The 207956-nt window shown below is 40.2% G+C and overlaps 7 protein-coding genes across 7 annotated transcripts; 3 read left to right on the forward strand and 4 right to left on the reverse strand.

The window, feature by feature from the left end:
- Positions 1–2815: 2815 nt before the first annotated feature.
- Positions 2816–4312, reverse strand: LOC128377732 (C-X-C motif chemokine 10-like). Its single transcript, XM_053337591.1, has 4 exons — positions 4199–4312; positions 3892–4021; positions 3699–3785; positions 2816–3163 (listed from the first exon to the last, which is right to left on the reverse strand). The coding sequence occupies exons 1-4, from the start codon at positions 4248–4250 to the stop codon at positions 3151–3153; spliced, it is 282 nt and encodes a 93-aa protein (XP_053193566.1). The 5' UTR covers positions 4251–4312; the 3' UTR covers positions 2816–3150.
- Positions 4313–13568: 9256 nt separating this feature from the next.
- LOC128377716 (permeability factor 2-like) lies at positions 13569–14836 on the forward strand. The gene is made up of 4 exons (XM_053337590.1): positions 13569–13765; positions 13930–14062; positions 14204–14290; positions 14441–14836. The coding sequence occupies exons 1-4, from the start codon at positions 13699–13701 to the stop codon at positions 14451–14453; spliced, it is 300 nt and encodes a 99-aa protein (XP_053193565.1). The 5' UTR covers positions 13569–13698; the 3' UTR covers positions 14454–14836.
- A 2667-nt stretch (positions 14837–17503) lies between these two features.
- camk2d2 (calcium/calmodulin-dependent protein kinase (CaM kinase) II delta 2) lies at positions 17504–57123 on the forward strand. Its single transcript, XM_053337585.1, has 22 exons — positions 17504–17639; positions 21053–21147; positions 37421–37480; positions 39336–39390; positions 40365–40430; positions 41010–41082; positions 42622–42724; positions 42880–42963; positions 43102–43196; positions 43798–43920; positions 44175–44258; positions 44527–44569; positions 45738–45778; positions 46954–47013; positions 48515–48559; positions 48865–48913; positions 49456–49554; positions 50842–50862; positions 51262–51337; positions 51436–51530; positions 54875–55113; positions 55587–57123. Exons 1-21 carry the CDS (start codon positions 17578–17580, stop codon positions 55105–55107), a joined length of 1662 nt encoding a protein of 553 aa, XP_053193560.1. The 5' UTR covers positions 17504–17577; the 3' UTR covers positions 55108–55113; positions 55587–57123.
- Positions 57124–64458: 7335 nt separating this feature from the next.
- On the reverse strand, positions 64459–180240 carry LOC128365885 (ankyrin-2-like). Its single transcript, XM_053326506.1, has 54 exons — positions 179970–180240; positions 156571–156672; positions 150180–150278; positions 148946–149044; positions 148761–148859; positions 148411–148596; positions 148006–148029; positions 147459–147467; positions 146612–146710; positions 146117–146215; positions 145895–145993; positions 145138–145335; positions 144671–144769; positions 144458–144556; positions 144207–144305; positions 143809–144006; positions 143591–143689; positions 143226–143324; positions 142723–142920; positions 142264–142362; positions 141845–141943; positions 141589–141687; positions 141369–141467; positions 141164–141236; positions 140905–140955; positions 140277–140403; positions 139994–140072; positions 139750–139853; positions 139341–139376; positions 137806–138030; positions 137565–137663; positions 136773–136927; positions 136270–136481; positions 135945–136152; positions 135615–135711; positions 135205–135433; positions 134848–134973; positions 134617–134739; positions 134486–134518; positions 134383–134404; positions 132374–132648; positions 124381–132307; positions 123566–123643; positions 123191–123322; positions 122776–122916; positions 122455–122665; positions 122053–122131; positions 69013–69082; positions 67349–67959; positions 66714–66803; positions 66194–66277; positions 65129–65293; positions 64805–64978; positions 64459–64560 (listed from the first exon to the last, which is right to left on the reverse strand). The coding sequence occupies exons 1-54, from the start codon at positions 180096–180098 to the stop codon at positions 64459–64461; spliced, it is 14667 nt and encodes a 4888-aa protein (XP_053182481.1). The 5' UTR covers positions 180099–180240.
- Positions 180241–181576: 1336 nt separating this feature from the next.
- On the reverse strand, positions 181577–187018 carry LOC128372441 (histone PARylation factor 1). Its single transcript, XM_053332498.1, has 8 exons — positions 186962–187018; positions 186071–186254; positions 184999–185185; positions 184758–184856; positions 183622–183775; positions 182558–182645; positions 182261–182433; positions 181577–181899 (listed from the first exon to the last, which is right to left on the reverse strand). Exons 1-8 carry the CDS (start codon positions 186998–187000, stop codon positions 181765–181767), a joined length of 1059 nt encoding a protein of 352 aa, XP_053188473.1. The 5' UTR covers positions 187001–187018; the 3' UTR covers positions 181577–181764.
- A 276-nt stretch (positions 187019–187294) lies between these two features.
- On the reverse strand, positions 187295–198170 carry LOC128365894 (cGMP-specific 3',5'-cyclic phosphodiesterase-like). The gene is made up of 22 exons (XM_053326518.1): positions 197893–198170; positions 197012–197684; positions 196189–196272; positions 195877–195957; positions 195529–195618; positions 195168–195305; positions 194991–195058; positions 194676–194824; positions 194157–194332; positions 194013–194063; positions 193403–193549; positions 193027–193155; positions 191939–192033; positions 191667–191754; positions 191059–191159; positions 190886–190963; positions 190715–190778; positions 190537–190611; positions 189902–189985; positions 189637–189756; positions 188504–188673; positions 187295–187355 (listed from the first exon to the last, which is right to left on the reverse strand). Exons 1-22 carry the CDS (start codon positions 198168–198170, stop codon positions 187295–187297), a joined length of 3000 nt encoding a protein of 999 aa, XP_053182493.1.
- A 2900-nt stretch (positions 198171–201070) lies between these two features.
- ppp2r2ca (protein phosphatase 2, regulatory subunit B, gamma a) lies at positions 201071–206358 on the forward strand. Its single transcript, XM_053330959.1, has 9 exons — positions 201071–201134; positions 201606–201703; positions 201820–202003; positions 202515–202627; positions 202862–203039; positions 204503–204667; positions 204803–204972; positions 205677–205768; positions 206061–206358. Exons 1-9 carry the CDS (start codon positions 201071–201073, stop codon positions 206356–206358), a joined length of 1362 nt encoding a protein of 453 aa, XP_053186934.1.
- Positions 206359–207956: the final 1598 nt, after the last annotated feature.

Raw genomic sequence — 207956 nt, forward strand, 5'->3', positions numbered from 1 at the left:
AAGCATCAAGCTAAAATTCCCTAATAGGAAGTATAAATATGTGACGACACAGACAGTGTCAAAAAAAATACTAAACATTTTTATATTTGTAATGTTAAAATTAAGGGTTTTACTGGCAGGCTTTGCTTTTCCATTGAAGAAACAAACTTGGAAATCAAGAGCAGGGTATACTTAAATGGAGGTTGTCCACAAATGTCAATACAGAATAAAAGCATATTAACACTGACAAATGAAAAAAAACCCTCACCAGATAAAGAGTAGTCCTAGACTAAAGACAAGCTTCTGTGAAAATATCCATTCAAAAACAAGTCTAGATTTAAACCCTGTCTGAGAAATTGGCCCAATGTGTTTACAGTTAAGAGCTGCAACATACAACACAATAAACACCATAACATTTTATCTCTTATAATTAATTTGGAGTGTGATCTTGTTGTAATTTTCTTCTGAGGTAGAAGCTGAGAAAGTGAAATTGCAGGCAAATTCATGTGCTTTCACTATATGTTGGTTATTCTTATGATTGTGATTCACAGAGGCTTATTCATTCACTTGCAAACTCCATCGGACAGATACATTTGCTGTAAATCATCTATTAATACCTGTAAAATTGTATAGTCTATTATAAATGTATACAACATTTATAATAGACTGTGTTAGTTCATTAACACTGTTTTGACAAATTGGTAAGATAACAGGACACAATTTGTATCACCAATGCCTGAATTAGTATTGAAAAATATTGATGACACGATTATCTGTATTATAGAATAGTTATGTTTTTGAGAAGTGAAATATGTAGTGACAGAATGGCTATGGTGAAATTGTACGGCTCCCTATTGCTGCTGTTTATTCACCCTCCTGCTCCTTCCCTTGCAGGAGGACTTTAGTAAGGCTCTGAAGAATACTAGAGACAAGCTGTTGCTGGCTGTTACAGCCCACTGGTCTCCACTTAGCAAAATGACTCAACTAACTTAAAGGTAAGATTTTATGTTCAGTTGAATCTCAAATGTCTGACAGACTGATCAGACTCAACACTCCTGATACTTCTGCACCTCTTAAAGGGCCGGTAACAGCACACACTCAGTAAAATTAACGCTTCTGAACTGAGGCTTTCCTACATTGACTGAGAATAAAATCTGAGACTGCATCAGCGATATAATGCTGTTGTTGGCTCCAATCACTTGCAGTCATTAGATGCAGCTATTACTACAGCAGCCAAATGCTTAAAAATGATGCAATGATAGACCAACAGACCAAGTGATGATGACACACTGAAATAATAAAATGACGGTTATGTTGGCTGTTTATGAGGGAGTGTACGCAAGCGTATTGCATCCACTTCACTTTTTCTGAGTAGGTAATGTTTTGTGTTCGTCAGAGTATTTTTTTTCCAGTCTTTTTTTTTCTCTCTTTTTCTGTGTAAATTTATTTCTGAATTAACGAAATACCTTAAAATCCTTGCTGCTCCTTTATGGAAGTATTTCTGTCACACCATAAAAAGAAAAAAGAATCCGAGCTGAATGTCTAATCACATTATAACGTGAAACTAAGCACACAACATGAAACTAATCATGTTATAACATGAAAGTCATAGTTGGTCTCAGAGGTTGACTCTGTGATGTACTCCTACACTTTGGTATACCACTGCATCATGAATGGTCTGCTGCTGGTGTGTGTAGATGGGCACACATCATGCCCTCTATCTGATGTGATTATTTACCTTCAGCTGTTAGAAGTGATGCTGTATGTAGTTAAAACATACTGTGGCAATTTCATCCTATCATGAAGGCTACGGAGAGAGATCTGTCTGTGTGAACTCTAAAAGGAGTCACACCACTACCTGTATGCTCCAGTGGTTGTGGACTGAGGTGGCTCCGCCTACGTCAGATCAATGAATGACCCAATTGAGGAGGGTTGGACAGAATCCACACACCAGCAATTTCATGACACCGTGGTATGGAGAAAGTGTAAGAGTACATCACAAAGAGTCTGTGCTTGAGACCAACTATGGCTTGATCATGACGTGATTAGATGTTCAGCTCTTTTTTTTTTCTAGAGTGACAGAAATACATTCCTGTAGGTATGGTGGGAGCCTCTCGCATGATTTTGAAGTAGGCTATTGTGTTAATAAAAAAAAAAATTACTCCGAAAAGCAGAAAAACAGAAAGAATTACTCAGAAAAACAGAGCTTTTTATTAATTTTTTTCCTAATGGCATGCACCTTTGTCCAAGAGGTGGCGATGTATATCCACTGAAGTTGAGTCTGACTCTGCAGGTGCACTGTTCAACATAACTCCATATGAAGAACACTGAGTATTTAAAATGTTCACAAAGAGTAGAATAACTTGACAATGTTTATACCCCAGACAGAACATTTTAAAATGTTGTACACAATAAATAATATATCAACAGAATCATGAAATATGTCTTTCATGACTCTATCCTACCTTTAAAAATCGACAGCTGCAGCTGATTCAGAATAATACTGCTTAAGTCCTCACTAAAACCAATATTTCTGTTTGCCTCTGCCTTTTATGAAATCATTTTTTAGGCTTTTACTGCAATGAAAATGTTAGTCTTCTGTTTTATCTGTCTTATTCTGTTTTATCTTATTTTATTTCTTATCTTATTATATTATCTGATTTTTATTTTACATTTTGTCTTAATGCATTTCATGTTTTATGTAAAGCTCTTTACCCAGTTGTTGAAATGTGCCAAAAAAAAGAAGAAGATTTGCCTTACTGCCCATTAAGAAATTACAATGAAATAAAAGAATAAGAATGTCAAAAATGAAAGAAAGAGATTTTTGGTTTGTTTAAGGCCACAATTTATTTACAAAGTAATTATCTGACGTACACAGCTGTGTTGAATGTTATGCAGTCTGCACTACCATGGTGGTTTGGTTGGTTGTTATTCCTATTCCTCCATTGTGATCAACATTACATGGTGAGACACAACTATTACAGGCCCTATTAAAGAAAGTAGTCATATGATTTTTATGTTTCAGATATTAATCTGAAAGCTACATTCATGTCAACATGCCTCCTTTCTTGTTGACACTCTAGAAACTCTGTCATGAAGCAAAAGAAACTCTCTGAACTTCAGTGATGTTAAAAATGTATCTCCTTCGTTCCATCTGAGAGGGTTAGCTCTTTAAGGTGTCTGCCTACAGAGAAGAAGACACCAGTTTTAAAGGTTATTCACTTCACTTGCACACACACACAATATAAAATTGGCAGTAGCGTCTTTCCTGACTTATCACAATTATATGAATTCAAAATATGGTGTTGAAATAATTTAAATATTCACACCACAATTTTAAATTCAGCACCATGGTTTGAAATGGAATGCAATCAACACTGAGATTCAATTTAACAAAAAAATTAATGGTCCCTATAGAATCAGTTTTCATTCATCAGAATGGGACATTTAGTGTCAGTGACTGTTAGTACCAGTTGTACAGTTTAAAATATCTGCTACCTGAGGTTTTTCAACAGCCTCACCCCACTCATTAAGCCAGTAAATGAGTAAATAACAATTCATACTATGCAATTGCCTTTTAGTTGACACTACCACAACAATAAAATCATGTGGTGAAGCAGTTTTGTTTCTTTCAACTGTTTAACCTAAACACAAATCATTCTCCTGTTCAAATAAGGTTGATTTCAACATTCACAAACACACAGTGAGGTTGTACTTACTCAGCTCGTTTCCTGTCAAGCACTTTTTTGACCCAAGGAGCATTAGGGTCCAGACAGATCTTATTCCCATCTTTTTTAAGAGTTGCACTGCAGGATTTAAAGACATATCAGAGATGTCAGACACAGTATTAATGAGTATTATCAGTATTAATAGTATTGTCAACAACCATTAAACTTTGGCCTCAGATCTTACATAATCTCAAGGTTTTTGCAGTGGGAGTTAGCAGGGTTCACTTCTAACATTCCTATGAGACGTCCAATGGGCTGTTTCTCCAACATGATGCATTTACATCGTGGTTTCATTTGTTCCCCCACACTCATACCTGAGGTTGCAAGGAGCCAGAAAATTATATCAATATCTGGACATGATATATATATATATGTATATATGTATGTATGCAGATCACAAAAAAACAACATTAATGAATCTAGAAGTGCATGCATTCTGGCAACAAAATTCAATTCTTATATTTTAACTGTAATTAATAGATTAAACTCACCCTCAGGGATGGTCAGGAAAACCAGAAGTGCCACAATAGTGATGACAGACATATCTGCTCTAAAACAAAAGGATAGTCAATAGACTATCGATAACACTCAGCTCTCCACTAGTGTGCAGCGGTAAACTGAGTCAAGTATGCTCTGTAAACTCTTTTCTTCTCTCCTCATTTCTCCCTCCTTCACTCATTCCAGGGAAATTAGTTTTTTTAAATCTCATCTGTGAGTTGAGTCATAGTAATCAGAGCATTACTCCTTCCTGTTATTCCAAGTGAACCAAGCATATCTCATTTATGATTGTTTATTTAGATTTAATGAGCTCTATTGGCAGCAGTAAACTAAACAATTTTAAGTAACTTTTTTTAAGATTTTTTTTCTCCTTGCCTTTTCTGTTAATTTGTTCTTGTTTTCAGATCCTTTTCCAATAAAAACGGTCAGAACTTTGATATCTGTGCCGTTGTGTTTCTGCAATTGTGCATGGGTATAAACACATGTAGCTATTATGTACAATACTGTCAAAGAACATGAATAGGACAGTTTGCAACTTATTATGTTCAATGTTAATGTGTGCTGTGCAAAAATAATGCTAAATTATGATTATGCACTGTACATATATATAAAAGTTGGAAACCCTTTGCAATATCATTTAGAGTTATTATATAGTGGTAGGTTATGAGAAGCCTGTCAAGCTTGTCAGGGCATGATGCTTAACGTCAGAGGGACACTGTTACACAAATGGAATGTGAGTTCCTGCAAGGCCACTCACGTAGATACCCCAACTCCAACCTTTGTGTGTGAAAAAAGCAGTCAGTCTTTTATCCCTCCTTCAGCTATGTGCAAATCCAAAAACTCCCTGTCATTTCCCAAAATCTCTAGGGGCTGACTGAATACCTCTGAGGTTTTTTTTGCCTGTTTCTCACTACACTTCATGTTGTGTATACAGAAAATCAAAAGCAATCCAACCCACTGTACACATATTACAATGAGGCACAGTGATACTCAAGCAGCACACCTTACCTCAAACATAAAAGGTAAAGATAAAGGAAAAAAGGAAGGAGGAAGACTGGGCTGTGCCAAGTGCATGATTCATTCCTGACTTTCCCAAAACTAATCTTCAAATCCCTGGGGGGGGGGGGGGGGGGGGGGTGCGCGATTGGTCTCAAAAGCAGCAACACATGCTCTCATATGCGATGCATTTATAGTCACACAAACACACACATGCGCAGTCACTATCTCCAGCCAATATGCGGGACAGCTGGGATGTCTGCTGAGTCCATGGACAAGTAAAACTAAAAGCCAGACAAGTTCCTTTAAATGTCTTTAACTGGGAAATGACCTGCTGAAAGTTGTGTATCAGCAACCGCCAGTTCCTCTCCAGCAGCCGCAGTGACCAAGCAATTCCTCTTCATCTGAAGACTTCCGCAAAGCTAACAGAAGAATATCAGATAAGCAGGGGCCTCATGTACAAAGGCCTCATGTCAAATGTAACAAATCCAGAAAAAGTTGTACACACAAAAACATCCAGATGTATGAATCTGCGCATACACATGAATCCAAGCACATTTCCTTTGTATATCCCAATCAACGTGGAATTGAGCGCACAAGTTGGAGTACCCGACCCCTCCCTGTCCATGCCCCCATTTAAATATGCAAATCATATTCAAATGGGCCCTGCACCTGAGATTCCCTCTCTGCATGATCAGAAAATTAAAACAAAAGTGTGTGAGACGGGGAAAAAAGAAGAACTTCGCAGAAAGCAAATTGGAGACGCTACTCACTGAAGTGGAGGTGCACAAAAATGTACTCTTTGGCACGCTGTCCTCCGATTGACCTCTCAATGACGGACAGAGTGCGGGAATAGAGGTCATTGTACCTCTGCTCTTGGTCAGTCTGAGGGTTGGTGAGAGGAGTCATCAGCCAGCTCTTAAGTGTGTAACCATGGTCAATTGAAAGCAGACAATTAAGTAAACTGGATTACTGGATTTCCATTTGTTAATTTTATAGACCACTTACATGAATCACACACTAGTGTTGCAAATTAATGCAGAAGTGCGCTGGGGAAAAGGTGAGGCTGATTAAGACATTTCACACTTTACGCACAGATTTCACACTTTACGCACAGGGTTATTAACATGAGTACTTGGCACACAGAGACAATCAGGGGCTTGTTAGAAAGATCTTAAGCTGTAGTTTAACCAGCAAAAAACAACAAGTCACTAACTTTAACCACTGACTAGTAATGATGCTGTGAAGACGGGATAGTATTTGGGGGCGCACATGCTCAGTGCGCATTACAGGGATTAATATTAAGACAATTAAACAAATAAATGATTTACTCACCAAGAAGCCACCCATTGCGCACAGTGCCAGCTTTTAGTCTGTTCCCAACCATGCTGTTACTCAGAATGTATGAATCGTGCGTTGAACCAGGCCACCTCACCACAATGTTGGTTAATTGCATTTGCGCATCACATATGATCTGTACATTGATCAAATGAAAATGTTTCCTGTTGACATATACAAATTCATCATGTGATGGCACTTTTATAGCAATGTGTATGCAGTCGATAGCTCTGATTACATTAGGAAAACTGGCTCTCGCTGCAAATTGCGCTTTAATGTTGATCTGTTCAGCTGCATTGTATGGGAATTTGATATACCTGGCTGACATGTGGATAATTCCGTCCCACATGGCTGGCATGGCTCAGCTCAGGCCAGGTCCCTCTGGAATGCCCCCGTTGCTAGGAACCCCAGTGTGGTCAGCACCTGTATGGATACAGGCAGCGCATGGCTCCTCGCTGTGTCGTGCTCCAAGGCTGGCCACAGCTCTGCCCACAGTTCCAGGAGGATTTGCCCTCGGGAACCTAAAGTGGCTGATGAGCCAGTTGTCATCATGTGCCAGTAAATCCTCTCTGTCTCTGAACACTTTCTTTGTATTGCACCATTTACAATGTCTTATAATACTGCTAAAGCAGCCATTGTTGTTAATAGTATTTTCTGCACCACTTTGCGCATGTTTTTATATCCACTTATGTAATTGCAGACACGTGGGTGTGTTAATTGTTCATCAGTGTTAATTGTTCATGTGTCTCTGATGCGCACATCACTCAGTCTGAGGACTAATTGTTTTCACATTTATTTATTATAACAGTTTCCCAGCATCACCTCTAAGTGTTGCCAAAAGATCAACAGCTGTAGAAACGTGCATACGCCAGCCATGAAGTTAGTGTGATGCACCACACATTTCCACGGTCATTTCACTCTTGATACACCTGAACTTTGCCGTGAAAAAGAACGTACACTACATTTTTGTGTGAAATTCAGCTCCATAAGTCCCTGGTTATGCCAATGCTCAAAGCCCATGGGCCTGCCGTATCAGATGGATTGGTCAACCCAATGAGGAGAAAAGCCTGGTCTACCTGATTTTGTGAGCGCAAAAAGACGGCCCAATCAGGACGGTGTTGTGCCCGTCCCAATGCTTAATTTGTAAATTATTGCTCATGAGGGACTTTCACTTGTAGCCTCACAGAGGTTACAGGACACCCCACATGTCTGTGGGATGGAGGGCTGTGGGAACATAGGGTCTAAATGTTTAATAATCTCTTAGAAATGCTTACCTACTGTATGATTTAATTTCACTTATATAGCTGTATTTCTTTTCTTTTTTTTATGTCACAGAGAGAACTCAGTAGGGGGGCACATTGACCTTGGTGGACGGGCCTGGCCCTCTAAGGCCCACTCCTAAAGTGCAGGCGCTGCATGTAACCTCCTTTGTAATCATCAACATTTTCATAGTAACTGTAATTTAATTACATATTTTTTCACAGTAACTGTAATGGATTACAGTTACATGTATTTTGTAATGAAGTTACGTAACGCTGTTGCATGTAACAAGTTACTCCCCAACACTGCCAGTTAAAGTATGTTTTGGATCGTTGTCCTGTTGGAATGACAGCCTGCAGTTTCATCCTTATCGTCCTGGTGAATGGCAGGATTTTACTCTAGAATATCAACAATTTTCAATTTCAAGTTAGATTCTCCTGGTACAATGAGAGGAGAAACATCCCCAGTCATATGCAGAATCATTTCTCCTCAAAAAATGGTTATTGCCAGAAATTCATCTTTTATCTCGTCTATCCACACCACATTCATCCAGTAATCCACAGGCTTCTGTAGGCTAAATAGTGTGTGGCAAACTTCAAACAAGCTTCAACATGTCTTGTCTCAGCAGAAGAGTCTTACAGGTGACAGACTGTGATGGTGCACCTGCTTGTTTCCTCTTTCTGTGTGTTCAATCATTTTTTTCCCCTGTATGGTTCAAATTTATTGGACATCTTTATTTATTGGAATGTATGATTTTGTTAGCTGTGTTGCCTTACTGGGTTAACCTTAATACCAATGAGCTTAATGTCATATGAATGGCTGCACTGAATTACAGTAAGTTTTCAACATGTCAATGTTGACATTGAATACTGATCCCCCCCGCTGTAAATTTATAAACCAAATATACAGCATGACACTATAAAACTAACACACTTTATTCCTCTATCTTTTATCTCGTCTATCCACACCACATTCATCCAGTAATCCACAGGCTTCTGTAGGCTAAATAGTGTGTGGCAAACTTCAAACAAGCTTCAACATGCCTTGTTTCAGCAGAAGAGTCTTACAGGTGACAGACTGTGATGGTGCACCTGCTTGTTTCCTCTTTCTGTGTGTTCAATCATTTTTTTCCCTGTATGGTTCAAATTTATTGGACGTCTTTATTTATTGGAATGTATGATTTTGTTAGCTGTGTTGCCTTACTGGGTTAACCTTAATACCAATGAGCTTAATGTCATATGAATGGCTGCACTGAATTACAGTAAGTTTTCAACATGTCAATGTTGACATTGAATACTGATCCCCCCGCTGTAAATTTATAAACCAAATATACAGCATGACACTATAAAACTAACACACTTTATTCCTCTATCTTTTATCTTGTCTATCCACACCACATTCATCCAGTAATCCACAGGCTTCTGTAGGCTAAATAGTGTGTGGCAAACTTCAAACAAGCTTCAACATGCCTTGTTTCAGCAGAAGAGCCTTACAGGTGACAGACTGTGATGGTGCACCTGCTTGTTTCCTCTTTCTGTGTGTTCAATCATTTTTTTCCCTGTATGGTTCAAATTTATTGGACCTCTTTATTTATTGGAATGTATGATTTTGTTAGCTGTGTTGCCTTACTGGGTTAACCTTAATACCAATGAGCTTAATGTCATATGAATGGCTGCACTGAATTACAGTAAGTTTTCAACATGTCAATGTTGACATTGAATACTGATCCCCCCCGCTGTAAATTTATAAACCAAATATACAGCATGACACTGTAAAACTAACACACTTTATTCCTCTGTATGGCATATGCAATAAAGTGAAATGCTATGCAATACCTTGCTGCACAATGCATAGTTGTGCAATCTTGTACTGATTCTGAAGAAAACAATATGTCAAAATGCTGATTCATAGAATGATGAAGATGTTTTGGGTATTTTCCTGACTTTTTGTATATTTTGGTTTTGCATACTGACACTTGCTAAGATGCAAATCAGCACTAAACATAAAATACAGATGAGGTTAATGGGAGTGCCATTAGTTTTCAGCTTCAAGGGGCTAGATTAAAAGGCAGGGAATCAACAGTTGTTAAGACATTTCACTTAAAACCTTATCTTGCCACAAGAGGGAAATTCAGGGGATTGACAAATAATTAAAACTTGTCCTCTGGGGACCACATATCTTTAGAAATATTTAGTAACAATCCATCTACTCCATTTGTTGAACCATTTCTGTCTGAACCAAAGTGGTAGGGCAACAAATCAATTGTCAATTTGCCATCTCTTTCCTGTAATTTCCTTTAAGATTAACAAGATTAACATTAAATTAAATGATAAACCATGATTATGACACGACCAGATTTTAGTCTGAGTTTAACTTAATATTTCATATTTCAGTAATTGTCTACTCAGCAACAATGAAAGTTTTAGCTGGGGTTAAGGGGAAGTTTTGGAATATCCTAACAGCTGTGTCCAAAGACATTTAATCATACTTCCTCTGTGATCCCATGAAGATACAGAGCCCGTTTCCCCTATTGTGCATGAGTGTGTGCTCAAGTATCACCCATGTTGTGAGGACATGTATCTGCTTACACAATCACTTTTTATGACTTACCTCCCTTTTGGGAACAATAAAGGAAGTCCACATAATTTAATAATGAAGATTTGGTAAGATGTAAGTAATGTAATGTCCACTGAGGTGATGGAAATATAACTGTATGTATGTATGAAATTGATCCTGCTCTAGAAAATGAAATCTTGCATACAGTATCTCACAAAAGTGACCCTCACGTTTTTGCAAATATTTTATTATATCTTTTCATGGGACAACACTATAGAAATGAAACTTTGATATAAGTGTACAGCTTGTATAGCTTATATATTTACTGTTAAATTGTACATTTCTATAGTGTTGTCCCATGAAAAGATATAATAAAATATTTGCAAAAATGTGAGGGGTGTACTCACTTTTGTGAGATACTGTATCAGTAACAACAATGAAAGTGTTCATGACTTGCACCTGCCCTTGCAATTGTTACACAAATAAACTGAAGAACTAAAAGCAAAGAAATGCCATGAAGTCACACATCCTAAACACTTGACACTTGACATCTGACACTGTATTACCACAGATATTTTCGGGGAACACCAATACATTAGAAAAATGTGATCATATGATCCTGATTTATGCTGGTCAGGTGCTGCCAGTCATGTTATTTTTTACTCATATTATCACATATATTATATTTAACCTCAATGGGGAACATGTTAAATCAAAAACTTTCCAGTAAAGTGCATCACATCCTCCACAATGTCAGCATGTGTGTTGTTAACTGTTCATTTGGTTTCACTTCCTTTGCTAAGTGGAAATGAAAATAAATGGTTGAAGAGAAACACATTTATTTTACTTTAACTTCTAAATAATTACAATATAAGGTCAGCCAATCATCTCCACCCCACCTTTAACAGGACTTTTCCTGAATGTTCTCTTCTATTTGGAACCAATAACCAGTTCATAATAGAATTTCCACCAGTCTAAAAGTATTTAAGAAATTAACCATATTCTTCTTCCTGGATCAATTAAGTAATGCAGCATCATGACTGCTCTCTCTGTAAGTTTTTCGTTGCACTTATCACCTTAGCTTTTTATATTTTTGTTGAGCTTTTGTATGCATTTGCCTGTATGTCTTTACCCTTAAGTGTGTATGTTGTACATCCGACAAGCCCTTATGGGTTTTAATGGCTCCTTCTGCACATTTCTCTTTTATTAATTATTGTTTTCTTATGTATGTTTTTCTTTACGTGTAATAAAGAATTACTTGTTTGACTTTAATCAGACATTATATTGTATTCTTTCCAAACTTTCAGTCAGCACGTATTGTTCAAGTGAGGAAAGAAGTCATGAATGGGTCAAATACCGCAAGATTGAATCCCATGAAAGACATTGCCCCATACCTCCTTCTGCTTTGTGAATGTGAAGAGAATGACGTGATGACCGTGAACAGATGTCTGTTTGAGCTTGTTGGAGTTGCATCAATTTTCTGTTATATGAATGTTTTTGGCACACTGCCTGAACTTTTAGGAACGTAACAAGCATGAGCCATCAATACAACACAATATACAGTTCAGATGGTATTTGGACAGTTACATTCAGAGTTAATTGAGAGTTGCCATTTAGTTGGAAATGGAGTTGTCTGTTAATATGAGGAAATACAAGTGAAAAGATAATAATGGCGCAAAAGAAAAAAAAAAGATCTATCAGAGAGATATCAAAAGGTATGGTTGGGTAGTTTGCCAAAATTAACAGTTGGGTACATTCTTAGAAAGGAAATGCACACAGGAAAACCTAAAAATGGCAAATGAACTGGTACACTGGATATGCAGGAAATCATTTGCATGGTGAAGAAAAAGTCCTTTATAATTGCACAGCAAGTCAGTAATGTTCTCCAGGATGAAGGTGTACATGTTCTCTTGTCAACAATCAAGAGAAGACTTTGTAATAACCTCAGAAAATTCACCACGAGACGCAAACCCCTCATATGCCTCAGAAACATAAAGGCCATTGCAGTTCGCAATGGCACACTGGCATTTATTGATAATTTCACTGCTGACAGAAACAAAAGAACGAATGCAGAGGTGTACAGGTGCATTCTGTGTGCTCACCTTAAGCCAAATGTATCAAAACCAGTATTTCATCATTCAGCAGGACGTTGAACCCGAATATACAGTCAATGCAACCAGAGAGCTTTTCAGGGTGAAGCAGTGGAATATCCTCAAATGGCAGAGTCAATTGTCTGATCTCATTCCACTTGTTGAAGACCAGACTACAGGCAGAGAGATCCCACAACAAGCAAGAGCAGCAGGTGGTTGCAGAGAAGACCAGGGAAGATTCAAAGCATGTGCTGATGTCCATGGGTCCAAGACGTCGGATAATCATTGACTGCAATGGATTTTCCAAAAAATATTAAATATAATGATTTTCATGTGTCACTTCTGTTTGAATCCCTAAACTTTGTGTGTTTTAAAGGACTACAGCTTCCACATAGTTATTGACATAAACCAACTCAAATTAAAGCTGATGTTATCTTAACGGTTGGGTGATGCCAATGTTGAATACTCAACATGGCAGTACATGCAGGGAAGTGTGTGGGAATTCTTTTTTGAGTAGGTTTTAGTAACAGTTGACAGTTACTAAAACCCAAGTAGTTGCTCCAGTATGTGAGGGACATGTCAACACAAGGTTAATTAAGTGAATTAACTCTTGGCACAACAAATTGCTCTTTCTGAAGGTTTGGTTGGAAAAATGAAAGGCTGCATTTATCACTTGTTCAATCATGCATGTACAGTTGTTTATTTTATTATATGCCAACTATGATTCAGTTGTGAGTGCAATGTGAGCAATTATGAGCAATTTTGCAGTTAACTGTTCTCAGCAATAAGGAAATACACTTGATTAACTAAGAATGTCTCTTTAGCATTCCTGACACAACATTATTACTACAGACTTTGACGTGTTTTTCCAAGTCATAACACTGCATTGTGACAAATGGTGACCCATAAGTGCTCTTGATAAATCCAACAGTCAAATACTTTACAGGGCACCTCACTGTAAATTCCCACTAAACTGCAGACAGTCCCAAATTGCGCAAGAGTTTCAGAGCAATGACTCACTTCCAGGAGATGGCCTATAAAAGGAGAAACTCTCCACTTCAGCACTACATTCAAATATCAGAGCAAAAAGGTAGCAAGACAGGGAAAAGTAGACAAGAGAGAGAACTGGCACAAGTAAAAGTCATTTTCCTTGCTTTACTTTTGCATTGCACTTCAGTCTTCATTTGTGAGCTTTCTGAAAGCCATTCTTATATTTTAGCATTTTAGTTGTTGTAGAATTTGTAAACGGCAAAATGATGAGCTGCAGAGTTACAGTCACTGCTGTCATGGTGCTCCTGTGCCTTCTGGCCACCAGTGAAGGTAAGATCATTTTTATTATTTAAATATATTGTTAAATAATTTAACAGCAATGGCAGTGCTGTTTGCCTTTCTGTCTGTCACTATTGTGCACAGTCTTCTGTCCTATAAAGTATCTATATCAACACTATTGCACTTGACCATTTTTTACTCCTGTCTGTTATCAGGGATGAGTCTGAGAAGCTTGGGGGTGGAGCTGCACTGCCGCTGCATCATGACGGAGAGGAAACCCATCGGCCGCCACATTGAGAAGGTGGAGCTGATTCCTGCCAACTCCCACTGCGAGGAAACTGAGATCATGTAAGAAGTCATTTCAAAGTCTTCATCCCATCTTAGCAACCGACACTGATCTTAAATGTGAAGATGCTGGGGCTTTGAGATTTGTCTTTATCACAGTGAACATGTTCTGATTGCATCTCTGTCTCTTGCTTGGTGTTGCAGTGCTACACTGAAAAAGACAGGCCAAGAGGTCTGCCTGGACCCCGAGGCTCCCTGGGTGAAGAAAGTGATTCAGAAAATTATGTCCAAGTAAGTTCATCACATAATGGCAGAGAGACACAATAGCGTGTTACTAAATGGTGGACTGACATGAAAACATTTTCTGCTTTTATTTAACAGAAAATGTCTGTTAATTCAATACACATAGTAATGGCTCTTTTCTGTTTGTTTTCTCTGCAGCAAAAGGCGCTAAACAGATGATGTAAGGGACTCCGTTTCATGAATCCGAGCTGTTTAAGAAAACAGAAAAATACCTGTGATCCATTCATTTCAGCACTGGAGGACAGCTTAATCAATTAACTGTTGAAAATGACAACAGAAGTGCAACTGAATTTATTCATATTTATGTTTGTATCAAACATGTTATTTATTAACAAGTCTATGATGTTTGTTTGTCACTATATGTTGTAGCCGACTCTTGTTTTTCATTTTGGCTGCTCCTGTAGACTGCATTACTGTTTACTTGTTTCTATATTATGAGTTTATTATATTTATTTATATATTTATGAAATGTAAATCTATCGGATTTCACTTGTATACCTCTGCTCACCACTATTAATTAATAAAAAGGTTTATATGAAATTGAAAACTGATTTTTTTTGTCTTAAATGTTATTATTCTGGACTTTTGACCCTTAGCTCAACATTTAGCTCGACTGATCATGATACACTCATGGACCACCTTGAGAACTGGGTTGGGCTCCCTGGAACTGTTTTAAAGTGGTTTAGATCACATTTATCAGATAGAAAATTACTGTTACTATTGGAAATCATATTTCAGAAAAATATGATTTGCCATTTGGTGTTGCTCAGGGACGCTGTCTTTGCCCACTAATTTTCTCTTCAAACATGCTCCCGTTAAGTACTGTCATCAGAAAACTTAAATTCAATTTCCAAAGTTATGCAGATGACACACAGCTGTACTTTTCACTTAAGTCAAAGATTGCTGCAAAGATTAAACCAGAAATGACGTGTCTGGGCATTATTATCGATTCAGAGCTGAATTTTAATTCCCACTTAAACAAGTCTATGTCTATGACACTGAAAACTCATCCATGCTTTTATTTCCAACAGATTAGACTACAGCAATGCTGTTTTTACTGGATTACTTGGAAATTCAAAAATGTGCTGCTTGACTTTTAACAAAAACAAGGAAAAATGAGCATAATACTCTGGTTTTAGCTACACGTCACTGGCTCCCAGTGTCTTTTAGAATAGATTTTAAGGGTCTTTTACTTGTTTTTAAAGCTTTGAATGGTTTGGGACCTGCCTAAATCACAGACTCTCTGTCATTCTATAATCCCACACGTGATCTCAGATCACCCACATTTGGGTTTTTAAATATACACAATTACACCCATAAGAAAAAGGAAGCACAATTATGCTCCAAAATTATGGAATAGTCTACCCAAAGCTATAAGAGATGTGAGCTCTGTGTACATTTTTAAACGACAGCTGAAAACATATTTTTTTTAATTAGGTTTTTAATGAATGTCATTTTAACTTATTTTTTACTGAATGTTTCTTTCATTTTCGAATTTTACAATTTTTCTCCACGCTGCGATTATATGGCATGCGCTCTAACCACTCGACCACCAAGGCAGTATTATTGTATGTTTATCTATAAAGCACTTTGAGCTACATGCCTTGTATGAAAGGTGCTCTATAAATAAAGTGTATTATTATTAATGAGCTCTTCATGCTGTATATCCATTGCAAAGATCATAGGATCTACAGTGTCAATCAGTAATTTCAACTACCAGTAACTGATATATCTGCGTGCATAGCCTATCGTCTTAATGTTAGCTTCAATAATATTCTTTAAATTTGAACATAAAGAATTATAAATAACCAACAACAGTACGTTAAAAAAATGTATGGATAATGATTGAAATAAAAGACATGAAATAATTAAATACTTCAAAAGACTTTTATAACACAAAATTTTAAATTTGTTCTCACATTTTTATTACACACGTATAATGCTTATAGTATGCTCTGAATCAACAGTCACATCCTGTTACATCACTGCCACGCTACACCACATGATGCTGGTGGTGTAATGACCTCACCATCTTGCCACAGGATCTAAATCCATGGCACACAAATAAATAAATAAATGAACCTGCTAATATGAGATTATGCAAAGATTGTAATGTAATTGTCTAATGCAAATATTGTTATATTCTCTGTCAGTAAATGTACATGATATAATAAATCACATGAACCTGTTTACATTTGCGTAACCTTCTACCCCCAGCAGATCTGACTATTATTAGGATGATGATTCAACAGCAAAGACAATCATTTCTGTTTATCAGTTTGATTTTTAATGGGAGCTTCATAGTTTTTAAAGCAACATTAAATTAATTTAGTGTTGTGCCATAAAGTTGGAGTTTTAATGAAAGCAGATCAGTTTATGATGCAGACTTTCTGTTTAAAATGTGTAATGCTGTATAGTAGGGGCAACGCATCACGAGGGTTATTATTTGACACCTGGCAAAGGTCTCTCCAGAGCCACAGAAGACATTAGGCTACATGTAGTCCATACAGCTGTAGAAATAGCGGGGTATCTTTAAAGGAATGGGAGGTAATAATATAGGTTATAATATTTACTAGGTTAGTAGGGATACTATTACTACTACCACTAATAGGCTATTCTTAGTGGAGCAAGATTAAACGTTTTTTTGTTTTGTTTTGTTTTTTCATCTGTTTTTTTTTCTCTTCACTTTTAAGCTCCTAGTCTTTATATTGTCCTGTTTTTACATTTAATTTCAAGGTACATTAAACGCAGATGTCTCTGTAATAAAGTAACCATGAACATAATAATATTATCATGATCATTATTATTATTTTTATTATTTTTATTATTATTAGTGTTATGCTTTGTTTGTTATTGGCCTGTGTGAGGCAGGCAAAGGGGCGGAGCACACAGCCGGGGGTAGGTGCGGTAGTGCGGCGCTGGTGCACGCAATGAGATAACACTCGAAGCGCTGAACGGACACGCACCAGAGACACTGAAATGCACACAAAATGCAGCGTCTACGAGATGTGACAAGCCGCTGCATGTGAAGAAAATATAGAAACAACCATCGATAACGCCGGAAGTTCCCGCATCCTGATTCAATCTCTCCCGCAGACTATTTTTTGCCGCAGAAATTATCCCACCAGCCGATGTGCTCCAGTTGTGCATGAATTCTTCCGATTCGCTTGCAATTCTAAGACAAAACCGGGCGGCGTTGACGACTGTGTGTGGTGGATACCGTTTGTGAGTAGTGCACCTTATCTGCGTCTCCACCCCTTGGCACCTCCTTCAGGATGGCGTTAACGATCTGCACGAGATTTACCGATGAATATCAGCTGTTCGAGGAGCTGGGGAAGTAAGGAAGCATGTTTTAATCATCTGGCATCATCCCTGTATGAAATGTCAGCCCGTTATGTAATAGGCCGCCTGGGTTTAAGGACGCTGATTCCAGGCTCTGTGTGTCTGTGCGTGTGCGTTTTTGTATGTGTGAGTGTGCTCGCGGCTGACAGTGTATCCATAAAACCTTCAGAGCAGGGGAGGTTCAATTCGCTATCATATATCTTGCAGGCCTGTGCGATGGCATCGTGATTGTTTTAATCCCGCATTTGAAGCCTGTTTACGTGTAGTGCTTGCGAAAGAAGATGTTGAATTGAACGTGTCGTCATTTTGCCTCCATCCTGTGCAGCTACCGATGTTGCATTTTCGACCTTTCGGGGTGCCACGGGAGGGCGAGGAGGTCCCATGTTGTGAAATGTATCGTGGTGTTGGAAATGGTGAGGTTTCAACCCCCACCCTCTCTCCCCAAATCCTCCTTCACCTCCCGCGTGACAGAAATACACACTCGTAATGCGACAGCAGGCCATGTAGTTGGCGGTTACACATTCCCCAGCCAAGCACCGAGCTGCGGTCAATTATCAGACACAGTCAGGGAATTCCTCACCCCTGCGAGAGAGAGAGAGAGAGAGGGGAGAGAGACGCCTTTACCTGCGTGTGTGTGTATGTGTGTGCTAGTATGGATGTATTAGTGTGTGTTTATTTATAGGTCTAGGTCTGCATTTCTTCATGTGTGTGTGTATATCTGTGTGTTCATATGCTGGTTGACCTGCAGTCTGCCCAGCACCCCATGGTCAGTGCACATAGTCTCAAATGTCTGCAAAGTAAGAGATAGAAATGCACCCCCAGTATCCCAGTGTCTCTCATTAAGCATCCTCACTGGAAGAACTGATCTCCTGTAACAACCCCCCACCCCCCTCCCACCCCACCCCATTCCCCTCATGAAGTCTGTGGTTGTAGTGTGGAAGAAGACATCTCCTGCATTTATGAACCAATGCTGTGTTCATCTTCCACCATCTGAGATTAATAATGCAGCCATATTGCTTTTAGAGTTGCTTTTAACTCACCTAATCCCTTACAGTGTATACCCCCAAAACACACACACACACACGTGCACACACACACACACACAGAGCTGATATTGACCAAAAAAAGCAATTCCACTATAAAACAGCATCATGCAACAGTAGGCCTATATTGAAAAAGTTTGTATAAAATCAGATTTAGCCACAGCAAAAACCATATCAGCGTACGTGCAAGATTTTCACACTTTAGAGTTTGGATTATTACATTAAATTAAATCATTAAATGTTACCAGGTTTTGGATGTATTTTTCTTACCATTCCAATAACTCACTGATTCACTAATTTCTGGTCTAGCCAACTCAGTTTGTCATCCATCACATTGAAACTCCAGGCAGTATAGATTTGTGTAAGTGTAACATTATTGTTGAGTGGTTATGCAGTTTAACCCTTAAACAGGCAGGAGTGGAAAATGACATGAAAATTATTCTTTTTATTTACTTTGATGATACTAGTTATCTCATTTGCACCTAGTAAACATTTCCACAAATAATTGTAAAAATATTTTAGATTTGAGTTGTATCTCCAACAGGATATGTTGCCCCTGTTAAGGTATTATAATGTATACATGTATGTATCTCATGGTGCATGTTGCAGATTGATTTGAAACATTGCATTGGATTACCAAAAATGCACCCGCTTCTGTATTATAGTATAGAAATTAATGGAAACCAACAGATGAGTGGAACTGTAGAAAAAAACCCTTAAATACAGCCACATCATCATCATTTCAACTTGACCTGTAATGTAACATATTTGTGATTTGTAGTAAATTTAAGCTATAACTCAAATTCTTGAAAGAAGTTCACAGAAGTCTGGATATTGTAGGGATTTAGCCTCATATAGCTTGGTGAGCTTATCTGACCATTGGTTACCCAGAAATCTTTTTAAAGCATTTTTACATGCTTACATAATCAGGTGCTCAATGCCAGTCATGTATAGTGTAATACATCTCATTTTGTAGCCATATTTGAGGCAGAATATGGACAAACACAGAAATGACCAACACCTTGTTCTGGCTTGCTTGCCTTTATCTTACTTTCAAAATAAAAAGACCTAAGTAGTTATACTGTGTAGCCAGCTACTGCACATGTGCTATGTAGGCCACAGACTCAGTTAACAGATACAGAAAACAGTTCACAGCTTCACAACTATCCAGGATAGTCAAGTAAAATTCTTATGTAACATGTTACGCTATGATAATTTCTTTACCAAATCCCCTATAAATTAGAGGTAAGCTTTAGTGGCAAGCTGCTCACTCCAGAGGATGTTAGATAACATGTCCATGGTACACATCGCTTCAGCTTGAGTTATTTCTCATATTGTAACACTGATTTGAATGCACACTAAATAATGTAACATTGGAACACCAAAGTTGCAAGCCTGCAGTAAGAGGTAGAACAAGGTTCATTTGAGGTAATATGTATTCCCAGCTTAGTATTTCTAGTGTCTGCATCCAAGTGCCTCTAACTGTTCTTGATATCTCTGATGTTGTCAGGAGCTAAACAGGGTCTGGCTGTGGAGGAGTACAGATTCTCTTTGAAAGAAAATGCGTGCACAGACAGAGATGGAGGTTGAATAGCAAAGCGGCCTGCATGGCTGCAGAGGCAGTCAGACCGCTCCATAAAGATGAGAGATGCAGCACTCTGCACTTCTCCTCCCTCAAATATAGCTGACCCAGTTTTTTGATCTTCATACATGTGCCTGAAACACCAGAACAACACATGGCTGAAACAATTCTAGGCTGGTAGACACGTATGTTGGTATTAATGGTCTTGTGTAGTGATTAGGACGTGTTCTGTAAGTGTGGCAAGTGAGTGTTTTAGTGAGGGTGTGCACAGCCACTGCATATACACTTTTGTGCATTTTATGTTGAAATTTGACTCTAAAAAAATAAATACATTTAAACTCAACCATGTTTGTAATTTCCCCTTTATGGTAAATGAAGGCTGTTTCGTAAAGCAGAATTAGTAGTTAAAGTAGACATATTTTAATAAATAAGGCTTATTGTTAGAAAATTCCATTTCATGGAGCTGTTTTGAATTAATTCGACCTAAGTTACCATGGAATCCATTGGGCTGTCAGTCAGGTTGGCTTTTTGGCTTATTCATCTAAGGGTAAACCAGTGTTTCAATCTACCATCCAGACTGAAACACAAGTTAGTCACCAGAGGTTAGAATAAAACTGCAGGACATGTCAAATGCAATGTAATTTGGCATATGCTGCAGTTATTGGCTGATTGAAAAAGAGCTGTCAGACCTTTATCAATCTAAAGTCTAGTCCTGTTTGTTATGCTCACTCAAGCCTTCAAAAAATAAGTCAATAAGCATTTCTATGTGTGTATTCAATTTAGGGGAGCATTCTCTGTGGTCAGAAGGTGTGTGAAGATCTCTTCTGGACAGGAGTATGCTGCCAAAATCATCAACACCAAGAAGCTTTCTGCCAGAGGTAGGAAACACAAACACATGTACAGAAACACACAACACACATACACACATAAGCAGAAAAACATGCTCCAAGTGTCACCAAGTTACATGTGCATGAGATGTGACTATTGCTGTTCCCTGGATCAGGCTTTGGGACTTTTACAGAGGTTGTGTGTATCTGAGTGAAAGACAGACATGGACATAGGGGCAGAGACACATCTGGATTTTGGTTGATTACATTTTTTGGGTGTGCGTCTGCACAGAAGAAAATGGTATATGTCAAGGTAAATGCTGCAGCTTTTTGTGCAGCATGGTACATGTTCTCCTTTCTTCTTGTGTTTTTGTTTGGTTTCCGTGTAAAAATTTGTCACATACAACCTTGTCTGTGTGTGTGTGTGCTTGTCCGTGAGTGTGCATGTGTTCCGTATTGATTCAGGGCTCTGGCTGGTCTTGTCGTCCCAGGGGCAGATCTCTTGTGATGCCGACCCAGTTCTTTCACATCCGTCACTGTAATTGTAGCCGCTGGCCTGGTTGCCTCAGGCTTGGGACACACACACACGCTCATACATGCACATGCAAGCACACACAAGCACACGCATGACCCAGGAATTGCCAACAGCATATTCATGATAACTAACCAATGACGATGGTTCACTGTTGCTGTTCCTCCTTCTGTCTAGCCAATGGTGTGTTTCGTCACTGGTTGCCTACCTGTGATAACCAATGACTGCTTTCTTACCACACAAGGCGTCAGACTGGTGTAGATGTGAGTTGAGCCCAGCCTTCATTCCTCCATCCCTCCATTGCTTATCTCCCCTTTTCGTTGCTCCCTTCATGCTTTGTGTCTTTGCTTAAGGATTTCTTCTCTCTTTCCTCACCAATCTTTCACCCTCTCCCTCTTTCTGTCTCTCTTCTGCCCATATTGACCCTCCCGCTTGCTGAGTGCAGTGTTGGTAATAGACACCTCGGCAGACGGATCAGTCTCTCACCACTTGCACACTGGGATAGATTTTCCAAAAATACTGCAAAGGGTTATCTCACCACATATGAATGTGTATCTACACACACACACACACACACACACACACACACACACACTGTCTTTCTCTCTTTCCTCTGTATGTGTGTGTGTGTGTGTGTGTGTATAGAGGTTTACATACTGGGCTTGCTGGCGTGTCAGATATGGTCTTAGCCTCTTTCCACGTTAAGCCGTAGAATTGTTACTCTGATTCCCTTCTTTCTGGCAGGATCATGACCTCTCCTCAACCCCACTCCACCACTGTGTGCATGTTTGCCTATGTAAGTATATGTGCGTGTGAGCATATATGATTGAAAGGGGTTTAGGATAGGATTGGTGGCTGAAATGCAGGCAGATCAGAGCCCTGTGTGTGTGTGTGTGTTTCTGGTTATGCATACACACACATGTAGAGGGCCTATAGGACCAGCTATTGTCTGGCAATCTGCAATCCTGATTATGCAGCATTTCATTAAGAGCAGCAGATGAGTCAATGAATGAGAGGTAGCAGTGGAAAGAGAAAGGAAATAAAAGATAGGAAGCAGAGGGAAAGAGAGAGGGGGCAGCAAGTCAACACTAAAGTGTCTGTGTGTGTGTGTGTGTGTGTGTGTGTGTTTGTGCGTGTGCCTGCGCACATGCCATATTCCTCACAGCAGTTGAAAATTTGTCCTCTCTCCTCATGCGTGCATCAGTGACCTGTCACTAGGACTCTGTCTGCTATCTTTTGTCACTTTGTATTTGCTTATGATGTGCAGTGTGTTTGTGTGTGTTTGTAATCCCTCATCTGGTTATGTGTGTGTTGTATTGTGGAATCCATTGCAATAAACCTGTTTTTAATTTTTAAAAAGGCCTGTTTGTCTCACTGTGTAAATATTGCATTGAATTGTGAGAGTGGCACAGTGATGAGAAAACGGGGTGTAGATATAGGGTTGAAAAAGACTACAAAATATACTAAAACAGAGAAGAGCATATATATATATATATATATATATGTGTATATATATATATGTGTATATATATATATATATATATATCTTTACACATTTTGTATAACGTTCCTCCTGTACTTTTCCCTCATTTGGCAAGATAAAGATTTGTTGTCATCCCTGTTTTCACTTCCATCTCTTATTGTCTTCATCCCTCTGTATCGCCTCCTCTAAAGTGAAAGGAAGGAAGGAGAGGAGAGAGAAGGAATGTGATGGCAGAGGAGAGAAAGACTGTGTGAGAGAGAGTCAGAGAAACAGGAGGAAAGGAAGGGAAGGAGGGATCAGTGGGAAGAAGGGGGATCACATGACTCACTGAGTGCTTGAAGGCTAAAAATAAATGTTGGTCATTCTCTCACTCTTGGTGTTGCTATCTCTTTCTGTTGCACAAACACACACAGTATTGAAAATATTCCACTTTCAGAAAGCAGACAGGGTTTTGGTTTCATTCAATGCTCACCTGTTTTGCCCACTGGACCCAGGGTGGGAGGGAAACACATGAAGCTGAACCTGAAATGTTAGAGTGTTTATGTGCATCTATCTCTGTGTATGACTGAGTAAGCATAATTAAGATATTCCAAGAACCGATGTATAGGTTGAGCAATTTTGATAATGATCTAAATAGTATTAGTATTAGCATTAGTATTATTTTCTGTAAATAATGAATTTACTAATCACTGAAGCTCTAATACATAACCTACTAGTAATTTATGCTTAATAATTAACTAACTGCAGTACCTGTCCGGAGATTATGCTATGTTGTCCCCACAGAGGTAGACTCATTACTTTGTAGGTCTGTTCGTACATTATGAAGACAGTTCATTCTACATTTTCAAACATTAAAATTAACATATTTTAAAACTTTTTTTTTTACAAAAACAATGTTGTATTCTTTGATAAATATATAGTAATAAAAAAGAATAGATATGCAGAGCGCTAAGACAACAGTCCAGACTTTCATTTGTAGTTCATTAGCTGTTTAAATTTTCAGTGACAGTTTCAGCTGGCAAAATTTGGATAAAACTTTGACGTCTTAAAGTTTTGTTAATAATGTAAGCTATAATCAAAATTGCAGCTCTTGTCAGGAAAAATGTCAGGATTTCAATATAAAAATGATTGATCGTTCAGCCCGAAAATAACAGTATGACTACTGTATGACTAACAAGGATAATGGATTCTGCAGAAAGGTAGGGCATTCTTAATTACAAAGTAGTGCAACTGCTATCTTTTCCTCCCCCTCGTCTCTCTCTTTTCTCTTGCCTATTGTATGTCCTTTTCAACCTTTGTCTTTTTCGATCTGTTTGATTTAGTTTTTCCCCCTAACAATCCTCTCCCACACTGTCCTCCATCCTTCTCCTCTTCCTTCCTCACTTCTTCTGTGGCTCCCTGGCAGTATGTCGTCACTCCAGTCCAGTATTACAATTCACTTGTTCAGATGACTATACGTGTTGTATTATTTTTCCATTAGAGCTACATAAATCTTGGATGTGAATATGAAAACTGAGAGATATTCAGTTAAAATAAGCGTTGAAACTCTTGATACCAATGCATTTCTGTTGATCATTCGTGCTGATGGATGGATGAAAATAGATATATTTCCAGCACTGAAGCAATAAAACTCAGTTTTAGAAAAATGTGAAAACATAACAGCAGAAATGGGGAAAGTCAGATTTGGTGGTCATAACCTCAAAATCAAAGTGTGTCTATACAGATTCCCATTTTGCACTTTTAAAAACCTGAAGCAGAAGGAAATAGAGACACATATTTTGATATTAAACCTGAGGGAAATTTAGCTGTCACAAGTGACACTTTTAACTGTATCTTTTAACTGGATGAAGGATTTTAGTCATTGGACATATGGATTTTAAGTTTTCAGAGAAGAAAATTCAGCAAATGTTTGCGGTAGCTCAGCTTGCTTATGCTCGCCAAACAGCTTTAGTGAAACACCTGTTTTTAATGTTGAACTGTTTCATTGGGCATAATACTGGTATTAATCACTGGGTTTGTTCATTTTTGAGTGGGAGGAACTTCTGTAGACACTTCAAATCCTGGTATAAACCTCCATGAAGGACAAACATTGATGAATACTAATCCTAACTAGAAGAAACTGACTACAGAGCACACTGTGTAAAACTGTGCATCTGGATCAGTGCAGTCAGGCCCATTTGGGCCCATTGCAGCCTCAGAAAGCACTCTCCCTGTTTTTCTCAGTTTCTCTGCTTTTGGCCTCTCACTAGCCGGACTGCCTGTGACCTACTACAGTGTACAACTCTTCCCCTGATTGTATTGACTGTATGTGACTCATTACTACAAGGATAACCTGGTAAAGAGAAAGGAAAGGAGGGCGAAGCACATTGAAAATCCACATTAAAAATAGTAGGTCTAGCACAGGAAATTAGTAGGTCTAGGACAGGAATCTGTCATCCAATTGTCTACAACCCCAGGTTACCTGTGAGACGAGAGAGCACAGAGAACTCCAGGGAAGAACTTCAAGTTATTGAATGTATTAATAGCACATGCATGTAAATGGATATATATGGATAGAGAGAGGGAGGAGAAGAGAGTTCAGTCCATCATGGGAAACCCAAGCCCAATTTCCACCGGGTCCGTCAGGGTGCGCCACGGTCACCGGAGCTGATAGGTGCCACTATAATCAATGAGAGTGTTTCCACCGGGAGCGTCTCAGCAGTGTCCAAGTAGCGGCTCTCTGCGCCGCAGCACTATCAATCCGCAGCGTTTCTATTTTTGACGGAGCCATTTCTAACTCACGACAAGCTCAACAGAGCAGATTGCACCAGACAGGAAGTCAGACACAGAATCGGCATAATAAAACTTCCATCTTTCAAAATAAAACAACCCATGCAGCCTCTCAATCGTATTTCAGCAACAGACACGAATAAAACAGACAGATAAAGACACCATCTAGCTACGTAGCCTACTGACACATGGTATAAGCACAACAAATTACTAAATCAACTAAATTTGAGATAGTTAACAAAGTTAACCATTTAGTTGTAATTACGGTAGACTAAAGGCACTCATTCGGATTTGATTGGGCTGCTGTAATTACAGTATTAACAGTGCAACTTCATTTTAAAAAGCAGATTTCTCCCCCAGAGCATGCTCCGCTCTGCTGCCATAACGCTCCCGGTGTGAGTTGATGCCGGGCAGAGGACGGAGCTAAACGGTGGCGCAGCTGTTCCGTGCCGCTGACGGACCCGGTTTGGATCCCCAGTAAGCCTATAGCAGCATAAACTCTTTTCTGAGCTGGTCCAGGACAAGCCTGGCCAGCCCTAACTGTAAGTTTATAAAAAAGGAAAGTTTTAAGCCTACTCTTAAACATAGAGAGGGTATCCTTATCTACTTTGATGATCCTGCCTCCCTGACCATCTGACTGATGTCTCCTCTCAAAGAATGGCTACAACAGCTATCAGACAAAAGTTGACCTGCAATTCAATGAGCATCTCATTATGGATCTTCTCTGGCGACAAAAGGAGCTGCCTTCTAGGTCAGCCTATCTAGAACAGCATGGCTGTCAGTTCTCTATCTTGGCATTCACACCACAAGGGGATGACACTAGCCCAACTACTGGCTGCTCCTCCTGGACCTCCTGGTGAAAGGCAAGAGTAAGCTTTCCTTTGCTCTCTACAAGCCACATAGACATACCTCTCTTCAGCTCTTTAACCACTTTGTTCCTCCGGCTGAGCTTTCCATCCACTCACTCTCTCGAAGTCAAACGAATTATAACATTATCCAAAGGGCACTACTTGCCCAACATGTCAAACTCCTGAGATTGCTCTCCCATTTGCAAATGTCTGTGATTATCCGTGGGTAGTATTAGTCCCAGATATGACTCCATACATGTGCCAAGTAGTGCTGCAGGTACAGCCATTGCCTCCCTCTCCACTCTGTTGTCCCAAAGTTTTGGGCCAAGCTGATTGATCCTCCCCCCTGGTTCACACAGTCATAGTGCATGCAAGTACAAGTAACTTTATGGCAAGACAATCAATCAAACTCCAGAGTGACGTTAAATCATCAGCACTAATGAATGAGAGCCTGGGTAAGCATTGTCTTGTGTTTGGTCTCATCCTCAACATGGCAACCATATCTGAACATTGGTCAGTTTAGCATTCATCAGTGGTTGCAAAACTTGCACCAGGTGTTTTGTTTCATCAGCCATTTAGACGTGTAGTGTGATTTGTATAAATCTGATGGCTTACACACAAACTGGAAGGGAACCAGGGAGCTGATGTCTAATTTTATCAAATACATAGCTTTTAACTCTTTCAAATTTAAAATTAAACTCTCACTTTTTCCTTTAGATATTCTTCCTTTACAATTTCTAAATATTTAATTTTAATTTAAGCTTCATCACCTATTCTGCAAAAAAATTTTCTCTGTTAGGATCTATCGAGATTTTTTTTCTTTTTGAATTGCTCTTGTTTAACCAGTTTTAAGAAAGCTGTCTCTTGATCCATCTGATCTTGTCAATGTTAGGCCTATTTTTAAGTTCCCACTTATAGTCATGAGTTTAAAAACACTAGCTGATCGACTGTTTGCTTTTATTCATGAAAATAGTATTTTTGAGAAATTACAATATTATTTTGGAAAAATCACAGTACTATACATAGTGATTCTAGGTCAGCTACAACAGTTTTTCACTGTGGGGTGCCCCAAGGGTCAGTGCTAGGTCCAATCCTCCCTCTAGGCTACCTCATACTCAGCCATAATATCAGTTTCCATTTTTACGCAATTTTACGCAAACAGGCAGTCTTTTTCCCCCCTTATTGTGAGGACTGTGAATGCTAATTCAAGCACCTGTGGTAACCACGGAGATACATGGTTAGTGATACATGGCTGTTTTCATCTGCTGTTGCCTGTATAAATAGTTGAAATTACAGTATATGCAAGACTTTTTTATACAGTGTACTATTTTGGTACGTTGGTGCTGCCAATGTTCTTCAGCTGCACCACAGAGCCCTTACATCATTGATGTAATCATCATAATCAGCGTAAAGAGCATACAGCAGGGCTTTATTGCTGCTTTTAAATCTGTATTTGTGTGTATAAAAGTGAATTTTCAGTTGTGTCTGTTTCTTACTATTGGTAAGTGTGTCCTTGCTAGGATGTCTGGATACCACCTTTCTCAGATTAAACCATTTATTACATATTAGTCTCACTGTGGGGTGCCCCAAGGGTCAGTGCTAGGTCCAATCCTCCCTCTAGGCTACCTCATACTCAGCCATAATATCAGTTTCCATTTTTACGCAATTTTACGCAACGAAAATCTTCCTTTTAAGTATCAAGAACAACAATGGTATGCTTTTAATAGTTGGCTCATATGTTTATGCTGTTCAAAGTTTGAACAACATAAACATATAGTGTGCATACAGTTTGCATACAGTGCTCTCAAACAGGCAGTCTTTTTCCCCCCTTATTGTGAGGACTGTGAATGCTAATTCAAGCACCTGTGGTAACCACGGAGATACATGGTTAGTGATACATGGCTGTTTTCATCTGCTGTTGCCTGTATAAATAGTTGAAATTACAGTATATGCAAGACTTTTTTATACAGTGTACTATTTTGGTATGTTGGTGCTGCCAATGTTCTTCAGCTGCACCACAGAGCCCTTACATCATTGATGTAATCATCATAATCAGCGTAAAGAGCATACAGCAGGGCTTTATTGCTGCTTTTAAATCTGTATTTGTGTGTATAAAAGTGAATTTTCAGTTGTGTCTGTTTCTTACTATTGGTAAGTGTGTCCTTGCTAGGATGTCTGGATACCACCTTTCTCAGATTAAACCATTTATTACATATTAGTCTAATGTGTGTGTGTGCCTGAATTACCCTGGATAAGATAAAACAGACATTACCGTACATTATGAGACTCCCAGCAATGCCCTGAGGGCAGTTTTATCTCTGACACCAGCCACCTTTTGTTTCTCTTCCGTGGAGAAAGCAAGGGAGTTATCAGTCTCATAATTCTTCCTCTATTGGGAACCAGCAGAGGGTGACGGTGTCTCAGCGTCCTGGACGGTTTCATTAGACCCCCGGGTTCTACGGGGGTAGCATGGAACAGTATGGAGGAGAACTCCTTAGCTGCTGGCCACAGAGGATGGTGCATCCACCCCACTACATCTTTTAATTAAAACTCTTAATTAAATTGGAGCAGAGCAATTCCAGCACCCTGTTGTGTGTGGTGAGTGGATTTGAGTGTGCATTAGAGTTAGGACTTCTGGTTTATATTTATTATTGATTAGTTTATTGATTGTTAACCCTAACCCTAACCCAGAAGCCAAGGTAATGTTTTCAAACTGCTTATTTTCTTTGGAAAATAGTAAAAACAGCCAACAGTATAATTAACAATTATATGTAAAATTGATGAACAATGAGTTAATTTGACAAGCTGCAGCCAACTAAACTTTTTACTTGATAAACTATTTATTAAGTATATTTTTTCAGGCTTTTTTGCCTTTAATGTTCAGGACAGCGGAGATAGACAGGAAACAGGAGGCAGAGAGGGGGAACGACACGCAGGACAAGACCACTCGAACCAGGGCCACCCGCAACGAGGACCATAGCCTCAACACATGGGGCGGGTGCTCTACCCGCTGAGCTATGCTCAACCCCACTTGATAAACTATTTAAATGATCAATTGAACAGAGACTCTTTGACACATGACCACTTTTGCACATTTAGCAAACTCACAGGACACTTTTTCCAGGGAATGGTACAAAGCTAACCTTAGCTAGTGCTGGTTCTCTTTTGCTTAGGAGACGATGGAGAAATTTGTCACTTTTGGCCATTTTCAATTCAATTCACTTTCAAAAGTGTTTAGCTATCCTGATAACTGTCATTATATTCTCAGTGAAGAAGAGGAAGTCAGCCAGTGTTAAGCTTTTTATCGCCTGCCATGGCAACTGAAACAACTACATATCAAGCCTCGTCCCTTCGATCTCATTCTTTCAGTCATTATCCAAAGCTTATGACCATTGATAAGGGTTGGGAGGTATACCATCTGGTAAATTGCCTTCTGGTTCAGCCCTTTCTTCACCACAATGGTCCGGTACAATACCCTCATGAACAAGACTCTGAGATACTTGAATCACTTCTCTTTGGTCATCAACTAGCTACCACCCCAGAAGAAGCAGTCCACCTTTACTAACAGACCATTATTGCTCCAGACTTGAAGGTGCTGACTCTCATCCCAACCACTTCACATTCAGCTGCAAACCGTCCCAGTGCTAGAGGTCACAGTGTGTTCTGTCCATGAAAATACAAACAGAATTGATGACAAGGGACAACAATGGCAATACCTCATAAAATACCTTGATACATTAATACAGAAAAAATAAAATAGTTGAAACCTTTCCATCATTTTAAATGCAGCAACTAAGTGTAGTGCAAGTAGCTAAGTGCTTCAGTCAGTGTAAAGCTAGCATACGGGTCACACTACCAGTTAACCAGCCAGTTAATTAACTTAACATTTAACAACATAGTTGATGGTAAAGTCCTTTATTGCAGGTCTACATGTCTTGGCTTGAAAAAGTAATGGCAAGCCAAGGTACATAATCATGTATGTTTCCCTTAGAGTAGTGTACTTGTAAAATCACACCGAATAAGTAGAAAATTAAAAAAGATAAATTAAATTCCATTAACATTTGATACTAATATCTGAAGTAACTTTTCAAAATGGCCCATTTAAGTGTAAGGAAACTGTAAGCAAACAGGTCCCTGGAATATTTCCGGAATAATTCTGCAATATTTTTCTTTGTAACTGCCTTCCTGACTGTAAGGTGTACAATTACAAACCAGACAAAATATAAAGTTGTCAATAGGATCATACTACACTGGGTTAGGTTACTTCACATACAAATTAAAAAAGAAAAGACTGCAACAAGAAAAATGAGAATGGAAGGATGCGTAATTATAGCAAATAATAAAATACAAAGAGATCATGTTAATTATTCCCACTTTGACATTCTATGAGACATCAATTTAGGATATGGCTGGAAATGTACCATTTGTTTTGTCTTGTCTTTGGCTTTGGATCATTCATTGTGAATTAGGGCTGTTCGATTATGGAAAAAAATCATAAGCACGATTATTTGGGTCAAAATTGAAATCATGATTATTAAAACAATTTTTTAAAACTTAAGAAACATGCTGCATTTCTTGTCCATTTGGCTTAATTCATTTCCCCTCCAAGCAGCAGCCTTTTATCTGCCATTTAACGCAACACACAGCAGAAAATGTGCAGAGATAGGCCTATTAGTGCTGGCCGAGCGGGTTAAAATGACGGTAGTTCACACAACACATCCTGTTTTTTAATACATCCTGTTTTTTTCTAATAATAATATTAGTCAGCATTGTTTGATGCAGGCTGGAAAATTTGCACTTTTATTTACAGTTAAAACATTTCGCCATGTGTTTCAGCTTCTGTCAAAACTAGGAGCTGCGGTGGCTTCCGGTGACTTCTGGTCTAAGCTTTCAAAATAAAACCTTTGTTATTGTGCGCTTCTCATTATTATTAATAAACAAAGTTGGGACTTGTAAAATTACGGGAAATTCCCGAGAGAAAAGACAACATGGGAGGGTGGAGGGAGATAGGTCTAAAAATACGGGAGAAACCCATATTGTGGAGGAGGGACGGAAATACGCATGCATGGCTTTTTGCAGGAAAATGACAAAAAAAATCGTTTACCCCCGAATTTAATTAGTTTTGAGATCGCTTGGCCCCAAAATCGTAATCACTATCAAATTTTGATTAATTGAGCAGCCTTAATATGAATACAAAGAAGATTCTTTTCCAGGGAACTATAGAAAATATTTACTGAAGAAGTATTTTGGATGAGAGGCAAACATAACATCAAAAATGCTCTTAATGTTTTTGGATAGAGCATGAAATATAATGTAACATATGCTGTGTTCAGTTGTTGTTATTAAAAAAAAATAAAGATTTGTAAAAAAGAAACCAAACTAACAACGGTTGTTAATGTTGTTGCTGTTATAACTTACTCAGAAAACAGAACCAGCTTGAAGTGAAGTCAGCGTGACTCACAACTCTTCCACTTAGTGTTTGAACACTGATGTCCCTGCACAAAAGCCTATTCATTCCACATTTAAGTACACTCATATGAACAATGTGTGTTTATCTTTTAAAATATTCAAGAGTTGCCCGTTCAAATGTGCTGTATTTAGTACATCACAACAATTTACTATCACAGGAACTTCTGACACAGATTTGCTATAAACAAATGGCACCATCACTTAAAGAATAGAAGCCTCTTATGTTTACTGCACTATACTATATTTCATTAAGATCTGTTGGACCGTTTCATGACAAAGAAATATTGTTATAATATTTTTTGTCAATCAAGAGGGAAGGAGCTACTCCACCAAGTTTTTTTGTTTTCAGTTTCTAGCAGATTAACAACTTAAAAAACAACATGTCTAAGTCAAGACAACCCTTGGCTTAAGGAAATAAAGATCATATTTGCAGCATAAGGAAACAGATTATATTGGTAGTGTGGTCTTAATCACAAACCGTCATGGTCATCATGGCCTTACTGAATATATTAATAGTAATTCATTCACTGCTAGACAGAGTAACATACATACAGACAGACACTTGGATGGGCAGCTTAGATCAGGCCAGAAAGGTTCAGACCATCCTGAATGATAACAGCTGACTGGGGTAGCTTTACATTTGTCAGCACAATTACACTGGCTTCAGATTATGTAGAAATGCTGCTGTCACTTTCAACCACATAAGCAAAAAAACTCACTAGTGTCTGTGGCAATAAGGCTCAAACTTGCACACCCACACAAATAAAGTATTGTAAAGCATTTTTATCAACCAGTCATAACTCATTGTGGTCAGTCTGATATTTCTTGTGAGTCAGGCAGATTTCATAGTCAACTGCAGCCGAAGTTTGTTCAGTATAAGGTGTAAAATATGTTTTTATTTTCCATTATACAAGTTCTTTCAGGCAAAGATTCACATACCTTTTTAAGTTTTTCCCTCACCAGCATAGATCCTGTACTCACTCATATTCAGAGTTTTGCAGAGATTTCAGCAACCTCATATCTTCCACAACAACTGTAGCACCTGAAGTTCTGAAGTTCTGAAGTTCAAATGTCATGTCAAATACATCTTTCGACTGCAGAGGGTGACAATGACAAATATTTATTTGTTCTTATTCTATTTTAATATCATGCACAAGAAACGGTTTAAACAGAAGCATCTCATGGTTTTGGTATTCATTTTAGTTTAGACTCTGCTTTCTTTTGGGCTTGTACAGTTCATCCCCTGGCACTCGCAATAACTGTTGCAATACAGGATTGTAGTTCTGTAGAGTTTGATAGTTGTGTGTGAACTCTCAGTGTCAGCCATTTGCATGCAAGGCTGGTTCCACTGCAGAGGAGAGGAGAGGCCTGACGCTCTGATTGGTGCAGGAGTTGCTAGACAACAGATGTCCAGCTGGCTGGGAGGTGGACTACCTGTGGAGGAGGGAGAGTGAAAGAAAAGTGGGGGTGGAAAAAGATGGAGAATAAGTGCTGACAGACATTTACAATGTGCAGAGATTTACGGTGCAGTGACCAACATGTACCTCTAAAGCATTGTTTGCAGTGGTGATTTATATTAAATGATATTATATTACATTATGATATTTCTCATGAAGTATTTCCAGTATTTTCTTTATCTACTGAGGTCCAGAACAGCAAAAATAATTTATAATATTATAATTATGCAACTATACTTTAGAGTACATATGAGAAATGTTGAGGCTTAAGTATCAAAATGTCAAACAGTCTAATATCAGCAGTAGTTTATGCTTTCTAGTAATTTGTCTGTTGTAGAATGATGATACATTACAAACAGTTTCAAATGAATGCAAGGTTTCTGCTTATATAAATAAAATAGCAAAACATTGTTACTTTTTGGTAAGGCTATCAAAAAATATTTTGTATTTAGTTTACATTATATTGAGCTGTAAAATAGGCTTTTCATCTTTTGGTTTGTGAGCCTAAGTTTATTTAAGAAATCCTGCCCTTGTTTCTGGTTCTGCCTGTCAGGATGCTGGTCTGCCCCTCTCCTGTTTGAAACCTTAAACTGGCAGAACACCTCAAAACAATCGAAATTGGCATGTTCTCACAGGCATTATGGCAGACTTGTAAAAACAAGCAAACAAAATCAAACCCCTATCAGATATTTCACACAGTCTTATTCACCAGCCCTTCAGTTTCTTAATAGTGTCATGTGATTAGTTTTGCCCTTTACATGTGGCCCTGACGCACTTTATAGACTTGTTTTGCATCTTTCCACCTCAGGCTTACCTCAAATGTCATATGCCTGGCCTTGAACACCTGAACAGGTTGTGTGTGATTTTGATGAATTGCGTTTTATACTTGGAGAATAATTGAACACTTCTTTTGGAAGATCATCATACTGGCTGGCACACATCCACCTCCTCTTCCATAGTTTCGGGAGCAAACATACCTTCATATAACTCACTATACCAGCGCACGGTCTAAATCAACCTTTTGTTTTTTTTTTGCTTTTATTTATATTGTGACTGGCATAAAGGCCAACAGGAAACAGGGGGGAATGACCTGCAGCATAGGTCCCTGGCGGGACACTGTGATTATGTGGCATGCGCTCTAAGCACTCAACCACCAGGGCACTCCCTAAATTCACTTCTACCTGTATTTTTAACAGGTAGAAGTTTTAACTGTAGTGCAGCCACAGCCTCTGTTAGATTTGTTTTTCATGGAGTGTTCTGATAGCCGAGTGGTTACAGTGCATGCAATGTATCTGCAACGTCCCCAGTTCAAATCCAGCAAGGGACCTATGTCACATGTCACACCCACTTCTCTTTCCTGTCTGCCTCTCTGCCACTAACTTACTAATAAAGGCAAAAATATATTTTTAAAAAAAGATTTGTTTTTCATAACACTGTTCAATGAAGTGAGTTCAGTTCTGGTACTGGCATTTTTACCCAGCCTTTGAAAAAACACTGAGTTCCACTTTGCATAATTTAAACTGGAGCCCCAAGTTTGTCTGTTGGTCTTGCTTCTGAGCTGAACTGAGTCCACAGTTTCCATAGCATCCAGAAGAGTGGAGGAAGGAGACAAGGTTGAGAGTGAAAAATAGGCGTCCTATTTTATTTGGGGAAAAAAAAAATAGAACCCGTTGCTCTTCTTCCTCTCCCTCTCTTTCTCTCTGTGTGTCCCCAGGCAAATCTGAAATGGGTCGCCTCAACACTGTACTGCATCACTCATTGTAACGACTGCTGCTTTGACTCATTTGTTCTGAATCAGACTCACTGGACTTTGTTTTTTATTTCTTTTTATTTCACTAAGGCAGATACAATTATTCTGGTCACACAAGATGCTCTCTGTGGGGTCTTGGATCACATGTCATCCAAGCCTCTATGTGGTCACATGGCAGAGGTACAGTAACCACAAGTGCCAGCTGTCCTTACTGTTTTTCTGTAGAGACTACGTTGTGTTTAGTTTGTGAAATTTGGTGATTTTACTATTGGCCACCATAAGAGCAGTGAGCAAATTGAGGAGGGCCTGGAGAAGTAAAGGTTAACACTGGAGAGTTAAGGAATGACAGTCAGTAGAAGCAAGAGATGAATGGTGGAGGATAGATGAATGGTGAGGACACAAGGAGTAGAGGTGGTGAAGGTGGATGAGTTTAAATACTTGGGGTCAGCTGGTTAAAGTAACATGGAGTGCAGAAGAGAGGACAAGATTACCAATAAGTGCATTATAGGGACAGATTCGGATGGTTTGGAGGCAAAGCAAGAGAGGCGAGATAGATGGTTTGGAATTGTGAAGAGGAGAGATGGTGGTTATATTGAAAGAAGGATGCTGAAGATGGAGCTGTCGGGCAAGAAAAAAGGAGGATGGCCAAAGAGGCGGTTTATGGATATGGTGACGGAAGACATGCAGGTGGTTGGCACAATGGAAGATGGACAGAGGACAGCAAGAGATAGAAAATTGATGATCCGCGCTGGCAACCCCTAACAGAAACAGCCCACATTTCAATTAAGTGCCCAAAACTCACTACAACTCCAGCTTGACGTACATAGTTATATATCGAAAGAGCACTATAGTTTCTAGTAATAGTAACATTTTTGAAAATTCTATTCAGAAACAGTTTTTGATTCTGTGAATTAAATATAAACACAAGTAACTATCACATTGGTCATGATCCAGCTCATGATCCAGCTCAAAATTAAGCATCACATTAATGGAGAGTAGAAATGAAAGTCAATTAACCAATAATCGATTAGTTGATTGACAGAGAAATCTTTTTGTTTTGAGAGTGAATTATTCGTTTAAGTAATTTTTCAAGCAGAAGCATCTAATTTTCTGTTTCCAGTTTCTGGTTTGGGAAGAAACTGCTTTATCGCCTAACTTGATGATATATATATCCATCCATCCATCCACCTTCTTGCCGCTTATCCGGGGTCGGGTCGCGGGGGCAACAGCCTAAGCAGGGAAGCCCAGACTTCCCTCTCCCCAGCCACTTCGTCTAGCTCTTCCCGGGGGACCCAGAGGCGTTCCCAGGCAGTTTAATCAATACTAGTAATAATAATTAGTTGCTACTTTGCTGATATATAAAAAGTTGATTATTTAAAAATGTCTATCTTCTCATAAAGTGCTGGGTGATTATTTAATATGTTGTTTTCCTGATTTTCAGTGGTATAGTTTTATTTTCCCTTATGTGAAGAGATTAGTCTGATATAACAGTGTAATGTACTATAGTGTAATGTATGTAAAATACATTTTTCAGATGATGTGATTTTGCATACATGTGAAATATCATGTACTGGGAAAATATTGTTAATATTGTGAATATTGAGTTCAACTTTATCATCCACGCCTGCTCTCACAGTGTACCATGTGTTATCATGTCCTCCAATCCCAGGCCAATTGTAGGAGCTCATACTGAGCCCTGACACCAGAGGTTAATATGAATCCACAGTGGCAGCTCACTGTGTTTATTGTTCACTGTTGCCTGTCTGTTTGTGGCACATAACCAAGAACATATCAGGTCACATTATTTTTGTCAAGCATTTCAGTTCTGATAAGGAAAAGAGCAGCACTGACATGAAGCCAACACACACATGCATACACAATACATTCACAAACACTGCACTGTGTCCTCCACTGAGTCAAAACTTCATGTCAGATGATTCAGAAAGCCAATCATAGCAGGGAATAATGAAGAGCATTAAAAATAAAATGTCTGTGCCTCTTTTGTTTTTCTTTTAGATCATCAGAAGCTGGAGAGAGAGGCGAGGATTTGCCGTTTACTGAAGCACCCCAACATCGGTGAGCTGCGAATCCTCAATCTAAAAAACATTCAGACACAAGCATACAGGCATACAAAATGAAAACAGAGAGAGAGAGAGAGCTGCCATTCCAGTCAGTTTCCAAGATAACTCTGCTCTCATGAAGTTTGAGAACATCTAAATCTTAACATTTAGAAATTTTCATTTTAAATAGAAAAAAGACTGGTTATGTGATTTTGGAAATACTACAATGAATTATACAGGCCACAATGTATTATTTAATTAATTATATCAGAATTTTTAAGCACAGAAGCTACATATGATTTCTTACCTACAACCAACAGTGACATAATCCTGCATAAAACCAGATATTCATCTATTTTACACTTTTACATACTGGTTTTTTAAATTAAAAAAACAAAACATACAATGTGTTCATCAGTGAATTTTAGCGTTTTACCCTCGGACAGAGCCAAGCCAGCTGCTTCCCTAACTTTATATGTAGAGAAAAAGTTCTAAAATCCGGCTGTATACATTCTGCTCATTACCAAACAGCTGACAGACACAGTTAGATGCTAGCTGGTATGTATAGTGGAGCATTTAGCAGCTACAGTATAAAGCCAGATATGTCCCTTCAAAAATGGATTGATGACGAAAAAAACAGAGCTGTCCCCATTTGGCCACAAAATCAGTTCATGCAGGTTGAACACATCACTCCTGCCCTGCAGCAACTTCATTGGCTTCCTATCAAATCCTGCATTGACTTTAAGATTCTACTCCTCACTTTCAAGATCCTTCACAACCTGGCACCATCATATCTCTTTGAACTTATTCACATCTACACACCTTCTCGAACTCTCCGATCCTCCTCTGCCAACCAGGTCTCTGCCCCATCTGCCAACTTAACCACCATGGGGTCAAGAGCTTTCAGCTGATCTGCCCCCCGCCTTTGGAACTCTCTCCCACCAGACATTCACACTTCTGACTCTGTCTCCACCTTTAAATCCCGCCTGAAAACGCACCTATTCAGAGAGGCATACTCTGTCTCACACTGACTATGCAATCACATTCTTGTTTATTTATTGTACTAATGCACTTTGTAGTCACATTCATATTTATTCTTTATCTTTGCACTAAATGTTACCTGGTATATTGTTTGATGTACTGTTATTGTGTTATATGTGCCTTGTAAGGTGACCTTGAGTGCTTTGAAAGATGCCTTTAAATAAAATGCATTATTATTATTATTATTATTATTATTATTATTATTATTATTATTATTAAAGAAAAAATGGCAACTTATTATCTTTAAATCCAAAACAAGGTCAGAGATTAACAATAAATGTGACAGTGTGTGAATGCAGATTTGTTACTGAGGTTATCAACATGTTTTGCTTTTTTCAATAACATGAGGCAACAAGCCCATTTCAGGAAGAAAACATACCTGTTATATACCTGTGGCTTTCGTATAGTCAGCCACACTCTATAATTTGAACTTGATTATAGGGGTTATTTGAGTCATAGTTGTTTAGTAGTTTCCCCCAATCACAGTGATTGCGGGGATGGCAACTACAACTCTGCTAAGAACATTTTTGGAATGCAAGCACACTTAATAACAGCGTGAATCACCAAATTATGTAGAGGTAAAATATATTATACATTGGAAACTCATTTTACTACTTGACTATACTTCACATTCCTGTATATGTCGCATATTGAATTTGTCACAGTATCTCTGACACATTTGATTACCAAAAACCAAACTCTGAGGCACAGCAACAGAAAGAAAGATGAAAATAACAAGTATTGACTTAAATATATAGTATTAACTCCTTTCTTTTTTCCTTTTCTGTCCTGTGTTTGTGTTTCATGTGTTTGTTAAATCTCCCCTACAGTACGGCTCCATGACAGCATATCAGAAGAGGGTTTCCACTATCTGGTGTTTGATCTGTGAGTAACAGACTCACCTACACACATGCCCACACATGTGAGGGTATGTTTGTAGAATGTCCAATGGGACAAAACGTTTTAGGATATTCACATACATTCACACACGCATGCATGCACGCACACACTCATGCACGCATACACACAGACACAGACACAGACACACACACACACACACACACACACACACAGACACAGACACACACACACAGACACACACACACACACACACACACACACACACACACACACACACACACACACACACAGACAAACACACAATAGCCAAGAAAAGAAACATTCTACATGTAGAGAAGCAATATTTTCATCTACTACTACAGTGTCCCAGTCCACTGCCAGTATATTTTACACAACCACAGCATGCTGGATAAGCTCATAACCCGAAAGCTGTCTGTATATGACCTAACTGTTTATCTGAGTTTCCCACTTATCTAAGAGGAAAATTCTTAGCAAAATTCTTGTAAACATAACTGCTGGCTGAGACAAACCAGCCCCTCCTCTCTCGACCAGCACTACCTGTATGCAATGAATCACATCAGCGTCAGAGGGTGGAGGATAGAGGACAGGATGAGAGACTGCCTGCGCAGAGAGCAGCTGCGCACTTGCCCCTTGGATGGGGTTGTTGGTTGCCAGGTTGTGGTGATAGATTGAAAGGGTATGTAGTGTGTGGATTGTCTGTGTAGATTGAGAAGTTTGAGGGACAGGAAAATTATGGGAGTTTCCCAGGAGAAATAAATTAAACAAGAGGGCAGTGGGAGATGGCCTTTAAATACAGTATTTTGGGAGTGTTGGCAGGTCTGACTCATACCCATTTGCACATTCTTGTGCAATCATATACTCACACAAACATGAAAAATGAATGCTTACATACATATCCAAAAACATTGCTTGTTTTAGTTTTCAACACAGAGCTACAGAAACATGTTCACTGTAATGTTGTCTCTGTCTCTCCACAGGGTGACAGGAGGAGAGCTGTTCGAGGACATCGTGGCCAGGGAGTACTACAGTGAGGCTGATGCCAGGTAGCACACAGACCCACCCACACAGATACACTGCTGAGCACAGCAGCCATTATGTATCTCTGTCTGTTACCCGCGAGAACAACTGCGTGTGCGTATATTTGTGTGTTTCACATATGGTCGCCTCAGAGGTGTGATACAACTGCCTTGTCTTTGAGGCATTTCAAATAGTTATTTATAAAGGTGATTTACGACATATAGCCTGCAGTATTAATCATACACAGCCTACCTTACACTACCAGCCTTACATTGAAATACTGCCTCCCCAGAAAGAGAGAGAGAGACAGAGGGGAAGAGTATCTGTGTTGTCTTGTCTTGACATTGTATAGCTTTGGTTTGTCTGTACACTAAGTAAAAAATTACTTCATGTGACTTCATGTCATCTTTCATGAAAACAGCATCATATTTAAGTGACTAATGAGAAAGACATATGATACATTATTATGGGATGGTTTCCTCTACTCTTCCTCTTAATTAATCACCTCCCTTCTCTCTTTTCACTGCCTTTCTTCCTGTTCTTTTCTTCCTTGCCTCACTGTCTCCCCTTACATTTGTTCCATCACATTACTCTCCGACCCACAGCCACTGCATACAGCAGATCCTGGAGAGTGTCCATCACTGCCATGTTAATGGGATCGTCCACAGGGATCTGAAGGTTTGTATGACTGCAACCCCGGCTGCAACCACGATTAGTCCTGACTTTGTACAACAGATGGCAACATTAAGAAAGAGCCAATGAATTTCCTCATACTCCTTCTCTTTGCATCCACACATTTTGCTTCTTCTGTAATCTTCTCTATAAAATAAAACTGAAAAAAAAATATTTTTCTAGTTTTCACATTCTCTCATTTTTAAGAGTTAATGAAGATGATTTGACCTTGATCTCAGCTGAAATTTACAGCTATCCTGAATTTTGTTACATTACATCCTTGTTGAGCTAGTCAGCACTCTTGTTTCATTACTTGTCTTGCCAATGTCAAGAATAAAGATCCTCCTCTAGTACTATCTCCATGTTGTAGAGTAGGCCAGCATCTTAGTGTGTGTGTGTGTGTGTGTGTGTGTGTGTGTGTGCATGCGTGCGTGCGTGCGTGTGAAGCACAGCGCTGATAGCAATAGAAGCAATCATGCACCAGAAACTCAGGAATGATAACCATTTGCATAATTATGTAAAAATTATGTTGAGATGTAAAAGATTTTCCAAGGTCATGAATATTCTAATGGTAGTCGTAACCTCCCAAGAGCATTTTTATGTGGCGGAAAGAGGAAGGAGAATGCAAGAGTGCTCTCTTGAATATGTTCAAATGGACTATGAACATGCCACTGTATCAAATAACCGTGATGATTAATCAGATTTCTGATCTGTCAACTTTATCAGGACATACGTCCTTTGCTCAGGTGATTTTCAAGTTTTCAGATGCTTCATAATAAGGAGCATTTATTCACATTATGTAAATTATTTTTTAGATGTGTCCAATTGTCAGTTAGTGTCTGTGTCCTGTTGAGTCATATGTCTGCCAGAAACTGACTGCTCACAGGCTGTCTGTGTTTAGAGTCTCTAAATGTTAGAAAATGTATTATTCATTCGAGCACAGTGTCTAACTGGCCCTAGGTTAGCAAAGACCTTTCTGCACCTGTGACCATGTATGTGTTTGAGAGTGTGTATGCATGTGTGCTTGCTGGGGGCCTGCATGTATTTGTGATTGTGATAAACTGTGTTAGTGTGCAGCGTGTGTTTGTCGTTACCCATATGAGTCATTTGTTTTTGCATCCGTGTCTCCTGTTACACCACACCTCACCCCCTGTATCCTTCTCCCTGCAGTGTGCACTTTGTTCCCACTTATGGATTTTAACAGTGGATTGGTGTAACTGTGGACAAGCACATCATGTCCGCTACCAATTCACTCCTTCTGAATCCATCAGGCTGAGGGAACAAGTCCACAGCTTCAGTGGTGGAAGTGTTCCTGGTCACGTAGAGATTTGGTCCCGTGCACATGTCTGTTACTCTGTCATTTTGTGTGGCAGAAAGGGACTTGCCTCAGACACTGATTTAAGAGCAGTTTAGCATTGTTGACCCCTAATAGTTTGAATTAGGATTTGGTTTGGCTAATCTGATTTTAGATCTGTGTCTGTGGGCGGCTTGTTCCCAGAGCGTGTGACCTCTCACCTCTAACCTGTTTGACTCCGCCCCCCCCAGCCTGAGAACCTTCTATTGGCCAGTAAGCTGAAGGGGGCGGCGGTCAAGTTGGCTGACTTTGGGCTGGCTATCGAGGTGCAGGGGGACCAGCAGGCATGGTTTGGTGAGTATTCACCCATCCATTTTTAAACCAGAATCAGTTGGCCAATCAAGCAACCAACCAATGATTTAGTTAGTTGAGAAACAGCTTAGTCACTGAATTGCTCGCTCCCACCTACCATTCCACATTTCCTCCCTCCCTCCATATCACTCCTCCAGGTTTTGCCGGCACCCCGGGCTACTTGTCTCCAGAGGTTCTAAGGAAAGATCCATATGGGAAACCAGTGGACATGTGGGCTTGTGGTAAAAAACATTTGATTTCTCTCAATGTTGGTATGATTTTGATGCTGGAACAGTCCTATGGCCTTGTCTGAACTGGTCAGGTGTCACCTTCATGTTTTTTGTGTTTTATGCTGAACTTATGACATCCTTCCGTTCCAGGTGTGATTTTATACATCCTGCTGGTGGGCTATCCTCCCTTCTGGGATGAGGACCAGCACCGCCTCTACCAACAAATCAAAGCTGGGGCTTATGATGTAAGTGTACTCGTACATATCGACACACACACACACACGATCACTTATGAGAGTATGAATGTTTTAGAGCTGCCTGCTTGGCTCTAGGTATGGCAATGTCGGTCTAGACTGTTTGGTCCAGACGAAAATAGCTTAACAACTTATTGGATGGATTGCCTTTGGTGATGCCTTAAATATTCATCATTACAATTTAAATAAAAATAATACTGTAGTTTCTGACAGAATATCTGCAGAACTAAGGACATTCCTATTATCAGCCTCTGCTGTACTTTGTGTTTAGTACAAATAAGTAGATGTTAGCGTGCAAACAGGCTAAACTGTAATGGTAACGGTAATGGTAACTATCACTATTTTGGCATGTTAGCATGATGACATTAGAATCTAATAATCTAAACTCAAAACACTGTTGTGTCTAGGTACATCCTCACAGAGGCACAAGTGTGGCTATATCTCTGATAGTCACTCGTGTGAGTGGAAATGAGTGACACTCCTGTTCTGCTTATTTGCCTCACTACAAAAGGGATATTACAAATGTGTGTTGCTATGTTTTTATTAGCTTTAACAACATAATGAGTGTTTGAAATTGTGTTGTTTTTGACAGTTCCCATCCCCAGAGTGGGACACTGTAACTCCGGAGGCCAAAGATCTGATCAACAAGATGCTAACCATCAACCCCAGTAAACGCATCACTGCCGCAGAGGCCCTCAAACACCCTTGGATCTGCGTATGTGTAACACACAAACAGAGATGCAGTAACAAACAGAAATACAGAGGCAAAGCAACAACAAAAGCACACCCACTGATAATGATACACATCTGTAGTAACAGAATGCCTCCAGAATGCTATATTGTCCAACTTCTACAAATACACAAAAATCTCCACAGTATTGTTGCCTACACATGCACATCCATACATTCTTCCCACCCATTGTTTTCATTCTCTCCTAATCCTAAAATCTTCTCATCTTCTTCCTGCAGCAACGGTCCACTGTAGCTTCCATGATGCACAGGCAGGAAACTGTGGAGTGCCTGAAGAAATTCAATGCCAGGAGGAAACTTAAGGTGAGACTTCTGGCAATCTGTCATGTTTCTATTTATGCAGAATAATCCATCCAGCCATAGCTCTCTTCCCCTTCTTTCTGTCTTCCTTACTCAAGACTTCTCAGGGTAAGTTAGCAAAATGATGACTTGTTCTCTGAAACCTTCAGTTTGCCCAATTGATGTAGTCATCTCTCTTACTGTAACCTTATAACCAGTCTTCCTCTTTCTGTTTCTTCTTTCCTTACTTTCATTATCATTCCCTCCTCCTTTCCTTCTTTTATCACTGCAGGGAGCCATTTTGACCACTTTATTGGTCACAAGAAACTTCTCAGGTATGTCTCTCACAGCCTGTCATACAAAACCTGGTCCCCCAAACACATCTTATGAATTAAAACTGTTCATCAAAAAACAAAACAAAATAACAGGAGGCTTAGCCTTTAATGTTGAAGATAGTATGGTTAGGCATCCATTGAAACATTCATCCTCTAGTTATGGGGAAACAGATCACAGGCACTACAAATAGGTAAAGTGATCAAATTTTTGATACTTTTTAACCTATTTTTGAATGCCATCAATCTGTTCATTTATAGAAAAAAGATGATCTTAGCGCAAAGAGGCCACTGGTAAACAGAGTCATCTCTCATATCTTTCTCTTTTTCTTCCACTCTCTCTATATCATACCTTTTTGCATGTATTTTCTTTGACCTACCTCTATTTTCTCAGCCTTTTATTGGCCTGCTTTCTCTCTTCATTCTACAATAAAATGCAGCAGTGCATTTGTGTCTCTTTATTCATAATTTTCTTCCTTTTTTCAATATTCTTTCCTGTTTTTTTTTGGATTGTGGTATCCATTTGAGGTAAGATTTTTGGAATGACGGGATGAAGTAGGTGTGGTTGGGCCCAACTAATAAGTAGTGAAGTTTAGGCTTTTCACTCTTCTAATAGCTAATCACATGTGCATGAAGATGAGGTGATTGGGAGTCAAAAGAGCAATATTGAACACGCTTGCTAAAGAGGTGATTTGAGATCAGGAATTTATACCTGGATACAGCATGCATTTTAAAATGCAGTTTAGTGTTTGGAGTCTTTATACCATAAGAAATAGAGGGGAGAAGAATTGGTGGGATTGTATGTATGGTTGCTAGAAGGTAAGTGCATGTGTATGTGTGCAAATGTCAATTTAAGAATGCTGCGCAAGTCCGTTTGAAATAGGGTGGTTATCCCATTCATCACCTGCTAAATAGACACTCAATGAACTACCCACCACTCAGCCATTCACATGTGAATTAATATGTAGCAGGAGAACAACATTGCATAAATAATGATGCCATTTGGAGCATGAGCTGCATTGCATTATGGATGTTGCAGTTGGATTTTGCACCTGGACTTTGAAGATAAGCACAATTGACTGATATGCTTGCTGCATGATAGTTTAGCCTCAGGCTTCAGACTCTGTTTGTGAACCCTCATGCTGAAGTGTTGTCTGTTTCCCCTCTACAGCAGCCAAGAGTTTGCTCAACAAGAAGGCAGACGGCGTTAAGGTGAGTTGCTTTGCACAGTTAAGAAAACACTTTGTTTCTTGCATTAGTCTGCTCGAATGTTCAGTGTCTGAGGAGCCTTATGAATAATTATTATGCATTGTGCACTTATAACAACATCATCATTCAGGGACAGTCTCTCAAAGCAGTGGGCAGTGGTTGTTATGTTATGAGCTTGATCTCACAGTTGTTCTCGTGACACAGCAGACCACATTGATTTTGTGTGAGTTACATTTCTATTTTAATCCTCTTTTTTTTTTTAAAACAAAAAAACTTTGGTATTTCCTGTCTGTCTTTTCTGAATGGACCGTGTCTCATATTTTCCATAATACTTTAATATTAACTATAGAGACCTGTTGTGCTCTATCCTATTTCTCTGTGCTTTTGGGGATCTGAAAATAACATTTTATGCACAGGTGCATGTGTTCGTGTGTGTGTGTTTGTTTGTGTGTGTATGTGTGTGTGTGTGTGCGCATACCTGTAAGCACATACAGTGTTGAGAGTTTTGTGTCACTGACTAATTCAGTGTGACTGTTTTACATGCAAGTGAATATTAATTTGAGATTGGACCGCTGCATATATTGTATGGATCATAATGTTTGGGTCATAGTCAGGCCTATAGTATGTCACGCTGGGAGATTCATTCCAGGGAGTTCATCTCTTATTCATGTGACACAATACAGTAAAATAGAATAAGAAGTAGTCAAAAATGAAGGGACATGCCTTCAATGAGAAATGTTAAATATGTTGTAGATCTTTGACATAGTAAATGTTTAAAAATACTAAGTACAGGGAAACTTTTTTTTAACTGAACTGGTGAATCCAGATAAACTTAATTCTGGTTTGATTTCCTTCATTAAAATGATTTAAAACGACTTACATACAATATCTTATAGCCAACAAATGGTAGCAGGGTGTATTAATTCACTGAAAATGAAAATGTTTTGCCAACATTTATTTTCAGAATATTCAATCTAACCTCAGCAACATCTGATCTTCAGGACACATGAGTTTGGATGATCATTTTTGAATGGACCTTTAGTCAGTGTGTGTGTGTGTGTGTGTTTGTGTGTGTGTGTGTGTGTGTGTGTGTGTGTGTGTGTGTGCGCGTGCATGCACATGTGTGTGTCTGAAAAGTGTGTATGTGTGTCATATCCCCTCTACACTGCCCCCTGCAGGTCAACAACAAAGCCAACACAGTGACCAGTCCTAAAGACACTGGCCCTGCCCCTGCACTGGTATACACACTCATCTTCACCACACATTCATCCACAAAATCCCCCACACCTCCCCACTTCACACCCCACCATGGAGGAGGTACAGGTTCACCCTTTCACACAAGGCTGGATCATTTCCTGTTTGATCTCAATTTTTCTTGATCAGATTTAAATTCTTAACCTAGTGTATAAGAATATAGAATATATCATGGGTACTAACTTTAGGCTATCCCTGAATGAAATATTGTGTAAAAGCTTTTGTGACTGCGCAGCATGTCCAGCTCCAGCACATTATATACTGCTAACCATGAAAGATAATGTATTTATAATTCAGATTGATGTGTTAATTCATTCATCTGAATTACGAGACCATGCATGAGACATATAGAGCTTGGCCAGTTTGGATTTGCTGGATCTGTATAGTAATAATGTCAGGCTGAAACAATAAGCCGTTATGTACATTTGGATCAGGGTTCAGCTAGTGTGGTTTTAAATCTGTATTTAGGGACAACCTTTACCTCAAACCCTCTGCTCTGTGTCCCCCTTTTCTCTGCAAGAACCCCTCGTCTCTCCCTCCTTACACACCTTCACCATGCATGTGCTCCTCCCATGTCATGAAATGTACTATACCGCTGTCAGTGTTGCATTTGATAGTAGGTTTCTTGTAGTAGCCATCCAAGGATGTGTTGTTAAGAGGTTATTGCTAAAATTGTTTGTCTGTGCATGGATGGAGTGTGAAGATGTTGGCTTTTAGGTTCATTATGATGCTACATTCTCAAGTGATTTGGCTATCACTGATTGGCTTGTGCATGGTGTCTGCTGACTGGCCGTCGATGTCAGACCACATGACTGCTGCTCTGCATGATGTCAAAGGGTCTCTCTCCTCCCATTTTCTGTCAAGTTGATTACACTGGACACAGGCACATGACATCTATTTCTCTTTCTCTCTCTATCCTCCTTTCTCCATCATCTCTTCTGTGTCCATGTGCTCTCTCTGGCACAAACAGGCACACACACACACACACACACACACACACACACACACACACACACACACACACACACACACACACACACACACACACACACACACACACACCCTGCTGATGTTATAATCTAGTGTAATCTGGATGAGTGATTAGAAGGACTGAGCTGGTCATCAGGATCGATTCTACAAAATCCAAGACATCTGATTACCGAGGCAGGACACTGCTGAGGACTGATAAAAGAAAAGCAGACACATAGAAAAAGGCATTGAGCAGTCATACCATTCACCAGGAAAGATAAAACAACGGAGGTAATTCAAAAAATGAATATCGGATATGGGTTAGGGTTATATATAGTTCAAAATGAGGCCAAAATAAGTCATAGGCAAAATTCTCAACCCGCAAATACTCAAATACTGCCAAAACACACAAGCACATTTTTTTCTTTACTTTCTTAACAGTCTTTCTGTGCCACCACACCTTTTCTGGACTCCTCTAGTCATGTCTTCACACAATTTCTCACTTGCTCTCTTTAGGAACCACAGACGACTGTGATCCACAACCCTGTGGATGGAAACAAGGTATTACAACAAATATTTAATTTAAAAAATTTAAATTTAAAACAATCTAGCCCTGTGTTTTAGAAAATAATCTTTAAAGAATGATAATTAATAATAGTAGTATACATACAAGCATTGTAGTACTGTTACATAATCAAATGTTTAAATTATATTGAAATTGTACAGTATATGTTAAATCTGAGTTCGTAAGAGCATTTTATTTGAAAATGTTGTTCCAGCTGGCAACATAAATTATGCTCTTATAGTCATGCCTACATACTGTACTCTATACCAAACCCTAAAATATGTATGTTGTCATTCTTAAGGAGTCTATTGAGAGTGCGAACACCACCATAGAAGATGAAGATGTTAAAGGTAGGGAAACTCAAGGTTTTTTTCCCCTCTTACCTACAGTTCTCAAACACACTGTACAGTATGGTTTCAGCAGTCCGTCCTCACCTTTTCCAGCTAAACTGATCATACTTTTGCATTTTTTTCTTCATTGTGTATTAAAACACAGCAAAAGTGCACAGCAAATTAACCACTGTGCCATCCTGCTGCCTGTCAGTCTTGCACCATGCAGACCGCCCTGTTCTTTTTCTGTCCTACTCTCTCTTGCAGCCATTTCTGTGTTTCTCAGATTTATGTCTGACATTGTTGTAGAAATTGCTTAACACAGCTTGCTTTTTCAGTTTTGCATAGTTTTTTTATTGTTATCACTAAATATTTCTTCATTTTACATTTCTTTCTTTCTTTCTTTCTTTTTTTCCTTTCTTCTGTTTTGTCAAAAATATTAATTTCCCCCCACAATCCTCCTACATTTGTTTATACATACAAACGCCTTAAACAACCTTGATCTCTGTCACATCCCCCACTCAACACACATACTTGGCATCCATCCATGCAACCTCTGATAGCCCTTCGTCTGGGCAGCTTAGTAAGTGGTATCTTGAGCTCTAAGAGCCGTTCCTCACAGATGTCTGAATCGAGGCAGACTCCCACCTCCTCAGTTCAGAGTAAGTCCCTCTACAGTGGGGGAGATGCCCTGTTTTGTTCCCTTTGTTTTACCCAGTCATCACCAGGGTTATTATAGTTAACCAAAACTAAGACTAAAACTAAAACTATCAGTGAAAAAGTAATTAAGTGAACTGAAATAAAAATAAAAATGACTAATTACATAAAAACTACAATGAACAATGCAAAACTAACTAAAACTAAACAGAATTGCAGATAAAATCAGCTTTGTTTTCGTTGTTGTTTCATTTTCTCCCTCAATCTTTACTGTGTCCTGTTCAGTTTGACTTCTTGAGATAACGGGTTGGCTCCAGAAGGTGGCAGCATAGCAGATTCCAGTTGCTGCATAACTCACAAGAAGAAGAAGCTTGACGTGCAGGTTACAATTTTCTAGAAAGAAGAAGAGGAAGTTCCAGGCAGAAAACATCACAGCCCAATATGGGAATAGTTTGACTACCAGTAGATAAAAGTAAAAGTGTAAAAGAGTGATGGGAACATTTGTGGGATACAGCTAAAATGAAAAAATCCCACTAATGTGAAAGTCCTCATTCGAACCTCTAACAGAGAAGCAGGAAACAGCTAATATAAGCTCACAGTCAGACAGCTACCACAGCAAACCTTACCTCAGTGTCATTCATTATTTCATCCTTTTCAGCTTCTAAAAATCAAGGCTTTCCTCCGAACACCTGAAAAACTAAAACTAAGACCAAACACTAAATAAAAACTAAACTAAAACAACCTAATCACTTGTTAAACTAACCAAAACTAAACTGAAATAAAAAAACAAACTGAAAATGAAATGAAAATAAAAACTAATGAACATTTAAAAACTATAATAACCCTGGTCATCACTGGAGGAAACTGTTCCATGTAAAGTGCCTCAAAATTGTGTGTTCCTAGTTTTCAGTTTATTTCCCTGGTGTAGATTATTGCACCTTGTGCTGCATTGACTACCTCTTCCCCATTTAAATAAAACCCTTTGTTAACCCCCTCAAGTTCTTCTCCTTCCGTTTGATTTGTTCCTCAATATTTTGATTGAAGAAGATTCTCCTTTGCTACATATTCATGTCTGGTAGATACAGACTCTCCTCTCACGCCTCCATTTGCCTTCTGTTCTGATTTACTCAAACAGTGACTCACATAATAAAGAGCTGACTCACATACAACATCATGTAGACACACATTGTAGGTTACAAGACAAAGGAGGTGAAAGACATTGATTTTTTTTTTTTATATATTTAACATGTCTTTTTGTTGCACAAATTAAGTAATGTTTTCAATATCCCCAGCCTGCACAAATAACAATAAAGGTAACTCAACATTACTTAGTCAAAACTGCTTTTATAGCAAATACTTGCATCTGAGCATTGGTTTGTCTTTGTTCATTTTGAGCTTTGTTGGATGAAAGGACTCGTGTCATCCTGCATTCCCCTGCCTGGTATCACTATTAGTCATGGGAGGCTTTCTGTTTTGTTACACGAACATGAAACAACAGAAATTTTATGAAATACTTTTTTTCAAGCGCCTTCCATTTCTAATAAGTTTGAAGTCCTGCTAATCTGTAGACTAAAACCCATTTGAAGCTAATTTGATGTCAGATTTCCTTTTTTCTGCATTCAGACCTACATTTGCCTGAAATACAGTGACAATGTTAACAATTTTCACATCAGTTTGAGCAACTGATGATGCTCTGTGATCTTTTGTTTTAGCTCGCAAACAGGAAATTATCAAAGTCACTGAGCAGTTGATAGAGTCTATCAACAATGGAGACTTTGAGGCCTATGCGTAAGTCTTTTATTCTGCATTTGTACAGTAACATCTGACTCAGTATGATAATGTGCTTACTTCCTTTGCTGATTCTGTCTTCTGTTTTGGTGCAACAGGAAGATTTGTGACCCTGGTCTGACTTCCTTCGAGCCCGAGGCTTTGGGCAACCTGGTGGAAGGACATGACTTCCATCGCTTTTATTTTGAGAATGGTGAGTTGAAAAACATATTTCTACATAATTCTGACTATGGCAAAAATGAATTATAGCGGCATTATCAAGATACTGCCTCAGGTGCAAGTATCCTTAAACATTTTACAACTGTTGTCCAGAGCAGTTGAAATTTGTAGTAACTGTTGATATGGGGTTGTGCCAAAAGGTGCAAGTAGCCAGCTGGCTCTGCACTCAAAACCAGAGACTGAAAAGAGAGTTTGGTTTTGGAAGGATTTATTGTTTATTCTCAACAATCTACTGAAGGTTTTCCAGCTGTGCCTGAGATTTTTCTACTTGTTTGCTCACATTTACAGACAAATGGCCTCACAAATGACTGCATGGATGGAACCAAAAAGTTGTTAATTGTACAACACACTTCACAGTGTTCAGAGTATTTGCTGAAAAAGATGAAAAAATTAAGTACGCTTAAAGAAGCTATAATTAATGTCACACTAATGTAGCGGACATACAGCCGAACATCATCTGACTAGAGTCACTTTTTCAGGACAACTAAATTATGACACACTCACATTCCTTACTGGGTGTCTTAAAGTATCACATACAGACAGTGTGTTATTGAAAATGAATGTCAACTTATATAGAGACACCAATAAGATTTTGATGTGCAGTACAGTCCCACACATGCAGAACATCCACAACATATATAAAAATCCACTTCCCTCTTTAAAAGTTTGGACACACCTTCCCATGAGAAAGTGTCTCCAAACATTTGATTGGTACTATAGATGCAATCAGAGGCTGCAGACGTAATCAATTAATAGGAAGCAGCTGTGCTCCATAGCCCTCCATAACCTGGCTCCAACATATCTCTGCGAACTCCTGTCACCCTACTCTCTCCCTCGGTCCCTCAGATCCTCCATCTCCAACCTCCTCGCAGTCCCACGCACCAAACTGTCCACCTTGGGAGGCCAGTCCTTCAGCGCCACGGCCCCCCAAGCTCTGGAACTCTCTCCTACAATCCCTCCGTCCCACTTCTCGTTCTCTTCTCCTGCTCAGTCTTGATTTTTTTTGTTTGTTTTTGTTTGTTTTATCCTTTGTAAAGCATCCTTGGGTTTGTGAAAGGCGCTATATAAATCTCACCTATTATTATTATTATTATCATTATTATTATTATTGTGCTGGGAACTCACTGAGATAACAGTGGGCAGGTTAGGTACAGCCTATGGCAGTGGTCTCCAACCCTGCTCCAGAGACCTGTACTACGAAGCTGGATTTTTTCTTCGAGGTAACTTCAAGGTTAAGTTTTGCATAGGAGATCGAGTATAAAAGCACCACCTCCCGACCAATCAGTTCTCCTGGAAAATGGCCTGTCCATTCTTAGATTATTAGATTCTTAGATCTTGACGACATTGGTGCGTGGATCGTGAGAGGAGCGCTTAGGAGAAAAGGGCTGTGTTCGAAACTGCATACTACATACTACAAATATCGCTGTAGCTAACTTGAAACCACCGAGATGGTGATCTGTGACGTTTGTATTTTTTTCAGAAGTTAGGTTGCATCTTGGGTAATTTGAGTGTGAGTAGTCAGTTCTTTTTACAGTCTATGCTCTTGATGCATACTCCGCATTTCTGGTGAATCTAGTATATCATCCGGGAACTTCTCACATACTCTAAATGGCATACTATGCAGTTGAAACTCACTACATACTTCAAATGACATCAGAGTTAGTACGAGTAGTAGGAAAATATGCGGTTTCGAACAGACCCAAAGAGTTTTTAGGGATAGATGCAATCCTTTTGATGTCCCCGATGACATCCTATACAAAAGGTACAGATTTTCAAGTGACATTAAATTAGTTTAATATTCAAAATTAATTTGACATTCAAAGTATAAACCTATTATGTGCTTCAACCATTTGAGAGAACGATGTCAAATCAACTGTATAACATACAGACTAATATCCCTCATGTGCCTCAAGGCTTATTTTTCAAATATATCTTTTCGTCAATTTTTTTTCAAACGGGGCCTCAGTGGAGAGCTACACACCTGATTCTACTAATTAACTCGTTATTGTGCAGCTGAAACTTGTCAATGGGTTTGATAACAAGTTCATTGTTAGAATCAGGGAATGGGGAGATACCTAAAACATGCAGGGCAGTAGCTCTCCAGGAGAAGGGTTGGAGAACACTGACCTATGGTATGGTGCATGTATGCTCTGTATCGAAGTGTCAGTAGTGTATTAGTGGTCACGGTCTTCATTGTTGATTTCATGTCAATATCGATCCCTATCAGTTTACAGTTTACGTTTGCAGTACAGCACACTAAAAGGGCATGACTGTGTTTATGGACTAACCTTGGAGCAAAAAATCTTGAATGAATAATGACTGCTATAAATGGCAGAATGTCCTCAGTGTGCGTAAAAATAGTTCAGATAAACTAGATATGTCCCAGAAACCTCAATCACTTGGCAAGCCTGTGCTTGTCCACTATCCAACATATAGGCAAGGCAAGGCAAGGCAGCTTTATTTATATAGCGCATGTCATACACAATGGCAACTCAATGTGCTTTACATAAAACAAACATTTAACAGTAAGAATTAGAAATAAAAAACATGCACTTTGAGAAATAAAAATAAAACCCAATAATAGTAAAAATGTGGAAACATTAAAACATACTGTACAAGTACCCCCCCCTCCCTCCCACACACTAATAATTAAAAATAAAATAAAAACAAAGTACAGAAAAATTGAAAGAGAGAGAAATAAAATAGTAGAATAGAGCATTAAATATAAAGTTGCAGCATAAGATAATGATTTTCTTTAAAATCATAAAAAGGACATACAGGGCAAATGAAAGATTAAAATTTAAAGTGCTTTAAAAGAGCTCAATCATAAGCACAGGAGAAGAGAAGTGTTTTTAACTTGGATTTAAAAATGTTCTGCTGGTAGCTTATTCCAGTTGTGTGCAGTATAAGAGTTAAAAGCTGCTTCACCCTGTCTGGTTTGAACTCTGGGCTCAACTATCTGACCTGAGTCAGTAGATCTCAGAGCAGGGTTTATATTCTACTAAAATGTCATTCATGTATTCTGGACCTAAACCATTCAGTGATTTGTAGACCAGTAGCAGAACTTTAAAATCTATTCTATAGCTGATTGGGAGCCAGTGTAAAGACTTTAGAACTGGAGTAATGTGCTCTGATCTGATCATGTGGAGACTTTTGCCTCTTTTTGTAGCACTTATTATTCCTTCTAGGGTAGAGCCCCCCCCCAAAGTAATAACTATTTTACCCCATACAAGAGGATGATATCCATTCATTTCAGCTACTACAGTGATATTAAGTGACATATACTGTTTGTAATCAGCTATTGTGTCTAATTTCCAGCTTTGTCTAAAGGGAATAAACCGGTGCACACCATTCTCTTGAACCCACATGTGCACCTAATTGGGGAAAATGCTGCGTGTATTGCCTATATTCGGCTGACCCAGTACATGGATAGCAGTGGCATGCCCCGCACCATGCAGTCTGAGGAGACCCGTGTGTGGCACCGCCGTGATGGCAAGTGGCAGAACATCCACTTCCACCGCTCCGGCTCACCCAGCATCCCCTCTCAGTAAGAGACAGTAAGTAATACAGTATTAACCTTGATGAATGAGAAACTTCACAGCAGATGGAAATGTTGTTTTTACTGACTTTTTGCTGTTTTAATTTCTCACCTTTCTGCAGTGATATAGAAGTGTACGCCACACAGTCCTGATATAAGGTCTACTATTGAAAACACCTGTGCATTAGCGTGCCAGGACTTTAAGATTCACAGGAAGCCAACATGCAGACATTTTGACACATTTTGGGAAAAGCACAAGTGCAAATTATTAAGTTAACAATGGCTGAATTCCATGCTGCTTCAGTTTCAGGATTTTAGTATTTTCATCATTAACATTATTGATCAGACTGCTTATGGATCTGCTTTTTGTACTATGACAAGTCAAAATGTCTGCTGTGAAACTACTGGTCTGATTTATTTCTTTACGCAGGGTGTGGATATTTTTGTTGCTCTATAGATTGATATTTATGCTCCCTTTCTCTCTTTTTGCAGTTAATGGAAAATCATCATGTGGTCAAAATAACAACAACAAAAATTTCCCATCAGCAAATCTGTGAGTAGGGCAGTCAACTAGCCAACCCGCAACTGCTCTCTGACCCTTCTATAAGGACATGACATCGCACAGGACACAAGTATTAATACATTTTATTGTTATGGTATTTTATTAATGGACATCATTTGAAAAACCACCACCGGGTGGCTGCACATCATATTTGGACATTATGAAACGAACATATTGACAACATTTTTTCTTTGTTTGTTTTTTAAGATGTTTTGGTATGCATTTTAAATATAAAAAATAGAGATGTTTAAAAATCTACTAATGTAATCTCTCCCAAAAATTATCTCTGTATTTTTATGTGTATTTATGTGTGTGCAATACAAAAACATTTGGAAGATCAGAATGTTAAAATTGAGCTTGCTTTAGTTCTGGTGATGTATATACATTGTGATTGTTGATAAAAAGAAAAACAAACATTGAAATTGCTATTCTTGCTATCAGAGGAATTAAGAGTTTACGTAAAATCCAGTTTATGAGCTACATTTATGTTTGCTATGAGCTAAGTCATACTATTTGAATTGTCCGACTTCAACCTATAATACTAATTTAAATGTAAAGAAAAACAGAGCAGCTTACTCTTTGCATTGAGATATGTTTGCCTTTATATCAGTGAATTAAGAAATAAGAGAATGTAGCATATATGTAATATATGAAAATTCAAGACTATTGTGTAGTGCATGGGGGCGGGGGTATTGTGAGTAAGATCATATGAAACTATAATATCTTCTGTTTGATTTGTGAATCACTGACTTGTTTGTTTGCATTTGTTAATGTTGTGCATCAGTCCTGTCCCAAATGTTTCTAATGTCCTCCAGTATCATGCAACTGTTGTAAAAACAATAACAGTTATGGTTAACATCCAGTAAAAATATCAAAACTGCATATCTAAAGAGGAAAAATAACACTTTGTGGTTGCTGAAGCACCCCTTACATTTTATATAAATGAGAAGAAAACAAACTCATTTTTCATAATGTTTGTACTTGTATTGTATGTAGGTTTTCTGTTGTCATTTTATTCTCGTCATTTCCAGTGTGCTAGGTTGCCAATTGCACCGAGAAGGTGGAGATGATGAAGATGGAGCAAAGGCACTATAGTCTCTACCTTCAGTCAGGTCAAATGTCACCCTGATGGTTGGGCTGGTAAAACTGGAAGTCACATAAAAGCTATGGAATGAAGAACATTGCAGAATGGAGTTTAATAAATGTTTGGATGTCTTCCTTGATGATGAGTGCTTCTATTCGCCGGTGGTCTCCTTACCACTGCAGGACAATGCCAGTGTCTTCATCATCCTTACTGCTCACTCTTATCAATTGGTTTTGTCTCTTCTTTTTAAGGGGAAAATATGGTAAACATTTCTTTTGACGAAACGTATGATGTCAATGCAATGCACCACTCCTTAAATGGTGTGTACCTGTTGCCAGCTCGGCAATGGATGGCTTAACATGTTTAAGAAATAAATAAATCAGCTATAAGGTGTGATAATGAAAGAGTTTTCATTGGTTTTATTGCTCGTTGGTCATTATTGCTTCAGTGAGAAGGAGATGGAGGGGTAGCTACTGTTGTGTGTGTTAGATTTGAAGCTGATTAGCTGAATCATGTCTTTGTGACCTTTTCTTACTCTGAGACAGCTGCAGGTCTGCTCAGTACTGCAGAGCAGTCCTGCCCTGCCTGTCCTATGTGGAGGGAGCTGTTACATCAGCATACACAATTTGTGTCAGTATTGTTGCAGTATGCAGTGTGATGTGGGAACGTGTAGTCTTCAGTCCACAAAACAGTCAAAGCTCCAGAAACACTTGTAGTATAGAACAATTTTATTAATAGATCAACACGTTCTAGCTTGCAGCCTTCATCAGGGTCATGACTCACAGTTGTTTTATACTACAAGTGTTGCTACAGCTTTGATTTTTTTGGACATCTTGGAAGTAAGTGAAGTTGTGCCAGAAACCTCTACCCTGTTTCTACAGTCTCCAGTGCACATACACTTTCCATTGAAGTATGAGACATCTTGTCTCCATTAGTAATAACTAAAATTATGTATTATGGCATATTCATTGATCCTGTACTTTTAATAAGGTGGAAGGAGAAGATGAAATATTAAGATTTGACCACAGTTTGATCAAAGTCAATCAAATCAAATTAGACCAATTAAAGGACATGTGGAGCATCTGTAGCGTGACTAACAGATACAGTGGAGGAAATAATTATTTTGATCCCCTGCTGATTTTGAAAGTTTACCCCCTTACAAAGATATGAAGAGTCCATATTTTTATGGTAGGTTTATTTTAACAGAGAGAGACAGAATATCAACAAAAAATCCAGGGAAAACTTGTATTTGATTGAGTGAAGTAAGTATTTGATCCCTATACCAACCAGCAAGAACCCCCACAGAGCAGTTATGTGCCCATGAAGCACTCAAATTAGTCCTTTCTCCTAATCTCAACTCGTTATGTGTATAAAAGCAACTGTCACAGAATCAATCTTTTCCATTCAAACCTCTCCACCACCATGGGCAAGACCAAAGAGCTGTCAAAGGACGTCAGGGACAAGATTCTGGACTTGCACAAAGCTGGAATGGACTACAAGACCATCAGCAAGAAGCTTTATGAGAAAGATGCCACTGTTGGTGCAATAATTCCAAAATGGAAGAAATACAAGATAACAGTCAATCACCCTCGCTCTGGAGTTCCATGGAAGATCTCACCTCGTGGGGTAAAGATAATTCTAAGAAAGGTGAGGGATCAGCCCAGATTTACACGGGAGGATCTTGTTAATGAACTTAAAGGAGCTGGGAACACAGTCACCAAGAAAACCATTGGTAACACACTTCGCCATAATGGATTGAGATCCTGCAGTGTCCGCAAGGTCCCCCTGCTCAAGAAAGCACATGTACAGGCCCGTCTGAAGTTTGCCAATGAACACCTGAATGATCCAGACAAGGCTTGGGAGAATGTGATGTGGTCGGATGAGACCAAAATTGAGCTCTTTGGCATCAACTTGACTCGCCATGTTTGGAGGCAGAAACATGCTGAATATGACCCCAAGAACACCATCCTCACTGTCAAACATGGAGGTGAAAACATTCTACCTTGGGGCTGTTTCTCTGCTAAGGGTACAGGAAGACTTCATCCCATTGAAGGGCCGATGAATGGGGCCATGTACCGTAGAATCGTGGACGAGAACCTCCTGGCCGTGGATGGGTCTTCCTGCATGACAATGACCCAAAACATACAGGCAGGGCAACAAAGAAGTGGCTCAAGAAGAAGCACATTAAGATCCAGGAGTGGCCTAGCCAGTCTCTGGACCTTACTCTCATAAAAAATCTGTGGAGGGAGCTGAAACTTCGAGTTGCTAAGCGACAGCCTCGAAACCGTCAAGATTTGGAGAGTATCTGTAAAGAGGAGTGGACCAAAATCCCTCCTGAGAGGTGTGTAAACCTGGTGACCAACTACAAGAAACGTCTGACCTCTGTGCTTGCCAACAAGGGTTTCTCCACCAAGTACCAGTCACGTTTTGCTTGGGGATCAGATACTTATTTCACTCAATCAAATACAAATGAATTTATAACCTTTATTTCATTTTTTTTGATATTCTGTCTCTCTCTGTTAAAATAAACCTACCATAAAAATATGGACTATTCATGTCTTTGTAAGGGGGTAAACTTACAAAATCAGCAGGGGATCAAATAATGATTTCCTCCACTGTATGTCTAAGGTCAGAGAAGAACGCTTGTGACCTGGAGGTTGCCAAGTCCATCCTTGGACAAACAGGATAAAGGTGTGTAGGGAAAGCAGAATTGCCTGTCCATCATTACTATGCTTAGTGGACTGGGGGTGGACAGGGCAGCTTACAGGTATGAATGTGTGCAATTAGTTAGGGCTAACAGGGCTTTTCCGACAAAGAGAGCCTGGCTCTCAGCAAAGAAAAAGATGAACAATGAACAATTTTATCCACACTGATGAGAATACTATTTTTTCAAGACATTTTGCATGATTTGGATTGCTGTCTAAAGGCATGACATGCAATGTGTTCTCTCATGCTGTATTCCCTCTCACAGCACCATTTAGACAGCAGTTAAATTTACAATATAAGACACAACAAGATAGAACACTACATACATTTGTAGATTTTTATTCTCTATCAGCCATAGACACACTGCAGCCATTTTGTTTTTGTCTTTTTGAATTTTGATACAGTAATACATGCCTTTATAGATATTTATATATGCATTGTATATGTATATAACTGTCATCATCACAGAAAAGGGATGCTGATTCATCAAATTAAAAGCATACCTGTCACAGTGAACTTCCACTAGTTTGCATTTTACATGTTTCTAAATCATAAAGTAAACAGTGAGAGTGAAATAAATAATTACATGTTGTAGATACATACAGTAGCAATGCTTAGAGCTGTGAATAATGATATATTGAGCTCTCAACCGCCTTCATTATGCTTATGTGTAGTGTATCGCCATTTTGTATTTATCATTTGTCCTGCCAAAATGAGACCATCCCTGTGGCAATAATATACTGTATACCTCACGTCCTGTCCACAAAAAGTATGGAGGTGTTCCCTCCTGACATTCAGGAGTGCAAATACCATTTGTGTAAAATAAATGTTTCGTTTCTTTGCTGACATAAACTGGCACACACTATTTTAACTACACTCATTCACTCACAATCACGCACCCAACACATGGTCCAACACTTTGGGTCAAAATATGAACTAATATAGGCTATCATTAAATAAAGCAGAAAAACCTGATAACCTTCCCACAAATGTTATATCAGACAAGTGTTTCTACAACAGCTGTCATGATCTCACTAACCAGTGGCAAAGGCTGAAGGACTTCCTAAGGAACAGAAGCATCTCATTGGCATACAATCAAAGATTAAATAGGTTCTTTATATTACCCAGTATGCTAAACTCAAAATCAAAAAATAAACTCTAAAATAAGACAGACAACAAAGTTAAAAGCAAAGTTTAGACAATACTCTTCTCAAAGCAACTGTCAGTGCAGTATCCAACTTCATGCACAGACAAACATACGATACCTACAGTACAACCTCATTCACAGCCACTATCCACACAATAAGAGTCATGATCAACAGTTTAAAAGAAAAGAAAAAAAAACGACAATATGAGAAAAATATAACACAGAAAGACACACACAGAAGGGACTGAGAGGCAGAAGAGCAATCCATATAACTACAAAGCAGTCAAAACTAGGATCATAATGACAGATGTTGATTAGTCATGCCTGCTCTACTTCACATGAGTGATTATTAATTCCTAGGCTACAGATGTCAGTAATGTCTAGATTATAGATAATATATAATTCCCAAAGACAGATTACATAGCCTACACAAAACACAGCAGCAGCAGTTAAATTCAGTGTCGATACAGTCTGGTTTTCTCTGTGTGACATCGTGACTACCTGAATCGAAAGAGCGGAGAGGCAAGTACAGTGAGTGAAACAGTTTTTCAGTAAAGGAATATCTGAGAAACTCTGGTTGTGAGAGGCAGTGCAATGTGAAATATTGTCTTTCAGTCCAAGCACCTACTCAGAGAGCAGTATTAGCATTTCACAGGTAAAGTGATCTTTACCTTTAGGAGGTTTGTGAGTTGGCTGATGTGAATAGCATTTCTCTGTTTTCTTGTTGTTGTTTTTTTTGTCGCTTTACCACAGCATCAAGACAAAACATCAAAGACAATTATGATATGAGAATTAAAAAATTTCAGGAAAACAACAAAAGGCTTTCTTTGGTCACAAAAAGGTAAAACAACACAAGAACATGAAAAGGAAATCATGACTACGTAATACCAGTCAGGGAAGAAAACTCCAAATTGTGAACAAAAGATCATCTTCCAGGACCTAAATGGGAAGACATTTAGCTTTGAGGTGCCTTGGTGCACACTAAGATTGCATGTGGCTAATGCATAGGATTAGGGGGAACTTTAGCATGGACAGAGCCAGGGGCTAGGAGTGTTACACATTCTTCTACACATTCTTCTATTCTTTCTCCTCCTCTTCTTCCTCATCATCATCTTCATCTTCCTCATCATCATCATCATCATCATCATTGTCCTCCTTTTCTTCTTCCCAGTAGTGGTGAAAGAGCTGGTGGAGATGCTGCTGGAGATCACATGGTTTTGAGCCTTTTCTAGGGCTGTCCACACACTCTAGAAGGATCTGTTCTCGCTGCCCAGCTCCCTTCACCACTGTTCGTCTGAGGGTGTGACCTTTACGCATGTGGGCCCTACAGAGGGGGAAACAGACACGAAGAGAGGAAAATGCTACAGTCAGCAACCTCAGGAAACACATGTGGCTTTGCAGAAAATAAATCAAAGAAACAGATGTTGTAATACTTGAAACTGGATATCATAGGAGTAAAATAAAACACCCACAAAGGATAACATGCTTTGTAAATCATGCAGAACACTTAAAACACAACAGGACACATTCTTGGAAATTACATATAATCTAATACTAAACAGATAATGATGGGTGAAAGGATTAAAGGAAAAATCTAAAAACAAGTCTTTGTAAGGTGTTAGGCCACCATGAGCCTTCAGTACAGCTTCAGTGATTCTTGGCACAGAATCCTACTGGGAGGACTGGCACCATTCTTGCCTCAGTTGGTGTTTTGATGATGGTGAAGAGCACTATCTAACATGTTGATCCAAAAAAGTGTTCAGTTGGGTGAGACCTGAATAATGCAAAGGCCATACAATATTCAGAATTTCCATTGACCCCTGCCTAGGCTTGGGCTGTATCGTGGTATTCCACGATATTTAGAAATCCTGAAGAAGCCTCTATTGAGCCTAAAAATACTTTTTCCCATAGACTTACGCTGGGAACACAGCAAGCGGCGAAAAGCGGCCTGCGACGAGTTACCATGGAATCTCTATGTAAACTCGCAGCGGACAACGGCGGTGGTATCCAACACAATAAGAGTTATTCATATCTTCTTATATTTGTGGTGAGCAAAAAAATGACTATAGTTTTCTTTCTTTGAGCTGATATTCATCTTGTGACATGGTTAAAGCCTGCCTCCCCTCTCTGCTCCCCCTCATCTCTGCCATCATCCACTCCTCATTCTCCACTGGAATTGTCCCTACACTTTTCAAAACCGCCGCCATCACTCCAATATTGAAAAAACCTGGTGACAACCCTAATAACTACAATAATCTTCGTCCCATCTCCAACCTACCTTTCCTCTCCAAAATCCTTGAAAAAACTGTTGCCTCTCAAATTTACTGTCATTTAACCCTGAACAACCTGTACGAGCAATTCCAGTCTGGTTTCCGCCTCCTCCATAGCACTGAATCTGCACTAATCAAAATCACTAACGACCTCCTCCTGGCAGCTGACTCTGGTTTACTCACTATTCTCATCCTCCTCGACCTGAGTGCAGCTTTTGACACTATCTCTCACACTATCCTCCTCAACAGACTAATCTCCATCGGAATCTCGCACACACCCCTTGACTGGTTTGAAATCCTACCTTTTAGGTCGCACTCAGTTCATCCAACTCCAATCCTTCAGTTACCAGCCATCCCCCGTCACCACTGCTGCCGGGGGAAGGCTGGTGACTGCTCTTCATCATCTACCTACTTCCCCTCAGCATCATCTTCCGCAAATATGACATCCATTTCCACTGCTACGTGGATGACACCCAGCTCTACCTGTCCAGCAAACCCAATTCCACTCTTCCACCTTCCTCCCTCACTGACTGCCTCAGTGAACTCAAATCCTGGTTCTCCACCAACGTTCTCAAACTTAACAGTGATAAAACTGAAATCCTCCTCATTGGCACAAAATCAACCCTTGCCAAAGTCGACAGTTCTTCCCTCACCATCGACCACTCGTCTGTCTCCCCCTCCCCTCAGGTTCTGCAGCAACTCCACTGGCTTCCGGTCAAGTTCCGAATAGACTTCAAAATCCTCCTGTTTACATTCAAGGCCATCCACAACCTTTCCCCTCCTTATCTGTCTGACCTCCTCCACATCGCCACCCCTTCCTGTTCCCTTAGATCTGCCTCCTCCATCCACCTCTCTGTCCCCCCCGCCCGCCTCCTCATCATGGGGAGCAGGGCTTTCAGCCGCTCTGCCCCCCGACTCTGAGACTCACTTCCTACGGACATCAGGAATCTGGACTCTCTTCCTCTCTTCAAATCAAGGCTAAAAACTCATTTATTTAGAATTGCATACCCCACTTAACTTGAACCACTACCTCACTTTACTCTGTTTTGTCTGTTCTACAGTGTGGTCTTTTATCTGTTTTGTTTCTTATTGTTTTGTTTATTATTTACTATTTTGTTTATTAATTGCACAGTGTCCTCGAGTGCCCAGAGAGGTGCCTTCAAATAAAATGTATTATTATTATTGTTATTATTTTCATTATTATTGTTAACATTGTTCCTGATTTTATTCAGCCATTGTAGTAGTATACAAAACACTCCAAAGTAATCATTGAAATAACAGGATATACTTAATAGAATAAAGCTAGGCTTTATTAAAACACACATGAACTGAATCACACTCTAAATGTTAGAAATGTAAAACTGTGGGATGCAAGCTGCACTGAGTAGCATAGTATCAATCATTACAACTGCATGCATGGGACAATGATGGGCCAACCGTTTTATTTCTCCTAAATTAAACACAATTATCTAGTCAGATTAGTTTTATGTTATCTCTCTTTGAATAAGAAGACAAAAACGTTGCAGTATGCTTATGTTAGAAACTAATATGTCATCTGGTTACAGAAACGCAATCAAGCAAGCACACTCAGGTATTCACGCACACCTCCTGACCACAGTTCCATCTTCTTTGACAGTCTCTGTCTCTACCACACGAGGGAGCTCTGATCTGGTAAAACCACTTATATAACATAGTGCCTGGTGGCATGAAAATGAAAAAAAAACAATATTAACTTATGATTTATTATTCATTTATTTATTATTTAATGAAAACCAGAGGATTGGTATTTGCTCCATATACACATGAAATGATTTTCTAAACTGGCAAGTACTGTAATTAAGCTACAGTATGTTGACAGCATCATACTGCTATCCTCAATTTGTTTTATTCCATACAGTTTGTCAAAGTTAAGAAATAATGGTGACAAGGTTATTAACAAACCTGCTTGAAGTCCTCTTGAGCTGAGGGGAGGTCAGAAGCCAAAGATGGGTCACCTTGGTGTGTCATTGTCCTTTCACCGTCCACGACCGTTTTCTCTTCTACCTGACTGACCTTAGAACCCTCAGGTCCCTCTTGCCTTGATGCTGAGAAACCCTCACATGCAGCAAATGTTACCTAGGGTTAGAAGAAAATGTTACTGGTTTGTATTTTGATTATCCTTTATGAACTGCTACCAATGTAAATATTGATATATCTGGTATTTTTCGGTTAAAATATGATTTGGAGGGTATGATAATAAACACACATAATACACAGTACACACACCTCTGTATGGTCTCCTTCACTCTTTACTACGGTCCGCTTCACCACCTTGGAGTATCCATCTCCCTCGGCCATACTGATGGACGCTTGGGGAGCTCCGTCTAATAAGACCTCTTCATGCTCCACTCCATCAACGGAAACACATTTGCGAATAATTTTACGGGTAACCTGGGGAAGGTGATGTAGTCAAAGACCATAAGGTGAAGAGGCATTCGTTTTAATAAAAAGGTGACCATTGGAATATTTTGGTTGTCTCTGTCTCTGAATGAAATGAAGCAACAATGCAGCAAAGAGCCTTTTATGTTAATGCACAATCATAAAGTTGCTTTACTGGCTATTGTCACTTTCAGCTTAAATTAGAGCTTTAATTTCTATAACACGTTAAGGCAAATTCATCTTAACAGCGTTCTTTTTTTTAAAAAAACACGCGATTAACGTGCGCACATTGTGTTTGTCTCTTGTCCCAGCCTGCAGTTTGAAAATAAGGAAGCGATGCAGCAGTAATGTTTTGAATAACAAGCAGAAATGGATCAAGAGAAGAGTCTTATGAATAGCAAATTCAGCTCAAAGCCAAAGTTATTTTCATTACGGAATACGTCGAGTCTCAAATACCAGTCACTGGCCAAGCAGCTGATACAGAGAGACCTCCTCCTGCTCAACAAAGGTGTGTGTGTGTGAGCGTGTGAGCAAAGAAGAGAGAGAGAGAGAGAGAGAGAGAGAGAGAGAGAGAGAGAGAGAGAGAGAGAGAGAGAGAGAGAGAGAGAGACTGTGTGTGTGAATGGTTGAATGAATGTAACTAGTTCCTAACTGATATAACTGACAGCAGATTTTTGGAGCATGCAGTATTTCATTGTTCTGAATTGTTTCAATAATAATAAACATACATTTGCATAAAGCAAGCAAATGTATCCACTCCCATGTTAATAAGAGTATTAAAAACTTTAAAAAAGAATATTAAAGTACATTTAGACATTTTTTAAAATGTGCGATTCATTGGCGATTAAATATTTTAATCAATTGACAGCCTTAGTTTAAATACTGCCTTCTTAAATAAAGACCATGGTTTACCTTTTTGACAACAATGTGTCCATTTTCATCCTTGTACTTTTCTTCTGTCACTGACTGAGTAGGGAGGTTTGGCATATCTTCAGCCTGTAAGGGAAAAATAACATACATAATGAGGAATGTAAACTTGAATCAGTGTAATGTTTAATTTCCCACTTGAAAAATGAAATGCTGAGAGATGTTAGAGAAAGTACGGCATCCAAACTTTGGGAAACACGAAACAAACTCGCATTCTCTGGGAAAAAGGTTATGTTAGCAAACAAACCAACACAGAAGTGCTGACAGCAGCATAAATCATCTCCATGAGGTTCAGCCATCTGTGCAAATCAAATGTTATGCTTCTTGTGAACTTTAGATTAATCTTCAAACACACATATTTCACCCATTTTGATTAGACTAAACGCTGTTAGACAGTAAACCTCTCAACTTGACAATGAACACCTTGCCAGCTAAAAAATTGCACTCTGGGAGTAACACCTTGCATGCTAATTTAAAACACCACCAATCATGCTAAACTAGATACCTGGATGACAACTCTCCTTCGCACTATTCTGGTGGTCAGAAATTCATCCTCTGAACTTTCTGACATTGATCCAAGCTCTGCGGTGATCTCCTGACCAGGTAACACAAATCCATGAAGATTTAATGAATGACAATATATGAATACTACTACTGTATGTTTGCAGCAAAGCAAGTATATATATATATATATATATATATATATATATATATATATACATATATAAATAAGCAGAGTGATATGGTGCACTTTCCACTGATTTTGAGTATTTACAATGAATTTTTCATGTTTTACTCATGTTGGAAAGTACAGCATGGCAATCTGTATCTCGGGAAATTGCTTTCAAAACATACCATGCTTGTTTTGAATTAAAGAATCAATGCACTCATTGCTGATGAAGAAAAAACATGTAGCTTATGTTATTAATGTGAGTGATACTGCTGGTTACTGGCAAATGACATGCTGAGCTGGGACTGGTTAAATGGAAAATAAAAATGGGGGTTATAAGGAGTTTCACATCCCATCCATGTAGCCAGAGGGTAAGCAATCATTCCTCTTTGAAGCAAATATAGTATTTGGTTAAGCTCAGCTCTAGTAAAAGCTTGTAGACTGGTATGGTTTACCAAAGTTCGTCTTACCCTTGTGAGAGATTTTTTAGTATCATCACATGCTCCCATTTCACAGACAGGAGGCTCACACAAGGTGAATTCTTCATCAGATGCTTCTGAATAGTCTAATAATTCTTCACTCTCCTCATACACATTAGGAAGAGGTTCGTGGACAAAAAAAGTCTCCTCATAATCTTCACTTCCGGAGGATGACAGCACTCCTCTATTCACCTTTTCTTGCTTTCCAGTAAGGCTGAGATTATCCTGAGGCTGACATCTACTTGACCTAGATCTTGTCTCTGGTTCATCAGGCTCAGTCTCTGAGAAATCTGATGCACCCTGTTTGCAGTCAAAGTAAGGCTCTGAGTCGGAGTATTGAAAGGTTGGGCTGTCTGCATTACTACGTACAACTTCTGCATATTCTGGGGGCATGTGACTATAGTTGGTAGTGGTAAAAGAGGTCTCTGCATATCCAGGTGGGATGCTGTACTCCTCATCAGAAGATGATGTAGTCATTTCTGTGTTGGATTTAGCTAAAGTAAACTGAGAGGCAAAACCTTCATACTCTACTGGAGTCAGAGGTTGTTCTGACTGCGTACTGGTCCTCAGCCTATCCTCAACTGAAAATGTCTCTGAGTTTCCTGAGGAGGGGTATGGCATCAATTCATCAAAGCTGAAATGTCTTCCAGATGTAACTGTCTGAGGAGTCAAATCCGGAGGAGACTTAGAAAAAAAATCATCCATCTGCATGGCTTCAACAGAAGTTGCCTCACATAAATGTGTACTTTGATCTTGGATACTCTGTGTTGCTGCTTCTTCTGTCAAACCCCTTGAGTCATTAGGTGACGTAGATGATTCACATTCTTCTTGACTTTGAAGTATGCCACTTGTATAATCAGTTGTTCCAGATACTTTAGGGAAAGACAGGGAAGGAAATGTCTCTGTAGTATTTTCATAATTGCTAAACTGGAGTGTATCCAAAGAAAAACTTGAGCTCATTGGCGGTCCCATTACAGGACTGTTTTTACTACTACTGAGACTAGATGGTTCACTTGGTAGGCTTGAGTGTTTTGTTAGAATGGGTGTAACTGAGACTACTTCAGATTCAGCTTGAATGGATGTCTGGAAATGTGTAGGAACTGTGATTGCTGCATTTGTCTGATTAGTATCTTCTGCGAGCTGTATCATAGATGTCATACTGACTTTTAGGGTATCACTATCCTCTGCAACACATTGATCATCAGGTGGAAGGTCTTCAAACTCATCTAATTCATCAACTTCAGGGCTTTCATCGCTGGATTCTGACTGCGGTGGAACTACTGTCTCTGGTTCAAACTTTAGTTTAATTTCTTCCAGATCTGAAAGCAGTTGGTCAAGCTGTGGGGACCTTGACTCTGGTGGTGCTGGAGTGGACTTGGAGGACATGATAATTTGATCATCTGGACTTTCTTGAGCTGTTTGACAGAGTGAGTCTGGGGCCATTGGGCTTAGTTTAGCTAAGTATGGACCCTCACTTTGTTTGGGAAATACCAACTCTTCATCTTCTTTTGGTGGTGAGCTAGTTTGATTGGTCAGTGTGATTTCAGATTGTGTCTTGCTTGAGTGAAAAATACTTGGAATGGGTAAATCTATTTTTTCAGAGTGAAGTGTGTTTGAATCAATTGAGGATGGTGTCTCAGTTGGAAAGAGCCGACTCTGCTCTAAGTCAGCATTAGTTTGTTTTGTAGATTCTGAAAGATTTGCTTTGGAAGATGGTGCTGAAACCTGCAAAACATGATACAATGGAGTGGAGAAAAATATAAATAAATATGATTTGTGATTTCCTTTTGTGAAGAAAGAAAGAGTCATATGAAGCATGCACTTGTCAAAGACAATGTCTCAAATGCAGAAATTCACTTGTAGCCCATTCGCATTTACATAGTTTCTGTATTATATAATATATAACCAACAAAACACACACATAAAACACATTATGTGCTTGTGATTGCTGATTAATGTGTTGTAAAAATAAGACATTTTTAAAATATAATTGATAATAGTGTGTCTGGAGATATTCAGTTGAGTATGTCACTGGATAGCACAATAAAAATATGATAATAAAAGCAGGGCACAAATGAATTCAGGATTTGGTGCAACATGAAAGTGGACATGCGTCATTTTACACGTTTATGCCCTGTCATAGTGAAAGGGCATGAAGTGCTTCCCATGAAAATGCTAAACCCACCAGTTTACAGTATTTGTCACAGCTACTTCCAGACCTGAAAGCAGCAACTACTGTCTGTTTAACTTCTGGTCTGCCCCATATCCAAAAATTTACACAGACACACACTGCTTCACTTACACAACATTTTGAAAATCATATTCACACCTACACAAGGTGAAAATATTACATTAAACAACCAGAAAGTGGAAGGAGGGCAGTAGTGGGAGGATATGTTGAGACATGATACAGACATCACATGTAATTATGGAACTAATCTGAATTCTGAATTTGAGTGTTTTGGATATGACTACAACTCATGCCATACAATTTTAGGAAACATTATGGATGCCAATGGGGTGGTATGTCTCTGGGATCTGTTATTATCTAATAGGAGCCTGTGCCTTACAAACAGAAAAGCAAACCAGCAGCAGTACAGACATTACATGCATCTAATTGTGGCAAGTCAATCATTTGGTTTACACTTTTATGGCTGTTAAGATCTAAGATCTAAAAAGCGCTAGGCAACTAATTGCAACAAGAGTAAAAAAAAAACCAAAACAATGAAAATGTAGGTCATCTAGGCAAGATATAATTAAGTCAGTTTGACGCAGTCAAGTCAGGCAACCTGAAAGTATCACAAAGTCCATTGGTTAGCCTTTTATCTAACTTTTGAGAATATTCCACATCAGGACAAAAGGGTCACGTCACTAAGACAGGGTCACTATGTGATTTCCATTAGTTGTGCTTCACTGAAATATCATTCCTTCTGCTCTAATGCAAACATGCCACAACACAGCAGTGAGGCCATTGTAATTAGTGAAAGCTTGAGGCAAGAGTTCCACATTCACATTTTATGTATTGCCATATTTATTACTTTTGAAAACAACACTGCATTCTCTACTGAGCATAGCTTGTGCTGTCTTACCGACACTGAGAAACTTTTGCTCTCGTCCTCTCTCATGGATTTTCTTTCCATTGTTTTTTCTTTCCAAACAAATCTTGGGTGTGTGTCATCTTTAATTGTAATTCAGGGTCTGTCAAGTGGTCTTCATTTCACTGATTCATTCTTTGTTTGAGTTTATTCATGGACAGCCTCCTCCAGCCAGACAGCATGATGAAATTCCAATTTTTGTACTACAGATGGCATGTGACTCAACTCAATGCAAAACTGGATATCTTCAAATTGGTGACATCAACCTCTCAGGATGTAAATCTGTTACTGTACGACCAATAACTGTGAAGTGGGATAGTGAGGAATTCTCTAATAGTTTGGATTATGGTATCATAGTTTCTAAATGAGAAGATTTGGTTGGGCAAGTCATGCTTCTCTTCCATGCTTCTTGGACCATTTATCAACAGTACCTTGAGAGAAATTAACCTTGTCATAGACATGTTGTCCTTCAAAGACCGGATCACAAATATGTGTATCTATTTTCTGACAAATGCATCTAACAGCAAGGATGAAAGTCAAAGTGATGCATTTTTGATTCAGGAGACATGGCAGTGAACACATCAAATGATACAAATGATTCTGGGGTAGATGACCTCCAGGTACTGAAGAAGCAGTTTGAAAATATAGGGTGTTGATTATCTGTACTTCTTCAGGCTGTGGTAGTCTATACCACGTAAGTGAAAGAATGTCTGTTTCAGATGGTGATATGCTAGTGCTGGTTTGACATTGTGGCAAAACAGAACAAGTAATTAGAACATTTGAGAACAAACACTTTTGTCATCTGAAGTTATGAAAACTGTAAGATAATCATGAAAATAGATATAGTAGATATAATAGCCACCAGCTGTAACCAGCTGTAAAGCTAGTGGCTATTACATAATACTGTTTTTTTAATGGTTTATCATAAATCAGTGGGTCCCAACTTGTGGGTCGAAAAGTGGATTCTGGGTTCATTCTGAATGAGTGGTTGAGCATTTGGGTCAATTTCATCCTTTACTAGTTAGTGCCATGAATGTATAAAGAGAACTGGATACAATGTTAAATGTATATATATATATATAGTCGTATATGAAGCAAATCAGGTAACTACCTGAAAGCATACTGTGCACTCTCTGTGGGCCCAATGCACCACGGGGCTTGCTCACCAGAGCCTTTTCCCAACTGAGATGTCTAATTTCAGGTGAAGCCCTCCAGCTAACTTGAATGGGGATAATTGATTCAATCATGCAGCTTTTCTAGACTTGGGAAATGTGATTGGACTGAAGAGATCAAATTATAATAGGAAAACATGCTATCTTGTGGGAGTAGTGGTGCTTGTAAAAATGTATCCACTGATTTCTTTCACAAGAGTCTTTTTGGGCCTAATAGAATCATGGGACATTACAATTACACGGTTTAGCTGCTATGTCAAATTGGCTTCAAAGGCTGGTGCTTTATCTGTACCCAGTTCTCTTAATACATGCATGGTCAGTGCTACAAACCCATGAGTATAATATTAAGCAACTTCACAGTACACATAACCAAGCAATGGTGTTTTGGGTCATTTGACACTTACTTTGCATGTCCACTGACTGTAGTGTTTTTTTCCAGAGAAAAAGAGAAAGCCTGCTCCACATCAGGCTGAACAAAATTGAAAGAACATATTCAGCTTGTTTTTTTCACACTCAACACAAAAGGAAGAAAGCTAATGCTTTGTACAATGAAGTAGAGGCCTTGCTTAAAACGGCCAATGCTGTCTAAACAGTTTTAGTAGTTGTACTTAAAAAATAGTTTTGAATTAGACTGAATTAGTGAAATCTTTTTTTCGAATGTGTCCATATTTCGTTGGATGTGCTTGTTGATTTGTATTTTTTCAACAAATATAGTATAGGGTTGTGATCTTTTTCAGTCCTTTTGTGATCTGCTTTAATGCTGTGATTCTAGGATTCTAAATAAATAATCATTATCTTTTTTTAATCCCTTTATTTTTTAAATGTGCAGTTTAAGCCGTAATTATCTTCTCTTGATGCAATGCTTCTTATTTTATTGACATAAGCCTCAGTTGTAATTAAGTCATCATTTTTTAAAGGGGCATGGTTAATAATTTCTCCTTACATAGAAAATCAACTGACAGGCAAAATAGAGGGATGGAATTATATTGAATGGGTATAAAATATTTGAATGTTTAGACTGTGACCCGATGTAATAATATATAGACCTCCTGATGCTAGACCATTTTGTAACCACTATTCTAAAAAATACTTTTCAAAATTACATTGGAAACATTTTTTTTTTACAACAGGAGCATGCTCCCTTATAAATTGGATCATACAAATGTGAAATTAAGGGGTTAAGGAAAGCCTTATGTGTAACTCTGTATTCCTCGGTATATGTTATGGAGTGTGATGACACTAATTCAGAAGGGATGCGTTTCAGGTTGGTTAATTTTTTCTCTGACTTGCGGACTAGCACAGATTGATCATGGGAGCATGGTTTCAAATCAGACGACAACAAACTGGGAGAGAATGTATGTTCCTTGAACAAACAATCTGATTGTGTTTGATGCACAGAACCCCACTCAGCATCTGCATATGAAAGAAATCTTGCACCAGGCAGTAATTCAGATGAACATATAGTCAAACTATGTTTTTGGGTTTTATCCTGTGAAGAAACAGAATCTGGTGAGTCTGGTCTATTGTCCTCAAGTAACTCCTCCAGACAAAGTCCTGAATACTCAAAATCTGACAATATTGAAAGAGGTGATTGTGGTCTACTTTCAGAGTACTGTAAGTAATAGTCACAACATTGATCCTTCATCTGGCCAAATGTCATGTGAGGAGAGAAAGAGTGCTGCTCAACTGATGCCACAGATTCTGGGGAGGATGGTCTAAAGTCTGCCAACCAGTCGTGAAGTAGCGAAAAGTCGAATTCGGAAGACACAGAATCTGAGGGCAACGCCCTGCCACTAAAGAACCTATCAAGTTCAAAGTCTGATAAAACTGACTGTGGGGAATCTGGTCTGGTCTGATTAAAGAGGGTTTCCAGACACAAATCTGTATATTCCCAGTCTGAAATGGTTGATTCTGGTGTAAAAGACCTGTACCTTGACAATTCCACATCATAAGCCATATAGGGCGGTCTGAACTGAGGAATAGGTGAATCTGGAGACAATGCCCTGCTACTAAACAACTTATCAAGTTCAAAGTCTGATGAATCTGACTGCGAGCTCTCTGGCCTAGGGTGATTAAAGAGGGTTTCCAGACTCAAATCAGTACCTTCCCAGTCCGAAATAGTTGATTCTGGTGTAAATGACCTGTGTCTTGACAATTCCACATCATAAGCAATATGAGCTGGTCTGAACTGACTAACAGGTGAGTATGAAGGCAATGCCTGGCTACTGCCATTAAAGAACATGTCAAGTTCAGCTTCATTGTGTGAAGCAATGTAATCTGATGAATTTGGTCTTTTGTCTTCAGCAACATCTTGAGATGTAAGTGCTGAATGTGGTGTACTTTCAGAGCACTTCAAGTAATAGTCAGAAAGTTCATCTTTTATGAGTTCACCTGTTATGTGAGGAGTCAAATAATGCTGATCAATAGATGCAACATCGTCTGCTAAAGATGGCTCAGATTTTTCCTGGCAATTCTGAAGGAGGAAAACATCATGACAGAAAGACGCTGTTTCAGTCAATGACTCGGCTTTGTTTGATGTTGAAGCTATTTCACTGTAAAAGTTTAAACTGTATTTTGGTCTTTGTACGAAATTGAAGATTATTGGTTTGTGTGACTTGAGATGTGACACCATATGACCAGTTTCAACAGAAGGTTTGATATGTGTGTTATGTGAATAAGAGTTTGTTTCTGATGATTTTTTCATCTGATATGGATTCATGGACTGCACCTTATCACCTTCTAAGCTGTTTGTTTCAATGTGTGTTGAAACATTATGTGAATGATGTTGTGATGGTACACAGGTATGATATTTTGATTCCAACTTTGAAAGCCAGTAATCAATGAAAGACTGATTAGTTTCTGTTTCTGGCTTTGTGATTTCAGATGACAGTGGCTGAAATTGAAAAGTGTTGTCTGTGTTCATTGAATTGTCTGAAACCTCAACATTCATACTTGTAACGTCAGTATGTGGAAGACATTTTGGAGATGATGCAGAATTAGTCAATGAAGGTTCTCCTTTTGCAGTTTTTGCATGCCATGACATTGAATCAGCATCATTTGGAGTGTTTTCAGCACAACATTCATCAAGATGTGAGGAAGAAACATTTACAGAGCATTGAAAATCATACTTTATGGATTTGCAATTTGAAATTGACAGATGTGGAGATGGGAAATCATTTGAAATGACAGAGTCCTGATAGACTGGAGCATCATTGTCAGAATCTACTAATTTTGGATTTAAAAGACTAGCCGGACTGAAGTCCTCAATGCAGACTGGTGGAGACAGGTTAAGCATTAAAGGCCTGTGTGGTGAATCTAATTGTGGCAACTGTGGTCTGGTTTGATCAAAAGGGCATTGGAGAGCATAATCGGTATGTTCAGAGTACTCTAAGTAATAGTCACAATGTTGACCCTTCATCTGGCCAAATGTCATGTGAGGAGAGAAAGAGTGCTGCTCAACTGATGACACAGATTCTGGGGAAGATGGTCTAAAGTCAGTGACTGACTCTGGAGAATGCAGTCTTATCTCCTTGACCCAATTGTCTTTGACGGAGTCACTGCACTCATCTAATGACCGTGACGGGAGACTGAAAGGTTTCAGCTCCAATGATTTGATGCTAAACAGAGTCTCTGCTTGTTTTTCATATTTAGAGCCCCGCACAACATCTGCATATGTAAAGGGTCTTGCACCAGGAAGTGCTTGAGTTGCAGATATTTTAACAGTACGTTTTTCATCTTCGTCCAGTGAAGAAACAGAATCTGGTGAGTCTGGTCTATTGTCCTCAAATAACTCCTCCAGACAAAGTCCTAAATACTCAAAATCTGACAATGTTGAAAGAGGTGATTGTGGTCTACTTTCAGAGTACCTTAAGAAATAGTCACCATGTTGACCCTTCATCTGGCCAAATGTCATGTGAGGAGAGAAAGAGTGCTGCTCAACTGATGCCACAGATTCTGGGGAGGATGGTCTAAAGTCTGCCAACCAGTCGTTAAGTAGCGAAAAGTCGAAATCGGAAGACACAGAATCTGGGGACAGTGCCCCGCCACTAAAGAACCTATCAAGTTCAAAGTCTGATAAAACTGACTGTGGGGAATCTGCTCTGGTCTGATCAAAGAGGGTTTCCAGACACAAATCTGTACAGTCCCAGTCTGAAATGGTTGATTCTGGTGTAAAAGACCTGTACTTTGACAATTCCACATCATAAGCCACATGGGGCGGTCTGAACTGAGGAATAGGTGAGTCTGGAGACAATGCTCTGCTACTAAACAACTTATCAAGTTCAAAGTCTGATGAATCTGACTGTGAGCTCTCTGGTCTGGTCTGATCAAAGAGGGTTTCCAGACACAAATCTGTACCTTCCCAGTCTGAAATGGTTGATTCTGGTGTAAAAGACCTGTACCTTGACAATTCTACATCATAAGCCATATGGGGCGGTCTGAACTGAGGAACAGGTGAGTCTGGAGACAATGCCCTGTTACTAAAGAACTGATCGAGTTCAAAGTCTGACGAATCTGACTGCGGGGACTCTGCTCTGGTCTGATCGAAGAGGGTTTCCAGACACAAATCAGTACCTTCCCAGTCTGAAATGGTTGATTCTGGTGAAAATGACATGTACCTTGACATTTCCACATCATAAGCAATATGCGGCCATTTGAATAGAGGAATAGGTGAGTCAGGAGAAAGGGACTTATGGTCACTTTGAGATGCTACTGACTCTGGAGAATGCAGTCTGATCTCCTTGACCCAATTGTCTTTGACGGAGTCACTGCACTCATCTAATGACCGTGACGGGAGACTGAAAGGTTTCAGCTCCAATGATTTGATGCTAAACAGAGTCTCTGCTTGTTTTTCATATTTAGTGCCCCGCACAACATCTGCATATGTAAAGGGTCTTGCACCAGGAAGTGCTTGAGTTGCAGATATTTTAACAGTACGTTTTTCATCTTCGTCCAGTGAAGAAACAGAATCTGGTGAGTCTGGTCTATTGTCCTCAAATAACTCCTCCAGACAAAGTCCTAAATACTCAAAATCTGACAATGTTGAAAGAGGTGATTGTGGTCTACTTTCAGAGTACCTTAAGAAATAGTCACCATGTTGACCCTTCATCTGGCCAAATGTCATGTGAGGAGAGAAAGAGTGCTGCTCAACTGATGCCACAGATTCTGGGGAGGATGGTCTAAAGTCTGCCAACCAGTCGTTAAGTAGCGAAAAGTCGAAATCGGAAGACACAGAATCTGGGGACAGTGCCCCGCCACTAAAGAACCTATCAAGTTCAAAGTCTGATAAAACTGACTGTGGGGAATCTGCTCTGGTCTGATCAAAGAGGGTTTCCAGACACAAATCTGTACAGTCCCAGTCTGAAATGGTTGATTCTGGTGTAAAAGACCTGTACTTTGACAATTCCACATCATAAGCCACATGGGGCGGTCTGAACTGAGGAATAGGTGAGTCTGGAGACAATGCTCTGCTACTAAACAACTTATCAAGTTCAAAGTCAGATGAATATGACTGTGAGCTCTCTGGTCTGGTCTGATCAAAGAGGGTTTCCAGACACAAATCTGTACCTTCCCAGTCTGAAATGGTTGATTCTGGTGTAAAAGACCTGTACCTTGACAATTCCACATCATAAGCCACACGGGGCGGTCTGAACTGAGGAATAGGTGAGTCTGGAGACAATGCCCTGCTACTAAACAACTTATCAAGTTCAAAGTCTGATGAATCTGACTGCGAGCTCTCTGGTCTAGGGTGATCAAAGAGGGTTTCCAGACACAAATCTGTACCTTCCCAGTCTGAAATGGTTGATTCTGGTGTAAAAGACCTGTACCTTGACAATTCCACATCATAAGCCATATGGGGCGGTCTGAACTGAGGAACAGGTGAGTCTGGAGACAATGCCCTGCTACTAAAGAACTGATCGAGTTCAAAGTCTGACGAATCTGACTGCGGGGACTCTGCTCTGGTCTGATCGAAGAGGGTTTCCAGACACAAATCAGTACCTTCCCAGTCTGAAATGGTTGATTCTGGTGAAAATGACCTGTACCTTGACATTTCCACATCATAAGTAATATGCGGCCATTTGAATAGAGGAATAGGTGAGTCAGGAGAAAGGGACTTATGGTCTCTTTGAGATGCTACTGACTCTGGAGAATACAGTCTTATCTCCTTGACCCAATTGTCTTTGACGGAGTCACTGCACTCATCTAATGACCGTGACGGGAGACTGAAAGGTTTCAGCTCCAATGATTTGATGCTAAACAGAGTCTCTGCTTGTTTTTCATATTTATTGCCCCGCACAACATCTGCATATGTAAAGGGTCTTGCACCAGGAAGTGCTTGAGTTGCAGATATTTTAACAGTACGTTTTTCATCTTCGTCCAGTGAAGAAACAGAATCTGGTGAGTCTGGTCTATTGTCCTCAAATAACTCCTCCAGACAAAGTCCTAAATACTCAAAATCTGATAATGTTGAAAGAGGTGATTGTGGTCTACTTTCAGAGTACCTTAAGAAATAGTCACCATGTTGACCCTTCATCTGGCCAAATGTCATGTGAGGAGAGAAAGAGTGCTGCTCAACTGATGCCACAGATTCTGGGGAAGATGGTCTAAAGTCTGCCAACCAGTCGTTAAGTAGCGAAAAGTCGAAATCGGAAGACACAGAATCTGGGGACAATGCCCCGCCACTAAAGAACCTATCAAGTTCAAAGTCTGATAAAACTGACTGTGGGGAATCTGCTCTGGTCTGATCAAAGAGGGTTTCCAGACACAAATCTGTACAGTCCCAGTCTGAAATGGTTGATTCTGGTGTAAAAGACCTGTACTTTGACAATTCCACATCATAAGCCACATGGGGCGGTCTGAACTGAGGAATAGGTGAGTCTGGAGACAATGCTCTGCTACTAAACAACTTATCAAGTTCAAAGTCTGATGAATCTGACTGTGAGCTCTCTGGTCTGGTCTGATCAAAGAGGGTTTCCAGACACAAATCTGTACCTTCCCAGTCTGAAATGGTTGATTCTGGTGTAAAAGACCTGTACCTTGACAATTCTACATCATAAGCCATATGGGGCGGTCTGAACTGAGGAACAGGTGAGTCTGGAGACAATGCCCTGTTACTAAAGAACTGATCGAGTTCAAAGTCTGACGAATCTGACTGCGGGGACTCTGCTCTGGTCTGATCGAAGAGGGTTTCCAGACACAAATCAGTACCTTCCCAGTCTGAAATGGTTGATTCTGGTGAAAATGACATGTACCTTGACATTTCCACATCATAAGCAATATGCGGCCATTTGAATAGAGGAATAGGTGAGTCAGGAGAAAGGGACTTATGGTCACTTTGAGATGCTACTGACTCTGGAGAATGCAGTCTGATCTCCTTGACCCAATTGTCTTTGACGGAGTCACTGCACTCATCTAATGACCGTGACGGGAGACTGAAAGGTTTCAGCTCCAATGATTTGATGCTAAACAGAGTCTCTGCTTGTTTTTCATATTTAGTGCCCCGCACAACATCTGCATATGTAAAGGGTCTTGCACCAGGAAGTGCTTGAGTTGCAGATATTTTAACAGTACGTTTTTCATCTTCGTCCAGTGAAGAAACAGAATCTGGTGAGTCTGGTCTATTGTCCTCAAATAACTCCTCCAGACAAAGTCCTAAATACTCAAAATCTGACAATGTTGAAAGAGGTGATTGTGGTCTACTTTCAGAGTACCTTAAGAAATAGTCACCATGTTGACCCTTCATCTGGCCAAATGTCATGTGAGGAGAGAAAGAGTGCTGCTCAACTGATGCCACAGATTCTGGGGAGGATGGTCTAAAGTCTGCCAACCAGTCGTTAAGTAGCGAAAAGTCGAAATCGGAAGACACAGAATCTGGGGACAGTGCCCCGCCACTAAAGAACCTATCAAGTTCAAAGTCTGATAAAACTGACTGTGGGGAATCTGCTCTGGTCTGATCAAAGAGGGTTTCCAGACACAAATCTGTACAGTCCCAGTCTGAAATGGTTGATTCTGGTGTAAAAGACCTGTACTTTGACAATTCCACATCATAAGCCACATGGGGCGGTCTGAACTGAGGAATAGGTGAGTCTGGAGACAATGCTCTGCTACTAAACAACTTATCAAGTTCAAAGTCAGATGAATATGACTGTGAGCTCTCTGGTCTGGTCTGATCAAAGAGGGTTTCCAGACACAAATCTGTACCTTCCCAGTCTGAAATGGTTGATTCTGGTGTAAAAGACCTGTACCTTGACAATTCCACATCATAAGCCACACGGGGCGGTCTGAACTGAGGAATAGGTGAGTCTGGAGACAATGCCCTGCTACTAAACAACTTATCAAGTTCAAAGTCTGATGAATCTGACTGCGAGCTCTCTGGTCTAGGGTGATCAAAGAGGGTTTCCAGACACAAATCTGTACCTTCCCAGTCTGAAATGGTTGATTCTGGTGTAAAAGACCTGTACCTTGACAATTCCACATCATAAGCCATATGGGGCGGTCTGAACTGAGGAACAGGTGAGTCTGGAGACAATGCCCTGCTACTAAAGAACTGATCGAGTTCAAAGTCTGACGAATCTGACTGCGGGGACTCTGCTCTGGTCTGATCGAAGAGGGTTTCCAGACACAAATCAGTACCTTCCCAGTCTGAAATGGTTGATTCTGGTGAAAATGACCTGTACCTTGACATTTCCACATCATAAGTAATATGCGGCCATTTGAATAGAGGAATAGGTGAGTCAGGAGAAAGAGACTTATGGTCTCTTTGAGATGCTACTGACTCTGGAGAATACAGTCTTATCTCCTTGACCCAATTGTCTTTGACGGAGTCACTGCACTCATCTAATGACCGTGACGGGAGACTGAAAGGTTTCAGCTCCAATGATTTGATGCTAAACAGAGTCTCTGCTTGTTTTTCATATTTATTGCCCCGCACAACATCTGCATATGTAAAGGGTCTTGCACCAGGAAGTGCTTGAGTTGCAGATATTTTAACAGTACGTTTTTCATCTTCGTCCAGTGAAGAAACAGAATCTGGTGAGTCTGGTCTATTGTCCTCAAATAACTCCTCCAGACAAAGTCCTAAATACTCAAAATCTGATAATGTTGAAAGAGGTGATTGTGGTCTACTTTCAGAGTACCTTAAGAAATAGTCACCATGTTGACCCTTCATCTGGCCAAATGTCATGTGAGGAGAGAAAGAGTGCTGCTCAACTGATGCCACAGATTCTGGGGAAGATGGTCTAAAGTCTGCCAACCAGTCGTTAAGTAGCGAAAAGTCGAAATCGGAAGACACAGAATCTGGGGACAATGCCCCGCCACTAAAGAACCTATCAAGTTCAAAGTCTGATAAAACTGACTGTGGGGAATCTGCTCTGGTCTGATCAAAGAGGGTTTCCAGACACAAATCTGTACAGTCCCAGTCTGAAATGGTTGATTCTGGTGTAAAAGACCTGTACTTTGACAATTCCACATCATAAGCCACATGGGGCGGTCTGAACTGAGGAATAGGTGAGTCTGGAGACAATGCTCTGCTACTAAACAACTTATCAAGTTCAAAGTCTGATGAATCTGACTGTGAGCTCTCTGGTCTGGTCTGATCAAAGAGGGTTTCCAGACACAAATCTGTACCTTCCCAGTCTGAAATGGTTGATTCTGGTGTAAAAGACCTGTACCTTGACAATTCTACATCATAAGCCATATGGGGCGGTCTGAACTGAGGAACAGGTGAGTCTGGAGACAATGCCCTGTTACTAAAGAACTGATCGAGTTCAAAGTCTGACGAATCTGACTGCGGGGACTCTGCTCTGGTCTGATCGAAGAGGGTTTCCAGACACAAATCAGTACCTTCCCAGTCTGAAATGGTTGATTCTGGTGAAAATGACATGTACCTTGACATTTCCACATCATAAGCCACACGGGGCGGTCTGAACTGAGGAATAGGTGAGTCTGGAGACAATGCCCTGCTACTAAACAACTTATCAAGTTCAGAGTCTGATGAATCTGACTGCGAGCTCTCTGGTCTAGGGTGATCAAAGAGGGTTTCCAGACACAAATCTGTACCTTCCCAGTCTGAAATGGTTGATTCTGGTGTAAAAGACCTGTATCTTGACAATTCCACATCGTAAGCCATATCAGGCGGTCTGAACTGAGGAACAGGTGAGTCTGGAGACAATGCCCTGCTACTAAAGAACTTATCAAGTTCAAAGTCTGATAAAACTGACTGTGGGGAATCTGCTCTGGTCTGATCAAAGAGGGTTTCCAGACATAAATCTGTACAGTCCCAGTCTGAAATGGTTGATTCTGGTGTAAAAGACCTGTACATTGACAATTCCACATCATAAGACATATGAGGCGGTCTGAACTGAGGAACAGGTGAGTCTGGAGACAATGCCCCGCCACTAAAGAACCTATCAAGTTCAAAGTCTGATAAAACTGACTGTGGGGAATCTGCTCTGGTCTGATCAAAGAGGGTTTCCAGACACAAATCTGTACAGTCCCAGTCTGAAATGGTTGATTCTGGTGTAAAAGACCTGTACTTTGACAATTCCACATCATAAGCCACATGGGGCGGTCTGAACTGAGGAATAGGTGAGTCTGGAGACATTGCTCTGCTACTAAACAACTTATCAAGTTCAAAGTCTGATGAATCTGACTGTGAGCTCTCTGGTCTGGTCTGATCAAAGAGGGTTTCCAGACACAAATCTGTACCTTCCCAGTCTGAAATGGTTGATTCTGGTGTAAAAGACCTGTACCTTGACAATTCTACATCATAAGCCATATGGGGCGGTCTGAACTGAGGAACAGGTGAGTCTGGAGACAATGCCCTGTTACTAAAGAACTGATCGAGTTCAAAGTCTGACGAATCTGACTGCGGGGACTCTGCTCTGGTCTGATCGAAGAGGGTTTCCAGACACAAATCAGTACCTTCCCAGTCTGAAATGGTTGATTCTGGTGAAAATGACCTGTACCTTGACATTTCCACATCATAAGTAATATGCGGCCATTTGAATAGAGGAATAGGTGAGTCAGGAGAAAGGGACTTATGGTCACTTTGAGATGCTACTAACTCTGGAGAATGCAGTCTTATCTCCTTGACCCAATTGTCTTTGACGGAGTCACTGCACTCATCTAATGACCGTGACGGGAGACTGAAAGGTTTCAGCTCCAATGATTTGATGCTAAACAGAGTCTCTGCTTGTTTTTCATATTTAGTGCCCCGCACAACATCTGCATATGTAAAGGGTCTTGCACCAGGAAGTGCTTGAGTTGCAGATATTTTAACAGTACGTTTTTCATCTTCGTCCAGTGAAGAAACAGAATCTGGTGAGTCTGGTCTATTGTCCTCAAATAACTCCTCCAGACAAAGTCCTAAATACTCAAAATCTGATAATGTTGAAAGAGGTGATTGTGGTCTACTTTCAGAGTACCTTAAGAAATAGTCACCATGTTGACCCTTCATCTGGCCAAATGTCATGTGAGGAGAGAAAGAGTGCTGCTCAACTGATGCCACAGATTCTGGGGAGGATGGTCTAAAGTCTGCCAACCAGTCGTTAAGTAGCGAAAAGTCGAAATCGGAAGACACAGAATCTGGGGACAATGCCCCGCCACTAAAGAACCTATCAAGTTCAAAGTCTGATAAAACTGACTGTGGGGAATCTGCTCTGGTCTGATCAAAGAGGGTTTCCAGACACAAATCTGTACAGTCCCAGTCTGAAATGGTTGATTCTGGTGTAAAAGACCTGTACCTTGACAATTCCACATCATAAGCCACACGGGGCGGTCTGAACTGAGGAATAGGTGAGTCTGGAGACAATGCCCTGCTACTAAACAACTTATCAAGTTCAAAGTCTGATGAATCTGACTGCGAGCTCTCTGGTCTAGGGTGACCAAAGAGGGTTTCCAAACACAAATCTGTACCTTCCCAGTCTGAAATGGTTGATTCTGGTGTAAAAGACCTGTACCTTGACAATTCCACATCATAAGCCATATGAGGCGGTCTGAACTGAGGAACAGGTGAGTCTGGAGACAATGCCCTGCTACTAAAGAACTTATCAAGTTCAAAGTCTGATGAATCTGACTGCGAGCTCTCTGGTCTAGGGTGATCAAAGAGGGTTTCCAGACACAAATCTGTACAGTCCCAGTCTGAAATGGTTGATTCTGGTGTAAAAGACCTGTACCTTGACAATTCTACATCATAAGCCATATGGGGCGGTCTAAACTGAGGAACAGGTGAGTCTGGAGACAATGCCCTGCTACTAAAGAACTTATCAAGTTCAAAGTCTGATAAAACTGACTGTGGGGAATCTGCTCTGGTCTGATCAAAGAGGGATTCCAGACACAAATCTGTACAGTCCCAGTCTGAAATGGTTGATTCTGGTGTAAAAGACCTGTACCTTGACATTTCCACATCATAAGCCACACGGGGCGGTCTGAACTGAGGAATAGGTGAGTCTGGAGACAATGCCCTGCTACTAAAGAACTGATCGAGTTCAAAGTCTGACGAATCTGACTGCGGGGACTCTGCTCTGGTCTGATCGAAGAGGGTTTCCAGACACAAATCAGTACCTTCCCAGTCTGAAATGGTTGATTCCGGTGAAAATGACCTGTACCTTGACATTTCCACATCATAAGTAATATGCGGCCATTTGAATAGAGGAATAGGTGAGTCAGGAGAAAGGGACTTATGGTCACTTTGAGATGCTACTAACTCTGGAGAATGCAGTCTTATCTCCTTGACCCAATTGTCTTTGACGGAGTCACTGCACTCATCTAATGACCGTGACGGGAGACTGAAAGGTTTCAGCTCCAATGATTTGATGCTAAACAGAGTCTCTGCTTGTTTTTCATATTTAGTGCCCCGCACAACATCTGCATATGTAAAGGGTCTTGCACCAGGAAGTGCTTGAGTTGCAGATATTTTAACAGTACGTTTTTCATCTTCGTCCAGTGAAGAAACAGAATCTGGTGAGTCTGGTCTATTGTCCTCAAATAACTCCTCCAGACAAAGTCCTAAATACTCAAAATCTGATAATGTTGAAAGAGGTGATTGTGGTCTACTTTCAGAGTACCTTAAGAAATAGTCACCATGTTGACCCTTCATCTGGCCAAATGTCATGTGAGGAGAGAAAGAGTGCTGCTCAACTGATGCCACAGATTCTGGGGAGGATGGTCTAAAGTCTGCCAACCAGTCGTTAAGTAGCGAAAAGTCGAAATCGGAAGACACAGAATCTGGGGACAATGCCCCGCCACTAAAGAACCTATCAAGTTCAAAGTCTGATAAAACTGACTGTGGGGAATCTGCTCTGGTCTGATCAAAGAGGGTTTCCAGACACAAATCTGTACAGTCCCAGTCTGAAATGGTTGATTCTGGTGTAAAAGACCTGTACTTTGACAATTCCACATCATAAGCCACATGGGGCGGTCTGAACTGAGGAATAGGTGAGTCTGGAGACAATGCTCTGCTACTAAACAACTTATCAAGTTCAAAGTCTGATGAATCTGACTGTGAGCTCTCTGGTCTGGTCTGATCAAAGAGGGTTTCCAGACACAAATCTGTACCTTCCCAGTCTGAAATGGTTGATTCTGGTGTAAAAGACCTGTACCTTGACAATTCTACATCATAAGCCATATGGGGCGGTCTGAACTGAGGAACAGGTGAGTCTGGAGACAATGCCCTGTTACTAAAGAACTGATCGAGTTCAAAGTCTGACGAATCTGACTGCGGGGACTCTGCTCTGGTCTGATCGAAGAGGGTTTCCAGAAACAAATCAGTACCTTCCCAGTCTGAAATGGTTGATTCTGGTGAAAATGACATGTACCTTGACATTTCCACATCATAAGCCACACGGGGCGGTCTGAACTGAGGAATAGGTGAGTCTGGAGACAATGCCCTGCTACTAAACAACTTATCAAGTTCAGAGTCTGATGAATCTGACTGCGAGCTCTCTGGTCTAGGGTGATCAAAGAGGGTTTCCAGACACAAATCTGTACCTTCCCAGTCTGAAATGGTTGATTCTGGTGTAAAAGACCTGTATCTTGACAATTCCACATCGTAAGCCATATCAGGCGGTCTGAACTGAGGAACAGGTGAGTCTGGAGACAATGCCCTGCTACTAAAGAACTTATCAAGTTCAAAGTCTGATAAAACTGACTGTGGGGAATCTGCTCTGGTCTGATCAAAGAGGGTTTCCAGACATAAATCTGTACAGTCCCAGTCTGAAATGGTTGATTCTGGTGTAAAAGACCTGTACATTGACAATTCCACATCATAAGACATATGAGGCGGTCTGAACTGAGGAACAGGTGAGTCTGGAGACAATGCCCCGCCACTAAAGAACCTATCAAGTTCAAAGTCTGATAAAACTGACTGTGGGGAATCTGCTCTGGTCTGATCAAAGAGGGTTTCCAGACACAAATCTGTACAGTCCCAGTCTGAAATGGTTGATTCTGGTGTAAAAGACCTGTACTTTGACAATTCCACATCATAAGCCACATGGGGCGGTCTGAACTGAGGAATAGGTGAGTCTGGAGACAATGCTCTGCTACTAAACAACTTATCAAGTTCAAAGTCTGATGAATCTGACTGTGAGCTCTCTGGTCTGGTCTGATCAAAGAGGGTTTCCAGACACAAATCTGTACCTTCCCAGTCTGAAATGGTTGATTCTGGTGTAAAAGACCTGTACCTTGACAATTCTACATCATAAGCCATATGGGGCGGTCTGAACTGAGGAACAGGTGAGTCTGGAGACAATGCCCTGTTACTAAAGAACTGATCGAGTTCAAAGTCTGACGAATCTGACTGCGGGGACTCTGCTCTGGTCTGATCGAAGAGGGTTTCCAGACACAAATCAGTACCTTCCCAGTCTGAAATGGTTGATTCTGGTGAAAATGACCTGTACCTTGACATTTCCACATCATAAGTAATATGCGGCCATTTGAATAGAGGAATAGGTGAGTCAGGAGAAAGGGACTTATGGTCACTTTGAGATGCTACTAACTCTGGAGAATGCAGTCTTATCTCCTTGACCCAATTGTCTTTGACGGAGTCACTGCACTCATCTAATGACCGTGACGGGAGACTGAAAGGTTTCAGCTCCAATGATTTGATGCTAAACAGAGTCTCTGCTTGTTTTTCATATTTAGTGCCCCGCACAACATTTGCATATGTAAAGGGTCTTGCACCAGGAAGTGCTTGAGTTGCAGATATTTTAACAGTACGTTTTTCATCTTCGTCCAGTGAAGAAACAGAATCTGGTGAGTCTGGTCTATTGTCCTCAAATAACTCCTCCAGACAAAGTCCTAAATACTCAAAATCTGATAATGTTGAAAGAGGTGATTGTGGTCTACTTTCAGAGTACCTTAAGAAATAGTCACCATGTTGACCCTTCATCTGGCCAAATGTCATGTGAGGAGAGAAAGAGTGCTGCTCAACTGATGCCACAGATTCTGGGGAGGATGGTCTAAAGTCTGCCAACCAGTCGTTAAGTAGCGAAAAGTCGAAATCGGAAGACACAGAATCTGGGGACAATGCCCCGCCACTAAAGAACCTATCAAGTTCAAAGTCTGATAAAACTGACTGTGGGGAATCTGCTCTGGTCTGATCAAAGAGGGTTTCCAGACACAAATCTGTACAGTCCCAGTCTGAAATGGTTGATTCTGGTGTAAAAGACCTGTACCTTGACAATTCCACATCATAAGCCACACGGGGCGGTCTGAACTGAGGAATAGGTGAGTCTGGAGACAATGCCCTGCTACTAAACAACTTATCAAGTTCAAAGTCTGATGAATCTGACTGCGAGCTCTCTGGTCTAGGGTGACCAAAGAGGGTTTCCAAACACAAATCTGTACCTTCCCAGTCTGAAATGGTTGATTCTGGTGTAAAAGACCTGTACCTTGACAATTCCACATCATAAGCCATATGAGGCGGTCTGAACTGAGGAACAGGTGAGTCTGGAGACAATGCCCTGCTACTAAACAACTTATCAAGTTCAAAGTCTGATGAATCTGACTGCGAGCTCTCTGGTCTAGGGTGATCAAAGAGGGTTTCCAGACACAAATCTGTACAGTCCCAGTCTGAAATGGTTGATTCTGGTGTAAAAGACCTGTACCTTGACAATTCTACATCATAAGCCATATGGGGCGGTCTGAACTGAGGAACAGGTGAGTCTGGAGACAATGCCCTGCTACTAAAGAACTTATCAAGTTCAAAGTCTGATAAAACTGACTGTGGGGAATCTGCTCTGGTCTGATCAAAGAGGGTTTCCAGACATAAATCTGTACAGTCCCAGTCTGAAATGGTTGATTCTGGTGTAAAAGACCTGTACCTTGACAATTCCACATCATAAGCCACACGGGGCGGTCTGAACTGAGGAATAGGTGAGTCGGGAGACAATGCCCTGCTACTAAAGAACTGATCGAGTTCAAAGTCTGACGAATCTGACTGCGGGGACTCTGCTCTGGTCTGATCGAAGAGGGTTTCCAGACACAAATCAGTACCTTCCCAGTCTGAAATGGTTGATTCTGGTGAAAATGACCTGTACCTTGACATTTCCACATCATAAGTAATATGCGGCCATTTGAATAGAGGAATAGGTGAGTCAGGAGAAAGGGACTTATGGTCACTTTGAGATGCTACTAACTCTGGAGAATGCAGTCTTATCTCCTTGACCCAATTGTCTTTGACGGAGTCACTGCACTCATCTAATGACCGTGACGGGAGACTGAAAGGTTTCAGCTCCAATGATTTGATGCTAAACAGAGTCTCTGCTTGTTTTTCATATTTAGTGCCCCGCACAACATCTGCATATGTAAAGGGTCTTGCACCAGGAAGTGCTTGAGTTGCAGATATTTTAACAGTACGTTTTTCATCTTCGTCCAGTGAAGAAACAGAATTTGGTGAGTCTGGTCTATTGTCCTCAAATAACTCCTCCAGACAAAGTCCTAAATACTCAAAATCTGATAATGTTGAAAGAGGTGATTGTGGTCTACTTTCAGAGTACCTTAAGAAATAGTCACCATGTTGACCCTTCATCTGGCCAAATGTCATGTGAGAAGAGAAAGAGTGATGCTCAACTGATGCCACAGATTCTGGGGAGGATGGTCTAAAGTCTGCCAACCAGTCGTTAAGTAGCGAAAAGTCGAAATCGGAAGACACAGAATCTGGGGACAATGCCCCGCCACTAAAGAACCTATCAAGTTCAAAGTCTGATAAAACTGACTGTGGGGAATCTGCTCTGGTCTGATCAAAGAGGGTTTCCAGACACAAATCTGTACAGTCCCAGTCTGAAATGGTTGATTCTGGTGTAAAAGACCTGTACCTTGACAATTCCACATCATAAGCCACATGGGGCGGTCTAAACTGAGGAATAGGTGAGTCTGGAGACAATGCTCTGCTACTAAACAACTTATCAAGTTCAAAGTCAGATGAATCTGACTGTGAGCTCTCTGGTCTGGTCTGATCAAAGAGGGTTTCCAGACACAAATCTGTACCTTCCCAGTCTGAAATGGTTGATTCTGGTGTAAAAGACCTGTACCTTGACAATTCTACATCATAAGCCATATGGGGCGGTCTGAACTGAGGAACAGGTGAGTCTGGAGACAATGCCCTGCTACTAAAGAACTTATCAAGTTCAAAGTCTGATAAAACTGACTGTGGGGAATCTGCTCTGGTCTGATCAAAGAGGGTTTCCATACATAAATCTGTACAGTCCCAGTCTGAAATGGTTGATTCTGGTGTAAAAGACCTGTACCTTGACAATTCCACATCATAAGCCACACGGGGCGGTCTGAACTGAGGAATAGGCGAGTCTGGAGACAATGCCCTGCTACTAAAGAACTGATCGAGTTCAAAGTCTGACGAATCTGACTGCGGGGACTCTGCTCTGGTCTGATCGAAGAGGGTTTCCAGACACAAATCAGTACCTTCCCAGTCTGAAATGGTTGATTCTGGTGAAAATGACCTGTACCTTGACATTTCCACATCATAAGTAATATGCGGCCATTTGAATAGAGGAATAGGTGAGTCAGGAGAAAGGGACTTATGGTCACTTTGAGATGCTACTAACTCCGGAGAATGCAGTCTTATCTCCTTGACCCAATTGTCTTTGACGGAGTCACTGCACTCATCTAATGACCGTGACGGGAGACTGAAAGGTTTCAGCTCCAATGATTTGATGCTAAACAGAGTCTCTGCTTGTTTTTCATATTTATTGCCCCACACAACATCTGCATATGTAAAGGGTCTTGCACCAGGAAGTGCTTGAGTTGCAGATATTTTAACAGTACGTTTTTCATCTTCGTCCAGTGAAGAAACAGAATCTGGTGAGTCTGGTCTATTGTCCTCAAATAACTCCTCCAGACAAAGTCCTAAATACTCAAAATCTGATAATGTTGAAAGAGGTGATTGTGGTCTACTTTCAGAGTACCTTAAGAAATAGTCACCATGTTGACCCTTCATCTGGCCAAATGTCATGTGAGGAGAGAAAGAGTGCTGCTCAACTGATGCCACAGATTCTGGGGAGGATGGTCTAAAGTCTGCCAACCAGTCGTTAAGTAGCGAAAAGTCGAAATCGGAAGACACAGAATCTGGGGACAATGCCCCGCCACTAAAGAACCTATCAAGTTCAAAGTCTGATAAAACTGACTGTGGGGAATCTGCTCTGGTCTGATCAAAGAGGGTTTCCAGACACAAATCTGTACAGTCCCAGTCTGAAATGGTTGATTCTGGTGTAAAAGACCTGTACCTTGACAATTCCACATCATAAGCCACACGGGGCGGTCTGAACTGAGGAATAGGTGAGTCTGGAGACAATGCCCTGCTACTAAACAACTTATCAAGTTCAAAGTCTGATGAATCTGACTGCGAGCTCTCTGGTCTAGGGTGACCAAAGAGGGTTTCCAAACACAAATCTGTACCTTCCCAGTCTGAAATGGTTGATTCTGGTGTAAAAGACCTGTACCTTGACAATTCCACATCATAAGCCATATGAGGCGGTCTGAACTGAGGAACAGGTGAGTCTGGAGACAATGCCCTGCTACTAAACAACTTATCAAGTTCAAAGTCTGATGAATCTGACTGCGAGCTCTCTGGTCTAGGGTGATCAAAGAGGGTTTCCAGACACAAATCTGTACAGTCCCAGTCTGAAATGGTTGATTCTGGTGTAAAAGACCTGTACCTTGACAATTCTACATCATAAGCCATATGGGGCGGTCTGAACTGAGGAACAGGTGAGTCTGGAGACAATGCCCTGCTACTAAAGAACTTATCAAGTTCAAAGTCTGATAAAACTGACTGTGGGGAATCTGCTCTGGTCTGATCAAAGAGGGTTTCCAGACATAAATCTGTACAGTCCCAGTCTGAAATGGTTGATTCTGGTGTAAAAGACCTGTACCTTGACAATTCCACATCATAAGCCACACGGGGCGGTCTGAACTGAGGAATAGGTGAGTCGGGAGACAATGCCCTGCTACTAAAGAACTGATCGAGTTCAAAGTCTGACGAATCTGACTGCGGGGACTCTGCTCTGGTCTGATCAAAGAGGGTTTCCAGACACAAATCTGTACAGTCCCAGTCTGAAATGGTTGATTCTGGTGTAAAAGACCTGTACCTTGACAATTCCACATCATAAGCCACACGGGGCGGTCTGAACTGAGGAATAGGTGAGTCGGGAGACAATGCCCTGCTACTAAACAACTTATCAAGTTCAAAGTCTGATGAATCTGACTGCGAGCTCTCTGGTCTAGGGTGACCAAAGAGGGTTTCCAAACACAAATCTGTACCTTCCCAGTCTGAAATGGTTGATTCTGGTGTAAAAGACCTGTACCTTGACAATTCTACATCATAAGCCATATGGGGCGGTCTGAACTGAGGAACAGGTGAGTCTGGAGACAATGCCCTGCTACTAAAGAACTTATCAAGTTCAAAGTCTGATAAAACTGACTGTGGGGAATCTGCTCTGGTCTGATCAAAGAGGGTTTCCAGACATAAATCTGTACAGTCCCAGTCTGAAATGGTTGATTCTGGTGTAAAAGACCTGTACCTTGACAATTCCACATCATAAGCCACACGGGGCGGTCTGAACTGAGGAATAGGTGAGTCTGGAGACAATGCCCTGCTACTAAAGAACTGATCGAGTTCAAAGTCTGACGAATCTGACTGCGGGGACTCTGCTCTGGTCTGATCGAAGAGGGTTTCCAGACACAAATCAGTACCTTCCCAGTCTGAAATGGTTGATTCTGGTGAAAATGACCTGTACCTTGACATTTCCACATCATAAGTAATATGCGGCCATTTGAATAGAGGAATAGGTGAGTCAGGAGAAAGGGACTTATGGTCACTTTGAGATGCTACTAACTCTGGAGAATGCAGTCTTATCTCCTTGACCCAATTGTCTTTGACGGAGTCACTGCACTCATCTAATGACCGTGACGGGAGACTGAAAGGTTTCAGCTCCAATGATTTGATGCTAAACAGAGTCTCTGCTTGTTTTTCATATTTAGTGCCCCGCACAACATCTGCATATGTAAAGGGTCTTGCACCAGGAAGTGCTTGAGTTGCAGATATTTTAACAGTACGTTTTTCATCTTCGTCCAGTGAAGAAACAGAATTTGGTGAGTCTGGTCTATTGTCCTCAAATAACTCCTCCAGACAAAGTCCTAAATACTCAAAATCTGATAATGTTGAAAGAGGTGATTGTGGTCTACTTTCAGAGTACCTTAAGAAATAGTCACCATGTTGACCCTTCATCTGGCCAAATGTCATGTGAGAAGAGAAAGAGTGATGCTCAACTGATGCCACAGATTCTGGGGAGGATGGTCTAAAGTCTGCCAACCAGTCGTTAAGTAGCGAAAAGTCGAAATCGGAAGACACAGAATCTGGGGACAATGCCCCGCCACTAAAGAACCTATCAAGTTCAAAGTCTGATAAAACTGACTGTGGGGAATCTGCTCTGGTCTGATCAAAGAGGGTTTCCAGACACAAATCTGTACAGTCCCAGTCTGAAATGGTTGATTCTGGTGTAAAAGACCTGTACCTTGACAATTCCACATCATAAGCCACATGGGGCGGTCTAAACTGAGGAATAGGTGAGTCTGGAGACAATGCTCTGCTACTAAACAACTTATCAAGTTCAAAGTCAGATGAATCTGACTGTGAGCTCTCTGGTCTGGTCTGATCAAAGAGGGTTTCCAGACACAAATCTGTACCTTCCCAGTCTGAAATGGTTGATTCTGGTGTAAAAGACCTGTACCTTGACAATTCTACATCATAAGCCATATGGGGCGGTCTGAACTGAGGAACAGGTGAGTCTGGAGACAATGCCCTGTTACTAAAGAACTGATCGAGTTCAAAGTCTGACGAATCTGACTGCGGGGACTCTGCTCTGGTCTGATCGAAGAGGGTTTCCAGACACAAATCAGTACCTTCCCAGTCTGAAATGGTTGATTCTGGTGAAAATGACCTGTACCTTGACATTTCCACATCATAAGTAATATGCGGCCATTTGAATAGAGGAATAGGTGAGTCAGGAGAAAGGGACTTATGGTCACTTTGAGATGCTACTAACTCTGGAGAATGCAGTCTTATCTCCTTGACCCAATTGTCTTTGACGGAGTCACTGCACTCATCTAATGACCGTGACGGGAGACTGAAAGGTTTCAGCTCCAATGATTTGATGCTAAACAGAATCTCTGCTTGTTTTTCATATTTAGTGCCCCGCACAACATCTGCATATGTAAAGGGTCTTGCACCAGGAAGTGCTTGAGTTGCAGATATTTTAACAGTACGTTTTTCATCTTCGTCCAGTGAAGAAACAGAATCTGGTGAGTCTGGTCTATTGTCCTCAAATAACTCCTCCAGACAAAGTCCTAAATACTCAAAATCTGATAATGTTGAAAGAGGTGATTGTGGTCTACTTTCAGAGTACCTTAAGAAATAGTCACCATGTTGACCCTTCATCTGGCCAAATGTCATGTGAGGAGAGAAAGAGTGCTGCTCAACTGATGCCACAGATTCTGGGGAGGATGGTCTAAAGTCTGCCAACCAGTCGTTAAGTAGCGAAAAGTCGAAATCGGAAGACACAGAATCTGGGGACAATGCCCCGCCACTAAAGAACCTATCAAGTTCAAAGTCTGATAAAACTGACTGTGGGGAATCTGCTCTGGTCTGATCAAAGAGGGTTTCCAGACACAAATCTGTACAGTCCCAGTCTGAAATGGTTGATTCTGGTGTAAAAGACCTGTACCTTGACAATTCCACATCATAAGCCACATGGGGCGGTCTAAACTGAGGAATAGGTGAGTCTGGAGACAATGCTCTGCTACTAAACAACTTATCAAGTTCAAAGTCAGATGAATCTGACTGTGAGCTCTCTGGTCTGGTCTGATCAAAGAGGGTTTCCAGACACAAATCTGTACCTTCCCAGTCTGAAATGGTTGATTCTGGTGTAAAAGACCTGTACCTTGACAATTCTACATCATAAGCCATATGGGGCGGTCTGAACTGAGGAACAGGTGAGTCTGGAGACAATGCCCTGTTACTAAAGAACTGATCGAGTTCAAAGTCTGACGAATCTGACTGCGGGGACTCTGCTCTGGTCTGATCGAAGAGGGTTTCCAGACACAAATCAGTACCTTCCCAGTCTGAAATGGTTGATTCTGGTGAAAATGACCTGTACCTTGACATTTCCACATCATAAGTAATATGCGGCCATTTGAATAGAGGAATAGGTGAGTCAGGAGAAAGGGACTTATGGTCACTTTGAGATGCTACTAACTCTGGAGAATGCAGTCTTATCTCCTTGACCCAATTGTCTTTGACGGAGTCACTGCACTCATCTAATGACCGTGACGGGAGACTGAAAGGTTTCAGCTCCAATGAATTGATGCTAAACAGAGTCTCTGCTTGTTTTTCATATTTAGTGCCCCGCACAACATCTGCATATGTAAAGGGTCTTGCACCAGGAAGTGCTTGAGTTGCAGATATTTTAACAGTACGTTTTTCATCTTCGTCCAGTGAAGAAACAGAATTTGGTGAGTCTGGTCTATTGTCCTCAAATAACTCCTCCAGACAAAGTCCTAAATACTCAAAATCTGATAATGTTGAAAGAGGTGATTGTGGTCTACTTTCAGAGTACCTTAAGAAATAGTCACCATGTTGACCCTTCATCTGGCCAAATGTCATGTGAGAAGAGAAAGAGTGATGCTCAACTGATGCCACAGATTCTGGGGAGGATGGTCTAAAGTCTGCCAACCAGTCGTTAAGTAGCGAAAAGTCGAAATCGGAAGACACAGAATCTGGGGACAATGCCCCGCCACTAAAGAACCTATCAAGTTCAAAGTCTGATAAAACTGACTGTGGGGAATCTGCTCTGGTCTGATCAAAGAGGGTTTCCAGACACAAATCTGTACAGTCCCAGTCTGAAATGGTTGATTCTGGTGTAAAAGACCTGTACCTTGACAATTCCACATCATAAGCCACATGGGGCGGTCTAAACTGAGGAATAGGTGAGTCTGGAGACAATGCTCTGCTACTAAACAACTTATCAAGTTCAAAGTCAGATGAATCTGACTGTGAGCTCTCTGGTCTGGTCTGATCAAAGAGGGTTTCCAGACACAAATCTGTACCTTCCCAGTCTGAAATGGTTGATTCTGGTGTAAAAGACCTGTACCTTGACAATTCTACATCATAAGCCATATGGGGCGGTCTGAACTGAGGAACAGGTGAGTCTGGAGACAATGCCCTGTTACTAAAGAACTGATCGAGTTCAAAGTCTGACGAATCTGACTGCGGGGACTCTGCTCTGGTCTGATCGAAGAGGGTTTCCAGACACAAATCAGTACCTTCCCAGTCTGAAATGGTTGATTCTGGTGAAAATGACCTGTACCTTGACATTTCCACATCATAAGTAATATGCGGCCATTTGAATAGAGGAATAGGTGAGTCAGGAGAAAGGGACTTATGGTCACTTTGAGATGCTACTAACTCTGGAGAATGCAGTCTTATCTCCTTGACCCAATTGTCTTTGACGGAGTCACTGCACTCATCTAATGACCGTGACGGGAGACTGAAAGGTTTCAGCTCCAATGATTTGATGCTAAACAGAGTCTCTGCTTGTTTTTCATATTTAGTGCCCCGCACAACATCTGCATATGTAAAGGGTCTTGCACCAGGAAGTGCTTGAGTTGCAGATATTTTAACAGTACGTTTTTCATCTTCGTCCAGTGAAGAAACAGAATTTGGTGAGTCTGGTCTATTGTCCTCAAATAACTCCTCCAGACAAAGTCCTAAATACTCAAAATCTGATAATGTTGAAAGAGGTGATTGTGGTCTACTTTCAGAGTACCTTAAGAAATAGTCACCATGTTGACCCTTCATCTGGCCAAATGTCATGTGAGAAGAGAAAGAGTGATGCTCAACTGATGCCACAGATTCTGGGGAGGATGGTCTAAAGTCTGCCAACCAGTCGTTAAGTAGCGAAAAGTCGAAATCGGAAGACACAGAATCTGGGGACAATGCCCCGCCACTAAAGAACCTATCAAGTTCAAAGTCTGATAAAACTGACTGTGGGGAATCTGCTCTGGTCTGATCAAAGAGGGTTTCCAGACACAAATCTGTACAGTCCCAGTCTGAAATGGTTGATTCTGGTGTAAAAGACCTGTACCTTGACAATTCCACATCATAAGCCACATGGGGCGGTCTAAACTGAGGAATAGGTGAGTCTGGAGACAATGCTCTGCTACTAAACAACTTATCAAGTTCAAAGTCAGATGAATCTGACTGTGAGCTCTCTGGTCTGGTCTGATCAAAGAGGGTTTCCAGACACAAATCTGTACCTTCCCAGTCTGAAATGGTTGATTCTGGTGTAAAAGACCTGTACCTTGACAATTCTACATCATAAGCCATATGGGGCGGTCTGAACTGAGGAACAGGTGAGTCTGGAGACAATGCCCTGTTACTAAAGAACTGATCGAGTTCAAAGTCTGACGAATCTGACTGCGGGGACTCTGCTCTGGTCTGATCGAAGAGGGTTTCCAGACACAAATCAGTACCTTCCCAGTCTGAAATGGTTGATTCTGGTGAAAATGACCTGTACCTTGACATTTCCACATCATAAGTAATATGCGGCCATTTGAATAGAGGAATAGGTGAGTCAGGAGAAAGGGACTTATGGTCACTTTGAGATGCTACTAACTCTGGAGAATGCAGTCTTATCTCCTTGACCCAATTGTCTTTGACGGAGTCACTGCACTCATCTAATGACCGTGACGGGAGACTGAAAGGTTTCAGCTCCAATGATTTGATGCTAAACAGAGTCTCTGCTTGTTTTTCATATTTAGTGCCCCGCACAACATCTGCATATGTAAAGGGTCTTGCACCAGGAAGTGCTTGAGTTGCAGATATTTTAACAGTACGTTTTTCATCTTCGTCCAGTGAAGAAACAGAATCTGGTGAGTCTGGTCTATTGTCCTCAAATAACTCCTCCAGACAAAGTCCTAAATACTCAAAATCTGATAATGTTGAAAGAGGTGATTGTGGTCTACTTTCAGAGTACCTTAAGAAATAGTCACCATGTTGACCCTTCATCTGGCCAAATGTCATGTGAGGAGAGAAAGAGTGCTGCTCAACTGATGCCACAGATTCTGGGGAGGATGGTCTAAAGTCTGCCAACCAGTCGTTAAGTAGCGAAAAGTCGAAATCGGAAGACACAGAATCTGGGGACAATGCCCCGCCACTAAAGAACCTATCAAGTTCAAAGTCTGATAAAACTGACTGTGGGGAATCTGCTCTGGTCTGATCAAAGAGGGTTTCCAGACACAAATCTGTACAGTCCCAGTCTGAAATGGTTGATTCTGGTGTAAAAGACCTGTACCTTGACAATTCCACATCATAAGCCACACGGGGCGGTCTGAACTGAGGAATAGGTGAGTCTGGAGACAATGCCCTGCTACTAAACAACTTATCAAGTTCAAAGTCTGATGAATCTGACTGCGAGCTCTCTGGTCTAGGGTGACCAAAGAGGGTTTCCAAACACAAATCTGTACCTTCCCAGTCTGAAATGGTTGATTCTGGTGTAAAAGACCTGTACCTTGACAATTCCACATCATAAGCCATATGAGGCGTTCTGAACTGAGGAACAGGTGAGTCTGGAGACAATGCCCTGCTACTAAAGAACTTATCAAGTTCAAAGTCTGATAAAACTGACTGTGGGGAATCTGCTCTGGTCTGATCAAAGAGGGTTTCCAGACATAAATCTGTACAGTCCCAGTCTGAAATGGTTGATTCTGGTGTAAAAGACCTGTACCTTGACAATTCCACATCATAAGCCACACGGGGCGGTCTGAACTGAGGAATAGGTGAGTCTGGAGACAATGCCCTGCTACTAAAGAACTGATCGAGTTCAAAGTCTGACGAATCTGACTGCGGGGACTCTGCTCTGGTCTGATCGAAGAGGGTTTCCAGACACAAATCAGTACCTTCCCAGTCTGAAATGGTTGATTCTGGTGAAAATGACCTGTACCTTGACATTTCCACATCATAAGTAATATGCGGCCATTTGAATAGAGGAATAGGTGAGTCAGGAGAAAGGGACTTATGGTCACTTTGAGATGCTACTAACTCTGGAGAATGCAGTCTTATCTCCTTGACCCAATTGTCTTTGACGGAGTCACTGCACTCATCTAATGACCGTGACGGGAGACTGAAAGGTTTCAGCTCCAATGATTTGATGCTAAACAGAGTCTCTGCTTGTTTTTCATATTTAGTGCCCCGCACAACATCTGCATATGTAAAGGGTCTTGCACCAGGAAGTGCTTGAGTTGCAGATATTTTAACAGTACGTTTTTCATCTTCGTCCAGTGAAGAAACAGAATCTGGTGAGTCTGGTCTATTGTCCTCAAATAACTCCTCCAGACAAAGTCCTAAATACTCAAAATCTGATAATGTTGAAAGAGGTGATTGTGGTCTACTTTCAGAGTACCTTAAGAAATAGTCACCATGTTGACCCTTCATCTGGCCAAATGTCATGTGAGGAGAGAAAGAGTGCTGCTCAACTGATGCCACAGATTCTGGGGAGGATGGTCTAAAGTCTGCCAACCAGTCGTTAAGTAGCGAAAAGTCGAAATCGGAAGACACAGAATCTGGGGACAATGCCCCGCCACTAAAGAACCTATCAAGTTCAAAGTCTGATAAAACTGACTGTGGGGAATCTGCTCTGGTCTGATCAAAGAGGGTTTCCAGACACAAATCTGTACAGTCCCAGTCTGAAATGGTTGATTCTGGTGTAAAAGACCTGTACCTTGACAATTCCACATCATAAGCCACATGGGGCGGTCTAAACTGAGGAATAGGTGAGTCTGGAGACAATGCTCTGCTACTAAACAACTTATCAAGTTCAAAGTCAGATGAATCTGACTGTGAGCTCTCTGGTCTGGTCTGATCAAAGAGGGTTTCCAGACACAAATCTGTACCTTCCCAGTCTGAAATGGTTGATTCTGGTGTAAAAGACCTGTACCTTGACAATTCTACATCATAAGCCATATGGGGCGGTCTGAACTGAGGAACAGGTGAGTCTGGAGACAATGCCCTGTTACTAAAGAACTGATCGAGTTCAAAGTCTGACGAATCTGACTGCGGGGACTCTGCTCTGGTCTGATCGAAGAGGGTTTCCAGACACAAATCAGTACCTTCCCAGTCTGAAATGGTTGATTCTGGTGAAAATGACCTGTACCTTGACATTTCCACATCATAAGTAATATGCGGCCATTTGAATAGAGGAATAGGTGAGTCAGGAGAAAGGGACTTATGGTCACTTTGAGATGCTACTAACTCTGGAGAATGCAGTCTTATCTCCTTGACCCAATTGTCTTTGACGGAGTCACTGCACTCATCTAATGACCGTGACGGGAGACTGAAAGGTTTCAGCTCCAATGATTTGATGCTAAACAGAGTCTCTGCTTGTTTTTCATATTTAGTGCCCCGCACAACATCTGCATATGTAAAGGGTCTTGCACCAGGAAGTGCTTGAGTTGCAGATATTTTAACAGTACGTTTTTCATCTTCGTCCAGTGAAGAAACAGAATTTGGTGAGTCTGGTCTATTGTCCTCAAATAACTCCTCCAGACAAAGTCCTAAATACTCAAAATCTGATAATGTTGAAAGAGGTGATTGTGGTCTACTTTCAGAGTACCTTAAGAAATAGTCACCATGTTGACCCTTCATCTGGCCAAATGTCATGTGAGAAGAGAAAGAGTGATGCTCAACTGATGCCACAGATTCTGGGGAGGATGGTCTAAAGTCTGCCAACCAGTCGTTAAGTAGCGAAAAGTCGAAATCGGAAGACACAGAATCTGGGGACAATGCCCCGCCACTAAAGAACCTATCAAGTTCAAAGTCTGATAAAACTGACTGTGGGGAATCTGCTCTGGTCTGATCAAAGAGGGTTTCCAGACACAAATCTGTACAGTCCCAGTCTGAAATGGTTGATTCTGGTGTAAAAGACCTGTACCTTGACAATTCCACATCATAAGCCACATGGGGCGGTCTAAACTGAGGAATAGGTGAGTCTGGAGACAATGCTCTGCTACTAAACAACTTATCAAGTTCAAAGTCAGATGAATCTGACTGTGAGCTCTCTGATCTGGTCTGATCAAAGAGGGTTTCCAGACACAAATCTGTACCTTCCCAGTCTGAAATGGTTGATTCTGGTGTAAAAGACCTGTACCTTGACAATTCTACATCATAAGCCATATGGGGCGGTCTGAACTGAGGAACAGGTGAGTCTGGAGACAATGCCCTGTTACTAAAGAACTGATCGAGTTCAAAGTCTGACGAATCTGACTGCGGGGACTCTGCTCTGGTCTGATCGAAGAGGGTTTCCAGACACAAATCAGTACCTTCCCAGTCTGAAATGGTTGATTCTGGTGAAAATGACCTGTACCTTGACATTTCCACATCATAAGTAATATGCGGCCATTTGAATAGAGGAATAGGTGAGTCAGGAGAAAGGGACTTATGGTCACTTTGAGATGCTACTAACTCTGGAGAATGCAGTCTTATCTCCTTGACCCAATTGTCTTTGACGGAGTCACTGCACTCATCTAATGACCGTGACGGGAGACTGAAAGGTTTCAGCTCCAATGATTTGATGCTAAACAGAGTCTCTGCTTGTTTTTCATATTTAGTGCCCCGCACAACATCTGCATATGTAAAGGGTCTTGCACCAGGAAGTGCTTGAGTTGCAGATATTTTAACAGTACGTTTTTCATCTTCGTCCAGTGAAGAAACAGAATCTGGTGAGTCTGGTCTATTGTCCTCAAATAACTCCTCCAGACAAAGTCCTAAATACTCAAAATCTGATAATGTTGAAAGAGGTGATTGTGGTCTACTTTCAGAGTACCTTAAGAAATAGTCACCATGTTGACCCTTCATCTGGCCAAATGTCATGTGAGGAGAGAAAGAGTGCTGCTCAACTGATGCCACAGATTCTGGGGAGGATGGTCTAAAGTCTGCCAACCAGTCGTTAAGTAGCGAAAAGTCGAAATCGGAAGACACAGAATCTGGGGACAATGCCCCGCCACTAAAGAACCTATCAAGTTCAAAGTCTGATAAAACTGACTGTGGGGAATCTGCTCTGGTCTGATCAAAGAGGGTTTCCAGACACAAATCTGTACAGTCCCAGTCTGAAATGGTTGATTCTGGTGTAAAAGACCTGTACCTTGACAATTCCACATCATAAGCCACACGGGGCGGTCTGAACTGAGGAATAGGTGAGTCTGGAGACAATGCCCTGCTACTAAACAACTTATCAAGTTCAAAGTCTGATGAATCTGACTGCGAGCTCTCTGGTCTAGGGTGACCAAAGAGGGTTTCCAAACACAAATCTGTACCTTCCCAGTCTGAAATGGTTGATTCTGGTGTAAAAGACCTGTACCTTGACAATTCCACATCATAAGCCATATGAGGCGTTCTGAACTGAGGAACAGGTGAGTCTGGAGGCAATGCCCTGCTACTAAAGAACTTATCAAGTTCAAAGTCTGATAAAACTGACTGTGGGGAATCTGCTCTGGTCTGATCAAAGAGGGTTTCCAGACATAAATCTGTACAGTCCCAGTCTGAAATGGTTGATTCTGGTGTAAAAGACCTGTACCTTGACAATTCCACATCATAAGCCACACGGGGCGGTCTGAACTGAGGAATAGGTGAGTCTGGAGACAATGCCCTGCTACTAAAGAACTGATCGAGTTCAAAGTCTGACGAATCTGACTGCGGGGACTCTGCTCTGGTCTGATCGAAGAGGGTTTCCAGACACAAATCAGTACCTTCCCAGTCTGAAATGGTTGATTCTGGTGAAAATGACCTGTACCTTGACATTTCCACATCATAAGTAATATGCGGCCATTTGAATAGAGGAATAGGTGAGTCAGGAGAAAGGGACTTATGGTCACTTTGAGATGCTACTAACTCTGGAGAATGCAGTCTTATCTCCTTGACCCAATTGTCTTTGACGGAGTCACTGCACTCATCTAATGACCGTGACGGGAGACTGAAAGGTTTCAGCTCCAATGATTTGATGCTAAACAGAGTCTCTGCTTGTTTTTCATATTTAGTGCCCCGCACAACATCTGCATATGTAAAGGGTCTTGCACCAGGAAGTGCTTGAGTTGCAGATATTTTAACAGTACGTTTTTCATCTTCGTCCAGTGAAGAAACAGAATTTGGTGAGTCTGGTCTATTGTCCTCAAATAACTCCTCCAGACAAAGTCCTAAATACTCAAAATCTGATAATGTTGAAAGAGGTGATTGTGGTCTACTTTCAGAGTACCTTAAGAAATAGTCACCATGTTGACCCTTCATCTGGCCAAATGTCATGTGAGAAGAGAAAGAGTGATGCTCAACTGATGCCACAGATTCTGGGGAGGATGGTCTAAAGTCTGCCAACCAGTCGTTAAGTAGCGAAAAGTCGAAATCGGAAGACACAGAATCTGGGGACAATGCCCCGCCACTAAAGAACCTATCAAGTTCAAAGTCTGATAAAACTGACTGTGGGGAATCTGCTCTGGTCTGATCAAAGAGGGTTTCCAGACACAAATCTGTACAGTCCCAGTCTGAAATGGTTGATTCTGGTGTAAAAGACCTGTACCTTGACAATTCCACATCATAAGCCACATGGGGCGGTCTAAACTGAGGAATAGGTGAGTCTGGAGACAATGCTCTGCTACTAAACAACTTATCAAGTTCAAAGTCAGATGAATCTGACTGTGAGCTCTCTGGTCTGGTCTGATCAAAGAGGGTTTCCAGACACAAATCTGTACCTTCCCAGTCTGAAATGGTTGATTCTGGTGTAAAAGACCTGTACCTTGACAATTCTACATCATAAGCCATATGGGGCGGTCTGAACTGAGGAACAGGTGAGTCTGGAGACAATGCCCTGTTACTAAAGAACTGATCGAGTTCAAAGTCTGACGAATCTGACTGCGGGGACTCTGCTCTGGTCTGATCGAAGAGGGTTTCCAGACACAAATCAGTACCTTCCCAGTCTGAAATGGTTGATTCTGGTGAAAATGACCTGTACCTTGACATTTCCACATCATAAGTAATATGCGGCCATTTGAATAGAGGAATAGGTGAGTCAGGAGAAAGGGACTTATGGTCACTTTGAGATGCTACTAACTCTGGAGAATGCAGTCTTATCTCCTTGACCCAATTGTCTTTGACGGAGTCACTGCACTCATCTAATGACCGTGACGGGAGACTGAAAGGTTTCAGCTCCAATGATTTGATGCTAAACAGAGTCTCTGCTTGTTTTTCATATTTAGTGCCCCGCACAACATCTGCATATGTAAAGGGTCTTGCACCAGGAAGTGCTTGAGTTGCAGATATTTTAACAGTACGTTTTTCATCTTCGTCCAGTGAAGAAACAGAATTTGGTGAGTCTGGTCTATTGTCCTCAAATAACTCCTCCAGACAAAGTCCTAAATACTCAAAATCTGATAATGTTGAAAGAGGTGATTGTGGTCTACTTTCAGAGTACCTTAAGAAATAGTCACCATGTTGACCCTTCATCTGGCCAAATGTCATGTGAGGAGAGAAAGAGTGCTGCTCAACTGATGCCACAGATTCTGGGGAGGATGGTCTAAAGTCTGCCAACCAGTCGTTAAGTAGCGAAAAGTCGAAATCGGAAGACACAGAATCTGGGGACAATGCCCCGCCACTAAAGAACCTATCAAGTTCAAAGTCTGATAAAACTGACTGTGGGGAATCTGCTCTGGTCTGATCAAAGAGGGTTTCCAGACACAAATCTGTACAGTCCCAGTCTGAAATGGTTGATTCTGGTGTAAAAGACCTGTACCTTGACAATTCCACATCATAAGCCACACGGGGCGGTCTGAACTGAGGAATAGGTGAGTCTGGAGACAATGCCCTGCTACTAAACAACTTATCAAGTTCAAAGTCTGATGAATCTGACTGCGAGCTCTCTGGTCTAGGGTGACCAAAGAGGGTTTCCAAACACAAATCTGTACCTTCCCAGTCTGAAATGGTTGATTCTGGTGTAAAAGACCTGTACCTTGACAATTCCACATCATAAGCCATATGAGGCGGTCTGAACTGAGGAACAGGTGAGTCTGGAGACAATGCCCTGCTACTAAAGAACTTATCAAGTTCAAAGTCTGATGAATCTGACTGCGAGCTCTCTGGTCTAGGGTGATCAAAGAGGGTTTCCAGACACAAATCTGTACAGTCCCAGTCTGAAATGGTTGATTCTGGTGTAAAAGACCTGTACCTTGACAATTCTACATCATAAGCCATATGGGGCGGTCTGAACTGAGGAACAGGCGAGTCTGGAGACAATGCCCTGCTACTAAAGAACTTATCAAGTTCAAAGTCTGATAAAACTGACTGTGGGGAATCTGCTCTGGTCTGATCAAAGAGGGTTTCCAGACATAAATCTGTACAGTCCCAGTCTGAAATGGTTGATTCTGGTGTAAAAGACCTGTACCTTGACAATTCCACATCATAAGCCACACGGGGCGGTCTGAACTGAGGAATAGGCGAGTCTGGAGACAATGCCCTGCTACTAAAGAACTGATCGAGTTCAAAGTCTGACGAATCTGACTGCGGGGACTCTGCTCTGGTCTGATCGAAGAGGGTTTCCAGACACAAATCAGTACCTTCCCAGTCTGAAATGGTTGATTCTGGTGAAAATGACCTGTACCTTGACATTTCCACATCATAAGTAATATGCGGCCATTTGAATAGAGGAATAGGTGAGTCAGGAGAAAGGGACTTATGGTCACTTTGAGATGCTACTAACTCCGGAGAATGCAGTCTTATCTCCTTGACCCAATTGTCTTTGACGGAGTCACTGCACTCATCTAATGACCGTGACGGGAGACTGAAAGGTTTCAGCTCCAATGATTTGATGCTAAACAGAGTCTCTGCTTGTTTTTCATATTTAGAGCCCCGCACAACATCTGCATATGTAAAGGGTCTTGCACCAGGAAGTGCTTGAGTTGCAGATATTTTAACAGTACGTTTTTCATCTTCGTCCAGTGAAGAAACAGAATTTGGTGAGTCTGGTCTATTGTCCTCAAATAACTCCTCCAGACAAAGTCCTAAATACTCAAAATCTGATAATGTTGAAAGAGGTGATTGTGGTCTACTTTCAGAGTACCTTAAGAAATAGTCACCATGTTGACCCTTCATCTGGCCAAATGTCATGTGAGGAGAGAAAGAGTGCTGCTCAACTGATGCCACAGATTCTGGGGAGGATGGTCTAAAGTCTGCCAACCAGTCGTTAAGTAGCGAAAAGTCGAAATCGGAAGACACAGAATCTGGGGACAATGCCCCGCCACTAAAGAACCTATCAAGTTCAAAGTCTGATAAAACTGACTGTGGGGAATCTGCTCTGGTCTGATCAAAGAGGGTTTCCAGACACAAATCTGTACAGTCCCAGTCTGAAATGGTTGATTCTGGTGTAAAAGACCTGTACCTTGACAATTCCACATCATAATCCATATGAGGCGGTCTGAACTGAGGAACAGGTGAGTCTGGAGACAATGCCCTGCTACTAAAGAACTTATCAAGTTCAAAGTCTGATGAATCTGACTGCGAGCTCTCTGGTCTAGGGTGATCAAAGAGGGTTTCCAGACACAAATCTGTACAGTCCCAGTCTGAAATGGTTGATTCTGGTGTAAAAGACCTGTACCTTGACAATTCTACATCATAAGCCATATGGGGCGGTCTGAACTGAGGAACAGGTGAGTCTGGAGACAATGCCCTGCTACTAAAGAACTTATCAAGTTCAAAGTCTGATAAAACTGACTGTGGGGAATCTGCTCTGGTCTGATCAAAGAGGGTTTCCAGACATAAATCTGTACAGTCCCAGTCTGAAATGGTTGATTCTGGTGTAAAAGACCTGTACCTTGACAATTCCACATCATAAGCCACACGGGGCGGTCTGAACTGAGGAATAGGTGAGTCTGGAGACAATGCCCTGCTACTAAAGAACTGATCGAGTTCAAAGTCTGACGAATCTGACTGCGGGGACTCTGCTCTGGTCTGATCGAAGAGGGTTTCCAGACACAAATCAGTACCTTCCCAGTCTGAAATGGTTGATTCTGGTGAAAATGACCTGTACCTTGACATTTCCACATCATAAGTAATATGCGGCCATTTGAATAGAGGAATAGGTGAGTCAGGAGAAAGGGACTTATGGTCACTTTGAGATGCTACTAACTCTGGAGAATGCAGTCTTATCTCCTTGACCCAATTGTCTTTGACGGAGTCACTGCACTCATCTAATGACCGTGACGGGAGACTGAAAGGTTTCAGCTCCAATGATTTGATGCTAAACAGAGTCTCTGCTTGTTTTTCATATTTAGTGCCCCGCACAACATCTGCATATGTAAAGGGTCTTGCACCAGGAAGTGCTTGAGTTGCAGATATTTTAACAGTACGTTTTTCATCTTCGTCCAGTGAAGAAACAGAATTTGGTGAGTCTGGTCTATTGTCCTCAAATAACTCCTCCAGACAAAGTCCTAAATACTCAAAATCTGATAATGTTGAAAGAGGTGATTGTGGTCTACTTTCAGAGTACCTTAAGAAATAGTCACCATGTTGACCCTTCATCTGGCCAAATGTCATGTGAGGAGAGAAAGAGTGCTGCTCAACTGATGCCACAGATTCTGGGGAGGATGGTCTAAAGTCTGCCAACCAGTCGTTAAGTAGCGAAAAGTCGAAATCGGAAGACACAGAATCTGGGGACAATGCCCCGCCACTAAAGAACCTATCAAGTTCAAAGTCTGATAAAACTGACTGTGGGGAATCTGCTCTGGTCTGATCAAAGAGGGTTTCCAGACACAAATCTGTACAGTCCCAGTCTGAAATGGTTGATTCTGGTGTAAAAGACCTGTACCTTGACAATTCCACATCATAAGCCACACGGGGCGGTCTGAACTGAGGAATAGGTGAGTCTGGAGACAATGCCCTGCTACTAAACAACTTATCAAGTTCAAAGTCTGATGAATCTGACTGCGAGCTCTCTGGTCTAGGGTGACCAAAGAGGGTTTCCAAACACAAATCTGTACCTTCCCAGTCTGAAATGGTTGATTCTGGTGTAAAAGACCTGTACCTTGACAATTCCACATCATAAGCCATATGAGGCGGTCTGAACTGAGGAACAGGTGAGTCTGGAGACAATGCCCTGCTACTAAAGAACTTATCAAGTTCAAAGTCTGATGAATCTGACTGCGAGCTCTCTGGTCTAGGGTGATCAAAGAGGGTTTCCAGACACAAATCTGTACAGTCCCAGTCTGAAATGGTTGATTCTGGTGTAAAAGACCTGTACCTTGACAATTCTACATCATAAGCCATATGGGGCGGTCTGAACTGAGGAACAGGCGAGTCTGGAGACAATGCCCTGCTACTAAAGAACTTATCAAGTTCAAAGTCTGATAAAACTGACTGTGGGGAATCTGCTCTGGTCTGATCAAAGAGGGTTTCCAGACATAAATCTGTACAGTCCCAGTCTGAAATGGTTGATTCTGGTGTAAAAGACCTGTACCTTGACAATTCCACATCATAAGCCACACGGGGCGGTCTGAACTGAGGAATAGGCGAGTCTGGAGACAATGCCCTGCTACTAAAGAACTGATCGAGTTCAAAGTCTGACGAATCTGACTGCGGGGACTCTGCTCTGGTCTGATCGAAGAGGGTTTCCAGACACAAATCAGTACCTTCCCAGTCTGAAATGGTTGATTCTGGTGAAAATGACCTGTACCTTGACATTTCCACATCATAAGTAATATGCGGCCATTTGAATAGAGGAATAGGTGAGTCAGGAGAAAGGGACTTATGGTCACTTTGAGATGCTACTAACTCCGGAGAATGCAGTCTTATCTCCTTGACCCAATTGTCTTTGACGGAGTCACTGCACTCATCTAATGACCGTGACGGGAGACTGAAAGGTTTCAGCTCCAATGATTTGATGCTAAACAGAGTCTCTGCTTGTTTTTCATATTTAGAGCCCCGCACAACATCTGCATATGTAAAGGGTCTTGCACCAGGAAGTGCTTGAGTTGCAGATATTTTAACAGTACGTTTTTCATCTTCGTCCAGTGAAGAAACAGAATTTGGTGAGTCTGGTCTATTGTCCTCAAATAACTCCTCCAGACAAAGTCCTAAATACTCAAAATCTGATAATGTTGAAAGAGGTGATTGTGGTCTACTTTCAGAGTACCTTAAGAAATAGTCACCATGTTGACCCTTCATCTGGCCAAATGTCATGTGAGGAGAGAAAGAGTGCTGCTCAACTGATGCCACAGATTCTGGGGAGGATGGTCTAAAGTCTGCCAACCAGTCGTTAAGTAGCGAAAAGTCGAAATCGGAAGACACAGAATCTGGGGACAATGCCCCGCCACTAAAGAACCTATCAAGTTCAAAGTCTGATAAAACTGACTGTGGGGAATCTGCTCTGGTCTGATCAAAGAGGGTTTCCAGACACAAATCTGTACAGTCCCAGTCTGAAATGGTTGATTCTGGTGTAAAAGACCTGTACCTTGACAATTCCACATCATAATCCATATGAGGCGGTCTGAACTGAGGAACAGGTGAGTCTGGAGACAATGCCCTGCTACTAAAGAACTTATCAAGTTCAAAGTCTGATGAATCTGACTGCGAGCTCTCTGGTCTAGGGTGATCAAAGAGGGTTTCCAGACACAAATCTGTACAGTCCCAGTCTGAAATGGTTGATTCTGGTGTAAAAGACCTGTACCTTGACAATTCTACATCATAAGCCATATGGGGCGGTCTGAACTGAGGAACAGGTGAGTCTGGAGACAATGCCCTGCTACTAAAGAACTTATCAAGTTCAAAGTCTGATAAAACTGACTGTGGGGAATCTGCTCTGGTCTGATCAAAGAGGGTTTCCAGACATAAATCTGTACAGTCCCAGTCTGAAATGGTTGATTCTGGTGTAAAAGACCTGTACCTTGACAATTCCACATCATAAGCCACACGGGGCGGTCTGAACTGAGGAATAGGTGAGTCTGGAGACAATGCCCTGCTACTAAAGAACTGATCGAGTTCAAAGTCTGACGAATCTGACTGCGGGGACTCTGCTCTGGTCTGATCGAAGAGGGTTTCCAGACACAAATCAGTACCTTCCCAGTCTGAAATGGTTGATTCTGGTGAAAATGACCTGTACCTTGACATTTCCACATCATAAGTAATATGCGGCCATTTGAATAGAGGAATAGGTGAGTCAGGAGAAAGGGACTTATGGTCACTTTGAGATGCTACTAACTCTGGAGAATGCAGTCTTATCTCCTTGACCCAATTGTCTTTGACGGAGTCACTGCACTCATCTAATGACCGTGACGGGAGACTGAAAGGTTTCAGCTCCAATGATTTGATGCTAAACAGAGTCTCTGCTTGTTTTTCATATTTAGTGCCCCGCACAACATCTGCATATGTAAAGGGTCTTGCACCAGGAAGTGCTTGAGTTGCAGATATTTTAACAGTACGTTTTTCATCTTCGTCCAGTGAAGAAACAGAATTTGGTGAGTCTGGTCTATTGTCCTCAAATAACTCCTCCAGACAAAGTCCTAAATACTCAAAATCTGATAATGTTGAAAGAGGTGATTGTGGTCTACTTTCAGAGTACCTTAAGAAATAGTCACCATGTTGACCCTTCATCTGGCCAAATGTCATGTGAGAAGAGAAAGAGTGATGCTCAACTGATGCCACAGATTCTGGGGAGGATGGTCTAAAGTCTGCCAACCAGTCGTTAAGTAGCGAAAAGTCGAAATCGGAAGACACAGAATCTGGGGACAATGCCCCGCCACTAAAGAACCTATCAAGTTCAAAGTCTGATAAAACTGACTGTGGGGAATCTGCTATGGTCTGATCAAAGAGGGTTTCCAGACATAAATCTGTACAGTCCCAGTCTGAAATGGTTGATTCTGGTGTAAAAGACCTGTACCTTGACAATTCCACATCATAAGCCACATGGGGCGGTCTAAACTGAGGAATAGGTGAGTCTGGAGACAATGCTCTGCTACTAAACAACTTATCAAGTTCAAAGTCAGATGAATCTGACTGTGAGCTCTCTGGTCTGGTCTGATCAAAGAGGGTTTCCAGACACAAATCTGTACCTTCCCAGTCTGAAATGGTTGATTCTGGTGTAAAAGACCTGTACCTTGACAATTCTACATCATAAGCCATATGGGGCGGTCTGAACTGAGGAACAGGTGAGTCTGGAGACAATGCCCTGCTACTAAAGAACTTATCAAGTTCAAAGTCTGATGAATCTGACTGCGAGCTCTCTGGTCTAGGGTGATCAAAGAGGGTTTCCAGACACAAATCTGTACAGTCCCAGTCTGAAATGGTTGATTCTGGTGTAAAAGACCTGTACCTTGACAATTCTACATCATAAGCCATATGGGGCGGTCTGAACTGAGGAACAGGTGAGTCTGTAGACAATGCCCTGCTACTAGAGAACTTATCAAGTTCAAAGTCTGATAAAACTGACTGTGGGGAATCTGCTCTGGTCTGATCAAAGAGGGTTTCCAGACATAAATCTGTACAGTCCCAGTCTGAAATGGTTGATTCTGGTGTAAAAGACCTGTACCTTGACAATTCCACATCATAAGCCACACGGGGCGGTCTGAACTGAGGAATAGGCGAGTCTGGAGACAATGCCCTGCTACTAAAGAACTGATCGAGTTCAAAGTCTGACGAATCTGACTGCGGGGACTCTGCTCTGGTCTGATCGAAGAGGGTTTCCAGACACAAATCAGTACCTTCCCAGTCTGAAATGGTTGATTCTGGTGAAAATGACCTGTACCTTGACATTTCCACATCATAAGTAATATGCGGCCATTTGAATAGAGGAATAGGTGAGTCAGGAGAAAGGGACTTATGGTCACTTTGAGATGCTACTAACTCCGGAGAATGCAGTCTTATCTCCTTGACCCAATTGTCTTTGACGGAGTCACTGCACTCATCTAATGACCGTGACGGGAGACTGAAAGGTTTCAGCTCCAATGATTTGATGCTAAACAGAGTCTCTGCTTGTTTTTCATATTTAGTGCCCCGCACAACATCTGCATATGTAAAGGATCTTGCACCAGGAAGTGCTTGAGTTGCAGATATTTTAACAGTACGTTTTTCATCTTCGTCCAGTGAAGAAACAGAATCTGGTGAGTCTGGTCTATTGTCCTCAAATAACTCCTCCAGACAAAGTCCTAAATACTCAAAATCTGATAATGTTGAAAGAGGTGATTGTGGTCTACTTTCAGAGTACCTTAAGAAATAGTCACCATGTTGACCCTTCATCTGGCCAAATGTCATGTGAGGAGAGAAAGAGTGCTGCTCAACTGATGCCACAGATTCTGGGGAGGATGGTCTAAAGTCTGCCAACCAGTCGTTAAGTAGCGAAAAGTCGAAATCGGAAGACACAGAATCTGGGGACAATGCCCCGCCACTAAAGAACCTATCAAGTTCAAAGTCTGATAAAACTGACTGTGGGGAATCTGCTCTGGTCTGATCAAAGAGGTATTCCAGACACAAATCTGTACAGTCCCAGTCTGAAATGGTTGATTCTGGTGTAAAAGACCTGTACCTTGACAATTCCACATCATAAGCCACACGGGGCGGTCTGAACTGAGGAATAGGTGAGTCTGGAGACAATGCCCTGCTACTAAACAACTTATCAAGTTCAAAGTCAGATGAATCTGACTGTGAGCTCTCTGGTCTGGTCTGATCAAAGAGGGTTTCCAGACACAAATCTGTACCTTCCCAGTCTGAAATGGTTGATTCTGGTGTAAAAGACCTGTACCTTGACAATTCTACATCATAAGCCATATGGGGCGGTCTGAACTGAGGAACAGGTGAGTCTGGAGACAATGCCCTGCTACTAAAGAACTTATCAAGTTCAAAGTCTGATGAATCTGACTGCGAGCTCTCTGGTCTAGGGTGATCAAAGAGGGTTTCCAGACACAAATCTGTACAGTCCCAGTCTGAAATGGTTGATTCTGGTGTAAAAGACCTGTACCTTGACAATTCTACATCATAAGCCATATGGGGCGGTCTGAACTGAGGAACAGGTGAGTCTGTAGACAATGCCCTGCTACTAGAGAACTTATCAAGTTCAAAGTCTGATAAAACTGACTGTGGGGAATCTGCTCTGGTCTGATCAAAGAGGGTTTCCAGACATAAATCTGTACAGTCCCAGTCTGAAATGGTTGATTCTGGTGTAAAAGACCTGTACCTTGACAATTCCACATCATAAGCCACACGGGGCGGTCTGAACTGAGGAATAGGCGAGTCTGGAGACAATGCCCTGCTACTAAAGAACTGATCGAGTTCAAAGTCTGACGAATCTGACTGCGGGGACTCTGCTCTGGTCTGATCGAAGAGGGTTTCCAGACACAAATCAGTACCTTCCCAGTCTGAAATGGTTGATTCTGGTGAAAATGACCTGTACCTTGACATTTCCACATCATAAGTAATATGCGGCCATTTGAATAGAGGAATAGGTGAGTCAGGAGAAAGGGACTTATGGTCACTTTGAGATGCTACTAACTCCGGAGAATGCAGTCTTATCTCCTTGACCCAATTGTCTTTGACGGAGTCACTGCACTCATCTAATGACCGTGACGGGAGACTGAAAGGTTTCAGCTCCAATGATTTGATGCTAAACAGAGTCTCTGCTTGTTTTTCATATTTAGAGCCCCGCACAACATCTGCATATGTAAAGGGTCTTGCACCAGGAAGTGCTTGAGTTGCAGATATTTTAACAGTACGTTTTTCATCTTCGTCCAGTGAAGAAACAGAATCTGGTGAGTCTGGTCTATTGTCCTCAAATAACTCCTCCAGACAAAGTCCTAAATACTCAAAATCTGATAATGTTGAAAGAGGTGATTGTGGTCTACTTTCAGAGTACCTTAAGAAATAGTCACCATGTTGACCCTTCATCTGGCCAAATGTCATGTGAGAAGAGAAAGAGTGATGCTCAACTGATGCCACAGATTCTGGGGAGGATGGTCTAAAGTCTGCCAACCAGTCGTTAAGTAGCGAAAAGTCGAAATCGGAAGACACAGAATCTGGGGACAATGCCCCGCCACTAAAGAACCTATCAAGTTCAAAGTCTGATAAAACTGACTGTGGGGAATCTGCTCTGGTCTGATCAAAGAGGGTTTCCAGACACAAATCTGTACAGTCCCAGTCTGAAATGGTTGATTCTGGTGTAAAAGACCTGTACCTTGACAATTCCACATCATAAGCCACATGGGGCGGTCTAAACTGAGGAATAGGTGAGTCTGGAGACAATGCTCTGCTACTAAACAACTTATCAAGTTCAAAGTCAGATGAATCTGACTGTGAGCTCTCTGGTCTGGTCTGATCAAAGAGGGTTTCCAGACACAAATCTGTACCTTCCCAGTCTGAAATGGTTGATTCTGGTGTAAAAGACCTGTACCTTGACAATTCTACATCATAAGCCATATGGGGCGGTCTGAACTGAGGAACAGGTGAGTCTGGAGACAATGCCCTGTTACTAAAGAACTGATCGAGTTCAAAGTCTGACGAATCTGACTGCGGGGACTCTGCTCTGGTCTGATCGAAGAGGGTTTCCAGACACAAATCAGTACCTTCCCAGTCTGAAATGGTTGATTCTGGTGAAAATGACCTGTACCTTGACATTTCCACATCATAAGTAATATGCGGCCATTTGAATAGAGGAATAGGTGAGTCAGGAGAAAGGGACTTATGGTCACTTTGAGATGCTACTAACTCTGGAGAATGCAGTCTTATCTCCTTGACCCAATTGTCTTTGACGGAGTCACTGCACTCATCTAATGACCGTGACGGGAGACTGAAAGGTTTCAGCTCCAATGATTTGATGCTAAACAGAGTCTCTGCTTGTTTTTCATATTTAGTGCCCCGCACAACATCTGCATATGTAAAGGGTCTTGCACCAGGAAGTGCTTGAGTTGCAGATATTTTAACAGTACGTTTTTCATCTTCGTCCAGTGAAGAAACAGAATCTGGTGAGTCTGGTCTATTGTCCTCAAATAACTCCTCCAGACAAAGTCCTAAATACTCAAAATCTGATAATGTTGAAAGAGGTGATTGTGGTCTACTTTCAGAGTACCTTAAGAAATAGTCACCATGTTGACCTTTCATCTGGCCAAATGTCATGTGAGGAGAGAAAGAGTGCTGCTCAACTGATGCCACAGATTCTGGGGAGGATGGTCTAAAGTCTGCCAACCAGTCGTTAAGTAGCGAAAAGTCGAAATCGGAAGACACAGAATCTGGGGACAATGCCCCGCCACTAAAGAACCTATCAAGTTCAAAGTCTGATAAAACTGACTGTGGGGAATCTGCTCTGGTCTGATCAAAGAGGGTTTCCAGACACAAATCTGTACAGTCCCAGTCTGAAATGGTTGATTCTGGTGTAAAAGACCTGTACCTTGACAATTCCACATCATAAGCCACACGGGGCGGTCTGAACTGAGGAATAGGTGAGTCTGGAGACAATGCCCTGCTACTAAACAACTTATCAAGTTCAAAGTCTGATGAATCTGACTGCGAGCTCTCTGGTCTAGGGTGACCAAAGAGGGTTTCCAAACACAAATCTGTACCTTCCCAGTCTGAAATGGTTGATTCTGGTGTAAAAGACCTGTACCTTGACAATTCCACATCATAAGCCATATGAGGTGGTCTGAACTGAGGAACAGGTGAGTCTGGAGAAAATGCCCTGCTACTAAAGAACTTATCAAGTTCAAAGTCTGATGAATCTGACTGCGAGCTCTCTGGTCTAGGGTGATCAAAGAGGGTTTCCAGACACAAATCTGTACAGTCCCAGTCTGAAATGGTTGATTCTGGTGTAAAAGACCTGTACCTTGACAATTCTACATCATAAGCCATATGGGGCGGTCTGAACTGAGGAACAGGTGAGTCTGGAGACAATGCCCTGCTACTAAAGAACTTATCAAGTTCAAAGTCTGATAAAACTGACTGTGGGGAATCTGCTCTGGTCTGATCAAAGAGGGTTTCCAGACATAAATCTGTACAGTCCCAGTCTGAAATGGTTGATTCTGGTGTAAAAGACCTGTACCTTGACAATTCCACATCATAAGCCACACGGGGCGGTCTGAACTGAGGAATAGGCGAGTCTGGAGACAATGCCCTGCTACTAAAGAACTGATCGAGTTCAAAGTCTGACGAATCTGACTGCGGGGACTCTGCTCTGGTCTGATCAAAGAGGGTTTCCAGACACAAATCAGTACCTTCCCAGTCTGAAATGGTTGATTCTGGTGAAAATGACCTGTACCTTGACATTTCCACATCGTAAGCCATATGAGGCGGTCTGAACTGAGGAACAGGTGAGTCTGGAGACAATGCCCTGCTACTAAAGAACTGATCGAGTTCAAAGTCTGACGAATCTGACTGCGGGGACTCTGCTCTGGTCTGATCGAAGAGGGTTTCCAGACACAAATCAGTACCTTCCCAGTCTGAAATGGTTGATTCTGGTGAAAATGACCTGTACCTTGACATTTCCACATCATAAGTAATATGCGGCCATTTGAATAGAGGAATAGGTGAGTCAGGAGAAAGGGACTTATGGTCACTTTGAGATGCTACTAACTCTGGAGAATGCAGTCTTATCTCCTTGACCCAATTGTCTTTGACGGAGTCACTGCACTCATCTAATGACCGTGACGGGAGACTGAAAGGTTTCAGCTCCAATGATTTGATGCTAAACAGAGTCTCTGCTTGTTTTTCATATTTAGTGCCCCGCACAACATCTGCATATGTAAAGGGTCTTGCACCAGGAAGTGCTTGAGTTGCAGATATTTTAACAGTACGTTTTTCATCTTCGTCCAGTGAAGAAACAGAATCTGGTGAGTCTGGTCTATTGTCCTCAAATAACTCCTCCAGACAAAGTCCTAAATACTCAAAATCTGATAATGTTGAAAGAGGTGATTGTGGTCTACTTTCAGAGTACCTTAAGAAATAGTCACCATGTTGACCTTTCATCTGGCCAAATGTCATGTGAGGAGAGAAAGAGTGCTGCTCAACTGATGCCACAGATTCTGGGGAGGATGGTCTAAAGTCTGCCAACCAGTCGTTAAGTAGCGAAAAGTCGAAATCGGAAGACACAGAATCTGGGGACAATGCCCCGCCACTAAAGAACCTATCAAGTTCAAAGTCTGATAAAACTGACTGTGGGGAATCTGCTCTGGTCTGATCAAAGAGGGTTTCCAGACACAAATCTGTACAGTCCCAGTCTGAAATGGTTGATTCTGGTGTAAAAGACCTGTACCTTGACAATTCCACATCATAAGCCACACGGGGCGGTCTGAACTGAGGAATAGGTGAGTCTGGAGACAATGCCCTGCTACTAAACAACTTATCAAGTTCAAAGTCTGATGAATCTGACTGCGAGCTCTCTGGTCTAGGGTGATCAAAGAGGGTTTCCAGACATAAATCTGTACAGTCCCAGTCTGAAATGGTTGATTCTGGTGTAAAAGACCTGTACCTTGACAATTCCACATCATAAGCTATATGAGGCGGTCTGAACTGAGGAACAGGTGAGTCCGGAGCGAATGCCCTGCTACTAAACAACTTATCAAGTTCAAAGTCTGATGAATCTGACTGCGAGCTCTCTGGTCTAGGGTGATCAAAGAGGGTTTCCAGACACAAATCTGTACCTTCCCAGTCTGAAATGGTTGATTCTGGTGTAAAAGACCTGTACCTTGACAATTCCACATCATAAGGCAGACGGGGCGGTCTGAACTGAGGAATAGGTGAGTCTGGAGACAATGCCCTGCTACTAAACAACTTATCAAGTTCAAAGTCTGATGAATCTGACTGCGAGCTCTCTGGTCTAGGGTGATCAAAGAGGGTTTCCAGACACAAATCTGTACCTTCCCAGTCTGAAATGGTTGATTCTGGTGTAAAAGACCTGTACCTTGACAATTCCACATCATAAGCCATATGGGGCGGTCTGAACTGAGGAACAGGTGAGTCTGGAGACAATGCCCTGCTACTAAAGAACTGATCGAGTTCAAAATCTGACGAATCTGACTGCGGGGACTCTGCTCTGGTCTGATCGAAGAGGGTTTCCAGACACAAATCAGTACCTTCCCAGTCTGAAATGGTTGATTCTGGTGAAAATGACCTGTACCTTGACATTTCCACATCATAAGCAATATGCGGCCATTTGAATAGAGGAATAGGTGAGTCAGGAGAAAGGGACTTATGGTCACTTTGAGATGCTACTGACTCTGGAGAATGCAGTCTTATCTCCTTGACCGAATTGTCTTTGACGGAGTCACTGCACTCATCTAATGACCGTGACGGGAGACTGAAAGGTTTCAGCTCCAATGATTTGATGCTAAACAGAGTCTCTGCTTGTTTTTCATATTTAGTGGCCCGCACAACATCTGCATATGTAAAGGGTCTTGCACCAGGAAGTGCTTGAGTTGCAGATATTTTAACAGTACGTTTTTCATCTTCGTCCAGTGAAGAAACAGAATCTGGTGAGTCTGGTCTATTGTCCTCAAATAACTCCTCCAGACAAAGTCCTAAATACTCAAAATCTGATAATGTTGAAAGAGGTGATTGTGGTCTACTTTCAGAGTACCTTAAGAAATAGTCACCATGTTGACCTTTCATCTGGCCAAATGTCATGTGAGGAGAGAAAGAGTGCTGCTCTACTGATGCCACAGATTCTGGGGAGGATGGTCTAAAGTCTGCCAACCAGTCGTTAAGTAGCGAAAAGTCGAAATCGGAAGACACAGAATCTGGGGACAATGCCCCGCCACTAAAGAACCTATCAAGTTCAAAGTCTGATAAAACTGACTGTGGGGAATCTGCTCTGGTCTGATCAAAGAGGGTTTCCAGACACAAATCTGTACAGTCCCAGTCTGAAATGGTTGATTCTGGTGTAAAAGACCTGTACCTTGACAATTCCACATCGTAAGCCATATCAGGCGGTCTGAACTGAGGAACAGGTGAGTCTGGAGACAATGCCCTGCTACTAAAGAACTTATCAAGTTCAAAGTCTGATAAAACTGACTGTGGGGAATCTGCTCTGGTCTGATCAAAGAGGGTTTCCAGACATATATCTGTACAGTCCCAGTCTGAAATGGTTGATTCTGGTGTAAAAGACCTGTACCTTGGCAATTCCACATCATAAGCTATATGAGGCGGTCTGAACTGAGGAACAGGTGAGTCCGAAGCGAATGCCCTGCTACTAAACAACTTATCAAGTTCAAAGTCTGATGAATCTGACTGCGAGCTCTCTGGTCTAGGGTGATCAAAGAGGGTTTCCAGACACAAATCTGTACCTTCCCAGTCTGAAATGGTTGATTCTGGTGTAAAAGACCTGTACCTTGACAATTCCACATCATAAGCCATATGGGGCGGTCTGAACTGAGGAACAGGTGAGTCTGGACACAATGCCCTGCTACTAAAGAACTGATCGAGTTCAAAGTCTGACGAATCTGACTGCGGGGACTCTGCTCTGGTCTGATCGAAGAGGGTTTCGAGACACAAATCAGTACCTTCCCAGTCTGAAATGGTTGATTCTGGTGAAAATGACCTGTACCTTGACATTTCCACATCATAAGCAATATGCGGCCATTTGAATAGAGGAATAGGTGAGTCAGGAGAAAGGGACTTATGGTCACTTTGAGATGCTACTGACTCTGGAGAATGCAGTCTTATCTCCTTGACCCAATTGTCTTTGACAGAGTCACTGCACTCATCTAATGACCGTGACGGGAGACTGAAAGGTTTCAGCTCCAATGATTTGATGCTAAACAGAGTCTCTGCTTGTTTTTCATATTTAGTGCCCCGCACAACATCTGCATATGTAAAGGGTCTTGCACCAGGAAGTGCTTGAGTTGCAGATATTTTAACAGTACGTTTTTCATCTTCGTCCAGTGAAGAAACAGAATCTGGTGAGTCTGGTCTATTGTCCTCAAATAACTCCTCCAGACAAAGTCCTAAATACTCAAAATCTGACAATGTTGAAAGAGGTGATTGTGGTCTACTTTCAGAGTACCTTAAGAAATAGTCACCATGTTGACCCTTCATCTGGCCAAATGTCATGTGAGGAGAGAAAGAGTGCTGCTCAACTGATGCCACAGATTCTGGGGAGGATGGTCTAAAGTCTGCCAACCAGTCGTGAAGTAGCAAAAAGTCGAAATCGGAAGACACAGAATCTGGGGACAATGCCCTGCCACTAAAGAACCTATCAAGTTTAAATTCATCATGTGATGATTTTTGTCTGTTCTTCTCAACAACATATTGAGTTGAAAGAGGTGATTGTGGTATACTTATAGAGTACTCCAAGTAATAGTCACAACATTGCTCTTTTATTAGGCCAAATGTCATTTGTGGAGACAAAGATTCTTTAGTAAGTGATGCCAATGGTTCAGGAGGGGACGGGATAAAATTTTTCATGCTGTCCTGAAGTGAGTTATTCAGTAACTCCCTTTTGTTTGATGTTTGAGATATTTCATTGTAAAAGTCTAACATTAATTTAGGTCTTTCTACTAAGTTAAAAACCATTGGTTTGGGTGACTGGAGATGTGAGTAAGTGTGACAACTTTCAACAGATGGCTTGCTATACGTCTCATATGAACAACGGTTTATTTTGGATGATTCGTTCATTTGATTAATGGATTGCATCTCATTGCTTTCTACTGTGGCTTTTCCAGAGTTTGATAAACCATTATCTGAGGGATGTTGTGATGGTATGCAGCTAGAAGATTCTGATTCCAACTTTGAAAACCAGTAATCAATAAACGATTGATTACTTTCTGCTTCTGGCTTTGTGGTGACAGAAGATAGTGGCTGAAATTGAAAAGATTTTTCTGTTTTAATTGAACTGTCTAAAACCTCAATATTAATACTTTTAACTTCTGTGTGTGAAAGACATTTTTCAGATGAAACAGGACTTGTATACAAAGGTTCTTTTTTTTCAGTTTTTGCACGCCATGACACCGAATCAGTTGTATTTTTGTTGTTTTCATCACACCATTCAGTAAATAGTGATGAAGGAGTATTAGTAGAACTTTGTAAATCACATTTTATAGTCTTGTTCTTTGAAACTGACAAAACTAGAGGGACACAGTCAATTGATGTGAAAGACTCCTGAGAGATTGTAGGATTGTGATCTGAAGTGACTAATTCTGGTGTCAAAGGGTTACCCTGACCCACTTCCTCACTGTACACTGTAGTGTATGGAGTTGACATTAGTGAGGGTGACAGATGACTTGCCTCTGAATAAAGTAAGAAATAATTACAATGTTGACTCATAAGTTGGGCACGGTTTTGTTCAGAGAGCAAGAGTTCAAGAAATGAAAAACTACACTGAGAAGATTGGGATTCTGGTGAGGTTGGTCTACAATCCATATCTGACATTCTATGTCCAGGTGATATCCTACTGACAGAAAAATCTTCAAGCAAAAAGTCATCACATTGATTATCTGCTGCAACAGGTGATAATGCTCTAAACATTCCCTCCATCAGTAGACCTTCAGGTATAGGTACTTGAGAGTCAGAGGACTGTGGCCTCCACTTATTCCTAGACTCAAAGGACTCAGAATCAACATTGTATAAAACTACAAAATCTTTCGAACAAAGTAGTTGTTCACATTCATGTATGTGTGATTGATAGGGGTGTATGTTATTTTCATATATGTTAATTTCAGGTGAAATACATGCATCAGACCTTGGAGAGACTGTCCTCATGCCATCGCATATACTGGCAAAGTCTGCAGGTAAGGCCTTTCTCTTGCCCAGCGGAGAGTCAGGTGACATTGCCCGATAATCACTAATTGACATAACCGAGTCAGGGGATGACAGTCTAGGTATGGGGTCATTTAATATCCATGACTCTGCAGGTACGAGATCCCTTTCATGAATAGGTGAAAAAGAATCAGGAGTCAAAGGGTTATACTCAATAAAAGTGGAAGGTAATGTTTCATCTTGTTCAGGTGACTGTGGTACACATATAGGCAGATAAAGGCTGGATGAGGCAACCTTAGGTTCAGAAATGTGGGGTGCCATTGTCCTGTCTATGACATAATCACTATCTGTACTCACAGAACAGTAATTATAGTGGCTATCAGTTGAGTCACAGGCCATGTGAGCAGGGACACTGGTTCTCAGACTATGAAGTAAAATGGTCTTTTGAATGTTTTTACTATGTTCCATCATGCTGTACTTAGCTGTAGCAACAATGGGTTCAATTGACTGGACATTGTCCTCATCATCATCAATGAAGGACATGTTTTTTGAACACCCATTACTGTATGACTGGTATTTATTGTTTTCTTCTTTGCTTGTCTTGAAGGATTTGAAGGCCAAGTCCACACCTGGAACCTGATGACCATGCGGTCCTTGGACGAATTGCGCTGTGACCTCATCAATACACCTCTGTGAGACCCTGCTTTTTTGATCTACATCTGTGTCATCCTCAGTCATGGCAAGAGTTGCTTTGTGGTCCTCTGGTGGTACCACTAACAGGTTAGGCTCAGGGATTCTTCTGACATTGGTTTTAACTGTGTTTTTATTGCCAAGCTGTGGTGTATCGCTGAAATTGTCACAAAGCTCACTGAAGTGGGTCTCAGCTTGGTCTGACTCTGATAGACTCAGACTAAAGTCTCTGATAGATATAGATGATGGAAACTTCTGAATTTCAGATGATTGGCCTTGCTCATCTTCATAACGACACTGCTTCAGCAGTAATGTATGGCTGCATTCATCTTTGACTTGAGTGCCAGCTTGGAAAGCCCTCAAGAAATGAACTTCAGTACTGTGGCAACCTTGTTGGTCTTTCACTTTGTCCTGGGAGTCATAAACCTGACTTGCTTGGCTCCTCATTGCTGCTTCTTTTGAAGTGGGAAGAGTACTTACTTGCTCATCCAAGTTGTCATGACTGGTAGATTCTTGTGTAATTACATCCTCCGAAGTCCACAGATTTGGATTCAATTCACTGTAACACAAGAGACAGACTAGGTCAGAAAATTTGACTTCAAGAATGTGATATCGCACTTAAAATAAAAAAAACATAAAACAAAATTTGCCCAAACAATGGATGCAGGGCAAACACCTGCACCCATTGTTTTCAGCACACACCGAATGTTGCTATTTTGCAAGGTCAAGATGTGTCAACCCTTTAGAAAAGCAGCAGTTTGACAACTTCTTCTGTATTTATGGCATGTCTGATGTGTGATATGGGTGTCAATTGAAATGACAGTATGTGACACTGTCAATGTGTGTTGCAGATTCAGGAATAATTTGGAATTAATAATTTACTGTGGGATCTCAAGCTCCTCCAACAGGTCACCATGCATGCTCTCTGAATGGGTGTGTCCAACAGGCTCTGCCCAGGAAGGAATATCCAGTAGGGAAGCAACTGAGAGGTCCTCTTCTGAAACAGCTGGGGGTGGTCTGCGGTCTGATTCCACCCTTCTTATGATTCTGGGGCTGTCTGCATCCTCTTGCACTGAAGAAAGGGCTACTGACACTGAAAAACACACATAACAATAAGAGAGCAAGCAAACACACAATTAGAGTTAGGTGTTAGTTAGAGCCTTTAAACTGGTTGCTGAATTGAGTGTTTAGATGTGTGACTACCTTCACTGTGATCCAGTGTCTTCTCTATCTCTGCATAAGTTCTAGATGTTTGCTCTTGAACTGACTTGTTCATCTGGGTTTCAATAAGATGGACAATGTCCATGCGGTTGATCTTGGTTAGTCTCTTAATCAGGCAGTCCTCTGTGGAGGGATTTTCAATCATTTATAGACTTTAGAAAAGCATTCACTGAACACAACAAATAAAAAATGCAAATATAAGGTTACATTGAATCTATGAATAGGTTACATTGAATCTATGAATAGGTCTACTTAATACACAAATTGATTCCAAAAGCTAGTTGCGCATTCAGTGCATCCTCAGATAAATTAGCAATGATTACAGGGTCAGAAGTATTGTATTGACAAATACTAGTAAAATATAAATCAAAATCTGTCAGACCAAAAAAACATGTACCTGTGGCATGTTTGCCTTCCTGCTCAACCCAACGCTGCAGCAAGGCATGGCTCTGCTCTTGGAGTGAATTGGGATTCTCTGTTCTCACTAATTGAATGTCATCCTCACTGAATTCCAGTTCCCTTGCCAGCTCTGAGGGGATGGATAACAAACATGGGATGAAAAAACAGATTGTGAACCATATTTACTGTTTTGCTGTTAGAGCATTAGTGCTCCCATATAAACTTTATAGATATTACCCTAATACTGCTCAGAAATACACAAGTTTCAATTCAAACAAAACACACTACGTATTGCCTAACTAGATTGTACTGAGTGAAATATTTTGAACTTTAGATTGAAAAAAGATAATTATATCGTTATTTGACAGCTTACCAGTCCAGCTGAAGCCAAGAAGGTCTGCAATGATAGCTAATGTCTCCTCTTTCCTGTCAGCATCATCCTGCCAATCCACTAAAAAATACCGCCAGAGCCAAACATTCAAATTTAACATTATGGTCAGCAGTTCAATATGTAAAATTCCACAACTACATATCTCAAAGTATTTTTTTTCCACAAACCAGGTACCTGTCATGTAAAATATACTTAGTAAATGTAGATTGGTTGAGGACACTATGTTATGTTATGAACTGTAATACTCTGAAATTAAATATGGATCTGTGATGTTGACATGGATGATAAAATAAATGTTGGATTTGTCACTATAAAGTGGAACTGACTTGTTTACAGATTAATATTTGGTCACAATTAGCACATGATACTTTTTTCTGTGAAAGCAATGACATTAATGATCTGATTAAGTGATGTGCATGCTAATATTAGTAAAGCTATATTAGTATTATAAATACCAATACAATAGTGGGAGTCAGCATCAAAATTCTTTAAGCTACAACTTTTTTAACTGACATGGCCATTCAATCTTGAGATTGCACATACACAAATAGATGGAAAAGTAACACCACGACATACACACACACACACACACACACACACACACACACACACACACACACACACACACACACAGTACAGAAAAGAAAACAATGCAAGATGGGACAAGACAAATTACAACAAATGAAAACAACACAAAATGAGTAACGGTGGTATTATGTTCTTAAGAAGAGGAAAAATGGTCTTGCTGTCGAGGAGAAGAGATAGGAAAGCAAAAGCCCATGTAGGTCTGGCCATACCTGGCATACATTCTGGAGTTTGGTCATCGTTGATTCTCTGCATCTGAGTTTCCACCATGTCATCCCAGGCAGGCCTGGATTCAAATACATTCTCTGTACCAGAAGATGGTTGCACACTCATCAAAGGATTGTTATCAGAGTTGGAACTGTGTATAGTTGGGATGTCGTATGTGAATATAACAGAGTCTGGACTCCGGTGACTAGCACTACTTAGATCATCAGTATCCAAAGAAGAACAAACAGATGTTTCTGTAGTCTCAGAGAATTGAATTTCTTTCATTTGGATGGAGGAAGAGGAGATTGTGTGAGGTATAACTTTCTGTTTCATCAAGACAGGAAGTTTGGAGGGGGAAAGGTTGGATTTATCAGTGGGTTCAGTACTGTCGGAATAACTCCTGCTGTCTTTATTAAAGGTTTTACTTGTGTCACCATCAGCCTCAGATCTAGTGCTGTGATTCAAGGTTGAGCCTTTTTCTGCTTTTGTTTGAAACAGATCAAGCTTGGGTACCTTTGGGTCTTTCATGGTTGTTTCCGATTTGAAATGGCTAGCCTCTTTATTTGTGCTGCCTGGTTTAATTCCCAAAGGTGGAGGTGAATCCTGATAGTACTGCGTTGGGATGTCAGTCTGTGTAGTTGAAAAGGACATCTCTATGACTGAACACTGGTCCTCATCTTCCTCTTCTTCCTCCTCCTCATCAGGAGATGAGTCTGAGGAGTCATTACTCTGCTTTGAGTACACTGAATGGTCAACTGCGACAGTGTCTGATTGAAGGTCAGCTATGGTAGAATCTAGATAGCCTAGACCAAGGCTTTCAAGGCCTCCAACTTCATCTTGAATATCAGTTAATCTCTCCAAAGCAGTGGGAAAACCAAGCTGGACCTCTATGGGGCTGGCAAGTTCGTCTTTTGAAAGTGGCTTCTCTTTCTCTGACTTGTCACTTGAGGGTTGAATGAGAGTTCTGGGTTTGGGAGTAGGAATATTGTCACTAGCACACTGACTAAAATATGATGTTGGGGTCTCTTGGAGAGATGTATCTGCAATTGAAACACTATTTTCTAAAGTTAAAGACTTTGTTTGATCTTCCCCAGTCTCCTCTGGCATAACTTCATCAACTGGATGTTCCTCTATATGAAAAAATGCGAATCCTTCCCGTTCTTCATCAAAGCTTCTTCTTGTCATATCAATGGCACCTCCTCTTGTCATTTCAAATAGCTTTCCCTCTTGAAACTGAAATGGATCAGTTTTCTCATCACCTGGTGTTTGAGCAGGTGTTTTATCAGGGCTTTTTCTGTCTTCTGCAAAACTAAGATTAATCTGTTCCTCTGACTTAACACTGAAGGCTACATCATTCTCATCCTCCCATCCTGGGATAACATACTCTAGGTCTTTAGTATGTGCTGTTGCCTGAGGTTCACTCGCAGAGCTTGAACCATTTGTCGGTGAAGGTTTAACCGCTTTGTCATCCACTGGATAGTGTTCATCAGTAACACAGCTGGAAAAATGTGTGTCATTGACTGAGGAACAAGAAAAGTCACCCTCTACAGTGTCTTTATCTGTCTGTATATCAGCCTCTCTTTCCTCTAAGAGTTGCATAGATTCTTCACTCACTGAATAAGGTTCCTCTCTGTGACTTGCAGTTGAACACAATGAACTGTCAGCTGTTTGAGTAGATATTAGTTGTGACTGAATTCCCACCCTCTCCTTACTGCTTGAACTAATATCTGTTACCCCACTAAGTGTGTGAGTCCTTTCTGTCACATATTTTTCAGAATTTTCCTCTAGTGTATCTTCTGAGGAAAACTGAATAGCTGGGGAAAATCTTAGATCTACCGTATCGTCTTGGTGATCACTTGTCTTTGATAGAGCACTGACATCTGAGGATGTGTCTCTCTTCATTTTAGCCTCCTGCTCCATCTCCTCAAATGTTTTGATCTTTGCAGCCATTTTAAACATCTCCTCTTCTGGGGTGAATTGTTTGTTGGTGGTATCGTCCTGGCTATTATCTTTGTCAAGAGAGTCTAGAGAGTCTTGCCTTATGAGCTTGTTCCAATTTTCACTGTCACATATTTTGGGGTCAGAGCACATGTTGCCATCAGTTCCTGTCTTTGCTGAGTAGGAATATCTGTCTTCTGTATTTTCACTTTCCTTTTGTAAGATCTCATTGCTTTCATGCTCATCAAGCTCATTTTCATCACTGTAAATATTTCTGTCATAAGCAAAACATGCTTGGAGCTGCGACGCATAGTCCTCATACACAGCTGTCTTGGCTGGCTTCTTAAGCTTGGTGTCCTTTGATTGAGTGGGACTTCCCTCAAGAGAGTCTGGACAAGGGGATTCTCTGGTCGGGCTTGGGTCAATTGAATCAGGGGATTTCGTTGAAGATCTATCCTCCATTAGAGGACTTGCCTCTAGTGAGTCTTGATGGCAAGGCCGTTTCGCTAAGTCATCAAAAACTGCATTGTTTAAGTTCTCCAAATCAGTTGGTCGTTGTGGTGTGTTCAAACTATCTGGTAGTTGAAAAAAATCATGTGTTTGAAGAATTGAATTAACAGCAACAACACTGACATCTTTATGATCGGACTCATAGTCATCCATCATTACATATGACTTTGTATTGTCCACCATCCCTTCAGCAAAGTAATTAAAATGTGAACCTGCACTTGGTGAAGTTTTCGTCACATCTTCCTCAGATGAGAAACTCTTAGGACCTTCATTTTCATGGGAACATGTTTGCCATCCACTTTCCAAAGTTCTTTTTTCATTGTTGTCTATTGTGTTTGTATCCTCTGGTAGCATCATATTATGTTCAGGGGAGAATGTAGAAGTTTCTCTTTTATTGTCTTTTGTCAGGATAAGTTGTTTGTAGTTCTCATGGACTACCTCCTCTTCCAAGTGGCATTGTGGCACTACTGGCTGTTCCTTTAAAAATTCATCTAAGTCACCACTAAGCAATGACAACATGCCTGACATATCCCGCCCAGTTGTTGACTGTTGTTGCTGTGTATTTCTCTCAATGTAGACTTCTTGGACTGGTATCTCCAAAACAAAATTTGATGACAATGCTCTAACTTCAGTTGTATCTGTTTGCATGTGTTCATTTACTTCTCCACTTATCTCATCCTCCAAAAGATTCCGTGTCACTATAACTTGATGGCAGCTCTTATGGACTAGGTCCTCTTCTGGGTGGCATTGTATTGACTTTGGCTTTTCCTTGAGACATTGATCTAAGTCACTACTGAGATGTGATAACATGCCTGACATATTCTTCTCAGTTGTAGACTGTTGGTGGTCCGTCTTTCTATCAATGTAAACCTCTTGGAGAGATGTCTCCAATACAGAACTTGGTGTCAGTTCTTTGACTTCAACCACATCAGTTTGCATCTGTTCAAATGTCTCTTCATCTGTCTTGCCCTCCACATCAGGACAAGCTACTGTTTGTATTTGTGTTGTGTCACATATTGTAATTGTTTCCTCCTTACAAGAGGGTTTTCTGATTTTGGTGATGACTTGTTCGAATTTCTCCTGTATAATGTCCTCTTCTGGAGGCTGATTCATCACTTGTCTGTCCATTAAGTACTGGTCCAAGTCACCACTAAGCAATGACAACATGCCTGACATATCCTGCCCAGTTGCTGACTGTTGTTGCTGTGTATTTCTCTCAATGTAGACTTCTTGGACTGGTATCTCCAAAACAAAACTTGATGACAATGCTCTGACTTCAGTTGTATCAGTTTGCATGTGTTCATTTACTTCTCCACTTATCTCATCCTCCAAAAGATTCCGTGTCACTATAACTTGATGGCAACTCTTATGGACTAGGTCCTCTTCTGGGTGGCATTGTATTGACTTTGGCTTTTCCTTGAGACATTGATCTAAGTCACTACTGAGATATGATAAAATGCCTGACATATTCTTCTCAGTTGTAGACTGTTGGTGGTCCGTCTTTCTATCAATGTAAACCTCTTGGAAAGATGTCTCCAATACAGAACTTGGTGTCAGTTCTTTGACTTCAACCACATCAGTTTGCATCTGTTCAAATGTCTCTTCATCTGTCTTGCCCTCCACATCAGGACAAGCTACTGTTTGTATTTGTGTTGTGTCACATATTGTAATTGTTTCCTCCTTACAAGAGGGTTTTCTGATTTTAGTGATAATAACTTGTTCGAATTTCTCTTGTATAATGTCCTCTTCTGGAGGCTGATTTATCACTTGTCTGTCCATTAAGTACTGGTCCAAGTCACCACTAAGCAATGACAACATGCCTGACATATCCCGCCCAGTTGTTGACTGTTGTTGCTGTGTATTTCTATCAATGTAGACTTCTTGGACTGGTATCTCCAAAACAAAACTTGATGACAATGATCTGACTTCAGTTGTATCCGTTTGCATGTGTTCATTTACTTCTCCACTTATCTCATCCTCCAAAAGATTCCGTGTCACTATAACTTCATGGCAGCTCTTATGGACTAGGTCCTCTTCTGGGTGGCATTGTATTGACTTTGGCTTTTCCTTGAGACATTGATCTAAGTCACTACTGAGATGTGATAACATGCCTGACATATTCTTCTCAGTTGTAGACTGTTGGTGGTCCGTCTTTCTATCAATGTAAACCTCTTGGAGAGATGTCTCCAATACAGAACTTGGTGTCAGTTCTTTGACTTCAACCACATCAGTTTGCATCTGTTCAAATGTCTCTTCATCTGTCTTGCCCTCCACATCAGGACAAGCTACTGTTTGTATTTGTGTTGTGTCACATATTGTAATTGTTTCCTCCTCACAAGAGGGTTTTCTGATTTTGGTGATAATATCTTGTTCGAATTTCTCCTGTATAATGTCCTCTTCTGGAGACTGATTCATCACTTGTCTGTCCATTAAGTACTGGTCCAAGTCACCATTCAGCAGTGACAGCATGCCTGACACATCTCTTACTTTTGTCAGAGGCTGACATGAAGTCATTTTCTCTACCCACTTTTCCTTCATTGGTAGTTCACTTGCCACCTCTTCACCTCCCATCATGACCTCATGTTTCAATATAGCACAGTCTATCTCTTGTATTGTGTCATCCACTTCTGCTCCTTCATTTTCACAAGTGAAATTTTCTTCCATTGGTGGACAAGCCATAGATCTAGCCTCTAGAAACTGATCTTGATTAATGACTAACATCTCTGATATATCTTTTACATCTTTGGATGCTTTAGCTTCTTCATATTCACTCTCTGATTCTTTACCTCCCAATGTAAATGAATTCTCTTTGGTCTTTGCAAGATTGATGTCTTGTGTTGTACCACTCACTGCTGCTCCTTTATTTCCATCAGTGACAAATGTGATTATTTCTTTATCGTTTTCCTTCATTAAAATAATTTCTTCAAATTTCTCCTGAACAATACCCTCTTGTCGTGGCAGACTTACCACAGGTCTAGCTTTTAGATACTGTTCCAAGTCAGTGTTCATTAAGGACAACATCCCTGACATATCCTTTACTGCTGTGGATGCCTGGCTTGATGTTTGCCTCTCAATGCGGATCACTTGAAGTTGTGGTTCAACAATTTTGTTCTTTGTTACTTCTTTGTCAGTTTGTCTAAAGAACAGTTTATTTCCATGATCAACTGTTGTATGTTCTCTTCGTGCATTGTAAAATGTCTCTTCCTTTGAAGGAATGACGTACATTTCTTCTTTTTGATGCAAGGAAGTAAGCATTTCATTGTTCATTTGATCGGTCACTGCCAGTCCTTCATAATTCTCGCTTTCCCCTGAGCTGGAATGAGGGGTCCTAATGTCAACACTAGTGTCTGAGGATTCAGCCATACCTTCATGCTTGGAACTCTCAGGACTTTGATCATTATCTTTCATTTCATTCTCAATAAGAGAATTATCTTCTCTAAAATAACTTATGCAAGAACTGGAGATGGATTCTGGATTTGTATCAGAATCATCAACCAAGGTTGTCTCCTCATGTGCGTCCAACTGATAGTTCACATCTGATGCTTCTGATTTCTGCTTGAACAGCTGGTACTCTGGACTTTCTTCTAGCTCAGCCTTTATGTCAGCACTGAAGTCCTCAGAGGGTCTGCGATCAGGGCTGATCTGTAGGTCTTCAGATAAACTCCTACCAGTGTTTATAACTGGTTCTTCTAATTGCATCCTACCTAAGCTCTTCCCTGATAACTCCTCTCCCTGAAGGCTAACCCTTCCAACATCACATTGAATCGTATTAGCAAATTTTACTTTCTCTCCAAAACAATCAATATCTGAAATTAACTGTGATTCCATAGAGTTACCTCTTTTTAAGTGTACTGTTTGAGCATCTACATCTAAATTTCCACATGTGATGACATCACTCTGTGGATCACAAATTGGGAGATTCTCTATTTGGGTTTGCAATTTTGTTTCCTGCGTGGGTTTCTTGTCAGTCCTCTGTATCTCTTCATGACCTAGTGATTCAGATATCGGTGTTGAAATGCAAGAGGAATACATTGATTTGTGTTCAAAAAGCCCTACATCACTTTTTGAAGGGTCCTGCCCAGTCTGGAATGCTTTCATCAGCTCCTTAACCGACAGCGTCTCCTTACCTGACAACTCTAGTGCTTCTCTGTCTGGGCTAACGCTTCCATCATCATGTTGAATTGTAGCAGCAAATTTGACTGTCTTTCCAACATTAGCACTATCAGAAATCAACTGTGATTCCTCAGAGTTATCTTCATTAAAGCTTACCTTTTGCTCGCCTAAATCTGTTTCATCACATTTCTTGACATCACTCTGATCGTGAAAAAATGTGAGGTACTGACCCTGGGTTTGTGGTTTTGGCTCCTGCATAGGGCTTTGTTCAGTGCCCTGTATCTTTTCAGAATCAGTGGATTTGGATATCGATGTTGAAATACATGAAGCCACAACTTTGTGTTCAAAAGTTGCTGTTTCATTTCTTGAAGGATCCTGTCCAGGTTGAAATGCTTTCATGCGCTCCTTAACAGATAATGTCTCCTTCTCTGGCAACTCTAGAGACTGTTTGTCTGGGCTTTCATCATCATGGTGAATTGTAGAAGCAAAGTCTACTGTCGTTCCAACATAATCACTATCTGAAATTAACTGTGGTTCCTCAGAATTATATACAATGAAGCTTTTGTCACATATCTTAACATCACACTGTGGATGGAGAATTGTGACGTTCTGGGTCTGAGTTTGTGGTTTTGGCTCCTGCATAGGACTTTCAGTCCTCTGTATCTCTATGGAATCTCCTGATTCAGATATTAAAGTTGAAATACAAGAGGAAGCTACTGCTTTGTGCTCAAAAAGCCCAGATTTATTTTTTGAAGGGTCCTGACCAGTCTGGAATGCTTTCATCAGCTCCTTAACAGACATCGTCTCCTCCAATCTTTCTGTCTGAGATTTGGGGGATTTAGGGGACATGGGAACTCTGGGAAGCTCTGGCATGTCTGCCTCCATCTTCTTTGTTGTGATAGTTGATTTTGCCTGAGGAATTAATACCTGAGTATTTTTTTGCACCTCTTCCTCTACAACTTTGTTCTGCAAAGCTTTAACTCTGTCCTTGATAGATCCTATAGGTGTCTCAACCACGAGAGGAGAAGCTGGAGGATCCATCACTGGGGTGGGCTCAAGGCCACTCTCCTTGAGAACAACATCACCATCTAAGGACTCCTCAGAGCTCATCCTTTCCAGCTCCCCCTCAGAGCTACTGTATCCAGAACGCTCTTTGTCTCTAAGTTTCTTCCGAATAGGTTTCTTGATATCTGGGGGACGCCGTTTGCCATCACGCTTTACAATAACCTGTTCAAACCTATCATGGACATGGTCTTCCTGAGAACCACTCATCACAACAGGTCTCTGTTCTATGTATTGGTCCATGTCGATGCTCAGGTGTGAGATCATGCATGTCATGTCTCTGCCTTCTGGGGCAGGTTTACTTGAAGTCTTCCTCTCAATGCAGGTCTCCTGTAGGACTGGTTCTTCAATCAGGAGATCCCTCATTTCTACAACTTGTGCCTCATGTTGTTGAATCTCTCCAACCTTTTCCAGCATCTCTTTAACTCTCCTTTGCCTCTGTTCCACAGTCGCAAAAGCCTCATTTTCTCCAACCCGTCTGGCTCCAGCTATCTCTTCATTAACTGAGTACTCCATTTGCTCTGCAGTCAAAATAACCGACATTTTGATGTCCAACATGTCTGAGAGAAGGTCTGGGCTTGCAAGGGTTGCAGGGTCAAGCGGTTGGTTAGTTTTCAGGGAGAATGTCTCCGTTGACTCAGATTCATCATCTTCAATTAAAAAGTTTCACAACCAAAAAGGGTAAAGAATGTAAGGGACAAATGAAGTGGGGAAGAGAGACATCAGAAAACTGTGATCAAGACAATGCCATTAAAATCCATCTTCAGTTCAAGGAGTAAGGAGAAGGCTGACAAGCAGAGGATAAGGGAGTCTTAAAAGGAAGACCAAAAGGAGGATGGCAAAGTGATCCAGAAGAGTTTGGAGAGGAGTAGAGCAGCAGTAGCATAAGCAAAGCCAGGAGGAGAAATAAATCAGGTAGAATATGGACAATAATAATTTAATTTGTTTTATAGCAATATTCAGAAATAAAACAAAAATATATATACCTATTAACCAAAGGGAACAGAAAGAAACTACACAGAAAGAGAAAACTACTTATGGAACAAAAGGACAGGAATGAAGGAAAACAAACAAACAAAACCTCTCAAGATTGTTGCTGACATGGAGAGCCATGTCAAAAAAACAAAACTAAATAAAAAAAACCCAAAAAACGTTAAAGCAGAGAAAATTTGAATACACATAAAATTAAAAGAAGGTTTTCAGTAAGAGGAGATGTGAGATAAGTAATTAATGGAAAGATAACCAGGTATTTTTTACAGAATTTTGTGTCTGTTTTAAAACTTTATAATAATTATTTATAAGCAATGTCAAGTACTAACATGGAAAAATACACGCCTTTTCCAAATTACTAAAAAGAGTACATTTTATTATTATTTATTAAAGTGTGTAGTTTTATGTGGTATCAAATATTATTATAGGCTCAAATTAGTAAATGTGAAAATATTAGATATAAAGTTTACTCAGTTTTGTGATCTTGTAGAGATCACTTACAGAAAATGAGAAGTAGTGACTTAAAACAACAATTATGTGACATGGATTTAATTCATGGTGCAACTGAATGTATGAATGAAAGCAAAGTTGGTAAATGAAAAAGAAATGTGCACTTGGAGTAAATACCTCCAAAAACATGGCAGTGACTGAAATGATACAAACTAAATGATGAGAATACCAATAATTACTCTACACAATTTAAAAAAGAACAAGCAAAATTATGTTGTTAGTCAATTATTTCTGTCAACATGCTACTGGTAAAACTGTTAACTGGTCAAAATGAATACTTTTTTATATATTATTACAGCAAAATATAATTATTCTCAAGGTCAGATTAACATGAATGTACATGAATATCTTCAAATCAAAACAATTTTGAGTGGATTCGAATAAAAAGTATTATTTTGACCTTTATTTATGACTAATAATAAAACAAAACAAAGGGTCATAGCCATTACAGATACGGTAAATTAAAATGTTGAGGGAAGGAAAAAGTCAGTGGGATTTGGAGAAAAAAGGGAATGCAGTGTACATCAGCCATAGCATAGCTGCTGGTAACAAACATGTAACTATACGCAGTATTAATACAGCAAAGAGAGAAGGGTTAATCCAAATAGAGAGTAACATATCAAACAATGCATCTCTTGGCACATACAGATGATTAGTAATTTTATGCTGATCAAATGTATCTCCAATTTTGAATAAGTTGTACTGTGAAAACAATTATATCATGTATTATTATATAAAAAATATACACTGATACACTGATGCCATCAGCACCAACACTAACCATCAAAAATATATAGTAAAATTTCTCACATGCATTATTCTAAACTAGACAATGCTAGATATGTAAAAACATGAATTATATAAAACAATAGAGTTCAACTTACATTTCTTGTCACTCTTCTCACTCTGCAAAAAAGGTCAGAAAAGTACAGTTAGATACAATTTTACAATAATTCTGTTTCTGTTAAAGTATTGTATCATGCAAACCTCATCATCTGCATCTTGGTCTGAATCAGACTCCTGTGAAGAGGAATAAAGAAAGAGAGACAAAGGATAGAGTAATTGTAACTAATAATAAATTACAATTAAAATGCCAGCTGAATTATTTTCAAACTTACCTTTGAGTATGTTGGGAGGGTTATGTTGAGGTTGCATATAGCATTGTGGTTAAGACTTCGGTACGTGCGTGGTTCCTTTGTGAAGGACAGGCGACCACATGGCTCCTGTGCTGTGTCTCTTATCTGTTCATCAATAAAACAACAATTCAGTCAATTAATTAAATGTATTCAGATTTCTGAATCTCTGAGTGAATAGAAGTTTTATAATTTCTAATCAATGTATAAGCATACTTTGATGAAAAGGGCTAGTCGGTTCTCTTTGAAGGCAAAGAAGCTGAACACATGATGCTGTCCACTCTTGGTGAGAGGCACTAGGTTTCCAAAGCAGTCAGCAAATATAGGTTTTCCCTCCAGCACCTGTGTGGGGACATGACAGCAGCTTTCATGATTCAAACAAGCCATTAACTTAATCAACTTCTCCCCTTAATTCCCATTCATTTTCTCCAGTGTCTGCTTCTATCCTTTTTTTATAGCTCCAGATTAAGTGAGAAGCTGATTCAACATTGTAACCCCATCCGCACCCGCACCCGCACCCACCCACACACACACACATACACACACACACACACACACACACACACACTGCACCTCCACATCTCGGCTACGGGCGACTTCAGTGAAGTTCTCTTGCTGCTCAAGGGTCTTATCCATTTTGTCATCAGTCATGCAGAAACAGCGTAGCCGGGCCTCAATGGGGTCCAAGGTCTTGGCAAAAATTACAAACTTGGCCATGTATGGGACACAGATGATCTCTCTGTACAGCTGAGACGCAAAACTAACAGACTCCTGAATTTGTCTGCAGTCGATCAGCCAGAACCTAACAATATTAATGAGACTTTCATTCAGTTACTGATTGATGTTACCAAGTTGTTACATAATGTTCTAGGTACTTATTGTATAATGTTTAACTCACTTAAAAGAAGGAGAGGAGGATGTTTGATCAAAATTTTAAAATACAGGACATTTGAATGCACACGTAAAAAATTGAAAGGATTTACCTTGCTGACACATTTGTGGTAAAGGAAACACATTGGTTAACAAAGGTAAGAGGTGTGGAGCCAGTGATGTCCTCCCATTGGGCAGGAGTGGTTCCACCTGAAATATAGACCGATGATTTGTTATCCAACAAATATTTTTTGTATGTATAGAAAAGAAAAATCATGGGAGGATTTTTCAAGAAATGTTACATTACATTAGTTTACAACACTTACAGAGGTAACATTTTAGGTGCTTATTATGAGTATTTCACATCACCATATGGACTGTGATATGTCAACATGTTTTTTTTATTGTTTACTGATGTTGATGATGATCTTCACCATACTTACCTGTAATACTGCAAAGCAAACGTAAGGTGGGGGTCTCCCCACTAAACACTGTGCTCTGCCCATCACTGTTAGAGCTCTTCGGAATAGGGATCGTCATGGTGATCGGTTTGTGGAACTTCCTCCTTCTTGGTTCCAGTGTGACAATTGGGCTGAATGTGGCTTTGTTACCAAGAATCCTTTTCACCACCTCAACATCAATGGGCTGAGCCTAAGACAAAGTACAAAACAACATTTCAAGGAGATAACCTTATTGATTATCTTAAACTTGGATATTCCATATGACTGACTGACTTTATCATATGGACTGATGAATGCATTTATGTACCTGTAGCCCAACTCTGATCTTCTTGGTGAGGGCTCCCTCAGGGAAGACAGCCTGGACTTGGGGCACAAGGGTGCTACTGAGGACTCCACCCTCTGGACCAATCAAATGACTGTCCTGCTTTATCCTTGACACCACAGCAAAATACTGTGGGAAGTCTCGGGTGATGATGCGACATATTCTTTTCTTCTCAAGCTCCTCAGGGGAATCAAGTTCTGTGAAGTTCAGGGATATTCAGTAGTATTAGTGGTAGTATTTGTTTGTTTTTTGTCTTACATGGCTATTGAAGAAAACACTTCTCAGACAGCCATTAAAATAACATAAATCGCCCACTGTTAATTGTTGTGAGCTCAGCACTGGTAACTATGACTGATCAAGGTCCCCAGTGTTGCTTGGAGCTTTCTGATTTCACAATTGGCATACATTCAAATATTCAATGAGTAAAAGTAATGTTGTTGTTTTTCTGTATTCTCATTCTGTGTACATCACAGTCCAGTTTCACTTACTTTCATCCATGCCATTAAGTATCTGATTCAGTTCCTCTTCAGTGAAGTCACAGTGGTGCTCCCTCCAGCTTTCTCCTGTTTCACTCCTCAAGATCACTAGCTCTCTCTCTGTGCCCCTCAGAGCAGCAAAATGAGGGATCTCTACAATCACAGGCCTACGAGGGATGAAAATGTAACATCAAATACTAATTAAACAGATATGTCAGTACAGTTTGTTGTAACAGTATGTTAGAGATAATTTTATCACATACTATGTGGTAGATGTGGTATGTGGTTGGGATATAAAATGTATGGATTGATTTATGCATCACATCATGAAAAAATAAAAACAGAGACAAACACAAAGGACAACAACACAAGATTCAGATTTCAGGCAATATACAAGATGCTAAGTCATGCTTAGTGAAATAGATAAAGAAAAAAATAACAAACAAAATCATTTGAAAACATACATTTTACATCACACACAAGAAGGAGCAGAATAAAGCAAGAAACTAATTTGGGGATTGGAACTATATATTGAGAAAACATGGGGATAACTGCACAACATAAGACAGCAAGTCAGGTGGTTTCAGACTAAGGCTGGCTTTCACTTTAATAGTACCAAGATACAAGGTACAATGTAAACAAAATAGGTAAACAAAGTAACATAATAAAAAAAAACACAAAACATTAGTTATAAGTAGCACATTATGGGAAACTCAAAACATATATAATCTCAGGTGGACATGGTGGGAAAATATGGGTAAGCATGTGATCAGGGTTCCAGGGAGTCCCCACTCATGGTCCTACCCGAGGAACTTGGTTCCTGGCGGACCCAGCTGCAGGATGCGACTGACCAGGCTCTCACCCTCATTCAGAGGGGGCGGAGCTGTGGGAAGGTGGAGCTTACTGATCCGTACGCAGCACGGAGGGGGAGTTAAGAAGAAAGTAAGAAGACAACACACAACGGTGTAACAACACACACACACACACACACACACACACACACACACACACACACACACACACACACACACACACACACACTTACCCTAGGAACTGGGCTCCAGTGGGTCCCACTTCTATGATACGACCAGCCAGACCCTCACCCTCTACCATAGGGGGCATAGAGGCCAGACGGTGTCTCTTCACCAGCCTGCACGTCACCCTCGTAGGTGCAGAACACTTTCTTGGTGGTACAATGATTCGTAGACCATTGTGACGGCAACCGCGCATGGCTCCGCCCCTGGCATCTACCATGAAGCTGACCAGAAAACTGAGGGAAAGGCCCAGGCAATAGATATAATAAATGGTTGTTAATAAATGCAGTATTTCTGGCACAGATGTTCACTTGCCTATGAGACTCCATGCAGACAAACAGTAAGAGGGATCAATTTCTGTGACACAGTTCAGTACAGATATACAAACAACATATACTAGCAGATCATTTTTAATTCAAGCCTGTTCCCTTTCAATGTTTTCAATCCTTTTCAGTGTCATTACACTGAAAAGTTTATCTGCAAGGCAGGCAGGCAGGCAAAGAGGAGGGCATTAAACAGGATTCTTTCTGGAGGATCTTATGTATGTAAGAAGCAAATACGTATGAATAATGACTACTACAATAACACAACTTTTCTGTATTTGAAATATCAACACGTGTTAACTTTTAAATGTCCATAATCAAACTGCAATGTTGGAGCTTGAAAGCAAACCATAGAGTGCAGCCAGCTGTTTCACTCAAATTATACTCTCATAGATTGCTTCAGTGAGCAATTTAACATGGATCAGCCACTTTGCTAATGACCTTTTGCAGATGCACCATGCCTGTTGACGACTGCCATTGTTGAAACAAATATATTTTCCATGTTTTTTTCATGCTGTCATACCTTCTGAACAGAAAATATAGAAGTAAATAAAATGAATCTGTTATTATTAGTTGTTGTTTTTCAAATGTATTGTTATCATGTTATTTGTAATGAAGATCTATCCAGAAAGTGGATCAGTTCTACTAACTTAAATGCAGGTGAAGAGTTTTATTATGTAGGAATTAATAGTATGAATATTGTATATCATGTTTCAGCAGATCTGCACTCTTCAATGACTCAAATCTCCAACTAGTATAAAAACAAAATGATTGAGACATATGGAATTAATAAACATACTAAAAAATGAATCCTTGAAATGGAAAATCGTGAATTCTGAAATCATGCCGGTAGTTTGGTGGGATCATTGACTGTACATAAATATGGAGACCATGTCTCTACGTCCTCCTGCTGGATACACCCCCCCCCAGCCCTCCAGCTGTTTGACAGAGGTTTGAGAGCGGCTGTCATAGCTGTCAATCATGACATTAAAAGCCCTTTTTATATCAAATAACTAATTAAAAACAACCGTATCAGAAAAATTAGGCATACCAACATGCTCTTCTTATATGCATGGGGCAGGATTTATGACCCATACTGCATCCATCTTTATACACAGTCAATGGGTGTGATGGATGGGAATGTCATTTAATTGCAGACAAGAGAAAAAATAAAGGCAATCAAGAGAGAAGAAAGAGAGAGGAGCCAGAATAAAGAGTATCACCTGCTGTTGTCATGGTCTAGGCATGGAGAGGAACGGCTAGAAGCAGAGTACAATGACACACACAATCACAATCCCAAAACACAAAAGACAAGAGTGTGCACAAAGAAGCAGCAAGAGAATACACCAAAGAGAAAGAGAGAATAAAGAACAAAAAAAGTAAAGATGAGAAAAAACAAATATACATATATACATATAAGAATGGAGGACAAAAGATAAATGTGAAGGAGAGGGGAAAAAATCTGTGAGGAAAAGTAAAATTGATTTGGAAGTGACTATAACGAATAAAAGCATGTGAAAGCTGGAGTTCCTGTTTCAAGAATTAGTCCATATCATTAGCGTCACTTTTGCATCAGGAAACAGTGTGAGTGTGTGTGAGTTTGTCTGTGTGTGTGTGTGTGTGTGTTTGTACCCAGAGTGTAGAAGACTGGAGGATAGCACCACATTATCAAGGTGCTCAGCACCCCAGCTCAGACGGAACGAGTCCTTTTCATGCTCTCTAGAGAGTGCTGACACCTAAAGATTCAACATCCCTTTAGAAAATATTCTCAAATATTCTTAATTACCATAGATTATTTTAGATTAACTTATCCAAAAAATCACAACCCAACCATTTGAGTAGAATTTAGTGCACATTTAATATAATTTGTCCTCACCTGATGACTTGCAATCATGTCTTCGATGAGAACTCTTTCGCCCTGATGGAAACTTTGGTGAATGGGAGTGTGCTGGGGCCTGTTGAAAGAGTAAGTTTAATTTTCTTTCTCTGTTTCTTTCTGTGTTCCCATGTGAATCACGTCAGGTCAGCAAACAGCAGTAGTTATGAAGACGGTATGGGTCATGCATAATCCTCTTGGTCACATTAGCTATCACTTATGAAGCAATAGTATGTATAAATGGAAACTTTTTGTAAGTGTATGTATATGTGCTCTCTGTGACCTGTCCAGGTTGTGGCTCATGTAGCTGAAGCTGTCCAGGTAGTGTCCCGGCAGAGAGTCATCTCCCAGCTCTCTGAGATCCTCTGCCCTCAGGTACTCTCCTCCGTCACCTGTCATGGTGTCCTCACCTTATAAACAGACGCGATGTTTGAAATATTATACAAAAACAAATAAAAAATTCTCATTAGAAACTTAAGTTGAAACATGTTCACTTGGCCTGGAAGATATTTCATATTGCATTCATTTAAATGTATCAACGTGATTTCCTTGTTTGTGGAAAATCAGTGCAATCTTCCATTTGAAATGACACTATGTTTGCCATAATCCAGTCCCACACCTTCTAAAACCTTCATGCAATTACTCTTCACCAATGAAATGAAACACATTTCACTCATGTTTGATAATACCTGATAAACAACAAGGTTAGATTAATGCATGTGTGCTTCACTGCATAGACTTCCTAAATGCAGACATGCCGGGTTTAAAGAAGTGAGAAGAAAATTCTCAAACTTGGTTGATATAACAAACATATGTAAGGCATTGCACACTACTATTAAAACACAGATTAGTAGCAAGGGAACAAATATTGTCCACACCAAGCTGGCAGAGCGGGAGACATTTTGCAGTACCTTCCAGCTCCACAGACATCTCAGAGAATGGCTCATCTTCAAGCCTCAGGGCTATGAAAAACAAACCTTTAAGAACTACACTCACATAGCTACATCACCCGCAATAGCAAACAAGGGCTAACAGTTTTCACCACAAGTCAATTGTGGGTTATCTAAACAGAGGAGCCTAAAAGATGTAAAATAACAAGCCAGTAAAATAAGCTCAAAATGAACCAGTAAAAAACTGTCTCTCTTGCTTTCTCTGTTCATAGTAACTCACCTTCTTCATCAGACACATCAAGCATTTCAGTCATGGTCTCTGGGACATTGAGCTTGTGTTTCTCTGTGACCATCTGATTTGACACCCATTCATAGTCATGGAAAAATATAATCAGAATAGTAAAATGTTAGTTGGCTTTTCCTGGAAATACAGCTCAAAACTATATTACATTTTTAAGTCAAATGATATCAATCATGGCGCTTACCGTTGTGGTAGTGATGACCTCCTCACTGACAACTTTCAGTGTGTCCACCACAGAGATGTAACCCAGACGCTTGGCAATCGACAGAGCAGTGTTTCCATTCTAACAGAAAGAAAGATGTAGCATTTGTGATTTGATTTCATGTTCTTATTTACTTTTTCACAAAACATTTCAGACCTAAGAATGAGCAGAGTAAATACATTTTCTTTTCTTCCTTTCTTACCACTGTAGTAGCATTGGGCTTAGCTCCATGTTGCAGCAAAACATTTATGATGTGTGTGTTCCCTTGTTGTGCTGCCTGGTGAAGTGGTGTGTATCCATTCTATACAGAAAAACAAGGAAATGTATAGTCACTGTAAGTAACTGTCACTGTGACTAACTTACAGTGACTGTAAAGTAACTTTAACTAGATTGTATCCTGTCATTGAGCTTGTAGTTTAAATTAATCCATGTTTGTACACTTGACATTTGAATTCTACCTTGGTTTTGGCATTAATGCTGGTGCCTTGCTGTAACAGGAAGTTCACCATCTTGGCATTTCCATAGTGACAGGCCACTATCAGAGACGTATATCCAAGCTGATGTGTAGAGAGGATAATGAAATGATACAGAGAAAAAGCACTTATTTTCGTATACTGCCTGATATGTCATCAGGAGGTGAAATGCATTTAAAAATTAGTCATCTTTCAAAACATGATGATTGATCTAGTTGAGTTCATTAGCAACCATTCTGTTATCCTGAATGTAGAAATATTATATAAACATTGCAATGCATCCCAGACACCAGTAGGTGGCAGATTTGACCAATATTTATGTGAGTTACTTTGTGTGAGTAACAGATTGGAGCTGTGAATTAAATTCTGTGACTAGTGACTAGTTTGTGTGTGTATGTTTGTACCTTTGTTTGCTGGTCCAAATTGGCGTCATGTTTGGTCAGTACTTCTGCTGCATTGACCCTGTCCTCTTGTGCTGTGAGGTGCAGAGGAGTCAGTCCACTCTGTAACACACAAAGCAAATAGTCATTGTTTTGTGTTTGTGTGTGGAATTACTGAGGTTAAAGGTTTTGTTTGAATTATCAAACACACACACACACACACACACACACACACACACACACACACACACACACACACACACACACACATGTATATGGGATCTATGCCTCTTTCCCCATGAGAATGTGACAAGTAAAGGTCCAACCCTCAGTTACAATCTAGCATGTTACATTAGAATCTACACTACAGTATATCAAAACAAGTGTCTGACAGAGTTTGTATCAATCACTATACACCTGCAATTGATTTTAATAATTGAACAAAAATCCAAGTGTCAAAATATGTCTGTGTTTGTGTGTGACCTTGGTTGCTGTGTTGACGTGAGCTCCTTTGCCCAGTAGCAGGCTGGCCATCTCAGCGTGTCCTTCCTGGGCTGCCAGGTGTAGAGGGCTGACTCCCTGCTTGGTCAGAACGTTTGTCTCTGCTCCATACTGCAGCAGTGATAATGCAATGTTTGTCTGGTTCTTTTTGGCTGCAATGTGGAGAGGAGTGTAGCCATTCTGGACAAAGCGGAAAGTGAGGAGTTAAATACTGGGAAATTTACAAGTTCAATTTTAAACAATTTTCAGTATTATCTCTTAAAATCAAAGCATCACTCTCAAGCTCTGAGTATGCCATCACTACTGTAATGTTAAACTCTGAAGAACACAATAAGGTTGAAAACATTTACAGTAAGAGGAGTAAAAGAGTTCACCTAAAAAGTAGTGCTGCAGTGCTATTTCACAAAAGTTATGCATCATTTCAGCATGAGAGAGTCTGAGAATGCTTTTCATGTATTTTTCTTCTTCAAAATCCTTTGTCTAACCTTTGCTGTAGCATGAGGTGATGCCCCTTTATCCAGCAGCAAGAGAGCCACCTCTTGGTTGTCATAATGAGCTGCCACATGTAACGGAGTAAGGCCATTCTGTAAGAGGAAGCAGTTCATTCAGGTTGCTATTTCTGTTATGGATGTTTGTACCTTCATAACTGGGTCGTGTTTTGTGCTTAACAGTTCTAGTCTGCTTTATAAAATGCCAAAGACACAAATGATTTCTGGTCAGGGTCTTAAAGGTTCAGTGCACTGATATTAATAACCAAGCCCTGAAATAAGCTCAATCCTTGTCTTTGAAAACTAGATCCCTCACTTTACACTGAAGTATCTTTAATCAAAATGTCTGATCCTCGGCTTACCTTGCCAGCATCATCAGGGAGAGCTTTGCGCTGAAGGAGTAGTTTTGCTACATCAAGGCTTCCATACTTAGCTGCTACATGTAATGGAGTGAATCCTTTCTGTGGAGGGAAAATAGAATATAAAGTTTGTTTCCAGCGTACAAGTCTGAACTATTTTTTTTTGTGTGTGTGTATTTAGTTGGAAGCTTATAAAAAAGTTTGTCCCATTCTCTGCTCACCTTGGTGGCCAGTGAGTGTGAGGCTCCAGCCTCCAGTAGCACTGCGGCAGTCTCTACCTGACCCTCCCTGGCTGAAATGTGAAGGGGAGTGTAGCCGTTTGTGGTGGCAGCATCTGGGTGGGCCATGTGCTGTAGCAGCAGCTGGACAATGTCTGTTTTCCCCAAACGAGATGCAATATGTAGGGGAGTCTGATCCTCCTGTGGTTGAGGAATGGAAATGTTTGTATATACAGGCAAAACAGGAGAGCAAAAAATTAGCAGGGAGAGAAGCAGATATCCAGGCAGGCTATATGAGCCTATTAAGCATGTGTTTGCAATTTAGTGGATGAAATATGCTTATTTATGATAAACAGACGGAGGGAGTCATGAACTATGATGATGCGACGATGCTGACTCACCCTGGCCATGGCATCCACCAACGCTCCATTCCTTAGCAAACAGCGAACCACTTCCATCTGACCTGCTCGTGCTGCCATGTGGAGAGCTGACTCACCACGCTGATAGGCAAAGACAGGAAACGTGTAAGCATTATGTCACTGTACTGCATAAAACACTTTGTGGTCTGTAACATAACCTGCTAGGTGGTCACACTGAGAAAACTGGTATGAACACTGAGATAAACATATACCTCTCGAAGTGTACTACTCACAATGTTACGGACATCAGGTGAAGCTCCATTCTGCAGCAAGAGTAGAACAATGTTGAGGTGTCCCATGAAGGCAGCTACATGGATGGGAGTCAGACCAGACTAGAATGAGAGAGAGAGAGAGACATACAAGAACAAGGATAATCATTATAAAATGCTAAGTGACAACAATGGCAATGCATTTTAAAGATTTCCAGATGTATGCAGGTGTCTCACCTCAGTGATGGCCTGGATGGATGCTCCATATTTAACCAATAGTTCCATCACTTTCACCCTGTTCTTCTTACAAGCGATATGTAGAGGAGTGAAACCATTCTGGTAGAGAGAGAGAAATAAACTCTGTGTATAATATACAAGTATGGGAGTGAATTGACTTTCATTTTATTACTAAGATTTAATTTTCAAGGTAAGTTGACTGTTCTCTGTGGCATTATATATAGGAATGGAAAAATATGTTGTATATTGGTACATAATCACTAGCTTTACCAGACAATTACTAGTGTCACATGCTACAGGAGACAATGTTGCTGTTTTTCTATGCTGTCAACTCATCTTTTATTCTTTCATTTGGTCATTACATTAACTGTGTGTGTATTTCTTATATGTATGTGCTTGTTTTTACTTCTTTACATGTATGTATGGGTTAATACTTTGGTGCTTGTACAGTTATCTGCAGTACGTACCAGGGCCCTAGCATTGGGGTTAGCCTTCTTGTCCAGCAGTAGCTTGGTGACTCTGTAGTGGCCACAGTGAGCTGCGACATGTAGCGCTGTGAGGTAGTCCAGTGTGACATCATCAACAGGCGCCATTTGCTGCAGCAGGAATTTCACGCACTCAACGTGGTCTCCCTGGGCTGACATGTGTAGTGGGGACAGTCCATTCTGTGGTGGACAAAAGTGACAATACATAGATGATGAAAACGTGACAAAAAAGCAGTACAACAACCTCATATGCTCATTTAAAAAAAACAACAACATTACAGTTCTGAAATTCAGGCCAGCAAAAACAACCTTTAATTACTTTATACCATCAAGTAGCTGTGGTAACCAAATCAAATAAATGTTAAAGAATAATTATGTTTCATGGTATGATAATGCTGTGTCTGGTTAGATTTATGTAGAAAAATCATTTCGTTAGAGTGAGGAAATGATCACTTGAAATACGGTTTATACTTGTTTAGAATTACGCAACCTTCTCTGATTCACCGGAGGCAAACAGTACAACAAAGTCCACTATCTCTCTAGTCATCCACACTACCCAATGTTTTTCTTGTGATGGTGAAAAAAACAAAAGAGGCAGGAAACAGACCTAGAATATCAAGTGTATCACGTGTCTCTTGACAACTTTACCCTAGATCTGATTAAAAACTACACACATTTGTTTAGTGATAGGAAAAATTCTGGTGCATGTTGGGTTAATACTGGCTGAGGTGCACAATACCTTGGTTCTAGCTAAGATTGGGGCTCCTTTCTCCAGGAGCAGCTCTACAGCTGGGTCATGTCCACTTCTGGCTGCACAGTGCAGGGGAGTCAGTCCATCCTGGGGGATAATACACAGACACAAATATTTGCAAGTGTAGTCATAAATCCAGTTTGTCTGTTTTAACAAAGTAATTGACAACTAGTAGTTCTATAACCTGTTGTTGTTGTTGTGGAGACTCACCCTGGTTTTAGCATCTATCTGAGCTCCTCTGTCCAACAGCAGGCCCACCATGTTGGTGTTGCCTCTCTTGGAGGCCACGTGGAGAGGCGTTATTCCATTCTGACAGGGAAGATGAGGAGACAGAGTTAACTACCATTCTGGGACTGGCTTGTTGGCCTTTAAGTTTTGTGGTTTGTGACAACACCATATTTTCATTATTAATTCATCTCATCAACATGTAACATACATGGAAGCAGTCCGGAGAAGGCCTAGAATCCATTTGAATAAATAGTATATTTAAATAAACCAGGCTGAGAAAGGCAAAATAGCTGAAAACATGTAGGAAATATAACCTCTGACAGACTACAGGGAAATGCAGTTTTTAGAGGTGTACAGTAGATGATTTCTACATCATTTGAAATACATTTCTTTGCAAGCCTCTAAGTGAAAACACACATCAGACTGTTGTACACAAAGTGTCTTGATGTGCTAAGAGAAGTGGAAATGGGGCTCTACCCTGGCTGTGAAGTCTACAGCAGCTCCTCTGTTCAGCAACAGGGTGGAGACATTCACGTTACCATAGTGAGCCGCGATGTGCAGAGGGGTGAACCCACTCTGTTTGACACAGACAAGGAGAGAGGAGGGAAGGAGAGAGTCAGCGGGAAATAAAAAGAGATCAAATGACAAAAAGAGGAAGGATCAGAACAATGGTGGAAACAGCAGGTGAGAAACAGCTGCAAAGGAAGAGCAAAGTGAGATAGAAGAAAACCAAGAAGAAAGAAAGAAAGAAAGAAAGAAAGAAAGGAAGAAAGAAAGAAAGAAAGAAAGAAAGAAAGAAAGAAAGAAAGAAAGAAAGAAAGAAAGAAAGAAAGAAAGAAAGAAAGAAAGAAGGGAAGGAAGAAAGAAAGAAAGAAAGAAAGAAAGAAAGAAAGAAAGAAAGAAAGGTTAGATTTTTCAGTAGCAGATACAGGAAAGAAACCTGATTCTACTGAAGCACCATTATAATGAGGCGGCATGCTGAACAAAAGAAACCAGACACATCCGTATAAGAAGCAGTAAAAATGAGCATACCCCAAAATAGCACATGCAATACATAATGCATGCAAAAACCCTGTAATCCTGCCATGCTAGCTAAAAAAATAAAAAAAAAATTGTGGAAGAAAATAAAATGAAAACAGTCACAAAAGCAACAACAACAACAAAAAAACTCTTCAAAATAAACAATATTAAAAACCAAGCTGAAATACACAAAGCAACTATTCACTAGGTGTATCTGCTGACGGAAAAATGGACATTTATATACAAGCTATACATTATATATAAATATCTACAGTACACAGTTGTAGATGGGTTTACTCCTTACCTTCCCATTCTGATAGACATGGTGCAATTTAATTAAAAAACAGAGTTAACTTAAAGATTGACAACGTGTTTCAGAGAGAAAAAACAATATCAAAGTGCTTGGAAGTACACATGCTGTAGGCTATGTAGAGAAAAAGAACAATAAATAATATGAAGTGGAAATTGACAGCTGCTATAATGGAGTGCTGCCAGTGTTTCAGTTAAGTATAATATAACTTTAAACTTTTAAAGAATGATTAATTAATTAAAAACTGTAAATTAAAGAAATAAATAACAGATAATTGATATAGTAGTTAAAATGCAATAAACCTACATTCTCTGGGATACATTACATTAATATAACACAGTGTGTTTAACGGTTAGCCATGCAGGAGTGTAAAGTACAGCATTGTCAGCTGCATGCATTCATATTAATTGTACACAATTCTGACATGCAGGATTTCATTAAGTCCCCACTAAATAAGGTAAAGACCAGGACATAAACAGCTGAAAGAGATGGTCAGAAGTGACAAAAAGGAATAAAGTGAAGCTGTGATAAGTCTGTATACCTCTGTGGTTCTATTGACCATCATCTGGTTAGGATGCATAAAGAGAGAAAGGGGGAATAGGGTGTTGGGTTGTTAGGGAAAGGGCTTTTCACAACACACAATACACAGGGTAAGTTTTAAGGTCACACACATAGAAAACAAAAAGCAAAGACAAGGAAGCAAACAACAAAATACTCATAGAAAGGCCATGTCATCAATATTATGTTTCTAAATTGACATCTTAAAATTGATAAAATTAGTAAAATTTTGACATGAAAAATAATCCATTCAGCCAGGTACTTTATCAAACACTTCTTTTTTGTCTTCCTGCTGCTTTTGTTGAAAACTGTCATCTTCCCACATGCTTCCCTCAATTCCTCCTCTTGCACTTCACCCTTCCGGTCTCTCCCTCAATTTCTCCCTCACCTTAGATTGGACATCAGCGTTGTGGTCATTTTGGAGCAGCAGTGCAGCAGACTTGGTATCGTCCTTACGGGCTGCAATATGCAGGGCTGGGAGGCGTACTTTGCCCTTTGTGTCATGCTCCAACAATAGGGAGACCACTGAGTTGTGGCCCTGCTGGAGCGAGATTGCCAGTGGAGTGAAACCATCCTGGCAGAGCAGAAGAGAGGAAAATAAGAAAACCAAGGTTAAAAGAGTGAAACCAATTCAGAGAAAAAGAGAGGAAAATGTGACTATAAGTTAAATTAGAAACTATGTTTATTATAATTTGTACAGTTCAACACATGCACAGGTCCTTTTTCACACAAACTTACCTCTGTTGCAATACTTTGGTTCCCTTCATTTTCCAACAGGTATCTCACCACCTCCAAGTGATTCTCTTGGGATGCCATGTAGAGTGGAGTGAAGCCATTCTGTAGAGACAACACATGCATAAAGAGTTACTAAATGTCATATACTTACAAACTTTTTCTCGTTAAATACATAGTCTAATTCTCACCTGTGACTGAGCATTGACATCTGCTCCTCTCTTTACCAGTAGTCGGACTACCTCTTTCTGCCCAGCCAATGAGGCAATATGGAGGGCAGTATTTCCTTTCTGCAAAATGAAAAAAAGGGTTGAGGGCACCAGCTAAATATGTATGCATATATCCTGTGTGTGTGAGAGAGTGCGTTACATATGAGTATGTCATTTGTGTGTGTGTGTGTCTCATTTGGTTAAAAGAGATGTAAGAGAAGTATAACACTGGATTGATACAGAAAACCAAAAAATGATAACAGAAACATTTTTTGTACATTTTTCTTTTTTTCAACTGACTGTTTAATACCAAAGGCCAAATTCTTGTCAGTCCAGGGATATGGGGGGCAGGGTGACAAATTCCTTGTTGGCTGTTTAGTAATACTAGCTGCTAAGGCTACATGACATGAGACATTCATAGAGTCACACTCCGTACACCTTGCCAAGCAGCTTTCCAGAAACTCATTCCTGTCATGATGCAATGGGGAGTCTAATGTGACCTGTTTCCAATCCAAAGTCTTGGAGCAACTCATGTAAATGTTGTCATGATTGTTATCAAAATTTTAAAGAAAGCCAGACATTCAACGGAAAGAATCCAAAAACACATTCGAGATAATACATTGAAAACATCAGGAATATCACAAACATCTTCACCCACTAACTTTTTATTTTTTTATTTTTACTTTGTGGATACCAAGTTTCAGAATTAAATTCTTTGCACATGGTTTTCTCCTTCTTAAATCACCCTCATGTCTATCACGACCCTTGTGAATCAAGTTTCAAAGTTTAAGTGGGAGTGAGATTCCATGAAGTGATTTACACAGTACTGCACAACTGATACCACTATATATTCATGTGTATCCACACTCTCTCCAGATGCTTGATCAGCCTTATTCTCTTTTTGACTTTCTGTCATCTAGATGTCACTCTCCTCTGTCCCTTTATTTCCATTTATCTTACACCATAATTTAGTACTGACATCAAAACTGGGAAGCTTCAGTCAAGTTGGTTTTATTTTCATAGCACAAATTCACAAATTTGTGACTTATCATCGTCCATTCTTAGACCTGCAGTGTGGATAAAGTAAAAAGGATAAGATAGAAGATCTTGTGTAGCTGCAATAGCTATGCAGAGTGCAGTAGAACTCTGAAATATGATCTTCATATCTGAAAATAAAATTGGTAAAAGCTTTATGACAATGCAGATATGCGTGTACCTTTGTGGCAGAGTCAACAGGTGCTCCTCTCTCCAACAGTTCCTCTACTAAATCCTTGTGTCCCTCTTTAGCTGCCAGATGTAGTGCATTCAGACCATTCTGAAAAGAATAAAAACAAAACATCAATGCAAGATTTTGAGAAAATAATGTAGCAAAGAGAGTGGCACTCATAGAATTACGCTACAGATATCAAGCGCCACACCTTACATCATAAGTGCTAGAAGATGCAGGGAGTGGACACAGAACATCAACAACTACAGATTCAATTGCAAATGACCCACGTGAAGCTTGTAATATTAAGCTAAATTGTATATAATACATGATGAGGCAATAAAATGAGATGTGCATTACACTGTACAGCATTTTTTATTGTCAGCATAATGAACAAACAGGCTGATGGTCAATATTGCAACATAAAAACAATATTACATGCGGAAGGATTTTTTTCCCAAACAATATTAGGATAGGAACATTATAAAATAAAATATTCGTAAATGTTTCTATGGATAAAATATGCACTTAAATTAACACACATCAAATGATTTACAATTCTTGAAGAATGTATATTTCTACAAATGTTCAGCAGTCAGGAATTCAACACAAAAACATGATTGATTTCTCAGACAGGCTTGGTGTGACCATTATATCAAACACCTTTGATCCATCAACCAGAGCTACAGGTGAGCAGCAGCACAGGAGGAGGAAAGTTGAGTAAATGTTTCACTATCTGCCAGGCAACCACAACTCACCTGACAGACAGACTTATATAAACACACAAAAAAGATTCACCTCATCATCCTCTTCCTCCATTGCACCCCGTGTCCCCCTGAAATCCGCAATCTAGAAGAGTACTTCAAATTGTGACCTCGTTTGTATCCCTCAGATTTGTCGCTCCTTTTTTCACACCAAATGTCAATCTCTCTCTGTCTTCTCTCTTCTCTTCTCCTTTGTAATCTTTCTTTGCTTTTTTCTATATTTTGCCTTCTTAAATTGTGCTCCAGCTATCAGCAGTGGTCCTTTGCTTTCCTCAACAGCCCTCCTGGTTTAGATCCAAAATTCTCTTCCATGCAGGCTCTATCACATGGGTTACAGAGATGGACTGTGCCTCCTGGCTCCAGAGACTCCCCTGGCACTGATGTAAAGAGGGGCCGTTATGTTGCTAACACTTCTATCATTTCCCCCTTCCTTCCCTTGCGCGCACTTACAATACACATGCACGCACGCACGCACGCACACATGCACACACACACACACACACACACACACACACACACATACTGAGTCGCCAAATGCCAAACAGCCAAAGGGGTGTCATGTTTCTGCACAGTCATAGAGGGCATGTAGGACACACACACACAAACATGGATACTCATATTTAGAAGCTACTGAAAATGTCAACCTTTCAAAAAGGAAAAAAAGGAGGACGTTCCTCAGAGGCCAAAGTATGTTGGTGAGTGTCTAGAGTGAGAGACTCTGTCGAAGACGTGTAATATGACTTTAAAAGGGTACATCTGAGAGCCCCCTCCTGTTCTGTCCATGTCCTAATATGACATTTAAAATATATGTTTTCATGTAAGTTCCTAATGAGCTTGCATTGGAGAATTTTGGACTTGTATTTTCCTTTTATTTGAAAGCCATAACAAGCCTCCTGCTAGAAAGCTAACTTAGCAAAGAAGGCCATTAGATGGGGTTGTGCTGGATACAGCAAATCATCTAAAGAACTATTATTTTTTATCTCTTCCCACACCACACACAGGGAGTCAACTTGCAATTTAAACTCAACTTGAACACTAACCATCTAAAAATAAATAAATTCATTGTTTCGCCTATAAAATGTCTTAAAATTGCTTGATCAAAATGTAAAGATACTTAACTCAATAATATAAAATAGAGAAAAGTAGGAAAAAATTAATGAAACTTATATTTCAATTCTGTATTACAATTAATTAATTGTCTAGTCTAAAAACATATATCATATAATAATAATCATATAATGAAAAATGTCCATCACATTTTCCTAGAGCCACAGGTGACATTTTCAAATTGCTCATTTAATCAGATTAAGAGCCCCCAAAGATATTCCAGTTACAACAAGATAAAATAGAAAACAAGTTGGAACCAGTATATCATCGACATTTTTCCTTGTTAAATGACTTAATCAAAGTGTTGTCAATTTTTTTTTTGTGTGTGGATGAACTGACATATTAATTGAGTAATCATCATCATTACCACAGTCATCACATGTTATAAGTGTGGTTACTGTATACTGAGCTGGAGATGCTCTTCGTAATCTGCTATGTTTGTCTGGTTGCACTGCCAATGCTTCCAATGCTTCCACTTAAATAAACCATACGGTCACATTAACCAGTCAGTCAGTCCGTCAGTCAGTGACATTCTCACTGCAGATATCAGAAGACAAGAATCCGCTTCCAAACTCAAGACATAATGCTCTTTGTTGCAGTGTGAACATGTAGAAAGTCACACGTTCCGGCTATACACAGCCGTTCTGAAATGCCAGCCTCACTGACACAGCAAAAATTATGCAATCTTAGATTGGAATGTTTCAATCTCATTTCAACCAATGTGTATTCAGGAAAGACAAGCAAAACCCACAACATACACATAAACTCACTCACTCACTGGATGAATGTTGGAGGAAAAAGAGCAAATAATGTAATATTGTAAAATGCATGCAGATTAAAGAGTAATATCACTCACCAAGGATTAACATTTGGGTAGATTATGGGGGCCTTTAATTGTAAGGACAGAAACTGAACAGCTCACATTGACACAAACACACACACACACACACACACACACACACACACACACACACACACACACACACACACACACACACGCACACTCATATATAACAATCTCTCACACACACAATATGTAATTCAGCTGGCTCAAAGTGACTACAGTGATATCTAAATTAAATCTATGTTGTGTGTCTATGTTCACAAAGGGACACTGCCAGAAACTGCTAATAGCTGAGAGATCAGTTCAGCATAGAAGGTGTTTTGTTTGTCTCATTCATAAAATCTATTAAGAAGGATAGCTGGACTCTGATTCTGGCAAGCAAGGAAAGTATCTCTGTCTCCTTCTTGGACTACCTTGGACAGCGTGTTCCGCTTGGTGACAGATTCTGGCCCCTCACTACCTTGCTGCTGCTTTCTAGGATCTGGCTATTTGGTTATAAATGAACACATACGCCAAGGGTAAAAAGTCCCATGCAGCATGCAAGCATCTCCTGCTGACTTGTGGATACACAGTTTGACCCAAGTTAAAAACCATGAAACCATGATTAGAAACCATGACATCATATTCATTTTAGGATACATTTCCGGAATCCAACTAATATAGTTAACACCGTAACACAGTTTGTAAAACTGTATAGATGTTAGCCCTGCATAATAGTGTTTAAGTAATAAAACTGTAATATTTGCAGATTAACACAAATACATTGTGTACTTGCAGATTATATTGAAACATATGCCCTTCCTTCATTTTAAAATCACTGCAGATCAATTGATTGCTACTTCCAATTAACCAGATTGCACATTCATAATAATAATAATAATTTAATCTCTGCTGATGCTCTTATCAGCAGGGCTCTGACTACTGACTTTAATGCTAACAGCAGTATTACAGATAATGGCTCTGTAATTGTGTGGAGTGCTTTTCCACAGACATGATTCCGATCCACTTATTGCCTTGAGAGCAATTTTGCTGCTAATCATGAGTTACAAAATACTTTTAAATGATCATCCAGGCATCATATTTCACACTGTGTGTAGTGTTAGCTTGACATGGTCATCAAGGAAGAACTCCTCATCTTCCATCAACACAAACAAATGTATCAGGTTAGAAGCAAACCCTCCTTGGTAGTTTAGTAATAGTCAGCAATATCCTGGATCTATTTGATTCTACAAGTACACAAGTAAAATGCCAGTATTTATAATCAAACTCCTTCACCAGAATGTCATGCTGCTGTTGTGTTAGATAGACCACATCCTAAATCCTAAATCCATCAACAATAACCTTTCAAACAGGAGGTGAATGTGTGGGGACTTACCATAATTATGTTACCACCATAGCACAGCAGTCTGAACACTAATGATTATTTCCATTTATTAATAATCTGTCACTTATTAAGTGATGAGTTGTTTGATCTATAGAATGCCAGAAAATTGTGAAAAATCTCAATCTGTGTTTTACAAACCTTAAGATGCAACCTAATACATAATCTAATCACATACATTTTAGCATTTTCTCTTAAAATATATAGGTGATCGCAATATTAAAAGCAATTAATCAATTATCAAAACAGTTGTTAAATATTTTTCTGCCCATCGGCTAGTCAATTAATCAACTATTCATTGCAGCTCTAAAGGTACTTACTATTACTATATATCACTGTTTAAGGACAGCTAAACCAACTGTCAAACCACACACCTAGAGGTACAGTTTATGCAACGCACTCATGTGGGACTCTGTTCATGTATATGTGTAAATGCATGCGTGGTAATGCATTTAATCATGTGTGTATGTTGTGTATGAACACATTGCACTGTCTGAAATACAGATTTCACACATAACTGCAATGTAAACACTAACAACACTGACAAGAAAAATGTTTAGGACCAAATGTGTCATAAATATATATATCACTGTAATTTGCTACATCAGTGCTCAAATACACAGTAAAATGAGCTACAGGGTCAATGTCAATGTCATGAACAACTGAGTGATATTTGTTTATTGTGACTTCCTAAAAGAATCACTCCTACTGTTGTATAGTACAGTGGCTTTTCACCTTTTCACTCTAAACACAGTCACACACACACACAGTGTGAGCATCACTGGGATATAAATGAAAATGTCACCCACATGTTTGGTCACCTGACAAGGGCTCAAATGTAATCATCTGACCCTTGACAGATACTATGAAGGGCAGGGCTCTCCTGTTGCAGGGAGAGAGGTGCAACTGTGTGTGTGTGTGTGTGTGTGTGTGTGTGTGTGTGTGTGTGCGTGCGTGCGTGCGTGTGTGTGTGTGTGTGTGTGTGCATGTGCGGTATAGCAGCCCTGAATAGTGAGGCTTCCCACTTGATAAACAAAATAAAGCCCATGGTGCCCATGACAACAAATAGTAGGGCTATGGGTGGGCAGCGGCCACTTCCTCTCCAACCAATTACAGCCTAGCGTATAAATAGTTCCTAATTCCTAATTAAATTGCTTTCAAATTACAAAAGGCCAACAGTAATGAGACAGTAGAAAGTATGAGGAACAAATGATATCCACGGTCTCTCTTACACACACACACACACACACACACACACACACACACAGTCACGTAGCCACTCTCCCTCTCCACCTTTAAGCTACCTTGTGACTACTGTAAATCATAATGATATAAACAGGCCAGGGGGTGTGTACTGAGATCTAGAGATTCAGTAAGGTATTTTGCACTCTCCTCTCTCCCTACTCCTTAGAGGAATGTGAGTGGGTGGGTGTGAGGGGTAATAACAGCTGTTAGAGGGATGTAGAGCCGTGAAATACAGCTAGGATTGGAAGGAAGAATGGGTGTGGTGGGGGGAAGTGGGAGGGGACTAATTGTAGATCAGAGGGTGATAATGATCTTGTAAGGGGGGCTTGCAGGTTAAGGTATGTGCTGACTTAACTTGTTTGTATGATGCCACCATGACACAGCAGAGTGAAGGTTATATTCAGCAGATTTGACAGGCAGACTCTGACTTACTGCTGTGATAGTGACATGCATTGAATTTGCTATATGTTGGCTGGAATGTGGATGATGATTTGACTATTTAACAGCAGATTTAAGAAAATATATCACTGGTTTGCCAATTCTGGGCCAGATGTGATCATTGTTAACAGTCAAAAATGTTACAATACCACTGTTGTAAAATGGACATAATGGGTGTTTCCTTGCCTAAAAATAGACAAAAACTAGATTAAAGCTTATAAGAAGAGCATAGAAATACACTGAATAAGAATAACTGTTATGTAGTTCCATCACAACACAAAGACAATATCTAAATATAATCTTGCTGCCAATATCAACACTGATGCAAACTGAAAGCAGTTCTTTACCAAATAAAAATGCACATCTAAGGATAGCAATGTAAATCCTTCAATGATTTTGTGATAATATAGTTTGATACTATACATAGAGTATTCTGGCATATAAATAAGAGTTTTGAACCATATATTCCTTCCTCATAAGGTCAATAACAAACACAGCAGTCATATTCAGTTTCAAAAGGTAGCGCAAGAGTAACAATGCACATCACACGTAACAGCATAAATGGAAATCTCATGAAGCAACAGTTGCAACAGTAGAAGTAACGTACTGGATCTTCCTTACCTGGTTACAGGTGCTTATGTCGACTCCATTTTTCAGGAACTCAAGGACTTTATCAATGTTTCCCGCTCTGGCAGCTCGCAGGAAACTGGTGTTGCTGTCCGACTAGAGCGATAAAGACAGATTGGAGCCAATATTAGAGACAGTAATACATGCCATGCTTGTTTAGTTTGTTATCGTGTTATTTCTGGTGTACTTATTAAATTTTCATTCAGAAAACATTGAGGTTATGCTGCTGGTACTGTGTATTATAAGCAATAGCTTTTTTTAACTAACACATACACAAAAACAATAATCAACAATATCAAAAGTTTGATTTCTATATACATTCCATTCCATTAGTGTTTTTGTCTTGGTTGTATTTACCTACACATCTAAATAAAAAAAAAATTTAAAAAAATGATTTAAAAAAATGGATGTAGCATGTTATTGTTGTGCCACATGGGAATGTATTTGATATGGTTGATAGATTGACTTGTATAACGGGTTAAGAGTGTTTTATGGGAACTAGAATTTATGCTCGTATCAATAGCTTGTCTGAGTAGGACAGTCTAAATTTAAACACCAGACGTTCAGGCTGCAGAAACAGCTGCCAAACACACACAGACACACAAGACAGCAAATAAATGTAGCCTTGTGTTTTGCTGACTGTATGTGCATGTACACATTGACTTTTATACATTCACACTAAAGTCCCCCCAAAATGTTGACCTAGTTCTTTCTAAGGATATAAGCAAGGTATAACACTATCCACAGGGCCTCTTCCTCTGACCTGAATCGAATATTGACTGTAAACACTCCTCAAGACAACCTGAGGCTCCTCACCATTTTACTGTTACATACCCCACAACTGTCAGCACAAATATCTCTCTAAAACAGTATGAGACTTTAGAGGCCAAGTGATATTTGATGGCATTTTTGAGGCCAGTACCTATACTGAATATGTCTTCATTTTTGTGATTGATTCCTAAGTTTCAATTTATAATGATTTGTGACAAGGATATACAATATGTAAAGATTTTTTACTGCTAAATAATAAACTAAAAGCTGACACACTGTAGTAAAGTAAGATCACAGTCAATTTTGAAGTTCACTGAAAATGAAAGTATTCTAAATAATGAAGGAAAGAACATTTATCTGCCAACATTTATACCAATTCTGCAAGTTAAGTTAATATCACTGAATAATGATACTTTTTAAACCTGCTGACACATTTAGTGCTTAAATAAATGATAATCGCTGATTATTTTATGAATAATGGGATTACTAATTTAGTCTACAAAAATGTCAGGAAATAGTGAAAAAATAGTCATCAAATTGCTTGTTTTTTCCACACAACATGCCAAAAAACAAAATCTTCTCAATTGTCAAACAAATTAATTAATCAATTAATTAACTAATCATTTCAGTTCCAGAAATATTAGTCAGGCTCTTCTGAGTTTTTGTGTCAAATGTGATCTCTCCTTGCAGATATCTAATATTTGACCTGAAATGTAAAACAAATTAAACAAAGATTTTATTGTCCTGAATGCCTACTTGTTAAAAACGCAACTAGATGTTTTAATTTGATAATTAAGTGTTGACAAGGTTTCACCCTCCCTTTGTAGTGGTGTTAAGACAGTAACGTGCCAGTCAGATACCATTGGGTGTTAACTAGTGAGGTCAGCAGGATCAAACTCCCCTTGCATGCCTGGGGTCTGGCCACACCTCTGTGTAGGATCAAGGGTCAAACCCCTGACATGAGATGTCATTACACACAGACAAAGACACACATGCAAATACACTCGGAGCAAAAAACTGAACACAACATACTTTTTGAAACTTGAAGCAAAAGTAACTGAACATATGAAAGTAACAGCAGAACCGTGTCTCTCTTGCTGCTTCTTACCAATGAATCAGCAAGTTCAGATCCAGAGTCAGGAGCTCCATAGTAGTCGGTGTGTTGGTTTAAATCGTTGTCACTCCCAGTGGTCTTTAAAATTTTATCTGATCCACAGGCTTTACATGATGCTGCGTTGCCCATGGTTACCATCCAAATCAGTTAAGAATGTCTTAAATATCTTCACTCACTTTGGTGCTGTACTGTAAAGCGTGCCCAAGTCCAATCCTTGTAGTTTCTCACTTTGCTTCCGTCAATAAAAGCCTCTTAAGTCCACTTTCCTGACATTTGTCTACATCAATAAATCCTACTGTACAAACCATTAAATCTGTCCACGTGTTCTGTTCAAACTTGATGAACAAGCCAAATCTCATGCACTTACTTTATTATTGCCATCACTCTATCCCCCCTCTGTGCCCTTAAATCCCCTGACCAACTAAAACTGCTCAGCCTTGGATACCTCTGGCTCGGTCTTAATGTGTGAGCTTGGTTTAGCCAGGGCCCAGTCCTACCTACTCTTCCTCTTCCTTTCCTCTCTCTCTGTAGGATAACAACTGCAGTCATAAACATTTTAACCCTTTCTGTGTCTCCCGCCTTGGCTATTTTTATCTTTCCAGATCCTCATCTTCAACCAACCCCTTGCTGTGCGTGCCCAGGGTGGGGAGCATGACAGCTGAGTTTGACTACGATCGGAGACTGCATGGCCTGCATTGCTCTTCAGGAACGCTGAGGGTCATGATGCAGAGCATGGACGTTGAGCCCGAACAAAGTATTTAGATCACATTTCAGTAATTTACAGTCTAACACAGGACCTGTTGTTTGTCATTAGGGGACTGTAGAAAATTCCCAATGTATAAACACAAAACTTTAAAGTCTGTGTAAAGTAAGAATAAATATGTGTTCTGAGTTTGACATACCACAGAAAAGTGTGTTGTTAACCACCCTGCCAAATTTGAATGATTAAAAAAAGTTGTGTAAAAAGCAACCTCTTTCTCTTCTCCCAAAGTCACCACCTCTACCAGAAACATGGACCCTATGTTTGAGAGCTTTCTGCTGCTAGCTCGGCGGCTAACCCGGCTGCTAGCTCGGCGGCTAGCTTGGCGACTAATTCAGCTAACTGGCTAACTGTAGACTGTAGTAGTAGTAGTGTGCGCTGAATGTATTTATACCACTAAATCCTGAACACAGAAATCTTGAAACAGTTTGTGAAGCCTAGCTCCACAATTCAAATCTAAATGGTTGAAATGCTTTTTACACCTTTTTTAGAAATACATTTATGACCTATTTAATGTGTCTAGAAGAAATTGTCTGAATTCACTTTACACAGTCTTTAATGTATTTCTGTTTGCTTGGGATTGAGCATAATGCTTTAACAGCCATTGCAAAAAAATCCATATACTGGATAATACAATGTGTTTATTTGACTCTTCAGATTCTTATCACAAGTGTATCAAAACAAGCTTGCAAACAGACGCAATTAAACAATAGAGTACAGTCAGTATTCTGTCATTAGCTTTTCACAACTATCATATCGATGTTTCAAATGATTTAAAATATGAGCTTATAGTGGAAGTGATTAAAGATATGACTGAAGTCAGCAACTAATGATTATTTTCACTGATGATTAACCAATTAGTCATTTAGTCTATGAAAAGTTAATTTCTTAGAGGCCACAGAGATGTTTTCCCCCCAAATTACATATTTAGATAACTTAGATTTGAGAACATTACTGTGGTGTAATGGTATTTTGTTTACATGATGATGACACCACAGGTGAATGCTGGGAGTAGTTCTGGGGTTGAAGCTTGGTGAGACATGTGCCGCCTGTAACCTGCCTTATTAAATGAGAGCAGTAAACGTTCAAAGCAGAACTACATGATGTCGTTATTGTAATATAAGGACCCACAGCAACAACACAACAATTACCTCAACTGTTAAAACAAATACACAAAGACAACTCTTTGCTTTATATCATCTACATGTGTGCTCAACTGATACTGAATTGTACATGTGAGTGTGGCATCACATTATTAATGTGTTTGTGTGTGTGTACATGTGCCTGTCTATGTCCATTGCTTTTGATTGCCTTTTCACTTATCTGAGCATCTCGTTCATCTCTGCTAAGACAGCTGCACAAAGAAAGATTGGACTGATTGAGAACCAGCTGTAATCTGTATATCTGTACAGGATTTGTGTAGATTGACCTGCAGTCAGTCATGTACTGTCATATAGGGTACTGGATTACTCACTGTACTCTGTCCAAGTCCATGCTAACACTGGGGAAAAATCAAAACTCTAATCAGTATCATAAAATTCCAGTTAGCAGCTTGGTTAGTGTGTACATTTGGCCATAGTTATATTTCACCTCTGTGCTGGCCTGTATAAAACAAAAGTACATGAACACACTACTGCTTTGATGAGGACAAATGTCAAACACAGTTTTGATCCTAATAAAGTAACCTGCAGTGTGTGGCAGTCTCTCTTCAATACTTACTATGATCTATCTACTCACATAAGTTTATAAAATATAACTGAAATTCCTTTGTTGTATTTGTGTTTATAATATGGCCGTGGAAAATGCTTTCTTGATTGTCTGGCTAAACAGTATGACCACCATTCTAAATCAGTCCTTAGGGTAGCAAGTATTGTTCAAAACAAAGTATACTGACAAGTTATCTTTAAAATTACTTGCTATTTAAACACAACTGCTTTTTCTTAGATCAAATATAAGAAAATAATGTACTTGATGAAAGAAATTTCTTTACTTCTTTCATTCTTTGTACATGAAGTACATTATTCAGTGACTGACATGTTGACATATTTTATTTCAAATATTACCAGAAGGTTGCTTCATACAATTCCCGATACCACCAGGATGTGACCTCCCACTGAGCATGAGCCTTTCAAACATCTGTCATCTACTCCAGTGCGCATTGCACCATCAACCACATCTGCGCTACCGGCATACCTAACACTCATATGCAATGTCCTAACACCCACATGTATAGTATATTCTTGAGAGGAAATATTAGGAAGTGAATCAGCCTTTGAACAATATGTTGATGAAATCTTAATGGCAATGAGCAAGATATCTGACACAAAGTTGCGGATATTTGGTCAGTCCATGTGGACAGAGGATTATGCGTGTTTTACCTGCCGCTTTCGCTCTGCTCTCTCACGCTGCCGTCTCCTCCTCTCCCTGGCTTTCTGTAGTGCCTGGTACTCTGGATGTTGTTCAAGCTCACGAGCTTTCTTCAGGTGAGCAGCAGCATGAGCCATGACTTCTTCAACTTCTCTTAAAATTGTTCCACGAGGTGCAAAGGATTCAATCAAACCTCTAACCCTTGGCATACATTAGGTACGTAATGTATACATTTAAGCTTTGCAGATACCAAAAAAGTGTTTTGAAAGAAATTAACCTTCACATATGGATACTTCACTTCGTCACTTGAAAAAAAATATTGTCCAGCAAAGTTTCTGCTATTTTTGTTAATAATGAAATCAAATCCAACGCAACTTAAAAACACAACACAATAAGAAAAGAAAAAATCCTATAGCAAAAGTGTTTTGGCTCCAAAAACAAACCGACACAAACAAATGTAGACTATTTTGCCCCTTCTCCTCTTCTCTTCTTCTATTTTCTTAGTCATCAGTCCTCTTCCTCGTCTAAAAAGAAATATCAGCAGGTAAAACTGCCTTTGCCTCTCCAAATCAAGCCAAGAGACAGCTACTGGATTTTCACAATTTCACACAAAACGCACACACACACACAGGTCCACACATTCATATAAGCAAATTGAAAATGCAACACAAACATAAGAGAAGAATATAACAACTGAAAAGGGTTGGTGAATGATAAGACCCATCCATTCACTCATTACTTATCCCCACACACACTCAAGTGCGCGCACACACACACACACACACACACACACACACACACACACACACACACACACACACACACACACATACACAGGAAATGACCCTGTCCAGATGTACATGAAAAAATCCACTCCATGTGAACAGATGTGGCTACAGAATGTGTTTGTGTGTGTGTGTGCATGTGCGTGACTGTTAATGTGTGTGTGTGAGCTACAGTCACAGGAAAGTGTTTACTGTGTAAGGGGTTTAGTGAGGCAGCAAGCCAACAGCCAACCTACTGCTACAGCTGCAGCTACTCTCTGTACCGCTGTGTCACAAAAACAAAACGCTATCCTGAGAGAGAGAGGGACACATGAGGAGAAGAAAAGGTTAATAGGTGACAAGGGGAGATAGAGGAGGGGAGATTGGATGGACTGGAAGGGGGAAGCAGGAGGACATATGGAAAATAAGGTGAATGTTGTGCTGTACAGTTTTCCAAAGTTGGCGTCCTCCCAGTGATGGTATCAGTGGTTGCAACCCAGGGACAATGACATAAACAGGCTAATACTGTACACTGCACTAAATTTCATGACAGTGAAATTAATAAAGTGTAGAGGTGAAATTGAATTTTCATAGACTGTAAAGTGCCCAGATTCAACCAAAATAGATATGCTATTTAGTTAGTTAACAAGTCACACAACCATTTGGGTTTGTCTAGGATATTTCTTTTTTTCATTTCTCTCCATCTTCATCTGCTCGGAATAAGTAGTTTAACCTCTCTCATAGTATCTTGAAGATATTAAGAGGAGGAGAGTGAAATTACATGACCACACAAGCTGAACTACAAAGACACAGATGGTCTTTTTGTGTCATAGTTAATCCCTGATTGTAAGCTCCCCCATCTGGTGATCAAAAGAACAGATCTTAGGTCACAATAAGTGTGCCGTCATTTGACAGTCATCTTAAGAAATAAAAGATAAAGAAAAGTGTGGTATTACAGAGGATAAAGACGATATACTGTGAATGATTAACATGAAGAACGACCAACAGAATGAAAGATGAAGAAGAGAGGAGAGAGGAGCAGGATGAACTTGAGTACAGACTGTCAACAGTAGCTGACAATCACCTGCAGGTTACAGGCTTCCCCCCTGCATGGGTGGGTGGGGGGAGTGGGTCAGTCTGACTCTCATCTGCACTGCACCCTTAGTGCTAGTGGCTGATGGAATATGATTTGACAGCTCGTGTGAATGTGTGAAAGCATGTGTGTGTACGTGTGTGTGTGTGTATCTACATCACCAACAAACAGGTGTCAAGATCTCTCTCTGTCAATGCAGCTTGTGACAGCCCCAGAGCCTATTGCCTTGGTCCTATGTGTTGTGTGTACCGTGTGTGCTTGGTTTGTCTTGCAAGTCCTTGGCTGGGTCGAGCCAAGGTGCCATTGAGCTAATTGGAAATACCTGGCCAGTGTTCCCAAGTTACTTAAGCCTGCCTTTCCAGACTTGAACACAGTTGTTTTTTGTCCTGCAACTGTTGTCTTTGGACTGTGGATATTCGCTGAGGAATAGGAAGGTAAGTGGCTCTCCTTGTAGGTTAAGTGGTATCTCCCGTTTGGGTTTTATCAGGGTTTGAAGCATGATTTGGTGAGGTATGGGGTCCTCAAAGCAAAGGACCTGGTGCCTGAAGTGTATCACCAGTAATTTAGGGCTTTAAAAAGTTTCGTCATGACTTGTCCATTCATTCTGATCTTTGGTGCACTGTAGCTGAGGTTGACTCTCATGAGGGCTCTGCATGACTTAATTATTATACAGCAATTTAAAAACTCTATGCTGCATTGCAATACATATTAGTGAGTGGACGGTTTTGGCGAATCATGGGGAGTGTTCTACTGCTAAGGGTGGTGGCAGACACAGGGAAAATTCCTCGGCTGTGGGTGCATGGTCATCCAGTGTCTCCATCTTTGGTGTTCCCAGTGTCTTTCAGTCTGGTCAGAGGTCAAACTCTTCATCCCATTTGTTTGCACAGATTTTAAAACAACTACTCATAAACCACAATCAGGCATCTGCTTATCACATGCTGAGACAGGGCACCTTATAGTGTTTCCATCAAACTTAAGTCAGTGTTGCATGCATCTTGTATCCAAATGAACGGAGACTGTGAAGAAGGTATACCCTGGTTGTTGCTGGCTGCTAGGGAGATTATCAGGGAGAGCACAGGGTTTAGCTCCAACTGGGGCTGGGAAATATATCGATATTATATTGTTATCGTGATATGAGACTACATATCGTCTCAGAATTTGGATATTGTAATATCGTGATACAGCATAAGTGTTTCTTTTCCTGGTTTTTAAAGGTTGCATTTCTGTAAAATTATGTAATTTTCTGAATTTACCAGACTGTTCTAGCTGTTCTATTATTTGCATTTACCCACTTTGTCATTATATCCAAATTATTGTTGTTTATTTATCAAAATTTTATTGTGAAATCACCAATATTCAGCTCTACAATATTGTTGCGATATTGATATCAAGTATTTGGTCAAATATATTTTGATATTTGATTTTATCTATATTGTCCAGCCTTAGCTCCAACGACTTCATGTTTAGCCATACAGTGCAGGGTTCCTTGGCACTTTTGCAGGACAATTGGAAAGTGGTAAAACCACCAACACTTTGCATACAGTATGTTAGTGGCTTTATGTATAGACTTTATGAAGCTCATAAGATGGCTAAGAGCCAGTTGGCTAAGAGCCAGTTGGCACAGGGCAAGATGAAAAAACGTAATGACCGCCAGGTTGAGAAGTATGTTTTTCTCCCAGGAGGTCAGGAGCTTGCTCAGTTGCCCATTGTGATCTCTCCATTTCAGGTAAAAGTGTCAGATCAGAACAACATGATTGCTACTGCCAGTTGTAGGTCCTCTACTCAGCGCTGTCATGTTAATTTATTGAAGCCATACTACACATATCAGAGGATCAGTTATCAGGTTACCCGCCCACTTGTTTGTCAGTGTCCCCTCATGCTGTGGCAGAACAGGTTTGACAAACTGAGCTTGGATAGCTTATTTAGCCATTTGGAGGTTTCCAAGAACAATCAATTATCTGATTTGATTAAGCGATATCAGTGTTTGTTTATACACACATTTGATTGAGCACAATATGAATATTGGAGATTCTAAAGGTCTTATTATGTTCACCCAGAAAAATACAGATATCTTGATGCAGAAGTCAAGTATATGCTTGATAATGGTACTGCAGAACCATCTTGTTCTAGCTGGGCATCACCCCTCCTTCTTGTGGAAAAGTCTGATGACACTCCCAGATTTTGTTCAGACTTTCGTAAAGTCAATAATGTCACACAACTGGATTCTGCTCCACTTCCCTGTATGGTAACCTGTATTGAGGTCGGTGGAGTCAGCTAAATCTGTCAGCAAGGTTGTCCTGCTGAAAGGCTTCTGCCCTTTGATTTGCAGAAAATACCAGAAACCTTTCAGCGCCTGATGAACAGGGTTGTTGGGGATGTGGAAGGTTGCTTGGTTTATCTGGATGATGTGATCCCCTATTTCAATAATTGGGATGTTCATCTTGACTGCATTAAAAAGTTGTTTGACTTCTTGGCTCATGCACATTTGACTATTAACCTTGACAATTGTGATACTGCGAAGGCCACAGTTTCTTATTTAGGTTATGTTTTGGGGCGAAATATATAAGGCTAAATATGCCAAATATGTGAAGTCCTCAAAGTGCCAAAAGGATTGTGTGAGTGTTAAAGCCCTTATTTGTAATGCTCCTGTTTTGGCTGCTCCTGTGGGAGAAACCATTCAGACTTGAGGTAGATGTGGGCATAGGGACAATGTTGTTAGAACCTTTTGATTTAGAAGTGGCCAGTGTGTTTGAAAAGAAAAGAAGAAAATGTTTTTAAAAAATTGGCTTTGCAACGTGTGTATAGTAGCTCTATGCCTGTTGTGGTCATCACAAATCACAACCCTTTAACCTTTCTCATTTCTCTCCAGGGTCCTAATCAGAGGTTCATACGCTGGGCTCTGCTGCTCCAGTCCTATAGCACTGGACATTTGCCAAATCAGTGGAAGGGACAATGTGGTGGTGAATGCATTGTCTCAGTGACACTTTGAATAATGTTATTTATTATGTATTTATTCTTCTCTCAGTTTTGTTTCTATTGTCCTGTAGTCTCTCTCTCTTTCCTGCAGGCTCTCTCTCTTTAAATCAGGATTCAGTTACTGAGAATGGAGGGCGGGGGAAATTAAAATGTTAGTGTGAAACAGTGGTGAGATGTTCTTTTTTTTGCTTTATATACTTTGATGCTTCATAGTATATAGTAGTTATATTAGAAAGAGTACTGTGTATGGTGTGTGCTATGTGTATCATACAGGTCCTTGGCAGGGTGGAGCCGAGGTGCCAGAGGGCTAACTGGAAACACGTGGCTAACACCTTTCACACCTTTCCTAAGTTACTTAGGCCTGTCTGCCCAGATGCCAGTGTGTCGGTCCCTTTAACATCATTAAGTTCAGGATTCTTCTTTTGTGTTGCTAATTTTTGTTTTAACACTGACCACATGCACTTCATATCAGCCACTGCATTCATGCACTCTCATACACCACTGATCCTGACTATCACATCGCACCATTGCAGTTATTATAGTTATTTCCTTTAATACATTTCTGTTTTCTACTGCTACATTTGTTGTGCATCTCCCTCTTTAGCTGTGGCTCACGAGATGGTCATAACAAGCTAATGCTGGGAGTTTGAAATTTCAGCACCAGGGACAGGTACACTATCTCACACCTCTATTTCTGTTCACACATGCCTGACATGTTTTCTCAGGCTTAGTCAACAACAACATCAGCAACATCCCTTTCTACTTCTACCCATGAATGAGACAAATCAGCTGAATTATTCCACACTGTAATACACCAAAATGTTGCATTCAGCCTGAGTACTAAGGCTGCTGCTGCTGCTGCTGCGGGAATACACATTTCTGTGGATGTGATCTGGTCCTCTACCACTCTCTACTGGTGAAACAGAGAATAAGACATTTTTGTGAAAGCAATAAAGCAATAGCAAAGTATCTTGGGTTTTTACACACACACACACACACACACACACACACACACACACACACACACACACACACACACACACACACACACACACACACACACACACACAATCTTTAGATCAACTTATTTATTTACCAGTGCTTAAACAATATTTTAAAAATGCATATTGTTCGGCTTAATATCCATCACCATCAAAAACAAAACAGCACTACATCAGCTTTCCAACAGCTACTACTATTACTTGATTTATATTGTCTTGATTATTATTATTATTATTATTATTATTATTATTATTACTATCAGATAAGGCTGATAAGGCAGTAGTAAATAAAGTAGAATGTTTTGGCATTTTTACTTTAAAAATGACTGTACTTTATATTTTTAGTGATAAATAGTTGCATCTCTAATTTTCATCACCAATTAATCTACTGATTATTTTTTCAATTGATCATTTATTTCAGGTCAGGGTGATCTCTTTCAATGACAGGTTAACAAGTCTGTCTTAAAACAACAATCAGGTGCCATCATGTGAAATAGGTTTTTCTTGCTGTAATAATTCCTGCTGTTCATACTGATCATCACATTCCTTCATAATGCTCTTATAATGTAAAAAATGCACAAGCCTCCTTCTGTGAAAGAATTAATGTAACAGTTTATCTAAAGCTAATATATAGCTTCAGCCATCCAAATTAGTCAAATGAAGTAGATATCTTTCAAAGTTACAGTATTTTAATTCCACAGTCCCTCTTTTTGTTACTATACTTTCACCACATCTCACAAAGAGGGTATTTGATGCGAAAAAGACGGTAAATGTCATAGATATCAACTTGAAAAATCCACTCCCATAACATATAATACACTGTACAATCCAAGCAAATCTAAACTTCTAACTCCCGTACTGCCTGACTTCTCATGTTTCAGTTTTAACAGACAAAATCTATAAGCTTATTGATCAGCATGTTAGGTGATCCTGAAACAGTGTTCTTACAGTAATATTGTTGTGTGTGTATGTGTGTGTGTGTGCACGTTGTGTCTTTATTAATAATATTAACTTTTCAGTGCCTATGCATCCACAAAGGCTAATCAATGACTTTTATTGATCCTTTCCATCAGCCATGTAAGATAGTGAGGATTAGCAGAATACATTATAAACTTATGAACATTGTAAGTGTGTGTGCCCATTTAAGAGTCAAATTACATTGAGGGGGGGCTGTCAGAGAGCTGATGTGAGCTCCTGTTTCTATTGGTTTAGTGCATCTCCTACATGGGGAGGGGTTAATGGTCTGCTTTCCATTTTATAGATCAAAGGCTTTTATATGGCCCATTAGGACTCTATGATAGACAGATACTGGAGACACAGAGGCCATGTTGCACGTGTCTGTTGATGTGCTTCAAATTGTGAGAGTATGTGTGTCTACGTTTGATATTGTATATATTCTTTGTATCACACACACACACGCACAAAATTCACAAGACAAGTTTTCTAAACACTGCTTGTGCTAAACTCAATTACCAAAGCAACAGCAAAGTCACTTTGACAACAAATAAATACATGTTCATGGACTGCCTATAAGCAATTTGAAAGTCTCTGCAAGTTTATTTTTATATACTGACATGAACTAAAATGAACAACTGACCGCCTGGAAAGTACGAATGGTGTGCTTTAGAAAATACTAGTCTTTAATTCATACCATAAGAAGAAAATTGGCATGCAAAAACAAATAAAATGTTCATTTAATATTTGTCCTTGTTCCTGAGGTGGTGATATCTTCTCCTATCTCCTCATAATTATCTCTGGGCAATTGAATTGAAAGCAAATGGACTTGTTATATGTCTATGAAGACATTTCGCCTCTTATCCAAGGGGTTTCATCAGTTCATGCTTGTCTGACCAGTCTAGCCTTATTATTGGTGGTAATACTTCTGTTTTTTACAGTTGTTTCTGTGGTTCTTCTGCATGCTGCTGCTGCTGCTGTTGTCGTTGTTTATGATTTGTCTGACTGCTAATGGAAGTACAGTGCTGACTAGTGGAGGTCTGCCAGCAATGACTATCCTGCAGCATATAATGCATCTGAGTTTTTAATGGAGAGAGGATGTGTCTGTTTTGAGACAAATCATTTAGACTAAACTAGAAGCCTATACATTTTTCATGACAACAATTTCCAACCTCCACCCTACCTCTTCTCAGCAGGAAATGCTGATTTTCATTAGTGCTTACATATTTTTGGTTTAAGTGCATTATGTTAACCTGGCAAGTGTTTAAGTGTGTGAGACATTTACTGAAAATTATTAGTAATACAGCAGTGGGCTTAATTTACTTGTAACTGACTAACGACCACTGCACTCGAGGCAGGCATAGATTTAAGGCTTTCCTTTTTTCTTATATTTTCCATCATCAATGATCCCAACACTGAGCTTTGGCTGGAGCCAAAGACTACAGCTCAAGACAACAGCGGGTGGTCTGCTGTGCCCACAGTGAAGCTCAGAATATACACACAGACACACTGCTCACCCTTTCCCTTCAGGATATTGATTGTTAACTGCAGCTGAACCCTGCACCACATGACTGTAACATGAGTAAATCAACACTGCCTGATTCCACAAAACATTTCTCACCAATATTATGATACGTTGTGTGTATATTCTCTGTTGAGCAAGTTCTTAATGTAGGTAGTGAATGTATGTGTCCCCTTAGTCTGAACAGAGAAACTGGAGATAACGTTACTAGTTGACCTGTAAAGTTACTGTTTACAGTAAAGTGGACTACCTTACTGCAGGAATAAGACGTGACAAACCTGCAGGCTTCATAAATCTACCAACAAGCTCTACTCACCAACATAAGCAATACATAAAAACAAAAGCTTTCACTTCTTTTAAAAAACAACAGAAACAAAACCTGATAAGTATATAGTGCTCAACAAGAACTAGTGTAAATATTGGTAATGACTAATCCAGACCAGACCACACCCAAATACAGTGAGTAATGACACAGAGATGGGGCTGGGTGGGCAGCTGAAATAAGAAGAGAGGGAATAGAGAGACACAGTAGATGGGACACATAACCTTGATATAGGCAAGTGATATGCCCCAAGAGAAAGACAAATAGAGCGAGAGAAAGTCAAGAAGACCACAACCCTGTTTTAACTGAAAAATCCCTATACATCAACACATGTATACCCACAAATGAAAGTATCTAATTGGAGACTTGGTATATTTACTAGTAACATGAATTGTTACATTTGTTATTTGGTGTTACACAGTAAACAACCCTCCCCACTTCCACAGACAGACAAGCAGCAGCCATTGCTTTTTGCTACATTGGGCCACACAGCCTCCAACATCCAATTTCAAAGCAAAGTATGAGGTGTCTAAAATCATCTATATGACCAGAAATGCAGAGTAAGCAACTGTTTACAGCTATTAATTCATTATTCAATTCCCACAGCAAGACATCAGATTTATGAGGTGTTATCTAAAAGCTATCAGTAAAATGTAAAGCCTGCAAACCATAACCGATATTCTCTATGTGATACTGGAGGGTTGGTATTATATGCACTTCCATGAAAATGGTTGTCATACTAATTTACAGCTTTCCCATTTTTCTCTTTGATGTGCTACCCAAGTCCCCTGGGTAGGCATGACGTCAGTTTGCCATTCCAGTTAATGAGATGAGAGAGCGGTGGCATTAAGCACACACAGGAAAATAAAACGGCATATTCCGGTGAGACAGTCATCTGACTGTTATTGATAAGGAACCTCGATATTCCTGCTATCAAAGTGGATTTTTAAGATTGTAGAGAAAGAAGCCTGTGATATGGTGGATCTGAACAGTACCTCAGCTGCCCTTTGAGAGATTAATTGGCTTACATCACTTATTGTATTACCGAGTGGGAAATGTAAGAAAATACTTGTGGTGTTACAGATTTTGCCAAAAGACCACAAATTGAGTGTGTACATTACTTTGTGTCCAGATATGAAACAAAACTGAATCAAGTATAAATTCAGACACTGCAAACATAGAAGCAATTGGTCCGAACTGTCATGTGTAATCTGAGTACCCTTCATCTCCAGATCACATAGAGAACCACAGCCCTCAAATTTGCCGTAGACAGAAAAACACAATTTTTGGTTTAACTCTCTCACCAAAATGTTCATGTGCTAAATTTGCTAAAAAGAATGTATTTCCATCTGATGGCTGATCTCATCCAGTGTCAGACGACGAAGGGTACTGAGGCGTAAACTGATTTCACCTCCAAGTTGAATGTTTAATGAATAATGAAGCGTGTGACCTAAAATTTACTGCAGCACACAGTCCTACCAGAACTGCTGAGTGATGCTGCCAGTCACAGAGGAAAGAGTAATAATAATATAACACTGTGAGAGAGAGAAAATGACTCTGAGAGAAAATAAAGCAGACGTTAGTACAAGTATAAGCATTTAATTGTGATATTTTTAGTTGTTCTGTTTTGGGTAATAACCAAACACGATGAGTTTAAGATGGTGCACAAAGTAGTACAATGCAGGTTTAAACAGGCATAAAGATGATTTAACATCTGTAGTCTTTGGATTCAGCAGCTGCAGGAGTTATAAATTGTGTCAAAGCATCTTCCTCAGCAAGTGGAAAAAGCAAGCTGTGTTTTGCCACATGCATGTGTTTGAGTGCATATGTGTGCGTGTCTGTCTACGTGCGGTGCTATGAGCCATTCTATTCTCAACAACACAGCGAAAAGCTTTGATGTGTTTTCCTGTGAGAAATCCACCACTTACTCAACTCAAACATGATGAGAGAAGCAGGGATGAGAGAGGGGAGAGGAGGAAGGTTAAGGAGATAAAGAGAGTGAGGAGGAGGACAGAGAGAGAGCACATTTACATGAAGATGTTTGAGCTGAGCTTCTGAGAAGTCCATTGATCACCAACCACGCCCTCCTCTGTCTCACTTTCTGTTTCTCTCTAACAGGAAACGCAGTTATAAAGGCCATAATGAATAATTAACATCTAAATGCTTCCCACTGCCCCCAGTCCAAAAACACCTGGCCTCTTTGGAGGATGACTGGCAACCTTTCTTGCTTGAGGATGTCTCTCAATAGTCTTGCCTGTATTCCTCATATCCTGCAGCTGGGACCAGCTAATATACTGTATGATCACATTAGCCCATTTTTACAACTTTATGCTCTCCTCAAGGTGCAGTTTTCACTTTTTGTTCTTGCACAGTATGTGGTCCTTTGATGAACAGCCTTCAGCCCAAACAAGAAAAGAATGATGATGACAATCTATGACTCATCAAGTCATGCTATCTCTTTCTAGCCCTTCAAACATCCATCAGAACAAGATATGCCACTGTAAGACAGTGTCATATATATCTAGGCCACTCAAACTAGTTATGACGGGTACCATGATGGGAAAGAAGGCTAGTCTGGACATACAGGGTGTCAGGATGCCATTTGTACCCAAATATAGACATGCTGATGTATGGATTCTGGATCTGGTACAGGAATACCATTGCTTATCTCACAACCCTATCACCGTTACATAGAATGCACACTCATCCAAAAAACCTATAGATAACATCATATGACTGATGCTTGCATATTGCGTCAGAGCTAGTCGGCACAGTGGCTCCTTGGTATTTGGAAGGCTGAGTGTCATGCCTTATATGGCCACTCTTTGAGGTGAATTTGCCCAAGTGAGATATGAATATATTTCTGGGTCAGTTCTTCAGGTCAGCGCTGCAGTGGACATAGTTCAGAACCACAGAGAAGATAACACTTGTGTTAAACAATAAATCAAATTGCAATGCTATCTACCTGCCTGTAAATTGTTACTCTAGTCAACTGCAATATCTCCTCTACAGTCTGACTACTCATTTTCTCATAGGGGGGTTTTGTTAAATGCTTTTTATGCTACAGCCTCATTACTTTGTATATCCTCTTAGATTGAGTCCTTTTAATTTTTTTTAATACTTATGAATGTGTTTTTCTTTAACAATTCCACATAGTTTTTTTTAAGTTCATAACCTTTCATTGTTTTTAGCTCTATATGATTAACATTGTTTTTTCTTTCCCATCAAGCTGTTTGTGTGTGTCTATTGATCTGGAAGGTGACCTGCTGCATACAGTTGCTCTCACAGGGATAAATAAACTTGTATGGAATTTAATTTTTGAGCATTAAACATCATATTGATTAATCAGCTTTTTACATACCCAAAATTGAGGTATTCCGGTTGCCTGTTTTATCGAACCAACCAAAAATATTACATTTACGAATGCATATGACGAGTCTTCCTCTAATTGATCAGCTTATTGATTAAGCACTGCAACCTATAATATCACCATGGACTGTGGGAAATCACAATAGGTATTAAAAGATTCATCAGAAAAATAAATAAATGATAAATAAATAGTAGCAGCCCTAGATAACTTTCTAACTATCTAATGGTGCCTAAAAATGTGTGATCCAAAGTTTAAGATATATCAAAGACAAAGAGTGCATTAATAAAAAATAAAAAAAACTCTGCCCTTTGCTTTCTATGTGCTTTACTGGTTGTTTGGTTCATGGTGTTCTGCCCAACTCTATTATGTCTGTAATATTAGTGCCTGTGCTTAAAAACAAGGCTGGTAATCTCAATAGTATTGACAATTATCGGCCTATTGCATTATTTTATTTATCTCCTATTTTATTCAATGTTTATGTGGATGAATTATCAAATCAGTTAAATAGGCTAAAAACGGGTTGTCTTGTGGGCAACACTATTGTTAATCATCTTATGTATGCAGACGACCTGGTCTTGCTCTGTCCATATAGTGCTGGGCTGCAGCAGATGTTGAAGGTGTGCTTTCAATATGGCCTTGATTATGACATTAAGTACAACTCTAAGAAAAGCCACATTATGATAGTTAGAAGCGCTGGGGACAAGAAATCAATTTTCCAACCTTTTATTTGTCTGACAGTCCTCTTGCTGTCTGTGAGGAAATTAAATACCTAGGTCATGTCATATCCGATGACTGGAAGGATGACAAAGACATCCATCGACAGCGCTGTAAGACTTATTCTCAAGCTAACATGCTCATAAGGAAGTTTTCTATGTGCTCTGACTCTGTGTTCCCTGTTCACTCCATTTTATACTGCCCAATTATACTGGTCTATCTATAAGAAAAAGAGTATGCAGAGGCTCAAGGTAGCATACAATGACTACTCTGTGTTCCTAGGTGGCATAGTGCCAGTCAATTGTTTGTGTCCACTAGAGTGCCAACCTGTGAGGCACTCTTAAGACAGCTGATGTTTAGTTTTATGCGTTGCCTGAACAAGTCAGAGAACCACATGATGGAAGCCCTAGTCAGCCCTCTGAAAAGCTGTTATAGATTCACATCTAGGCTAAGACGGCATTGGTGCAATAGCTTGTATATCTTATAATATGCATATATATATATTTTTTTTTTATTGAATCTCTCTTTTTATACTATTTTTTTACTGTATGTTGTGTTATATGGACCTGTGTCTGCAATAAAGTTTATTATTATTAACAACAAAGGTATGTCAATGGGTTTGTTTTTTATAAAACAAAAGAAAACACTTTCTAACATATTGGCATAACATAATCAACTGACAATCAAGTGTTTTCCATTATGTTGATAGTACATAGAGAGTGGGATGGTGTCATGGACAGACACATCTTGCTGAATCATGCCTACCAAAACTACGACGCACAAGAATGCAGTAGCAAGCACATATTCTACAGCAAATAACGATTCTTAATGGCATCTGTTCTAATGCTGGTAGCCATCAGAGGTACTGAAGTGGTTGACTTGTGGTCATTCACAATTCTGTGTGTAAGCATTTACAACCAGGCAACCGCTCTAACTCCTCAATTAAATACAGTTATGTAATTTTGTATGTGTGTGTATGTATACTCTATATGACCAATAGTCCTCATGGGCACCAAAGTCTGGTTCTTACGAGGCAAAACTGCATTGCTGAGGTCCTGGTTATGGTGTAAATTGAAGTTAGGTTAAGGTTTAGGGTCAGCAATTAATTTGTTGTGGTCAAGGTTAGGGTTAGGGTTAGGGTTTGGGTTAGGTTGTCCACAATGAATGGAAGTCAATGCAATGTCCTAACAAGGATAGCTAAGCAAACTTCTGTGTGTGTGTGTGTGTGTGTGTGTGTGTGTGTGTGTGTGTGTGTGTGTGTGTGTGTGTGTGTGTGTGTGTGTGGCTGCAGCTTTTCAGAGATAATGTAATGAAGGCCATGGCTCCATTAGGACTAATTTTCTGCAGAAGCCCATCATACCACTCCCAGTGGAGAAATAGAAGTAGACAGATAGGCAGGCAGACTCAGACAAGGAGAAGACACAGAGGCAGATGGGCGGAAAAGAGAGAGATGAAAATGTCAAAGGCTGCAGTGAAATCTGACCTCTTGGCACATCAGGACCTCAGTGTAGGGACCAGTGAGGAGGAGTGTGGGGGAGACCAAGGGGGGGAGGGAGGAAAGGTATTTTGGAGGGAAATTAAAGATGAAACAGGAGTGACAGCCAAAGACAAGTAGAAATCTAGGGTAAAGGACAACATGAGGCATTAATAGAAGGAAATATAGATGGTAAGATGAAAAGAAAGTGGACAGGGAATGGGGTGCAACTATGTGGAGCTATAAAATAAACTGAATTATGAGATCATACAGTGAGTAAGAAATAGGTCATGTCATCTAGTCCTGAACACAAGTCATCTCCAGATATAAGACCAGAAAATACCATTTCTGCTTAGAGGTAAAGAGGAGATTCGTCATCAGTCTCCAAAGTCATCTGTATCTTTTGTAGGGTTGTAATCATATTTTTGAAAGTGTATTTCTAACAGTGGTAATTTCCACTGCTGAAGCCTGGAGATTTCACTTATCATCAGACTGCAGTGCCATGAAATCTAGTCCTAGACTTGATCTCTGCAAACTGAGCTCTAAGTTTCTGCTAAACCACGGGAAAGGGGACTGGCACAGGCAAAGGGGAGCAAAATTATGATGCAGTCTCTATATTGTTCAGACTGCGGGAAGCAATAGCTCAACACCAGCCCAGAGCAGCACTGTATGTGAATGCCCAGTGACACAGGTTCAGTGAGCAAAGAGACTTGGACACACAGCCACTTGGCTAGGAAAAAGCTATTTTACTCTAGGACAATCACACAAGAGACAGGGAGTATTTTTAGACCTGCAAGTAAGAGTCTCCCATCACAGTGTCCTTTTGTCATTTTCTCTTTGTGGAGCTGGATCTGTTATTATTGTGCTGCACATTATGTCTACACTGTGTTTCAGAAGATATATTCCACTTAAGGTTTTCTGACCTATACCAAAATGTCTTACTTTTACCCATTTTCTCTGTAACAAAACAGCTTAAAATTTGTTTGCAGAGATTTTGAGGTATCCAATACTGCAACTTTTATGACAACCCTTTCAAAACCTGGAAAAAGCCATTTGAAAAACGTTGCTGTCAGGTTCTGCAAATAAGACCAACCTGATGACTGTAGGACTGTATACCACTACACTCTCAGAAGATGACTAGAATTGTACCTTTTGGAGTACACTTCATGCACTCTTTCAAATCAGTGTTTATTCACCTACCATTTGTAACTTTAAAAGCACAATTTTGAGTGAATGTACTATCCCTTCATTCAATACTTCTTGGTTATAAAAGGAATCAAATGTAACTTGACATAAATGGGGGTGGTGGAGAGAGGGGGTGAACCCAGAGACTTCTCATCAAACTCTTTGGCTCAGTGCAGCTTCCTGACCTCTTATTTCATTGCTGTGGTTTTACAGCACACACTTACTGTCACACTGTTCTTGTCATCTGGTAAACCCACTGTAAGCTACAGTCCCGGTATCAAACAGCAGACAGACAAAATAGCACACAAAACAGGTGAAGAAAGTATTTCTCTTTACCATAACAGAGCTAAAGTGAATATTAGACTTACACATAAACATGTTTTGACTGGTACTGTCAGGGTATGTCATGGGGTGAGAAATACAACTCCAAATTAATGCAAATGCTGCAAGATTTGAAGGCAAATGTCTTCTAGCTTTTCGACTTTCAAGTTATATTGGTCAGGTGAGTTATAACCTGATGACATTTATTATATATATTTATGTGTCTATGTATTGTACTATTTTTTTGTTTTGTTTTTTTTTATGGTGTGAATTTGGTTGTCGACTGCTGTTGCAATTCAAATTGCCCCTTGGGGACAATAAAGACTTTCTAATCTAATCTAATCTAATCTAATCTAAAAGTGTCACCCTCCCATGTGTTATAATGTTTTAAAGGCCTATACACCTTCGATACACATACACAGGTATTTTCACTTTTGCCTGATTAGACATCGTGCAGTTTCTTAATGATGCTAGATGACCACTCTTGGCCTGTTGAAGGTGTAAAAAAAACCAAATAAGCAAAAAAGGAAAAAGTACAGGCAGACCAACAGTAGGAGCTACTAGCACCACAGCAAGGACATCATCATTAATCAACACTGCCACTTGTGATCTATCAATGAGGTTAAGTTGGAGGCACTGGACTGAAAAAGAATCTCTGAACCAATCAGGTGTCTCAGTTAGTATGCTATATCCCACAGGGGACCCATACTAAGTATGTTTACAGTTCTTGAGGAGTATATGTGAAAAAAAAAACATTTTGAGAATTCAGGGTGACTTTATCAAGTTGATAAATTGCCTTTAGTGACGTAACTAGAGTAACACACCTTAAATCTCCAACCCATCCGTTGGCAGTCAAGTTGTGTTTTGCCTAATTTGGGTGCCAGGTTTTGACAATGAAGAAGAATGGATAGGGAAAGTATGGCACTAAATTCACTAAAATGATTGCCATGGATAATAAATAAAGCAAAAGTAAAGTAAGACAACAAAAACGATAACTTCAAGTAAAAGTACAACTATGACTCCATATCAAAGGCTGCTGAAGATCAGATCACTATAGGCTGGTAAGTACTTACGAGATAAGCTCTTATGAGGTAATATCTGCATGTATATAGATCCAGATGTCTGTAAAAGGTACAGTATAAAAGATTATGTTAACAGTTATGCTCAGATTCGTTTAGTGTGACTTTTTAGCCTCCAAAGTATTTAGATGTCAATTGAATAAGAAACTGTATACAGGAAATTTAAGGACTCTCCTTTTCTCCAGTTAGTAACTGGTTACAAATTTGCTCATCTCCTTTCTCTGTGTTAGATGACACGCCAACAAATAGACATAACTATTGTTTTCCCTGTGCATAATGTACTCACTTAATCATCAGCACACAAACACACCTGTTTGAGCTGTGCCGATTTCATATTTCAAGGCTGGTTACTAAAAACTCTTGAATGCATTGTATGTAATGCATAGTATATGAGCTCTGTGGCCCCACCCAAAAAGGATAGTGTCTATGTGTGTGTGCATATGTGTGTGTGTGTGTGTAGCACTACAGTCCATTACTGAAATAACATTAGCCTGAGAGAGTGCACTGAGACAGGAAACAACCACCATCTACCATCTACTGGCTCACTTTCACAGAATACACAACCACACACATACAGTCAAATAACAATGGCAAAATTTGACTTTAAGTTTCTTGTTTATATCGTATGAAAACAGACACATGGATATAAATGAATTGACTGTATGGTTTAAATTGTTGTTCCTAGGAGGCTCCTGTATTTACAGCAATGTATCCTTTTATCAAAATACACCTTTTCTAGCAATAAACTAAAGTTTTTGAGAGGAGAGGAGAGGACAGGAGAGGTGAGGAGAGGAGAGGAGAAGATAGGAGGAAGCATATCTAAATAATGATATCTGGTTTCCAGTCCTCACAAGGACAGAGAGACTTACAAGCAAAACCAGCCCAGCCCAACAGTGGCCTGAGAGAACACTTAGTGGACACACACACACACACACACACACACACACACACACACCAAGCAATGCATTATGATGAAACAGAACCAAAAACAAGTAGACTAGTGAGTGTTTGTCACAAACAAAGAGATATGAAACAACCATTATGTGGTACAGACCACCAATACAAAATCTCAACTGTTCAAGTAATCAAACTACAAAGTTATTGCAATAGGTCATGTTTTGGGTAGAAGGGCAAATGGGACAACTCATCAGAACACAGAATCAGGGATGCTCAGCCTCTGGTGGTTCATCCATACAGTAAACCTACAGACATGCATCAGAAGTTGCAAACATGCCTCACTGCAGCCTGCAATAGTAACCAGTCGAGTCCATGCAGGCCTGGTGATGTTTATTTAGACGGCCATAACAACCACTGGTACAATTGGCCTATTTGGGTGTTCTCACAAACACCTCTGAAGCACACCTTTATCACATACATTATCATAACAAATTTTCTCTGAAGGGAAGGTTGACTCAAATTAGTTGCCTATCCAAACCCATTTTATGAAACATCTGTGTGGATCCAACAGATCGCCAGCGCCGATGAGCTGAGGCACGGCAACGCCTTTGACTGGTCTCCCTGAGAGCGCAGCATCAGCAGCGGCAGCTCTTTTACACGGCTGACTGGGCCAGTCAATGCAGAGAGCAGGCTGCGGACAGACACTCACCTGCCGTATACGGTTCTGGTGCAGCGGCGGTGGTCCACCCTCGGGGGACGTGTTGCTCGAAGAGGCCATTTTCAAGTCATGGTCGGAGCCGCCGCCCCTGGAGAGACTTCCTTCGGGGCTGCTTGACATTCTGTCTCGGGCTGACTGCTGCAGGAGGCGACGCTGTCAGTGAGGGTCCTTTTGCCGGTGCAAGGTGGATTTCTGTGCGGGCCTCAGAATCCACTGGGCTCGATGAGGCAAGGGATCATTCTGCGGCGTCAGAAGGAGTCATTGTTCAAACGTGACAGAAGCGACAAGACTGTAATTCTTCCAGGCTGTCAAACTACAACGAGCGCTCCCTGCGTTCAGAGATGCTCACGGTGTGCTGCCGTAGCCTGCGTGTGTTTGTGTGTGAATATGTGCGCGCGCCTTGGATGCGCTTCCACGAAACTCCGCAGGATCAATGCTGCCTTCGCGGACAGCCGGAAACTCTGCGAACCAATGTCGATTGTGAACCAACCTGCAATACTGTATATTTCTGACACCCCAGTCTTTGAAATACCGCCTAAGGGGAGGGAGATACAATAGCGAACATGACGTACACTATGGTGTGATTAGGTGATAAAATAATGTGACTAATTAGAAAATGACATACCGTCACTCCTAATCCGAGTTAAATCATGTTGTTTCCCATCACAAGTAATGATACACTGCCACAACAGCGTTAATCGTATTTTTTACACAGCAAAACTTCTATAGGCTAGTAGGCTACTGCTCGACCTGTCCTAATATATATATATATATATATATATATATATATATATATATATATATATATATATATATATTCGTAAATATTTGTCACCAGATTATTCATAAAGGCACTTGAATGTACCAGCAAGCAGTCGCTCCTGTTTTGCTTCTGCTGCCCCCACCCATATATCCATGCCTCCACTCTTGCGTTTCTGCAGCAGTAGAGGGAAAAGTGTGTGCTGTGTCATATAATTACTGTAAGATTGTTTATTTATAAAATGCATATGAATTAATCTTTACTTTCTTCCAATGATTTGAAGGAGCCCAGTGTGACCAAATCAATAAGCAAAAATGCTCTGAAATGTCACCTTAGAAAAATTTAACTGAAAACATTCAACTTTGGACACTGTATTTCATGTCAGTCTCGAGTTATTATCCTACTTGTCTGAAGAAATTTGCTGAAGATAGACTTGATGGTTAGATTTGAATGGTTAGCACAGCTATATTAGATGCACTTTATCATACCAGTGTTTTGATAGTCAACAACAGAAACTTTGCAAGCACAACTGGATTACCAGTTACTGGTTACTGTGCGTCAGTTGCTTTTTATAATTTGCCCTCTGTTTCAACTGCATGATACTACACTCAAACCACAATACTGTGCTACAAGCTGTGTTTTATAAGATTACATATCACACCAGTCTCCGAACCAATTGTGAAAAACATTCTCTATTAATGATCTAAATCTGAAAATTAATCTATTGTATAGAGAACACATTGACTGTTGGGTAATGTAAATTTAAACTCATTAGATGAATAATCCCTTCATATAATCGTAATATAATAATTATATTAAAAAAAAAGACATGTTAAAAATATAAAAATATTTTATTAGACATCTACATGTACCTTATACAAATAAGAATAATTGAACTGGTTCCAATCAATGACAGCAGCACCAAAAACCACCAAGAAACAATAACAATAACAAACAACAGAGGACAATGACACATGGTGGGGAAAGCTTATAAGAGCTAGAACTCAAGTGTACTTCAGAACCTTTTTAATGTGCAGAGAGTTGGTCCAGGTTGTCGTGGTTTCGGCTGCAGAGGTGGGCCTCGAGAACTTCTCCAAACAAATTCCTTTTCAGCAAGTTGTAGGCCATGGGTAAAAGTTGCTTGATGACCTTGTGGAAGTACTGGAGGAGACAGGAGACCAAAGATTAATAATCTATTTCCTTCCACTACAATTGTTGTGATTTTGCAACATAAAGGCTTTTATATGTCCTAAAGCAGCAGTTCCCAACCACATGACATCTGCCACAACACATTGAGGTAGCACTGTGTAGAAATTAAGACCAATCGGAGATGACGATGATAATAATAAATAATGATAATAATAATAATAATAATAATAATAATAATAATAAGCCACTGGAACATACATTTACATACAGGGAGGTGAAGACACCTTTAACATCTGCAGTTTATATATTCAAGAGACTAGTCAGGAAGCAGGCAGACAGCAGATGTAGTCAAATAAACCATTTTGAATCTCACATGGGATCCGAAACAGAAGAGGTCTATTCCTAGCTCATAACCCATGCCGTAGTCACATTCATCATTGGCAAACTGAACAAATGTGATCATCTCCTGGAGAGGTCCAAAGGCTTTGACGCGCTCTTCATCATTCCGTGCCTCAGCAATGGCCTTGCAGATCTTCTTCAGACCAGCTGTACACAGAGGAAGAAAAGCATGTCATTTCCTCATTGAGTAAATTGATTAATCAGAAGGAAGGAAACACATCAGAAAAATACCTTCAAGAATGTAAATGTTAAATACATTATATATGCTCACCGTCTGTTTCTGGCAGTTCTCTGTATCCCACATCGTTCTTGTCTACAGGCACAACGATGCCAGCACCATGGAACGTCTTTGTGACCACCTATGATGTTATGAGAGTTCTCATTACCTGTTGTCAACTTGACAAACATTTCTTTTTGCCAGATGACCACTTTAAAATAAAAATCCCCTATTTTGTCAAATTATACTACATAAGTTGCAGCTTTACATTGCATGAGGGCTCTGATTACATAAATGAGAGGGAAATAAAGGAAGGACGGGGGGTGGGATACGTGGTGTAGTCACAAGTGCATACAAAGTAGTGATAGGTTTAGTCACTGCCCCTATGCCAAAGATGTTCCTTTACATATACATATACATAAATACAACAATATTGAATTATATTGGTTCATTTGCAGTGGAAGAGTCTGGTGGTCCTGGGCATAACAGCAGCTCCATTTGAGTTAGAGATTAGGAGAATCTATAATGAGTGAGGTCCTTAAATAGGGCTGGGTTTAAAAAAAAACAACCTATTCCTTTTCCCATGGATATGTGAAGTTTTAACCCTGTTACTCTTGTGTGGCCAGCCTTTGGTTCTTCCTGCAATGAGATCTGGCCATGTGAGACTTCAGTTTAATCAAAAACATGGCAGGAGCTGCTCCACTGAAGGCACCACCAAGCTTGGTTGCATTTCAAATTTAAAAACTGAAGACAGAGAAAAGCTGGACAAAAGCAAAGACTTATGTAAGATTTGAAAAATGGAGGTTAAATATTGTGTCAATACTGTTGACTGCTGTTATGTGTTGGTCATGTTGAATAAAAAGTACATTATTGTGTCTGCTTGGGACCAATTCTTAATATAAAGATTAATCTTTTTAATAATGCACCAGGTTAGATTGTTGCTTGTACAATTTACAACAATATTTCTGAGAATCTCTTTCATATCCAGTAAAAATATGTATTGTAACTGAAATATCCCTTACTGAACCAATATTTAATCAAACTGAATCTGGGGAATCAGTGTCGCTACCCAGCCCTATCCTCAAACCTTATAGATTTTGTTAGTTTGTGCAAGCTACCTTCTTGTCCCTCTGCTTCATGCCTTTGGTCTTCTGCTCTAGAGATAAACTCAGAGTCTCTGCTCTGTCTCTCAGCTTTGCCTCCAAGCTTTCGAAAGCTTCTCTCCCTGCTTTCAGGTTGCCTCTCTCTTTCCTCTTACGCAGCAGAAACAGGCTGTTGAAAAGACAGACAGAAAAAAGGTCTTAATCAAGTTCTCCTCTACCTCCATACATGAAGACCAAGGAACATACACAGTAAGTTATATGACCATAATATGAACAGTATGTATTTTATCCAGATATTCCACTATGAGCACCCCTTGGTGTTTATCTTACAGCAATTTCATGCCACTCTCAGGTCTGAATAAGACACTGGGTTTTTAAGAATAATCTTTTTATTATTTATCACCAAAGTCACTCACAACAGCAATCTTACTAGGCCAAATCTAGTAACATCTGTAAAACTTTAAACATGGCACTAGTCTGAACTGAATGCCATCAGGGTAGCGATAGAGCAGCAGCAGCAGCACAGAGTAAAATATGGACAGAAAAAGATGAAAGAGACAATTATGACTCTCTGACACGATTTTAAGTTGCTGAGGAAATTCTTCTCATGTCACATCAGTCTACAAAACCTATTTTTGCCCTCACAGTGCAACCGGGACCAGCACTCTATGTACAGTAAATTAAATGAATATCAAGCAAAAAGCTATACATATCATGTGTTCTAATACAAATGAAATGATAGTCATAACTTAATATTCTGTTCGATGCTTGTGTACTATCAGAGACAGCAGATACAAAGTCCATGTTTGAAACAGGCTGTAGGTTTTAACATCGTAATCATATTTCAGTATGTGATTGATGACAGACATACTTATACACTTGCGGCTACTGGTGGCAAATGAAAAGTCAAGTGACATTAGGTTCGGACTTATGCCCAATGTACTCAACCAGTTGTATTTTAATTGTGCATTATGAAATTTGAACATAACTCCCAATGCCAGGTGGATGATGTGCCCAGCCTCCTATTGATCACCTGACACTTGGAGACTTGATCATATTGTATGGTAGACATTCAACCATCTTTCTGAGCCCTTTTGTAACTAGTCCTCCAGTATAAAGAATGTGGCAAATATGTGTGGATCAGTACTCACTGGACAGCAGCGAACACGTTGTCCCCCATCTGTGTTATAGTGTAGCCCTTCTTGGCTTCATTTTCCCCAACAAATGAGGGGAGGGAGTCTGGAGTATCCCTGGTGGAGTTGAGAAAAATACAATTAATTAAAAATAAACCAGAACAACCCACACTGGTGTATTCACAGTTAATGTTATACACAGTTAGTGCTCTCACACTGTAGCTGGTTAAGCAAGTGTTAAAAAAGTGTGTGGCTGTACCTGAAGTAGCCAATATGGTGTCGGCTGTCCTCACTCCCTATAAGTATGGTCTGAAACTCTGGTGGGTCATAAAAATACCTCCAGTGAAGATGGAAGTTCGGCTGGGGATTCTTAGAGTTTTTGTGAGCTCCAGCTAGAATGTCAAAAGGACCAACAAGCCGCAAACCAAGTGTGTCTTTCAGCGCATCTATAAAAGATTAAGATTCATAAGAAAAATGTTGATACAGAAATCAAATTAAATACTGACACTAAGTTATAATAGTCCTTAATTTTTCCAATGTGCATGGTCTTTACAATTAGAAGTATTAACAGAAATATTCTGAATCAAAATCATTTTAAACACACCTCATAAATTGTACAAACACTGCTTTTTAGTCATGCTAGCAGCATGAATCTACGGATGGTGACTTTGGTGAACTATCACGTTTAGGGTGAGATGTCTGGACAACTATGGGTTAGTTGCCCAACATGCTAGCAATATTAGTACTAAATGCTAACATCAGGTATTTGGTGTTTTTATCTTCACCTTAAATTTCACAACTTTAATTTTGACGTACTCATACAATGACAATAAAAGATAGTTAATCTAATCATTATGTCAGATTTCCAATGCACTTGGCTAATGCTAAGGTTGAAAAATCTGCTATGGAGGTCACCATGGGCTAAGTCTGGACAACTTTGAATTTGCATGCCTAACATTTGCCATTACTAATCAGTTAGTCGACAGAAATGGAACAAATTGCTATTTAAGTAATGCAAGACATTTTCTGGTTACTTCATTGGTACTGCCAAGCTTTTCTGCTTTCCTGTTCTAAATTTAATACATTTGGACTATCTGACTGTTGGTCACACAAAACGGACAAGTTTAGATTGTATAGTATGGTCTATTTTAGAAGAATGGTATTGAATATTCCAGCCAAGACTTTTAATTTGCTAAGAAGCAGTGAAGCAAGTGTCTCTTTCCAGGTTTTTTTGTATGCTTGAGCACAGAATAATTGTTTTAATGTCACAAGCACTGTCTGTCCCATCAGCATTATAGTAGCAAGATATGGTGTTAGTTTAAAGAGTATACCATGGGGGTTGTCAGGACAAAGCTCCTTGCAGAAATCCCAGAAATGGTACAGATCTTCTGGCATCTGAAGCTTGTATAACTGCAGCATCTCATCACGTTGCTTTGAATCCACCGCTGACAGTGGAATGGCTTTGGGATCATCTGTCCGAGGTTTCTTCACCTCCCTATTGCCTGTACCCGACTCCTGAAAAAATGTATTGTGAGAGAAACAACTGTTTAAACTAGCCCTATATATTGAACTGTACTGCAATATATTTAAAGTTGTTTCTGATATGTTCTCCTCCACCACATTTCTGTCAATGAGGGAACATTAAATATCAATTTCAAAAACAACACAAACAGCTTCTGCTAACATAAGCTCCCACAAGTTAGGCTTTAGTGCATAGTGCTGTGTTACATTGCATTGATTTTAGCTATAATAAACTGACTAGTACAGATGTGTTCAGGGTAAATGAATCGAGGACTCCCAGGAGGAATCAAACTTATACAAAAAACTAAATCTCTGTGAGCAGTAGTGTGAAATATTTGCTATCTAATGTTAGCTATCAAAACCCAAGGCACTCGTTTCATTGCACTGGACTTCACAAAGAGAAGAGTAAGATGTGAAGCAGCATTGCTGGTATCAACATCAAAACGTAAAACGTAACTTCATTTAGCAGTTTGTTTGTATGTATGTATGAGCCGCACTGACCAAGCGGCTCTGCGGGAACAGTCAACGATACTGCTGCCATGTTGTCCATCAGCGGGCCAAACACTTAACCAACAGCGTTTACCGGGAGATTATTTGTCGCCATTAAAACCACACACAACACAACTCGTTGGCTGGTCAAATCGTTTTTCCAATAAACATGTCTGCAAGTCAGTAGAGGTGACCAAAGCGGCGTAAATTACCTGAATGGGTTTGGGTTTTCTTTTTGCGCGCCCTGTCATCTTCTTCCTCTTGTCTCGCCGTCGGACTCTTCTTCTGTAGATCTCAATCAGCAGGAACTGCGCCGCGTTGAAGCACAACTCCGCCTCTAATGGCCAGAATACTAACTGCAGATCCCGAACCAAGTGTAACCAGTGTGCCACTGAGTTTTTATATTAAAGCTGATTCATAAATCATGAATGAACGAATGCATACATAAATTGCATGTCTTTAATATTTTATCATTATGTATAAATACATAATGATAAAATATTAACATTTATAGGGATATGTCTTTTGAAGTAACACAATCACATTCACGCCAGGAAGCTGCCCACAGCAGCTCTGAAAGCTAATTTGTCCAAAGAAAAAGTAGACCTGACATAAAACCAGAAGAAACACACTCACACGCAATGTTTCAACCAGGCTAAATCAGTGAGATATGGATTAAAACTAAGACAATTATTTGAGCAAGTATTCCTTCATTTCATCCTGCAGAACAGTGACCCTGACCCCTCAACATACAAAATGATGTGTCACAGTAAAAATGTGATGCACTCAAGAAAAAAATCATCCAGTGTTCACTCTTTTATCTCAGCAGATCTCTCTCAATCAGATGTTTAAAATGAGCATTGGGGAACAATGCAATAATTTCCCTCCCCTCTGTCTCAGACTCGTTAAATTCTCCCATCACCTGTGATTCACTTGACTAGATACATCATCAAATAATCCACATAATCATGTACATGACATTAAAGGTGCTACAGTAGGTGTGACTTTAAAAAAACAAAAACATTTCAATCCATGTTGGACATCAGAGGTAATATAACTTCTTTACAGTCACAAATGGACGCCTCGCTGTCGGTGCATTAAGTCATAGCGTTATGAAGTCTCCTGCCAGTTGCTGTTGCCTCCTGGCCTTTCGTCCTGATCCAGCTCTTTGCCCAGTCCAGTACACATATGACATATCATCATTATCATCCCAGATCGATGAGTTGTTAAATTACTGTTATCAGCTTAAGAAAGAATGAGCTCTACTGTATAACATGCATGAGAAATGAGCAATATTTACAGCTAATATAACAGCGAAATTCATACTTGCTTCCAATAATAATAAACCTTGCATGAAGGAAGCATATGTATTCTGTCCCATGTTGATAAGAGTATTGAAAACTTGAAAAATATCCCTTTAAAATACATTTAATGTGTGTGAATGAATAAAAAATGCGGGGGCCCTCCGATGGCAGGTCAGGGTTGCTAATCGATCAGTGGTACAAAAGTGGAAGAAAACCACAGTTTGAGAGGCAAACTCCTGCTTAGGCAGCCCAAAGAGCACCCCAGGAAGGTCGGCCACAAGTCTGGTGAGTTGTCTCAGGAGGGAGGCCTACATTTCCAAAAACTGGGTTTCTGAAATTGTGACGATGGTCACAATTTTCCTCCTAAAGTGAGACCAAAATCGTTTTCGTGCCAAAGGTATGTTTGTGGTATCCCTCACTGCAGAGGTAAAATGCTTTGACATTTTTCACCTTGTGCTTGGTCGTTCTGGCACACTATCACACTTTTCATGCACCTGGTATACAGTCATGTGGTTCTGGTACACTATCATGTATTTCGCACCCCTGGTAACCCCTTTGGAAGCCTGAGCTCTTGAAAACTGGGTCTCTGAAATTGTGCATTGGTAGCTTGGAGTTTCCACCTAAAGGGAGACCAAAAGCGCTTGATGCCAAAGGGTTCGTCATCACCACTGCAGTAAACTACACCATGTAAACTACACTGGCCCTATAGGGTGACACAAGTACAAACACTTTTCAGACACATGTTACAGTATAATGTGCATGGTCGCACTGAACAGCCACTGATTGCATTGATGTGTACATCAACAAAAAGGTTTGCAAAAACAATACTGTAGGGCATTATATGACAATGTGCTGGAAATACATACTGTAATATGTGTGGTGAACAACAGTTCCCTTGACTCAAAAAATCAAATTATTATCCACATTTTTGCAGATCTTTTCGCTAAACCTGCAATTTTGACCAGATTATGAACATATTCATAGCATTAGCACAATGTCAAAAATCGCCCACAGAGCTGTTGGCCTGTGGCAATGCTTCATAGGTTGGCCTCTGGCTACTGATCAAATTAATTCTAAAAAAGAAACACATCTGTAGAACTTTTAGATATGGATACACATACACATTTTCAAATCTCAGTGTGCATTTGCACATATGGATATGCATTCATAAAATTCAGTGCAGCACAGAGAAAAATACAGATCCATGGATATGAACAAATTCATTGTCCAGGCTTCTGCAGCTTTGGTCCTTAAAAACGGAAGAAAGAAAGATCAATATATCTATGATTTGTTGTTATGAGACTTGATATTACTTACAGGGTTAACACTGGACTGGATGCTACGGGATATACATAAATGCAGTATTGTGTTTATTAGTCACAATTATTGTATGTGGCATTGACACATTTGGGAGTCAAAGTTCAAATGTATGAACACTAAGTCCAGATTTAGTCAATACGTGTCCATTAGATGATGCTGTAGGCAGGTCAAATTCCTTTTTGTTTCCAAAACTAGGTGATAATCATCCGTCCAGTTCTCTATTCAGCTGTCTGATTATCTTCCCCATTGTTTTGGTGTGTTACACTACAACAATTTTCACTGGTTTCCTTCTCCGCTTCCTCAGCCATATGCAGCCAGTTTTCTCTGTTCTTCTTACAGCCATTCAGCATTGGAGAGCAGGTGTCAAACAGTTTTGATACAGCCTGAGGGAGACAGTGAGTGTCAATATTGGAATGATAAAAAAGTGAAAATCACAGCTGAGAACAAACATTACCAACATTCACAGAGACACATACATGTACCATTATCCACATCCACACACATTTGAGGCCAGAAGCAATAACGCACCTTATAGAGTGGATAGCAGATGTCATCAATGTATTCAACTTGCATGTACGGCAGTCGTGTGCTGTTTTCTCTGTTCATGATGTCCTTGTGAAAAGAGAGTTTAGACCTTTTGTAAGAATAGGACTGTTTCATAGAACCTAGCTCACTTCTCCAACATGTTCAAAAATGTTATATTCAAAATATAGTTGAATTAGCACTAAAACATTTTGATCCTATCAACTGGATTCCTGAATGCTTCTTTTAACATTTAAATTCTGAAAGTTATTTTGCTTAAATCGTCTTAACCAGTGAAGTCTGAGGCCTTTAGTGTAAGAAGTAAGTGTCAGAGCTATTAAAAAAATGTCAGAGAACAACAAAATAAAATTAAAAGGCTCATGAAATGTCATTGATCTAGCTCAAATTTATTTGTGGGTTCTCAAAGTGCAGCCTGAGAGACAATGGTGGCCCATGAAAACACATTCTGTCATCTGTTTAAAGACAACATGGAGAAAATATATTTAAAAAAATATCACCCATGATGCCACCATGACCAAGGGCAATATGGGCAATACATAAGACATTCTCATAGAATACACACCAGTATGTGTGTGGATAGTAAATAGTCTTAGGCATCATGATGTCAAGGCAAAACTTACAATTGGCTTGATTTTAAACTCCTTTTTTTCTTTGTCCCCTTGTGCAAAAAACTCCATGGCAACCAGGTTGGCGAGCTGTTTTGGAGGAAGAGTGAGGTTAAGATTGTGATGTACTCATAATGACTGAGCCATACAGTGTGAAGTGTTTGTTCAATGTCAACTTGTGTGTGACGCCTACCCTTTTCTGTTCAGGCCAAGGCTTTGTGATAGCGGAGAGGTCACTGGCTGTCATCAACATTGACCTGAGGGGCAAATAAATATCCTCAAGGACTGCATCATGTCCCCATGTCCTGCCCCATCAAAGACATCAGTATCATATCTTCCTGATTATAAATAATTTCATTCTCACCTCAGCAGATCTCTTTGTTTGTCACTCTTCCAGCTCACTTTACTTTTCTTACTGAGAGAAAAGAAATCTTTTCTTCTCCTAGAAAAAGACACAGCCACAGAAATAGTTTTCAGATTTAAACAAGACTTGCTAGAGAGTTTTATAGCAAGTTTGACATTTATGTTGTAACATACTCCATATAGACAGCCAAGTCTGTGGCCAGGATTGCTCTTTTGATCATCTGTAGTACAGCTTTGCGGTCCTCCGGAGAGAGGCCGCTGAGAATCTGACTCCCCTGACAAAGGACAAGAGAGAGAGGGGTGGGGAGAGAGAGAGAGAGAGAGAGAGAGAGAGAGAGAGAGAGAGAGAGAGAGAGAGAGAGAGAGAGAGAGAGAGAGAGAGAGAGAGAGAGAGAGAGAAAGAGAGAGAAAGAGAAAGAGAGAGTGAGAATGTTCAGATATGAAAATATTTTGCAAAATAACTATTGAAGTTTTTAATTTTGTCTAGTAGGCACAGATATTCCAAGTATAATCTATTGCTATCAAACTAACAAAATAAATACCAAATAAAGCTGAACTGATAACAGTAAGACACAAAGAAAGATGGCAAAAAATCCAAAAGTGTGGTGACTGGAAAGTGGACTGAAAAATGTTACGGTTTACTAGTGATTTCATTCTAAGAAAAACAGAGAGCACCTATATGCATACTGACACTTGTATACTGTATTTATACAGCTTATAGATCGATTAAATTATGTAAGACGAGTGGGAATGAATGAAAAGATGAATGAATGAAGGCTTACAGTATTGTTGAGGATAAACAGGCACAAGTTGTAGTGATGGTTCTCAAGAGATGAATGACCATAGAGCTGAGATAAAGGCTGCTGACTCCTGAGAGAGGGAGAGAGAGATAAAAAGAGAGAGAGAGAGACTGCTGAAAAAATAGTTCAGTCATCTGAAAGAATAACCACTATAATAAAGAATAAACACAAATTACATAGTCATCCATTACATAGCCCCTAGATGACTTAATTGAGTAGTAAAGGTAAAGAGTGGACTAAACAAGTAATCTTACCTTTCTATGTATGAGTTACTGACACCTCTGTGGTCGAGATCATGATTTAGAGTGGCTATCATCAATGCAAAGATCTCTAGACGGGAAAAAATGCCCTGTAATACACAGAGAGAGATGGACAGAGAGAGATATGGACAGAGAGGGAGACAGAAAGACACAGCAAAGACCTGTTTAATTTTCCACGTCTCTGTACATGTTCACACTGAAATAAATTCAGGAAAGAATACGCACTTAATTCCATAGTTAAATCAAAGAGTAGTAGTAAGAGTAGTTTAGTAAATTGTTGTTTGAAAAGGTTTAAATGCTGCTGGATGCACAGGTGTGCAGTATTTTGAACTGGCTGCAGTTTCTCCAACAAAGTTGGTATGTATATAATATCCTTGAACATATTGGACAATCAAATGTTTGTAGCCAAATAATGAAAAGAGTTGGCCCAACTCACTAATGGGCTTTGTAATCACTAACGCTTAAGGACTTTATGTCCACGAGCACCTGCAAATCAAACAAATGTCATACACAAGTGTAATGCCTTTTTATTGCAATTCCATCAACTACTGTAACCCACTAAAAGACCCAGTGGGGAAACATGATGAAAAATCAAACAGAAATCATCAAAATACAGAGTGGCTGAAAGAAGTGAGTGACAGAGGTCACTTGAGCAGAGATTTAGTTTGGTGAGTGATCCCATGAAAAGCAGTTAAGAGGTTTTGAGAAGGTCCACAACTAATCCTCTTTCAAATAATTAGGAGTGTTCTGTACGGGAGGAACCCTGCAGTCCTTGAATGACTCCACTACAAACTTTAAAATAGCTCAAACTTCACAAGAATCTCAAATTTCTTTGTGTTAGCCTCATTTTCAGTTTGCTAATAAGCTCATAAAAGTTTTATGATTAATCACTTAATCCAACATCTTTCTTTCATGAATGTCATTTTGTAAATAACAAAATGTAATGCAAAATGCAAATGTCTATGATGCAACATATTTCAAAGGAATATTCTGAAACATTCCAGTTTGGTACCATCAAAAGAGTTTTCTTTTTAAGTATTATACATTCAAGCAAAAATACACAAACACTTGCATCCACAAACCTGGAGCTCACCAGAGCCCATGAGCATGGCAAACATGCTTTGAGCAGTACTCATCGCATGGCTCCAGTTGTGATAAGGCACATTGTTTCTGTAACCACGTCTCACAGTGAGGATCCACTGGCAAAGACTCTGCAGGAGAGCAAGATCAGAAGAGTGATCAGTTCTTTAGGATCAGTTAGGATGATCTGAATTAATTATGTATTTATTATTTTTATTTTCAACTGCAATTTTCCATAAAAAAACACACTTATCTTCTGTTACATTTGATTAATCTAAAAGAACCAAATATTAACTACTCTAAACCAAACAACTCCCCATTTTTCAGCAACAAATAAAAACAAATGTCATGAAGTCTGGTCACTAGAAGATTAGTAACCTTGTAGTCAATCTTGAAATCCTGCACCAGATTGAGATCCACGAACATACGAACAGTGGCCTGTGTGGTGAGGTCCTCTGGTAAACCAAAGCCAGAGAAATGAAAGTCTAGAATATTCAGTGACTCTGCAGAGGGAATGGAGACCTCCTGAAAACATTGAAACAGAACATCCAATCACCCACAAGTACAAGTACAACAGCAAACACACCATTTCTTTTTCTACCTATTGCCAACACAGTACATGTGCAGTGAAAACATCTAGGTCAACATGAGTGATGACCTTTGCAGTGATAGCAGCTAATCAAGAGCCTAAAATTAGCAAAGCATTAGCAGTGTGTTGGCATTAAAGACAGTTAATCTAACCCGTAGAAAGAAACCAGGAGTCATTATGTCAGGATGACAAAAATAGCGAGTGTTTATTCTAGAGGAAATTAAAAATGGTGATTGTGGAGCATGTAGCATGAAGTATAAAACAAAATGACAAAATCTATTTGTTTTCAAATGTTTGTCCTCTTTCGACAACAAATTATTCACATGTATGATATCATACTGATGAAGCGTGAAGAGGTGAAAAGTTCATAGAGTGTGGTCATCTCTACTTAAGAGTCACCTGCAATGCCTGGATTTCCTCTTCTGCTGCAGTGATGTGGTAGGCAAGAACCTACAGGGAGAAGAGTGAATGTCTGAATAGGTTCATCTGACTCCAAGCTAAAGATTTGAGTGGAAAACCAAAAGTGTGTAATAGTTCACCAACCTCTTGTGTGACTTCTATACTGGCTCTCCGCTCCTCTGTGATCTGGACAGCCTGAACATACTGCAAAGCCAGGCCGCAGTACACTGCCAGATCCTCTAGCAGGCGCTCATCATATCTGTTAAAAGCCTCCATCTCATCTGAGTCTCTGCTCAGTTTGTTCATCAGCTGGCACACAGCTAAAAGAACATACAGAAACAGTTGAACAGTGTAAAAAAGATGTTTTGAGTCGTAACTTTAGGAGATACAGAATGGAGTTAGATAGAAGAACTAAGACCAGTTGGGGGTGGATATATCAAATATAACGTTGTTTGCCTGCATCTCTTCTGTATAAAGCTTGTGATCTAGTAGTTTACAAGGGTTAAATTAAAACCTTATCTACAGCCACACTACCATTCAATAGCTAACCCATACAGACAAATGACTGTAGTGTAGTAGTGTAGAATTTATATTCATTTGTAATGTAAAATTATGTATACAGCTGAGACTGGTGACTAATAATTGTCATCAAGAGTGACTTACCAATAACATTTTCAGATCTCTCATTCCTGACAGGGCAGCAGATCAGACTCTTAATGGATCCCTCAGAACTCTCTGACATGTTAAGTGTTTCCATACCCACCAAGGTTCGAAGGGCATATGATGGATCAACATCACTGATGTCAAGTTCCCTGAAAAATTATATAGATGTGTATTACGTCTAGTGTCATATTGAAGCATATTGTACCAAGCAACCATAAATAAAAAACTATCATTAGCAAAAGTCAGTCCACATAGCTACCAATCAAGCAATGATCATTCATGTGTTTTATCAGTCTAGCTTTGAGCAGTCAGTACCTTCTGTAGATCTGGCAGGTGGATCCGAGCTCCTCACACTCCAAGTGGATTACTTGGGAAAAAGAAATCTGAAATAAAACCACCAAAACAACAAAACATATTTTCAATTGAGAAAAATGTGATGCATCTTATTATAAACAAGACAACAAAAACAGGAAATCCAACAGGATAGCACACCTTGTTGTCCTTATTAGGGATGAAGATGGTGCAGTACTGCGCATGTGTGAAGGGCATGATGGTGGCAGCCATCTTACTCAGCAGAACTTCAAAGGAGTGGTGCTCTTTTGATAAAACTTGAGCCATCTTTATCAAGGCCTGACACACACACACACAGATACAATTCTGTTAACATCAACAACTTAATAGATCCATCAGTATGCCAACAGTGTATAGACAAAATACAGTGCAGTATAACCAAAACAGGTTCTTGGGATATAACCACATTTCACAGTGCAGAAGCTTAGCTCACACTATTGAATATGCAACCTGATACTGACAGAGAGACAGCAAGTTTGATAAGGCTCTCTGGTGGTGTTACCTGACTGCGTTTGGCCTCCTGTCTTGAGCTTTCATACAGCTGGATGTTGTCCAGGACCAACCCCAATACATCCATGTGATTGGAAAGCACCTGGCCAATCAGAGCCAAAAGTCAAATTCATGGCTAAGAGGCAGCTATTAGTCATTTGTTGTTAAAAAGCATTATTCATTTTGATTTAAATAAAATATATGTGGTTTAAGACATACTGTGCAGTGTATTATGTTTGTAAACAGGCTACAACAACTACATAACATGGGTATGCGTTCTACCAATAGTCAAGAACTCTAACATTTGATGCACAATAATAATTATTCAAATATAACAGACCCAAACCTCGCTACTCCTCACCTTTTCATCCATGTTGGTAAAAACAGAAACTGATCCATTGCTGCTAGCTCTCTTGTTGATCATTACCACTACACCTACCACCTGTCCACACACACACACACACACACACACACACACACACACACACACACACACACACACACGCACACACACACACACGCACACACACACGCACACGCACACACAAAAACACTTATTATTATAATCTCTGACACAATATACTACATCTGACTCCAAACTCTGTCTATATGTTTACAAGATTAAGTCAGAAGCATGTAGAAACACAAATACATATCTTCAAATAAATATTACCTCTCCTCCATGGTTCTTGATGGGCACACACAGAACACTCCTAATCTTTAATGATTGATCATCTTCGAGGTCAAACCTGGGGTCCTGAGGGGATAAACAAATTGACATTGCACATAAAATGTGTCAGATTTTATTCATGAGCTATTTGCTGAATATTCTTCATGTTAAGTTTGTTTCTACTTTGCTCACATGATGGTGCGTAATACATTACATTAGGTGATTTGGAAGCAACAGATAGTAACATCTACAGATAGTAACTGTGGCCAGGAATACACACATTTCTCTGTAACCTTGTTGTCACACAGGAATGGCACATCCACAGCTATACTGACTGGGGATTACCTGGTATAGCACAGTGCAAAAGGCTGGCACTGATTCCTAATCACATTGATGGTGAGGAAAAGGAGGTGGTGGTGTGGGCATCACCTATAAGCTCTTTAGCTGTGCCATCTTCCCTCTTTGTGTGAGTGTGTGTGCATGAGCGGGTGTGTGCAAGGACAGGGAACACAGTAGTGTAGTACAGAGCACCACCGTCTCAATAATCAGAGGTTAATCGGTGGAAGAGAGCTCTAAAAGGATTAAAAGCAGGTGCGTCATCTGGAATCCCTTACACAGCCCCACTCTCCATGAAATAGCTGTGTCACCAACTAAAAACAGGTTGCTAGGAAATGGGTGACTGTAACTGTAGAGCCAACATTCTTCATTGAAAATACCCCTGCCTGCTCCCTAAAATGAACCATGTAAAAACATAACTGCTGCATGTTGAATAGATCTCACTGCAAAATACAGGCCTATGACAGCTACAATTAAGGTGTCAGGTTACCTCAGATACATCTCTCAAGTTCATTGGTGACCCTGAAGCCAGTACACATCCCATGATACCCTTCACCAGCTCCATATGTGCATGGCTACAGAGGCCCTCACTGAAGTCCCCCAATGCTGTTGGGTCAGTCACTTCCTCCAAGGTGTTCCTTTCACTACCGTCTTTCTTTACCAGGGAAAGGGAGCCGCCCTCAGCTGCCAGCAGCTCCCCAGCATGCAGGACAGCCCCCTGGCAGAGGTCTGCCACAGAACCCATCCAGCTGAGGCCTCCTCTTAAGAGCTCCATCATCCATGGGCATCCCTCACCATAGCCACAGGCCACAGTCTTTGTAGCAGTGGGACACAGAAGAGGAGAGAAAGGTGCGTCATGGGAGCATGGACAAATAGGAGAAATGGGACTAAAAGGGGACAAAGAGCAGCGGGAAGAGCGAGGAGAGCAGGGGGTGTGCCTGCCCAGTGGATCTGGACTGAAGCAATCCATCCCCTCACGAGCATTTAAATTGGGGGTGAGGGGTCTGAGTTTGTCTGTTATGGATGAAGTGCTCAGGAATGAGCTGGTTATTGGAGAGGAAGCTCTGCGAGGATGAGTCGTCCTGAACAGTTCTGAGTGGTCAGAGCTGCTCCTTGGAACCCTGGGCAGACGTGGAGACATATCTGCCTGTGGACCACTGGCCCTTAAATCAGAGATTTGACATGATTGATTTGCACAATTTGCATTGAAAATTAATTTTTCCTTTTCACATCATAGTTTTTTTTAGTATATGAATATTGACATTATAGCCTACTATTAAGTGCACTCTTAACATCATGAGTGATTTTTCACATTTAAGGAATCTCATCTAGTTTCAACTGTCATTTAAAAACAAAAGTTAAATATCTTACCCTGAAGCTCTGCGTAAAAAGTACGCTCTCGTATAATCAGAGTGGTCGTCCAGCCATGCCACTTGCTCGGTTGTCATGCCGTCTGAAAACCTCGAGCGACGTGTCTTGCTGCGGGGGCTCCACAGCGGGGAGAAGAACCAACCCATGCCCTGAACCATCGGCGGCGCAGTCACCGTTTCCCTGTTGAAAGACTCCACTGTCCCTGCGGAGGGAGATGCCCCGGGAATCACACTGTCCGGCTCCATGGACTCCACCAATTCGCAGTGGAGGCAGGGCATCCCCTCGCGCAAGTAAAGCGAAAAAAGGTCAGCTAAACTCAGTTTTTGTGGCTGATGAGATATCTAGGAGAACAACCTGCCATGGGGACAAGTAGACTACCTTGACTTCCGAGAGACAAGAAGAGTATTTAGTGGAAGCCCGTGGGAAGATTGAGTCCAGGTAATCCCTTGACAGATCTGAGAAAATCCATTAGGCTACAGAATTAATGACTCGGTTCCAACCATTTTCCATGACATTAATTCCCCAGCCACACCAGGTTAAGGAAGTTTGAATTCAGTTGTCATGTTCATTAGCAGTGGTGGGAGACGTTTTCAGATCCTTTACTTGGTTAATAGTACAGCAATATAAAATACCACATATTAAAGTAACATTCCTGGATGAAAAAATCATACTGAAGTAAAAGTACATAAAAGTGGTTTGGTCATATTATATAAAACATCATTAGATTATTAATACGGAATACAGCATGTCGTGATTGATGGATGTGGACTCTGATTCAATATAGGCAAACAGTTGGCCCCCAGTTGGGATTGGGCCAGATAAATCTGAGGGGTGACATGATAACTGAGTAACACAGTTCTGATACACAAATCTGTTTTCAGTATTTGGACTTTATTTTAGACTGTTTTGGACAAGTGAAATGTGACCCTGCATAGACATTGCATTTTGTAGGACATCAATAGCCAAACATGTTAGAAACCACTGGTTTCATCTTTAAGAATGTGTTGTATTTTAAAAAGATTAAATATTAAATCATCACCTGAAAAGTATTTAAAGCTGTCAAATAAATGTAGTGGAGTAGAAAGTACAATATTTCCCTCTAAGTAAGATAAAATGGAAATCCTCCAGTAAAGTACACTTACCTCATATTTGTACTTAAGGACAGTACTTATAAATGTACTTACATTGTGCTATTGTACTATTGCACTACTTTTTCAGTGGGGTGACTTTTCAGTCACATACCATGAATAACCTGCACAATTAATAAAACTTTTTGTTTTTTTTCCACCAATTTTCATTGTATTAGTATTTCTGGGTTACTTCAGGGCTATGTAGTCTATCCTTAAAAAACAAGACATTTGTCCAAAACCGGTAGCGATGAAAATATCTGAAGAGACCTCTATTTGTCCGTAGTTTGAATACGTTTATTTTAGTTTATTGTATATACAGTAGTGATTTCAAATGTGTGCCAAAATATGCTTGCATACAAATAGGATATGGTAGTATGGAAGGGTACATTTGGGATAATACAGAAAGTTTGAAAGAGAGGTAAGTCTTATCAAATTTTGAAGTGAAATTCGGTAGATAGTATAGATATTGTACATAGAGCAATGGACATGTAATCTGTGTAAGAAAGATTTAGGAACAGAGGTCACAGAGGGTTCATGGTCAGGGATTTGTGTAAGAAAGATTTAGGCATGGAGGTCACAAAGAGTTTGTGGTATGGACAATATTTTTAGTTGAGCCATGCTCAACTGTACTGTTAAGGAAAAGGCTTATCAGAGGTCATGTGACATTAATCTAACACTGTCTTCAGAGGAATCCAATCATAATCAATCAATTTGGTGTGTGAGCATTTGATTCTTTTAAAAATATGATGGTTGCAAACCCCAACAATTAAATGCAGGACTTTACTAATGTCAAACTACACACCACTCAGTGTTAAACTGCTCCCTCTGCTGGCCTCTTACACCTCATCACCTGCATTGGGTGGATCTGCCAGTGACAGCTGCATTGTGATTGGCTGCTCCAGGAGGAGGCTGCCATGACACAGTGGATGCTGCACAGAATCAGTTCCACAGCATCAGCAGGCAACGGACCTCCATCCTCCTTGTTATCCCTCTCTCTTTCTCTTTTTTCTCCTCCTCTGCCTCTCCTCCTCTCACCACCACCCTTGCTATCTCTTCTTTCTCCTTTCTCCTCTTCCTCCGAAAGATACGCAGGCCTGCTTGAGCACACTGCAGCAGAGGACATATATACACCAGTAGGAATAGCAGCAGCAGCAACAGCAGGCGGACTGGTAGGTGTGCTGAGGCCTTTTTCCCTCCCTCCTGCAGCACAGGCAAGACATTGCGTTCTCCTCTGCTCTCCGTCAAGGACTATCTGAGATATATGTGTGTGTGTGTGTATGTATGCATGTGTATATGTGTGTGTGTGTGTGTGTGTGTGTGTGTGTGTGTGTGTGTGTATGTGTGAGTGTGTGTATGTGTGTGTATGTGTGTGTGTGCAGGGATCTGGAAAGTAGGCAGAGAGGGTTACCACACCCTGGGAGCATTATGGAGCAACACAGGGCGAATTTTGCTGTGGATATTTTCACAATCACATCCTGTTCATACTGTACTTGATTCTGTGTGAATACACAAGGATTTATATTCTCTCTACGTCTCTCTGCTGGAGTTGATTGTTGTTTTTCCTTCACTCTATAGCTCTGAGATTTGCTTCAGTGTTGATTAGGCCTAAGTGTGTCTATCCTTATGAGTGTGTGCAAATGTTTAACAAAGGTCATACCTTTGTATAAATTTGGCATGCTGTGTCTATCGATTGTCAGTCTGCCTAATGATAAACCTACTACTTTCTTTCCAAAACTGTCTTCATCACCAGCTTTTCATCTACTTCTCCCTGCCTCCACATCATCTACCTTACCACTTCCTCCTTTGCATCCTGTTTTCCACTTCCTCTATACTGAAACATCTCTTTCTTCTCCTTTTCCATCCCCATCTCCATCTACTCTCCACGCCTCCTTTTCTTCCTGGCCTGTTGGTTTCCCAGGATGCCTTGTTCCAGGCCGCTCCGCTAGGCCCTAGCAGCATGGGCGGAGCCTGGGTTGAGAGAGATAACACGGATTGGACCCTTCCCCTCAGGACGGGCACGCTGGCGGATCACCCTCCCTCAGCTTCAGATGGGCGAGGACGCTGAGAGCCCCAAAATCAACCACACCTTCCTGAGAGACTACGTCACTGAAGGTAAAGCAGACGGTGTGTCATTTCGGTCTCTGTGGTGTCAGATAACATACTGGTATGATTGAATGGATTAATTTCAGCTCATGGGTGCATTATCCTTGCACTACTAGATATAAGGAATGGATGATGATATTAATCACTTCATGACTTACTGAACTCTCAGTGAGAAACACTGCATTGTTGACTGTTTTAAATTTTAGATATGCTTTTTGTGGCCAAATCAAGTCTTACTCTCCTAAGGCAGAGACATGTTTGATTTATTGTTTGGAGTCAAAAGGAGCTGGGTGCAGAAATTATATTTGTTGATTATCATCTTGCCAGAGCTCCACAAGTATGAGTTATTCTAGGTTTAGGAACATCACACTTTGTATTGATCCAGTACTTTTTTGTCATTCCATATTTGTTACTGCAATTTTCTTCCTCTCATTTTAATTATTATTCTGCTTAATAACCCCCACTTCCCTCTTGTCCTAGCTGATGTCATCTCTACGGTGGAGTTTAACCAGACAGGGGACCTGCTGGCCACTGGGGATAAAGGTGGCCGAGTGGTCATCTTCCAGAGAGAGACTGAGGTCAGTTCAGTATGTCAAATTTGTAATAATCACTTCATCTTGACCCTACCTGTGTTTTTCTTTGTACTGAATGCATATTCTGTGTGATGCATCTTTACACATACTCTCCTGGACAGTCTAAAGGGGAGTCAGAGGAGGTGGGGGAGACTGGGGACTCTGGGGAGTACAATGTCTACAGCACGTTCCAGAGCCATGAACCAGATTTTGACTACCTGAAGAGTCTGGAGATTGAAGAGAAAATCAACAAGATCAGATGGCTGCCACAACAGAATGCTGCACATTTTCTCCTCTCCACCAATGGTGAGTAAACTGCAAACATATTTATGATTAGCAGATGATGAACCAGATTTCCCAGTTAGAATGAAGTACAACCAGGAGAGCTGTGTTTAGGCTTTGTCATAAGATATCGACTGTGAAAAGGCATGAATTTTGATGCGATTGACTGTGACGTGAATTACAAACTTCAGTACAATCCACCCCCAATTTCCAGCATTTTGCCAGCATGGTTTCATCAGTTGTTACCTAGGGGGTGTAAAATAACACCAAGCCATTCAATGGAGTCACACTTATGGGTATAATAGTGGCATCACATTGCACATGTGAGAACAGCAGAATTATCATTTGTTCATTAATTATATTCACATTATGAAACAAAATTGCTCTGAAATCATATTTTGAAAAAATGATCTTCCTTCCAACCAAAGAAAGATCTTCACCTGGATTGCCTTAAAACAAGAAATCATTATTAGTTTTTTTATCCACGCACTGTGAAAATGATGATGTGATGTGAAAATTCTACTGCCTGTCACAGATAAGACCATTAAACTGTGGAAGGTGAGTGAGAGAGACAAGAGACCAGAGGGATACAACCTGAAAGATGAGGAGGGACGGCTCAAGGACATATCTACCATCACCTCTCTGCAGGTGCACTCACACACGGGCTCGCACACACTTGCACATGCAACACTTTGATTTTAGTCGATTTAATCGGTATCAGGTTGACTTTGGCTTTGCAAACCTGGTGCCTGACTTTTGTGCCTTTACTCTTACCCTTATATGACCCCTGACTCCTTTCATTCTGTCCTTCTTGTCTTTCTTGCTGTCACTTTTCACTCTATTTCTTACACACACTCTCTTTCCATCTTTCTTCTATCTAAGGTACCGGTGCTGAAACCCACAGATCTGATGGTGGAGGTCCGTCCCAGACGAGTGTTTGCTAATGGCCATACCTACCATGTCAACTCCATCTCAGTCAACAGCGACGGGGAGACCTACCTGTCCGCTGATGACCTCCGCATCAATATGTGGCACTTGGGCATCACAGACCGCAGCTTCAGTATCCTTCCCAACAGAGATTTGCTTTTTTGTCCCACGCTGATTTCATTTTTAATTCCACAGCTGCTCATAAACAACTATCTGCTTTCTGTAACGCTATAGTTCCCCTTTGATTTTTGTGTGTAATTTAATCTCTCTCCGGAGACACTTTTCAGATTCCACAGGATATGAAATTCCCTGAACTGTACTAAATACAAGTGGATCATTGGGCTTATCTTTTTTACTGTTATGAAAGTATTTGTGTGTGTGTGCCACCACAAGCAACTCTGCAATAGCAATGTGTAAATTATACATGGATAATCTTAAAGGAGAATTTATTTTGGGAACAAAAATGAAGCAAAATAAAAGAAGAATGGAGGTGACATACAAAGTAAAACCTTTAAAGCATTTCATTGAGCCATTTCTTACAGGTAATTAAAGTTAGAATTAATCATTAAGCATTAGTCATATTTGGGGGACCATTTTACTTCCATTTTAATTGTTTCTTAATCTTAAATTAATCATTATAATCAATCTATGTTTTAAACTATAAGCAATTAAATAATTTGAATATTAGTGTGAATGAGTTTAACATATCAATCACGTTACATGTGCCAACAACATGCACAGCACCAGTCACAAATTTTGACACACCTTCCTGTTCCCTTGAATGAGAAAGTGTAACCAAACTTTAGCTATTACTGTAAATCACTGAAGCAGTATATTTTAGATGCATATGGCATACTTCTATAAGAAAACACTTACCTTTAAAATCCATAGTGCATTGTTTGTATTTGGTAGTTTTGTCATTCATTGTCAACAAAGTGAGTGGTTTAATGGTACAACAACTACTACTGTGAAGAGCAAATCCTTACAGTTAAAGGCTTGGCAGGCTTCAAATATACCTATCACACACACAATACCACATCTTGAAGTATACATACAGTAGAGACATACCATCTGAATTCATTCTTGATCTATAAGTAATGTAAACTGCACAAGAATATGTTCAGATACATGTTTGGATTAGAGTGCTGTGTACTGCCTTAGAGTGTGTGCCTGTAGCTTGTTGGATGGGATGCATTTGGTGATTTCCCATTCAAATGGAAGCTGACCTAGAAAATCAGAGAAGCATCTATGGAAGAAGAATTTAAATAATTCACTCAGCAGTACACTTTCTACTGAACCACACAGGACTACCACAAATAGAACAGAGAGAGGGAAGCACAGTGTGGATGCATGGGGTTGGCTGGGGTGCATTTTTAGGGTTGTGAGTTGAGGTGTGAGCATGATGCTTGATCTGTAACTGAGAATAAACTAAAAAGGATGTTGGATTTGTCCTGCAAAAATATTCTAGCATATCTCATAAAATGTTTGTAGTAATCAAGTCATCATACTCATAGTGCATATATTCTCTGTTTGCCACCTCCCAACAATGTGGTGCCATCTGTGTGGTGTATGATCCCTGACTAACCTTTTCCTCAGACATTGTGGACATAAAGCCAGCCAACATGGAGGACCTGACGGAGGTGATAACAGCAGCAGAGTTCCACCCTCAGCACTGCCATGTGTTTGTGTACAGCAGCAGCAAGGGCACCCTGCGCCTCTGTGATATGAGAGCCTCTGCACTCTGTGACAAACACACCAAATGTGAGCAAATGTTGTGGGGATTAGAGATCTTATTTACACTGATACAGTTTAGCAAAATAATTGATCATGATTGTTTTATTATTTTATTCATAAATTATCACTTAAATATGCCAAACTCCTCCTGTCTTTGTCCAGCATTTGAGGAACCTGAGGATCCCGGCAGCCGATCCTTCTTCTCAGAGATAATTTCCTCTGTGTCGGATGTCAAGTTCAGCCACAGTGGACGCTACCTGCTGACTAGAGACTACCTCACCGCCAAGGTGTGGGATCTGAACATGGACAAGGGCCCCGTGGAGACGTACCAGGTAAGGTAGCAAATAGGTTGTTGATAACAAGGTAGCAATGTTATGTATTACCTGATTACATCTAAAACTACCAAGTCCTACAAAGTCTGTATAGCCTGTGACACTTGTATATATATAGTGTCTGTCTTTTTAAATGCCATCTTTCTGACCATCTGTACAAATCTTACAGTATATGAAGTTTAGTCCAAAAGACTAGAAGTAAGTAAAGTAAAGAAGAAGACAATTTAACTAAATCACTGGTTCCTGTTTCTCAAATGTGAGGATTTTGCTGTAAAATATCATGACCCCATAACATATCATTGTCACAGGTGTTTCGGAACCAAATTTGAGGGATCACTGCAAAAAATGTGTTTATGTTCTGCATATATTAGATTATCGGCTAAGAGTAAAAGTAAGACAATCCAGTATCTATTTTGGGCTGTTAATTTGATAAAACAAGCAGTCTGAAGATGGCATCTTGGGTTTTGGGACATTGTAATGGCCTAATTTATTCATTGAAAATAAATAATTTCAAATAATCGTTCTTTTTTATGTGGTTTGGTGTTGGTTATGTTTGGTGTTAAATGCAGAAATGCTCTGTACTCTACACATATGGACACCAACAGGAAAAAACAGGGTTAGGGTTAAACACAAAAACAAACTCTGATCTAACTAATGATAAATTTACCCCAGAAAATAAGGTTGACTGTCTGCATCATCTCCAGGTCCATGAGTACCTAAGGAGCAAGCTGTGTTCCCTCTATGAAAATGACTGCATCTTTGACAAGTTTGAGTGTGTTTGGAACAGCTCAGACAGGTGAGTGTCAATTGATGAGGTATATAACGTATAGACTTAGTACATTTAAGTACATTTGATCGTAAAAGAGCAGAGTAGGGGGAATGTGGCTCTGTGTTTCTGCTTACTGTGATTCCCTTAATCCTCTGCCTCTGCCATTATCTGCCATTTAAATCAATTCCAGAGACAAGCTTTGCTGACATCAAATCAATCACTGTCTTTGTGCTTTCAATTTTGTTCTCTCCTCCTCGTCCTTTCTTCTCCTGTCTTTACCATCTACATCCATATCTCTCCCTTCCCCTTCTCTCCTCAGTGTGATCATGACAGGGGCGTACAACAGCTTCTTTCGGATGTTCGACAGGGAGACGGGGCGAGGTGTAACGCTGGAGGCGTGGCGGGAGAGCAGCAAGCCTCGGGCTGTGCTGCGGACCCGCCGTGTGTACACTGGTGGCAAACGTCGCCGTGGAGATGTGGGCGTAGATAGCTTGGACTTTACCAAGAAAATCCTGCACATGGCTTGGCACCCATCTGAGAATATCATTGCCATAGCAGCCACTAACAACTTGTACATCTTCCAGGATCGAGTCAACCCTGAGACGCAGGCCCAGTGACAGGGATGGAGCAAACACACTGCTTTTATGAAACTATCACTTATACACAAATGGTGACTCAAATATGTTTGGATGTCTTAGAGGAGGCGTGTAGAGTGGACAGTCTTTATGAGAAGATTAATTCAAAGCCAAGCTGATTCACAACATACTGAGATGTGACATCTGTTTATGTTGATAAAAGATTGGATTAATGATAAAATGACAACACTGTTAATTTATTTGATCCCCCTGGAAGGCGTATATTCATTTTTTCAACACTGAACTGATGTCTTCACCCATCAGGACATGTTTTTGGTCCCACCACTTCCACTTTTTCAAGATATTTGTGTAATGGCTCCACTGCAAGGGCAGCAAAAGAGGTGCAGGGACACCTCTGCATCTGTAATGACTCAGTGCTTTTGACCACACAATGTTGCATTCTTCACTGATGTGCTCTCATACGTTTTGACACAAAATAGAAAATGTATGTTGTGTTGCAACAGGGAAGGAATGTTCAATGCTACAGAACATGAAGGTCTTGTGATGGTTGGACCGTGCATTCTGTCTCCACATGCCCAGTGACTTTACTAGATGTACATCTAGGTTTAGGCTTTTTTCACAATTATGGGATATTAGGAGTGGTGTTATTGTACAGTTCTTCACAACATCATCCTGAATCTTTTTTCTTCTCTGATGACATCAGCTGAACCTCTCTCCTTAAGAGCAGTGCTCTTGGAGATTGCACGCATAAATGACCCATAATCTTAGCCCTATTCACTTTGCAATAATAGCACTAACAAAAACACAGTGCAGCAGTATTTCTGCTTCAAAAGACAAGCTCTTCTACAGGTAACATACACTATTTTTACTGTAAGCTGTAAATAGTCAGTTTTTTTAAGGCGGTACCAGTTCTGTTTCTAGAGAGCTACATGGGTGAAAAACACATTTTGTCTAGTGTACTTCAAATAAACCTGGAATCTCATTTATAGAAAGAATGCACTACAGGACTTGACGTAGGAGCTTTTGCTTGCAGGTATTGCTGGCCATAGTGAGGGAGGGAGTTCTGTGCAAACCAACACTTAGTTTTTTGTTGTGTTTATTAGGCTTGTATCAGGTTTTTGACAGCAGTATCAGGGCATTTTCTTGTCTGAAGTCCATAAATTATAGCAAAAGAGAGAGACAGCTTGTACATTTTGAGCTAGCTCTCTCACACATGCTTTTATTGAGCGAGATCGGTGGTTAAATCTAATATCGGCAAATGTTTGACGTGTTAAGTAATGCTGATTTAAAATGAGCCGTGGTGGTTTTATAACGCATAAGCACATTTTAAAGAGGTATCTTACAATCAAAGAAATTGTTGAAAGTAAGCACATTGTGCATAAATGAGGCCCCCAGAATCAAAATTTTGATCACAAAGGTTGCGTCCGGTGTGTTTGAAGGCAAAGGCTATCATCAGTGCAATAGCTCATTAGGTACATTGCTGAAATGTCTTCAAACCATAATGTCATGTGAATTTATTATATCACGGGTTCTTTATGTAATTATATTGTATACCTCACAGCGCCATTTGCTACTCTGGAGTGTGACACTGAACACCAAGATTTACAGCAGTAAGGTGA

Source organism: Scomber japonicus, chromosome 2, assembly GCF_027409825.1.
Source record: "Scomber japonicus isolate fScoJap1 chromosome 2, fScoJap1.pri, whole genome shotgun sequence".
Taxonomy (NCBI): Eukaryota; Metazoa; Chordata; class Actinopteri; order Scombriformes; family Scombridae; genus Scomber; species Scomber japonicus.

Coding starts and splice junctions, on each gene's coding strand:
- LOC128377732 (XM_053337591.1), bottom strand. CDS start 4,250: ATGTCTGTCATCACTATTGTGGCACTTCTGGTTTTCCTGACCATCCCT. Junction 4,022..4,198: donor TTTCCTGACCATCCCTGAGG/GTGAGTTTAATC, acceptor TTGCAACCTCAG/GTATGAGTGTGGGGGAACAA. Junction 3,786..3,891: donor TGCAAAAACCTTGAGATTAT/GTAAGATCTGAG, acceptor TAAATCCTGCAG/TGCAACTCTTAAAAAAGATG.
- LOC128377716 (XM_053337590.1), top strand. CDS start 13,699: ATGATGAGCTGCAGAGTTACAGTCACTGCTGTCATGGTGCTCCTGTGC. Junction 13,766..13,929: donor CCTTCTGGCCACCAGTGAAG/GTAAGATCATTT, acceptor GTCTGTTATCAG/GGATGAGTCTGAGAAGCTTG. Junction 14,063..14,203: donor TGCGAGGAAACTGAGATCAT/GTAAGAAGTCAT, acceptor TTGGTGTTGCAG/TGCTACACTGAAAAAGACAG.
- camk2d2 (XM_053337585.1), top strand. CDS start 17,578: ATGGCGTTAACGATCTGCACGAGATTTACCGATGAATATCAGCTGTTC. Junction 40,431..41,009: donor TACAGTGAGGCTGATGCCAG/GTAGCACACAGA, acceptor TCCGACCCACAG/CCACTGCATACAGCAGATCC. Junction 44,570..45,737: donor GGTCACAAGAAACTTCTCAG/GTATGTCTCTCA, acceptor TCCCCTCTACAG/CAGCCAAGAGTTTGCTCAAC.
- LOC128365885 (XM_053326506.1), bottom strand. CDS start 180,098: ATGTCAAGCAGCCCCGAAGGAAGTCTCTCCAGGGGCGGCGGCTCCGAC. Junction 156,673..179,969: donor ACCAGAACCGTATACGGCAG/GTGAGTGTCTGT, acceptor TTATCGCTCTAG/TCGGACAGCAACACCAGTTT. Junction 134,974..135,204: donor CCCGTAGCCGAGATGTGGAG/GTGCAGTGTGTG, acceptor GTCCCCACACAG/GTGCTGGAGGGAAAACCTAT.
- LOC128372441 (XM_053332498.1), bottom strand. CDS start 187,000: ATGACAGGGCGCGCAAAAAGAAAACCCAAACCCATTCAG. Junction 182,646..183,621: donor TGAAGCAGAGGGACAAGAAG/GTAGCTTGCACA, acceptor ATAACATCATAG/GTGGTCACAAAGACGTTCCA. Junction 181,900..182,260: donor TCTTCTGTTTCGGATCCCAT/GTGAGATTCAAA, acceptor TGTCTCCTCCAG/TACTTCCACAAGGTCATCAA.
- LOC128365894 (XM_053326518.1), bottom strand. CDS start 198,170: ATGCCCTGCCTCCACTGCGAATTGGTGGAGTCCATGGAGCCGGACAGT. Junction 191,755..191,938: donor AGTAACTCATACATAGAAAG/GTAAGATTACTT, acceptor TCCCTCTCTCAG/GAGTCAGCAGCCTTTATCTC. Junction 190,612..190,714: donor CTTGGCCTGAACAGAAAAGG/GTAGGCGTCACA, acceptor CCTCCAAAACAG/CTCGCCAACCTGGTTGCCAT.
- ppp2r2ca (XM_053330959.1), top strand. CDS start 201,071: ATGGGCGAGGACGCTGAGAGCCCCAAAATCAACCACACCTTCCTGAGA. Junction 202,628..202,861: donor CTACCATCACCTCTCTGCAG/GTGCACTCACAC, acceptor CTTCTATCTAAG/GTACCGGTGCTGAAACCCAC. Junction 203,040..204,502: donor CATCACAGACCGCAGCTTCA/GTATCCTTCCCA, acceptor CCTTTTCCTCAG/ACATTGTGGACATAAAGCCA.